The 288,358-nt window shown below is 40.8% G+C and overlaps 2 protein-coding genes across 17 annotated transcripts in view; both read right to left on the bottom strand.

The window, feature by feature from the left end:
* Positions 1 to 20,072, bottom strand: part of MAPK10 (mitogen-activated protein kinase 10) — a 166,111-nt gene extending 146,039 nt beyond the window's left edge. For 3 of the 10 annotated variants that reach the window (XM_027652835.1, XM_027652836.1, XM_027652838.1), the window contains exon 1: positions 19,962 to 20,072. In XM_027652835.1, coding sequence (XP_027508636.1) covers positions 19,962 to 19,981 — 20 coding nt within the window. In that variant the 5' untranslated portion in view covers positions 19,982 to 20,072. The other 7 variants (XM_027652840.1, XM_027652839.1, XM_027652841.1 and 4 more) reach the window with 7 other exon arrangements.
* Positions 20,073 to 47,034: 26,962 nt separating this feature from the next.
* Positions 47,035 to 261,624, bottom strand: ARHGAP24 (Rho GTPase activating protein 24). Of its 7 annotated transcripts, XM_027652834.1 has the most exons (10): positions 261,564 to 261,624; positions 224,041 to 224,240; positions 183,519 to 183,606; positions 84,643 to 84,765; positions 72,044 to 72,251; positions 60,794 to 60,926; positions 58,497 to 58,570; positions 57,581 to 57,702; positions 52,911 to 53,979; positions 47,035 to 50,667 (listed from the first exon to the last, which is right to left on the bottom strand). In XM_027652834.1, exons 2-10 carry the CDS (start codon positions 224,218 to 224,220, stop codon positions 50,424 to 50,426), a joined length of 2,241 nt encoding a protein of 746 aa, XP_027508635.1. In that variant the 5' UTR covers positions 224,221 to 224,240; positions 261,564 to 261,624; the 3' UTR covers positions 47,035 to 50,423. The 7 variants fall into 7 exon arrangements, with proteins under 7 accessions (XP_027508635.1, XP_027508631.1, XP_027508630.1 ...); XM_027652830.1 differs by lacking the exons at positions 183,519 to 183,606; positions 224,041 to 224,240; positions 261,564 to 261,624 and adding an exon at positions 131,446 to 131,616; XM_027652829.1 differs by lacking the exons at positions 183,519 to 183,606; positions 224,041 to 224,240; positions 261,564 to 261,624 and adding an exon at positions 122,159 to 122,249.
* Between the last annotated feature and the right edge of the window lie 26,734 nt (positions 261,625 to 288,358).

The raw sequence follows: 288,358 nt of genomic DNA, 5'->3' as shown, positions 1-288,358 counted from the left end.
TTTCATATACTGTTTCTGAAAACCTGCTATTTGTACTGATTAGCCATCCTGAAACCTAAATTGGTAAGAACAAAGCTGGAGGAGGCGACTTAGATGTGCACTGGACTCAGAAAGTCCACTGAGCAGGGCCCTTGGTGCATGCTTGAAATACCACACAGCAATATCAGTAGCTGCAACATTAAGATAAAGACATCTTTATGACTTGAGGGACAAATGATCAAGTCACACTGCTTGTAGACAGGAGTATCCCTGTATTCCAAAATTAGCACTATGTATACTACTAAATGTAAAATTGCCAAGAGTGGGGATTAAGAACTTAAAAGTGATTTTTCTACATATACAACAATTTTAATAACATTAATGGAGAGAGGAACTGGACTGCCATGACTATGAGCTAATTGTATTAACATGTACACAACAACACAAAAATTTCATGCAACATCTGTTCATTACAGACATATTAACAAAATTCTTTATTTGTACAACTCTACCAACTATCATAAATCATATAAACTTTGCTGTTGCTAGCTTACTTAAAACTTTCACTATCTACAACTAGCAGGTTACCTATATGACCCTAAACACAGTAATTAAAAAAAAAGAATATTAATAAAAAAAATTCATATGGTTTTACGCTTCATTGTGAATTCAAAAGTCACCCAGATCTATTCATATATGAAAGGTTTAGTGTCACAGTTTCCAAAGTTCACACATTAAACCAAGATGAAGGCTGTCTTACTAGCAAGAATTACCTTTGGACAAAAGGCCTTAAAAGCCATAACAAATTAAATATATCATAGTAGTAATACAGAATGATTTTAAAGTTCTACATAAATGCTAAAATAAATTGCTTCCACTGGATGTCCACAAGTAAAGGATGTGAGCATCCAGGGTGGGACTCTTCATGCCACAAATGTCCAAAGTATGGCTTCTCCCCTTGGGAAACCTTTTAGACTGCAACAGAACACAAGTTCTCTCAGTGAACTATTAGGCACTGCTTTCTGCCCCTCACCTCACTTCAAAGCAGAGTCAAATAGATTTAACTGACACCTGTTTAATTCTTTCCAGCAGCTTTACCAAGGATGAAAATGGCATGTCCCCAGAGCACTCATTTCATCACTGTTACATCAGCCTCGTGCCACTGCTGCCCACCAGTCAGCACGTACTACGCATTTCCTTCTCTGCCTCATCTGCAAGTAACAGTTCTATCTCCTTACAGAACAGTAAAAACACTTCAGGGACTTGGATCTACACCTTATTGGTGCAATAGCACCAGGAGTAAGATTTGGCCACTGCTAAAGGCCAAATCACGTAAGACCTGTTTGAAGTTTACAGACCAACTTGAATTTCCGGCTTCTTTTTAACACCACTGACTCTCAGTTTGTACTGGTTGTGGTGGCTGCACTGACACACATCTAGATAGTATTAGGGGTGAAAAAAAAATTAATATAAACCTGTTTGGAGCAGAAAATTGGCTACTGTCAAGAGTAACAAGGTTTCACAAGAACTCTATTGAGATTACACGAGAAATCTAAAAATTCCTCATCTCCCAAAGGTATACCAAAACCACTTGAAGAAATTATCAGAATCAAAATGACTTATTATGTAAGAAACACGCATTGAAATTATTAGCAGACTTAAGATAGTTAAAACCATAGAGTATTTTTATAAATACTATTTTCATCACTATTCTCAGAATTTATTTTCCTGTCCAAGGATAAAGAGATATAAGTCCAAAAATTCTATGAGGACTCATCACAATCTTCTTCAGTCATCTCAAAGACACAAACCAACTTTTCCTTTCCCCCACACCAAATCAAAAAGGTGCAAAACATTAGTTAGAAAAATCGGTGTAAAATAGTGGATTTTACAGTAGTAAAACAGCTTTTACTATTTTAAATAGAGCTCAGAACACTGCATATGTAGGATCATTTAGAAATTGTTTTGCTATAATAAAACTTGCACTGAAACCACAATCCTGATGTGCTCCATCTGATAATTATAGAATGCTAAAATTATACACTTGAAAAATTCATTATAAGATGACAGTAGTATGCTAATGGGTACTAAAAATTACAAGAAGTTTTAACAATAATGTTCCTTCCCTCCACCCCCCCACCAAAAAAAAAGAAAAATGAGGAAAAAAAATCAGCATGCACTTTGGCATTAAGCATTTTTTGGCATTTGTTTTTTTTTTTTTTTTGCCAAGGAGTATCATTTAATAAAATAATACATTGTTGACTCACCACAGCATGTGCTATGTCTCATCTATAGGAAATAGTTCAAAGGCATCAACTTCATGCATGGGTTGCCATAGCTGATATTTGAGTCTGGCCTGCTGTTGGTACAGGTTTCTAATACTAGCCCTAAGCACAAAAAAAAAAGAGAAAGAAATATTTGGGGTTTATTTTTCAAATCTGATAGAAACAGAAAATTTCAGAAAACTAAACTAACTCAGAATATCAGCATCTGCACACCATATAGCAAAGACTTAAGATTTTTCTCTGATTATACCATAGTGCATCCAGTTCAGGCAGTATCTGTACCATAAATTTCCCTTCTTCCATGCAAAGAAGAAAGGCTAGAAAGAGAAAATAATGCAGAATGAAGTGCTGTTGAAGTGGGGGAAGTGTGTCATGGTTATTCCCCTACCAGCAAAAAAAGGGGGAAAAAAATTTAAAAAATCAAGGCTCTACTTCTCAGGAGCACATATTCAAGTCTGTTCAAATTGCAACAGATGGTGATAAAAAAACCTCATAAAACTGTTCTAAAATAATTATTTTTGTTTCTATATTCTCTTTCTCAGGTCAGATCTTCAAATTTTTCTTTGGAATAAGGAAGAGCAGAAACTTTACCTATAACAAGTTGAAATATGTACACAGTCATCTGTCATCGATACCTGGGAATGGAAATTAAATTTGACTTGTGACATTATTAACAGCTTTAAAAACTGTGTGATATGGACACATATAGGCATAAGAAAAGGCCTGAGAATTACTGCTATTTATCAAACTAGCATCCTCTTAAACAACAAAACGTTACAAAGGAAGTTCTACTGCCAAAGTGCATGAGAGAACCTCAAAAGATGTGGTAAAAAGCAAATGCTGTGGTATTAAGACAGTGAATAAAAGATGGAACAATCAAACACACAGTGCTCTGGTGTCTCACCACTGAACAAAAGTGAGAGATTACTATTAAGTGGAAGGTTTGGGCAACATTTTCTTACCCCTGTACCACAACAGGTTTTCAAATATCTTAGAAGAGAACTAAAACCTTGTACTAAAAATAGAAGATTAAAAATCCTCATGAGAAAATCACTACTTAACAAGAGAGGCCCCACTATACTTCACTGAACTGGGTCCAGTGAACTCAGGCTTCCTGAAACCCCACCTCAAACTGCAGTTCTTAATTTCCTTGATTACTGACCTCTTAGGGTAGAATCCTGGTGAAGCAGCTACTGATTTGACTTGGAAGGCTCTTCTGAACCTCCAGCTTTTTTCATGACTTTACATCCCTTCTGTAGAGATGAAGCCGAGGAGAACATACCACCACCACTAGTGAATTCATACACCAAATTCTTCGTTAAAAAATTTCATTTTATAACAAACAAATAAGACTGGAAAGTACTGGGACCTGAATTTCCTGTTCTTCCCTTCTAACAACTGGCCAAGAGAGATTCTAAAGCTTGCTAACAAAGCTTACAGCTATCAGGCTAAAACACAGTCTATCAACTCAAGGACAGCTGTGTAACTTTTACAAATAGTGGACAGGGGATTGTGAAATTCTGTCCCATCCGCTCTACTGCTTTTTATCTCTACATCTCTACTTTAATCTCACTATCACAAATAACAGAAAGGTAACATAGCCCTAACACCTGATATTTCACACTAATTAAAATTGTATGCTGTTTTCAGTTTTAGACCATCGGTTTCAGGCGGTTAATCGAGTACAAAAGATTTTGTTTCTGTGAGAGACTTTTTCTTATATCTGCCTCCACAGATGGTGCTGCCAGAAGGGGAAAAAAAAAAAAAAAAGGATTTCACAGCAAGTGCAGCATTTTTGCATTTTTTTAATTTTAACTGCTGCCCTTTCATGAAGGCTCATTTTTCTTGGAAGTAGCCTTCAAAACCGTAAGTGTGCAAGAATCACAGATAAGGGTAGCAGACGATGAGCATTGAAAGCCAGGTTATATCCATATTCAGTATTGTTGTCCAATAATAAAGGGAGAGAAAGGGAAGTCTCTCTCCTTTACTCCTGATGACATAACAGAGCAGCAACTGTGGTAATACTGCAATCACTAGGCTTTTAGGACATCATTTCTAGTAGTGCTATTATAAGCTCAAAATGTAATCAGTGGAATGGGAGGGGCTACAGATATAGAACGCTTGCTATAAAAACAAACACACAAAAAACCACTTTACTTTGATTTGAAAATTTATCAACAAGCTGGTGATATTTTCTGTAATTTGGAATTGTCTAAAGAACTGAACAACTGAACAACAATTTAAGAGGTTACTGATTTTAAAGCTGGAGACCTTTCCCTAAATGCAGCTTTTCTGTCTTCCAAGTCTTAACAAAACTATAATGTTGTCTGCAAAAGCAATGCTAAAACCATCCTCCTTTGGGCCTCCTTTAGCTCTTCCTTAAATTGGATGAGTTTTACAATGGACTGCAAACTACAGGCGAACTTTATGACATTGTCCAATACCATGGCAGTGAAATTTTGATAACTCTCTTTGCTTTCACAAGCCAGATCCCACTACTGTAACACTGCTTGATGGTATATTGATCCAGTACTGTTTAACCTCTAAAAAAGGGCTACAAACATGCCAACTGTGGAGGGAAAACTGACTGTGGAGGGAAAAAAAGCCCAAACCTGCAAGAAAACACTCATCCCCAAGGTCTGCTCATAAAAATGTGTGTGTGCACTGAAGGAGCTTTTTGACAATGAGAAGGACATTTTTCAAGCAGGCAGAGAGGTAGCTGAAGGTAACTTATTTTTCATGGTAAGTGATTTCTGTCCTTATCCTATTTAGGATAATCCTAATACTCCTCAACAAAACCATAATTACAACAGGACCCTGACAAATTATGCATGTTCTGAAACAGCAGGAGAGAACAATGCACAAGAGTGCAGTTTATTGAGAATCAGAGAAAAAGAATATTGTTTAATGGCTGAGGTCAAATCACCTTTGTCATTCACATCTGCATCCCTGTAAGACAAAGTCATTTGCTGAGCCTATTGAAAAGGTATTTCTATGCCACCTTTCCTAGCAGGAAGAGAGCACACAGCAGGAGGACCACAAAGAAAAATATTACTCCAGAGTATTCCTGACCAGTGACTACCCAGCAGTGTTTTGAAAGAGGGTTAAAATACAAGAGCTTCGGTGCACTCCACTTTTCCCAAGGCATGGGGGCCAAAGACAGGTTACATGTGAGCAGAGACAAACAGCTCTGTGCAGTACCTACACCATCCTGTTCTCTTTTTCTGAAGCTGGGCTCTCAGGACAAGCTCTGTGTCCTCCAGCAAGCTGATTGCAGATTCCTCTGATCATTTACAAAATACTAATTTGTATTTTCCTGTTAATAAACCTCTATTCTATGCCATCATTTTCTTCAAAATTTGTATTTTTATAGCATCGCTTTGTCTCTAAAAAAGTCTTCGGCAAAACTCACAGTGAACATATCAGAGGAGGGGAAGGTTGCTCTGAGGATATCATGAAGCTATGCAGCAAAAAGAGCCCATGTAAACAAGCTTACAATCACTCTGTACACGAATGCTGTGAAACATGCCCATCATGGTTCACTGGAAGCACCGCTGGCTTATTAAACAATGCTCTAACACTTAATTATCCAAGTCAAAATTTGTATCATTTTTAATAATGTCACCCTGCTGTAAAAAACAAAACCAACATTTCTTCCTGTAGAAGTAGCTTTGCTGTCAGAGGATTGCCCTGCAAAGCAACATTGATTTCTCTGCAGTATCTACAGATAATTAATTCTCTTTTTTAAAAATGACTGGCCTGTAGCTTGCTGTAAACACTTCTCCTGAAAGCTCTTGTTGGTTCTGTAAAACCCAATGGGCCAAGTTGTTCACTCGCACCCAAGTAATGCAGAAGAGTGATGATTAAAGGCCACTTTCTTAAAAACAATCCCCACCCCCACATCCGACAAGGTTTGTCAAACACTCACTTCTCCCCACACAGACTTTTTTTTTTTCCTATTCAACCACTCTGCAAAAGGCCAAGACTTCTGCCCTCTGAATCTCCTGTAGTTGCTTATCCTCTCTTTCTCTTTATTTTTACACATTCAAATTTTATATGGCTCTGTATGGACCACATAACCCCACATAACCTACTCATTTCTACCGAATTGCAAGCCAAGACACCTCCTTCCCCCCAAAGCCCCCGAGCAGCTTTAGAGGTGATGAGGCTGAGTAAAACACTACTGTTTACATGAGCCAGCTGGTAAAGCGCTATCGCACTCCCATCCATGATGTGCCCCCTGCCCTGCTCCCACGACCGCCGGTCACCTGCAGCGCCCAAACATTAAAGATCATACACACCCGAACACAGGAAAATGATGGTTCTCTGGCCACAAAAAGGACAGGTGCAGCCTTCTTGCTTCGGTTAGCAATTTACTTCATTAACCTGCGTGTCTCTCTCTCTCCCTCTCCCCTGTTTTGTTTTTTTTTTTAAGCAGCAATCAATATTCATCACCCCACCCTGCGAAAGCAGTTAGTCAAAGAATATTAGCATCAACACCTACCATTCCTTGCTTGCGAGCTATTCTCCTCGTCCAGAAATCTTTTCCCCAAACTGCGACTTTAGGTGGTATTTTTAAATCACATTCCAAAGAGTGCCGAGGAAAAAATGGGCTATTTATAATAACAGGAAAAAAAATAATGATAATAATTAAAAAAAAAAAAAAAAAAGATGGGCAGCTGGTTTCGAGGTAAATCACGGTTTTCCTTTAAAGAACCGAATAAAAGCCTGGGGGATAGGGTAGAACAGAACAGAAAAAGGGGAGGCAAAATGTCTGATAATAATGAAATAAAAGGGGGGGGGGGGGGGGGAAGAGGGGCTTGCTGAATCACGCTCTTTCACTGCCTGGAAACCATTGTGCAGCGTGATGCTGGCTGTACCATTGTGGAACCTACCAGAGGAGACAGGCAGAGCTTGGGGAATGGGGCTGCTATGGCAACTGAAAGGAGCACACATGACGTCAAAGCACACAGAGGTCTCGCAGGGGGAGGGAGAGAAAAATCTAATCTGCAGCCACAGCTACGGTATCTCCTGGAGAATCAGGGGATAGAGCAGACTGCAAAGGGAAGCTGAATAGCCTTCTGTAGCACTCACCAGCAGCAGCTCAGACATCTGCAGCATCAGGCAGCTAGGCAGCGCAGAGAGAAGGTAGTAACAGCAGTGTAGATCTGCTCTTTTGTTTACATTAGCTGCTATACAAAGGCATAAATGCCCATCACCCTAAAAAAACCATCCAAATCCATAAAATTCAATTAAGTATCATGTTTGGGAGGGGGATAAAAAGAATTTAAAAAAAAAAAATCACAACAAATCTCCTTCACAGCTATAGAACACAGCTATTGCTTGCATAAACAAGCAACGCAACTCCTAGAGTCCCTTAGGAGCCCAAAGACTTGCTAGAGATTTCCCCATTAACAATGTGTTGTGCCCATTACTAGAATGTCCCAAATCTCACTTCTAAAAAGTCTCATTGCACAGAGGAACTATTGCATTTTGAGCTCATAGAATCAAGTAGAGTTGGTGATGACTTTTATGTCCTCAAGTGGAAAAGTTAAGCAGATGACATTTGTTCTGCATATGTCAAACTACAGGATGTCTCCTCTCTTCTGACATTAAACAGCAACAAAAATACATTGGAAGGCTACTACACTTCTGTGAGACTAGACTTCCATGAGATTTAGGCTGGGATAAGAGCTAGTCAGAAATATTATCACAGAATCATATAATGGTTTGGATTGGAAGGGACCTTAAAGACAATCTAGTTCCAACTCCCCTGCCCTGAGCAAGGACACCTTCCACTAGACCAGGTTGCTTAAAGCCCCATCCAACTAGCCTTGAACACTGCTAGGGATGGGACAGCCACAGCTTCTCTGGGCAACCACTCTCACAGTAAAGAATTTCTTCCTAATATCTAAGCTAAACCTACCCCCTTTCAGTTTAAATCCATTCCCTCTTGTCCTGTCACTACACACTCTCGTAAGAAGTCTCTCTCCCTCTTTCTTGTAGACTCCCTTTAGGTCCTGGAAGGCTGCAATTAGGTCTCCCCAAAGCCTTCTCTTCTCCAGGCTGAACAATCCCAGTGCCTTTCCTTATATTACAGTGACTTTCTATCTTGCCAAAATACCCAAACCATGTCCTTCAGTACATCAGTTTCATTGGTCAAAAAGAACACAGAGGAACTCACTGTAGCTTTCCTGCCAGTGCTCCAAATATTCCCTAGGTTTTACCACACCCAGAGCCAAACACAGTCCTGTATGACCTGGAACTCCTAACTACAGACAAAGTGAACTCATTGGCTGTGGCTGTGCCCTGAGCTATTGGTTGCCCATTTCTGTCTACACATAGCACTCTCCTTTCTCCATTAGCCTGTTTCTCCTGCGTGTTCTTACTTTTTGGAAGTGAAGGTTTTCATTTTGATCTCTGTATCATTCCTGCATACATATATACATGCATGAAGGTCTGAACACATTTATTTGCAGTGAGAAAAAAATTCCATAGTTATAACTCTCCTGCACTGTCTTTTTTTTTTTTAATTTACTTAACAGCTCTATCACAAGCCAACAATCACCACAGAAAGTCCTCCCCACACTGTGCTTTATACTAAGAGAAGATTGGATGATGCATAGTGAAGAAGTATGCATAGGTACATTATGTACCCAGAGAGCACCCTGCCATTGTCACCAGCGTCCTGAGGAGGCACCAAGGGCAGCAGGGCACAATCTCCACCGCAGTTTGCAAACACCTGCACATTAGACATAAACAATAAGCCTGATGGTTTTAATGTGTCAAGTTACTGGCGTCAATAACCACAGCATATTTGACTGGGTAAGCTTCAGAAATCTACAGTTTACTAAACTACTTTTTTTGAGTTATGGAGGGGGGGCAATAAAGATGCTGCAAGATGTGTAGCAGAAAACCTAACTGGTAGTAACTACAAGATATTCAAATAAACAAACAAACAAACTCTCATCACAGCATTGACAAAAATTTAAACAGGCAGATTCCACATCATCCTTAGAAACACAAAAACCTTCATTCCGTTTTTGTCTCTGTAATAATATTCTTTCTCACATACCACAGCACATCTACTCTGTCTAGGACATTACTATCATATTTGCACATGAAGTGAGTACTTCTGCTTCCAAGGCAGAGGGGCTCTGAGCAAAGGAGCCTCCTTTAACTCTGAGAAAGGTTCCATCCCTTCCAGATTCTACAGAATACCACAAGAGAATACCCTGAAAAATTACTCCTACTGTGAATCTTCTTCAACAAGACTCTAGAAATATGTTACTGTTAGGCAAAAGACCAGAATGAAATTACATCTTTTAAGAAAGTCTACATATTACCTTCTTTTTTGGGGATGTCTCTTTGTGGCAAACACCTATCAAAGGCTTTTGCTCATTTGGTGAAAGACTCCACCTACAGCAACTATGCACAAATATATGTACACCTATATGTACAAGTTTGTCACTCATCTGAAGCAAAGAGGACTTTTTTTCCTTAAAAATACATCCATACTGATATTTTACCCAAACACATGTATTACCCAAAAGGTTCAGGATACAGTAAAAAAATAGTTTTTCTAGGAAAAAACCACACTATTGTGCGAGTCAGGAGAATGCCTTTGAAAAAAGGTGGTGCAGAAAGGGTAAAGGTTGCTGCTTTTGACATAATTACAGGGCTGGCGACTAAGCTCCTGCAGAGGTGTCAGAGGCTTTGGAGATTAATTAGGGTATTTGTCCTTGAAACAACATATCTAATGGAAAATAGTAGCTTTTCAAATGCTGCTTTTTCCAATGATGCTGCTTCCTCCAGCTCAACAGCTAAACCAGCATTTCTCTCCACATTCGTGAGTGATTACAGCTCGCTCTTTACAGTGTCCTGCAGAGATGGTTTACTGGCTGGGCCGAGACACACCACCATGCCATGCCATAAAATGCATTCCACACTGGAATTAAGCCTCAGCTAAACACTGAAATGGCCTGACACAGTGCATAAAATTTGCGTCAAATAATTTAAATCATTTTAGGCCCCTGTTTCCCAGAATAGCTGCCCCAACCTTAACTGGTAGACATGCTCTCTTATATCCCTACTTTGGGCCTTTAAAGCACTCAGTGGTGGTCTTTTCTAGTACAAAACATCTTGATTCACTTCAAATGTGAATTCCAAAACAAAGTTCATACAATTTGTAGCACAGGAGATGAAAATCAGGCTGTACCTCTGTCACTGATTTTCATAAGAGATACTGAGAACACTGAGGTTTGGAGAACAATGATGTCAGGAGTTGCTCACATTCAGTTCTGTATTTATACAAATGAAAAGATCACTCTTAAAAAAAATAACTGCCATATTGAGATTCTGGTCCATCTGTGTTTCCAATTCCTTGTTTGCTGATCCTGTTTAATAAAAAAAATAAAAATAGATGTAGGTAAATGAGGCATTCTTTATAAGAATTAAGCACTGCTTTTAAAGAATAGAGGAAAATGGCTGTGACTCTGTGCTCACTTTCAACAGTGTTCATATGAATCTTCTGAAATGGTCCTACCAGGACAGAAGTACTACAGAAGTACTAACTCTGCCTGCCGTGGAAGCACTCTGTGACTCACAGGCAATCCATGTGATATCTAGGACTAAACTGGAATTGCTCAAGCAGTTTATGCCATTTCTCCCAGAGCCTGCTGCATGGATGGCTGAATGTAGCAACTCCTGAATTGCCACAGTTTACAATCCAGCACACTAAAGCAATCCGAAATTGGCAATGGCTTAATGCACTGGGTTGCAAACTGTGATGGTTTAAGAGCTGCTACACACCCAATTCAGCTCTGCCTGCCTTACAGAGGTCATATTCTTCTCAATGGCCAAATGAATCACATTAAATTAAGGACACTAAAATAAAATCCTAGCGAGCAAGCATTTTCATTTTTTTTAAGGCATAAAGCAACAAATCATTTCTAAAACAAATTCTTCCACCCAATTCAGTGCTAAAGCTAGAACTAAGTGATTTCTCAGCATCACCTTCAGCCATGGTTTTCTATGATTTCAGTCTGTTGCAACATTGCACTCTCAAGTGGAACAGTGAAGGTGTGTCACAGGCTCTCTATGGAACCAGACACAAAACTCTACTGCTGCTCTCCCTGGGTATATGCCCGCTCTAGATGAAATCCAAGAGTCTCTTTGTGCCAAAGTTATTTTTCAAGCTTGAGGATGCAATAAAATGTACTTTTTTCGCAGCTCTCATTTGTCTGATATATGACCTTCCATTGCACTAAACTTCTCTGCTAGTTTCAACAAAATCCAAAAATTTGCAATGCCTTCACTGCTTTTATTCTGCCTCATTCTCAAGAAAAAATTACTGATGAAGGTATACCTGGACTGTATCCCCAAACAAATAATAATCTTGGATTTTGTGCTCATCTCCATCAAGAGGCCTTTGAAGCTATTTCATTTTCCATATGATTATTGCACTAATGGTCGACAGAGGCTTTTGAAAAAGTTAAAGAAGTTACACATACTCCTATTACTCCCCTTTCACCCCCTTTCCTTCTTCTACCTCAACACTGTCATACCATGAAGAAGTGTACATTTAAATCTCAGGATTTCTTTAACTTTGCTATACAAATGGACAAATGTAACAGAACTAAACTGAGATGGAGAAATAACTATGACTGGCATCGTGTCAGCTTTTTGGTTAACTCTGAGGTTGAAAAGAACAATCTAAACAAACAGTACCTTCACGTGGCCTGACCAATACAGAGCTGCTGCCCTTAAACAGTGTAACTGGAGACAAAGTCTGGTCACTGAGAACAGGCGGGGATATCACAGGGCAGGGCACGGCTGTTGGGCAAGTTCACTTGATTCGCTTTTTCACAAGGGAGGTTTTAAGTGAAAGAGACAGCAAATCAGCATAATAGATACCTCAGAAGAATTCATAAAAGACAGACTGATTAACAGTAAGTGACTAAGGAGTTGCACTGATCACTTGCTTGTACATCGTACAAACAACTACAAAATCAGGTGACTATCTGGTATTTTACTGAAATGCTTTATTTTAGAAGTTGAAATCCTGGTTTATATGTAGCAGAGGAAAGGAGCAGGTTCAGAAAAAAATGGTTCTTCAAGTCAAAATGCTTTTTGTTACCCGTACATTACTAAATCAATTCCTTGTATAGGATAAAATGAATCTTAGCAGATAAATATATTAAGCAGCAACAAGACAGCCACTAACACAGGAGAAATGTGAACACAAATGCATGCAGGCATATGAATACACAAATTAGAGGGGTCCAAGTCTTTACACTCATCATAATTAGAAAAAAGGATGTCCTGATAAAAAGCCCCTAACTACGAAGCAGCAGGATGCACATATATCTCACTAGGCAGTGAATTACATGTACAAAACCGGACTGCTAAGTACTTACTTCAGTAAAGGGAATGAACTTAATGAATAACAAACCATACAAGTATTGGGGAAACAGGATCTTCTTAATAGGCATGAAACTATTTCATCTGTACCTTCAATTACTGCATCTTTAGTGAAAAATATGATGACAAGCATATCAAGAAAAATATTTCAGCACACAATAATACTACTGCCATTTTTGAAACTGGTTTGTCTATTGTAAAGAGCTGTATGTCCTATAAAAGCCTAGCAAATAAATATGACCTAAAATGCACTAATATAATTTTGAATAAATTTATCATGGGTGTTTTGTTGTCCTAATCATATAAAACATTACATGAAATGCTGAAAGTGTCATAAACCCAATGTTTATTATGAAAAAGAAAAAACCTTAATTTTAAATTGTCATCTGAAGATAATACCATGAACTGCTCAAGTTTTATTTAATTATAAAAATTGCCATTTCCTGTATTCAGTAATTCTTCCAGAGCAAATGATTTCATGCTCAATTTTCCCTGCAGAGATACATAAGGCATGTATGAAGATTCAATTATAAATTATTGCAGTACAGTAGAGCACTAAACAGAATTTAGACTTGTTTCAGGATGCAAACAAACAGAAATCAATCCTCTCCCAAAACAAGTACTTTCCCTGTTTACATAACATGAATACATGACCATCATTTACAACCTTTCACAGGCTTATGTGAAAACCATGACACACTTCCAACTGACTTCTGTGAACAATTCTACACTGTCAGTTCATTTTGCTACAGCCATAAAACGAAATCAGACCGTGACAGATGGTGTCCAGCCTGTCTGAAGATATTATCTGCTGTATAAATATTGATGATATTAACAGGCTGTGCTCCAAATATACATTTTGAAACAATATAAATTCCTATCTTGAGTTTACAGTAAAAGCTTTCACCATGTTACCATGACAATAATATGTCCCCTAAGGTAGGATTTAGAAGAGCTGGACCAAATAATTCTCTTGGCTAAACATGGCTGTATTCAAAGTTGCACAGACTTACTTAAATGGGAAAAGAATCCACGTCCCGATTTGGTGAAGTACATAGATTTCTGCTCCCTGCTGAGAGATGGCTAAACCTCTTCTGCTACTGAAAACTCTGGTTCCTGGGTTACTTCAAAAGCTTTTCATGTATCACCTTTTCTTATAAAGACTTGCTTGGTACATTACTTGCTCACAAATTGTTTCATTTCTTAAACTTAATTCTCATGTGAGAGCTTAGACAACTCATCCACTTTTTCTCAAGCTCACCTGGGGATGCTTTGCACTTACCAAGTCCTGATTACACACTGCTTGCACATGAGCAAGTCTCTGCTCCCAGAAGGCAACCAAACAGTTCCAACAAAGACTAGATTCACAGAATGTCCAAATTAGCAGCACATGATCCATTTATTTTAATGCATCTGGGTTGACTGTCTCCACGCATTTGGTTCCCCCAAGTATTTCTTCCAAATACACAATTTCAAAGGTGTTCTTGTTCCCCTTTGGGAGCAGAATGATCAAATAATGAAAAAGTAGTTTTGAACACTTTATTTTTTCTCAACCCTGACCCAAGAAATAGTTCAAAGAGGTTTCACTTAAACTAGGGAGTTGTAAAGACCACAGTTCATAAAGACAGAAACTAGCCCTGAGGACTCCAGCATTGCCTGTGAGTTAAGAAAAAATAGAACAGCTAAACTTGGATTTGATTTGTAAAAAATTCATTCACAGCAAAACACAGTGAGATAGGTAGGTCAACTACCCAGAGCACTGTATATGGGATGCATGTTCTCAAAGTATGCAAAAATTCTCTTCACCATACTTGCTTTCCACATTTGGTGCCTCAGGCATGCTTGCAATGCTCTCAAATGCTGGACAAAGGCAGGAGAGTGCCTGTTACACATGATGCTGTACCAGCATGAGCATGAAACCTTCCCATCTGAGGCAACCTACCAAAGGGAGCTGCTTCACCTTAGCAGGAGCAGCTCAGACTGCATCTCTCACTTTGTGCCATAAGCGCTGGCACAGGGCCAGAGAAACATGAGTACCTGAAAAACCACGCTTCCTCCTCCTTCCCCAACTCCTAACATAATCCAAGGTCTCTATTAGTGACCACTGGAAGGTAGAATGGATACAAATGTAATCAAATGTCACACTCAAATAGCCTTTGTCAAGACAAAGCAGTAGACACAGCTGGAGATAAACAGAAGACGATCCTTGGAGTTGTTACTTCCATGACATACACAGATGATTCTGTCATACAGCATTATGCAGAGCAACATTAAGCACCATATTTTAATTTTGATGCTGGAAAGAAAAAACCAGCTAAGTGAGGACAATGTGCAAACTGGCTCTGCTCGACAGGTCTGTAATTCTCCAAAGATGCAGAACAGTGATGCGAAGAGTGCAATTTCAAGCCAAGATATTTCAATTTTATAAATGAAGTAATAGCTCAGATATAACTGAGCTATTCACGTTTTCCAGGCATTCTTGTTTCACTTAGACACTGTTTGTGCTTCTAGCCCTTCCCCCTCTTCACTGCCTCGGCATACTTCTTCATTTCATTCTGCCATATTGCAAAGAATGTCATAGAAACAGCAAGAAAAAAAAAAAAAGAAGAAGAAAACTCACACATTCATGCAAATTCTGCCTAAGCCAGAGAAACAAAAGAATCCTGTTCTCTTTACCTCACTGAAAAAACAGAGATGGTGTGATCAGTGCCGATGAGTACCTACACCAGAAAAAAAGTATCTGATCTAGACAGTCACATAATCTTGTAAATTCAGACAAATCTACAGCCAGTGATGAGAATAACAACCTAGGCAAAGCTGGAAAAGAAACAATAAAAAAAATAAAATAAAATAAAAAAAAGCACCTGGCACACCTCAATTTAATATTGCATTATTTCTACTGACAGGAAAGGCAAGACCATAACCTACCTGAAGGTTTCAAGGCTTAAAGAACCACTTCTGTTGACTGAGAATAGTTTGCAGAGGCCCATTTCAAGAACTATTCTTATAACTGATCTAATTATATCACTGAAGAGGGACTGCAGCATCATAGTATGCTTTCATGGTGGGACGGGGGGAAATATTTCAGGAAAAAATTGTTATTCCTGTTTTTTAAGTCAAATGAAAGTTAAAAAAGGTCAGAAGTTAAACATCTACTGAAATAGATAACTGACTGTTGGAAAGAAAAAAAAAACAAAATCAAAGTCAGAATCTGCAGAAAATTCTATGATCTCCTTTCAAGAGAGAAAAAGAGAGGCTTTAAATCATATTTTAGCAACTGGCCACTTTAGAGAGAAAAATAGCACTGGATCTCTGCCTTTGAGTCCTAAGAATTAACATACTCTGGGGATTGATTTGTCTGCAGTGATTTTTGCTGAGGGTCATTGCAAACTTCCATGACACCCCATGTTTACTTTACTGGAGCTGAAATTCAGGAGAAAAAACAGAGAACACAACTTATTGACATCTACCTGGCAGGTCTATCCCCTACATTTTCCCTCAGTGATTTGTCTTATTTGCTCTGAACTCAAGCAAAAGAAATACATTATGGAAATGGTACACTTTTAATCCAAACAACACTCTTGGGTGAGCCTTATGAAGCGCAAGCTTGTCATCTCATCATAAGCACTTGATGCTATTTGAGATACTGGATGAAGTCCAAGACAATCTATGCAGACTTGGACAGTATGCCACTGGATACTAAGGAGAACTACATCCCTCTTGAATTAGGAGCTAGATAGCAGACAATATTCTCTGCAGCATTTCATATCACACTGGTATCGATGCTGTTTGGGCTCCTAATGTCCTTGGACATCAGCTCTACACTAGCCAGATGCCTGTTGTCCTCTCCAAGTCAGGCTGCAATTTATGATACACTCCAACTTATCTTTTGTTGCTATCACAGACAGATAAAGCAAGGTTATAGCATGAAACTATGACTTGGAAGATGCCCATGAAATGTATTTTGTTTCTCCTTTTGATCACAGATTCTAGGTGTAATCTTGACATGGATTCCTTCCAAGCACAGCACTTTTCTCCTGAAACAAAGCACCAGGTGCCTCGATGAATCTTTATCAATCTTGACTAAGACACTGAAGATCTTTTGTTTGCATGCAATATGTCATTTAGAGGAATCACCAAAGCATTAACCCATCTAGTAGATGACAGCTGATACACATATTTTGTAAAGTGCCTTTGGGATGAAAGAAATTACATGTATTAAAAACATTAATTTAAAAAATGTAATGTAATAAATGTTAATAACATCACTTCTGAACCTGGTACCGCCTTTACACAAATATCCCATTTACCTTCTTAAATTGCAAGGTTCAGAAGAAAAGAACTTTTTTTTTTTTAAGTTACTTCTGAAATCAAGCAAAATACTTGAAATTCCCATCAAATAATAGAATTAATCAGAAATTAGTGAGAAAGTCTCTTGGAGGAAACAAAAGCATAAGCGATAACAGCAAAACTATTTACCCTGAAATTCAGTGATTACGGCACAAATTCAATAAATCAAGTTTACACAAACAGTGCTTACATATCTCCTTTTTTCAACTGACTTTTATTAAATAAAATTTTAATAATTTCCAACTGCAAACATATTTATTAACTGAACCACAGAAAAGGCTGTGCTGTCTTTAGAATGTTTATATAGGTATAACTTAACGTTTCTTATAAAAAGTTCAAAGCTGATCCACTTTTGCATCTGTTCAGCCTTTTTTTTCGTTTAAGAGAGAAATATATTTTGTCTGTATTTTTAAACCAACAGTTCTCCAAGATAATCTCATAATCTGCATTGTTGCATTGCTTTCTGAAGAAGTGCTTTCATTAACACACAACATTCTTGGAAATGAGATGAGAAGTTCTATGATTTTGTGCTAAAAACACGTGAAAAATAAAAGCAAGTTACCATTACCAAGAGTTACCATTACTGCCAGAAGTAATGGTAGTATGGGGAAATTGCTGCCAAATACAAGTAATTTTTAGTGGTTATCCAGCAAAAGTTTATAACCATACTTTTGTTTTCAATTGGCATTGAAAGGATTGGGAAAGAAGATGTGAGAAAAAAACCCCAATTCTTCAAATGTTAACTGAGAAAGAAAGAATTGCCAATCCAGGAAATTCCTGTTAAAGTCATTAAGTTTCACTTCACTTTCCTTCTTAGACAACCAGCAAGGAATAGGAACAAATTCCAAAGTAATTTTAGCTTTTTTCCCATCACAAAAAAAAAAAAAAAATCATCAAAATCACAGAACAGATGGACAAAATGCTATGTAACAAAACTTTCACACTGGGGACTGTACTCAGAGTGTCTGCCATAAATAGCCACTTCAAAGCTGCCCTAGATCACTTCACCAAACCCAGAATTTACTACAGTTCTTTTAACATCCTTGGGTTCAGTAAGAAACCTAGATACCTAGGAATGGCACATTGACACATCTGTCTTTCAGGCCTGCGGTTCACTGGACGGAATCCAAATCTCAAAGTTGTGTTACAGCGCTTCCCTCACGTCTGAGGAGAAACAGGCGTTCAAGCCAAGCTTATCTAAAGCTACAGGCATGAAGGATGACAACCAGCTAGTTATCTTAGAAGAAACATTTGCCACTGCACTATGTATGAATTCCTTTCTCTGTCTAGAACACAAAAAGTTCAGGTCTCCTCTCACAATCCTGGTGTTCTGTGAATAGCCAGAGGAGTCCTGCTTGCTTTTTAAGCACAGCTGGAAAAACTATTAGCACTTTTAGCTAATAGTTTGGTGGTAGAACCACTTTTCCAGGCAGTGACAGGCTTGGATTCCCTGTACAGAGGTGAATGCAAACCCCAAAGTCAGAAACAGAAAGCACGGGAGAAAAATTCACTTGTGCAGTATCACAAAAGGGGAAAAAGAAAATTCTCAGGTTTGTTCCTACAACTGTTTAAGCAGGCAGAAGCAGTTTTTGGAGCACCAAAAATAACTCAGACCTGGGCTGAATCTGCAAAGCCAATAAGATGGCAGCCACTGCCTCTCACATCTTTCTCTCTCTAACTTCTTTTTCTAAATAAAGTAGTTGCCGCTGCAGCCACAAAGAGCACAGTTTAACTCATATGAACGTTTTCAGCCTTGCAATAGTTACTTACAGTGCTACCCTGTTTCTCAACCCCTACATTTAACAGAAATGTGGGTGATTATCTCATCAGATATATACAGAAGGGCATAGAATTTCAGTTGCCAAGATAAGGAAGTGATGAGGCTTTACAGCTTTATGTATTTAAAAAGATATGGATTGTGAACACTTGACCCTGTTGCAACGGCTCTTCAAGCAAACTGGAGAACACCCTAATGAGGGACAAGCCACAGACAAGTCTCAAAATTTCAAACAAGCTTTTTTTTTTTTTTTACTGCTTGATTCCTAACAGTTGAAGATCAATCATTTATTAAAAATATTAGTCAAATATTAGATACATGAGTCTAATATGTCAGGGTGGCTGTCAGCGTGGCTCTCAATTATTTGATGATTTTTACTCTTCAAGGCAGATTAAATAAAGCTAAAGAGCTTTTCAACAAGAGGAGGTTTCAATCAAAATAGGCTATTTCTCTCTTCCCCAAGATCATCACTATTGTTTGTATAGAGCTTTCCAACAAGTCAAGACTAGCCTGGTCCAAAATCTTACTGCTGCTACCAGCTGCTGAAAATTGGCTTATCCTGGCTCACCCACACATGTGTTACCTCCTAGGTGCCACCTTAGTCCCTCCTGTTCAGACAGGCATAACCTATATGCAGGCCAGGTGCCAGTCATCTGATGGTTTCCAATTGCTACAGACTGGATACCATTGTCCTAGTTTTATTGTGTTTTAATGAACAATATCAGGTAACAGATATTACCAAACAATTTATTTCCTACCCTAGAAGACACAGTCTCGTGCTATGTGCGAGTGCAACCAAAAAAAGTTTTAAAAGTTTAAAAAACGAGACACTACAGTCACTTTCTATAATGTTTTCACTTCTTCTCTTCTGCTTTTTGCTTGCATCCTTCATTTAGAAGCAAATCATCACTTCTGAAAGAAGTAAAACTTTTAAATATAATTATTCCTGTTATTCCTGCGAATTGTGGGGTTTTTTAATATTGTGAATGGAAGATATTTAAGTGAAATGTTTATTATAAATAGAGAATAAACGAAAAACAGCTACAGGACTGTTTCCATCAGCCCACTGACCACAATACTGAAGCAGTTTGCTTTATACAGGCTAAGAGAATGATTCAAGTGTTTGCTTTTTGTCAGTAATAACTTACCACAAGACTAGTTGGTCCATTTGCACATCTTTACAGAAAAGACAACACCGCAGTGATGTACAGCCACCACACCTTCTTTCTGTAGTTGCATCTCTTCTTGAAAAGACAGATCTAAACAAAAATAAGAGATAATTATCTTTTTTTCCCCACCTTTCCCAGATGGAGAAATATGGCTAATTTTTCCAATATAATCTATTTTTTCACATATAGATCCATACATATATATAGCAGCCCTTTTTACATAGGCACCGATAATATACAAAAGCTAGCAAAAAAACCCCCCTACTTTTATGTGTTCATGTAATTCAAGTTTTATGATTGATTTCCACAAAACTTTAGAAACCCATGTTCAGAGTGCAATTTTTCTATTTTCAAATTCTTTGTAGGCATGCATTTTGCAGACAGGTAAACACAGAGGCAATGTAACTGTACCTTACAAAATCTATTATTAGCCCATTATGAGCAAGTAATTTCCCCACATTGCACATGTCTCAACACAGAAAAAAAGTCCTCAAGTCAGTAAAGATTACAGTTAAGTAGATTGAAGATATGATAATTTCTATTTCAGGTTCCAAATTATTGGTATCATAGAACCATAGAATGGTTTAGGTTGGAAGGGACCTTAAAAGTCATCTACTTTCAACCCACCTGTGATGGGCAGAGAAACCAAGTAGGATTTCAAAGAGTCAAGTGTCATTCTTAAGCCATATTTATATTCCAATGATCTTATTTTATATATGCTTTGGAACTTTTCCAGTCCTTACAGACATGAAAAAGGAAGTTTCTTTACGGCTTAATATGCTATAATTTGGCTTCCTTTTGTGGGAATTGAGGCAGACACTACTTCTGCTTCCCATTTTTCCCTGAGAATGCCAGAATGGTGGTGACTGCACACCAGCTTTGGGCTGGATGCCAACAGTCACCTGGCTGCACTGAAAGACCTCCAAGATATTCCCTGGTGGTTTTGTTCCTGCATATAACATAATACAAACCACCACAATCAATTTAAAAAGAGTTCTCTCTTGGGTCTAAGTTGCCCTACATCACTGACCTTCTCCTTTTATCCCAGCACAGCATGGAATATAGTGCAGTTTCACCACAAACAGTCCAACTTCTCCACTGTCTTTCCATACATATAGACACACACTATACAAATAAGTGTCACACACTATACAAATAAGTGTATACATACACATATGTGTTACAGAGTGAAAGAGAAAAGCCACAAAAATTCTATTACTGTGTGGTTCACAACTGTAAGCACCCAGCCTGGCAGCCTAGTAGCCTCTTGCAAGAAAAGGTTTATTCCACATTTGTCTATGATTGTAGAAAAAAGTGAGAGATGCACGTGCTCCCTATGAGGTAGTTTTTTTATATATTGACTTCCAACAAGCACAGTCTTGCCTGGTGACATGCCAGGAAAATCCTATCACTCATACAGATCGGGAATACCACCATTACAGCCCTTAGAGCTACGGGTCAACAGTGTTTGGTACCTAAATTAATACACATGGGATGACTACAGACTGGAAACACACAAATCCTTCATTGGTAACTGTAAATGACAGAATCAAGCTGGTGTTAACCTGCATCACCATTCTGAAGTCACCTAAATAAATCGGAGATCTTTGAACTCCTGCTATCACCTTTGTACTCCCACATACCTCTTGCTGTGTGAGGTCTCTGAGAACATGCACACCTTCATACCCCCCTGCTCTCTGTACCAGGCACTTAAGGCCTTCTCTGGAACGCACTGAATTCAGCAGTAACATTTCAAGCCCTTAGGCAGACCATTAGCTAATTGTTATGCAAATCTGCGCCTCACAAAACAAAATTGTTCTTCACTGCTGCAGCTTCTCAAAAGAGGAGTCAGAGTATCATCCTGGCACCTGAGACTTTGGCTGCTGGCAATGCATTCGCAGCAGGCGGCTCCAGTGATGCGAGGGGTGCCCCAATTGACTCCCTACACACCCCGCACTAACACGGTCAGACAGGTTTCCCTCGCTGGCTCAACCCCATTTTTCCCCATAGCAGAGTCCCACACTTCTTAAGTAATTTAATCGTGGTGCAGCAACATCATAACAGCTCCGGCTGGTGCCTCAGGGGAGGGACATCCAAAGGAGTCCTAGGGGTTTTATAACCTCACAGATATTTCATCTGGGGTATTCACTGGCTCCTGCTGAGCCTCTGGGTGACCAGCCACCCCTTGGCCAGTTCCTGGTGCTCCAGCCATTTCCCACTGCAGCTGCACACAGGGCTACCTTCCCTGCCTGTACTCCTCAGCAATACGCAGTTCTTGAACATGATGAAAACATCAAGGCATCTGTTTTAAAGAATTTAGCCATTTTTAAAAAATCCCTCCCTTTGAGTAGGCTGGGGTCTGCATTTCTAGAACATGTGAGGCTTTGTCTTTTAATTTAATTTTGGTTATGGTCAACAGAATGGGTACACACTGCAAGCAGCATTCCACAGATTCACTGGCATTAACACCTGTGTGTATATCAGCACAGCCATATAAAGAAACTGTATAACACAAGCCTGCTTCACAGCACCTGCAAAGGGCTTATTTATTTAAACCCTTCCCATCCATAGGCAGGGGTGAAACAGTTCAAGATCCTAGTTTAAAAGGTGTCAGGGAAGATAGACCTACTATTTATCACACAGCAACCAAGACCAAATATAAAAGACTAACCAGTAGCCTTTCCAATCCCACACTGCCAGCTGGCACTAAATGATAAGTGAAAGTGCTGCAAAGTACTTTTTTCCTTGCTTTTATAACAGTGCAATTTTAATATGTGGTACATGGCACATTGCCATTTCCATTTTTTGAGTGCAAAAGCCTTGTACAGGGAACAGGGAGTACAGCCAACAGAACCAGATCTACTTAGAACTTTGAACTAAAATTCATTGTTTCATGAGTGAACAGCAAACGTGGTTTGTTTTTTTTCTTTTTGGTTACTCTTCATGTTGAAGAGTATTTATGTATTTATTTGAACAAACTGTTAAAATAAACTTTAAGTAAATGCATTATCATCAAGGGGCTCTCAATTATCTTCCATTCTGCTCAAATTCATTTTGCCAAAGGGATTTACAGGCACCTATATAATTCTCAGAGGAGCAGCAGAATTCCTCACACTACAGTCTGTGGTGGGCATAGGCGTAGGACTTTTAAATCTCAACACATATGGATGACACAGGAGTCACTGCATTCAGCCCTACTACTTATCTGTAGAATTAGACAGGGGACATTGACTGATTTACCCTCCATGTGTCCAACCCCACGTTCATGACCACCCTATCTCAGAGAGATCAGCCATAGGCCAAAAGTGTCTGGGTGTCACAGGTACCACCGAAGGCTGCAATTTTGTCTGAGAAGTGTGCATACAGAAGTGCAAACAAGTAGCTACTGATACAATGGTAATTATTCACACTTATTTTCTAATGTGGATAAAAGGCAAATACACACCGCAGAAAGAAAAATCTCTTTGATCCAACTTTATCTTGAGAATAATAACAACCAAACGGAGAGTCGTGGTTACAAACCCAACCAAATAGCAGGGATGGAAGATCCTTGGTGAATTTTACTTGTACATGATTATCTGGAGGGTTTTTTATTATTATTTATTCTATTTGTGGTGCCTTGGTATAAGCAGTTCCTTGTTCTGCATTTGAATTGCTAAGTAAGCAGGACAAAGAGGCAGATTATGAGACAGGCTTCTTTCAAAACCTGGAGACTCTCAAGACCATTCTGAGAAAAGTGATAAGCAGGCTAGAAACTTGAAAATTCAAGGATAACAGCAAGGATTAAAAATAAACACATCTCGGGATAAGAGTAATGCTATTGCATGTCAACACTGCAGTATTAAACTGGCATAACAAAACACTGTTGTTAGGGTCTACCTAAATTACCTGCTGTCCTGCCTTTAAAATGAGACAACCATTAAATTAAAAAAGCCTTTCACACAGACAGAAATGTTTTACAGAAAATACTGTTTTGTGAACATCTGGTTTTACTAAACCAGGCAGTTCCTTACAATTCTGAATAAGAAATCCTCTGCATTTCTGGTACCTGAATTCCCCCCTAAAGAACATAGCTTAACTAAATCTCCTGAAATAAGTCTTTTTTTCTTTTTTCTTTTTTTGTAGAAGACAAATAATTTGCCTTTGAGATGCACCTACATTTCATCACTGGTCAGCAACTGTCAAAAATATCTATTTAGCATAGGCTCCCTTCAGTTTATGAACTAGATCTTAAAAGCACCCCATCATATACTAGCTTGTCGTACAAGAGCCCTGCCACAACTGCAGACAGATACTTTCCTTATGTATAACAGTTGCTCTGGGAAAACAAAACAAAATAAACAAAACAAACAAAACACATTTGTTTCAAAAATGAAGCATTAAAGCCAGTCTGGGAAAACCCAGTCATAGGCTAAAGTGAATCTACTATGACTGCTGCAGAAACAAATGCTGAGACTGAAAAGAGTTCACATTGGACAACTTCACAGGAAAACCACAGGTTCAGATGGTTTAAAATGCAAAATCATAACTCTGAATCTGGAGGTTTATGCAATGCCAAAACTTCACTTTCATAGACATATCCATGAAATTCAGCTACTGATTTTAGTAGTTTGAAAATAAGAACATAACTAAGCCTTTGAAAATGACACTTTTTTTTTTTTCCAACCAGAATCATGCTGGTAGCTGCTTTCCTTAGTTTTTTTTTATTACTCTTTTGGGACTTATTTTAAAATAAGAGCAAGAATATCTGTTCGAAAAACTGTATACATAACATAAATATATTAGTATTCTGGCTTCAATTAGAAGTCTCTAAGTCATTTCATGTGGAGAAAAGTTAAATGGAATGAGGGGAAAAATAAATCCCACAAATAAGAATAGAAAGACTTATTTTCAAAATCATAGTAATGTTACCATTAGAAGTCCCTTCAGTAATTTGGAAACCTTTAAGAGAAAGGAATTTTTACATATATATATATGTGTGTGTGTGTGTGTGTGTATGGTACAATTTAAAAAAAATAATGCTGTGGGCTGTCAGACTCATACTTTTAGTGGGTTTTGGTGTCAAGTTCCTGAAAACACGTTGTGTTATTTTGGTAAAACAAATTATTTTTAGGATCACTTAGAACGAACATGCAAGATATAAGAAAACTTTTTCTTGAAGGAAAATTAAGCAACCATAATCTTACTAATTCCAAATAAAAATCCCTCACAAGAGAACCCCACAAAAGCCCAAGACTCATACAGTTGAAATAAGACTCAAAAAAGTTTAAACTGCTTTCTCCATATAAAATAGGAAGCAGTGGATGCCTATCTTTATTGGAATGCATGAGGATTATGGAAGCAACAAAACAAAAATCCACAAAAAGAAAACATAACAATTTGCTAAATGAAGACAGAACCATACCAAAAAACTTTAAAACCATGATATAAATCATTTATGTAATGAGGAATGTGGCTCACTTGTGGAAGACATACAGACTAAGAGTACAGAAAAAGCTTATCTCAGAGAATGCCACCAGATGACATCACTGCAGAAACAAAGTTAACAGCCAATTCTGTTTCTCCCATGCATTTATAACACTTAATAAAACCACAGTCATCATTCTCAGTGTGGTCGGTACCTTAAGAAAGTCAGGTTTCTTGTGTTTTTTTTTTTTCCTAAAGAACCAGTTATAGAAAAATACAACTGCAAATCTGTTGTATGTCCAGTACTAACTGAGAGCTCCTCCTGAATGCAAATATTTTCTCAACCACAGCCCATACGAAGAGGGAAAATTAAAGAAAACTCTCAGAATTATCTGACCTCATGGCAGGTGGGGGGGATAATGTTGTCCTTCTCTGACTCTCATCTAACTCAGCTGTGGGATGCCCTGGTCTCAGCTGTGTGTTGACACACACATGCACATTTTTATAGCATCACAAACTGCCTATAGTGGAGAACCTAAAGGTAAGGAAAAAAAATAACACAAAATGTGTATTTATTATAACTAAGGCAGTGTCTGTGGCATGCACCGACATGCTGAAAGCCCAAATAATATGAGTGCCACTTCTACCGAGGGGGGTGGGGGAGTGTCTCTATGAGGGGCAATTAGCAAGCAGAAAAAGAAAAGCAATATAAAGGTTAAAACGCAGAACCTCCTCCCTCACACCTGTGCTCTGGACTCCAATGGAGATGCTGCACCCTGCAAACATCTGAAAACACGGTGGGGGCTCGGCTCTTTTCAGCCCTTTTTCTTCCTAAAATAGTGAAGCCTGGGGGCACATTCGGCAGCGGTGGCGTGAAGGGAGGTTCAGAGTCTGAGCCCCCTGAGGGGAGGTATCCCTCTCTCCCTCAGGAGGAAAACCGGGGTAGTGCTGTGTATGCGTGTCCATGATTCCCGAAGTAACTTCAGCCTGTGAACAATAAAAATGTAGTGCGTGTCTCAGTGGGTATCACCTGGGAAGTTTGTGAGGTTTCTTCGCCATAGGAATAACACAAGGAAATACCTTTGCATGCAATGACATTACAGCTACGACAACTTTGGTGCCATTAGTACTTTGTTATTTTTTTAAACTATGTATGTCACCTATGCTTTGCCTGTGTTGTGCCTGTACATAAAACACTTGAGGTGGCAATTTTCAGCCTGTGGTGCTTTGACTCTCACATGGAACTGAAATCTAAAAAATAGCCATGCCAAACTAATAATTAAATGTTAAAATTCTGTTTTCTACTCACAAAGCGTGAAGGCAGTAAAACATTTTTGAACTCAACTCAAAAATCAGCATAACTAGGCCATGTATGAACAATACAGGCTGTACACAGAAGCTCCTGCCTTCTACAGCAAGCTGAGAAGTGAGCTACTGGCAAGAAGCACCTACTAGAACTGAGAAGAAAGTGAAGAAAGCAAGAACTGAAAAATGCACCTTGATTTGCTGCCATCTTTGAGATGCGGAAATTTTAATACTGTCACTGGCTCTGTGAAAAACTGCAAAGCAAGAAACAAGGAGCTTGCAAGATAAATGTTTTACTTGAATTGCATAATACTTCATAAGGTTAAAAATGTAATGTTATAAGGTGCTGTTAGCAGTCTGTTTCTCTTGCAGTTAGTCTTTAATAACTCTACAATAAATTCTTACAGACTTAACTGGATGTTAAAAGTGGTCTCCATAGTCTATATTTACTCCAAGTCTGGGTCATACCTGTGGGTTTCTAGTATGCATTTCTTTATCATCTGCTGATTTGTATAGTTCAAATGCACTGTAGTATAGAATTCCCACCAGGAGTTCCATAGTTTATCCTGATCTTCACTTTTACAGAACAGTTTATACTGGACTACAAATATCACATACAGGCCTGCAAATATTACACATTGAGATGAGTATGTTTGTAGTAGTTTAAAAATATGAATTTTTTGGTCTTTACTGGTGTATTCATGCTCGTACAAATCATTGTAAGGACACAGTTTTGCTAGAATTCTTCATCTACAATGTTACATACTTCAGAGCAAGAAAGAAAAATGCAAATCAAGATGCCCTGTAGCTTTGTTAGTTTTTTACCATGTGAAATGACTTATGATTGTGCTGTAGCTTCATATTTCAACAGAAGCTTGAAAAAAAAATTTGCAACTTTTTTTAAACTGAGTTTGTACATTCATGTTGAAAGCTGAAATGACAATTATGGAGACTACTCTTCTAAAATTTTTTTGTGACTGGTAAAAATTTGGCAACTCCAAGTTTCCAGAGCATCCCTTAAACAAGCCAAAATTTAACTACTATGTATTAAGCAAGGAGAAATAAGTTTTCAAACTGTGAGGAATTTGTTTCAGATTTGAGCAGAATGCTCTGAAAACAAAGACATAAATCCACTAATAAAGAAATACAGAACTATTTGCCAATTTACTTATATAAACCATTTTCCTAAAGTAAATAAATATATGGTTATCTTTTTAAAATAAACTTAGATTAATATCAATATCTGTTTATCTGACCCCTTGGTGCACTCAGTCTCCAGTTTATTCAGATTTCTTACAATACAGATACCAGGATATCCCTCAGAGTAATCAAATATCCACTTACTCTGCGTTTCTTAAGAGACTGGGGAATAATGAACTAAGATATTATATAATCAGTCAGTGCGTGGGTGGGGAAACCAACTTGATATTACCTTGTAGCATAGACTATGTAGCTTGGTATTACCTTCTAGGATAGACTGTGTCACCCATCATTACATGGAAATTCTTTAGAAACATGAAAACAATGATTCTGGCAGCATCTTTCTGGCTTTTCTCATATGCTCTCTTCAAAATCCCTCACATTATGAAACAAACTACTGAATCCTTCTACCAGTCCTCTTTTTCTTTTTGCTTGTCCACAGAGCATAATACATACTACTGTTATATACTACACTACGTTTAGGACAGCAGAAAGCCTTATTTTTTTCTTCTCTTGATCACCTAAGCCAAGGGCAGAACTAGTCCTTCACAATGTATTTAATTGGAAAGAACCAATTCAGTTATGTTAAAAATTATGCTATTTCTGTCATATAATCAGTGCTTAATGGGAGTGCAGTATCTGGATTTATGGGGCAGTGCTTGGGGGATGTGGGGGCCAGAAACACCTATCTCTCAAAATATTACTCATCTGAGGGAAACTGGCACATTTTTTTTCTTAGGAAGGCAGGGAGCTAGAGGGTAGAAAATCCTGCCTTTATAGGTAACCCTCAGCTAACCCCTGTGTGCATTCAGAAAGCAGTCAGTGCTCATTTGGCTCTAGTTCCAGCACATGCAGAAACCAGGGCACTCAGGAGAAACCAGTACAACCATGCAAACAGTTAGGAGCATGCTTAAGACTTGCACTGGGGCCTTGGGAGCTGAGAAAGGCTTGAGGTTTGTAGGTAATTGAGGTGCAATCACCTTCCTACACAGGTGGTGAGTTGGGGAGCTTGAAAATCAGCAGGATGGGGAAGGCAGAGCAGCTGCCTCACGCTTAAAAGATCCTGCTTTTCTGTGTGGTAGAAGCCACAGGATCACAGTGGTGAAGCATAGGCTTCATCCTGTTTTGGTTAAGTGATGAGACTTCTTAGAGTTCTCTTAGTCTGGGAGCACCGTCTTTGGTTATAGCCTCTCCTCAAGCAAAACTACAAAACCAAAGACCAAGGAAATGCTGGTATAGCATTTCACTGTGCTGCCCCACTTCAAATGAAGCCTATGAATGTTTCACTACATTTTCTCTTAAAACTGCTGACCTCTTGAAAATAAATCACTAAGGAATGCACAGAAGGAACACATCTTAATACAAATAGTAGTCATAACAAGAAATTATGTCTAAAATTCACATAACTGAATTGGCAAAGAATAAAAGCAGTCATCTTGTTTTGAGAGAGTTTCTTCACAGAAAATGTTAATAATGGGAAAAATTCTGAGATTATTTAATTTTTTTATGTTCATATTTTAATGAAATTTTGGTTGTTTGCTGTGAACCTAGAAATTCATTTTATGACTGCAAGTCTATGCTTGCAGACTGTGCATGTTATAACCGTAAGTATAATTTGCACCCTTTGGTGCACCAAAGCAAAATGAGGCTTTGGCTCATACATTGTGGTTAGACTAGCTCAATCAAAATAATCCTATGAAGCCCATGAAAACTTTCTACTGGCACTATTTCTCCTTTGATCCCCATTAACATAAATAATTGCCTTATTTTAGAATCCATGGTAAGCAGGTTCCACCACAGAGGAATTGTCTGTGGGCAACAAGTTCCTGATGAATATACACGTATTAATTACATTGACCTGCATACTTACGTTGAGGTGCTCAAGATGGGCTTCTGAAGAAAGCTAGTCTAAATAGGATGATCCCTTTCTGGAACAAATGTAAGCAGCTGGCAGTATTGTGTCATCCCCTGTAATAGGGGGAAAAAGTCAGTGTTTGTTTTTAACATGACCATCTGCCACTATTTGGTAGTCAAAATATATATGAGAAGACTTCAGGGAAAGAAAGACAAGATCGATGTGTCTTGTTGCCCTGAAGTGAGATTGTCTTGGCTTGGGTCCAACATTGAATCATAGAATGGTTTGGGAGCTGGAAGGGACCTTAAAAGTCACCCAGTTCCAAGCCCCCTGCCATGGGCAGGGACACCTTCCACTGGACCAGGTTGCTCAAAGCCTCATCCAGCCTGGCCTTGAACACTGCCAGGGATGGGCAACCCACAGCTTCTCTGGGCAACCTGTGCCAGTGCCTCATCACCCTCACAGTTATGAATTTCTTCCTAATATATAATCTTGACCTGCCCTTTTTCAGTTTAAGGTCTTATCCTGTCACTACATGCCCTTGTAAAAAGTCCCTGTCCAGCTAAGCTCCCTTTAGGTACTGGCAGGCTGCTATAAGGTTTCCCAGGAGCCTTCTCTTCTCCAGGCTACAGTGAATAAGACTGGGAGATCTTTAAGAACACCAGTGCCATGGTACTGTACCTTAAGTTAGCCTTTCACTTTAGGAAGGCTTCTTTTAGCTTGAATGATGGACACAGCATCTGAATACAGTATTTCCAACACTGTGCATTACAGGTGTGTTTCTGATGTTCCTCAAGAGAAAAAGAAAGCTGTCACCTGCTGGTCAGCTGGGATGGAAGCCACCTGCATGTGTCTGCTTAACTTCAGAATCTGTCTTGGCAACTTGATAGTTATGTGCCTTTAGCGAGACTGTGGTAGTTGTAAAAAGAAAGAATATGCAGCAAGCAATCAAATAGATTCTGCTGATTTATGTGGAAGTATTCTTTGTTTTAATTTCATAAGGTCGGCGTTTTCACAATTAATGCAACCATCAACTTCAATGTAGCCTCAAAGCTGTTGTTTTACATCACAGGCATGTATAAAGGGATCTTAATTAGATCAGGATCCAAAAATTGTTTACAATTTTTATCCAGTGAACATAGCTGCAAAATTGTGTGGAACTGATTAATTCTTTTTATGGGTTTCACAGTTGTATTAATTTTGAGGTCACACAGTTCTGTAGAGTTTATGTAGGCTATCAGCTCCATCTGAACTCCTTGGCTGTCTGTGGTAATCTTAGAGACCTGTACATGTGTATGGATTTCTTTTGGGACAGCCAGCAGTAATAATTGCTATTCACACACTACCCACAATAACAGCTGTCCATATTTGAAGTACTTTCTAAAGTTACACCCCTACTTAAACAAAATATTACTGAAAGTACTTGAAGGATTTGAGTAAGGAATCAAACCAACTGACCACATGCAAGAGGAGAAAGAGGTTAACCCTGCAGACTCCATTAAACATAGTGAAGGTTGAAGAAAAGCCAAAATTAGAACTCCACAACCATATTTGATTGCTCTTGTAATCCCAGCTTCAACTCCACAACCATATTTGATTGCTCTCATAATCCCAGTTTTGGGCTTAAAATGTAGACTGCACCACAGGAAAAAAAAAACCTTTTAAGCTCTGTGAGCATCCAGACAAAATACAGTACGATGTAACTGGGCAGTGGTTTCTCTAACAAAGAATTACACCACAACGCTCTTCAATTTTCAGGCAGAAAAATGAAGTACAGGATTTTCCACAGGATAACAATGCACTACTCTGAAAGGCTGCCATCCTGTGGCAGTTTAGGGAAGCTGTGGTAACTCATTGCCCTGAGTTAATGGCTGCTACACTCTGGACTGGAAAACATATGTCCTAGACACCTCACACATAAAACCAGAACGAATACTCTTTTTTCTTTTTTCTTTTTTTTTTTTTTTATTAAGGTAGTTTCAAGAAAAAGCTCTGACCTCTTATGAGTTAACTGTATTACAGTGCAGCTTATAAAATGGGGCTCAATCAAAATATATTTCATTCTATGGTACTGCTGCCATATTCAGCTATAAATTGCAGCTGCTGAATGAACACACACACAGACAAAATTTTTAGAGAACAAGTAAAGAAAATTAATTTGCTTGCAGTATCATTAGAATGTTGCCAGTAAGCTGTGCATGCAAGTTAGAAACTAGGCCTTTGTATTTTCGTTTCCCTACAAATCCTAAAATAAGATGAGCTTGCACCTTCTGTAAAATATAGTTCCATAGCAAATAATCACAGAAAAAATATACTTCCAATTTTCAGGGAAACTTTCTTTTAAAAGCTGGGGGGAAAATGGTTATTTGACAAATTTTTCCACTATTAGTATAGAAGTAATAAAGGAGTAACACACAGCTCTTAAGAAATATGTACACAAATTTAAATTTCAGCTCCTTGAAATACAACTTGTCAGTTACTTGAGCAAGAAAGAAGTTATATTAGCCACGTATATACATAATACCCTTAAAAACCTTTATTCAGATCCCAGTCAGTTAGTTCAACTTTCTTATGTCCACACTCCGTTATCTGCCAGGATAATGCAGGTCATCTGTGGCCCTGGTCTCAATTTCTTCTACCTAGGCTGGCTTTTGGATTTACTATCAGCTGCCAGGTAGTACTACTTCACCGGAGCTGTAGTTCCCAGGACTATTTTTCTATCCTTATGCCCCACTCCCGTGCTATTTTTACATACTGTGCTGTCAAAGCTTTTAAGAAGTAACTGTAACTCTCTCCTCCAATGTCCCTTGAAACACCAACCACCTTTAGAAGGCACAGAGCAGGAGCCCTGCAGAAGTACCTGCACACACACCTGTGTATTTAGTGCTGTTGGACCATTAATCTCCCTCACCACGAGCCAGGGACTTATTCCATTCTACATCTGTCTTCAGTGTACACTTGCTTTTCCACAACCAGGAAGGCATGAATTCCTGCTCAGACTATAGCATTTCCTCATCTCAGTCCTAGCTAACACAATTTACTTTAGGAACTAGTCTCAAACCATTTAGTGATCCGTAGTCTTTTGAGTTTCTCTAGTTGCTGAAGCATTCCCTCAGAGTGGGAAACTAAATACCCTCCTAAAAAAAAAACCAACACCCTAAATTATAATTCCCGTGGTCTCAGAATTCTAGTCAAATATTTACTACATTTTATTCATGATAGCAGGGAACACTCTAGAACATCTTTCTGCTTAGTCCTACCTTGTGGGATTCAGCTCTGGGAGCTTCGTGAATCACAGCATTTCTAACCTTGCAGGAAACAAACACCACTTGCAAGGAGTGGTCTTTTGCCCTGACTTTGAAGCCAACATACTCCTGCTTTCGCAACTGAATTAACTTTAGGACATAAAGAGACAAGGAAAGGAAAAAGTCTGTAGCAGAGCAAATACACTTACCTGTTATACTACTTCTCTCTTTCTTGACTTCCTTAATTTTGTTCACCCTGTAAATCAACAGCTGCTGCCCTAGGCCATTAACACCTGGGGAAGAGGAGCCTCAGAAATGGCACAGCTGAAGTAAAAGTATTTCAGGTGAATTCAATAATTGCAAGCATAGGCCCATACCTTTCATTTAGAAGAGAGACTAAGTGGGATTTGTATCTTATGCATGTATGCATACATTGAAAACTATCTTTAATTAATCATATAGTTTAACGAACTGGCTGCTAATGCCACAGTGATGAAATCTGATTTTAATAAGTTTTGGTTGGTTGGTTGGTTGGACTCAGCAGCACTCTTAAGTATGTATCTAACAACTGTGAACTTTATTGGCATGTGGTCTGTGCTGTGCTAAATAGAACTCGTGTTGTATTCACAGAAGTTGTGGAAGCTGTAGTTTCCCTTCACTGACACTGGTACCCAGACTAAAATCCTGTATTACAACATGCTTTCTTAACTTTGGTCAAGGTTAAATGGTTGTTTTGCACCAGGTGTGGTGATGGTAGTTCCTTAAGATCCCAGTAAGAAAGGCACTCACATTGTAAAGTATCACTTAAAATGCCATTTACTGAAGGTACTCTGTAAAGAAGAGGTGAATTGTATGGCTGATTGCAAGTGCCTTCAAATGCACTATCGAATGGGTTCCTCTGATCAGGGTAAAGCACGAAATGCAGATCCCACCCTTCACAGAGTTGCGTTGTTTTGGTCAGGAAGCTACTGTACACATTTCTTAAAAATTAATTAACACTCTGCTTTCCTTCTAGTGTCAAATTAAAAAAGGACATTCATAGGAGCACTTGTTGCTGCAGTTTAGATGGAGACAAGGCTGTGTGGGTGGCATAGTTGCTGACATCAAGTGGGAGCTGCCTGCAGGCTCCTCTCTTATCATCAGCCACCTCAGTCTATCCAGCAGCCAAGGGATATGCCCAGCACAGTGCAGGCTTGAAGGCTAAGCTGCATGTGCAGCACAAGGCAGCACAGAACAGGCATGATCACTGGCAGATCACTAACTCCTGGATGTAAAAGCTCTTCTGATAAGGGTCATTATACAGCATTTAATAGAAGCCTTTCTAGAATAAAGGAGAGGATGTTACAGAAAAGAATTTGAGAAGCTGTCAGGCAAGCTGTAGAAGGATGAGCAAATCATACTTTTATGCAACACAAGCACCTACTGCAACACTCTTGGGGAGCAGAATGAAATCCCCTTATGCATATATACTGATACTGAAAACTTCTTGGCAGAGATGATAAGGCAGGAATATGGCTGAATCCCATCTCTCCTAATCGCTGGAAGGCACAAGGAGACCTAAGAAAGTTAAGAAACAGGCAATTAAAAACAGGATAAGATAGATCAAGAAGGTAAGACTGGATTTCTCAGCAGAGGCATGGATCAGTCCTTAGGTAGTAAACTCTCTTACACCATGCTCCACCTCATTTTTTTTTCTGAGTAGAAGGACACAGAGGAGAACTGCCTTGCTTTTCAAAGAGATTAGAGTCCTCCAAGCAACACACATTTCTCTGAACATACAGAGAAATACATTCTCTGAACATACATTCTCTGAACATACAGTGGTATATACATGATGGCAGAACTAAATAACCACATTTCACAAAACATATAAAATGAAGTACTTTTGCTCTTTTGGAGAAATCTCAAACATACTAAATTCTGGTGCAGGGGAAGGATATTTGCAGAGCTGTGAAGTTCCACTGAAAAGACACAGTTATTTTCCTTCTTTACTTATTAGGACGTTTTGCTTGTTAGATATGTAATACTTCAGTGTTAATAAGTGTCTCTTGAAAGTCCTCCTCATTTGTGATTGAATATGTAGTTTCTGTTAGTGCAATGTGAGTCTTACATTCACAAAACTGGCAGCAGACACTTGAATATTTATAGACTGCAGTAGCTTCAGATAAACTTAATATTCTATATTTACACAGGACTAATCTGAAGGACAAACAAAGCAAAGCACTCCAAGAACAGGTGTGTAAGCACTGATTCAAGACTTGGAGTAAGAGGCACACAGTCCACGTTAAGACCCATGGTTTCCCCTGAACCTCATTCTTTCTCATGTAAGCTAGTTGGCTAAATTGTTGGGCTTTGCCCTGAAAAACTGACAAGCCCTGCAGGTTATGCTGTGAGCGAAAGGAAAGATAGAAGTAATCTGCAGACATAAAGCATTCTTCAGATACTGTTTGGAATTTACCCCATCAAGAAGGAATTAATTGCTTGTTGAATTTTTTCTTCATGTTTCCTTAGCTTCCTGCCCAAAAAATCATTATTTTCACACTTTTGGACAGCTTTGATTTTATGTACTGTATCTTTCCTTTTACTGGATTATTTGTGTTGCACAGACCACAGAACATACTGCACTTCTAGGCTGGGCACCTGAGCAACTCCAGTGAGACAAGAAATCTCCATGATCAGAGCAAACAAACAAATTGCTCACTGAGCAAAGTGACTTTGTGAGCCACTCTGACTCTTTGTTGTGAATGAATGGCCAAAGTCACTTAAAGAATCACTGGGAAAGGTATTACAAAAGCAGCTTTAATATATTTGGGAAAAGCGTGACAACGTTTGATGGCAAGGTTACTACTTACTGCCTGGATCAAACATACAAAGGAAAAGCAGATTAGAGTCAATTTAGAATGATTTATATGGAGACTGAGGACAGAAAAATGTAAGGAAAAGGAGACTCTTCCTTTTAGTCACGAGGTCCAGAGAGGATCCCCTTGCTTTCTGAAGTCCTGGTGTAGCCTAGGTGCAGCTGTGTCCAGATTATCTGAGTACCAGATTTAGTCAACAGTCTATATCAAAGGGATTTAGTAGGACTTAATTATTTTCTAATTTACCAACTTATTAAGTGATTCAATAGGACTTAACTAAAATTGCAACAGTGACTTAAGCACAGACCCAAGATAGCAACGTTCATACTCTACTTGCTATAAGGAGTTCGAATCAATTCTCACACACACATGCACAGAGACACAATGATGTATATGTAAGTGTACTAAGGTGTATATGCTAGAAGACTTTCCCCTGAGTCCAGTGAAATACTCAAGTCAAATGCCTTTGCATTTCTCACTGGGAAAGTTTGAGCCTCAAGGAGTGGGGGCATCAGCCCAGGCTCTACCGTCAGCTTTTGGTGATGATCCTCCAATTATTGCAAACTTGAGAGCTGGCAAGCTCCAAGAGGTGTCCCACTCAGAGGGAGATGCTGGTCTCAGCCCAATGTGACCCAGGAGACCTCAAAGAGCCTCACCTAGGATGCCTGTTTATAGGATTCCACAATGATGGAAGTCAGTCATTAGTCAAGCTCCATCCCAGTCATAATCCAAGACAATAATTACTAGAATTTTTCAGAAGTCCAGTACCCATAATATTGTTTCAGGCTATGAGTCAGGCAAGTAATGTTCCAAGACTTGGTCCCCTTTCTTGGTTAGGCAACAGAAGTTCCTTGTACAGACAGTGTTTCTAATAAATTCAAGGAAACTTAACTTCCCAAGAGCCATTAATCAAGGCCAAGGTCCAATGAGAATTCTGGAGATCATAAAGCAGCCCGAAGAGGAGGCACCACCTCAGCCTTGAAATTTCGTATTGAGCCTGCACAACTGAATTCCATGCCAGAAAAACGCCTGCATAAATAGTACCATATGATTACTCTTGTCTCTATTTATGAGATACAACAATACACCCTCCCACCAACTACCAAAAATTACTTCCTAATGTCTATTACAGTCTGTGAGGGTTTTCTTCTTTGTTTTGTATCAGTATTCAGAAGAACTGCCTCGCTGATAATATAATTTATGCTATTGTGGCTGCTACAGATAACCTTAGCTACTTAGTAAGAATAGATAGTTACAACAAAGAAATGCTGTGGTAACTGGAGTCAAATAGGAAAGAATGAAATGCCTTATTATACATCTCTCAGGAAGTCTCGTTTATATTTACAGATACAGATGGAGTACTCTCTGTTTATATATCACTACGTATTTATCTACTGCTCTTCTAAAAAAAAATCTTTGAAGCTTGAAACCACTTCAGTCCTTAACAGTTTTTTTAAAAGCACAACTCTCACTGAGATTGAAGATAATGAGGCCAGGCTTTCCTTTCACTATATCAGCTTAAAACACTAGTAATTCACACATTTAACAAGTTTTATGTGCCAAATAATGGCATTCAGTGTTAGAATCAAACACTTGAATTGCATGTGAGAAACCATTTTAAGGATAGATGTGGTTTGTTTAGTTTTGGTTGTTTTGGGGTGTTTTTTTTCCAAGTTATTCTTGATCTGATAATATGCTCGCATAACTTCAGTAGAGTAGGTCAATTCTTGCTAAGATTAATATACATATGAAAACCTCGGGACTTCAGGTTTTATCCTAACACACATTTCCTGGATTTGGATCACAGCTCTCTACATTTGCAAGGTTTATTCTGCAACTGCTTTTCATTTAGTGTTAGTAATTTTCTGCAATGTGTCTTCATCAGTGCAGATACTTGGTCTGAGTTATTAGTGGTCCACAGAAAACCTGAGAAATCAAATGAATAGTAGGTGAAAAGAAACCCATGAAGATTTCAGCAATGACTGTCAGGACCCTGTGGGGAAAGATACTTACAGTTGCCCAAGAGGACATTTTATAAGGGTAGAAAGGGTCACTGCCAAGAGTGCTATCAAGTTTCACGGAAGATCTTCAAGATGCCCTTCCTTTTGTGGAGATGAAACATTAGCAGGTCTGGAGTTTACCTTAAAGATGGAATTAGTCCTTGCCAGGCATTTTTCATCAAGAGGAAGAAAGTTCTGCCACATGAGCAAGTGCACTATACATTCCCAAGGTAGAAAGAAAGCTTTCCTGACATTTAGCTGCTCAGTGTCACTCCACAACCTCTGGACAAAAAAGAAACAGTCCATGGTTCAACTGATTCCTTTCCTCTCTGTAGTTTTGGGTGATCACCCAGCAAACATCTGAGATTTGTTTTCATGGGGCAATCCTATATGTACTTACCACTGGAACAGCTGTCTTGAAAGTAGCATTTAAATGTCTTTTTTTATCAGACCATACTACTTGGTACATGGACATTTCAAAGTACTGTAACATCTCAGACACTCAGGTCTTAATACAACTAACTTTGTATCTTTCTTTCACTTTATTGTCTTTCAATTGCCCCTCCACCTCCACAAAGGAAAATAAAAAAAAGATGGGGAGGAGAGAGAGGTTTCAATTATCTAGAGGGTTACAAAGCCCAGGTTAGCATTCTCTTTTATTTTTGTAACAACTAACTCATTTCCTATGTATATATATATAGACATAAAAATTTAGGACATTTCTGACTTTTATTCCAGGAGAGCCAGAAACGGATTTAGTTTTATAGGTTGGAAGGCTTGGGGTTTTTGTTTCCATTCCTTATGACTTGGATTACAATTAATAGTAGAGGTAAGAAGAAATCTTCTGTATAGCTGCTACCCCTATGAACATCAATTTATCAAAAAACAGCACTTTAAACACTTAAATAGTTAGGCTGATGATGTAATAAATCATTTAAATTGCATTAATATTTCAAGTAATGCAAACAATTAACGCTGCTGTATGGGAGATTGCAGACTTTGATAGGCAAACACACAATGATGTTCACTTGAAAGAAATGTCTGCTCCTGTCTGAGCACTATATTATATTTTAGAAACAAATTAAATATGCTGGAGCCTAAATACTTGTGGAGCTTTTTTTCATCATACTGAAGCAAGAAGGTCATGCTCTGCTCTTGCAACTGGAAGCATGTCTCATATTTGTGAGGATACCATTTCTCTCAATCTTGTAATTATTTTTTTATCTGAGAGCTTTATCAAGATTTGTGCTTTGAAAAGAAAGTATATGTTTTGTTTGGTTTTATTTCCATGACAAAAGCATGTCTACACAAGCTTCAGGTAGCTCAATAAAATATATTCAAAACTACAATAAAGCAGTGGGAACCATGTCTCACTTGAGGATCCAATGCAGAGATTTCATCCCTGTCCTCACTCTGTGCACTCTCTATCCCTCTGCTTTCTAGAGAGGAGTTAGGCCAGGCACTGTATGAACTGCAAGTAAAAAGAATTTTGCATTTAAATTCCTGGACAGTCCATCTCTGAATTAATGAGCTCTTGGCTTCACTACTTGAGCTACAAACCCTGTATCCTGTGATGCCCTGGCACCTCCTCCTTCACCACACCAGCCTATTCAGCACTGAATGGTCTGCAAAAAATAAGACATTCTGCCCTCACAGCACTGTCATGGTTGTGACAGCATATCTGTACTCACAGAGTGGACAGATAATCCACCTGAAAGCTTTTGCAGTGCTAAGAATAGGGTTTCGTGACCACATTGCTTCTAGTAGGATGACATCTCTCTTGCCTTCTTACTGTTTCCCCATCTCACACGTCCTGTGCGTTGTCAGGTCTCCCACATCACTACTCTTATTCTTCTCAGGTTTCCAGTGGGGTTTTTCAGTTCTGACTGGCCAAAAGACAAACTGCCATACTAAGAGCAGACTGAAATAGACTGTGCTGAGCTTCTTGCTGCCACAGCTGGCTAATGACTCTAAAGCATTGCTGAGTATGTGCATGCTATATTGCACTTAATACTACACAGCTCTACTGGACATAAAGTGTAGTAAAACCAGGAAGAATTTAGCCTGGGATAATTATTAAGGGCACCATAGTTTCTTTCATTTGAGCTCCATGCAGTGTTGAGAGCAGTATCTGCCACGTTGGTTTCATGCCTCCTGGTGTTCCATGGAGGCAACACTCTCTTACAGTGGCCCTGGGTTTGTCTCATTGCTCTTCCCTTTGGTCAAACTCACAGCTGGCACGTATCCCCACAGCTTGTCATTGGAGTTGTCTAACTAAGGCTCCTCAAAGCTCTGCAAATACATGCTGCACCATTACAGGATGGCTGCTTCACAGTGGCCATGCTGTGTTGAAAACACATTAACAGCACTGAGGGATTTGGATAGCAAAGAACTAACCACTATTTCCTGGGCTAGTGCAGTTACCTGGCCAGCAGTTGCCAGTGACTGGCTATTCAGATCTGTGTTGGCAACCATGTGGGCTATATCCTTTCTTGGTAGCTGTTTTTGTTTTGGATGGTATAACATTTCTTTACCAACGCCTTTAAAATTGTATCTTTACGCAGGATTTATAAGAAATGTTGTACTTTTTTTTTTTGAGAAGTACCATTGAATTTTCTCAGTGTGCCAGATGATGCATTACTGTACATGTTTCTTTTTTAAAAATGCTGTTGGCTCTATCACTCCCTCCTTGCCCCACTGTAGTATAATGAAAATCACATGTTTTCTAGTATCAGGCCCAAAAGGATGCTGCTATTGAAAAAATATTTCTATTATTATCATAATGATAATGCATTTATGTAATGCTGATGATTAAATTATAATATTAATAGTATGAAAATCAATACATTCATTTAGAACTACTGTGAGATAATATATGAGAGACATTTTGGAGACAAACACTAAATGTAGGGGTCTAAGTATTATACTGCCTCTCATGTATTACACTGGCTACCTCAAATCATGGCAACCAGTTGCTTACTGCTAAGAAGGTAATAAAAGAAGTGCAACCTCTCTCCCCCCTGACTCTCATGGTGAGAAATAAAAAAGATTTCTGAAAGGAGAAACTGTATTTTCTAGGGCTCTTCATGTGAAGTTATGGAATATTCATTTTAAAGTGGTGCTTGAATGGTAAGAGTTCAGCAAAAAATGTATTTGGCGAAGTTAAAAAAAAACCCCAAACAAACGAACAAAATCTGACACCCCCCCCCAACAAAATACAAAAGTAAAAATTTCAACTGTAATATCTACCTTTAGTTTATATTTCCAGTGGACAAGGAGATGTTAAGTTTGTAGATATCTCTCATCCTCAGTTTTCCTAGTAGCTAATAGTTTAATCAGCCAAAGAATAAAATATTTGATGTCTTGATAGAAAATTCTTACCAGAAAAAAAAATTAAATATCTCTATCCTAGGATTGCTGTACAGCAGTGAAGGTTTTCCTGCAACACCTTGCCTTGCCTCAGAGCATCCATGCTCCATAAAATGACTACACATCCTATGCATCTTATATCAATCTCATATGTGGGTACAATGCCTGCTGCCCCAGCATATGGAACACTAAGGCAAATTGACATTCCCTTAAACAGTCAGTGCCAAAAATCAGGATTTAGGAAGTAAACCCAATATAGTATATGGCCAGAGGTTAATCAGTAAATTGTCAAGATTGTGGCAAGTTTTCTGGGCCTTCCCTAAGAAGGCAGAAAGTTTAAGAAAAAATAATCATAAAAAAAGGAATTAAGGGACAAGGACTATTGGTAAGGGAGTTTGGATCAGTAAGTTATGCATGCAAACTGTCAGTAATCTGTTGAAGCAAAACAGAGTATGCTGGGCTTTCACTGCTGGCCTCTAGACTAAATCTATGTAACCCCTTTTTTAAAATCCCTCTTAGGAGTTGAGTTGTTTTTCCTTTTAATGATCTGTTGATTACAGGTACCCCATTGGTTAGACTGAATTAATTAAATTTGGTTTGCAGTCAACAAAATTGAAATACAATCCTCTTGGATTCATGCTGGTGCCTGATTGAAATCCTATCCTCCCTATGAAGGAAAGTTCTTCTGTTTACTGTCTTCTGTTGACTGTAGGCCACATTTGAGCCCAAAATAAAGTCTTTAACAAATCTTTAAGGGCCTTTAATCAGGCCCTGCATGATTAAAGACTCTATGTTTTCCTTTAACCTCACATCTTCCCATTCATTGCCAAAGCCCACCATAATTTGTTAGCAAACATTTGCTGCTTGAGCAAAACCTTGCTGTTGGTTATACCAGTTATGCCATTCTAAAGCAGTGTCATTTAATGTATTAGAACTGCCCCAGATTATGCTTGCATACCTTTTAGTGACTTTGCCTCGCCCCTGATGAGCAGATAATTTATCCTTTTCTGACATGCAAGGTCAAAAAGTGTCCATTGTTTATGCTTAATCCACTGCAGATAAAGACAGAAGACAACAGCAGATTTGTTTGCTGCAGAATCACAGTTCTTCAGTTAAACATTACCACTCTCAGGGCAAGCCATCATATGGACGTGACTGCTGCCCTCAGAAGGGTCACTGACTTGATTCCAGCTTCTCAGGCCAAGTCAAAGTAATTCTGCTGACTTGTTTTAATGTGTTCAACACACACCTATTAACTATCTATCCCTCTTCCATATGCAAATATTTAATATCAAAATCAATCCAAAATTTATACCTAATGTTCACAAATTATTATTTCCTAATTTTTTTAAAGTCCTAAGTAGGAAATCAGTGGTTGCAACAAGCCTTTTGATTTGTGTTCACCAGCATGGACATTATCTGCTGCCATCCTGCTTTTTTTAATGGCCTTTGCTGAGTTGCAGTGGATTTGGCTCTTCCCACAGTAACAACTAGGTTAATTGTTAAGTATTGCAAAGCATTACTAAAGTATCAGAAAGCATGACCTGCCTGAGGCATGTTTCAGTGTGCAATTATGGTACTTCTATAGTGTACTGGAATTACAAGTTTACAGAGAACAGGGTTTATATGGGCCTACTGAGATTATAGGATTTGAACAAAGAAACAGATACTGTAACTGTAGCTGGGCTTTCCTTTTTTCTTCTTCTTTCTTCCTGTTTGCCTTGAGAGTAGAACTTGAATAGTAGAGAAGCAGAACACAAGTGATTTGTTTACATTTTTAAAAAACTGCCCAGAAACTGTGAGGAAACAAAAACCTGGCACACTGTAAATCTACAGCATCACACACCACCTACCTCTATGGGTATGTAATTAACACAGAACACAGAATCTACACAGAAGAATGAAGTTCTTCTAAACAACTATTCCTAAAACACATATTTAAAAAATGGAGAAGGATTTCTCCTCACTGCCCTGATTGTAATGACAACAATAATTTCTGACCCATGGTAGCAATATAGTTATGATTCTTACGTAGTCCTCCCTGCTGTGATCGCAAAAATTGCTTCAACTTCAATATTAACATGATTAAGCCCCACATTTTAAAAGTGTTAGATCTCAAGAAGAACAAGTGAACTCGGTAATCTTGATCAATCCTTTTTTCCTATTTACATGCAGAGCACAGGCTCAATTTCAACAACTCAAGTTCAACTTCAGAGCAAATCTAAAAGTGATCCCCCAGCTAGCACAGAGTCCTGACTGGGGTATCGGGCATAGCTGTGTGACTGAGGACATCCACTCAATGCACTTCAATTACAGCTGTGTGGGCAGAATGAACAGGAGTGCAGTCACTATAGGCCAGCATAGGTCACTTCTATGTGTGCCAGAAAAGACAGAAATGCACTGCTGTGCTGCCCAGGGAGTAGTTTTATGACTACTGTGTGCCACATACTCATTACCTGAACAAACAAAAGACACCTCTTTAGATCTGCCAACCCACCTCTTTTCATCAGTGTAGGATTCAGACTCAAAATGAAGACTTCAATAGCGAAGCTCCTTTCTCAGTATTAAATTTGTTTGGAGTTTATTCCACATTTCTACCAGTCCACACACACACATACCTACACCTTGTAGCTGACTTCCACAATTGTTTCCCCTCCAACTTCAATTACAGGCCAGTGTCAAGACAGCTCAGAAGTGAACCTCAGCTGTGATCTCTCTTTTATCTTCCTTGTGGGCACACTTCCCAAAGGACCAGCTCTCACTAAATGCTTCCCAGGACAGAACTAAATGGGCCTGTCAACTACCATGAACCTGTTCTCACCTGCCAGCCACAGTCATAGGGAAGGCGTTTTCCTTTGCCATTATCCTCATTTTTGTCTGAGTGAAACCTGGAGCTGTAGTGTTAGCACGGATCCCAAGGCTGGGAGCTGGCAGTTCTTTCCAATTGCATTAACATAGCACGCCCTACTACAGCTGGGAACTGCCAGGGACTCATCTGACAGTGCCTGTGGTAAGCAATGATACAGCCACATAAACCTGCATCTTTCAGACTTCCTTTACCTGTTAGGTATAAAGTGAGCAGGTGGGTCACTTCCTTCTCCACCCATTGCCTCTTTCAAAGGACGCTCAAACCCCCCTGCCTCCATTTCTCTTCTGTGGCCACAATCCTATGAGAAAGACAGAGGAGAAGCAGTGGGGCTGTAGCTGAACAGTTTGGGGAATGTCTACCCCGTGAATGCAAGACAGCCGATCTTGATATGCTGAGGAGCTTGATGATGCCTGGAGCTAGTTCTGTATGGGCTGAGCCACCTCCAGAACTAGCACAGCAGTATTTGTACACTGCTGTGTGCCCAAGCCATTAAAGCCTGCTTTGCCACATGGGCATATTTGCTGGACTGTGGACTGAGAACCTAATCTGATACGTGTGCCTGATCCTGCAAACTAATTCAGATTTACTCAGCCCCTGCTGGCCCCTGTGCACCCAAAGCTGTCCATCTTTACTCAGCATATCCTCCAGAGTTGATACTAGCAGGTCTCCACATCTTTCCTTGTTAGACAAGGTTTTTAATAGCTTAGTGTGCTTTTGTGCCTTGGGAAAGAGAGGCCTAGCTGGCAGCACGGAAATACATTAATAGTTCATGAACTGTTCTCTTAATGGCCTTTGGAATTGCCTCCAGAGATGCTTCATTTCTGTCATGGTTCACACCCTGCTTACTTTCTGTTTCAGCCTCCTTTGATGTAGATCCCTTCAGCCAGACAGAAGAGTATCAATTAAGTCAATTGTGATACATTCACTACTAATACTCCTAAACCATACAAATAGATCCATTATGCACACACACTTAGTATTAGGGCATGTCCATACATGGGAACTACTGTGGAATTAGGTAAGTGTGAATTTGTAACCTTTTCACACACAACATTTTACCCTAAGATCTCACTGTTACACAAGGCAAGAGTAAACCTCACCAGAGTGCTCAGTCTAGGTTAAAAGTGGGAAGACTTAGCACTGCATTTGTCATCCCGCTCTGCCAAAATCCAGGTTCTCTAATTCAGCCCAATATAAAGAATGTGCAATTAAAAATACCAGTTACTGGCTTAGCAGTGCTGAAGACTTGGAGAACATTTTTTGTTACAGTTTGGGATTTGCAAGTAGTGCTACATGCAACAATCACTATTTTTTCAACTGAACTGTAGCCCACATTTCAGCAATTGTTAAGGTTGAAAAATCAAGACTGCACCTTTGTCACATGAACAACAGAAAAAATACTGGTGCTAAACACTACCTCTTTTAGTCTCAAGCCAAGTCAACTCCTAAATATTATTCAGTTAAAAATTATGTGAGCCATGCTCATAACAGTATTTTAAACACAACCATAAAGTCCTGCTGAACATTAATCATTTTAAACCTCTTTTGCATGAAAAGAGTAATGCACACAGAGGTAGAAAAAAATTTCTGTTCCTGCATTTAAAAGAATAAGAAATGGAATTGTATTGCATATACAGCTCATTATCCCAGACCCCTTTGGGAAAAAGGGAGGAATATATTTGCATCATGATCATGTTTCTGGCCTCAGAAATTTTTCACACTCCCCCTTAATATTGGCATACTAAAGAAACTTGTTTTATTGCTGACAAGCATTTTTCCAATAAAACTAGATCACCAACGCTAATTGTAATTACACACATTATGACAGCTTCTAAAAGCCTTGTAGGGAAAGCTCCTCAGCTTCTCTCGCCGCTTCCTAAACATCTGTAGAGCTATGGCAATTTATATCAGCGAGCATCTGCTGTATATAATTTTATTTCCTGAGAAACACTACTCCAGAGATGCTGAACAACAGTCTGGGGCCATTAGCTGTTCCCAGAGCAAGTGCTGGTAACCCAGGGGGAACGATCTGACCTTCCAGGGCTCCCTGCCTTTCAGTCAGCTCTCACAGCAATGGCTTTGCTAGGAATTTCTTCACGTGAACTCTTCCTGTTAGCACACAGGATTGATAAAAGCAAGGAAGGTAGTTGTGGAACAGCTGACCCAGCTACTGGTGTCAGCCCAGAAAGTAATTTAGAGCCAAAAGAAAGAATAACAACCTTAACTACAGTAACCCATTTGTAGAGACAAACTTTCAGAAAGAATGCTCTTAACTGAGGGCAAATTACTACCACCTACACATGGCAATTTCAGGTATATTAACTTCCTTGTTTTCCTCATCTCTCCCATCTGTTTCCTTTATTTTTGAATGCCCACATCACAAGTAGTGTTAATTTCTATTTGCCCATCTCCCCTTTCCCTCCCCTCTTACTTCCTTGCAGATTTGCCAGCGGCACAGTCTGCAGACACTCTCCTCTTCAGTGGACAGACTCCAGGGGGATCTCAGAATAAGAAAGGAAATTAATTAGGAGTTTCACTCAGCCAGGAAGCGTTAAAGCACACAGCAGCTGGAGGCAACTCACTGTTTTGACTGGGCTATCAAAATGTGCAAATCACTGTACCTGTTTATTCAGTGTCTCCTTGTCCTGCCGCTGTTCATCCCACCGGGGATGCTACACAAGAAATATTTGTTAAATATTCATTCTCTTTAGCAAATTGTATCTTTCTCATAAAATTCCGAACTGCCATTTTAACTACAAGATCAAGTACTGCTTACAGATCTTAAGAGTGACTAATATTAGCAAGTTCCTTTCCTCTTTATTCTTATACTAACATACCAGTTTTGCATATCATTTAACATAGCATTTTATTTACTCCTTTTCATACTTGGAAAACTGATGCTGAGTGGTTGAGTTTGAGGTGCTGAAATAACAACATGCAGCGAAGATGTGTAGCAAGTTTATTTATTCTGCTGCACCGGAGCATACTCCAAACATGGAGCAGGATTCTCACAAACAGAAGGGAAGACAAAAGCTTTCCAAAGCCAACCATCAGATTCTAACACTTAAAAGGCATAGGGTGTGTCTGCCACTTTTCCAGTCTGCTGTGGAAAGGCACATAGGGTATCAGCACCCATCCCAGTACTCCAAAGATGTGGCTGGAGATGGGATTAACAGCAGTAAGAGGACATCACTCTTACTCTATGTCCCTCAACTCTAGCCTGCTTGTGTGTGCTGCCCTGAAATTATGCTTCTGAATGTAATGTAGTCATACCCTGTGACTGGGCTAGGTGTCATTAGCTCAAGAGATTTTCTTCCACCACCTGCAGTAATTGTAGAAGCATTGTCTCTTGTGCACTGTGCATGAGGCAGAGAGACAATGTGCCAGAAGGGCTGACTCTGCCATTCTGAGGTTGGAGCTGACCAGTTAATTCATACAACAGATAATAGTAATTTGGGGAGCACACAGACTTGTGGGAAAGAGGTGAAAGCAAATTTATTATTACACCTTTTTTAATGGATACTTGAAACTTAGTGTCCTCTCGTAGCAGGTAACACTGTCAACTTGGCCTATAATGAAAGATGACCTGTTCCATTACTCAAAATGGTGATAAAACCAGTTGTCTCAGTTTCATTCAACACCTTAACAGTTAAGAATCCTGAAAAACTGCCTTATGAGTGGTCAACAAATGCACTGCATGGAATCCTTATAGTTTTTTTCAGAGCCTTTAGGCTCAGTCTGCGTTGACCTGAATCCTGTAAATAAATCTTGCCCCTTTCCACTCCACAGAATGAGAGGTGGCATGAGTTTATCTTCTGGCCACTTAGATCCACCAGAATGCCCTCCCCAACAGGTCAATTCACACACAGGCTGGACAAGCTAAAGGGAACAAGTTGTGGACCACATGGGAATGGTATCATAAAACTGAGAAGTTACAAGTGTTATATTCTGAATGTGAGAAACATCGAGGCCTTTGTGCTTTTCAAGAACTAGAACACTGAGAGGAACATGAAGATGGTCATTAAGGACATAAATCAACTTTATCATCACAGCTTAAATGCTGATTAAGTCTCACAGGAGGAGCAGGGATGGGAATGGACCTTTATGGTTGGTAATATTTTCTGAATTCGCTGTGCCTGCTCGAGTTTCCCATCTCTTTAGGTGATTTCTGCAGAGACAGCGAGGTGAAGTCTTCTTCTGGATTGCAAAGCAAAAAACTTGGGTATCAGTACTTAGCCATACAACTGGAATTTGAACATTCTTTGAGGAACTGACTGAAATAACTTCTGAAACATGAAGATGAGCTACATATCTAGATGAAGACAATCTTCAAACAGACAAATCCTGCCTAACATGAGCTTCTAAAAAACCATTCAATACTGTATTTATATCTAGTGCAAAAATATATATTCCAGTTAAGAAAAGACTTATCTCAGACACTCTGATGTCATCTCAACAGATGTCAGATACTGCTTAAATTGTGAGTCGGCTTTGAAGCCTTTTGCATCAGATATCAAGGTCACTCATCCAATTAAAAAATCAGAATTAACATAGTAACCTGTTTCCTTTTCTCAGCGTTGTGGGTACATCTTGTGATTGCTGCTGATGAAAACATGCACCTCCCTAATACCTTGATCTCTCCCTGTCTGACTTTTTCTGATTCACACAGAGACTGGATGTGCACTAGACATTTTCACAGTTATTAGTACAATAGATGCCCTGACTGGGGACTCTGAATCTCACCAGACACAAACAATGCATCCACAAGCACCATGTGTAATGTTCTATATTTCTCTGAAATGTAAACTCGTGGTTGCTTCCCAGTATAATTCCCACATCCAATTAACACTTGTCAAATATACATGCTACAACCAAGAATGTTGAGGTTACCCTCATCATTCGTTCTCAACTGGAATTAAAAAATAATTGCAATATATTTAAGAGACACTAGAGGGAAGCCAAGATGTCTCAACAATCCTCTCCAATAATACTGCTTGCAGTCCTAAATGCAAAGATAAAAGAAAACATCCTTAACACGGTGTAGAAAATACCAGTTATACTTACTGTATGTAAAGATGCCAAACAAATGATTAATTTACAGCATGGCTTTGCTGTTTCTTTTTCACTGACATTCCACATGCTGATAGGCTCCAGGCTGTTCCCTCTAGGTGTTCCCTTGGTGAGCCTGGGGACTTTCACAGTTGTAACACTTACAATAATGTCTTGAAGCATGCAGACAGCGTGATAACTTGCTAATATACACTGTCAATACAAGTGGTGAATATGTTGGTGTGCTTTCTTCCTTAGTTACTCTTTGTTGCCAGTTGCTCCAGTAATTTCTACTCTGAACATAATGGTTTTGATATTTCTTTCAGTACCCATCACAATGACAAGGCTACCAGGATCTCTGGTTTATCCCCTCTGTGTGTCCCTTCACCAGCATTACAAAAAGGATTCACTTTCACCCGCAGTACAGAGGTAAATCAGATGCAAATATGGTCAGAACAACTGGTTTATATTCCTTCTCTGAGCTGCAGTGATCAGGCACAGGGCTTCTTTAGGGGGCACCAAAATGCTCTGGTCATATGACTAACTTCTCCTTAAGTTTCCCTTTCCACTCTCACAGTTTCTTACTATGCCACCCACATTTGCTCCCAAACAAGCAGCTGTTACCCCTTTGCCACTGCCCCCAATTTTGCTGACTTGATATCCTCATTTAGTTCTACCCTGGCCATCACTTCTGTTAAATTAGTACTGCTTTATTTTGCCCATTGAATACTGCTGTTTTCTCATCCTGCTGTCTTTTTAGAAGCGACGCAAATTAGGGTTAACCATTGACACGTAAACCTTAACATATCTGTTTATCTTCACTCCCCAGCAAAAGGGGTAACAAAACAAAAACAGAAAAAACATTTGATATACAAAATAAGCTGATGGTAACACAATGCCAAAAATAGCTTATTATGTTAAGTGCAAGGGAGAAAAGCCTTTATATAAAGCTTGATTGCAACAACATTTCAATTTACCAGTTTAAATACAAGACTTGCATTAAAATATTTCTTCAGATACATCTCTTGCTCTCTAAGGTGTGATTTTTTTAAATTTATATACACATATCCAGTTGTAACACTTGACAGTAGTCTCATGAAGCATTCAAAGAGTATAACTTGATAAGTACACGCTGTAGATATGAGTGATTATGTCTGTACGATTCCTTCCTTCAAGGGTTTATAACATTTTGTTGAGTACTAGCCTCAGACAGGTGACCAGCCACCTGATACAGTAAAATACCCCCAAGCCCTTCCTAAAGTCCCACAGTCTACTCTCTCAAAGCTCACTGGATCCAGATGGTGTTGCCTCTTTCTGGTCTGCGAGACTCCACTGTCAGTTCTCCAAAAGTAGAGAAAAACTGCTCCATTTCCTTCTGCAGCATATCATTCCTCTTCTCTGCATCCTCCTTCGCCCGCTCTGCATTACGCATTTTGATTTCTACCATTGTGAACTTCTTCCGCTCCTGATCCAGTTCTTCATGCAGGGCCATCATTTCCGTCTCCAGGGTGAGATTTCTCTGCTCCAAGCTGCATAAATGAAATAAAAGCAGACAGCTCCTGAGCAGCACTCCTCACTCACTCAAGCAGAAACGCACACCACCACCAAATTCATACAGGCCTTTTCATTTACAAAGCTCAGACTACAAACCATGGCTTCCATCAATGAACTGTTCTCATAGGGCAATCTCTGTGGTAGCTCATTTAGAAAATGCCCTGGAACAGCCACAAAGGCAAGAGGCACAGAGGCAAACAGCTCCATCTAATTCTCCAGGAATAGGCTAACTACTCCTTTTACTTCTGGAAGTGCTGACACCCAGCTCCTGCTGTAGTTCACTAGTGTCACCCACAAGGCCACAGTAATGCCCTGAACGCCTATGTTTCACTGCTAATCTCCTTTCTTCAGCTGATTTACCTGCTGTATCTATTTGCAAATATGGATCTGCATATATCCGTAAATATGGACCTCATGAAGCTCAACAAAGTGAAGTGCAGGGTCCTACACCTGGGTTGTGGCAATCCCAGGCACACCTACAGGTTGGGTAGAGAAGTGATTAAGAGCAGCCATGTGGAAAAAGACTCGTAGGTGATGGTTCATGAAAAAGTAAAGATGACCTGGCAGTGGGTGCTCACAGCCCAGAAAGCCAAACGTGTCCTGGGCTGCATCAAAAGGAGAGTGGCCAGCAGGTTGAGGGAGGCGATTCTCTCCCACTCTGCTCTGGTGAGACCCCACCTGGAATACTGTGTACAGTTCTGGTTCTCCCAACATAAGGACACTGAACTGCTGGAGCAAGTCCAGAGGAGGCCACAACGTTGATAAGAGGACTGGAGCACCTCCCCTGTGAAAACAGGCTGAGAAAGTTGGGTCTGTTCAGCCTGGAGAAGAGAAGGTTGCGTGGAGATCACATAGCAACCTCCCAGTATCTGAAGGGGCCTACAGGGAAGCCGGAGAGGGACTCTTCATCAGGAACTGTAGTGACAGGACAAGGGGAAATGGCTTCAAACTGAAAGAGGGGAAATTTTGGTTAAATATTAGGAAGAAATTCTTTATTGTGAGGGTGGTGAGGCGCTGGAACAGGCTGACCAGAGAAACTGTGGATGCCTCATCCCTAGCAGTGTTCAAGGCCAGGTTGAATGGAGTTCTGAGCAACCTGGTCTAGTAAGGTGATCTCTCTAGGAAGGTGTCCCTGCCCATGGCAGGGGAGTTGGAACTAGATGATCTTTAAGGTCCCTTCCAACCCAAACCATTCGATGATTCTATAATCTTAGTGGTATTAAATACACAGTAGTCATGCATATTAAACATTTTATGAAGTGCTCTCCTGCACTGCATACCATGCTGAAAATAGTGATGTGGGCAAAAGACTGCAACATTCTGTGTGCTGCACTTTGACTGGCAGCTGCTGTTGCCAGTAGCTGTCACATGTTGTGATCCAACTAGGACTTGCAGTGCCAGAGGTACTAAGGCAAAGAGCTGCTGTGTAACAGAGGTGAGAACAGAAAGTCCTGAACAGCCTTACTGAAGAATCCTTATTACAAACACAGCACATTCAGCTCTGTTCTGCTGTGACTAGTTAATGTGTGCACTAAGTAATGCTAAGCCCAGACTCTGAGGTTATTCACTGACCATTATGGCCATCCACCTCAGCAACCTCGTGTGCTAGCAGAGTCTGCACTACCTGTAGACAAAGACACAGGCTGACCTATTAAAGAAGGTGCCTCCTTTAATAGGTTCGAACTGTGAAGGACAGCCTCAGGCAAAGCAGCAGAACAGAGACAGGACTGTGAACAGAGCTAACTCCCAGGTGCTGCACCGTCTCAAGAGAAATGAGAACCGGAAAGGAGTCCAGCAGTCTCCCCAATCCCAAAAAATTCTGGATGGTGTAAGCCAACAACACTGCTTTCAATGAAAGGTGATATTCAGTTGCCTTTCTCAGTCTTTGGAGAACAGGCATCAACTAATGAAAATGTTCTGAGAGCCTAGTGATTTAGTTAATTATATTTTAGAGAAAAAACTCACAAGGTTCTGGCTGTATTTTTGACACCAACAGGACAGCATGTCACAACTGTGGCAAACAACTGCTCTGAAACAAACCCCTTGGGATCACGGTGTCACAGAAGCAATGCCAGAGTATGTCAACACTGAAAGATGAGAAACTCACTGGCAAGCACCTAGTGACACAGTAGTGACTGCACCTGCTGCAAGTCATGAGAGGGAAAACTTGGATTTACTCTGCAGAAGGCAGTGAGACGGTAGAGCCAAAACATCTTACCTTTTTATCCTTGTCTCATACTCTAGTTTTTGCTTGGCCATCTCTTGCTTCAAGCTGGACACCAGGCTGTGCAAAGCACTGTGATTGTTAGTGCTGTTGGCCACAAACGTTTCACTGTTATCGCTGCTGCTGGTGGCTCGGCTGCTATGGCCCCCCACACTCCTTCTGTCACTTTTGTTCTCATAGTCACCTGGGTTAGAGAGGTCTTCATGTGGTGGCCCATCCAGCACAGAGTCTTCAAAGTTACCCGCATAAAAGTCCTGCTCAGGGCAGGTGGTGGTGGATGAACGACAGGAGTTGGAGTTCTCAGGGAGGGATATCTCACAAGAGGACGTTGACCAGGTGGCACTGTCCACGCTCTGTTTGTCATCAGAGTTCACCATAGAGAACTGCTGGTGGACATTGTCGTAGGTGGAAAGCCTGTTGTGCTGTCCTGACTCACTCACAGCATCCTTCTGCTTGTTGTCCCTCAGAGTGACGTAGCCATTGGGCACCCAGCCCGGGGCCCGGTTGTTGAGGGTGTTGCTGTGCCCGTCTGTGCTGGAAACACCCATCCGCACACCTCCGTTCTGCACGCTGTGTGTTCCCATCTTAGTCACCGGTCCTTTCAGGGATGACGTTCTCCTGGTTTGCAGGGAACAGTTTGGTAAGGTCTGGCTCTTCTCAGGGCCCTCCACAGAGCTGCTGAAGGACCCGTTGGTGACTATGCCGCTACCTTTATTAAAAGCAGGATTCTTTTTCACCATGAGTGGTGGGCTTCTGGTGACATCGAGTTTCTGGATGCTGTTCCTGGGACTATTTGTCTTGCTGCCTGGCAGGGCAGTTGGAGACTCACTGTCCATGCTTCCCCTTTGGGGAGACTCGGGCTTGTCCCAAGAGCAGCGCCTCACTGCCGTCTCCTTGGTATTGTTGTTCTCTTTGTTCTGTAGCTGCCCTGCAGTCGTTTTCTTTGGAATTTCATTGTTGTTGTTGCATACCTCAGGTCCCACCTGAGGGTCTGCATCCTTGGGAAACAGCTCTTCATGTTTGCTAATCATCACTGACATGAGCTGCTGGACTACTACAGTACCTGAAAAGAGACACCAAGCACATGGTCATGAATGTCCTGTTTTATTTAAGGCCTAAACATACTTTATTCATCACAGTCCACAAATGCTTAATAAACATTCAGCTTATACAAACGTTTACACAGTGCATCCATTTGTGTAACACCCTGAATGTTTAACAAGACTGAAGTGCCTCCTGGCTACAGGGCCACATCAGCATCAACTCTTCCTTCCACCAAACCAAGCCAGCAGGCCTCACAGACCCCCTGAATAACAGGAACATTTGCAAAGAAGCTATTACAGTGACAGCAACTGCATCCCTGGAAAATCACAGAAGGAGATGATGAGTAGCAAAGGATAACATCATTCTGAGTGATGTGTTTCTACTCAATGTGATGACAATTTCAAACCCAAAGTCTTATTCTGGCACAGCACCTATATTTATAAGTTTAGCAGAAAATGGGCAGGCAAGGGATTTGCCTTCTGGAACACAGACATTTTAGTCTTCTGAAGCAAAATGAGATGGAATTAATTTAATGTGAATGCCTTTAACCACTCCACAGTGAGACTATATGCAGTCAGGAAACTATGCCACATTATAGCACAGTATGGAATTAATACAGGATCACAGCTTGCTGCATGCTGTAATAAATGGCTACCTCTCCTCTTAAAGAACAACCCCTTGGTGTGCACACCACTTGACTGCACTGTAATTTACACACTAACATTTAGAACTGGACTTGGCGTGATAAAGATGTGCAACTCTATTTTGTTAAGTAGATCCTCATTAAGGATTATTAAGAATATTTCAGGAACAAGGTCAAGGTAGTTATAATAACCACCTCATTTTTAAACTCCTAAAAAGCTTTCAGAGGCTTGCTGTGCTCTTCTAATCAATAACTTCCCACTGTGCAATATGGTTTCACATCAACTCCTTTGTAATATTCTGGATGTTTATACCCCGCCCTTTTAAAATACAAGTACCAAGAGCCAATTCAACGTGGGTACTCAACATCTTTTTAAGTGTTCTCGTTTGTTTGTTTGCTATGGCAAAATCATACATTAGAACTAGGCAGCAGGAAAATTCACTTAGTTACTCCCGTGGCACACTTGGCTGTATTCCTTCTGAGAACATTACCTGTTATGTGCAGAACTTTACTACAAACATTGCACTGTACTCAGGCAACTTTTACCACTGAATTTGACAGGAAAAAATTGCCCCATGGTTGGAATTCTGAAAAAAAAATCTCTCCTGAATCAAACAAACCCAACTCCTCATCCCCATTATACAGGTACGGTTACACATAGCTGCATGTTTGACTTTGAATGACTGTGGAAGAAAAGCACTCTGTATATTCCAAAAACAGCAATGAGGAAAGGTGGCAATAGGCACCAATCAACATACAGTCTTTGCTAGAAGACATTTAACTATGTGTAGAACAATTGCAAAGCAGCAATGTCTTATGTCAAATCTTAAAGTTATGCTTAAAGAGAGGTCATAAATCTCTTTATTCAAACCTGTTTCTCATTAGCAAAAAAATATATGTATTTTCATACAGCAAGTGTAGTATCCATCCCATTTCCTATAGCAGTCACCATGATTTTAATGCTAGGGCTGCTGATAAGCAGGCTGGAGAGTTGCTTTCAAGAACAGGAAAAACACATTATTTTCCCTTTCTACTCAGTTTAAAATCAAACAAACCAACTAAACAACATCAACAAAAAAACATGAAAATGAAAACTTTCTTGCACAAACTTTCAAAAAACCCAAACCAACTCACCAACTTTAGAAAACAGCCAGTTCCCTTTATATTCACAAATATAAACCTAGAAGATAGTAATTTATTTAGGAATGGCTAACACCTCTCCCCATCCCCAGTCCCCAACTTGTTTCCCTGCCCCAGGTGAGATGAAGATGCATTGTGTCCTACCAGCAAATGTCAACCTCTGAGACACCATTCTTACTGACTTCAGTGGTATAAATCAGCTCTGTGACATCTCTCCCCAGTTCCAATCTATTAAACAATTTGAGCCACTTTTTGCACTACTTTAATGCAAAAGCATGGAAAGAAGGGACAGTTTGCTACCTGACCAAGAAAAACATTCACAGCAGTTATCTACCAGGCTGTTAAGCTCTACAGAAGTGTCAGGGTAAGAGAAGGTACTACTTTAGTCAGTCTGGCAGTTCTGCAGATAGAAACAGAGACAGGCTGAAGTGATGGGCAGCATGTGCACACACACACACAAAAAAAGGTAACTCCTAAGAGAGACACGACAAGACAGCTGAAGAGAAAGGAAACAAAGCAGGAAAACACCTGTGTTTGCCTCTCAAAACATCATGGGGAGATGACGTAAGATGTGTAAACTAGGAATTCAATGACACAGTGAAGCTCATCTTTGCACCCCTGTATCAGACACAGGGCTTTCGAGGAAAGATGTACAGAAATCAGGGGAAAAGCCACAAATGCAGATTTAAGGGTACTTGAAACTGCACAGGTGTGATGATACTCATGCACAGTCATGCACGTAAATCAGACACCTGCTCTTGCAAACCCTTTTGAATGAAATGCATGATCAAACCTTCCTCTGTGATAATGAGAACCCAGACATTAAAGTGAAGCTGATGATTAAAACCCCTTTCCACTCTAAGTGTTCTGATTTGTCTGAGCTACTCTTCAGAAAGCTAAACCTGGGTATTCACAGATTTTATACATGATTTGGAAATGCCATGTTTCCATTCACAACAACACAGTCATTGTGATAAAAATTAAAAGGAAGAAGAAGGAAACAAGACTTCAGAAAAACAAGTAAATTAACAAAGTGGACAGGGAATTATAGTATCTCAGGAAGAGAAAAAGCATCATACAGAAAAGGAGTAATTCTATACACTCTCAAATAAACTATGAAAACTGTGTTTTTTGGGTTTAGGTAAAATTTTCAGTGCAAGCTCTGTGTACCTCCCTAATTTCTGAGAAAGTTAAGTAAATCCTACATATTAAAAAAAAAAAGGTGTTTGGAGCAAGAAAAGGCATCACGTACTTTGTGGAGAATGAAAGCCACAAAGATTAAACCTTGAAGGAGATTATAGGAGAAGATTGTCGTGTCCATGTTTTTACCTTAATCACAGCAAAATGCTAGAGCTGAACACTGCTGTAAGTACCAGAATGCAGACAACAATTTGATCCCTGTTGTGCAAGAAGGCATGTAATATACAACTGCCTTGTGGGGGGTTCTACACGGGTCACTGCAGTGTGAACCTGTAGTAACTTTTTCTCATAGTTTTTTTTAATATTTTACCACAGGTAAAATATTAACTGCACTCTAACCACACGTGCTTACTAAGAACATGCCATGTTTGCAGGAAGTGTTTAGAGAAAAGGTACATGTTTAGTAAAGTTGCCAGGGCAGAACACTCTCATGAAAAGTCTGTTTGCAATGCTGCATGTTTCAGTACCTTTTATAACCTGCAAGATTTAACCCAGAAGTTCATTCAGGTTGAACATTTCTGTGTCTACAGAACAGATGTATGGAGCTTACTGCATATACTACATGGACTGGTATGTGCTGTTAATAAACCTAAAGGCACTTCTTCTTTCTATTGCAGGTTATGTACAGTAAGCTCACCCTCCATGATAGTCAGAGGATCTTCCACTTTGGGGCGAAGGATGTTGGGGCCAAAAACGGTAGCCAGATTTTGCACGCTCATCTTGTTTACACCTGAATAAGACTGGACTTCATCAAGGAATCTGTGGGGAAAAAAGAGGTCCTTAGGAAACACATAAAAATTAAATGGAAAAAAAAGAAAAAAGTCAAAGCACGTGATTGTTCCTTAACACAGTTCAAGTATTCCATTCTGAGTACTCATGGAACATATTGAAATCTTAAGGCTATTGTCTTCAACTTCTTCAGATTTTCTTCAGAATGATACACTGATAAAAAAATTTCAATCTCATTCTGGACCAACTACAAGGTAACTGTTGAAGATGGCAACTTTCTCCAGCATAATTAATCAACTATTTAGCTCATAAAATTAAAATGCAAACTTTGAATTAATAAAAAGCTTAGATTCTTTTACATTTTAATTTTTTTATGCTGGGAACTTATCTCTAAGTTCACAAATTGCAACTGTGTGCAACAAATTTTTTAAGATCTTAGATGTATTCACAAAACTACTCTCTATACTACAAGATATATAGATATCTACATACAGTTTTCAAGGCTGTGCACTTCAGGAGGGCACAGCCAATGCCAATAACTACAGTCAGGGTCCTACAAAAAGGACAGAATATATTAACTTCTAACTTTTTGCACTCCTTGCAGAGTGCAGCCTGCTTACGAAAGAAAAGTCCTAACTGTGCACCTTGCTAGAGCAAATTACTAATTAGTCATGCAGTAAACCTACAGTTTTAGTGCATTCACTTGAGTTCACCAGTCCTCCAGCTGTGAGTAATGCTTTTCCTTCAGGGCACATACACAGACAGGTTTGTCTGTCAGTTCACAGTTATAAATACCATTGTGATATTCTTGCAAGAGCACTTACCTACAGATGTATTTCAGCAGATTATAATTGACAGCTGGCAGGCTCTTCACTTGTTTCACCAGTTCTTTCAGGCCCTTTAAGTGATTTAAGGAAAAATAAAGGGTGAAGAGGCACACTTTCTTACTATTTTACCAGACATTAAAAAAAGTCAGCAATTCCAATTTCAATTCCAAGACACTAAACACATCACCGATGCTGCAGTGTTCATACAGGTTATGATCAGGAACAGCTTGTAGAACCCACTTTGGTTTTGGCTAAGAAGGATTAGCTCTGGAAAAAAATAAACAAGTAAATAAATATCTTGGTTTCATCCTGTCTATTCTTTCTGTTTCATTCTTTCTTTCTTTGACCAGCAGCTCCATTTCTCCTGCTAATAACAAGGCTGAGGCTTCCAGGAACAGCTCTGCTTCAACTGTTTGGCATTTCATACGAGAAACTATTTGGTTATTTTACCCAGTTCTGGTCCATACCAAACTAATAAACAGTTATTTCAGTTTGTGCCCACCCTGGGAATGGGACAGGCAGAATTTCACACAGTAATTCTTGTCCCCTTTGGAAACAGACCTTGGCCACGCTCCTCACCACCCAGCACCTTTAGGCTCTTTTTCAATGTGGGGTTTTGGTACTTTGCCAGATTCAGTGGGGTTTTGGTTACAGTATGTTATGAAAACAAACGCAAGTCAAGATGGGCAGAGCATGATAGTGCAGAAGTTTGCTGGCTGTGGGTTAAGAAAAGAATTAAGATGTGCAGCTCTCTCCCTTAATAGTGACTGCACTTTCAACTTCTGCGTAGAGAAAGGTCAACTGAAAATCCAGTCAGACAGCTTTACAGCTGGACTGCTGAGCCACCAAAAAGGACTGAAGTGGCTCATCACCCATAGCCACTCCAGGACCAACTGCCAGGACCAACTGCCAGGACCAACTCCAGCACAGAAAGGCCACTGTAATTTGAATCTTGCTTTCAAAAGTAATTTTATAAAGTACTTCATGGCATAGTTACAGAGGAAATACATAAATACACTCGACTAAGTTACTGTAAAATTACAGAACTAATATAACTGAAGTGTAAACTACATGATGACTAACTGCAGGGCTGTCAGGTGGCTTTACATTGGAGCTATCAGTGTTCAGAGGCATATGCAAAACAAGTAAGCAAACAGCTGCAGCTTCGATTCCAAGGATCCCCTGCCACAACTTGTGCAAAGAGCAGCTTAAATTAAAACAGCTGAACAGCCCACTCCCACCTTTTGCAAGCAGCTGACAAGAATGTGCACCTTGTAGCAAGCTGTAAAGCACAGTGAAGAAACCAGTTTGATTTCAATAGGTCTAAGACATCAAGGCCATAGAACACAGTTTGTCAGATCTTTCTTCTCTTCCCATTTTATCATATGGGAACAACTACCACCTCTGCAGTTGGTAGTCATCATGAAAAGTCAGAAAGGAGACAGTTTCTTACTAAAAAGGGGGTCCTACTCATCTTAATTAATTAAAAGATTAGGTAGGATGGGCTCCAGTTCTAGCAGAATTTCAAATGTCAAAAAAGAATTAAATGGAAATAACCATCTTAGAAAATTAAGGGAGTAGACTGACATCAACAGGATACACCTATTTGGATGTACTTTGAAAAGAAAATATTAGGGTTGACTTAATTACCCATAAGCACACAGAACAACGTAAAAACAAGCACTCAAGTTTCTTATGTCTTCAGACTAAGTAGTGCCTACTACATAATATGTAGTAGGTGCACGCCACTGCAGGGCACATATTACCAGTCAGAACCCTTAATCTGCTCATCTCTGTTACACTGTTTCTTCAAGAGAGTCTGGAAGATGGCCTGCTCCATCTTTCTGAAGCTCTGTGATTCAATAACAGGCAAGGAGTAGAGCTGATTGGCCTTCAGTCAAGAGTCAGTAAAAGTTGGCATCCCAGCGCTCAGAAAAAAACGACTCTTGATTTAATGGCAAGAGTTGAACAGCAACCATCAAGACCCTTCCTTTTACAGTTCAGACTCTAATCCATGAAAACAGAAGTCTCTTCCATGCAAAATGAAAACTTTTGACTACAATGATGTTTACTTGAACTGGATTCAGTGTCATGCAATAAATACAGCTATGGTTATGCTATGCACCTTTATTCAGACTTCCAAAGGGCCCAGGTGGCAACAATTTTCATACAAAAACTGCCTCAATTAACAGATTTCATTAAATTAAGACACATTTAAAGTAGGACAATGACCAGTTTCTCTCCTCAAAACTGGAACAGCCTTTTATTTCATCTTACTCAAGTTACCAACTCACCGTTTCTTCCTCCTTGCTGAGCATTTTGGCACAGGAAAGGAAATCTTCGTATTTGGCGTATGGTACGACTGGTTCTGGGAGTTCCCTTAGGTACAGCTTAAGCAGTGAAGCGACTGTGTGCACATCTGTATTGCTGTTGGGTTGGAATACAAGAAGACATTACTGTGAATGAGGATAAGACAGGCTAAAAACTGGCCCTTTTCCATTGCCACCTCAGATTTTACTCATCAGCAGTATATACACTTACAGATCCTATCTGTAATCTGCTTTTTGTTGGGCTTTTCTGTCCTATAAAGAACTTAGGATATCCACAGGCAAATTTGTCAACTGGTAATTTATTCTTATAACTATACATAAGGCCCTATTTGCAGGCACAGGTATTGAGAAGATCCTGGCTCTTGTTGACAAACATCTCCCATCAGACATGCAAAATATGTCTTAAATGATGCTTTTCATTTTCCCCTAAGCCAGAAGCCAGGTATTACATTCACACAGTGGAGATTATTCTCCTACCAGAGACGGCCCCCGCTCCCAAAACATGCCCAGCATGTTTCAATTCCACTGTATCACCATCTCCTCTGCTATGAGTAGTAAGGAAGCAGGTTTTAAAGGAAACCATATATACCACAGGTGTTTAATTGAAGCTTCCCCATCTGAATTTACAGCTCTTTCCCTGGCATGCCTCTTTTTCCTGTGGGCTCCCACAAAATAACTACTCTGCCTTTCAGCTGTACTCTTACACTGAAAACCTGTATATACTTCACACACAGAACCATAAATCCCTTGGAAATGGGTTTTAGCTCTATCCTGTACTGAGTAAGCTAAGGCACCAAACAGAAAATGTCTGAATGCTAGCAGGTAACATTACAGGGCTGACAGTCAGAGACCTGATATGACATGTGCTTTCCTGTAACTACATTTGCAGAAGCTTAAGGGTTTTCTTGGATACAGCTAGTAAGAGCCTTGGCTGTTTATCAGGCATACTGAAAATAAGAAGATGGGGAGGAGAATCAAAATCACAACTTCGGTGTATGCAATCACACTTGCTTGAATGTTTCTGGGGTGTAAAGTTACATTCTGGTAACTTAGGAGCACGTCTCTGAAAAGTAAGTAGAAATTAGATAAAAGCTATGACTTAGCATGAAGAAATCTCTCTTGCATTACATCTGACACCATCTCTGGGTTTAGCCACTCAGGCATTTATTCAAATCCTTACTGGAATGTTCTACATGCTTTCCTTGGTTCAGATAAAGAGCTGTACTGCAAGCTGATATCTTTCCCTCTGATTTCTGAAGAATCAAAAAAGCAGACACTAAATTATGCTCATTTCCTTAACAGAAAATGCATAGACATTTCTACAATGTGCATTACTATGTATTTTCTTTTCCTTTGGAAACTTTACACTTAGAATATTTTTAAACTCAGTGTCTCAAAAGAACCACTGGTATTTGATGCACTTAAGCTTTGCTAGAGGCATGTTAATCATTATTTTGAAATGATCTGTTAAAACAGTAATGGCTTTAAATAAGTTAAATCTTAACAAGAATGATGGGAACAACCTTAGAATAATGTGGTATGGTATGTCAAAACAGAAGAAGAGAGATGATAAAGCACTGTATAAATTTCAATGTCACCCATCACCAATCTCCTCAAAATAAATTTGCAGAAAACATTTCTATTTCAATCATGAATAATTCCCAGCCCAAATTCAAAAAAAGCGTTTTCTGGAGAAACTCTACAAAGCACTAATGCAAATCCACATTTTTAAAGAAAGTTCAGACTCTAATCTCTTGATTGGAACCCTCTACTGTCGAGTGGCTTCAATTTAGAACAGTGTTTACACCCCACCCTGTTCCTTGGGTGCATATATAACAAATGTAGGGGATGGTACTATACGTGATATGGGTATAACTGTACTCTTTTATGAGATCTCAAATGCTAGCTCAGATTTGGCCTCTAACCTTTCCATACTACCTATTGCCAATCCAGATGCCAGCTAAGCAAAATGAAGCTCTTCTTGACATCCTGGCTAACAAAACTCTTTGCAGACCGCACAACCCAAGAACTTAAAGCTCAGACCCCAATAATCTCTCAGGTAGTTGCCAGCATGTCTTGCTGCCACTTTTTAAAACACAACCATGGCACGCATGCCCAGGCAGTTGCCACTATTCAGCCTCATCCAAGAAGCAATTTTACACAGAGATCTTCAGTTTCCTAAGTTGTCAGTGCATCCAGAAAGGAAAAAAGCAAACGCAGAGGGGAAGACTTTCTCTAGTCAGAGAAAGTAGCCACAAAGAGCAGATGCGAACTGTCAGCTTTAGTACAAGCCCTGAAATGAGAGTGAGCACAGGCCATCCACCTGCAGAGAATTTAACTCTGATTGCTTGGCATTGGCTGTCTTTCTGAAGAATTTATTATTACTATTTTTGTTATTTAAACAAGGAAAATTGCTGAAGAACTGAACCACCTCTTTCCAGAGACTATCTGCATAAAACCGGAGAAGCCTTTTCCAAAATACAAGATTCAAACAGGTTAAGTGAGGGAAAGTACTGAAGAATGATTAAAAGTTAGTGCACAGATCTCCTACTAAGGGGATTAAGCAGTACCATCTTCCCTTCTTTATACTGCCAGGATCATGCTTCATGCAGTAAGAATAATCTTACATCAAGCCTTGTTGTAAAGGGGAATACCTGCTCCTTGAGGGCAGAGCAGATGGGCACAGCAAAAGGCTGAAGAAGGGGACAGAAGCCCTGAAAATTAATGCAATTTATAAATTTTCTTCTTTCGATGTGAAGTACTGATAGACTACTGCTGGAAAGGGTTAGTTAAGTGCTAAAGATTGTGGCTCTACCTGAGAGAGGAGCAAGGAAACAGTAGGAAGTCCTGTGCTCTCAAACTAACCTCCTGAAGCACATGCTGTATACCAGTATACAGAAAAGTGTTTCCTAAGCTGGGGTTAGAAACCCAGGTCACAATTAGTAGACAGGGACACAAGCACAGTATTTTGAACTAATTTTTAATTTTTTTTAATTTCCTAAGGCAATACCACAGACTGCCACAAGATGGTGGGATCGCAAAGTAAGATTTTGGAACATTTCCGAAGTTTTTCTTCCTTAAACTGTACTGGACTATTACTCAGAACTTCATCTATCTGTACAGAAATTACCATTCAGATCTTGGCAGCATAAAAAAACTATACATACAGAGACATAATGCCTGCCAAGCTTTTTAAGAATTAAGATTTTTAAATTGTATTTACCAACATATAGACAAAAACTAGAAACTTTTTTCTTTGAGTGCAACTATGGGCATAAAAATGTCAATATTTTTATAATAATATAACTAAAAGAGCGTTTCATAGAATCTGAAACCTCTTTAGACCTTGCAGTCTAGTATGATTATTTTCACCTTTTTTAAAATACAGAGGAAAGTTTTAAAATGGTAGATTCCAGTCCTAATCCATCTGTACTTTAGGTGTTTCAGTTCATAGACACCATTAAGCACATTTCAGCCACAGAGAGAACTGCAAGCTTGCTGGAGGATCAGGAGCATTTATTTCCCTTTTCAGTCTGCAGTGTTCTATCCACAGTCTAAGTCAACTAACAGCCTTGAAGGCAAGTTGTGTATTTTTTTAAGACGTGGATCTTTGCAGGGCCCGTGGAGGATCTTTTACTCACGGCCTTTTTCCAGCTACAATTGAGCAGTTTAAGAAAAGGTAGAATGTTCCCTTTTGAAACTGGCCTTGCTTATAATCTAGGACCATTAGGGCTACAGAAATTTAATGATTCTACCCATCTTCGTATTTCTTTTGCTATCTGATAGTATAATATCAAAGTGCTTCAAGACTATGCATTCATAATTAACATGATTAAAAGTACTCATTAACATGTATTAAAATACAGTATGTCAATTCCAGCAGAAAATCCTCGGTTAGCTAAACTGGAACAACTCTCATTAAGTGAGGCAGACTTTCTCCAAGTGCACAAGAAGTAATTACAAGCTTGAAATGGGAATGACAAAGCACAAAGTGGGAAATTAGACGTTAACACAAAAAGCATCAGCAAGATGAAAAAGAGTCTATATCGGCATGTTGTGCTGGAAAGTCTGAGAAAGATGACTTATCTCACTGAAATATTAATATTGCTTTACTGTTGATATTTCCAAAGGAGCATCCCTCACTCCACCACTGTTCAGGCAAAGTCATGACAAATGCAAATGCATCCCAGCCTCTCCTTAGTCATCAGACTACCCATTTTCAAAGCCCCATTCATCTCAACTTTGTCATTAATATCTCCCATGGCATTGCTGTTTTGACAGCACTTTCCTTTGTGATACCACAGACACCGTGGAAGTGGCTGTCAGACCAATTACACTGCCTGGAATTTTTCACTCTCTCTACCATAAACAATATTACTGAAGCCCAGCAGGTCACCCGAAATCCAGGCATAACCCTCACACTCAGACAAGCAGACAGCGTGTTCAGAGAGTTGGAGTCAGCGCTTTGGAGCACAAAGCCAACAGTCCGCTCATAAACTCTCAGAGAGGAAGTATTAACAAGGCAAGGTCACATTACAAAAAGATTAATGCTGTGCCAAAAATAGCTCTAGATCATGATGACACATAAACAGTTTGCATAAAGAACAAACAGTAGGGAACAACAAGCTGTGAGGCTATAATTCAATTTAGGAGTTCTGGTAATAAAATGAAGGAGAACATTACAGTTCAAACAGTTTGTGTACCAGTACCCTCTGGAATTACTACAATTACAGCTCCATCATTTCAGACGTGCCACAGATCACAGTCTCCCTCACCAACATATCCTGTCCCCACCACAACATTTGCTGACCATGCCCCTGCTTAGCTGCATTCAGGACTGTAAAGCAGCTCTCAGACCAGTGTAGATGTTCTCCTGCCACGGGAGCATGAGTTCCTAACTGGCTGTCCAGGGCGTACCTTTACTACCAGTTTGCAGAGAGCCTAAGTGAGATGCTAGAGCCCATGATAAACCAGTGATGAAACACTGAGTAAGACACATCAAAGGAATATGTGCATAACTACAGGGAGAGAGAATCAGAGTACTGTGACTGCTGGGAACCCAGCAGCCAGAGTTTAGGAGGGCAAAGCCTATGTTCACTAATGTTACAGTGCATCAGGAGTGGTTTGACTGATTTTGGGAGTCAGGTTTCCTTTGGTCCAGAAATTCAAAGGTCAGGTTAAATGCATAACATAACTAACTGGTTGAATGTCCTATGTGATTCTTCGTCCCCTATGTGGGTGTCTCCAAAGCATTGCTCTATATGATTTTCCTAGATAACACATATCTAGTACAAGCAGTACTGTGCCTAATCTAAGTACCAGATGGAATTTTGCCTACAACTTGCGAAACATATATGAAAACATTTTCCGTTTTAAGCCCTGAGCTGTCTCCTCCTCTCCTTGCTGCCACAAAAGTCTGGCTCTACGCTAAGTTAGCAACTGATCTCAATTCTTATTTTTTGCTTTAGACAAGAGAAATAAAGAAAACATATTCTGCTCCTTTGTCCTTGTGCTCATGATTTTCACAATGCATGTTACCTTCCAGAGTCCACATGGAATACGGAAGATTGGCAGACTATTTCCAAGTGAGACATCCACTGCAGGAATTGTAACAGCAGCCAATTCATTCAGGTTAGAGAGTGATGCTTTAAAAACATCAATGAAGACAGCAAAAACAGAACGACAAACTCTATGGAAGGATGTTAAAATTACTTAGAAAAATACAGATCCTTAAAGACAGACACAAGTGCTTTCAGGTAAGGTGGGCAGAGGCCTAAGAAACAGATGGGTTCCCATTAGGAAAAGATCACTCAGCACCTGTGAATATGCTGCTAAATTGTTTTATCACTTATTAGATTGTTCAGAAAGGCTGTTAAGTTTCTCCAAGATTTTTTCAGGGATTGCAAGCATATGTAAAACATGAAAATCACCACTAAGAAACTATCTGTTCTTGTTTACTGGAAGAGAAAGCCACAAATTGTGCAATTCTAAAGAAGAATTATTTAAAAAACCACACTCTTAGACCTTCTACAGAGGTAACAAAATGCCATCCTTTCTTTAAAGGTGACCATGGCCATCTAAGAAGTCATTTGTCATTGACAAATCAAATACTTGGTTGCCTCTTTTTTTTTTTTTTTTTAATCACAGCTGACACCCAGCCATTTCTGAAACTGAAATTCATCCAAAGCAACTACAAAGGTTCATTCATTGCTAATAACAAAAACCACACTGAGGACACCAAAACCAACTAAAAACATAACAGGACACCAATTAGGCTGACTTAATGACCCTTGTATCACAGTAGAAATGTGCCTCCTAATGTAATTGCCAGACCAGGTCTTTAAGTTATGCCATATGCAGTGGTTATTTCTGTTACCTGGTTAGAAAAAGGGCTGGAATTGGAAAGGACATGAAGTGGCTCCAGAGGCATAGCTGATGAGCAGATTGTGAGGACCAGGGAAGAAAGCCTGGAACAGGCAGAAACAAAAAGGAATTTTCACAGGCCTAAGGCCATTTGTGTTTGGCAGGAACCAGCTTTCTAGTAAAGACTTAATTTCACATAAAAATGTGGGGGTTTAGAGATTACTGCACTTTGCCAGCAGGAAGCAAATAAAGCCCATTCCTTGTGGGAAACTATTCTTATAAACAAATTCTTATGTACAGGCTTGTATCTGGAAAACAAAGAAAAACTCTTATTACCAGTGATTTCTAGTTGCAGTCTACACAGTGCCAGTGCAGACTGCAGCCCCACTGAGACACGTCCCATTTCTTGCATTCACCAAAATCTTAAAACATTCTTTGCTTCTGGAGGAAAATAAGAATTGTGCAAGTACTCCTTCTCACCTTGACAATATTACATTATTACCATACTCGTCATTGTCTCATTTTGCTTCAACAATCCCAGTGATTAAATGCACAGGAACATACCAGTTGTACATTCTGGATTTTTTGGCTCCAATAAATAACAGCATTTGCCAGCTATCACATACTGCCACTTATGTACCCTTTTCTCAGCTGATTGCAATGGTGACTAGAACAGTAAGTAACATTTTGCCCTATAATGTACTGCATTTATACCCATAACAGAATGTAGTAGGGGTTTCATTTTGCTAAATATAAATTTATGTGCTTTTCTTCTCTCTCCTGCACACACACAGATGCTGGCAGGTGAGCTATGTAATTTTTTAACTCTTCTGAGCTACTGAACTATATACATCAGTGACAGTTACCCAAGTCACATACATCAATCAATCACAATAATTTTTTATTAATATTTGTTTCAGTGACATTTCAAACATTTTTTTCTCCCTGAGCAATTTTAGCTTGCATGTCATCTCATAGTAATTGTAATGAACAGCAGATGGAAAGAGGTAATGCAAAAAGAGAAATCCAATTTTGTACCCCTTCTAGGTAGAAACTGTAGAACAAATCCTTATTATTTTCCTTATGCAGTGCCATATTCTCTATGCTAATTTTACAGAACAAATGGTCATAATCCACTTTGTATCATTACAAATGCCTGATCCGTAAAGGAGATGAGGGACTTTAAAATATAAACCACACAAGAAGAGAGAAGCAAATACCCTAAGGACAAGCAGCAAAATGGATTCCCTGGAGGGAGCAATTTTGCACCAAGGTGGAGCTGTACTGGAAATACCGAGGATATTTCAAATGAGTGCTTGCCTAATTGCACTGTTGGTTCCTTATGGCATATTTCACAATATGTACAGATACATTCAGAGGGAGTAAAGTATTTATTGATTTTGGGGTATAAGCTGACATAAAATTTTGAGCATTTTTGTTTCTTCACACAAAAGGCCTCAGCAGTTTTCAGTTGTAGCAGCTGCACCTCCCTTCCAAAACTGCGAGAAATTACGATGTTCCAGTTTTCATATGAGGGGGCCTGGGGTACTGGATGTTTCAGATCAGATACTGGGTTTTCTCTGTCTGTAAGTTAGAGAAATTTTAAATGCTGTTCCCATTCTCATACACAATTCTTCAGCAATATCTTATTCCAACTGTAAGATCCAGATCAAATTAATACACAAAGGTTTCTGCCACTCTCCGACTGTCCTGGCCTCACTCTGCATTTTTATAACCGACTTCAATATTGGACCATCCAGCTGCTAACTCATGTGAGATCAACCATTTGTCAGATATGTTTTATGTTTCAAAGCATGACTGCCTTTTCTTTCAAGCATAGCTATTTTACTTTTTATTTCAAATTTGCTATGTTTGTCCTGTTTGCGCTTGTTCTGTGGTCTTCTTTGCCAAAGGGGTGCAGATGGGAAGGCAAAAGGGGAGAAGGGCAGGGTCTCCACATAACCATGGACAGTAGCTCAACCCAGGGCCAAAGAGCAGACCTGTGCCTATGAACTCCATTTCCCAACACGCATAAGGTGTTTAAAGATGTGCAACCATCTTAAAACAGAGATGACATTTTAAAGGAGTAGTAACCATGTCTATATGATCTTACCTTTGGCTTTGCTTTTAATTCTACATGTTATGTATTCTACTGAATTGGCTAAGAGAGCATAAAGAGAAAGATTATTTAATAGCAATTTATCACACAAATATATACACAAGCCTACACACACATTTCAAAGCATCTTCACTTGTTCTAAAGTCTTTGTTTGACTTACCCACAGGGCACAAGTGTCAGTATGAAAAATGGCAAACTCCTCAAACATCAGCTCTTTGTATTAGTTCCAACACCGATGACAGCAGCCAGTCTTTCTCCCAGCCAGAGTCAGTGACCCAGCACCACTACGGAAGTGTGACCTGTATTCCATTGTGTTTCGTGCCCCATGAACAAAAATGTCAGCTCTGCTCTAACTGCAAAAATCTTTATTACTACTGAGGTATGAGAATGGGCTAAATGTAAATTTGATAAACACAACCTAGGTAGATTTCGCCCTGTGGGACTTCTGACCACTAGTAACATATAATTACAGAATAAACGCAGTGGATCTGGAGGTTCACAAGAGAAAGTAGGCATGGATGCCTAAAGTAGATATATTTTTTTCTCTACAGTACTTTTCATATTGTGGCCACTTTCCAACTTGCCAAACATGCTGCATCAAACCTGGAAATCATGCTCCTGTTCAGCACAATGTGAAGTTACCCCAAAATATTACCATATCACACAGGCACTCTATAAACACCGCGAAATGAACTCCTCCTAAAGAGTTTACGAATGGAACAAAAGGTTGGAGAAAAAAAGCAGATGCCCAATGGAAACAATGCAGAGATCAGAGTAGAGTTTATGTCTGCTTGACTTCTGGACTACTGCTACACCTAAATAATACCTCTCCAAACTCAAAAGAATTGAGTACATGTGGACGTACAAGGTCAGTGTTCTATAAATTCTCAGCTTCAGAAGTAGAACTGCAGGACCAGCAATTTATAGGCAGCTCCTGCTGATGTTTCTAATTGCTATAGTAGAAATTACCTGCATTCTTCACAGCAGCAGCATGTAAAATCTCCTCTCCTTTTCATCTGCTAAAGCTCAGCTAGCATACCTGTTCATGGGGCTCATTAGCATGTGCTGCAGATGTTGGTAGATAACCTTGAAAAAAACATTAATGTGGCTGAGCCCTGGTCTCATTTGTTTTGCATAGTTAAAACCTGTGCACTTCCTTCAAGCTATACCTCTCAGTGGGGTGCTCAGTACATCATCTTCCTGGAGTTTGGAGGTGGCTTGTTTTCTTAAGCATTTCCTCCACAATTATTTGGCTTACAGGCACAGGAAAGAATAACCTTTTGTTTCTGCCATTTGTCTACTTGTATCTTTGGTAAAGACAGACATGATCAGTAATATTTACCTTAATGTCCAAGTAAGGGAAACATGCCCAACAGATCCTTCTTTACCATTTTTAAATAAGCTACATGGTATTTGAAAAGCAAGTAAGCATGCTACAAACATTTATGAGCTAACACTGTCCCTTCCCACAGTCCTCTGCCTCCTTAAAGCCATTTACTCATCAATTATCCTAATTCACTTCAGAATGAGAAACTAATAAACCTCACAGGAAGACAAGTCTCTTTTCCAAAGCTTTATAAATTCTTGATCTTTCTTTTAAAGTGAGGGTCAGGACTGAGGAAACTGTTGGAGATGAAAGAGCATTGCAGGTGTCTGCCTTCTGTGCATCTGTGATACACAAAACTTCATGCTTAACAAATTTTCCCACTTCACAGGAATAGGGAATGAACTTCCGCAACTGGGTTCAAATCATGGCATGTTTTTCCACTAAAAGATCAAGATATACTTTCCTTCCTGTTACTTGGATTGCTATCAGACAAAGCTCCCACATAATAAATGCAATCTGCCTCTTCCTCCTAATTCACACTGGACCCTCAACTGGAGTGAAGTATCCTGATTCCTCTGTGGACGTGTATTACAGATATCACTTAGGGCACTTGCTGAGGATGAACAACGTTTAACAGTCCCTTGAATTGGAATTGCATTACCATCATATTAATTCTGATCAGAGTTAAAGGGTTTACGTGGCATTCATAAGCCACTGGTTCTGTTTCTCTGACTGCACGTTCTGAATGTGTGGACTACTGCTGTCAATGCTCACAGAAGAGAGCCCAAAAAGCTAGTCTTACAAAAATCTGAAGTCATACACAGCTGTGTGAACAGGACTGGGTTTTCTTTGGCCAGGAAATTCTCATTAACTTTGTAAAACTGCATAAATAGTGGAATATGAATTGGATCTGAACCCTCAAAACCACACAGGTTTGTTATTATGGTCAGAATGACTTTAATTATTAGACTAAAGGTCCAAAATTATAAAGGAATACATAAAAGTACACTTCTCTTCCAGTCAGTTTTATAGATAACAGAACATATTGAGATTGGTGATAAGAGAAATTCTTCCTTTGTGGAATTGAATAAATGCCAACATCACCACTGCATTTCAAATGATATTAAGATCACGGTAATCCAGATATTTTTGATTAAGCCAAACCATTAGCAGTACTTCTCCTAACCAGCTTTTCACAAAAGGAAATTCTCCAGAAACGCTTTGAAATCAGACATCAAAGTCAGGGGGAAAAAAATAAGACATTTTAGAGCACTAATAGGAAACACACAGAAAAACCTACAAAAACATGTCATTCTATCTGTTTCACAGCACTGTGGGTCAGCCAGCACAGCACATCTTGTCCTGTCCAGGCTTCAGGGAGTGGGGAACAGCTGGAGGGTTTTACCTGTCAAAAGAAGGCTTCTCTCCACAGTCAAATGCATCCTGTAGCTCCTTGACAAGATTAGCCTGCCCAGGCAGTCGGAAAAGGCCCTCTTCCCTCAGCCCCCGCTGTCGGATAAAATCCACACACTGTTCCACCAGCATAGGAGCCAGGCGGTTCCCATAGCGCTTTTCGTACCGGACAGTATCTTCCAGCTTCTGGCCAAAAATACCTGCACCAAAAAGAAAGATGTGACTTGGCTGAGAATCATAAAAACATTTGAGGGGCCTGTGCCTTCTACTCCAACGCACGCAATTTACATGTCATTTAAATGTGTGGACAATTAACATCCTGCTTTCTTAAGAATAAAATGCTTAATTTCACCTTTGATACTCTTACAGAAATACGGTGCTGACATATTTTATAACAACGTCCAGAAACACTATTTAAAATAAAACACTGTAAATTATTTGTGAGACCATAAGCACATAAAACGTAGAAAGAACACAAATAGGATTTTCCATCACAAAACTTCTTATTCAAAAGAGATGAATATATACATATAGATATATATCTCCATCTTCTTTGGTTAATGCCTATTTATCTATTTAAAAATTAAGTACTTTCTGTGTGAGTTTCAATGGGATATAAACATTATCTTTACACATTGGGAGGCAAAAGATTTATAAAGATAACTCTGGATTTTGATCCTACTCAACTAAATTATTAATTTTTCGATATAAACAAAGATCATTCCTATAATGTCTTACCTATTTCATTATCAGTGTCTGCTTTAGCAACAATAAATTTTGTGTGCCAAGAAAAGTGTCTGATATGAAAGGTGAAATGTGTCAAGACGAACTGCAGGAAACCTCCATTCATCCTTAACCTCATGAAGAGCATGGAGGTTTTTCGACAAAATTAACTTCAACTCTGATTCGAGGGTATCATTGCTAGCATTGGAAAGAGAGGTACTCATCATAGCTTATTTTGCCTCTCCCTTTCAAAGTGCAGAGCAGGCCATCACAGCATCACAATAACATTCAGGCATGTCATCTGTGATGGAAGCTCTCTCTTGAGACCACCGTTTGCTGAAGAGTACTGGGGCTGAAGCAAGGTAATTCAATTTCTATATATAGCAAGACAATGAATAGTTCTAAGGCAGTCATGATCAGAATCTAAAGAGCAAATAACTACCTCATTTTCCAATGATGAACACTATAAAGTTAAAAGAAAAAACAGAAAGCAGTAAGTCAAATTGTGTCCTTTACTGAGCACACAGCTCCTGCTGGCTTAAAAATTTTCAACTACAAGAACAGAGTTGGTTTTGTTTGTTTTTTCCAAAGAATGCCCGAAGTTGAGTTAGTCAGCTTTTGATTTTGACCCAAAAACTTAATTCTCCCATAAATTACAACTGCATGGCTAAGTGTCCACAAGCTAAAGGAGCATCCTTCAATGCATACATTTTTCCTCCAACAGAAAGGTAACTTACACCTCAGTTGTAGGGGGGACAGCTGCCCTGCCTATGCTGCAGGATGTTATGGCAAGTGTCAAGGTGCCCATACTGAAGGTCTGAGGTTTGTATTTAAAAGCAATTACTTTTACTGTAGCACAGGAAATAACTGTAGAGAGTAACTGATGTCCTGCTAAGACATCCAGAAAGTCTCTTGAGATGCTGAGCAGCGTATTTTGTGATTTCCATGGTACCCACACTTGTGGATGCCAAAACCAGCAGTAGGTAAGCGAATGAACATCACACAGTCGCTCTTTATTAGCTCATTTTTTTTCATGTTGTACAAAGCCCAAGAAGTAGCAATTAAAGAAGGAATTTTTGACATTTCAGAGTGAGTCAAGCTTGGAAGAATACTGACTGATGTGGTGTCCACAAAGTTCGGGCTCTTCAGGCTGGCAGAGGAGTTAAAGCATGTTTTCTTATTTCTTACATACCTTACTAGCCTCCTACAAACTGCCTAGGGGGATGGGAGGAGTATTAATTGAATTCAGGTTTCTTGTATTTGTCTGAGTTAAGAGTAGCAGCTGGTCAACACAGAGAACCTTTAGTCCTTCCAGTTGCTAGACCCTCCTGAAAGCAGGAGAATTAAGGAGGAAGGTCTACTGAAAGTCAGTTAAGGAATCTGTGTAATTATGGGAGTTTGGGGATTTCAAAGAACTTCTTAATGTATGAGAAGGCTGCTGTTCAGTGCCCCTCAATTTGTACCTTCTCCTGGCTGAACAAGCCCCACTTGCTCTGCCTTTCCTCAAAGGGCATGTCTTCTAGGCCCTGAGCACCTTAGTGATCCTTTGCTCACCTCTCTCCAGTATTATTTCCACTTCCTGGTTTTGGTGGGGTTTTTTTTGGTTTTGTTTTGCTTTTTTTTAAGTTCACGATATTTGGAATATGGTCTAAAAAATGCTAAGCAGAGGAGGTTAATCACTTCCCTCCTTCTGCTAGCTGATATTGCCCAGACTGCTGTCTAATCTTCCTTGCTGCCAGGTCCACTGCTGGCTCATGTCCAGCTTACTATTTGCCAGGGCATCGAGGTTCCTTCTTCAGAGCTGCTTTCTTGGAGTTATTCCTTCTTAGGTATAGGACTTGGCCACTCTACTCCATCTTATCCTATTAACATACAGAATTGAGCTTCCTTTCAAGGGCCAATGAGATCTCTTGCTTTTAAACACAAGGGGGTTTGCCTCTTTTCAAACAAAATATGATAGGATATTCCAATTATACAATTACAATGTATGTACAGTTACAACTCCTGCTCACTGACAGTACAATTAGAACAAGCCTGGCTATGCTTCTCACCATGCTAACTTTCTTTAATCAGTAATGTGCATATTGCTGCTTAAATATGCAAACTGCTTTGGAACTCATACTAGTAATAACACTGCAGTCAAAACACATCACTTTCTATTAATATATTTTTGGATGCTGCCTTTTTTTTTTTTAGTTTGTTTTAAAAATGGTTTTCAAAGCATATCTAATAGATAATAAAATCAGAATAAGGCTGTTTCGTGCAGTGGAAGCAAAAAACCTTCATATATTATTATAAATTGCTGATGAACCACAACATAAAATGCATTGAAGACAGGTTGCAACCATAAAGTATTAAGATGTCTGTAACTAGAAATAAACACTATTTTTTAGGACAAACAGAAAGTAACAAGTGATTCATATACAGAAGCTGACAAAGATTAAATACATGGATATGACAAACTTGGTTCTGCATTGTAGCAGAAAATTACATGTGTTGTAGGAAGAAAGTCTTAATAAAACCTATATCTGAGGGAAAATAAAACCTGATGTGATAGAGAGGGGAAAAAGTAAGTCCAAATCAGAGCCTAAAATTTCCTGGTTCTGGTCCCTTAAGTGTAGACACTGAATTGTTTCTATTATTGCCTACAATAAGGGAAGTTGTAAATGAAGCAATTTTCACTGAGACACTTAAAATACACATAGCTAGGAATGCCTGAAGGAGAGAGAGAGTAACTACAGCAGTTGTCTCAGATTTAACAGATTTGATTCAGATCCTACACAATCCTCAGAACAGTTGCATTGAGTCTGGCCACAGATATACTTTCCCAGCTGGAGGAGTAGGTGTATGCCCCATATCCTCACATGGCAGAGAAAGCCTCAGGGACTTGGCTTCTCATCTGTATGAACGGTGATAATACCATATTTACCTCACAGGCACGAGATCTCCACACTCAGCTTTGGGAAGCTCATAGCTAACGTGGTAACTCTGACAACCATGAAATAACCTAAAGTTAAGACCTTAGTCTCATGAAAAATCACCATGCGACACCTTGAAGTCACCATTTACTACTCTCTTCATTCTCCAATTTGTTTGGCACTAGAATTTATCTTAGGAAGGTCTGAGTTTCTGCCAAAGTATAGACTGAACTCCTCCAAAGGAAGTATTTCCTCCACCTAACAAATGCAGAACACTGCACCAGGCAGCACTTGGCCAGGAAAGAAATCAGTCATGATAAGCCTGCACAAATATTGACTTGAAGTTACAGACTTGCTGATGCCTTATGGCAAAGGTACTCCGTTGCCAGGGGTAGAAGTGGCAGAAACACAAGAACTCTTCTTCCACATCATGTTGTCAGAGCTTTTACCTTGCTCATCATCTTTTTAGCACCTGTTGAGTTTTGCTTTAGAATAAAAGCCACGATCATTGCCCTGTAAAATGCACCTTCTTCCACTGTCCCTTTCTAATGCTTTTATCCCCTCTTATGTCACATCTACTACTACAGACTACTGCAGATGAGCACTTCATGAAAACTCAGATGTTGACCATTAGGAAGCAAAGGCAACGCTGTGAAGAATTGTGGTTGCAAATGTACAGTTACCTTAGAGGTTGGCAGAGACAACGATGAACACTATCAGCTGTAACTGGTAACTACTAGCACCTCATTTAGGAAAAGACAGTCCAAGTTATGGACACTACGACTTAACCAAAATCACAGAGATAATTTCTGGTTTTTAAAAATGTATAATGATAATGCTGGTTTTTAAAAGTAAATTTTCACTACAGCAACTAAACAAGAACATCTCTGTGGAGACGGAAATAAAAGAGAGCCCTCATAACTCATATTGTAATCTAAACCCAAGTTCTCCTCCTAACTCTCAATGTCTCCAAAATCCAGAATGCACAGATGCACAAGAGCTGACCTATCGTTTGGTTTATCCTTGGGACAGGGTGCCAGAGAGAAAATAAATAAATTAACAAGAAACCATAAGATTCAGCATAGCAGCAGCTTTGCTTCCCCACAGCTGGTGGAAGGCTGGAAAATGTACAGGATTCCAGTTCTGACCAGTCATTAGATTTAATCAGCAGAACTGCTTTCTCAGAGAGCACTTGTAGGTCTTTAAAGCTATATCCAATTAAGTGAAGATCACGCATAACATCAAAGAGGAAAATCACATGCTAGCAAAGGGCATGCTGAGCAGTTATTCATTAACTAGAACATTCCCGTGGCAGAAGTTTTGTAAACATTCTGAGCAACTGGATTTCCACGCTTAACAGATACCCAGAACACTATGAAAGACTATTTCCAGTGCTGTATGCAAATTCTGCACATGTCTACTCAGAAGTTGTGAAAGCACTGTGGTATTTTTTATGGTACATATTCACAGTTAAGAGTATGGTTTTAAAACCTAAGAATGCTACTAGTCAATGATTTCCTTAGCTAACTGAACACAGGCAGGGCTCACATCTCAAGTCTCCGGACTTCTGAGTCAGGAAGAAAAAAGGAGAAGATCAAGGTGGCTGTTCTGCCACCTTGCTCCCTAAAGAACAGCCTGAAATAAAGAATACCTCAAAAAAGCCCACCTGCCGCTCTGGCTCTACCACAGCACAAGTACTTGGTGAGCCAGAAGGTTTCAGGGAGAAAAAAGCACTGAGGGCTGATGCTTTCACAGAAGGCCCACACCTGTACGTGTGTTCTCCCAATGTGCAGCAAAGGATCCCAGTCCTTCCAAAATAAGTTCTGATTTTATTGGCTATACTGATCAGAAGGGTCCAGTTAAGGTCAAAGGAACTCAGCTTAGGATCTGGATGAGAATTTTAAGCAGCTCTCAATCCCAATCAGTAGTTCACTGACAGTGAAAATAACAGATCAGATGAATGGCTTTCAACGGCAGGGCTGCGAACAAAGGTCCTGGAATAACACAAAGAAGTGGCTGTCATGGGCACATAACACCTAATATGGAGTTTTAAATTATTATTTTCTATCAGCTTTCTGCTCAGATGTTCCCCAGCACTAAGTGCTGTTTTGAGTGGATCAAAGGCAGAGAGTATTTTCTTCTTCTCTACGAAATTTTGTAATTTAGAGGGGAGGAAAAAATCTCATCAAAACCAGCAGCAGCAGAATTTTGTTCCTGCCTGAATAATTTTCCTTCCTTCAAGCCTTCTCCTACCCCACAGTCAGTGTGATGCCAGCAGTAGAGAAGGCAAGACAAACTTCTGCCCTGGAGTTTAAAACGCACACCCAAATAACCTGCTTAGGAAAAACAACTCTAAAATAAAAGTAGAATTAGATACAGGAAAGGAAAGAGGGCAATTTTAAAAACTTCCCTGGGAACTTATTACAGTTGATCACATCAGGCACTATTTCTCCAGCCACAGCCAATGCCACCTCCTCCTCCAAAACTCTGCCCATCCAAATTCACCATCCTATTGAATGTTCTCACCACTGCATGCCACCCTCAGATACTGCTTTCTCCACTTACCCTGCATGGTCTCTCTGGAAGTTCCTGTGGTGGAACTTAACCAGAGAGCATCTTCTCCACACTGGAGTTTAAAGATGCTTGGCTCTGCCTCTGTTCAGATGCTGCCCTCTGAGCACTGACTTCTCCTACAATGTGACCTCCAAACAAATCTGACATTTAATTCTCTGGTGCCAATCACAATGGAAATTTGATCTGGATTTCCAGGAAGGGTTCTACACACCTGGTCTCATTGGTGAAGATCATGACACATCTCTGTCTGAACAAAAACTGTCATGATTCCCTTCCCCTTCCAGTGACTAGCCAATGATTTTCCCTGTTAATTTTATCTTCTGCATCATGTTACACAGCTTAGAACTAACTAATCTGCTTTATGAAACTATGGACTAGGTTTGTAGAAGGCTAGTTTTGCCTTTTTTTTATACTTAAGTATACAATCTGCAAATGAAGTTATAGTAATTCTGTATGCCAATTAATAAGACAGGGGTAGTCATCCTAATTTGTCTGTGCAACCTTAATGAAAATCCAGTTAATGTTCATCTTTCTGTTGACTTCAGCAGGACAAGGACATAGTGAAACATATGCCCCCAGCATTCTGCAGGTCTGATCAAGGGGCCTTAAGACAACAATCTTGATAGAAATCCATATAAGAAAGCAACTGAAACATATGATACAGAGAGGAAAGCACATTAGCAGCATCACCTCCATCATTCTGTCTCTGCCCCCAGCGCTGCAGCTTCACTTGGAGTTTTAGACATGGACAGCTTCCGTGTCAGAACATACAGAGAAAGAATCAACAGCTGAAGCTCTTCTTGGAGCAGCTAAGGCTGTAGCTAGGCACAAAGGCAGCTGTCTGCAAAATTATCAGTTAATCCTTTATTCAACTTCCAAACATTTCTCAAATAGTTAAGCGTGTGAACTGGGCACAGGCAGCTCTAATTCACACCAACACCTTGAAATGCAATACACATGCACATCCTCCTGGCCTGTCTCCAGCAGGACAGAACTCCAGCAATCAAGGGCCTTGGGGAGGGGGGCACAGGGGGCAAACAGCTTTCAGTGCTGTCTCAGCTGCAGTTCTGCAGTGAGCCCCTCACTGGTTGTGATATCTGGTTTCAAGACATCGCCCCTGACTGCCTGCTCACACATCCCTCAAAGGCAATGACGTCACCACATCACTACTGAGGCTGGTGAGCAAAGAGCTGCATGGTCTTGCAAAAGGGCAAATGGCAGCATGAAGGAACAGTTGAGAAAGGAGCAGGAGAAGAAGACAACAGAATATGTGCAAGCTCCGTATAAAATAATCTCTCACACTTCAAAACAACATGACAGTTTAGCCCTCTCACTGGCATTTCTCAGTTCAGCATAGCTTCTAAGACAACACCAATGTCCTCCTCTTCCCCTACACAAAGTTTTTGTCCTTGTCATAGAGACAGTTTCTGCCCACCCATCCCAAGTCCTGTGGCACCTTACCACCACTTGTCATATCTCTTTCTCAGACATGTGTTTTCCTTCCAGTGCTTCCAGTTGACATATTACAGAATCCAGCCTCTGCTTTGCCCTCCTTCCCTGAGTACTGCCACGCTCTGCTTCAACAGGAGCATGTGCAATGCAGAAGAAAACTGGCTTTAAACACCTCCATGCAGCAGGTGAAAAGGCAAATGGAGGCTGCAGGGCAGCACGATGAAGTGACAGTGCATCACCTGCAACAGGACAGTGCACTGTAGGGCTACACCTCAATCCATCAGAAATCTCTGAAACCAAGGACTCGGTCTTCTGCACAGAGGAACATTTATCACGTTGCTTTGGTCCCTTTTCTTCTACCCCCCTCCTACCACACAAATAAAATGCAAGCAGAAACTCTTTTTCCTGATGTTCTGCCAAGACAAACAGGCAACTCAGAGCATCACAGGTCTGATTCCCCCAGAGCTCTCACTTAATTTTGCTCAGAGGCACTGCAATAATCTTGTCTCAAACCACCTCATTCCAGCATTCATAGGCTATTATGTAGAGGAGACAGTATCAGCTGGCCAGCTACAAACAAATGAACAAAGAAGTAAATAAATCATTCGTGGAATGTTGGCATCTGCATTGTTTAATGTCTTTTGTTTCGGTACTCTCATCTGCCCCTGCACACACATCCCCCTTGACTTGTAAGAAACCACGGCTTCACTAGCAAAGCAGAACGCAGTGACAGAGTGGACCTACCTTTACGGAAACTAAAACACCGCTTAATTCTCCTATAAGTAGTTTTAGGAATGAAAGGAGCTGCTGCTAAGGCACCTGGGCTGCGGACTCCAGCATTTCTGTCTTCAGGCATCATACAGGCCAAGCCCCCACGTCCCTCCAAAGCTCTCCTTTACCAGCTGCATCCAGACGAAACACCACGACTGCTCATCGTTACTGACTGCTGAGGAGTTCTTATAATAGTGTATTTTCCTCTGGAGCTAGCAGATTTGTGGTCTTCTAGATCTTGGGTAGGGCTCAAAATGATTTTAATGTTCTCTTCCCTGCTTCAATTTTGCTTTGGGGAACAATTTCCTTCCATCTATTTCCTTTCGTTTCTTTTATTTCCTGCGGTGAGACAACTGCCTATTATGCAATGTCACAACAAAAGAGTTTCAGCAAAAAGATGTATCTTCCATTCAAAGAGAAGTGCCTGCACAGACGGAGGGGGAGAAAGACCTCTTTCTCCCAGCCGGAACAGGGGGCTGAGCAGCAGAGTCTCTATTCCACAGGATAAGGTCAGCACTTTGTGGCGTTCAAGGGGAAAGAGAAGAATAATACCAAAAAGGCCACTGAAGAATCCTCCAGGATACAACACTCCTTGCTGGCACCCTCTATTTCTGCAACCAAGAAGCAAAAATAACAGCCCCTTCGCCCGAAAAGCTCTTTGTCCATAAGAGATTCCTTTCAAAAGACCTTTTATACACCCAGCTCCTCGTGTGATGCTCTCGTGGGCTTCTCGCTCGTTTTATTGCCTTCGAACTACCAGGAGCTCTCACGGGAGAGGCGCGTCAGATGCGGCAGCAGCGCATCTTCGCCGGCAGGATCCCGGGGAGCTGCTGAGGAATACGTGCCTCCAGACGGGGATGCGGCGGTGGCTCGCTCCCTCCGGCCCCTGGGCAGGCGATGGCAGCCCGGCTGCCGCCGCTGCCGTGTGCGTGCAGCAGGTGCGGGGGAAGGACGTGCAGGAGCCGCCGCAGCGCAGGTTTCGCCGCTCCTCCGGGTGACTTTGAGTTGACTTCAGGCGGCTGTCATGTGCGGCTGCTGGAAAACCGAGCAGGCTGTGCCTGGCTCCTGCAGGAGGTGCCAGACCTTACACCACTACCCCTGCTAAAACGCTCATGCTCCTTCTTCTCCCTCCCCCTTAGTTGCAGGCTCTGTAAAAAAACTGCCTTTTTAATCTAATCAGGAAGGGAATTTCATGTGCAAACAGGCATTGCATGCCCTGCCTCATTTACATTTCTTTTCCCTTTCAGATTTTTTTCCACAGTCACCTTATTCTTTTGGTGCAAAAAACAAGCTGTTTCTGATCACCTTCACAGATTCCCACCTGCCCCCCTCCTGCCTGCTCTTTCTAGCACAGGTTAACAAATAACAATTTAATTATATGGTTAATCATTTACAAAGCTCCTTGCTCTGGTACCAGCAGTCCTCTCCCACTGCCAGACAAACTTTTAAATATTAGTGGCTCACCAAGATTCAAACACATGCGTTACATGTGAGCTCGCACACACACACACAGAGCTTGCTTACAATGCTTAAGAAAACCAGAAAATTCACATGTTACTCAAAGTGGCACTTGACTTGTGTGACACTGGACTATTGTGGTTTACCATCTAGTACTGAAATTTAGGAAGCTGTTACAAAACTAGTGTTCTGATTAATTAGCCGTTTGAAATAATTTTGTCTTGTAAATTTTTTACTGGCTAGTCTCCATCATGTGACTGCAATTTTTCTCTATCTTGTTTATAGTTTTTGTAACATATAAATCCATTTTTAACTTCAGTAGCTACAGCTCATAAAAGCTCTTAAGACAAGCCAGAAGTGCCTGTCTTTAGAAGGGTCAGACTGTTGCAGCAGCTGCAGAAACATCCTTGTAGCAAAGGATAATAAAAATATAAGTGTGTCCCAACATTCATAATTACAAAACAGTTAACAGGGCTTATTTACACTTGTGAAGATGGCTCAGACTATCGACTTAAGTAGTTAATAAAATGGGGGACATGCTAAAAACAGGGTTCTTAATGGTGACAAATCCCATGATACTGCTTTTGCCTTGTTATCACAGCCAAGCCTTCTCACGTTTTCCAGGGAATTAACTGTTTGCTTCCCATTACAAACAACCCTGAGTCAGTGTATTGGCGCAAGAAATCCAATAGGAAAAACAAGAAGAACACGCTTGGAAGTGTTTTAAGTACAAACGAATTGAAACAGTGATGCAAGGATTGCTCCTGCTTTTGTTTTATGCAAATCAGCATGCAAAGTCTCCAGAGAGGTGCCTCCTTCAGCAAATGGCATTTAATGTGCCTAGAACAATGACAGTGTCCTGAGAATTTTCATAGTGGCTGAAAGGATTCCCAGCTGTAAATCAGAAATAGCTCTTGCCCTATAAAAGAAATGAGGAGCTGGTGAAGAAAGCACAGGGTCAGGACTTGGGAGATTTGGTTTCTATTTGTAGCTCTGTGCATGGACTTGGGCTAGAAACGGAGTTTCACCTAATCTCAGCTCCCTGCCTCTAACACGTAGAGACTTCACCACTTACAGAACAGCAAGGCTGCCTTTCCTTATTATCTGCCACAGAAAGATACTGTGGTGTTGGAAGCCAAGTTCAAAAAACCACGAAGACACACAGAAAAATCCAGTTCTGTTAAGTCCCCAAATTTATCATTGCCACAGCAGCTTATGCTGCTACCTCACTGGAGCAGGAGAATATTGAGGAGCTCAACACGAGGCCTGCTTTCCAAAGAGAAAGCTGGGTATGGGTAATCTTCATGCTAATTAAAAAAGCAGATTTCTTAAGCAGCCTAATTACAGAAGACTGTGCTCCTTGCACCTTCCCTCTCCCAAACCAACTCAATACGCCTGAAGCAGATCACATCTTTTAAGACAAACCTTTCACTTTGTGGGTTTTGGAGTTGGTTTGGTTGGGTTTTTTTTAAGCATCCTCTTACAAGACCTACATGCCCAGACTCAGGGCTGTGCCTGCTTATTTAACACATAGAGCCAGATCCCAGTGAGACTACTGCTTTGCACCACCCTTCCAGGGCACATTTTCCCAGGAGGAGCCAAAGTAAAGGCAGTCATGTTTCAGAGATGCCAAGCAGGCCCTAGCTGACCAAGTCCCTCAGCACAGCTGAGTCCGTCAGCGAGGCTGAAATCCTCTCCTAAAAACTGTCACCTGAATAAAGCACAAAGGAAGATGGGTGGCTTAGAAGAAAGTTTTGTTTAAAATGGTAGTTTCCTTCAGTCTCTCTCTCCTCCCTCCTGTGGTCTACCTGGCAGTTAGCAAAAAGACATTTGCAGTCAGAAATCACAGTTTTCAGTGCTAACTGCACTTCTCAGTCAGGAAACAGCACAGACCATCCTGCCTTCCTGATTTCTCCAGCAACCTGCAGACAAGACCAATTGTTTGATGCAATACTGGGTGCTCTTTCACAGTAGGAAAATATTTCTGTCCCTAGACTTAAAAGATTTGAGAGCTCCAAGGAACAGACTGATTAACATACAGACATTTTGTGCAAGTGTACCAATCACATTTGTATTATAGTAACAGAGACACTATCACCAGAATAATAATGAGAGAAATTATTATAATAATTTGCAGCCCATTCAATATAAGAGAGCTTTTTAAAAAGACAAGTAGACTTCCAACAATAAATTTTCATCCAGTACTACTGAAATTACTGGACATGCCAATCAAAATCCTATACTGCTAGTGCTAATATTCTGAGGCATAGCTTTATATAATACTATTACTGGTCTTAGCTGTCACTGGCAGGAGAATCGCTGACAGCTTCTCATAACAGGCATTTATGAAACACATGGATGGTCTTTCAGCTGGTGACCCAAGGAATTACCCTGCCTCTCCCTGCAGGAAAGCTGATTTCACAGAAGACCAATCTTCTGTGAAAACTTCTCCTCACACTATCGTGTGCTATCCTCATCAAGAGAAGTGTTTCCAGACAGTTTAAAGCCTTTTAATTGAGCCCTCTGCATGGAAACATGCCCAATACCTGCACTGCAAATGAAAACAAAAGGGTTTATTTACTCCATTTTTCTGGAAAGATCTAGACCATTCTCCACTTCAGAACTCAGACAACAGAAGAACCCTCATGTGTCTTTTGTGCATCTGGGAGCCCTGCATGTTCCCTCACTGACTCACCTCCTCCAAATGGTGCCCATATAACCCTGCGGATGGATTTCACCCAATCCTCCATGTCATTCTGCGTGCTCGCCATAAGGAGGTACGTCTCATGATTAGCTGTCATCCGCTCTCGGTCTCCTCCTGCAAGAGAAGATAATTGCACTTAGAAACCCTTTTGTTTTCCTGCCCAGCCAAGCTCCTGCCAGTCTGGCTGCTGGAAGCACCGACAGTGGCTCCACAGCAAGCAGACATGGATACTCTGCAGTGGAGTGTTTATCGTCAGACGTGGCATGAAAAGAAGGTCCTGTAAGTACATTCCCCATCAGACAGTGAGAAGCTGTCATGCTTCCAAAAGGAAATGAGAGGATAAATGTCATCAGTAAACAAAAACAGCCCCATGCTGTTCCAAGAACCACAGGGGCCCACACTAATCTGTAACTTGATACATGCACTGGAAATTCTGCAGTAGTTACTGTACCATGGAGGAGAGAATAAATGCAGAGACAGATAAGAGTGCTTTGAACAAGTGGGGATGACTCCACTCTTATTTTCAGGAACACAATGTGTCACATTCATAGCAATAACATTTGATACACCCAAGTGCTGCTGTGACTCTCTAAGGAGAAGGCAGCCGACACTTGCAGCTGACATGGTACAATCCACTGCCTTGGACGGGTCTGAGGATTAGATTAAAAGGGAACACAGTGCCTTATTTTCCTTTATTTAAAAGATGGGCGCACACTAAGAAGGTCAAAACCAGCACTTGGCTTGCCACAGCTCCAGGTTTTCGGACTTGTAGTCCTGCTTCACTTCCATTCTCATGGGCACTGTGTTGGTGCAAGAACACATGGATATTCAAATCACCTTTCCAGGCAGAAGGGCAAATCCTTCCAGGAGAGTGGCATTTTGAAGCCCTTTCACTGAGCCAAGGGCAGGCACATGCACTTCACACACAAATGCAGTGCACCTAGAAATCCTGTGAGCCCTGTGTTCATCTCTTTCCAGCTTCTTACATTCCCATTTTTTACCCTAGTCATATCTAAAGTAAACATCTTTGTTCATTACAGCAGGAATACTGTTCCTGGAAGGTCTTCTGTAGAGTGCCCTGCTTAGTGCTGGGCATAGAAAACAGCTTTGTTTCTAAAGAGAAATTTCTTAAGGACTGGAAAATCCAATCATGACTTCCTGGCACAACCGTTCGGAATGAACCTAGTCCTACAGTCCATGCTTTACAGAATTAGGGCACACAACTGTAAGAGGGACTTAACTGAAAAGTTAACCTTTGAACTTGCAAGTTTAAACCTGATAAATGCAAAAGCCAGATTTTCCTAGACACGGGCAGATTGTACAGAAGACTTATTCTTAAGGTTTACATCATTATTCAAAACTTAAATTTCAACTTGGAGGTAAACAGGGACTCTTTTTCCACAGACAAAATACCGCCATTCCATACAGTACATTCCCCAAAATGACTTCCATACCACAATTTAAAAATCTAAAGAACACTGATTTTTTTCTAAGACACAGTAGGGATGAACCTATTTTTAATGTCAAAACTAGAGAAATATCAAGATGAGTTAAACTGCTGGTTGGGGTTTTTTTAATTATTTCAGTAACTGGCACAAACATGGTACAAAACATGGATCTTACTTCTACTTTATGTTCCACTGTTTTTACCTTTCAAGAAGTAGAGGATAAGGGTATGGCGACAGGGAAGCATTAGCATCCCAAACAGTAGCACTCCTCATCAACCCTGCCTAGAACAAAACAAGAGTCTGGAAATTCACTCCCCATTTCTACCCTCTACATAGTTATCTTGACCAAAAGGAGGATGGATCTCTCACTCAACCGCAGAGAGGAAACATGTCATTGTCAACAGTTTACTTAAACTGGCCCAGTTTACATATCACCTAGAGTTTTTATCCTGAAAAGGCCAAAAAATAAAGATAATAAAATCTCAATATCTTGTCACAGCTATTAAATATAATAGTAATAAATACAGTATAGAGAAAAACCATGCACCATAGTCGAGTCCTTTTTGTGGCTGATAAATACTGGAAAAAAATATTTATCTTGTCATATTGTACTGTAGTTTCTTTTCATTTTAATGGACAAAGATCCTGTGAGGTGTCATACAAAAAAGAACAAAAATTACGCATACACCTAATATGTATCAGATCCAGGAATAAAAAAAATGGTGATGTGATCCTCTTACTAAAGAGACAACAAAAAAGATGACATGTGATGGTCCTCCTCTCACGTGTCTCTCAGATCACTCCATACTCTTTTAATAGCCTGCACATTTAAATTCAGCAGATTATGTAGTATTTACTCAACAGATTATGTAATATTTACCGAGTTATCACGTTATGACAAATTGCAGGGTGTTCTCCACATAGACTGGATTAATCCCAGAAGTCTGGCTAGTTCATTTATAGTGTGAATTCCGGAGCAGTAATTTAAACGAACTCAGCAAAACACCCACTCAGCCAATACACAATCAATCTGTGTTTAATTTTGCAGAGAAGGGAAGCATAATGTGCAGTTACACCACCTTGTTATGAGAAAGCAAAGCTTTCCCATCAGAAGGAGCTTCATCATTTTATAGCAATTCTAGATCTGTCTACTTTGTAATTCAATTCCTTTCTTTCAAAACACGATATTAAATCTTGAAGGGTTCTCCTACTTGTGTATTAAATGTACTTATTATTCATTAACTAGAGCCTCAGTAGAAGATTTCTGGGGATACAAGAGCACTTGGATGTGTGTTTTAGTGCAAGTGTTAATTTTTAGTGGGACTACATTTTACATACAAAATTAACAAGACTGGGGGACAGACAAGAAGAAATGACCATGATTCGGGAAAATTTCAGATAAGAAATACCAGAAACCAAAACTGGAATTAGAAGGACCTCTCTGAATCTTCAGTAGGTCTGCAGGACACTTCTGAAAGACACTGGTTAACATCTCAACTTTTTTTTTTTTTTTTTGCTATTAATACTATTGTTATGATTTTAATGAAGCATGAGTAGATCACTATCTCCAAAAATCAGACATCTATTCATACCACAGATACCAGCATTAAGTACATCAACTTGAAAATGGTGCTCACTGCATTTGCAGTCCAAGAAATGCCTAAGGCTGTGTGTTGTGGCCTGCTTTTGAACAGCCAGCTCAAGAGGCTGGAATACGAACTCCACCTTTTTTTCCCATCTTTTTCCCTTTGTTACTTTACAGGTGTCACAGGACTCGAAGGGAGCAGAACCCAGGCTACCTGACCAACGAAGTTGACTCTGGTATGTTCAAGACGAAAAGCTGCTGTTTACAGAACTGATGTGTACATCCTCTGTTTCTCCAGCCTCTGGTAACGGACAAAAGTAATTGGATCTATACTGTTTGGAGTCTCAAAACCACAACGTACCACCACACCCTGTTGTTCCTGCAGCCCTGACCAATCCCTAATCTGTTTTGTTTTCTTGGCAGCATCAGAAATGTATTCCTATTTATTCAAGAAATTCATGCATAACATCCACGTGGAGGGGAAACACTGGAACAGCACTGTACCGTGATGAACCTTCCACTGTAAACAGGTCAGATTTCTCGTCCTGCCCCTTTGGCACCAGCAATGACCTAGAGGTGCCCAGTGGTCCATCCTGTCCTTGCCTGCTGGGGGGGGGGGGGGGGGCTCAGTGACCCACAGGCTGATGCTGCCACCAAGCCAGCACCCCTCCGGTACCAGCGAGGCCAGCGATTTTAAGAACTCTTGCCAGCACCCGGAAATAATAAAAAAAAGAAAAAAAAAAAACCACCACAATTAAAATACGGAGAGGCCAATTCCTGCTGGGACCCACTCCGCAGGGGAAAAGAGAGGGCACAACCCGCGCTCGCTCCTGCAGCACCACACCACACACTCGGAGAGGCACCAAGAGGCGGAGACTGCGTTTAAGGGGGATTGTTTCCTGAATGAAGTACCAGGCTCCACAGCTCTCCAGCTTTTTATCGCCCATCAGTTAAACGAGAACGCACAGACATTTTGGCATTCGGCTGGGAGGGTAAGGGGGAGGAGGGCGGAGGAGTCGTGAAAGGTGTTTTTACTTCGGAGATTCTTCCTGTCTCACCCAACACGTTTCCTTTACCTGGACGCACCAAAGCTAAACTCAGAATGGAACACTGCCTCGTCCGTTTAAAAGCATCTTGGATTTCTTGCAAACAGTAGCTCCAGCATTCTTGAGAATGGAATGCGAAAGGATTAAATTCATACCAACTGTTTAAAAGAGAATTTTCTCCCAGGAGGAACATCAAAAACTAGGATTAATCTGATTTTTCTGAGCTGAGAATGTCGTGGCCAACCTCAAAAGAATATTCAAATTTTAAAAATAAAATAAAATTGGGGAGCAATTTCGAAGTGAAACAGTTCCCTACTCCCTTGTGCAGTTCTTTTAGCCGCAGCTCCTGTCTTAGCCATAGTTTCTGAAACCCTTACTCTCAGCTTGGGAACTGAAAGAGTATGAAAGGCAGACTGACCTTACAACTGAACCAAATGGGGTTTTTTTTAGAAACATCCTCCTGCTTGGATGCTTCACATTTGTTTCCTCAGGAAAATAATGATAAATAGTAAAATTTTAGCCTTCTGATATTTCAGACAAATACTCTAAATGCACCTCCGGTATCCAAACAGAAACTCCTGGCTACTCATTACGTCACAAAAAATCATGCCATATACTTAAAAAAAACTTAGGAGCTGATATTCATTAATTTCTTAAAATCTTGCCTTTAGAATCCTTTGTTTACTTTCTACTCCACCCTGTTTCCACTTTCTTTTCTTTCCTTTTTTTTTTAAGCTTGTATTTTAAATAGTCTGGCTGTGGCATGATCTGAAATTCTCTTCCAGTTACTGTTCATCAACATATTTCTGCAGCACACGTGCAGTGAACAACACTGCCCTCTTCTCCCACACCTCCCTGTATCACTGGAAGCCTCACAGCTGCACCAGCCTTTAAGGTAGAAGAGCTGCTCTTCATACAACTGATACTCCATATAAATTGTTTGCAACTCAAACGTGCTCATCTGTGCTTTGCACAAATCTTCCAAGTGCAGCTCGATGTATAAGTGCCGTCTTCATGTGCAGTGAAGTAGGCATGCTATTCTCTTTTGAGGTGTATGATAAGACTGTGTAACTCCTTGTTCTTGATCAGGACTCCAGTTAGTATTTCGTCACAAGTAAACACCAATAATTATTACAGAATCCGTGACTCTTCCATTACACTTTGGGTTTTTAAATTTTCCCCCTTTTCTGCAAATAAACTTCACATTAAGTGACATATTTAACTTATTTCTCTGGGAGAATCCACCTGAATTTCCTCTATCAACTTTCATTTTGCAGCATTTGTATTCAGACTTTTTAATCCGAAGCAGAAAGCATTTCTGCAAGCTGTAGAGCATACTAGAATATCAGAGAACAAGATGAAAAACCTTATTTTTTTCCCTAATGAAACTCCTTGTTGAAGAACAAAACAGAAATTATAATTACCCAACCTTGATAGTAACATAACACTAACCACTGCTGCTTTAAGCACCGAAGTCTGACTTGACATACTGATGAGCTACTAAAAGACAGTTCAAATTCATATGTATGTCTTTCACATAACCAACACTGGCAACTACAGGATCAATCTTCCCCAAGTGACATAAGGAACTGCTAAACTTATAATCAGCCCTATTTTAATGAAACATAAGAACTCTTCTGCTGGGCACTGCCTATGCCTATGCCTGTGCACCCTGAGTCTGATGAAAACCATGCGTAGGTGTCTTTCAAGGATGATTTGGGTTCCTGCACTGGGCTGATATGGGACAATTCGTCCTTCAAACTGCCCTCAAACTGTTAGATGAGTTTAAAGTGTTTTTAGTTCATTCCAGCTGGGCCAGTGGAAAAATCTAACTGCAAAAAGCTTGGTCAGAGCACAGGTTGAAATTTGCAAAGTCAAATGAAGGAGCCGCTCTGGAATGCAGTTGTATTTTAATGAGATTTTAATGTCTTATTGGCTTTGGGATTCATTGAGAAACCTTTGTTCATAGCAAGTGAGAATCTATGTTGAAGGCTTAGCAACGACCCACTGCATCTCACATGGCCAATTTAAAGATCAGAAAGAGACAAAGCTACTTGAAACCTGCCACGTTTTTGAACTGCGCATACTGCTTGCTAAGCACTGCAGGTGTGCTGGTGGAGAGAAGGCCAGGGCAATGAATTTTTGCATATCAGCTGGAGACTTCTGATAATGCAACATGGAGCTTGCAGACAGGAGCTGTGCATATCTGTTTTTTCTGTTTATTTATAATTCTTAAAAGCTTCTTTATTCTGCACATGCTTGGTAATTGCTCCTGCTGTTCCAGACCATGTAAAACTTGACCAAGAATTTACTGCCTTCCCCTTCCTTCAACTGGAATGAAAAAAGGATACACAGACCAAGTTCGAATGAAAAAAGGAGTACAAAGCCTAAGTTCAAGTCACTGTCCCCTTTTACTTTTACTACAAAGTTAAGGTACCCTGGAAAACCAAATTCTTAATGATCACACAAAAGCTCATGTCAGAAAGGACAACCCACACTGTATGATTATCAGAGCCAAATATTCTGCATTTACAGGAGCTTCAGCACTACTTCTGAATTGAGTGTTTCAGCATATAAACTGTATCTTCTCACTAGGAGAGACCTGCTCCATGGAAAGCACACAGAATATCATTGTATTTTCCAAAAATACTCAACCTACTTACATCTTTCATGGTGCAGCTTCTCTAAAACATTTCTATATCGTGAAGGAGGAAAGATGTCCATGGATTGCAGATGTGATATTGGACTTTGTGAAACTGAAAATCAACCAGGGAAGCTAAGACAGAGGGAGGCAGGGAGCAAAGAGCTTGAACTTAAGACTATAAAAGAGAGCACGCTGGAAAGGTCTCTTAAGAGACGTTATAAGAGCCACCAGTGATGGAAATCCCAAAAGCCAAGGGAAGCAGAAAACCAGCACTATGCTAGACTGCAGTAAGGAACTCACAGGCTCCTTGCCTGCTGAACAATCAAATCCTAACATGCTCAACTTTTTTATCTTGCTCTGAGCTCCCCAGATGGGAAACTGAACAAACAACCTGGCAACTCTCAGCATTTTATTCAGATACACAAAACCCACTATCCAACTTAAAATAAAAGGAATTTTGGCAAGGATGGCTTATCATCTTAGCTTATTATTTGACAACCCCTGAGATTTTAGGATCCATGTTTTAAAGGCCTTTGTGACAAAACTGAGCACACAAACTTGTTTCTGGGAAAAAAAAATTAAGCTAATAAATTAACATATTATCAGCAGTTCTTAGTGTTTCATAAGAAGAATAGTACATAGTTGCATTACCTCTAAAGCCTTGATGACAGGTAATACATTAGGTCAAGGGAGACATACAAATTACAATTTCATTTACAATTTCCTAGGACTATCCTGTTATATCTGATGTTCTTGTTTGCCTCAGGGCTGCTTCGTCTTCTAAAAAAGGACACAGACATAGCCAGAGATACACTTGCAACACCTAGGTGTTTTAATTGACTAATACTGAGAAATCTCAGCTTTGAAATACAGTTATCAAACCATTTTTTTACTACCAAACCATATCAGCCGCACCATTTAATTTCTCTCTTCACAAAGAACTAACACATTTTCCTAAAGATGGAAATAAGTAACTGCAAACAAGTCAGTACTGAAGGTACTGCTTTTTAAATACTTCAGTATAAATACCATTTTCTGTTGCTCATATCCAAGCCAATCTTTGGCATTAATAATCTTGAACAGTTTTCTGCACTAAGGGTGTATTGTTTGGGGGTGGGGTGAGGCATATTAGTTTTTCAGCATAAAATGAGGCTGCAGCCTCAATTAAGTGCTAAATACCAAAAGACTGCTCAAACAAGTACATTCCCTGGTGGGCATTGTGCTCTAGCACAATTTCCCCACTTGCAGAATGCCTGGAAGACAGCAGGGCTTTTTCAACAGAATGAGCTGTTTTCCTGAAGCACTGAACCAGCTGCTGGTGGATACCTGAAATCAGGCTCGGGAAATGGATTCCTCACGTGTAACACAATGAATTCTCTGTCCAGGTAGGGTCTCTTATGTGCCACAGGGCTGCAGCCACAGCACATCTGTCTGTAAGAGTAAATTTAGTGTTTTGCAAAATAAAAGCATAAAACCAGTGGTGTATTTAAGCGTTTTGTGCATTGCACAGCTTAAATACCTGAGCAAAAAACTGTGATGCTTGCTAAACAGAAGTTATAATTGTGTCAGAGATATCATTAATGAGGAAAAGAGATGTGAATTCAAACCATCCCTCATACAACAGAAGAGCTCTGATTTTTTCAGAGCACTTTAATCTTTTCAGGCATGTCTCATTCTTCCCTCCCACTTTTGCTGCCCTTCCTGTATTCCTAGTTTAAACTTCTGCTGTGCTTCAAACAGATGAGTTTTCGACCTCATCCTCAGCCACAGAGCCCAAGTGGTACCTATTTTGTAGAGTCTGTTCATCCTAGCCTTCCCTGTCACTAAGATATTGGTACCAGCACAGCTCACTTGTCTCTTGCAATGGAATTTCAGGGGGGCTTTTTGTTGTTTGTTTTTGGTTTGGAAGATGTGAAAATATAAATAAACAAAAAACCCCAGAGATTGGCCATAAGAAATCTACTCCTCTATGTCCTTCATAACTACAATGTGAGACATACAAAATATTGATCCAGTTATAGAAAAAAACACTGCATGCCACACCTGTCTATATACATGTACAGCGCTATTACAGTGCCCTATTTTCACAACTTCAACTATAAAGAACTTTCCACTGAAATTATGAGTCCAAGAAAGTAAAAATCAAGCAGAGTCTTGCCTAATGCCATAAACCATTAAAAACATACTGCAGCTTTTTTAGTTAAAACTTGTACACACAGATGATACCAAATTGTCAAGGCTTGTTTCCTGGGGACAGAGACAAGACAGATTTGCTTTCTTAAGTACAGCTTCTTTCCTTACAGACAGCAGAACTCCTAAAACAAACAACATAGAGAGAAGAACATGAGTTTTTCAGTGACCTGTGAAGGAAGGAGTCTGAGGATGACATAAGGTCAAACGTTAGTGGCAGTGCGAGAATTAGTGGACGACTTCACTGTTACCTGTTGTAACTAATTTAGTCTAAGAGAAAAGCATAAATACAAATTATTATAGCAAACATGTTTTCTCTGTCATATCTGACACACCTTAAAGATAAATTACTGTCATTTAAGAGTAAGAACCTTCTCTGAAGTGTCTCAAATTGGACACGAAAATGACCATGTTACTTGAAATTTGGCTCATCTCCAAGTTCATTTTAGAGTAAATCCCTGCAAATGTAGATCCATCTCCACTTCTGGGGAGAGAAGGGAAAAAGCCCCAAGCAGTTGCTGGTGTAGAAACAGTCAGCCATTCTTTAGAAGAATTTGACTGCGAGTACTCTGTTTTGGCAAAAAGCAAGATCCTGGAGCTATTGCTGCTGGAGAAACAGCTGCCCTGTGCTACTAAATGCTTTCTTTGCTTTTCAGCCTCTCATCATGAATTGCACTGAAGTGCAAACACTCAACTTCAAATGGATTTTTTTGAAAGGTCACTTCCACAACACATATTTGTATGGCATTTGATCTAGCAGGAATTTAAAACTTCTGATGATTTTAAGAATAGAAGGATCAATACCTGAATGGAAGTCCTCCAGTGTAAATTCACCCAGGGACTGGGAGGACTTACCTATATACACTGGCATGTGAACTTTAGGCTGAAAAGCCAGCATGCCAATATGTCAGACCAAGGTTGTCCTCAGAGACTAACAAGAATGACATTCAAAGCACAGGCTCACTTCAGCTCTCAGCATCTACTCATTAAGCTCTCTGTTCCTCATGAATATGGAATATCCCGAGCCTTCAGCAGGTACAAATCAAGATGCTCTTTTATCAGTCTAAACATGCTCTTGTGTGCACAACACAGGGTATGGAATTAACTCAGTACAAAACAGCTAAATTCATGTGGTATTTCTTTAGGGAGGCCAGCCAGAAAGAACTTTGATCGGGAGGTAACTATTCAGTATCCCAGGACAGTGAATTGTGGCTAAGCCATAACTTCAGACAGTCTTTTAAATTCTGTCTCATACAGTGGCCTATGGCCACTACTGACAAGTACAGTGATCTGCCAAACACAGAAAAGGTTGTATGCCTTCTAATTTTACAGACAATTATTTTGTACACAGAAAAGATAATGTGTTTCCAACAGCTTCCAAGAAAAGCAGTTTCCCTTCTCCATCAGGAACTGATCATACTCCTCCCTACTTCTGGACATGGTGCTTTCCACTCTGCACTAGGTTAGGCCCAAACACAAATATTTCATTTCTCCAGAGAGCAGTCAGTTATTTTAGCTCACATCTGACTTTAAATTTGATCACAGATAAAAATAATAGCTCTTTGTGGCACACCAAAACCAAAAGGATGCAAATACCCTAAATGAGCATATACATATTATGCTTTCACATAATTTCACTGTAACATTTAATAATGCAAAGACATGTTTTAGCAGTTAAGTAACTAAATCAAGAATAAGTTATTAACTAAAATGTGGGCCAATAGACATATGCAGAAGACAACTACCTCATACAGTGTTAAGTCTCAGCATAAGACAATCTTGCTTATCTGAAGTAGCAGGAGATTGTAGTTGTCAGTTCAGGACATTTGTTCCACAGCTCATCTAAAATCAACCATCTCCAGGAACACTGTGCCTCTTAGCACTATTTTGGGATATGAATGCAATATTAACTCGAACAAAAATGTGCCACTTAAGGAATTATCAGCTCAACTCTCCAGTCCTTTGGACATTTCAGTCTATGAAATGTCTAATTCAAACACAGCTTTCATGTGGAAATAGCCATCAAACACGAGTTATCTGAAAAGCACAAACAGAGCTTAGTACATCTCCATACCCTGCCACAGAGCAGAATGAACAGAAACCTCATTTTAGCTTTGTTTTGTTGTATTTATGACACAGAAAGATAGATGATGATAATATGGTCTGCATTTCCCTTCTCATTCATGAGCTCAGAATGACCCCAGAGTGAATTTACTTCTAATCTGGGTGGGCCTTTACCTTCACCTTGACAGCTGGAGCCTATATATCACAGGATGTCTTTTTCCCACAGAGATCATTTGGGTCTCATTTCTGGCAGTGTATGCTAACACAAAGTGCTTGCAAGGAGAAACCCAGTATATTTGGAAGTACTGCTGTTTAAAGGACATATATGGGATGAAATGCTAACTTGATTCACCATACAGAAAAAATGTAAAATGTGTAATATTCATACATTTTCACAGCTCAAACTCATACAAAGGAAAGACTGTCTTGTGTCTACTTGCCATTTGTTTGAAACACTGGAAGAGGACTGTTGATGAAGTGAGACTCCTGCCAGCCACAGACCTGTCTTTGATAGGTGAGGATTGCCCCTCCTTCCCTCTATGCTTAGACTTATTCAACTTCTCACACAGAAGAAATCCACAGAAACCATGACACACATAACAAAGTCAAAAACTGTCTGGGAACAGCAGGCACAGCAGCAGCATGCACAACATGGGGAATGCTCTTCGTGGGTCCATTACTTTTTAGAAGAAATACCAACAATTTTTCAATTCCAAAATTTAAATAACACCTGTGGACTGATGCCATCGGTATGAATGAGAAAACAGATGCCCAGATGCAAGCAAGCGGGCAAGGGGGGGATAATATGACATGGAACTCCAACAGTAACTGTTTAGCTTAAAGGAAATTTGTTTATTGTTTCTTACATCTTCTCACTCACAAGTACACCACTGGGCTAGTCAGAGAGAGCCCACGAAAGATCTGAGGCCAGCCATAGGCTTAAGTGGTTTCAGGGCTACTCTGAACCAGTGGAACTTCAACTCATACCAGCTCCTTATTCCATCTGAGAACAATTCACAGATGTGCTCCTAAAATACACTTTTGAGGAAGGAGATGATAGTTAAATGTAACTAGTCCACTCCTTTTATGGCAAAGAAGAACTGCCAGAGTGTGATTCATGTGAGCTACTGTTCCAGCCTGTCCTAGGGTGAGATGATTCAGCTGCAGAGATACCACTTCTCTTCTGAGTGTTCAGGTAGACACACTTGCATTGGCTTTCTTTGACAGTTTATGGACATTGCATGTGAGTCTGTGTGTGTACAAAGAAGTTTTAAGGGTCCATTTCTAATGTTCACACCTTGTTCCCTGGGCTGCTCTGGACTGCATGCCAGCTGTCAGGCATGCACAGGTGAGGACTTAAAGAAGTATTAGCATTTCTTACATGGCTGCTGGCCATGTAATATATCCCTGAAGCATCTATAAATCATTTACTTATTAAGAAGTATCAGTAAATCTACAAAGTAAATAAACTGCAATTAAGCAGAAGAAGTTACTCAAGATACTTGCTTTTCCTACTAGGAAAGAAAGAAAAACTTCATATAGTAAAGTCATGGCGGTGCATGATAAACCTGAGAGGCAACCAGTTGGCATTTCTGATTTTGGCACAGGATTACTGGCAAATTTCTTTACATCAGTGAAAGGATTCAAAATCTGACAATGGGGAAGGCAACAAAAATGCATCCATGACAACCTGGGCAACATCAAAGCCATGCACTCAGCAGACACCAGCTAATACTGAAGAGACAGCATCTGTCCTTCAGGTAATCATTGACTCTCTCAAGAAACACAAGGCCTGAACTAGGAAAAAGTTATAAGCTTGGGATAAGGACCTAATGATGACATACAAATACCTTGTGCTGACAAAACAGGAGACAAGAATTTAACTGTCATCGGTTCCTTTGAAAAACTTACTGTTCATAATCACTACGTGCACTGTAAACTGAGGCCACTATAAAGAAGTTGGTACAATTTTCTGATGTCCTCACAAAACAATAGAAGAGCGTGTTAATGTTAGTTGGAAGTCAGACAAAAAGATTTCACTGAAGTTTAACAAGATCCTCTAGCTACGTTGAAAGCTGAGAAATTATTCAATAGTAAGTTATGATCTTTTGATGGATTCTTTAAAATTCTGTCTTATAACTAGACTAAGTTTCTAAATTCAACAGAATGGTAACTCATTCAGTGACAGGTTACTATTCATGAAGGATGTTATTCCCATATGGAGGGTATGGAATACTTTTTCAAGTGTGCTGAAGAAAGACACAGCAAGCAACTGTCCCTACACCATGCAGCATAGATGGCAGAAGATATTTTTATAAGAACAGGAACAAAAAAAAATGTAATACAGAAGTCAGTAAAAGATAAATACTTACCAGTAAGATTACTAAATGCATCACCAAGATTCATCACCTATTCAAAATACAAAGGCATCTACAGGATCCCATATCAGGTTGTACATGGTAGTTGTCAAACCCTGAGAGACTTTTTGGAAAGGTGACTCTGGTGTCTTAGAAAGTCTCTCAGTATCAGTGGCACAGCTTGAACTGGCAAGTATCAGAAAGTTTGTGAGAGAACCAGCTCTTGTAAGGTTTCCCACATAAGGTCTTCTTATAGGGACATAAATTCTGATGCTTATCCAAGCTGAACTGCTGAGGCCCTCTGAAGTGTGCCGAGGCACTTACCGTGGGGAGAGAGAGAGGCTGCCCTCAAGAGCAGACTGTTTTTAGGAAGCATGCCCTGAGTAGAGGCAGAGCTGCACTCCCAAGAAGCTGAGCAGAAATCCCAGGTAAGCCTGACACGGCACTTTAAATTACTTCTTCAAGTACTTTATGGTATAGCTAGCAGCGGCCAGACAAAGAGAAATTTCCCTTATTACTGAAAGTGGAGTCACTTCTCCCATGTGCCTCAGAACCACCTCAAATTTTACTGGATGCTGTGGTCAGACACAACGTGATTAAGACCCCAGTTTGAAATCATGTCCTCCCTTGGAGTTTTCTCTCCAAAATCATAAAATCAACTGGGTTGGAAAAGACCTCTGAGATCATCAAGTCCAACCCTTGATCCAACATTGCCATGGTTACCAGACCATGGCACTGAGTGCCACATCTTAAAAACCTCCAGGGATGGTGAATCCACCACCTCCCTGGGCAGCCCATTCCAATGTCTGGTTACTCTCTCTGTAAAAAATTTCTTCCTAACATCCAACCTAAACCTCCCCTGGCAGAGCTTAAGACCATGCCCTCTCGTCCTACTGCTGGTTGCCTGGGAGAAGAGACCGACGCCCGCATGGCTACATGGTGAATGAAACACTCGCTTTGGCTCTGGCTTATGCACTCACACAGAGCTAAAGTCTAAGTTTGCTAACTTGCCCAGGGCCAAGAACAACAGCAGCCTTAGAACAGTCTGTGGGAATGGCTGCAGTTTGAGGGACCCCCTGCTCCTACATGGAGATCCAGTAGGATGCAACCAGTTCACATCAAACCCTTCTCTGAAGGGCTGCTTGTCCAGGAGATGCAGAAGTGCTTTTCTGTGTACCAGTATCTCCTTAGGTTTTCAAAATGAAAAAATGAAAAGTGCAAAGGAAAAGACTTGAAAGATGAGACACAACCATGTGCTGCCCTTGCAGTGCAATTTTCATTTCCTTTCAAAGAATTAATCTTCAAAACATCGCTGTGATCCTTTGAAAGCATACTTCCCCTGTCACTTTGCAAACCATCAAGAAAATAAACTGGATACAAACTCACTTTGAATGTTCAAGTATTTAAGCAAATTCCCTGGAACTGTGTTCTCTGTGTTTTCTTCTGTGATTATTCTACTGTAAAAACATTTATTGATCACAAGGTGAACAGGAACACATTTCCCATAACACATGCTACATTCTGAAGTTATAAGCACAAATTTTCATGGAAGAACTACACGGTAACTTTCTATTCCATAATAAAATCTTACAGAAAGAAAAACTCAAGTTGATTATAGCTAATTAAATAGGGAAAGACACTAAAACTTACTACAACTTAATTTTTGCAGATCAACAGATGGTAAAATCCAGTTAATCTCACCAGGTTCCTTATATATTAAATATAACATCAGCTGATGCCCAGCATTTCAAATTACTCTGTAACTTCACAACACTGAGGTGGAGAGACTCATGCTTGGCAGCCCAGTAGCTGGGGATTTTTTGAGCAGGAAAGATTTGTTCAAAATGAATGCCATGAGAAGTGAGCTAAATGACAACAGGATATCCTGCCCAAAAGACAAAAAGCCACGTTACTCCACCCAGAGCTGCTACAGTACCCACACATGGAGAAAGAAGTGACCTGACAATGGGAGAAAGCAACTCAAACCAGGCTAAAAATCCCCACCTGGGAACCAGGGTCCAAAATACAAGAACCAGGCTGTAATGAGAACTGTACTGGCTGTGGCCAAGTAAAATCTCACCTGGGTACACCTATGTGACACTCTGGGCACAGGACTTCAGGAAAAAGTCATGCTACTCAACCTCTGAGGAATGCTTCGCTGACCTGCTGTAGTGTAAAGTTTGTGCCCGAGTCTGCAGTGCCAGGGCAGTGTGTTTTCTGCCACAACCTCTCCCTCTTTACAGTCTCTGACTAGCCTCACTTTTCATGCAGAATCACTCCCAGAGAATTAGGTTTTAGTCCTTGGATAGAGACCTCTGAGTGGTGAAATGCCCCTTTCGATATTCAGATTTATCTGTTCTATAACTGATATGCACAGAGTAAATAAATTTAATTTACATAAAAGAACATTATGATTTCTCCTCTAATGAAGGATTAACTGTCAGTGCCATGAAAGGCATCTGGCAGCAGTAATCCATGAGCCTTCCTTCTTAGGGGCCTCAACTACTTACAGAAATAACTTCTGTTCCAGCTGACAGTACACTGACAGATCAACAAATGGATTAACACAGTCCCAAAGGCTCACAGACTTAGCCCTGTGCCCCAGTGACCAGGTTGGTCCTTTTCTCCAGTTACTGCAGTAGTTCCACTGTGTATGCCTTCATTGCCATGTAAATTTTCCAATAATCAGGCACAGGAGAGAGGAGAAAAACCTGTTTTCCATAGTCACAGAGCTCTTTGCTACTGATTTACTCAGGAATCTCGGAGAAGTCGTGCCATTTTCCTGACCTTCAGATACTCTATTAGTAAAATAGGGACAAATGCTTGTGCCTTAACTCTGCTTATTATTCTGACATGAAACACTGTTTAAATGTTGATAAAATAATTATAAATGAGACAACATCCCATGGAAGAGAAAACGAAAATGGCAGCAGGATCTAAGGGGACAGTGTAAGTTAATTCAAAACGATAGTGGAAATATAATGATACAATTAAAGTGGTAAACAAATCTAGAGGTAATGAATCAATTTATTAAACTAAATGTCACTATGCATTCTCTACCATGTAGACATAATTCTCAGAAGAATGCCTCAAATAACTCTGAAGAATTCAAACATACCAAGATTGCAATTCAAAAAACTAATAGCAAAGTCTACCATTTAGGACTGCTAATAAGATTTCTGCAGTTTAATAGCTTTTCTCCCTAAAATAGATTTTGCTTATCCATGTAACTAAGCTTACAGATCTCTGCTCTTGACCTTCTAGGGCAATTTCCATGACTGCACTAAAATACACACCACGCTCCTGGGTCTGGGACACAGATTTGTTGCCACAGAGGCTGGGTCACTGATAGGTTAATTCTTTCAGTAACTGCTTCTCAGTAAGACTCAGGTATCATGTCCAACAGCTCTGCTCCAGTATGCAGTGATAAAATGAAGGTGTTTGTTTACACATGAATGGGTGGATAGGAATGGAATCCTTTTTCTGGGGTGAAATCCTAACACACCCTCCTAGACATAAAAACGAGTCTTCCAAAGCAAAGATTCCCATTAATAAGAAAAGGTCTCCTTCCGTATGGTGCTCTTGCAGCCTAAGTCCTCATTAAAAAATTAAACTCTTAGTTAAAATGGGGAATCACATTTAGAAAATATTTTTAGCTATAACATAAAACAATTATTTATTTGAATCCGAACAATCTGATGGAGAAGACACATTCTAAAGGGTGGGGTGTTTTTTCCCTTTGATGATGCAGCTACAAGGCATCCTGACACACAGCTCAGAAGAATGGTGAGCTTGGGGCTCTCCCTTGGAACTACCAAGTCCCTACTCCGGCACAGTTTGGCAGTCTCAGCCTTCATGTAGCTATAGCACAGGGCTCTGTCCTTGCCTGCAATCCTCTGCTGCAAGCAAAGGGCTGACTCAGTTTTACAGCATGAAGGGTCCTAAGACTCTGCCAAGGAATGCCAGATGATGAGAAAATAAAGGACAGGTGCTCAACTCGTTTTAATTCAGTATTTACGTACGGGTGATAAGAACTGCAGATAAATTATTCATGAAATACTAACTTGCTACAGTTGATTTTGCAAATAGTTTTAAAAAAGATACACAAATTAATGCTTACTTTAATAAGAAGCTAAGACAACAGCTAGGGCTCATCAAACAATGTTAATCTTGTGGCAGATAAACATAATCAAACCCTCATTTTATCTCCTATTTAACTCCTTATTTTCTCCCTATTTTTTCTGTTTCCTTCAGTGTCCCAAGCCATATAGCCCTGATCCTTCATTCCTGTTTTTCTTTTATTCATTGTCCTGCCTTGTTTTACTTCCCAAGAGTAGGTCCACACACCACATACACCTACAGTGATGAGCTGTGAAATCCACTGGTGGACTTCCTGAAATCTGTCTGGGAAATGAATAGCTAGTCTGAATACTGTTTTCTCATAAATGCCTCTATTTGTGTATCTACTCAAGATTGCCAGAAGTGGGACTCGTCCATGCCAGACCAAAAATGACCATAAGTCATTACATTCTTTACATGAGTCATTACATTCAGCCACTGCTGCTTCCTTGGAATATCCTTGGACAACGTTTGCTCAAGCAAGAAGAAAGTATTTCCCACCCTTGTGAAGGTGGAACATGCAAAAATGAAGAGGAAGGAAAAGCTACATCCACATGACACAGATGAGTAACAAACTAAGGTTTCAGGAATTGTCTGAGAGAGATGCAGGAACATACCTTCAGGCAAGAGGGAAAGTGGTGCCAGCAGGGACAGTCCCAGACAGCAAAGAGCAGCTCTCACCTCTGCCAGAGGCAGAGAAGGTTCACCCCGAGCGACCTGCCCACCTGGCATCCTAGACGCTGGCGTGCAGGCAGTTTGTACGTGAAGGACAGACTAAACAAAACCCAATACAGTTAAGAATGCTACTGATTTCAGATGATTTGCAATCTTGTGTGTTTTATCCCTAGGTAAGCACAATTGTGTGCTTAGAAACTCCATACAAGGTCTAGCCACCTTTTCTTTTTTCCAAATGTGATTAATTCTTCTGATCTCACAGGTCTGAAGAATAAACTGCAAAGCTATTACCTATGCAGGGAGGCCACAAAAGGCTCTGTTTTGTGCTAAGACAGGACCTCAGGAGTGACCTCTGGGGATGGGATAATGGGGGTACAAGTTTCAGCTCCACGGAGGAGTTACTGGACAAGGACACACACTCTGGAAAAGCCAAAGGAGAGGAGGGTGACAGCAGTACTTCAATGCTTTCTGTCTAGGCTCCAGACACCTCTGGGATTCTCAATCCAGCAAACCTGTCCTTCAGGATGACTCTGGATCAACTCTCCAGATACATATATGACCTCATGTGAACAGTCAACTAACAATAAACTGGCTTTGCCCCATTACTTTAACTCAGGTACCCCATAAACCCAACCATTTGCAATAATCTCTTCATTTAACTTTGCTACTGTATTACTTTTCCCAGGCTAAAAGAAGCACGCTGAAATCTGACCACCAACTGCAGCACATGACTTTCAGTAATCCTCCCATCACATGACGAAAGCACCACGTCTCAGATCCACACAGCCCATTCATGCTGCATCAGGAGAGGCACCACACTGCAACTGCAGAAGACTCTCTCCTCCTGGCAATCCTGTTCTACAACGGCACAGAAGACCACCCTTACAGCTCCCTAAAACAGACTAGCACAGGAAAAGATCTCATCATCACTTACACCCTCACTGTAAAAGGTACAACTATATCACCTACACACCAGCACTCTGCCACTGCACATCCCAAAGTGCTACGGGGTCAAGCTGCCTTCATCCAACTCTGCTTAATAAGCAAATCATAGCCTCTTGCACCAGTTTCAGGTTATGAGTGGTCTTCAGATTTAGCACCATGCAGAGCTCATTACAGTGACCCCCTTCCTGAAATAACCAGGTGTTGGATGAATTTTGTAAATAGGGCAATTGAAAATAGTTATATTCTAATGAGGTGTAGATAGAAAGTAAACACATCTTGTTCCAGCTGCTCTTTTCTCTACATTTTGGACAAACAGACTCTTAATTCCGGAGTCCCACTGCTTTGTTACCCCACCACCCCTCCTAACCCATCTTGACTGGGCCCCAAGTACCAAAAATGCTTATCCAAAGGCCAGGCTTGTATGTATATTGCATGAAGTATTCCACCTCACTGTCTGCTGGCGTGGGACAGCTGCAACACTGCCATGTCTGACCAACACGTACGTCTATTTTCTTTTCCTAAGCTTGAAAATGAGGCTTTAAGCCTGTGGAAGCAGCTGCACCCTGCCTCAGTAAAATGTATGAACAAGACTTTGTTTTTGTTTTCTCTGGGACACTACCAAACAAAACTGAACCTCCCAGACAGAACACCTACTCTCAGAGATGGCAACAGAACCACTTGAGGCTATTAGTATTTGAGCATACAACTGTGGAAAATCCACAGCCAGGCACCAAGCCTGTTGTGTCAAGAGGCTGATGACTGTGACTTCCCTCAGAGACTGCTGTAGGAAGGTGCTGGCCTCACACCTTCAGGAGATGGTAATTCTCAGCTGACTTTCCTGCAGGTGGTCTCTCTAAAGGCACTGGAAAGGAAGTTACTGTACAGGACTTTTGCAGAGCACTTCACTGCAGAGCCATCCTAGAACAGGCTGTGCTCACCCACCTCAGTTAATGTATTCTTTTGGTAATTAGTACCAGTATGTGCCAAGAGAGCCCTTTTACTGCTGACCACACCACTACAGAGGCCAGAGATATGTGTCACCTGTGCTAGTTCACCAATGGGACAGATTCCCTGTTGTCACTTGTCAGGGTCCCTAATTGAACTTTCTCTGTCCAAAAGATGGGCTGCTCCGACCACTTCCCATCACCATCACAACATGGCTTACCACAACCTCACACGGTCACCACCAGAAGCTTTGTATACCCTGCAAACCAGCTCACCTCAGCCCTTGCTCTTGTCCAATCTAGCTGTGTACTTCTCAGAGACACCATGGCTATTTTACAAGTAATAACAGGGAAATGCTGCTCAAAATGCACTACTATTTATGTTGCCTGCAGCTCAGGTCATAAGCAACCTTCCAGCCAGCTCACAGCTTTTTGCTCCCATATCCATAGAATTCACCTATAGTGTCTTACAAGGCCCGTGTTTTTTCCAGCTGGCCTCTCCCGTCCCTGCAAGGGACAAAGGAGGCTTATCATCAAAAGAAGACAGACATGGATATCAGCAGCCTACCAAATCTGCTCGAAGCCATGCAAACAACAGCTCTGACCTTGGAAGCAGTCAAAACAAAATTACATCTTATCTCACTCCCAGCATAGGTATCTGATTAGCTGGAAGGACACTTAACACAGAGAGAAAGAAGTACCTTCACTGCACACAGGAAAATCTTGCCTGCATACAAAAACCCAATCCAATAGTAAAGTCACAAGAGTAAATTTGTAACAGTTAATTGATGAAAGAAGTTGGCTCATTCCTCAAAATCAGCTGTCTGGATGCCATCCCATCACTAGGGTCACTTGCCATTCCAGCCTTAGAATTCAGTATCCTTACATATAAATTAATTTTAAAGGTATTGTTAGCCTTGAAAACAGTTATTCCTTGGATAAGAATTAGGAAAGATGGAATGGATGAAGGTATTTCTCAAGGGTTAAAGAAGGTTTCTGATGTGTGCATGGAGGTGTGGGAATCACAGTGGAAGCTAAAGGGGGTGGACACTGATTCAAGTGCTGGACTAGTAATATGAAATTCCATTAGAGAAGAGTTAGGCTGAGAGACTACACTTGGGATAAACTGCTAATCCTATTCAACAGACAGGGTTAGAAAAGAAATTGGCAGGTTTGTGTCATTTGCATCACAAACTATATTGGTAGAACATTCTCTGCATCAAGAGGGTGAGGTGAAGCAGCAGTTCAGCTGAGTGAAATGAGGAACTTCATTTTGGGGTTAAGATGTAGGTCTGGGAAGTGAAATGTAGCTGTCATCTAAAACCATCTTTGCTGGGTATTTTGTTTGTGTGTGCATCTTGAGTTTTTTTAAAGGAATGAAACACTGTCCACAGAAGTCATCCCAATGCCTGCAGTAGCAGGTATAAGCTAAAAGTTCTGTAGTAAAACGGAACAAGTTGAAAGACACTGTGGGATTTGCAGCAGCCAACCATTTAAATAAGCAAATCCACTTTGAGGACAAACCACAATGAAATCATTCCCAGGCTGCATTCGGGGAAGGGAGGAAGAACACTCAAGTTCTGAAACAAAACCTTGCATTTTCCCACCTGGGCAAGTGTAGAGAGGCTTTATTTAAAAAACAAGCAAACAAATTAGCCAACCTGTTTCCTATACTCCAGCCCACTTCCTCTGTCTTTAGTTCCTGAGATGTTAATTTAAGGGTAAAGGAGCTGCTGATCCTGACCATGGACTCCATAAACCAAATAACATTCCGAAAGCCATTTCTGGCAGAGATACCAGAGAAATTGCCAAGTCTCACAGACAGGTTTTGAGAACAAGTAATTTACTTGGTCATTTGCAAAGGCCAAGATGTGGTAGCTACACTGCATAAGAAAGTTTTGAAAGACTCATCAAAACACAGAAAATTAGATTAATAAAATTTCAGATGACAATGTATCTGGAAACAGTAATTAATAAATAGCAAGTATATCACCATCCTGTACACCAGGTGGTGACATTTGGGTATGTCTACCCCAGACATATGCTGTCCGTTCTGAACTCTGCATGTACACACTGCTGTGTGTAGGACAGTTTTTCCCAGTGGCACAACCAAAAGTTCAGTGCAATAGAAAAACAGGGCTGCTGCAAAGATCTGCAACATATGCTGATGGTCAGACCTTTATCTACTGTTGCACACAATTTCAGCACTTCTTCTATCATGTGATCTGAAAGTGGTCAAAGATAATCAGAGATACTTAATGAAAAGGTCTTCGAATATTTCAGGGGTTGTGATGACTTACAGTCCAAGGAGCTACTTCAACTCCTGATCAAAGTAAGCTCCATGACTAGTCTGTGAGGTTAAGAGAGAGAGAAACTAACAGAATTTAGCCTTGTCAAGTAAGCATAGACTTTTCACTGGCTTACCACAAGAACAGAAATTTACTGACACACCAGTTTTCAAGGCACATATGATGGTTATTGATATGAAAAAAGCTGCCTTCTGAATGAATTGCATGTAGTCATAGAGCTTTTCTCAGATTAAACCCTCTGCTGAAAATGCTGCAAACACACCGTACACAAACAGTCTGTACTTGGAAGTGAAAAATCAAGTATTTTACTCATAAAAATAGAAACACAACATCTCAAACTACAACAGGAACCCCAAGTAAACCCAAAACATAACTTCTCCATCAGAGAAATGAATGCAATTAGAGAGTCATAAAAATAATTGCAAATCACCCAGAGAACCAACTCAGCAGTTCTCTGTCTCCCTGAGCCTGCTGAACAGTTAACAGTGGGCATTTCAAGCTCAGTTGCTCAGTGGGAACCTCTATTCCATTTCCAGCTCCAGGATCCAGTTTCAACAGGAAAGCTGGCGCTACTGAATCAACAGTGGCTGTGCCCTCTGTGCCTCCAGTCTCCTCCCTGGCTGGTGGGGTGCACCAGCCACACAACAGCAGGGAACAACTTATCAGGAGCAGCATTAACTTCTGTGAGAACAAAAGCCTCAGGTATGTGCCACAAGAAGATAAGCATCTGTCTCCTTATGCACCGGGAATAAACGGCATTTAGACCCCAGTGCTTCCTGAAGGACAGACTTGAGGACTCCAGCAGGCTGTACCTGCCGAGCAGCAGTGGACTGAGCCTTGCTCCTTTGCCCTTAACCAGACCTAGGTCCTTGCACTCGCCTTGAAAACACAACTGTGAGTGAAACACAGCAGTGAGAGGGCTCAGGAGGCACATGAGGTTTTCAAAATCACGGAACACGAGTGAGATGTGGCAGCACCATCCACAGATTCAAATGGAAAGGGAGGGCAGGTCCCAAGTAATGCTGGCATGTGAAGTCTGTGAACAGGAAGCTGGGCACAAGGAACCTGTATGAGAACCACTGAGCTGTGTGAAGTGCCACATGCTGGGGTTATTTCAAGGGGGGGGGGGGGAAGGAAAGAGACAGAGATACACACAGCCACAACCCCAAGAATCAGAAACTGCAGCAATGCTGCACTGCAATGGGGGGAACTGGGGCTGGAAATCCCAAAGCATTATACAGAAACGATACCAGCCACCAGTGGGGCACAGACCTCACCACTACAAGATGGTGAGTGGCTGCAGTGACCCTGTGACCCATTCCCCTCACAGCTCTGCCCACAAAGGCTGCCCAGGTTACTCCTCTTCGATTAAAGACTTGCTGAGAGTTTGTCCCAGCTGCTCAAAAAGGTGCTGGGGATTAATCTGCTCCTGAACAAACAAATTCCTGCTCTGTAACAAGCTCCCGTGCTAGACTGCATTGGCAGACCGAAGTCAGAGGCAAGACAAACAGCTTTCAGGGCATTCATTAACAGCAATAAGCATAAATTCATTATGTGTTTACCAACTCTGGGAAGGTAACAGTATTTTCCCTCACGTAAATCAGTCTATAGCAAATTAAATCCCTAATTTCACTACAGGGATTTGTATTAGCTTCCACCAGCCTTGACTCTAAACTGCTTATTTCACCTCAGACATCACTGTTTCATTTATTACAACATATAAATAGAAACATGTGTTTCTGGATCAGGACTTTTTCTGTATCGCAGAGGATGACCGATTTATCATGGCACTACACAACAAGCAACCAGCCAATTCTAACCCCCAACATAAGGTTCAAGTGTGGAGTATTTCCACTGAGAACAAAAGGGTTAAACTGGTCCAAACTTATTAGCAGCAGGCTTTTGCAAACTGATTTTTAACTAATGATAAAAATGTGTATCTTTCTCCTGTTTCTTTCTCAAACATCTACTGATACCAATGGTAATTAAGAACACACAGCTGAATATACTGGAGCCAAAAACATTACTCCAAAAATCTTTCATTTTCAATTTTATGGAAAACACCGGAGTCTTTTTCATTTGGTCTTCAAAAAACATGAATGGATTTATCTTTTTCATCACCTGTAAAAGTGAATTTTACTACCTAACAATGCCTTCAAACAAATTTTTTAAGGTAAACTATTCAGGTAAAAAAACCAACAGCCCAGTGAACACTGTGACACAGTTAAGGATAGTACATGCTCATATCAACCGTGTGTGGTGGAGTTTCTCCCGCTTCTTAAATATTAATTAAAATATTTTCTAAAACAACCAGTTGAGTATCTATCCTGAAACACATTCTAATATTTCTCAATTTAAACTGAAATTTGTAATCCTTTAAAAAGGATTCCTTTCAGGATACTCAGTTGTTCAGGGTTAAGTGTTTTCATTGCATTTCTCTCTGGACTAATCCTAACTAACCAAACTGCATTCATTAACCGCAGACAATTACTTAATCCACCATTTTCATAACAGGGGTCAGAACCCACACAATGTTGTCACACCTCTTATTCTTTCCTATGAAAGGAGAAAGGATGATGAGGCATCAAGATTGATCCTAATTGTCAGAGGTACCAAATGCCAGTTTGCAATTAAACTTCCTTCACAGTTTGGTATTTGCTTTCAATCTACCCCTCATTATAACATATGGAGCTGTTATGCCCATCGCCTGCTAAATATCCTGCTAAGGGCTATTTAGAGTAGAAAACCTCTCTAATGATAGATGATTACATTTCTATTAGATTTGCTGCACACCATCTCTCTACTGGAAATCTGAAACTGAGTGTTGTTCAGTGCTATAACCTCTACTCTGCTGACAGGCAAGGGTAAACCTAAATGAAAAAGATGATTTAATTATTCATTTATTTAAATTACAAGTAACTTTCTGCTTTCTTTGCCAGTGCCTTAAGGAACACTGCAGTAATGGAGAGGCTTTGCAGAACTTCTGAAGGTCTTACAAAAAATATAATTCAGCATTCCCTGCAGAAATCTAAAGTATTTTCAATAACATTATTACTGAGCATTAATAAAGGAATTCCCAGCTTGTGATACAGGTATGATGGTACTGCTGACAATATTTCATTATAAAAATTCCTAGAGGGCAGCAGGGATCCAGCTATGAAGACAGCATTAACATCCAAAGCTCTGAAGGGAAGAAATCAGAGTTCTGGCTATCATTTATTAAAAAGGAGCTTGCCTCTTACACTCCTTCAGAACTCATTCTTTCAGATACAATTCCAGTTCTTCAGTTCATGTGAAGCACATGTTAAAATACACCAAGATGGCATTTCAAGTACAATTGTCTTCCAGGCTTTACAGTAATAGACATTTTACCTTAGTTTTGATTCACAGAATTGTCACAGTAAGTTCCAGTACAAAGAGTACAATTAAAAAGGTTTTAAACCATGCTGTTAGGGCTCCCTACATATTGATGTGACAGGTATGTTATTACTGCACAGTGACTGCAATATCTATTGAGGATGATATTTCCAACTCAACATACTGTGTCTGTAATTCAGCTTGGTAATATATAACCTGGAGCATACACTGGTATAGTTAAGAAAAATGAGACAGAATTAATGATAAATTTATTTTACTCTGATATATTTGAAAAAAATATATAGTTAGTAAACTGTGAGATCAAAAAGTAGAGATTGTAAGCCTCAGGCTGGAAATGTAATAATGTACATCGTCTCCTAGTCCAAACTTGCAAGTGGTCTTTGCAAACTAAGCTGGAGTGGACAGGCTACAGAGGCATGTGGGGACTCCTCTGGCTCCAAGTCACCCAGTGGTCACGGTGGCAGAGCAGTTTATTTGCAGGTGACCAGTGCAGGACTGGCCATGGGCCCTCGTGCACCAACTCTTCTTCTGGGACACAATGGATGATACCTGCAAAGCTAAAATTAATGGCAGGGAGAGGAAGGAGAAGGGTGTTTTCCTAGTTTTCTGAATTCAAGATATTGCAGACAAACATTAACTGGAAACTGCAATTTCTACCAGGTGCTTTAAAGTATTTGGATAATTATGTGCAGCCATAAAGATTACAGATGGGTCCCCTAAAGACAGTACAGAGCTGTGGGGGAGCAGCAGGCTGTGGCTTAGTGCAGATACCATGCAGAAACCTGTCTCAGGGCTAAGCAAACACTTTGCAGGTAATAACCTGCTCTGGTGGGAGTTCATCTGCTCTGAACAGGTTCACAGAATGCTGCCTGTCCACCCTGCGCCATGGGCACCAGGGGACCTCCATGCATGGCCCACTATGGCACATTTCTGACCCGGTCCTGTTTCACTTGTGGGTTTCAATGACCACAGTTAGGACTGATTACTGAAAAAGGCCTCCAAAACCTACTGACTACAGCACAGAAACCAGGGGAAGAAATATGTGCATGCGCAGGGTGATGTTTGGTCCTGTTCATGACAACGAAGCTTAACAGGAGATGGTGCTCGTGGGTCCTCAGCTCAAAGCTAGACCAGGCACACAAAGGAGCACTATAGTCCATTAGTCAGCTACGGATGACGTTTCTAATTTGACAAAGATTTTAGTCAGAATGTAACCCTGCACTGCATGCAGCCCTTGGACTCCAAATGCAATGAAATACCAGTGGGATTTATGGTCCTGAACTCCTATTTTGTGCAAGAATCCGACAAAATGCTCATTTCCCCTCTTCTCTGTTCATTTAACCTCTCATTATAAATTCACAAAAGGGCCTCAATGAAATTAGACTATTACAATTCCAAGAAATTTTGATTTAAGACAACACGAATGAAAAATGGAAATGTAAAATATTTATACAAACAAATGACATTTTACCATTTTCCATGCTAATGTGGCAAGGGGAGAATGAAAACACAGTTTACACCGAAATTCCTTTTCCCAGAAGGCAGAAATTAGAGATCGATCATACATGACAGCATTAAAAAAAAAAAAAAGCCAGTCAGGAATTTAACCATGCTGGAGCTTGCATTTGCAGCTCAAGCCTCATTTCTCTCAGAGTATGTCTTTTCATATATGTGCAGTGGAAAAACACACAAACCAGTCTCTGTCTTCCCCAGACTCGGGTGGCTCTTTCTTAAACTTGGTCTAGTTGCATCGTTGAAACTTTTTAAGTTCTCGTTACGGTTAAAATCTGCCTAGTCATGGAAAACATGCAGACTTGCACACTCTCCCAGGCTGCAGTAAAAGTAACCTGTGGTATTATTTTAACACAGCTAGATAAGTCAGCTTACAGAAGGCAATTCTGAACGTGACATGCCTACGTACTGCTGATGTCACGGCTGTGGAGATGCTTGGCTAAGGACAGTTGGCCTCAAAAGCTTGATTCCAGTTATGCTCATGGCTTAGCATAAGGCCCGACCATGCTGGCTCTTAAACTGATTGTTATGTACTGCATTTAACCCTTAGAGTACACTTTAAATACCCAGATTACATTAGGAAGCAATTCTTAAAGCACATAGCTGCTATGGCAACAGCTTTTGCGGGAAGCAGATATTCTCATCTCTCCATAAAGCCAGGTCTAATGGCACCTTGTGCTGCAGGTGACACCCCAAAGAAATACATCTAGTGAGAAGCGAAGCAGGCAGGCTGCTGCCTGCCATCAGCAATGCTGTTTTCTGCAGCTTGATGGGCTTTCACTGGAGGCATTTTTCCTAAATCAAGACCCCTAAAACAGGGTTAATAGCCCAGGCTGCCTCATACAGGGTTTATTTCTAAAGGGCTGAACAACAGCAGCTCAACTATATTCTCAGCACCTGCAAAAGGCATTCGTAACCACCACAATGAGTACAGCGGAAAGGCATGGAGAGGTGCTGAACAACTGGCTACTACAGACATGGATTTATTAACAAACAGGGGCCTTCCAGGTTGCTGAGCACCAGTGGCATATTTTGATAAGAGAGCAGAAAGGCAGCCACTTCTTTTCATGATTCCTTGCAGGGGAGCCAACCTCATGCTGGCACAGCCATAGCAACCCAGACAACAACAGAGCATCAAGGCAGACGAAATCACAGAGACAGAAATGCAGTAACTACCCGAGTGAAGCTTTCTCATTAGGGATTGCCCTGGACCAGAACACAGCACCTGAGCCCCTTCCCCTAGAAACATTCTGGTAGAGGTGAGATCTGAATCAGGACTTTGTGCCTTCAGTACGTGCTATTTTTCATGTAACACCCAGTATAGGCTGTGTGCTGGGATCAGCACAGAGGAGAAGAGAATGGGGGACTTAACTCTCAGCTCTCAGAATGAGGACTACTACCTCTGCATAGCTCTGGCCCTCAGCTATGCCTTTTTGTAATGCACATGGGGAGCTCCCCTTTACAAGAGGCCTTTATAACTGGAAGGATAATAAAAGCCAGTTATGAGAAAGTGAAGACTCTAGCTGCTAGCAGATGCCAAATTGCTAATGGCCCCATAAAGAGGAAATCAGAGTCAGGGCTTAAACAACAAATAGCCTCAAAAGATGCCTTCAGGCCTGGCTCTCTTGGAGCCAATGGGAAGGGATGTGCCAGAAGCAGCCACAGCTCTGTCTGAATGGCAGAAGCCTTTGCCTGGCAGCAGCACTGTCCAGCCAGCCTTGCACCCACCCAGGTTCATTCCCTCTAGGGCTGCAAAGATTAAAAGAATACATCACATCTGTGTTGTCCTTGAAACACTGCCACTTTATTTTCATCAAACTGTATCACCTGCTATTTCAGTCAAGATACAAACCTCTGCTTATCTAAAAAAAAACCCCCAAACAACACAAACAAAACAAAAACAAACAAACAAAAAAACAACCAGAAAGAAAACAAAGGGCTCCATCCCAAGCAAAGCTCTCTGCTCTACTGATTACACTTAGCAGCATGACCAAGCCTTTTTCCCCATCCTCTCTCCAGCCAGGTATCAACAGCCTGCCCCAGGCTCTGTGAATTAACCCTCCACAGGAACAATGTGACCTTTGACACACGAGTATTATGTTTTTATTTTTTTAAATGTGTTTGCAGTCCAGCCAGCAAAAATCAAGAGGCACGGGGATGTGAGTGGATGAGGGAGTGAGGCAGGAGGGTAAACAAAGTCATTGAGATTCCTGCAACACCCTGCCTAGAAAAGCAATATAAGGGAGAGGACAGGCTCTCTTGTCCCTCAGGCTGTGTCCCTCACACACACATACACATCTGCATAGCAAGGAGCAGAAGGGTGAAGGAAAACATGGTTCAGACAGCTCCAGAAATCAGGTCGGCTTTTAACTGAAAGTCAGTGTTTCCTTAGCTCACCCCACAGCTTGGAATCCAGTGTGCTCTGTGTCACTGGGCACTCTGAGGGACCTCTGCCTTTGTCACTGTTGTTTATGAAAATCTCTCTCAACAATACCTTTGATCCCCACATAAATCTTTTTTTTGTATATCCATCACAGGCTGTGGCCCAAAGGCAACACACATTTTCATATCATCAGGTTTCTTCTGTAATGTGTGTAACTCAGGAAAAAAAGGAAAAGACGCATATGTGAGAATATTTTTCAGCAGTTTACTGGAGACTGGGAAAGCAGTTATTTTCTTTAGCTGCTGCTGTTATAAATCAAAATGTGTAGATATGAAAATATTAAGATATTTATAGCTATGTGAATAAGTAAGTTTGTGGAGTGCTGGCCAAAGACAGTCAAACAGTCACTTCCTTGATGGAAAACGACTTTTGGCTTCCTTGGTATAACAAAACTGCACATGCCCATTTCAGAGCAATAAAAATACACAGTAATGCAATATGAAAGCATTTACTTTCGTTTGATGCTATATTTTAACAGCAATCTTGGTAATTTTGGAAGGTAAGGTTTTTTTCAAAAGCTTCTCATTATTTGTTGAAAATCTACTCATATTTTTTTACCTGACCCATTTGGTGAATTCAAATGAACTTCATGGATAGCTTCAGTCGCACAGGAATATCAAGCAAGCCTTCCAGCCCTCTCTTACTAGAGCACCCCAGCGTTGGTTAACACAAAATAACTTTTTCTAGTCTTGGAAATTTGGTTTTGAATAAATGAAACACTGCTTGCAGAGACTGTGAGGTCAGGGCAATGCACAAGCCTCTTCATGGCTGCAGGCAGCACCCATGGCCTAAGCACAGCTCCCTAAGGCACCAAGCACCGCCTCCAGCCACCATCTGTTCCGTTCCTCAGTTCCTCTCTGCTCTCCTCCACGTTCACCTGCCTAGAGTAAAATGAGTGTAAACACTTAAACATTCATTATCACACTGATACCTCGTCCATGGGCACAGTGACTGCTGCCAAGTTGTTTTGATACCATGGCAACGCACTACCTGGGATCCAGCTGCCAACCGTGGTATTTTGCTTATTTTATGAGCAAGGTGACATTTTGTAATTCTAGTAACAAACCATTAAGATGGGCAATTAAATACACGATATGGGGAATTAAATATAAGGCACAAAGAGCAGCAGCAATTTCTCTGGTCTGTCACTGTACAGAACCAGACAGATGTGTTTGTGTTGTCTGGTTTAACAGAAGAATCCCAGCAGCAAGAAGGGCATGGGACTCCCTGGGCCAGCAGGTCCAGTCTGGGCTGAAGCCCATGAAATGGAGCCCAGTTTCTTGACCTGTGTCAAGCAGCTGCCTGTCAGTATGAAAGCTGATCTGAATTCTCATGTTTCCAAACGATGATTTAAAATCCTTTTGTTCATAAATGCAAACAAATGTTTCTGCCCTCCCAGCTTTGATCTCAATGTATGTTCAATAGCCAAACTGAAAAGAAATGCATAATCACTGAAGTGGAAGTAACAGCAAAGGACTGTTTAATATCCCAAACTGGAGTCCTCTGGTTGGAAGTCTTATACTGGGATACTTCTGAGTTAGTGCCTCTCCACTATCTATCTGATACCCAGTTGCACTCACCTTTCAACCACACAATTTCCTTGCTACATTGAGGAAATACATTTAGAAAACAAGTAATGTATGTTCCGAGATGTCACCCACACTGTAATCTATTCACTCCTTTGCATGCTGCCAGTCAGCAGTGTCAGCCCTTCACTTGGCTTCTGCCACAGAGCAACATTCCTGTGCAAAGACCTCTCCTTTTTCTGGGGTACTCAGTGGGGCAGCCCTGCCCCAGATGTTTTGATCCCAACCTCTGGCACTTCCTGCCTTGTCCTGAGTCACCCCATCTGTAACACTGTTATCCCTGGTTTCCTTATGCTGGAGGAAGTACAAAGCACATCTGATCCATGTGTTGAGTTAGTCTTAGAAAGTTATATGGAAAAGGCAGAAAAATTACTATCTGTCAACTTAGCAAACAGCAACATCATTCCCTTACTCTAACCTTTCCTTTGGTATCTCTTGCTAGCTGAGCTCCTGGGGCCAGCATGCCCATGCTGTGCCTCTGAGGGGAATTTCTTGGAGGCCACCTTCAGCCACAGGAACCAAAACTGCAGTACCTGGGCCCTCGATTCTGGCCTTCAGATCTGACCCCCAAAGCTAATGCAGGCAATCCAGAGCATGGTCCCTTTCCCCTCTGCTCTCCCCCACCATCCACACTTGCCTGCTCAAGGCACTTTTGGGCAGTAGCAGCCTCTCCTGGTCTCATTTCTCCTCTCCCTCTCTTCCACTCATTCCCCCATAGAAACCTAGTCCTCTTTTTCTCAAGAATGCTTCCATCACTCTCCACCACAAGGAGACTATGTATGTCCTAGTCCACAGATGGTATTTAACATATTGCAAAATATTTATTTCCAACTAATTTACACTTTGTTACTCTCGCAGTCTTCCATCTCTTGTATTTTCCCAACTTTCTTCATCTGGGAATGGAAAGCTAAGACTATAAAACAAGCTTCCACAAGGAGGGGGGTTCTGTGAATTGCTCTTTTAGCAAGCAGGGAAAGGATTTAAAAGCCAAAAAGAAACACAACAGTGATGACAGCCCTGACTGAAACCTGCCTGATTATTCCTGCCTGTATTTCAACATCCCCTCAGCCACAGCACATAATATAACCATTCTCTTCTGAGCAGACTCAGTCAACATTAATTAAAGGCACAGGCATTTTAACACTGCCACCAGGCTGCTTTCTCCATCTTCACAACAAAGGGATCACTTTTTTGCTCCTGCTCTTCCAAAATAATCTCCATCCCTGGGTAAATTTACATTTCAGGGGAAAGTGCACAAGGTCTCCCAAGAACCTCATTAAAAATGCTCCTTTCACTGACACAAGGCAGATGTTTTTATTTGCCAAAAACCAAATGGAGCCCCAAGCCAGGGGCAGATGTACACTCCAGTAAGGAGAGAGGTGACAGCCTGCACTGGCAGGCAGGTTTTGCCTTCTGCAATTTGCTTTTGCAAAAGGTTAATCCCTAACACGTTTCAAGGAGGCAAATGCCAACCTGCTGTACATGAGGCTGCATACAATGGAAAGATTTTACGGCCAAGGACAAAAAGGTCACGGACGCTCATCACGTTCACATTTCTCCTGGAAAGCTGTGCTGAACAGCAAGTTCCTGAATATGAGCCTCTGTTCACAGTGAAACCAACATGAACTAAGGACAAAAACCTGCAGGTGCTTGGAAAGGGGCAGGAAAAGTAAAATGTGCAGGTGCCATAAGGGACCTCTTTTGTCCCAGGCATCCTGCATGTTCCCCGTATTGTGCTAGCAAGGCATGACACCATGACAATGAGCAATTACTATTAGATTTGGTAGACATGTGGTTTATATGATACTAAAGCTTGAAAGGCCTAATAAATAGAAAGATAAATACACTGTTGTGAACGGTTCAGCAAAACATGGCATTTCTTGCCTCCACCACCACGTGCATTCAAGTTGAGCCTCAAAACAGTTAGAAAATATTTTAGACCCCATCCTTGTGAACTAAGCCTTGCAACTGAACTGCACCACACCATATAACAAAGAGCAGAAACCTGTGCTAAGAAGGCATTCAGGTTATCTGTGCTTGAATGACTTCTACACACTTTGGAATCCTGCTTTCTCCAGAGGGACAGGCCTCAGCTGATCCAGATCCCCGTGTAACTAACCTCAATGTAGGTGCACCAGGAGTGCTAAGGAGAGGGCAGGTGTGAGATGCTACTGCCTTTTCCCTGCATGCACTGATATGAGCCCAGCCCCTGAACAGGAGACAACTCAAGCATGAGATACCAAAGGAGTTATCCAGGCAAGTCCCAGTACACTACTGTGCTGAGGGAGCTGACCCATGAACAAAAGTGCTTTCCTCGGCATCTGGGTTAGAAGCAAAGTCCTTTATGAACACAGTTGGCTGAATAAACTGAAGGAGTCAGTTCCAACTCGGCGGTAGCAAAAGAGCATGAAAAAAAACTTACATGTAGTGTAATACCAAAGCCAGCAGAAGGAAGACTGAAACTTGAGAGGGGAAAAAAAATAAGGAATTTAATTATCAGAGCAAGGAGTATTTTCTATCCAGATGTAAAAAGTTACTACCAAATATCGAATGAGTACTACCTCTAATTCCATCCTGCCAGCAGCTTGTAAATTTTGCTGAGATGATACAAAATACCACATCTGCAATCTCTGCAAATTATTACCCTGTCACATTTAGCCCTTGCCCAGCCTCTGGAGCTCTGCTTTGGGCAACTCCTGCATCTGGGGCAACTGACCTCTCCTGACCTTTGGTACAGCCAGGTATGGAGGTGATACAGCTGCAGCCATTCCTTCCAGGTTATTCTTCCCTCCTTCCTCTCTAACAGCTCCCATCTCACCAGCTACTCTATTCACATAAAAAGGTTGACAGCTGAAGTATAGCACTGGAAGGAAAAGGTGCCACAAATAAACCTTCCAGTACTTCACAGGTCATCTGAAAATTGCCTCTGAGAGACAATCACAATAAATCCAAATTTCTTTCTTGAGTTACATTACCAGCTTTTTCCTCAGAGCTGTATAACAGAACACCCTGGAATACTAACATACTTCAGGATGTTATTTCCCCTGCCTATTTACAAGAAAAGCACTTTACCCTATTATTCTTTTTCACTCCATTCAGTTCTAAATCTGAGCATCTCTATTTCTGCTGCATTAAAATCTCTCTCACAGCAGGCTTATGGTAAAAAAGTACTGATTTTTATGAAGTCTCTGACACGAGAACATGGTATAAGACTAAAATTAATTTTGCTGTTTGCTGGCAACTTTCCAACCTACCACAATTCTGTGCCACTGTGATCTCTAATAGCTACAGCATGTCTGCAGCACAGATTTAACACATTCTTCATTTGTTCTAATTCTGATCTTATTTTGGGAAGTCCAGAGGTTTTTTCCTTAACATTACGATTCATTTTTGATGAGAAAAAAACCAAAACCAAACACACCCATAAGTAAGCCTGCCTTGCAGTAGGACTTACTGAAATGATTCTCTCCAAGAAAGAAAAATAATTTCTATTTCTACTACCTAAAATATGTGAAATTCCTAAACAAGACTTCTCTTCTGTCAGGAGCGCTGGGAATTATTCATAGCACATGATGACATACACGCAGCCTTTTCCAGAACAGACACAGTAGAAATCTCTCATCAGAAATCACTGCTCTGCCCTTCAGCTGGAGGTGCATTATAGCCACAGGTCCTATATGCTCATTCCAAGGAACTGACTGAAGTTAAAATTTCCACATTACAGATAACTTTCAACAGATGCAAGCTCTTGCAAACAGAATCCAGTATATGCTGCAGAGATGTAAATGTCTTTACATGATTACAGACCATAGTGCTTGCAAACACATTCAATCAGAAATACAACGAACTTCACCTGGTGATATTTACCCTGGGACAACTTGTAACTTCCAGGGTAAAAGGGACTTTTGCACTTCACCACAAACACCATGTCCCTTTAGTCATTGTTGCTCCTTTTACTCGCCCAGTACAAAACCAAAGAGCACACAGGGTACCTCTGCTCCTTACAGCTGCTCCTTTCCAGTCCGAACTTCTTTTCCAGTTTTTCAGATAGCACAGATACGCTGCTTTGTGCTGGCTCAGCCCCCCACCTTCAGCTGCTAACAGGCCATATCCGTGCAGTTCTCCACCACTGGTCCAATGTATGTTTTATTCCCATTAGGGAAGCTCAGACTGCTGCCTAAACAGCCCTGGACAAAGATTACGCTGCCACAGCGGTTTCTACACGGAAGAGCTGTTCCTTGTTAATGCCTGTCCTGTCTGCAGCAGCATGAAGCTGCTCCACTCTACCTTGTGCCCTGAAGTGGGCAGGGGGCTGCCTCCCAGTCAGCCAGCTGCGAGCCACTGGAGAACAGGCTTTCCTTTGGGGATGCTGTTCAAGGTTTTTAAAAATTTCACTTCAGAAAACACAGCTTTGATTTGCCAGATGTAAAAGTGGCCTGCAAGAGGGGATGGCAGACTACTTAAATCCACGGTGTTATGCAGGTCCAGATATCCTTATTTCTTTTGTGGTATAAGAATACACAACAACCATCTTCTCTAGATATTAAGTGCAAACAATGAATCTAAGCAGATTCTTTCAGTTTAGTCATGCAATTCAGATCACAGCGTGGTTTCAGCTGCACTAGAAGAATATACTGAGTGTTCTGAATGAATGCAATACACTCGGAATTAGCCAAAATTCTGATCCAATACTTCAATAAGATGGTAGGTGCTGAAGTAGAAAATAGCTACAAAACCCAAGGGAGTGTGTAAAAAAAAAAAAGTGATGAACAGCACGGCAGTGATTTTATCATAACTGAAGTTGATCCTACAGATTACGGAATAACAACATGCCTGTCATCCAGTTTTGCACTGCTTGGATCTCACTACTGCTAATGCTCACATACCTACCACCAACAGGGTGTTTTCAGTAAATTACATTTTCCAGACTAAAGCTACATTTTTATCCTCAAGCCTGTCAGTTTTCCCTAAACTGAAAGCTAACAAAGAAAATTTTAAGCAGTGACATCTCAGCATTTCTTCTTCCAGATCCAGTAATTATTCATCTATACAATCCTGCATTTTGTCTGCTTATGACCAAGAAGTCCTTCCTGATCCAGCCTGTCTTTGGCTGTTAGATGATGATTTTAGTCACATTAATTAGAGAAAAAATGAAAAAAATTATAAAAGGAAAAATTCTCTTCCCCATGTAGGTGCTCCACCACTGGGAATCCTACCATGAACTGTCTGAAGACAGGCTGTCAAAACTAAAGGCCAGGTCCACTCTGTCCTGGCCTTAGTTCCCGGCTGTTTACGTGAACAGACTTTCACTAGTTCATAATAAGATGCAAGAGAAACATTGGTACCATCTGCAACACGGCAAACACGACACAGGCAGACAACAGGAAAAAGGGATAAGAAGCGAAAGAGTTTGTGGGGCTTTCCCCATCTGCCAAGAGAAAACAAGTTCTTCCAAGCTGGAATACTTCTAACACTGAAGTCCCTTGCCTGTATTAGCAATTTCTTGCTGTCACAATTAAGGAAATTTCAAACTTTCCACTCTTTTTAAAATATTCAGTACTTGGAACTGTATGACAAACACCTAGGCATCTAGCCTGCTATCAGTAAATTATTTCCTATAGGCTTAACACCCTGTGAAGGCATGGCCAGGTATGAGGCCCCAGCTTGCAAATGCCTTATCCTGCTCCCTGGTTGCAGCAGGGTCCCCTTTTGGGTTTGCTGTGACCCGGAGGCTGAGCAGGGGCAGGCAGCCGCCATGGCCATGCACAGCTCCCTGTCACACGAGGAGAGGTGCCAACCTGCCATGCCAGGCTGCTGCCAGGCACCTGTGTCCTCAGGGAATGCCATGTCAGCACTCTGGAACGGGCAGGGAACGTCAATGTGGATTCATGAGCACAGCGCTGCTGCCTGTATCTGTTAGAAGCTGCATAAAAACTGTTATTACAAGTTTTAAACACTGAACTGCAACTTACCCAGAAGTACTGAGTATCCAAAATGCACACAACAACGAGCCCCTAAAATACGCTGCGAAACAATCTTTTCTGTTTACGAATCATCTTTTAGATTTACAAATCAACAGATAACTACGGATGCACAATCTTACATGAAGCAACAAATCACTTCAGTGTATCAGTTTAAGTATCATTTAACCATCTAAATCACTCTCACATTCCAAATTTAACAGCAATAGCCACAGGAGATAAGGCAGAGCATCCTTAATGCAAAATCACCACACTGATTTCTTACACAAAAAAATACCTACCCAACCTATGTCCTGGTACCTGGGAATTGAGGCTGAAAGCTTCACCTTGCAGTACTTTCCCATGCCATAGGTAATATACTCCCCATTCAAGCCTCCCTTCAGTTCAGATGGCTGACTGGCGTGGTCTGTTTGCTAATAAAGTGGTTCAGCATTTACATACCAGATGGTGGGCCTGCCCCTCTTTATTGTGTTCTGGTTTAAAATGAGTATTACCAGCACCTGCTCTTGTTTATGTGTCTTAAGTCATCCCATGATCTATCAGAGTTCTTCTCTATCAGCCAATTCTATATCAACTCCCCAATTAAAGTCTCAAGGCAGGAATTCAAAGCAATTTTAAGATGATAACTGTTGTTTCAACAACTACCCTGTGGCAGCACAGTTCAAGGCCACAGGAATCCGTGGCTGTAATGTCTCCAGCTTTCCCTGCTTTAAATAAGCTTTCTTGGGGAGAAGTAGCTCTGCTCTCATGACAGGAACATGCTTTTATTCCTGATCTGTTGAGCTGAAATAAACATCAGCTGTATCTAAGCCTCCATTCTAGTGTCCCCGTAAAAAAAAAAAAGGTGATTTATTTTCTAGGAAAAAAAAAAGTGAGCTGCAAATGTCAAAGCAATAATAAATCTAGAGTTAACTCCTCATCGATTCTCATTTCACCTAAATCAACTCACCCAATTTGTTGTTGCATGACTGCACTTACTGTTATATCTATTTAACATGTGCCTGGTAAAAGAAAATGGTATAACCACTGACAAGGGCTTCAGAAAATGAAGATTTTGCCTTCCTCGCCTCAGCTGCTTTCTGCTTCCTTTCAACTCTCACAGTTAAGAGCCTGCTTTGTACAAAGCCAGTAGTGCTTCAGCTCCCAGCGAAGTGTTTCAGAGCACCAGCAGCAAGGACTGTCTTCCCATGGCACTTCTGCACTGTGACTCACATCAGTGCCAATGCTTTCTTCCCTTTTCTCTCAACAACAAAGCAGCTTGTGCTGTCCCCTCCTGCCCCAAACAGGGTGACAACATGCTGCATTCAGGACCTTCAAATGCAGAATAAAGCCTCGAAGTCCTTCCAACATTGTGATTAGAGTCATTCTACCTTCAGCAAAAGTAAACAATCAGGTACTCAAGGGTAAAAAAGAACTTCCACACGGTGTAGAGGACAGGACAGACACAGCTAACCGATTTTCACAGCTGTGGAAGGACAACAGTGATGCCCCATTAAATCTCCTTCCTTGGTGGTCCTTAAAACTGGGCTGATATCACATATTGCTACCAATACATATGGTACTTCCTGCTCATGTTCTACACGCTGCCATTTTTCTGATAGTCAGCAACAACACAGCTGAAATCTCTTTTCCCTTTTACTCAGGACAGAAGGAACAACATCCTTGGATCAAAATGGGCTGGAAAGTCATCTTAACACTGCACGTTGCCTCTTTCCAAAACCTCCAGTTACTGGGCTTGGCACGAGCAGCCTTGAAGCAGGATCTGTCCCCTCCCTGTGTGGCAGGACACCACACAGCAGCTATGCTGTGCCATCAGCACAGTCCACTCACTCTGGTCCCTGTTTTTCACCACGCACAAACAGCAACAGCCTGACAAGTGCATTAAAACTTTAAGCTATCCAAAGGCAGCCAGACGGAAACTTTGTGTACGGATCCCTCCAGGGCATTCTTCTTTGATTTAGCTTCCTAAAAATAGCTCTTCAGAGGGGATTGTGGCTTTCAGGGGTTGCTTGTTGCTTTTTTGACCAGTTTTGAAAAGACTCCCTCATCCATAGGCTTTTGTTGCTTTCAGCAACTCACAGGTTGAAAAGCAGAAGATGTACCGACAAAGGAAACCTGACCTACATCTTTGCCTCCCTCTACTAGGTTACACCATTCCTGTGCATGCTTATGCAATAAAGAGAAATGGTGCACACCAAAGAGGGTTCAGGAATCACAGCCTCTGCTCCTGCCTCCTCAGTAGCTTTTCAGCCAGCACTAGTGAATTCCTTTAAAATTTCTCTACCACATTTTCCTCTTTCTGCAAAAAGCAATTAAGAATATTTACGGACCTCACAGGGGAGACACAGTACTTTCAGTTAATTAAAGCTTGCAAAGACTTTAAGAACACCCAGTGAAAGGCTTTACAGGAATGCGAAGTGCATCATAAACTCAGAAAACAACCCAGCAGAGACACAAAGTTCGTATCTGAAGTGAAGTGTGTCAAATAAAGATCCCGTTTAAAGAAAAAAAGTTGTAATTTAAATAGCTACAACATACTTTCCCACTGTACCTTAACTGAGATTTTACAGGACTGTCATCAGAAAGGTAATACTTTCACAGGCTACTCGGTGAACTGGAAGGAATCTATTTAAAGGCAATTTGCAATCAGCAATACCTGGCAGAAACTACTAACTATAAAAGTTGGTGTATTATTCGCTTTAAAAAGACAGAGTGAGGGCCCACACGAGCTCAAGCAAAAATGTCTCTCGTTACTACTTATCACTAGCTTTAAGTTAAAGCCTCCTGCAAGTTTTGGTGTTAGAAAAAGAAATCAGCTCCTTTCAGTACAGAACCTGAAAGCTACAAGTGACTGGGTTCTTACAGGGTTGAAGGACAAGATCTCCAGAGCTGCAGGGAGTGAACAACAGGCAGACAGGGACGGGAGAAGATGTGTGCAAGGGCAGGGGACAGGCTGCTGCTTCCACCACAGCAAACTGCAGGGTTAGCTGTAGATTTTGCCCCCAGGGCATTTCACACATACCGCTGTAAAGCAAGATACCACGCACCAGCTTAAAAATTTGCCAGCTGCTAGCTGGTCCAGCCAGCATCACAAGTCAAGTCACGGATCAGGGCAAATACTTTAGAGTCCTTGATGTAATGATTACATAGCAATGCCTGCACCATTTCACAAGTGCTCACTGTTGCTCTGGATCCTTTTGCTAAGCAGAAAGATGCAAATGCAGCGGGGACCACAACTTGACCAGAGAGGGAGGGCTGGCAGGTGAGGGTGACACTCCCAGGAGAGCCTGGGTACCTTATGCTTTGATAAGTAAACAACAGCCAAGCGAGCACTTGTAGTCCTGCTTGAAAGCTGGCCTGGCAAGTACTTCTGACAGTTCATTTGGGTGCCCTTGAAGCTACCAGAAGTTTATGCAGTTTGTCATCTTCTCTGCCCCAAATCCCCACAGCACTGTTTCTTTCCCCTAATAGTTCTCTCTATACCACGTGTGAACCTCAGGATGTTATGTCAGGTTTCCTATGGTTGGAAGGAGTACAAGGAGTAGGGACAAAGCACTTACACAGCTGTTCGTTCTGTTTTACCTGGTGAACAACATACTGCTCAGGGTATTCGAAGCCCTTTATAAAGCAGACAGATGCCAGCAGTGGCCTCACATCCTTTTAGGACCAGACAAATGACTGCTTAATGTAAGAACTTCTACGATGAAGGATCTCAGCATCTTCTTTCCATTGCTCTACTGCTTCCATTAGCCTCCTCTGTTCTTAGGCAATGGCCTACCCTTCACCTCTCCCAAGCACAAGACACAGGCTCTGCTACGTATCAGGGTACCCCCAGGGAAAGGCAAAGTGAGATGCCTTTATACTGTGCCATCTTTTGGAAGGAGAAAAAAAGACAAAAATAAGCCCATGTTCATTTGTTCTCTTCATGATGTCAGTAAATGCACCTGGTTGTCGTTCCAGGTTCACTCCTGCCAGCAGTGGTCACTGGAGAATCCAGTGTGATCTGGGTAAGGTGTACAAGCTCACTTCTGCAGAAAGAGCACGTGAGGTACAGCTTAACATAGGCTGCAGAAAGGCAGATCATGCTGTGATTCAGCAGTGAGGTTGCTGGCACTAAGTCATCACCATTACCATGCTGTTTCTGAAAAAAAACTTTCAGTTTGCTTAAATCTGGCCAACTGACCTTGTATCCCTTCAGCACCTCCTTCTAATGACTCTGAAACTTCCAGCCACAGCATTTCTGATTCACTCGTATGTGTCCAAAAATCCAATTTACAGGCTTTTGCCAATAGCAACCATGATGAAAAAGCTATTTGTGGATCTTAGAAAGACAAGATGATGTAGAAGAGGAAAATATAACAACCAAGGCATAATCCAATTCCACAAGAATGAATCCTACTTTCAAACCTCCTCAAATTAAGTTTAAATGAAAAAAAAGTATTTCCTGAGAATACATTTCTTATTCAAAGCAGCCACAGCTCTCCTGATTCTAAGTGCCTAAATAAATATATTGCACATACCACATTTAATAAGGAGAGATGTTTCCATTTTATCTTTGACCATTTATTGCAGGCTCCAACTGCGTGGCCATCTCTCCCACATTTTAAGTCACTCTGGGCCTACATTTTACACCTTCAACCTACCACTTCATTAGTTTTCATGCTAGTAACGGATCTCCAAAGCCACTAAGCCTCCTTTTCTTCTATACTGAAACAAAAATCTCAATGGTAGGCCAGGGGACAACATGAATAAATGGTGCCAAAATATACTCTTTCCTCTGGCAACACCACACCATCCATCAGCTCCCTAAGTGGCACATGTTCAAAATCCACAGACAAGCATGGTGGATTTTTACTGTTAAAGAAAACATTTTGGGGTTTTGTTCACTTAATATGGGAAACCTAGTACTTCCTCATAACAAATCCAGCTTGTTTGCAATGGAGATATCCCATGGGGAGAATAAAGGGAACCAAACGAAGCCTGAAGCAGAATGCAAACAAGGAAGCTGAATCAACTGCTGGATGTTGTTAGCTCTTCCATACATTTTCAGGAAGCATTCTTAGTACACAGATGAGTATCACCTATATTTTCCTCATGGTAATGGTTCAAAGCTTCACCAGGGGAGAATTAGACTGGACATCACAAAGCATTTCTTTACAGAGAGGGTGATCAAACACTAGAACAGGCTTTCTTCCTAGAGATGTGGTTGATGCCCCAAGACTGATGCATTTGGAGAGTGTCCTTAATAATACACTTTAACTTTTGGTCAGCCCTGAAATGGTCAGGCAGTTGGATTAAATGAGCACTGTAGGTCTCTTCCAAGCAAAATATTCTATTTCTGCTCAAGCCCGTCCCATCTCCAAGGATATGATACTTATTTTTAACAAACAATCTTTGCAGCTTCTTGCTGCTTCACTTTTATTTCTGGCGAAGTGTGAAATGTCAATTCAGGTATTCATTGACATCCTTCCCATCCACAGAAACTGGACTTTTTTGGTTTCGTGTACAACTGAGACCACCTCTTTACCCTGCTGCCAAATGGGCTGAAAAGTGCACTGGTCCTATCAGCTACATGCAAAGATGGTATTAGCCAAGAAGAGCACCAGGAAAAAGATAACAACAATATTAGTATCTCCAAGTTTGGCTTGGTACCTCTACAAACTACCAATAACGTTGATCTGCAGTCTTGTCCAACCTGTGTAGTATCAGAACTGTCACATCAACTCCTCAAGGATCTCCTGCAATCAGACACTCTCCTGGCGACAGCACTGTGTGGATGACCTGTGGGTTTGTGAGGATGTTACTTGCAGAGACAAGCTCGGTCCTGGCCAAGCAGTGTCCTGTCACAAGAGGGGACAGCTCTGGGCTAGGAAACCTGCACCCTGAGGGTGAGCACTGCAGCAGCTGGTGCTCTGTCCTGGCCCATGGCACATTGTCTGGAGACCCACAGTTCCGTCCCCAGCACTCTGGCATCCAACTAGCAGGCAGGAAAATCTCTGGGAGCCTGAAAAATACACTGATCTTTCACTGACAGTAAAAGTCATGCCATGTTTTCCGGAGTGCCATTGCCACAGCTGGGGTCAGGTTTTCATAAGGAATTCAGAATCTACCTGCATGCTTGGAAAAGGGGAAGGTTCTGAGAAGTATCATATACAGAGCAGCTCTTGTGACAACCTGATTGACCCCAATATGTTTCAGGTTGTTTTCAAAGTCTGACACTTACTTTCATCATTAAATCAAAACCCACATTATTCACAAAAAAATCTGTTCCCAAGAGCAGGCTATAATTGCTGCCCTACCAGCACGAATGAACACTGAGAACTTGCAATTTTTTACATGTACTGTATTAATGTGCTTCATAACTATGTCTTGGAAGAAGAGGGACCTGCAGTCTGTGGATAATATTCAGGTTAAGTACTTCAGTAATCTGCTACCATCTGACAATCGCAGACAGAAAAGTCAATGACTTCATTTAATGATTAGAATGAGTTTGGTTTTGTATCAGACTTGGCTTAAAACGAATGAGCTGGATTCATTAGAAAATGAAGTTTAATTAATAAGCCAATTCTACTTGAATTAGCTAATGAAGATCAGGGAAAAGAAAACCACCAAAAAAACCCCCAGAAAGCAGTTTTAAAACAGACTACGTAACTGATTTACAACTCTGCATTTACAGGACATGAGAATGAATGTGACAACTGCTCATTTTCACTGGTAGTTCAGAAACCAGTGTTTCTTTGAACAGACATTTAAATGACAACATCAGTCTGGACTTCACAGTTTGATTTTGAGCTGCATTGCTTGGATTTATAGCCCACAAAAGATATCAGGTGCACTGCTTATGTGCAATCCATCACTTCCCAACTGGAACAATAAAGCCAGAAAAATACTTCACCTCCTTTAAATGAGATTTCTGCCCCATGTCAGAGCCTGCACAGACACTAAAGTACAAGCATAACCCCATTTAGGAGAGTGAAGCCCAGAGGTAACAGCAGGTCATACTGCAGAGAAGAGGAAAGGAGCTCTACGATATCCATGAGCAGCTCCAGAACTGGGGGGCTAGAACACAACGCTGCAGTACCACATTCTCCAACTATGCTCAAGGCATGACAGATGACCAGCAGAGCATCTCACCCACTGACCTAATTAAAACGCTTAAGGATCTGGGGGAAGAGAAAAAAGGGATTTTATACACAAATATTGTATAAACACATGCTCACTTCATAACAGTTCTCAGGGGAGCATTACAACTACCTTCCTCTTCCCTCTTATATTCAGACTACCTAAAACCAACTCAAATGCTGCCTATTTTGAGCTGCCTTCAAGCAGAGCAGTGAAAAATGTCTGTAGGTAGTTGAGAAGAACTGTAGGATCTCAGAGATAATGGAATTTGTCTTTTGCTTTGAGGGCTACGTGTCTTTCCAGTACAGAGGTACAAGAATATAAAAATGAAATTATGCAGTTAGTCACACAGACTGTCTTCTGTGCCAGGCTAATTCCAGCACATACCAGCCGTGACCTGTACTGCTTTACCTCAAAGGTATCAAAAGACTGTAATGTGCACAAGTATCCTCTGTGCAAACAAAAACACAGTGCTACGACATACCAGTGAGTATTTCTAGAAATGGCTTGTGTGGTACCTGCCCATGAAATGCTCAGGATAAACTGGATGGAAAGATGCAACACTGATTAAGAAACATCCAGGAAACCTTTCCAGCTGTTTATTAAAATTTGTGCATTTAATCACCATAAGCAGACACACAGCTTTCATCTACACTGACATGTACAGCATCTCCCAAAGAAGTGCTATTTGCCGCAGCTCTAAAACATTTGTCACTGAAGTTTTAATAAAATCTCATCCACTTCTACACTTTCCCAGAAGAAAAGTCAACTAATGCATCTTAACTAGTGCTGAAACTGGCAACTCAGCAATCAGTGTTGAAGACTGTTTTGGGAGAACAAAAATCTGGATTGGCCAGAATCAGTGAGAACAAAAGAGGGTATTTGATTCTTTTTTAAACAAGCCCCCAAACTTAACTATCTCATCTCACACGAACATGACTGATTATCAGCTAATTATGTGAACTCAGTTCATGCAAACATAAGCCAACACATGCTACAGCTACTTTGCTTGCACCATCTGCACTGTTAATGTACAAACACACACATCCAACAGGAGGACATGGAAAACCCCATTATGAACCTGCCACTTCACCTGTCTTCTCAAACGCACCTTAAGCACAGTTTAGGCAGAGCACACGACCACAGACAACAGCAAAGAGCAGAGTTTGGTAATACCCATTTCTAGTACACTGAGGAGGCTGTAGCAGCTCAGCTTGCTGGAAGCTGGGCAGGATCTTTAAGCATAGAGTTCATGGGAATTCAGCAGTTCCCCTTCCTTGTATTCTACCAAGAAACTCAAGGGAGGCAACACGTCATGCTATTTTAAGATAATGGTATCATTAAGGGTGAAACACAAGTAGTTATTTTAAAACACAGCAGTACAGCTAAACTGCATCAAGGCTCACTCCGGAGTCTGGGTCTGACTCTGAAGCAAGGGATTCGCAAGCGTTAAAACAAAAGGGAGCAAACGCAAGTCAGCAAAGCGCTGCCCTGCTCCCCAAGGCACTGCACACACACTCAACTTTCCTTGCCCAAAGCCCAGCCGCTGCTCCCGCACCCTGCGAACGCGAGGAGCTCCCGTGTCCCCAGCAGGCCGGGATCCTCGTCCCTACAACAAAGCACGCCGCAAGAGGCTGTGACACAGCCCCGGCGCTTTGAACCGGCCGGGAGGCGGGCGGGATGCTGCCCGGGATCCGGCCGCTCGTCCCCTCCGGCGGCACCGCACGCGCTGCCGGTCCCTCCGGGAAGCGAACGCTCCGGAGCCTCCTCCCCACGCTCACCTGGCACCGGGACCGGCACAGGCCGGCGGCGGAGCCCGCGCCGCCGGGACGGCCCGGGGGAGCCGCAGGAGGAGCCGGAGCCCGGCGCGCCCTGCCCGCCCCGCTGGCCGCTGTCCCGCCCGTGACTCCACCGCCCTGGAATGGCTACCACCGCGCCCGGGGCGGGGGGGAAAGGGAGAAGCGCAGTAGCGGACCCCGAACCTCCCGGGACAGGCTCCCCGCGCCTCGGACCGAGCTGCGGGAAGCGGCGGGGTCGGCAGGGCCGGGGGGGCCGCGGCGGCGGGGCCGCCCACACTCGGACACAGCCCCAGCTCTCCGCCCGACCCCCGGCCGGGCGCTGCCCTGCGCTGGGAAAGGCGCTGAGGACTTTGCTACAGGCTACTCACCCCGGCACCGCCGAGCAGAACGCCTTCGCTCGGGAAAACTTATCTCTGTTTCGCCACTGCCATTTGCCAACTTGCCTTAAAGATCCTGTAAAATCCCAGAAAAGGCTAGGAAACGAGGAGAGACGATTTAAAAGCTGACGGTCAGGACAGGAATTTATGGAATGAAATCTTTAAGGGCAGGAGGAGATAGAGCCAGCCAGCTAACGCTTTCGTGCCCTGGCTCTGACCAGCAGATCCATTTCGTGGGCAGATCAAGGCTTACGAGACGATTTAAAATACCTGCTTGCGATGTGTGCTTTTCTGCATCGGCCGGAGTCCTTGGCGTAGCTCCCGCGCTGCCCTGTCTCGTCCTTCTGCCTTTTCCAGCAGACCCCTCACGATCACAGTGTCACAGTTCCCCAGGCCTTACAATCAAGCAGTTTGTTGTAAGAGAACTAAAAATAGCGCTGAATTTTTCACTGAAGCACTTGCTTGAGTGAAGATAGTGCCAGCCAGCCCATGCGTTAGTGAGTGGTACAGACCTTTAACACAGCCTAGACCCTCCTGGAAATATGGCCATTGACTTTCTTCAAAAGATGTTTTTTCTTTTCTTTTTTTTTTTTTTTTTTTGAAAGACAGCACAAAATAAATCCTCTTTCTGACCACTAAAAGACAAACTGAGTGGAGTTGTTTTAAGAATATCCTCAGGGAAAGAGTGAGTCACTTAAGCTGCTTTTATGATAAAAGATCCCTGGAGGAAGTATATCTCCTTAGTCTCTGAGCTGTTCAGAAATCCGTATGTCCCGCTGCAAATCAAAGTTTCACACTGTTGGGTTTTTCGGCTTTGTGTTGTTTGTTTTTAATAATATGAACACCTGCTTCCACTGTGGAGTTAGTGCTGGCATGGGAAACAGAGCAGGATTTCATCCTAACACCTCAAGAGGATGATTAACAGAACTGTCTGTCCTGCAGGGCAGTTAAAAAGGTCTGCAGAAAAGTGTACAAAATGGACCTATGTATGAAAGTTCACGGCACAGATTGACAAGTCCAGAAAAAAAAAACCCTCAGGAGAAATTATTTTTTGCAAAGCTTTTCATTACTGTGGCCTGAAAACAATCACTGAAGACCAAAGTTGCAAAATATGTCATTCAAGACAAAGATGCCAGCACTGCTGCCAATATCCAAGCTGGGATGCCAGATGCAGATTTAGATGTGAGACTTCCAGTCAGTGGACATCAGACTCAGACACATTCACACTGGGGCACACAAAAGAATGTGAAGATGCAGATGATGGCTGGCAGCAGCCACTTGTGGCCTTCTGCAAATCACAATGATTCTCCTGGTAGTTGCTTCAGCTGTGAAGGATGCCTGACAGCAAGCCAGGATGTCTGAAGCATAAAGAGTTAAGCCTTACTACCACCAGTAGACATTACCCAGGAAAAAGCATCTAAAAATCCAGATTCTATCACATAATATACACCAATGAGCAGAGGCCATCTATGACTTTAGTCTGTGCTATACCAAGTCGCTACATGACTATACTTAGTGACATACATAAACACACAGAGAGAAAAAGAAATCTCTAGTTACATATACTTTAAAGGAAAATTTTAGGATGAAAGTAAAGCTGGAGAGTTACTGGGAATATCAGAGGAGAGACGCTGTTTTTTCTTTTGCTGATTTTTGTGGGAAGAAGCTGAAAGCGATAAGACTGGCTGCTAATGTAAAATTGTCTCCCACATTTTTGCTTCCCCTCATACATCTTTGAGCCTTGCTTCGATTTTATTTGTTTTTCAGGAGAACTGCAATATTTTTGCCCTTGGGAAAGGGCTGGCAAATTTCTTCTACTCCTTTCTGTTGCTGACAAAACATGCTGCAAGGCATCCTATAACATCTACATAGCAGCAGAGGTAGCCACAAACATAACAGCATCTTCATTCCTGCTCCACTCCCTAGCTATTATTTATAGAGAGAAAGAGCATTAACGGAGCACAAAGTTCTCACTAATTTAGTCTCACTTCACTATCTGTTACTTCCCATGAGTTGATCCTAACGAGAAACTACTTCAAAACACATTTTGAGGACCAGCTGCACCCAGTGAAGTCACCATAGGAGTGCAATATTCCTCTCCTAATACATCATATTCCAACACTACACAGCAGCTCCTTCCCTTACTGAAATCAACAGAACACTGCTGTTAATATGAAGGCAGCCCTAGGTCACAGACTCTTGCAGTTATGTCAAGCAAGTATCACATTCAGCACTGTTTTTCTCAATAATTCACAATTCTACACAGTCAGAAGGACAATGAGAGAGCTACAGACATCACCTGTCCCCCAGGTCTGAGCAGCCTGCTTTCTGCAGCTGATTCTCCTCTGCTGGGTTCATAGAGAGATGATAGAAATTGGAATCTTCCCAGGAGTAACTTGTGACCATTACCTTTTCCATGCAACTCCTTATAAAAAGAGAGTCTGCGTCTTTGTAGCCACCCTTTAAACACTGGAAAATGGTGATATAAGGCGTTGCCTAAGCCTCCTTTTCTCAAAGCTGAACAAGGTTCTCTCAGCCTTTCCTCATATGGCAGTCTTCCCAGACCTTTGATCATTTTTCTGGCCCTTCTCTGGACCCCTTCCAGCCTGTCCACATCTTTTTTGTACAGCAGAGACCAAAACTGAACACAGTATTCCAAGTGTGGCCTGACAAGCACAGAGTAGAAGGGGATAATGATTCCTTATCCCTGCTGGTGATGCCCTTGTTGGGGCATCCCACCATCCTGCTGGCTCCCTTTGCCACAACAGCGCAGCGTTTGCTCATATTGAGCTTACTGTCTACAAGGACCCCCAGGTCCCTTTCCACAGATCTGCTCCCAGCTAGACACATCACAGCCTGTGCTGCAATTCCGGATTATGTTTTCCAAAGTGCAAGACCTTACACTTGACCTTGTTGAACTTCATAAGGTTCTTGTTAGCCCGCTCTTCCAGACTATCCAGGTCTTCCTGCAGGGTGGCTCTCGCTTCTGAAGTGTCCACTTCTTCACTCAGTTTGATATCACTGGCAAACTTCATCAGGGTGCACTTGGTCCCATCATCCACATCACTTGTGAAGATATTAAACAGTGCTGGGCCCAATATCAATCCCAAGGGGAGCCCACTTGTGACAGGTCAGAAAAGAAACTATTTACCAGCACTCTCTGGGTGTTGCCTGCCAGACAGCTCCCACCCACCACATCAATCACTTGTCTAGACCATAACACCTACCTTGGTCCAGAAGGAAGCTGTGGGAAACACTATCCAAAGCCCTGGAGAAATCCAGGTAGACACTGTGCACCTCTCACCCCACTTGGACCAAACAGGTTCCTTTGCCATAGAAGGTGATCAGGTTTGCCAAGCATGATTTGCCCTTGTTGAATCCGTGCTGGCTTTTCCCAATCACGTGATTCATTTTTCTTGTGACAGCCCCCAGGAGGGTTCGGTCTGTAACTTTCCCAGGAACTGGGAAATTACTTGGAATTACTGATGGAGCTCAAATTTCCTGGGTTCTCCTCTAAGCCCTTCTTGTAGGTGGGGTTGACATTAGCCTTTTTCTAGCCTTCTCGGATGTTCCCCAATCTCCACGATTTCCCAAAGACAGCAGCCTCACAACGTCATCCAGCTCTCTTGACACCCTTGGACAGATATTGTCAGGGCCCATCGATGGGTAGGGGTGAAGCTTCTGTAACAGTTCACACACCAACTCTTCCTCCGCTGACACTGGTGGGTCTGTGTTTGTGCCAGCCTGGATTGTTATTCCCAAAGCCTGGGGCCCAGCAGTGCTGGTAAGATGGAGGTGAAGAGGTGTTGAGAACTTTTCAGTGGTTTTGGAGACTAATTCACCTCTCCTGTTTAGCAGCAAGCCAGTGATGTCAGTATTCAACAGTCAGTCACTCTCAAAAGAGTCAGATGTTGGCTGACAGTACGCAGGGAAAGAGGAGTGGAAATACTGGACCACAGTTGCCAAGATTTAGAGTTCACTACTGAACTCACAATGAATTGCTACTGCCACGCCCTGCAGACAGCTGAACCACATCACAGCAAGTATGCATCATTTGAACTGCTGAGGTTAAACCTCTCTGTCCTCCTGAGAAAATTCCTTCTGAACATCCACCTAAATCCCTCAGAGTATGGTGGTCCCATACAGTAGTGGGAGAGACTACAAGATGAATTTGGTTGGGAGCCAGCCCATAAGACTGTTTTGGTCAAAAGCATATGAGCAAGAACAACCGCCAGCTCCTGGGCCCAAGAATGCCCTGGAAAACAGTGGTCATTTTTTAATAGAGACAAAACTTCCAGAGCTTTGTGCTGTAGGATTCCTCCTCACAAATCAGGGTTAGCCCAAATCCTGTCTGTTACTGTACCTGAGTTAATCACTCGTGAGAAATGTAAAGCATGGTACAGAACATAATTCCATATTCTGAAGGACTGGTTAATTCAAAAGAAAAAAAAAAATCCAGCAAATGCAAAACTAATGCTGAAAACCTAATCAGTGTCCAAGCCACGACCTTGAGTCTCCACACTGTGTAAAGGCAAAAGAGTGAGTTACACTTAGGCTACCTTAGCCTTTTTGGAGGGCAGGCCTTTTTAAAAATAGTTTCTAAAGCACTGGAGTTATGGCTTCTGATCAAGCACAGCAATTCAAGATCATAAACACCATTTCTGTGTGCGAAAGGTGAGTTACACTTTTCACCTAAACAAGCCAATAGCCTCACAAGGTGCACTACGTCAAAGATAAGGCTCTCAACTTCTGAATTCCCTCAGTAAAAAGTAGGCTATAAATAACCTCCTACCTTTCCTGCAGTTCATAGAAAAGGCAAGAAATCTCTCTCTGCTCCCTTTGTTGTCTCCCACTTCTGCTCTCTGTTGCACCAAGGAATATTCAGAGGAATGATTTGTAAACAGCACATGTCTCAGTGACTGCCTCAGCACTGGCCACAGCACTGTGGGGCCGCGTTCCTGAAGTTTTTGGACATCAGTTGATACCAGAACTGCCCGGGCAGGGAGCAGCTGTGTGTGTAGGTGGGCAGGGAACAAGGGGAGGAACAGCAAGATGGGAAACTTAGCAACTTTGCTGCCTGCAGATGTCATGATCCTGACCACAGCTCCCTCATCCAGACTGTTCAACAAGTTTTCCTTTCCCGCCAGCTGGCAGAGATGAGGGAAACTGCTTTGCCAGACATTTTGCTTTTTTCCCTAGTACCATCACCAGCAATAAATTATATTTCTGAACTGATGAAACCAACTGCTTAGTAATTTCTGCTCTGCCTCTTAAGATCCGGGGTCTGCCACTTAAAGCATTTGCTTCACATCCCAATGAAAAGATCCCTCATTACTGGAGAGACTGTAACTGAGCTCACTGGGATCACTTTTAATCCTTCATATGACTTCAGAACGCAATTTTTTTTTTTTCATAATGCATGCTTAAATGGAATTTGAGCCTCTTCTTCCCTTCAGTTTTAGTAGTTTAAGGCAGGAATGTTTTCAGAGGTGCCAGCTGGGCTACACCCATATAAAATGGGAGCAACACCCAGAAATGTGAATTAAGGATCATATGCTAACGTAAATTTAACTGTCGAGCGTATCCCCTGTGTTTTATGACATATGTTTAATAATACCATCACATATATATTAAAGAATGAGGTATGAAGGAAGACAGCTATGCAGTGTAGGTACTCACAGAACACTGTGAGGGGAATCTCTGAAGTATCCATTAATCCCCAATTGCTTAGGGAATTTAGTGTGACAAGGACACTTTGGGTTCTTTGTTAAAAGGTCCTAGAAAACATGGGGATGTCCAGATTTGGATCTGCCCTCCACATCATCAACAAGTCTCTTATTGTCAATAAGATAATCTCTATTGAAAGTAAAGCTGTCAGCTTGTTCCTCAAAATTACTAAAAGCAGCATTACAATGATGAGCATTATTAGACATTCCGATGAGAAGCTGAACTGTTCTTTCAGTTACTCTGCTGGATAAAATTGCTATACACATCTCATGGACAGGTGAAAAGTCAGTCACACACACAACCATATCTGCAAAGATGACATTACAACCACAGAAATGAGAATGAGGCACAGAAATTATTTCCTATGGGATACAGATGCAGCATCTGGTTTTGCATATTTTAGCAGGAATAAATCTTCCAGAGTGCTTTCCTCCATTTCCTTCCAACTTCACTGCAGTCCAAATCCAGTTCAGCTGATATGTAAGAAATTAGTCCTTCTCTGCATGTTTGTGCATTTGGGGTTTGAATTGGTTATATTCATACAGCCCTCAGGGATGCCCAAATAACTCTGAATATGACATGCCGAGATCTTCTCATTGAAGCTTCTGTCAGCTGTGCCATGGAAGGGGCTCTCAGCTGCACACTACATAACTTGTCCAACTTCATTTTTTGGCTGCTGTTCTGCCTTGCAGCTTACAGAAACTCTCTCCAAGAGCTAGGTTACAAGAAGAAATTGTCAAAATATGTTACTTTCCAAAGAGCTTACTGCTAAAGAGAATGCGAGATATGAGAAATGTTATAGCAGGTCTGGAAGAGAACATGAGAAAAAAAAATATGGTGAGGCTGTACTCTGTAAGGACAACATCTTTTCTGCCTTCCTCTTACATCTGTTTGTTGCATTTGAAATGAACAGGTTCATAAACACAGATGTATACACAAATTGCCCTTCAGACATTATCTCCCTTTCAGTTTTGATGCTGGGAAAGTATGGTGTTCGTGTGATGCATCTGTCTACTTGACATAAGCAAACACCAGCTGTTATTTCCTTGGTTTACAAAAAAAGAGGAATAAATAAAAATCTATCAATTAAATGGGGAATTCGGAAAGCTCAGATGTGGATTCAAAACTTTATTACACAATCACGTAAACTTTGAGTCAAGAAGCGCTCACAAAACAAGACGAGTACTCCAGTATATCTCTTGTTATCTAATCTAAATCTACCCTCTTTCAGTTTTAATCCATTCCCCTTTGTCCTGTCACTACATGCTCTTGTGGATAGTCTCTCTCCATCTTTCTTGCAGGCTCCCTTCAGGTATAAGAAGGCCACAATTAGGTCACCCTGAAGCCTTCTCTTTTTCAGGTTGAACAAACCCAATTCCTTCAGCCTTTCCTCATAGGAGAGATGCTCCATCCCTCTAATCAACTTGGGGTCCTCCTCTGGACTTGCTCCAACAGGTCACTGTCCTTCCTGAGGGGACCCCAGAGCTGAGTATTAAATGAGGCAACAGTGAAATATCTAAAAAACACCTGAGAGAGGCAGCTCCAGGAGCAGAAATGTAGTGTTATTTGTTCCCTAGCTGTTGCCACTACACAATCCATCACTAACTAAACTAAAAATAACAAATAATAATTGCCCAGGGTAGAGGTGTCCTCAGCAGACACCTTCTGTTCTGCTGAGGGATAGCCCTGATTTTATTTCCAATTTGGCTTGCTCAGGTGCAGTATGGAGTGGACATCTCTGAGGAATCCTGGAATTTACCACTCCAAAGAGCCTCCTACCTGAACGGCCCATTTTTGCTGGCTGTTGGAGCTGAGCTGTCACACTGCATAGCTTTTAGCAGCTACTTATTTCTTATTCAGTAATAACTCCTTATTTCTTCTCCAGTCCAGCCTAGAGAAGAAAGAAGTTAGGAGTATCTTCCAAAGGGCAGGATCAAACAGTGCTGAGAGCAGAGCCCTGTCAGAAAACATCTAGGCTTGCTGCCAGCACTTCATGAAGGATCTATTTTACACCCGAACAGAGGCTTGGGGATAGATTCACAGTTCCAGTGATATTTATGGGCTTTTTACTTTGACAGGGCTCATTAGAGCCTTCCCTCATGCTGTGCTTCCCTGACCTGTGCGGCAGGTTCACTGCAACCCTGACGCCTGTGGACAGGAACACAAGGTGCAGCTTCTCTTCCTCCTTTGGAAAACAAAAATGTGACTTTTTATACTGCCATCACCACCCCCGAACCAATCCAATATAGTTCCAAGCTCAGCATGGTCTTACACTGTTTAGATAACCTTTTCCTGTACTTCCCTCAGCTGCACACTTCTCAAAGGAGATAAAGCACAATTGCTTCTCCCTTTACAAATACGTAATCCTTACAGAGCACCAAGTAGTTAAACACCCTGAAGCCTGCTATATCCTATGTGCATCTGTGTCTACTACAAGCACGCTGGGAACTTTGTGAAACTAAGCAAAATCAGCCCCAGCTCTGTAAGGCAGGATCCTTCTCCCCAGGTGAGACACACACAGACAAGCCACAAGTACAAGCACCCACAAAGCCTTGGCTCAGGTATTCTATATGTATCCATATACTATACACTATCACACCAGGAGACAGAACTATTTAATAACATTTGGAAGCAGCCAGTACTATTTACTGAAGGATAAATAATCAGAATGTTTCCAACTAGTACAGCTGTACAGCGAGGGGCAACCTTCAGACACAGTATGATCCACAGGATATGTCATGTCCTGCAAAAATCCTTTAAATAATTTCAAGTGGAGTAAGAATACTTCAAAAGGATACAGGAATTTGTCATTAATACAACAAATGCAGCATATTCCAAACTGCCGATGTGCATTCACTATCAGAAGCATAAATTTCCCTTATTTTCTCTATTCTTCTCCCCTTTTCTTAGCTTTATACCTACATCTGGTAGCACACGACTTCTTCATTTGATGCTCATATTGCTTTCTTTTTAAAGCCTGTCCAGATAAAATGTGTACACAGGCATGGCATTACAGCCAGACTAACAGCACTTACAAACACCCCAGTGTCCTTCCAGGTACTAGATGAGCTACAATCTGGCATCATCAGGATTTCCAAACACACTTGTCTTAACTGACATCCTTCCTTCAAACAAACTGAAACAGCTCAACAAATTTTTGTGGTTACAGTGATTACACAAAAACAGAGACGAAAAACAGTGCAAGTCATGGGCATTTGCAGGAAACTTGCTACCACTTGGATAAAAGGGGCCTCGCTGGTCAAAGACAGCTTTGTTCCTAATCCTTGTACTCTAAAAAACTTAAATAAAAACTAAAGTAAGAGTTATCAATTTTTCCAAGTGTCACTATCAGGGGAGAGAAAGTCTCTGAAATCTATGCAGGCTACGGGATTTTATCCAGAGCCTCCCATGCAGTTGGTCAGACCTTTTCAGACACTTAAATTTCTTCAAGTCCTGAGAAATCCTTTCCTTTAGGTTCCTGCAGCTGAAAAAGCAGGAAGCAGGCAGCACTTTGCAATATACCTTTTAGCATCAGCTCATATATTGCAGCAGAAAGAAGATGGTCTCACTCAGAGACAGAAATGTTGGCAGACAGGTAAGTATTAGCTCAAATAGGTCAAGATCAGTAGAGCAGTAGCAGCTCCCAAAAGGCTTCATCTGTTCACCAGCTACTTCAGCTTTGTATAAGGGGGAGCCCAGTGGAAGTAACACACCAGACACAATGTGCCTGCTACTTCAGCAGAAACTGATTGCTGGGTGAAAAAGTTGGATCAGCACGTTTCAAAAGCTTAAAGGGAATTGATTCTGGATTAAAATTATCAATTGATTTCCCTCTTGGCCTTCCTGGGAATTGAACCTGTCTACACAATTAAACTGTATAAAGATTTTCTCTGAACCTATAAAAAGCCTTTTATTTATAACCGCATCTCATCATATTAAACACCCTGCTCTAATCTATTCCAAGTTGAGGGGATGACAAATAACTACAGTGTAAGTTGAATACACTCAGCACATTAGGCATCTAAAGCACTGCAAAATTTTACTTATCAATTTCCATCTTAATTATGAGCAATCTTGTCTTGAGCTGCCTATTTTGTATGAACCCAGTGATAGATTGCTAGCAGGGAATGAACAGATGAACAGTGTGGGGTTTTCCATTGATCTCCATGTCCTGGCAGTTCTGGTCTATCTGAAAGCTTTACCAGTAGTGGCTGTGCTAGTGGATAGTCCCCTGCTCCTAGCACAGCCTCCCATACTACACTGCCAGTTAAAATGCAGTCTCCTCCACCAGCCACACAGTTCTTCCACTCTGAGGAACGGGAGTAGGCGGCCAACACAGCATCAGCATTGTGGCCTTGGTTAAGGCACGTCTCAAATGCTTCTTAATCTGTGGCCCAAACTGAGGTTTAGTTATGGTAAATAAGTAATTTTTATGTGCCTTGTATTACCTGAAATCTACAGTAGCAGTTGTGGCTAGCACTAGGTAGTGGTGTGTTAGTAAACCAGATCTCATAGAAAAACCTAAACCGTAAAAGAAAAATTATGCAGCTCATAAGTGAGATGCTGCAATATACATCTTGTTACACATACTTGGAGCCTGACACCTTGCCCTAGGAACCCCAGAGCTCTGGGGTCAGTGCATCTTCCCAAAAACAAGCAGGGCAGTGCTGAAATATACCCTAAATCTAAGAAGCTGTAGAGAGAATTGCAAATATAACCCACCCAGATGGCACGATGTTATCAAAGTTTAACATGTCAATCTGCTCCTTTAATTAAAGCCCTTTCATCTCCATGGTTAATGGCAGGTCTGTACAGCAGAAATGGCACCAGAACAGATGTTAGCAAATTTATCAAAGCTGCAGGATGATTGCTCTGGCTGTAGTGTCTTTTGGAGGGCTACTCTATTTACATTCCTACTGATCTCTCATGTCAAATCTGCTAAATATTACCTCTCCTTTGGCTGCTCTACAGGACAGCATAAGCCAAGTTTCTTGGTGAAAGTCATTAGTTTGGAGAAAATATCATATGATTATAGGCAGCCTTTTTTAAGATTTCAGAGGGAAAATCTTTAATGATGGAAAGCATGCCTTTATTTTAAATAGGCCTTTTTCCATGTTTTCTTTTGTTTTATCTGCTCAGGATTCCCTTGAAAAACTGCAGTCACGAGTTAAGACAGGAAAAAAGAACTTGGAGAACAGCTTGGCTGACCAAGGGAATCCTGTACAAGGGAAGACTTGTATCATAATCCACATTTTGGTGGCATCAAGAGTGTCCATGGCAAAGTTAAACCTGCAGGTGCACAGAAAAGTCTCACTGTGTGCCCTGGTGTCCAAACAGAGGCACAACCCATGTGTGAACAACCTGTACTGTGCAGAGCAGATCTGCAGAGGGGAGGGCAGAGGTGCCAGTAAGCCTTTGCCCCAGGCACTGAACCACATTAATGAAACACCTTTGAAATGATTGCATTACAAAAAGCAATCCAGTTACCAGTGAAGGCAAAATAATTGCCAGCAATGTCAAAGGGACAACACAGCTGTTTAAAGCAAATGTGACCCTACATTCTTGTTTATGGAGCAGGTCATCTGAATTATGTAAGAAAATAGTACATTTTGATGGGGTAATATTTTCTTTTCTAGCTGGGGAAGTTACACTTCCAAAGACTAAAATATGCAATGTATCACAGCGAACGGTTTTATCTCAAAATACTCTTCAAAGGGCCAGAGGCACACAGGAATGCTGCAGGGTCAGCCACACAATGAACAAGGGCAAAGGGCTTTCAAAAGAAACAGCCAGGGCTGTCAGAGAAAGCACCATGCAGGAGTGCAATCCTCTCTTACCACAGACTTGCCTCTTTGAACAAAGACCATTCCAGGGTGTAAGCAAGTTTTCTCATTTTTGTTATTCTGTGTAAAAGCTCTTTGAATCAAAGATGTTCCAAGACAACTAGAACAACTATAGTCTATGAAAGCAATGTTTAATAATAGAGATATTCCCTGTCTTCCATAAGAATTGCTAAGAGAGCTTTTCAAACTCAGTCACCATCACTTCAGTTTATCAGCAGCAAATTAAAGCAATTACGCAGTAAGTGACTCACTTGATCAGGTGAATATTAAAAGGTAATGAGAAGCTGAAAAACAACTTGGGTCTGCACTAAGATGATTCACAAGCTGAAAAGATAAAGTTTTCCTTTACAGCACTAGGGAAGGGGCAAAAAGAAGGGGATCAAAACCTTAAAAGAAACTTGAGCATCTTTTAACATAACTGATCTTGTAAAACCCATTTATAAACTTACTGTACATTTCTTTTCCTTTTACATCCACCTTGGAGTATCCCATTGCTCATGCTTAGCTGGAAACCAGCAAATACCAAGTCATTTGACATTTTCTAAGCTTATACTTACACAGAACGTAAATACATTACACTCAATGAGCAGCTTCATTCTGGAGGTTCTCTTAGATTTGGGTTTCGAGACCTTGCTAGTCATCAGAGCTGCCTTGGCTTGGCCCTAGCCTGCCTTCACTTCAGCAGGTGGAGTTTGCCATGCCCACAACACAACAAAAGAGAATATGACCTGTTAGTTCATACAAGGGAAAACATAACGGATGTCTTTGGGAGCTAGAAAGAATTTCTCTTCAGCCCAGGAAAGGGCTTCATCTTGAGGGATCCTGAAAATGAGCAGTTCACAGGCAGGTGGATTAAAAGGTAAGAGGGCAGGACTAAAAGGCTGGTTCAACCCTGCTCTGCCACCACAGGGAACCGAGTCAGTGTTCCTGACATAGGCTGGGAATCCGTAAATCACGTGACTCTGCCATCCTGGATCCTCTAATTGTGCCCTATATACACAGGATATATTTCTTTCCTGCTCAAAGGTAAGGCCCTAGAGGTCAACATAAAGGGAATGAACATGGAGTACGTTCCCTGGTGAATTAGGGACTGGCTGTTGTCTCTGCATAATTTCACCAGCATTAATTCCTTCTTTATTAAGCACTTATTCTTAGCTACGTTATGACAAAATCCAACTATGCTCAGCTCTTAGAGAAGATGGAGTACGTTTCTGCAGAAGAATATGAGGTAATGCTAAGATGCCCACATCTCTCTAAGAGGGCTGGTAAATTATTCCTTCATTTTCAAGTTTACTGAACACATCTATGTACTTCTGTCTCAGAAAACTAAGACCCTGTGCAATCACTTATTTTCTACTTGCTTCTTAGCATAAATGGGTATAAATGTTTCATGAACCATAAATGTTTCAAGAAAAAGATAAATGTTGAGCAATTACAAATGTAATCTTCCTCCATTTTAATGTGGTATCTGTTTGCACAAAGGGCAGATGGATCACTTTGAAACTATGCATTTGCAGAGTGCCAGGTAAGTACCATGGGCACTGGGGAATAAGTGCCTAGTCTTGCTCCCTGTATAGTCTGTTCTTTCAAAAATATTCTGAAATTATTATTTGTTTGCTAGTTCAATAATAGAGTCAAAGATAATTCTTCTAAGTAGGTGTGCATCAGCTGTCTTAGCTTTGATACAGGGACAATCATCTGAATCAGTGTCTGTTAACAGAGAAATTACCCTTGCTGGGAAATATATGAGCAGTAATTTCTTTGGATAATGTGTAATAACTGGGGATAATCAAGGAAGATGTGAGTGTAGGGAAGCACATGTTACAGCATATACAGCTCTCCTCAAATGTAGCTGTAAGTAAAACGATCTTGAATTTTCATTGTATTGTTTCGATCTTGTACAGAATATGCAAATGCCTTGTGAAAGGGTTCTAACATACCCCTATTGCTCTAAAAGCCTTCTGTATCTTCCTCCAGAACACTCCTGGGCCAAGCCTACAGTTATCAAGACATCTAAAAATACCACTTGCTTTTTGCTAGACAAGGGAAGGAAATATAATACATTCACAGGCCTGATACTCATTTGAGGGTTTTTTTCACTACTTCAGTGGGTCTTAACTAATTTATATTAGTAAGGAGCTTTTTTGATAATTGGAAACTCATTCAAACACTTTGTTCACCTCTGGGAAGAAGATTTCCAATAAGAGTTTTAGAAAGCTCAAGTTGATCTTATTTACTTTAAGTGAAAAAAAAAATTAAAAAAAAATCAATACCTCTCCGGGACATCTTGTTTTACTTCTCAGAAAGAAGAGGCATATTCCCATACCACTGCATTTCTCTGAAAGAAGTCAGGCTACTTTTCCTAAGTTTTTCCTTTTCCTGGTACATATGCTCTGGGGGAGCAAGACATCTATTGAACTTTAGTGTTTAGAGACTGCTGAGCTGTACAGTGATCTGATTATGCAGTCATTTCTTTTGGGAGCCACTAGGCTACTGGATTTTCAGTGTATTTATGTATCTGTGTGCTGCAATGTGAACGTGAAGAGATAATCTAAATCGCCATCTATTGTGTCATTAAAATAGCCCCCAGCAAAGTTACTGTTTCCATTAAAAATGATGTCTGATATGATTAAAAAAACCCTCTCTAATATAATTTAGCTGTTTACAATTTCTGTTGTCACTTAAACTTTTCTTCTGATTTAGCCACTGGAGCTTAGTGGAGGCAGTCTGCTCCCTTACAGCACATTGTCAGCACACCTGGGCTGCCCACGCTGGTCACAGGAATTCCATAAGCGTATGCATGACTTGTGAAAGGCCTACAGAAATATTTTCACTCATGCAAAGTTTTGTATGTGTCCTTCTGTTGAAAACAAAGTAACAAAACACCGAGTTTGAGATGACATCGTCCTTCCATTCTAAGGGACAAAGTCTTCAGAAAAAAAGAATGTTGTTCGCAGATGGGAGAAGCGAGGTTCTAAAACAAAAACAGTTTAGAAAGGTAAAACAGAGAAATTGCAAAGAAGGTAAAACATGGAAACCGGTTAAGGAAGCCATCTCAGATCACTCAGGATTTGATGTAAGATTAATTACTTTCACAAATGTAATTTTTGATAGCTTGAATTCCAAGCTTCAGCGATTTTAGTGGAAAGAATTTGTAACAAGCCATGGGAACTGCTGGATTTGCAGCAATTAAACATAGGCATGGGAAAAGATGTTTTGCTATGCAGTGTCAGGGAGTTTGAGGTATTGTGCTAATCAAAATCTTGCTAATGTTGCTTCAACCAAAAATTTTTTGTGAAGCCTCTAGCACTTGAAAGAAAAAAGTTTGAGAAAAAAAAAAGTTACTTCCTTCCCTCCATCTCTGGAGATGTGTGTGCCCCTAAAAAAATATTTGTATCAACTGCCCATCCTAATCCATAATTCAATTTGTTTATTATTATTTTTTAATTTAAAGCAGCATTAGTTTTTGATTTTCCTGGAACATTTCTGCTGTGGGAAGGTTACAATATCTCTTGAGATCTGAACATTTGCTCTTAATGGTTTAAATCAAAGCTAGTGGCAGCTACTGATCACTCAGAACTACTGCCACTACAGCTTAACTTATGGTATTTCTTACAGAAATACAAAATACTATTTTCTTCTCACAATATTTTTTTTTTTTAATGAAGCGATCAGATGCAATAGTTGGAATGTACCTGCTGACTGAAAGTACAGCAAAACATAAGGTACATTCTAACATGCTAAAATGCCTGTGCTAACTTCCAAAATACTGTGCAAGGACAAGAGCAGCAGCGGGGAGTAGAGGATGGCACAGTGTTTGAAATCACGTCAGGAAAAAAAGAGTCTTACTGTGCTAACCTCTCAGAAAAGTATGTACCCTGGTGGGCCAACACAGAGAAAAACAGGGAATGGCCAAAGTCTCCCAAGAAAGGAAAGGAACAACAGAAAGGAGCCCTAGTTTTCACATGCATTTGTAATAACCCCTTCTAATCTATAAATGCCTGATTAGCTCAAATGACAACAAGCTGTGTGCCCTCCAGCTCATATTTGTGACCGAAGTTTAATGAACCGATGCTGAACCAAAAACAAGAGTAGGGGAAACAACAAAAGCATAACATAAAAATATAGAAAGAAAAATCAAATTAAGTGTAGTTGCAATTTCCAAATGACTAGGTCATGATGAGTAGGAAATTAGATTAATATGTGACTGTGCAAAGGTTAAGGAGTGGGACTTCTCTTCCCACACTTGAAGGGGAAAAAAAAAATATGAAAAGATTTTTCCAGGTCAGGGTTTGTTTACAGTTATTAGGATTAAAGGTTGAAGGCTTATGGGAAAAAATGTGTCTCCAAGCCAATAGCTTCCCCTTTTTTTGGACCAGTTTAGTATGGCCTGCCATGGCTGCATCTATGACAACTGCAGAGCTGAAGCAGTTCTAGGAACTGACATGCCAGAGGGGAGAGCATACCACTGTCCCTGATCTACACTGTGTCTTCATGAACTTGGGAAAACTACAACGTTTATTTCATGCACATACAAGAAGATGTACTCAGGTTTTTGGTGACCAACTTTCAGTCTCATGCTGTGTAATGCCATCACAAAGAGAGATTCGTGCACTTTTCAAATACAGTGGTGCAGCCAGATACTTTCTCAGCACAGATTTCCAGACTAGTTACCCCCCCACACTCCACCCCGATCTCCCTTTATATGTACTAAGTTTGCAGCCTGGTGTGTCAAGGGTCAGCCAGCTGCTGCAAGGGAAACCGGGACCTGGAAACCAGGATCATCTTTTCCTGAGAGGGAACTTACCATAACAGCTCTAGAACTGTAATTATTACCAACTCAATGTCCTGGCCACATGCATTACTCCTCTTCAGAATTCCCTTTTACATTCACATCCTACTTAAAATGTGATTTTATAGATGCATATACAGAGACAGTGTAGTATAAAGCACAAACTCCATCCGCCTCAGAGAAAGGTATTTTTTGTTCTGTTGTTTTTACCTACAAAAGGACAGGAGGCCAGCCCTACATAGAGATTGCTCAGTGCCCAGGGCAGCTGCATCCTGAAACAAGTCAACCATCCCAAGCAGACAACACTCAGGAACCTCTGTGACCTCAAATGAAATTTCCAAATACCACAGCCAAAATGAGAAGTGCTACAGGTCACAGGGGAAATATTCCTTAACATATTGAGCACTGAATACCCTGTCCCCAGGGATTCCTTGTCATAAAAGCCCACACTGTCCTGCTGGAAGCTCATATCACATTCACAAGGTCAGAGCCTAAGCACTACTGGTAATACTAGGCTGTAACATCTGGTTAATAGGAACAAAATATCCCCTCTTCTCTTCCCAAAATGCGGTAAAGAGGAGGAAAACCAGTCAAAACTGCACACGCTCCTTTCTCCTGACTTCTACAGCAGACATGCACGCACACAGCTACAGCATTTCCCAGAGGGAGTGAAGGGAGAGTGCTGGCTGTGGCATTCCCAGACAGCTCAGAAACATTCATCACATTATTACCCAGAAACCGGTTTCCTTCTTAGGCCCAGGGCTGACTCGTGCATTAAGCTCTACGAACTGCACAAGTGTGTGGCTTTCACCTACAAGGATTATTCTGAGAGACTCTGCAAACACATGACTGTCTGTCAGGAAGATGCTGCAGGTCTTTGGGCATCTGTGGGTCTCAAAAAACCACTGCTGCTGATGATCAGGTACCAGCCAATCCTGGTCAGGAACACTCAACTGATGACTCACTTTTAAAAAAACCTTTAAAGAAGATCTTTGAGTGATATTCGACATAACAAAGCATATTTATTTACCTGTATTTCCCAGCACTCAAATAAGCAAAGGCAGATGCACACTGTTTAAAGTTCCATTAACAATACAATTTGCTCTTTTAAAGTTTCATTTGGTTATCTTCATTTTTGCACAGGGAAGAATGAAGTGGTCCTTTTAGCACTGCAACCTCTTTCTGCACATACTTATTCTTGCATCTAAGTAAAATATGAAAGGCTTTCCTCAAAAACAAACAAACAAACAAAAAACAAACCCCACTGTTAATTCTTCACAACAGGTGACTGGATACTTGTGAGAATGACTTGGCTGATGTTCACCAGCAGCTCTTGGAAAAAAATTATTCAATTACTTTTCATGTTAAACCACAATTAAGTCAGTTTGACAGAATGCAGAATAAAGAGGGCGCTTCCACAGATCTGGCAGAATTAGCCAAGGAAAAATTCCTAGATATTGTACACCGCAAGATATTTTGCCATGCAAGGGCACCCTCAAAAAAGCCTGAGTTTGTCCAGTGTGAGAATCAGAGCATTATTTGCTGGTGTGATAAACATGTGCTAATCACCAATATCAGCTTTTGGAACCATCCATCATGCACACCAGTCCAAACCAGACTTTCTTTTGTCATCCATTTCACTTCATGAGAAAATACAGCACGCAAATTGCAAGGGGCAGTCAAGCAACACACTGTAGGAAAGACCAAGGGTCGAGAGAAATATGAGGGCCTGAGCAAAAAGTAGGCAACAGAATGAAGAAGGAGCTGCAGCATTATGACACGAGGTCATTCTAACACAATATACAGCCATGTGATATCGATACTGTGCGCCTTCAATGTGCTTCCAAAAACTCCCTCTCCCCTACCATCATTAAGAAATTCAGGAAACACTCTGCAATAGTGAGGATTTCCACTTACTCCTGACTGGAAAACTGCTCTACTGACTGTACAGGTTGTGTTGAAACTTGCTCTGTCTTCAAAGAACCACTTCAATTTGTTGGCAGGGTAAAGCATCCAGCCACTGAAGTGAATTATCCCACTGAGTCCATAAAACTCCGAAAGTCTCTAAGAATGGCAGCCCTTATATTGAGGAGTGCCGAGCACTGTCTTGGACACCCCTCTTTTGTACAGGCATTACACAGATCCCTTTCCAACTCCAATTGTACACTCCAGCGGAGGCCGCGTGCTGACTGCGCTGCAGACAACATTCCTCAGCTCCCAGACTGTTCTGTTTGTTTTTCATCAGAAGCAACAGCCCAAAGCAATGGAAACTGTGGGAATTAGCTGCAGTGTGTGAAAACACCATTTACAGTACTTCAGTGTTCAGGCCTCTCAGACAATACGAATTCCTCCCATGTGGATGCCTGTTGCTAGCTAGCCCCAGCTGGCACTACAGCACAAACCCAGAAGGATCCCTGGGAGCACGGAAGCCGAGCGAGCGGGCTGTCCCCCGCATGCAAATGGCAATTATCTCTCTTTTGCAGAAGGGGTAAGTAAGAGTAGAGGAAGGGAGGAAGGTACTGAGCTGCTGTGATACTGTAGGATTCAAGGCTGCTCTGAAGGGAGCCTTCAAATAAACTTCTAGCAATTATACTGGTGCAAAAAATAGTGTGTGTGTCTCCTTTGCCTTATATCCCTCTGAGGCAAGACTTTTATTCTACTACTCATGGTATAAAAAACCTACTGTAAAAGCAGTCAACAATATATTAATGCTCACCTAGGGAGAGGGGGGTGAAAAAAGTCTATTCCTATATCTGTTCCCTTCTCTGTACCCTCCCTCCATCATGTAGTTGCAGACAGCAATATGAAGTCCTCTTCACCCTCTCAAGGCCGAAAAAGAGCCAGCTCCCTCTGCTTCTCGTCTCCTATCACATCAGGGTCTTCCTTGGACCAGGCACCCTTCTCTTACCTGACGCTAACACAAACTGGGTTGCAGTTGGCCTCCCATGTCCCAGAATATCCAGCCGATGCCCGCTGGGCTGCTTGCCCATCATGTCCACCAGGCCAGCATTCTTCGACATAAATGTGGGCTGAAGTTTCTCTACTACAAGAATAATTCTGGATATAAATTTGGAGTTTGTGTAAAATCCCTAACTCTCAGAGCACACGGAAAAAGAGGTATTCTGTGTAATGTTTCATTTTGCTAGCTTCCTGTTGTCAGGATGCCAGGAGGATGTGGTCTGGGAAAAGGAGAGATGGATTTGTTCATGCAGACAACAGTTGCCAATTCGAGTGAGAAATGCCGAGCTCCACAGAAACTCCAGCGGAACGAGTGATGCCCATGTGGACTCCAAACTGCGCTCACCCAGCCAGCACCAGCCAGGCTGGCTGTATATTCACACCAGGAAGCACAAGTCTTTAGGAGATTTTGTGTTGTGCAATATTGTATAAATATTTTTAAAGCTACAATGACCAGTTGAAATCCCTTGGCACTGGAGGAAAGGCAAGAATTTCCATCTAAACTTTGGTGTACAGTTCATTTGAGCAGCCTGAGTAGACAACAGCATTGCCTTAAGTGGTATTAATCTAATTTCCAAAAGCAATGGGAAAACACCCACGTGCACTGCTCACTGAGGAATTAATGTAAAAGAATTCAGAGAAGTTGTCTGACCTTAAAAATGTTGTGACAGACTAAATAGCCCACATTTCTGCTGGTTCTTGCTATACAATGCCATGCCATTCCTGATTCCTAAAAAATAATATATATTTTTATAATTTGTTTCTTGTCTCTTGAAAATAATACTTCAGCTTTTCACCTTCAACTACATATAAAAGCAGAGAATGACACAGTGCGTTTGAAATACTTCAAGCTAAAAATAACTGTATTTTCCTAAAGCATTAGTGCAATCTCCATAAAAGAAAAGAAAACTGGTAGTGCCTTCAAAGTTAACTGCTTGGGCAAAAGGACTGACACACCACATCAGAGATGTAGTTGCTCAGAGAAACAGAACATTTGCTTGCGGTCCTGGGCAAACTGTAACCTTGGACAGACAGTTTACAGTACAAAACCTGCAGAAATGCCAGCAGGAACCATATCCAATGAACATGAGCCACACCAACACCACCACATGCCAAAGGTGCAGGCGGGCAGCAGTTTAGCAGCGCTTCAGGTTCTCCTGCTTCAGGCTGCAGTGAAAGTGCACACTGATTTTGTGACCTTTGCACAGAACTGGTTCATTGAATTGCATCTCTTCATGTCTGCTTTGAATCAGGTGGCATAACAAGAATGCAGTATGCCCAGAATAAGTTTAAGTTTTCAAAATTAACGCCAATGAATGTCAGCACTGCTTCCAAGCCTTTTCCACAGCATTCACAAATGGTTTAAATACATGGAAAATGATCAAGTCTCAGACCACTGGCATCTTTCAGTGTTAGACAACTCCAGGTTGCTAAGTATTTGGCCATCCTGACTAGAAGAAAATAAGAGAGTGGCCAAAAAAAAAAAAAAAACCCCCCAAAAAAAACCATGATAAGAAATTAATGACAAATGCCAATTAAAAGTAGTCTGTAATTTGAAAACACAAACTACTTTCCCCTTTAACTTCATCAGTATCTCAAGCACAGGCACCAAGAATCTGACCATGTGTAAATCAGTATTTTCTCACCCAAATTTTTCATAAACAACAGATAGATGCTGTTTTCTCAGTTGTTCATCCAGGAGAAGCAGATCAACCCTCTTGGGTTGCAATGGGGAAAGTAAGAGAGGATAGATAAACAGAAGAACATTTTGAAATTCTTCTCCTTCTCCACTGAATGGCAGAAATGGGTATCAGGCATTAAGAAAATATTGTAAAAAAAATCTCTGTCAGTCTTTCAAAGAAATGCACAGTACTTCATTCTCTTTGCGATCATAACTTGACTTTAAAACATGTACATTACTGAAATATGTAATGTTTATTCTCAATCTCAGCATTTTCACTAAAACTCTTATTAGAAGGACTCCATAAAGGTCGGTGAGGGATTCAGAAATGCAGTGGAGTGGACTGATTAGTTATAGTAAGTAGCAAATCGTGATATTTTAATCATCTTTGCATTCCACTGCATGCATATTTCAATGTCTTTAGAAATGTATGTGAACTACTTCTGTCCTCATGCATTACAGGAAATATGAACTGTGAACACAAATCAGAAGACATAACACTATAAACACAGATGGACAATTTTATCTCCTTGCCTCTTCTAAGTTCAAGCTCACTGGTTATTAACTGCCAATCTCTTCAGACAGTTGATTCTCTGGAGACGTTTTAATAGCCTAAAAGAGCAACTGTTTCTCTACACAGGAACTAAGAGGAGTCTGGCTTACCATTTATTTCCCAAGCTTCCTGGCTTCTCTGTTTTCTTGAGCAGAACAAGTTCAACTAATCGAAATAGCAGGCCCACGGCAGTACTGTCTTCCCATTAATGGGAATTTTAACTGATACTGTTTCAGTTACTGATGCTTCAAAAATAAAAGAAAAATTGTATTTTTAACGTGTTTATTACATCTTCAGGAGCAGAAAGCAAATGATTTTGCACAGGCACTTTTATAGATAATTCAGTCTCCCACACTGGCTTCCTCTGTGATGAATCTGAGTTCTCCAGCAAGCTATGAATTACATTATCTCTGAAGTTTTAGGTCCCAGGGCTCCATTTACAAGAGTGGGGCCTTTTCTGGCTTTTGCAATTTCCTAGTTTCTTCTGGGAAGAAGTGCGCATTCCATGCTGACCCTCCTCAAACAGATTTTCCCACCGGATTTATTAACTCTATTCTAGTTGTCTTCCAGTCTCCATCTGGTGCCTGGAGTGTGTGTATCTGTTCAGGTACACGTATTCAAAGGTTTCTGGTCTAAGAGGGCACATGCTTCAAATGTATGAAAGGCTTAGGCACACAAACATCACATCCATGTATCCCTAACACGGATCCATAAAAACCTAAGCATAGGTTATGTGACCCTGAGGTATTCCCAAGAACACACCTCGTCCTGAGACATGCTGCCAGGATGATGATTTCAGTCTCCTAAGCTGTATGCATCTAACAATATTTAAGCTGTTTTAGTAGTTTGAAATGGCACAGGGGCACTCTTATCTTTTGTGACTAATGACACAAGTAGGCAACACTTTTTCAGATTTCCAGTCATTTAACTAGATAGTCAGTCAACTCACTCCTTCCTTCTCATCTAGCTCTGACTCTCAGCCATTCTGAAGCTACCCATGAACATAAGTATTTTAACATCTAGAATTTAGTTAGATGCATATAGCATCTGCCACACAGAATTGCCTTTTAAATAAGGAGCATAAGAGGTTATCACAAAGAATTGCCAGGATGCCAGGCTAGAATTCATGACTATGTAATTTTCCAGTACAGACATGGAAACAGTTTTGGAGGGTTCCCATGTTGTATAGGTAAAGCCATTCGTTTTTCTCAACAAGTAGTAACGTGCTGGCACCTACCCAAAGACAAAAGTGAGCATATCCAAGTTATTTTCCAAGAGAAGCGTGACTTATATTGCTTCCCTCTTAAAGGCACGGTAACTAAATCCTGCCCAACTACCCATTAGGCTCAACCATATTCTTTGCAGGGCAAGGCCCACGTGGGGTAGAAATGAAAGGTCATATTGCACCCAGAGCCCAAACCTTCTTGCTCTCTGCAGAAATCTGCTACCTTTCATAGTTCCAGCCTTAAAATTGCCTGTGCAGACATTTTTGGGCCCAGTGTGGGCCTTCTTCAAACCACAGCTCGATCATACACTCAGCTATTTACAACAGCGCCTTAAAGCCAGCACAGGGAAGGGGAAGAGGCAGGCAGTAAGTGTCTATGAAGGGTATTTCTCTCTCATTTAATAAATCTTTACTAAAGCCTCAATAGATCTTTTTATCTCTTTTATAATAAGTCTCTTAATGAGTAAGCCTGGAAGAACAAGGCTCAGCAGACTGGAAAATCCCAGCTTATATCGTGTTTTCCTCTCTTCCACACCTTATGGCAAATCCTTTATTGTTCAGGGTACCTAATGCCCGAGCTGGTGGCGGGGCTTCCCTATGCATGGTACACAAATCTTAAGGACTTTCATACAGTGCTCACATTCTAACATCTTAGGGCATACTTTCTGCTTCACAGGCAATACTTTCCTTCAGGGCTGAAGGAAAGTATTGTGTCAGAAAGGAAGGGCTTGTTGCATGCGTGCTACTAGCAAGGGAAATACTTATGGATCACATCATTTAATTCCAGGCTTACACCAGGCTTAGATGGCCACTGCATATACCACTGCTATAAGGCAGCATAAAAGGTATGACTCACAGCCAGAAAGAGTGCTTTATTTACCAATTTATCCCTGCCTCAGTCTGGTGACACCCAATGACCTTCATGTTTAATAGAACCGAGTTTTTAAGTGCTAATGGAGCAGGCACAGCTCTCTTCTCCAAATGTGAGCACACAGCAACCTCCCTGCCAAGGCTACACTGAGAACACAATTACACACACTGGGTCTGCCCTTTACTTCATGTTTGACAAATACCACATACCTCTAATAGGTATTTCAGTGTTTCTGATAACAAAATTCATGCCAGGCCCAATACTCTAGGAAACAATCTTTAAAACTGGATGCACATTCATATACAATCCTTAATGGCTTCAAAGGAACAAGTCCAGAGTTACGGAAAGGCAGCTGCAAGGCATGTGCCTTATTTTCTCTGTAAAATGACTTTGAATTATTCATTGAATAGAATTAATAAACACAGTATGATAAAATCCCTCAGACATTTTAGGTCTTAAAAGCAAAAATGTATTAATAAATCAAATTATAAAAACCTATTCACATTTTTTGTCTTAATAATGCAGCATAAACTGGGATTATCTATCCTGTATAAAAGCTTTTTACTGCTATGCTTTTACTTTATCAATGAAAAACTGAAAGGCTAAGCCTTGTTTTGCCTGTGTGTCTTCAATACCAGTCATGCAAACATCCAAGTTTCTAACTGTATCACAAAACTATTATCTGTAGGTATATCAAATATCCCATGAATGCAACTTGGCTTACAGTCAAGAGAGAATAAAACTTAGAAGGAATTAACTTTCCAGCTATTTTCCAGTGATGCTAGTTCAATTTCTCTTTTATTTACTTTCTGAGTTAATGTAAAACTTTCAAATGGCCTCCAGAAATATCAGCTTTGGGGAACACAAGTGTCCATCTGGCACCACAGTTTGCAGATACAGACTTTCTCTCCTAGAAATTAAAATGTGTTTTCATAAACCTAAACTTCCTTAGGAAAACTTGCTGTACTAAAGCATTACTACTTTCATTTGTCAAAAAACATTTGTCTTGGAAAGGATCAAGATAACATTTATATGGCACTGAAGACAAATATATTCTCCCATGCTAGATCTTTAGGCTACATTCCTACTCCCAGAAAAAAAAATATCTGTCTCCTTGGAAGAAATAACAAGCAGACACAGCTGAAAGGACCAAAAAATCAGACAATGGCCTAATACTAATTATGTTATGAAGAATATATTGGAGGTGGAGGTTTTTTCAGCTGCTGTCATACATTTTTGCAGATCTGAATAACTGAGCTAATAATTATTTAGAAGGTCAAGTAATTTCCTACAGTGCAGCAAGTGAATAACCATCCAGGCCAGATGCAGACTTGAGACCCTCTCTTTGACATGTCTTGTCAGTGGGGGCTTTGCATTTGCATTAGCTTTTTGTGTAACAAAAATACACCAGCTTGGGCTTGCTTTGTGTGTTGTTTCTGAAACAAACAGCACTAGTTAAATTTACACTACCAACAAGCAACGAATGAAAAGGTCCAAGCATTTGGAAGAGGATGACCACATGAAGAAGGAGGAGAAAAAAAAAAAGGAGACAACAGAGAGGGAAGTCTTAGCAGTAGCAGTTTTTCTCAGATTTATCTGACCAGCACTATTTCACTCCAGCAAACATTCACTCCTGAAGGAGAACCATGGTTGGCTTTTGCTTCCAGTGAGCCTGTGCAATCTGAAATGGGACATGTGTTCCTGACACAGCTGCAGAAGGGCTACTCAGCACCAGAAGGCAGCAGTGTTTGACCAAAACAAGTCAACTAAAGGGAGCTGGACAGTATCGAAACCTCCTCACCTGCTGATGATGGAGAACTATAGTTGTAAGCAATGTCAACACCCTGGCGCCTACAGTAACTCTGCTTTTTTTAGTCCCAGTTAATAGCACGGCACTGAAACACCTGAGCGACTCAAACCAAGACTTTAGCTGGTTACTGTTAACAGCAAGGGTTATCTCACTACCAGGTAAAAATGTATAAACCAAACTGGCTGTCAGTATTGCCTCCAGTAGTGCTCCACCAGTTGTGTAAACCGACCTTTGCAGGCACCTGCCATTCCACTGCTTGGCATGTACAAGGTGCTTCAGCTGGGAAAGCCTGAAAGCACAGGCAGACCCACAAGGGCTGCACAGGTGGGCAGCTGCCTGACAGGAAGGTTCACTGATAGCACGAAAGCAGTTTAAGTAAGACCCACGACAATTGCACACACTGCAGGAGAAGAGCTGAGCACCTCATGGCCACCAGCGGTGATGCTTCAGCTACACTGATGTTCCCAGCACAAAAATTAAGAGCAAGAGGAAGAAGGCCCAAGGCAAACAGCTGGCCCAGGGGCACCATCCCAGGCAGCAGGGGACACTGAGGGAGGGGAGCTGAAAGGCCACACTGTGAGGGGCAGTGTCCCAGGACTGCAGAGAACTACTGTTTTATTGACCTGCATGTTTTGCTCATTTAGTATCTAAGAGAAATCATTTAAAGTCCAACTTGCAGGCTTCCAGAATCCATATTACACCAACTAAGTGTTGGCTTCAACATTCAGAGTTCTGAGAACAGAAGCATATGCATCTGCTAGAGATTTCTTTACCAGTTTTCTCCCAAACCTTGAGCCATCTTGTTTTCCAGGCAGTGCAAACTAAGAAGAGAGATGTTGAAGCCTTCCCTTTAACTGTTAGACCTTATTCACCCAGACACTTCCATGGCTGAAACAGTGTCTCCTTCCTTCAGTCCCTCTAGAAAGCAGCTTCTGAAGATGACTGAGATGTAAAGAGTATTGTACCAACTTAGACTGACATCACATCATTTATTGTATATGCTTCTCAGAAGCTAAGAATACTCCCAGATTTTCTTCCCTCTGATTCCCAAAACAAATCCATGGAAAAGCATCCAGGACTTCTGAAACATCAGGTTGATGTTAGCCGCCTGCTATTCTTGGAAACACTTTGCCTACAGTCTCACAGTTACTCCATCAGTAATGAAGTGAATCTAATCACTCTGCCATGAATCGTTGAGCTGATAGGCTATATTAGCTAGAAAGTACTGGGAGCAGCTGTTTATTTTAGTGCTATTTGAAGTCATTAAGTAGTCACACCACTAAATCATCTGAGGAGGGGAAAGGAGGGGGGGAAGTCAGTTCAGAGTGGGAAGCATTTGTACGTGAATGCCCTTTTTCTTCTGCTTCCTCCCATTAAAGGAACACAAAGTTCATCTTTGGCTGAGCCTCATGGGACACACTGATATGATTTCATAATATGCAGAACACTGTCAAATGGGCTGGCTGGTTAGATACAAGATAGGGCACAAATATCTGTATTTCCTTATTAACCCCCTTGAAAAATGTCTGGAATATCAAGAGAAAACATGCAAACCACCACCCATATCCTTAAAACAAAATTCTTCCAGAGCCAGAATGAGGTCAAATTTTAGGTACAAGCAAAAAAGGTAAAGAACAGCTACATGCTGTCTTTGAAGTGGCATTTCTATAACTGAAAAATGCTTTAGAAAGATGAAACCACACTTGCTTCCTCATTTTAAAATATGATGTTCTTCTATATAGTAACAATTATGTAAAAATTTATCTTTCAGGTAAAAAAGAAGTTCCTTTGTATGGAATAAAAATCTTACACTATTGTTAGGTATGTATTCATTAGAGACAAAAAAGCTTCCCAGGAGGATGCCTGCATAGAAGATGGAGGCAGGAATGGAAGAATTCTAATGTTGCACCATTTGTTTGAAGCTGCTGAAAACCATCACCAGGCAGATGGATTTTATCAATACTAGGCATAAATTCTGACCTCACAAGGGAGAAAGTGGTTTGTTTTTAAAACATATCATCATGTATATAAACAAACAATACCAATATACATACATACATCTATTTATACACACACATCCCTTGTGCTGAGTATAAATAAACCCTGTAGATTCTTTCATTATTAAAATTGGGTTGCTTATCACTGAAACAGGACCTGATCTTTGCAAACTCTGTTCTAAGTCAATTCCAGAGAAACGGTTTCTAGCCAGCAAAAGTGAAATCTTAGATTTTGTTCATATTTAAAGGTCAACACATTTCACAGGTAACTCAACCTCACAATCCTTTTTTTTTTTTAATTACAATAAATTATAGGCAAGGAACAGCTTAGAGAGGTTCTATAATGCAGAAAGATACACAAAGAACAACAGACTAACTTTCAATGTTACTGTTTGATTTTCTACTTAAGAACATATTCTCAGAGCTGCAGTATATCTTATTACATATAAGGCTTTTGGATGCAATCTGGAAATCTGAAACAGACTTCCTGACCACATGCAGTTATTCAAGACCCTGCAATGATTTTACCCCCCCAGAACATTCACGTGGGGAAGTGGGGGAGAGAAGATGTTTAAATAGAGCTATTACAGCTGAATTGAAAATTTGATACTTACCAGTTTTCAGCCTAAAATCCTCTTTCCCATTTCACTCTATTATGGTATTTTCCATAATATCCTGTCATAATTGGGCTGCTTCTTGTTTATATTGAAGTTGCTGGGAATTTTGCCACTGGGATCAGGAGTCAGATGTAATGCTGCAAAATTCTAAGTGGTGGTTTGCCAGACAGAGGTCATTAAATGTTTCCAATGGGTCCAAAAAAAGAGAAGACACATTATAAGAATTTTAAAGTATTTGGGAGATTGCTTCTTGCAAATCATTACTGGAATCAGTGAGCCAGACACAAGTAGGATCAACGCAAAAGCATTTGACTAAGTTATTGTCCATCGGCATTAATGAAACCGTTTTAGTTATAACATTGTCTCCTATGAAAATATTAAAATACTGCCAGCTAAACATAAGAACAAGCAGGCCTAATAGTCTCTTGCAAGGTGCTAAACCACTAAACAGCTTTGTGACAGGATTCTGATTTGTCACAAATTTCTGTTCCCTTTTAGGGAAAATTTATTTCAATAATAATATGCAGAAACTTAGCAGTACTTGATAAAAATGTAGATTCGTTTTCACTGAAAGCCAGTTTTGCCAAACATTTTGATGTATTTGATAGATGATGTGTAGCAGCACAGACAAACACAGCTGCAGCTTCTCAGATCATAAATACTGACTTTCCAAAACAAGCTCTTATACATCTGTCCACTTATTAATAAAACTACATGTAAAGAAAAGTGGTTCAAAGACCAGAAATTGTCACAGCATGGCCCTCCCATTCATTCAAGCTCTATTTCCATCCCTCTGCAACCTGAAGTGGGATGTAACCAATTTCAAGTCAGGCTCACCTTTGATTCTGAGTGCATACATTTCTTTATCCAAGGCACTACATTACACACTTCTTTTTTCCTTCCTAACACATACCTTTATTTACATTGCAAAACCACCAGAGAATAAGAAGATAGCTCTAGCTCAGCTAGGGCAAGGACCTGGCACAGTAGGCTGCAATCTGATCCCAGTGCCCCCAGAGAACTGTCATTCTCCCTCCAGCTCTACCATACGCTCTGCTTATTTTTAATTAATCTTTAGTAATATGTTTGAAGTAGATTTCAATCCCACTTACCCTGCCAAACACAGATCAAGTACTGTCCATCACACTGCACAGGGGAAGCAGCACCCCCAGCTTCTCCTGACAAGTCCATGCCTGTACCCATATATCTGCATGCTCTCCTCTCTCCCAAGGCTGTGCAGCTGGAGGCAAATTCTCCCACTCCAAGTCTGCACTTCTGCTTTGGATTTTCTGTTATGAATTGAACTTTCCTGTTCGATGGGGTCAGCGAGAGACAGGCCTGACTACAGCATTCTCCAGTTTTCCTGAGGCAGCATCATTAGCCATAACATTAAAACAGGATAACAAATCCAAAAACTACAAGTAAAATGTTTGCAAAAGATGATTAATTAACCTCAGTTTAAGAGTTATGTTTCTTTTCCTTACATCAAATAGGTGAAATACTTGTTACCACAGTATAGCATCTGGAATGTTTATCCTAACCACCGAATATTTACATGTTTAATAGTGGAATGGGAAAAAAAAAAACCAAAAATCAAAACAACCCTCTAGGTGCCCAGAGGTCATTTGGGGCCAGACTTCCAAGTATTCACAGAGCTACAAAGAGATTAAGGTCAAGTGTCACAACAAAGACTTAACATTCAACAATCTTCACTAACTGTGTGGGTGCACTTCCCTTTGAAAAGAAGAGAGAATCATCCTCTTCAACATAAGCTAGTTTTGAAATACATTAATACAAGGTAGAACATTTAATTATTATTTATTATTAAAAATGTAATACACAAGTATTCAAGAAAGGTTTTTCCGTAAGAGCTGCATGTGAACACACCCTAGGTAAAAAAAAATCTGTATTCATATAGTACGATCAGCCATAGAAATGCTGTGACCACAGCGTGCAGCATCTCTCTTGAGCATGCACAGTTCTGTGCAAAATATTAAGTCTACCTTTTTCCCAGCACTAACAGAAAGATTATGGCAGTGAACTATAAGAAATGTTTCAGGACTGAGAATGGTATTTCTGATCCAGTCAAAAACACTGTTTCAGATTTACCCTCTCTCCTGCAGTTGGTTGCTGTGACCCTCAGTCACCACTGCATCTTGCCTTGCTAGCCCTGCACCACACCAGGGCTCACTGAAGTGAGCAGGACACTGCCAGCCTGAGCAGAACACTAGAAGCCTAAAAACTTGGCATTTGTCAGAAAACTTGCTTCTGGAGATACTTAGCAGAATGGCTGCTTTGAAGTGGCTGGGAGCTGAGAAAGCATATCCTCCTGGATCTCCTACAGAGACTCAGATGTAGAAAATACTACAAGACACATGCAAAAAGTAAAAGTCTTTTTTTAGCACTCTGTTTTGGCTTAGCAATTTTTGTGCCATGAGCCAGTGTTGGTTCTATTCCCACTGCAGCTCATTAGCCTGAATTTCTATGGCAGTTATGAAGCAGTATTTATGTTACAGTTTGGAAGCCTCTACACTCTCCTGCACACATCACAAAAGGAGAGGAAGAGGTGGGAGAGCTGCCTGTTGAGGCTGAGAGCAATTTCAGAAGACCATCTGTTGAGCAGCAACACAAGGAGAGCAACCCCACTAGAAAAACAGCACTTGTCAAGACATGTTGCAGATGGAAAGAAAATCTGAAGTGTGTTGTACCTCAGGTGAACTTTTCTAACACCTCAGCATTAAAGCTCTCTCTCAAATCTCCAAGAGCCTTCAAGAACAGGAGAGAACTGTTCCCTAGAGAGGAGATACAGCCTGTCCAATTTTAGAAACAACAGTTACTTTCCAAAGGGGATGCAAGAGACAATCACAATTTATGAAAACATAACGTGAAGACGATGCATAATTTTCCATTTGGCTACTGTTCACAATGCAAAATATGCTCAGTAAATAAACACATTCACAAATATAGAAAAATAATTTGAACAAATTTAGCAGTTTTATTGCATTTATATGCACGACTTTAAAGAATCCACTTTACCATTTGATTCTATAATTTTGTATTGAGCACATTTTTTAATGTTTTTACTTATATTCCATTAACTACTTCCATCTGCTGTGTGGTTGAACTACTGGCACCTTTCAGAAGGTGGGCCTTTTCTAATTAACTTGATTTTTTTTTCTTGTACACATGAATTAATTGTTCTTTATACCTGTTGTCTGCCAGCACTTTTTAAAAATTCAGTCTAGCAGCCAGACTGAGCTTTTTTAAACCCTAATTGTTCATCATGCCAAGTGGTTACAGCAGCTCCTGTACTACCTCAAATGCTCTCCAATTTTCAAGTAACCCTGGACAACAAGAGACCTACAGTGTCATTAGCATAGTATCACTAAGCTAATCTTATTAGTTATAAAATAGCATAGAGAGCATTTTGGATTACAAGTGCCTACCAGAAATGCAACTGGAAAGCATTTTATATAAATCAAGTGGGGAGAAAGTGAGCAGCGCACTGAAACTTAAACTTACGTTCATATATGAGAACTTTTTGTTTGCACAATTCAGTGGGTTTTCAAATTTCAAAGTAACTTATAATTTTAATGCAGATTGAAGAAACTCTTTATATACTGCCTTTCTCTTCTTGTAATACATATATTAATTAAAGACAGATCTATATGCCTGTCAAGAGAAAGGGAAAATAGTCCTCAAGTATAGAAATCACCTGCTGCCTGTCATAACTTGTCAGCTTTGAGATTATACTAGTGGGAAATCCTATTAAGCATTCATTACCTTCACTTTCCTGCCAGTTTTGCTTACAGGACCTAATATAACAATTAAGGATGCCCATGAAAGCTCTCCACTTGTCTGGGCTACTTCATATTGAGTGAAGTCTTTTTAATGGAATGATTCACCCTTGGTAAACTGCTGGCATAGCTGAGATACACTAGTTTGACACAGTTAGTAATACATGGAATCAATTCTTCCTGTCTTTCCAGCACATAGCATCATGGTTTTATTTTAGCTACCAAAATACATGTTTTCCTGTCTCTGTCAGCTGGGCATTATTCACAACTGTGAGTACAGAACAATAAAGTCAACATAAAAATGGCACTCAGCACCCTACATTAGTTCTGCAAGGTTCATGACTTGATCATTTCAACTTACTAAATTTAAGATATCTCTGCAGTTTCCCTACTGGTTTCCTGAAAAGATTATCATTGCTCATGTTTAATTTCTGGACATAAACTAGTCACACAAGAAAAAAATTACAGCAATAAAGTCAAAAAACACTGGATGTTTTTCTGCTGAGAAACATGCAGTGAGGAGATGATGGATAGATTAAAACTGAATTCCCCAGCTTGCAAGTCAAGGCTTGGCTCAGTTCTTCCAAGTCATCATACACACAACTATGGGACTTCTCATAATTTATTTGGAAGTTGACTATGTTGCTGGGATAAGTTTAAATTAATTGCACCAAGGCCAAACTCTCTTCTCACAGTGAAGAAAATGCAGGATGACTTCAATTCACATAGACACTGTAAGTAAGACAAAATACAAAACTTTCTTTAAAAAAAAGAGCATCTGTAGCTGAATGGGGCACATTAAGTTGAGGAGGACGAATGTGCACTATAACTACGCACACCAACAAATACAGGTGAGGTGACCAAGTGTATCTGGTGACAGGGTACCTTGTTGTTTGCCCACTGAATGAATTAAATAGACTTGATTATCCAATACAGAAACAAAACCAGAGCAGGAAAATGTTGTTTGGCTTTTCAAAGCTATCTCAACAGCTCCAACCACTCATCTTCAGCCCACCCAAGATTACTGCTGTGAAAAATACATAGAAATCCCACCTCTTCTTCAGAACATCATCCTAGTGCATCATCATGGCTGGGCTTCGCAAACAAAGATTTGGGAAGGGCTCTACCCACGTTTCTTACAAGCACGCTGGTGGTTGAAAAGGCCAATACGAGACAGGCACATCCAGTTGCAAAAGGCACAGCAGAAAGACTCCTTAGGTGGTATATTCTGCAAGGCACGATTTTTTCTGCGTTGTCTTTTCTCCTCGAGAGTGATCCTGTGTGCGTTCTCAAAGGAAACAGCAGCATTATAGATGGTGTGTCTCCAGGCTTCCCGATTGGAGGCCAGAGTAGACCAGTTATGGTGATCAATAAGGCCAAGGCTGAGATGTTGCTTCAGGGAGTCCTTGTATCTCCTCTTTGGGGCTCCTCTCATGCGGCAGCCAGTGGCAAGTTCACCATAAAGCAAGATCTTAGGGAGGCGGTGGTCCTTCATCCTGGAGACGTGCCCTGCCCAACACAGCTGTGTTCTCAGTAACATTGTGTTCTCAATACTTGTGACTGCTGCTTGTTCTAGAACAGATGTATTGGTCACATAATCTGACCAGTGGATGTTTAGGATTGTGTGGAGACAGTGTTGATGGAAGTTGCAGGTGGTAGCAGTAGATGACCCATGATTCAGATCCATACAAGAGAGCAGACAGCACTATGGCTCTGTAAACACTGATCTTTGTACTTTTCTTCACGTGTTTATTTCGCCAAACTCTTTTATGAAGCTTTCAGAAGGCACTGTATGCCTTTGCTAACCTGTTGTCTATCTGTCAATCCTACCATCCGAGGAGATGAGGTTACCTAGGTAATTAAACTGCTGAACTGATCTGAGCACTGATTAACCAATGGTGATCCAATAAACAAACTGTGCTAAGGATGTTGCACCTATTTTCCAAAAATATTTTTTATTTTCAAGTAAAGAACTGTACTCCAAAAAAAAAAAAAAAAAGGCATCTATAAAGCAGTAAGTCTTCTTGCCATGGGTTGCCAGAACAGGTAACAGGCACGGAAAGTGCAAACTTTGAGACAAATACAAACAGGGAACAAGATATAGCTGTGACTACAAGTGAGGGTACCTGCTCACCACACATCAATTCACCCCACTAGGTTCTGCATGTGTCTACAGTGACATTGGGAGGAGCTAGGGCTAAGGCTTAAGCATCCCATTGAAACTTGAAAAGTCTAGCTTGCTTAGCAGCACCAGGAAAGGCTGGCTGGGATGTACAGCAGCCTGTTGTCAAAAAGCTCACTAGCAGGGTGATGACAGGATGGAGCATTAAGATGCTCTTGATGAGAGAGGGCAGCTTTCCAGCCTTATCTGGGTAGAGCTTCCCTAAAACAACTCCTCTGGACCGCTGTGGCCACAGAGTGGGAGGCTGCAGAGGGCAGCACTGCCATGCACTTGGCTTGCATTACCCATCCCAGTACAGCAGAGGCAATAAAAATGAAACATGAACTTTATTAACCTCATGGCTGCATGGATTGTAAAATTTCCTTGACTTTAAGATCTCCCTGAAAACTCTTAGTGGACTAGGAGTGGACTCTTAATGGTATCAGATTTTGTACATGCTGACACTGTAACTGGTCCTTGACAATGAAAGCTGGGACAACACCCCTTTCAGTCCTGCCCATGTGCCCCACAGTGAGATTTTTCGGGAGCAACATTTTTTGCGAGGCTGCACAAAAGCTTTGGTCGCTAAGACCAGAGTGGTTTGCAAAGGGTAAGTGGGATGTGGAGTGGCCAGAACAGGACTGGCGTTTGCCAAGTCTTAGAGATCACAGTGAGGGCAGAAACTCAGCTAATTGTGCTGTGGCAGAAACTCAGCTATTTCTAAGGCAGGAAGATGTAGAAGAGAGGAAGCAAAGACTCATCAGGGATGAAAAGGGGATCAAATTCTTTCCTTTAGCAAGACAAAGTGAGAGCTGGAAAAAGTCACCAAGTACAGGAACAGCCAAAGGCCTGGTGACAATACCGCTGCTTGCTGCCACAGGATAAAAAATCTGAAGGAAATTGGAAACTGCAGCAAACAAGTGGTGCTCTCAGCTAATTGCCTGGCACCATATCAGGGCAGAGTTCAGACTGTTTACAAGGTCTTTACATTTGAGAGGTCTTTATATATTACTTTGTCACTCACCTCAGCAGAAATACAAGATGAACTTAGAAAAGCTGATCTATGTGTATTTAGACTAATTTTAAGCATAGAGAAACTATTCAGTAGGCCTGTTTAGTAGGAGAGGGTTCCTTTGTCATACTGCAGAACAAAGTATTGCTGCAGAGCACAGAGAGAGGTCGTGCATCACTGCCTCAGATGCAGAAAAAATCCATCTTAGATTCAAACCTCTTTTTGTGTAAGAGCTGGCCAAGATTAATCACTTAAGTATATAAATTAGTGAAGTGATCACTAGAAGAACTGCCACACACTTCACATTATATTGATCTCACCATCTTAATTTTCACATTACTGTTAGAGATATTAGGAGTTCTGCTGAGCAGTAGGGCTGACTCTGAACTATAAGAATGAACTGCTTTAAAAAATAATAACAATACTGACATTAAAACAAACAAACAAAAAATAAAAACAAGGAATACAGATGGTGACCAATTAAAATGACAACTTTAAGTTCCAGTTCACCTAACTCAGTAACATTACACTTGTCTCAAATTCACTCATAGAGTAAGAAGCACAAAACACCTAAGGAAAAGCATTATGCATTACTGCATTATTTCAGACATGAAGGCTATACCAAGGGCTAACAGGGTTTGAGGGGTGTCACACATGTCACGGAATTAAAAGAAAACTGATGCATTAAGAAAACAGCTGCAGATCTAACAGTACTTAATAGTACTCCAAGAACATAAACCTCAGTTATCCCAGAGCCGGTGCTGACACTCTCTGCCAAACCTATCTGGACTGAGGTTATATCACTGAAGAATGTAGGAGGCCCAAGAGATTTCAAATGGGATATGACTTTCACATTTTTCTTCTCCCATCATCTGCATGTGTAGACAAAGCTGTACTCAAAACAAAATAAATCAACATATACACATACGCCTATTACAACACGTTCTTTGAGAGAGTCCACTTCTCTGCAAATCTACATGGTTTTAAAAAGACTGACATATACAAAGCATTTGGGGAATCTTCACATGGGTTTTAGCACACTGGAGCCTAACTTACCTTTGACAAGGCTTTTAAATGACAGTCACAAATACACGTTTGGAGTCAAGACAGCACTTACAGAATTTTCAATAAAGGCTGGTTAGGTATCAGAAAAATTTACAAAGCTTAATAATATGGAACCACAGTAAATGGATTTGCGATAATTTGTGGCAAAATACTGCTCTTCAACCCATGCAGATTGTGTCTAGAGATACACAGAAAGAACAACCCTCTCTGAAGGAAATACCTGCTTATCCACGGGCCCAGATCCTGCCGTAATGACAACTTTTTAAAGTAGCATGCCAGGATCGTTTACATGCCCACGATGCTGATTTCTTGCTACTTTGCAGGAAGAACTACTGAATGCTACAATTCAGTATTCAGGTGTGGTGCACCATTTTACATATTCACAATAAATTTTTATTTTTAATTAAAGGGGAATTATGTAAGACACGCCCTTTTTTTATCATAAGGCAGCACAGATATAAAAAAAAAATATGAGACACTTCAGTAATCAGAAAATACAGTATGTGACAGGTAATCCATTTCTTGTATTGTGCTATAGATGAACATCTAGGTTCTTTATTACTTTCAAGCTACACTCACATTGTAATAATATCTCAAAAACTGTGAGGTAATTATGCATGATTTCAAGAAAGTAAAATGATAATTATCTGAAAGGTGCCAAAACATATCCTTAACTATTCCATTCCCCATCATTTCTGTGCAACATACAGCACAGTGAAAAAGAGAGACAGCAAGGAGAGCCTCACTTTATCTAACACCTGTAGCTCATCACCACCTGGTTGCAGTGTATCTAGCAATACATGTCAAAAAGAAAAATAGATGTCTAATAAACAGAAGGGGGGAAAAATTTTGAAGAGCTAAAAATGGCAATGACTTCAGATATCTATCACTGACAGAGCTATGACCCTTCTATCAGTATCATCCAAAATGGAACAGATGGAAGCTAAATGTGCTTTTATCCATCCCAAGCCCATAATGAACTGGAGGCTGCCCTCCCTGCCTGAATTCTCTTTCACCATTTCAGAACTGCTCCTCTGCAATATCTCAAACAGCCGTGCATGTAGATTTTATACTACGGCTGTTCTTTTACCTTTACCATAACTTAACTTGACATTTCATTGATAAGGAAATAACAAGGGTATGGCAGAAACATTTCATGTTCCTCCAATATAAACACTCCCCTTTATACGTATTTTTAGTAGCCCACTGCTTAATTCCATTATTCATTCTCTTAGCTCCAATCATTATTGTATCTCACACCTGGATTTTTCTGTTTGGTTTGCCTGCTGCTAGAAAGTACAGTCTCCCACCTCTGTGACATTTTATTCTCATAGCTGAGATGCCAGTAATTTTGTTCTCTGAGCAAAGATAGATCTGGTGGCTTAGGTGGTTTATTTGGAATTCTTCCTTAAGCCCCTACTCTCTTCTTTCTGTCTCTAGAAAATGAGGTGTACACTTAAGAGATGACAGTAAGCCACAACACAAACTGAATGGCATGAAGCTGCAGGTGTCATGTCCTTCTGAAGAAAACCAGCCTCTGGTGTATCTAATCTTGTTTGGGGATGTTTATCCAATTTCAGCAAGGTCTCCACCAAGCTAGCTCATCCTCTCATCAGCCTGCGTAAGCCTCCTGTTATTACCACTCTAACATTACTAAGAGCTTGAATGTTGTTACAGTTCTTGACAGGCACATTATTCCACTGTGGTTTGGGAGTCCCTTGCTGGCCCCTCAGTGCTGGTGACACATGTCCTTTCATGGCACAATGAGATGGGTATGTGGTGTCTGAGGCACTCTGGCACTTGCACCACTGTGGCACGCGAAGCACAGGCATGTTTGCTAGTTTACCACCACGTCCCTCCCACTCCCATCTCCTGCTGAAGACAGTATCCCAGCAGGCACGCTGCCAGCTCCTTCCGCCAAGGTCGAGGACAATAATGTGCTCTGTGCTCCCGTGGCCATCGTGCCAAATGGTGGCATATGGCACCTTCCCCCCAGACTGTGTAGCCGCAGTGCCGCAGTTGGCAAGCTGCAAAAATCACCCTTCCCTGGGTGTTTTCCTTCTCCGTTTTCCACGCTGGCACGCAGCTGCGTGGCTGACAAGGCTGTCACATTTTCCGCTGTCACCATGAAAGAAGCCCTTTGCGGAGCAGGTCCTGCTGCCAGCCTTGGCTGCGCACAGGCAGTGCATGGATAAAGGACAGGCTGCTCCCGACACGTGCCGCCTGCAATGGACACCATGGAATGGGAACCTTGGCTGCCAGGTAGGCTTGTTTCAACCCAAAGCAAGCGGCCCTTCCCCTCCCACACAACAGAAGACTTGGTCTGCAGCAGAAGTCAACACGAGACCATCAAGCAGTGCTCCTTGAGTTTATTCCTTCATTAATCACCACCTAAATTGTAGACCAGTTTCATTAACACCTGACAGTCAACCATATGCTTGTAGTTTGAAGCTATCTCTTCACAAACATACGTCAATCACGTTCTTCCCTGTTATTTCTTCCAGAAAATAAACGACTCACTGAATTTATGAATATAGCAGAGATTTGAAATACAGCACAGAAGATCATGATTTCACAACCCATTATGCCCATCAGCTTTATAAAATACATATTTTAATTAGCAGAGATTTCTGTCTCCAGAGGTAGCAGTACAAGCTATCCATGAGGAGAGATGACAATGCCACCCTAGGAAGAGACATTCACATCCCATAGGAAGTTTTTCCTTTCCTGTCAAAGGGAAGGAGTCAGCCTAACTTGACTTTTAACACGCTGAATAATAAAAATCAGCACTGCATACTAGTACATGACATAACTGTGAAACTGGGTAATAAAAGGCAGAAATTCTGCTTTTCAGCCTTAAATTTGACACCCATGCTGAAGAAACAAAGACAAGCAAGGTCCTTGCAGTTACCATGAGCTTGAAAAGTTTTGTCCCAGCCCTCTAATACAAAGCTGAAAAAGAAGAAAGATGACACTTTGTTTTAAATAAGGATCAGTGTTCCCTGAGTACCAGTAATGAAAAAGGGGGAAGACGAAAGATTCTCCAGAAGAGCTGGATGAAGAGCAAAGAACTTGTGAGCCTTTTACTGCCACAGGGTGGAGGGTTAGGTCAGGCAGCAACACCCAAGTACGTGAGAAAACATGAGGCACGTCTGCCTTAAGATCTGCAAACCTTAGGAAAGTAATCCAATTTCTTTTCAGATGACGTAGGCACTAGGAAGTACCATATTTTGAGGATGTTAGGCTAAACCATCGCTTCATCCAAGTGGAACTTGGATTTCCCACTACTTTCAGAGACCAGAGGGCTTCAGAAGCTCGCTGCCTGTGTACTTTCACCTCCCACATTGCAGCCACAAGCTCTTTGGTCTACCAAGTAGGTGAGATCTGCCTTCAGACTCAGCACCAGCTTTCCCAGACAGCTTCAGAGAAGTCACCTAATCTCTGTCTTTCCTGCCATTTTTAGTGGGATACCACCAGCTATTTGACAAAGAAGGTATATGTGTTTTAATTCATTTACTTTTTGCAGCTGCAGATGTTCTCACTGAAAATGGCAGTGAGCATGGAATTTATTATTATTATTAGTAATACTATTAGTATTAGTATCGCAGAAGACTGGCAGGCATCTGTACTACAGAATGCTCCACTGGATAATGACTTCTTGAATGTCTGTGCTTTGGAGCTTTCCTCCATAACATTTCTCTCTGACTTCTTCCTACACTGCTATTTTCATTACTTAGTGTAATCAAGTACAGATTGTCTAAAGCTGGTAGATCCTCAATTCGGTGAGCAGAGATAGACAGCGAAATAATCATTATGGCAATTCATCAAAATAATGTCACCAGTACAGGTACTTGGGACGATCTCTTCTCAAAAAAGCTTCAGTTATCACTGCCTCTGATTTTTCCCAGTACTTTATTCCCACTTCACAGAATTTATTTGAGACTCTAAGTTCCAATTTGCGCTTCATGCTATATCATGGATATTGCTGAAAGCAATAATGAAGCTAAAAAATGAAGCCCTGAACAGGGTAATCCACACAGTACATCTATTACTTTGCTGGACTTTTTTGATGTTGCCACCAGAGGGACATACATGAAGGGGGGGGGGGGGGGGGGGGAGAAGAAGAAGAAAAAAAGCCACATAGTTGGAGTGCGACTTATCTTCAGCCCCAGAGAGTCTTCACCATCAAAATTCAGGGATTTTCTCACACCTTAACAGAAAAACAAAAAAAGTTGTTCCCCCAGCACCACCAGTTTGGTCCCCTAATCACTATCAGAAATTGTCTGAGCAACAATCTGTCATTCCAGTTACCTTTCTCACTTCCCACAGACCACCTGGCTTTGTGGGAACTATCTCTGCATGTCTGGCACTACCTAAGTCATTTGTCAACATTGATACTGATCATCAAGATCCAGTGTCAGCTGCAGTGCTGAGGCAGAGAAAAAAACAAAACAACTTATTGTTGCTGTGATTGCAACTGGTAGCATTTAAAAAAGGGTGTGAGTAACCCATGTCCTTAAATGTTATTTTCATGACATGAGCTACATCCTCATTAAGAGCAAATCTGGTGGACATGAACGCCAGTGGTGGAAGACGTTTACCAAAAACTCAACCACTAAGTTTGCTTTTTTGCCATGTAAGTTTTTAAAGATGCCACTGCCATTATGTTCAAATTCTTCTGTGTAGCTGATAACCTCCAGAATGACACCACTGGATCACAGAGAAGCTCATCCAAATGACTGATATTGCTAACACAACACAGCTCAGATCACATGCACCACGTGCTAAGCAGCATCAATGAAAGTAGTCCACTTCTAAATCAAAAGATAAAAGTGAAAAATAACTTCAGCTTCATATACCATGTTTGAGTAATGGTAAATTTTTATGGAGTATGGGTAAATTTTTAAAGAGTCTGTGCAGTCTCCTGCCACATGAAATTAATGCCACTGATAACAGATGATTAAGTGGAATTACTTTACATGAAAGAAAATGAAAGATACAAGTGTTCAGCAGTTTCCAGAAGTGCTTCATCTTTCAAATATTTTCAAAACAGACCATATCTAGGAAATAGCATTCCGAAAGTAGGCAATATTGCTACTTCTTCTATTATAAACACACACACTTTTAACCTAGTCTGTACTTGTTCACAAAGATAGAAAGGATTCAAGATAATGGGGTTTATATATGAAAATACGTGATGGTTCATGTTTCATTCAGTACAAAGTTACACACTCAAGCCACACGAGTGAGAATAAATTTGTTTATGCAGCACATGCTGCATATCTCAGAGAAGATATTTAGAAAGGGCTCTGTTATTTTTCTCTTAAATAGTTCTTGCATCTAGATTTAATTCATTCATTTTAAAAGCAGATAGCTGAAACTTCTACTATCAGATTAATTTTAGTCTGATAAAAAACTATATGAATGAATTTTTTGATATTTAAAGAAATTTTGTTTAAATCAGCTATTGCAGGCTCTTCTTTGCTAGATACCAGTGCTTGAGTTCTACCAGAAAAGGGACATCATCTTCTGAATGGGAAAAGATGCCTCATCCCCTTTCAGGATAAACAGGACATTTTCTGGTAGTTCTTTAGCAGCTCAAGTCTGAGTCACACCAGTCTTGATCTTTAAACAGATCTGGTATCATGAGGGGATCTTCCATATGAAGGAGAGGAAGCAAAACTACTCATGTCACTCTGGAAGTATGTGTCACAATCCCAGCCTTGCCTCTCTTCCCCAAGCCCCCAAATATATAGGTTATCACTAGTTCAGATTTACATCATTAATATGCAAGGCTTGCATCACATATCTTCTCAATTAAATATGCGTGGACACAGAAAGGTAGGACTTGGTCTAATATCATGGAAGGAGTCACTGCAGAACCGAAACAAAAAGCAGGTATCTTGAACTTGGTGCCTTCCTTCAGGGCTGTTCAATAGCCATGACAACAAAGGCACAAAAACATGGTTAAAAGGGATATTACATGCATCGACCTGTATAGAACTGAGCTTGACATTAGCGGATTTTACGGTGGCAGCACAACAGCTTGGTGGCACAGCCTGCCATCTCATTTCACAGGGATGTAAGACTGGGGGTTGTTTGGGTTTTGCTTTTCTGAAAACTGTGAAGGAGACAAAATTGTTATGGGCACATCAAACAATTCTGCATCACAAGAGCTGCTGCTCGAGATGGAAAAGAGTTCATTCCCACTAAGCCCTCACCATTAACCTTATGAGAAACGCACACCAAAGCTTCAGCCAGCTTCATTTCCCTGGCTCACTGACTCCATGCATTTCCACGGGTCACTTAAAAAAAAAAAATCAGTTTTGAACCATCCTTTGAAGGACGAGAATGAGACAGCCCATGCCAATGTGTCCAAGTGCAGAGAGGTGGCTCTCTACCAAATACATTTTTGAGAAATCACTGTTAATAAGGATGGCAGCGGATTCAGATCTTCAATAGGGAACGAGCAGCGCTCAAAGCTGCTTTAGCGCAATATGCAATTACAGAGGGATATCTGTGCTCAGGAAGGCTGGTGCCCATTTGATTAAACAGCCTGTCTGCCTCCTCCAGAAGATATCAGAGGTACAATTAGTTCAGTCGGCAGTATCAGCAATGCCCTTGAGGTCCTGTGCTCCTGACGACTAATGAAGAGGCACTGCTGGCTGTCAGCACGTATGGGGGAGGCATTCATCTTCATGGCAGCACCAATTAAATCCACCCAGGTCATACCAGGAGAGAGGAATTCAGCACAGGGAACGAGTCAAAGCAGCTGACTGGTTTAACAATTCATTTTTGGGGTTTATATCGTGGAGAAAAGAGAATAAATTTTGTGCTGGCTATGCTGGTGGTGAAGGGAATACAGAGAATCTGCCTGACAGCAAAGGTAAAGAGAACTCAGTGCTCAGGTGCGTGTGCATATGTGCTATGGAAAGGTCTTTTTTTTGCAGCAGGGTAGGAAACCTCTTAATACACAAACAATTTTCAAGAAGTCAAGAAGCAGAGAATTTCCTTAGTGCATTATGTTCCCAACACTCTGCTAAGTCTTCAAGGGAAGCTATTTGCTGTACAGGTGAGTGTATCTTCACTTAGGACATGGCGGTTACTCCTGAGAAGATAAGGCAGGGAACTCTTGCCCTTTATTTCTTAAAAGGCTACATCCTTACAGAAAACACACAGTTCTATCTCAAAACAACAGGCTCGAAATCTTCTGAAACATTTCTATCCCTGAGACATCATGTTGAATTATACCAGTCACAGTCAAACGTGTCAGCTAATCATCTGCCCTGCTTGGTGCCTCACTGGAGAGTCCAACCTTTCCCATCCCACAGAAGTCCTGCTGTTAGTATGACTTATAGGACTAAAAGGCGTTGATATCAGAAGAGACAAATACTGAAAGAGCAGCTACAGTAAGCATCTGGTATCCAACCTGTTAAAGTACATGGGAGCACTACAAAGAAAATTGCTTACTTAGACAAAAAATTTTATCTGTAATTTCTGTTTTGTCTTACTTTTGTCCCTTAGGGAAAAAATGCAAGTAAACTTACCAAATCCACATTTTCTGGGCCTTCGTGGGCCCTTAATTAAAGACATTGTGAATCGGTAGGTGACAAGAAGTAGCACCTACTCTGGCCTTCTTATTTTAGATGTTTGAGAACTCATGGCAAAAGTCTCAAAGGGCTTAATCTGCTAAACACTGTGTATCAACAGGGAACTGAAGAGGTTTTGGTAACTTTACAACGGACTGGTAGCCCTTTATCTTCTCAAACCTCACAACACATTTGTGGAGGCTAAAGGGCCTGTTTACTGACAGTGAAATCAGTGTGACATACACATATGCAAAACAGATCCCTCCTGACACTCAGCCATGGGTCCACAGACCTAGCTAGGCAAATCTAAGCTGACTTAAAGCAGTGAAAGCCTATTGCAGTGGTAGAAGCAAAATAGTTTGTTATCCAACCTTTCATGGAAGAGAAACTAAAAAACCAAAACCCTCAAATCCACCTCACACTCCCTACCAGAACAACTGATCCACAAGAAATTCCATTTGTCATATGGTATGCAATTAAATACATGAAGAAATAAAGAAAAAGGTCTGTGGGTCTGTGGATGCTACTTTTTTTTTTCTTCTGACTAATGAAAAAAGAATTTCCAACAATTTCAAAGTTATGGGAATTAATATTTCACTCCCTTGCAGAGATTCTCTAATAAAGTCACAGGTTTTTGGGAAATGCTCTGCAGTCAGAGACTTCAATAGTCCATAAAGTCAGCCTAGGAACGTGATGAAATACTACTCAGTGCTCTGAGAAAGAACAGGATAAAAATTTCATGCCAGAAGAATGAGATTCGAACATGCTGTGAACAGCAACAACTCAGGTTCTCAAAAATAGTAGAAAAATACTTCATAGGGCTCCCTCCACAACAGCACTGGGGAACACTTTCCTAACATCAATTTGCAAAACCTACTGCAGACTTCTAAATTACCTGGAAACAATTCTTACAAGAAAAGCTCTGAAGCAAAAGCAGCCAGATGTTTGAACAGTATCGCAAAAGTAAAGACTGCTGGAGTATCAAAACCAATTCCTGAGACATGGCAGTTCAGTGAAACTGCTCTTCTATCACAGCCTTTTCAGCAGAAGCATCTGGGGAGGTAGCACAAGCATTTGGGGAGGTATTTTAAGCACATGTCATATTTTGGTTTATATCTTGTACTTCTACTTGAAGAAGCAGAAGTAAGTTATGTCATGGCAGCAATCCATTTGGTCTGTTTTCAGTTGGTACCACAAAGGGAACCAACACTTCTGTTGCATATATCGCTGAAAAACTGCTTTCTGAAATGATCTACACACAGAACTGTGCACAAAGAGAGCTCATCTAAATCAGAATAAAAATGGTATGATTTTCCTCAGCAATATGTTTGGACTTGTGTCTTGACTACAGTTCTGAGGCCTCACAAACTGACCTTAAACAAACAAAACGGACAGTGCTGAAGGTAATTCCTGCCTTCTGCATCTCCACCATCCATGACTCTAGATAAGATCTCATGTTCCCTGATAGGAAGGGAGATAGCCCAGGATCCATAGGCACAAGATATCAGCAGACACCCAAGTGCAGAAAAAAGCATCAGCAGAGACTACAAATGACTTTGCTGAAATACTACAGTTATTTCCTAACAGTGTGAATGACCTCTAAGCATGAAACTGTGACTTCAGCTGCAGACACATAACTTGGGGCTGCACACAGAATGCTTTTAGAGGTATGAACAGACTTTGGTAACTCAGTATTACCAAACTGCAAATTCACCCACGCAGATGCACGTGCTGGACTGCTGAGTTATGATACTTTGTCAATGGTGAAAAATACAGATGTACAAAGTTTACAAGCAAGGAATACTGAGGATCAATATTTGGAAAGGTATGTTTTAGTTTAAACAGTGCTAATTAAATATTCAAACTCATGCAACCGAAAAACTCATCCGAGAAATCTTTGGGCTATTTGTGTTTCTAGGGGAACTCATGATTTAGATTAGAGCACACAAACAGGCCACATACTAGTGAACATGCACCTCTAAGTACCCTTTTCTTTAGTGCTGTTTCTTATGAAATCTGCATGTAATACAGGACAGGGACAAAGAAAGACATTATTCCATAACATTCAAATGGTGGAGTACCATTGGAGTGGTGATCTGGCTTCTTACCTGTGAGGCCAAGCTGTAAAATCATTTATCAGACTCACAGAGAAGGGTATCAGCCAGTGCACAAGGATCTCAAATAACAGCAACTGGTGAGGTAGCATTATGAGCACTTTAGTTTCCAGGATCAAAGTCCAGTCAATAATAAAGCACATTCCTTTGTCTTTTCAATAACCATCATCTCTTCTAGGTCAATTGCCTACATAGTCCCATATTATTTTGAGCTGCTGGTGTTTTCAAGTCCTTGGAGCTCCTAAAAACATCTAGACATCCCTGGGAATGCTGCAGGCCCTTACTGCAAGGCTTTTCATACTGCCCTTGCTCAAAATGCCTTCAGGCAGCAACGCCTGGCAAGTCCAGGGAACTCTGAAAAAGGTGCTTGAGCCTTGTGCGAAAAATAGTAGATGAGTCTGAGCTTCCCACATCTCTGTGCTTGGCTCCTCCTGGTGCAAATGAGGTGCAGCAACTCAACTCAAGCAGGAATTCTTTCTGCACTCAAGCAGGAATTCTTTCTGCAAACCACCACACAGGCAAATTACAGTTGTGCCTCTGTTCTGCACCTCCACACCTTTGGGTGACACCTAGTCCACTGAAACACAGCTAGGTCACCCAATTCAGTTCTGTGTGAACACAAATGCCTTCCCCATTACACCTGCACACCAAGATGAAAAGCTCAGGTTTCCTTTAGAAAGGAACAAATACACAGAATGAGATTTTATCTTCTATATAAAACTTGTAACAATCAGCAAATTCAATGCTTGAATTTGCTAATCACTTGAACAAAGCTAATCACACAACTTTGCTATATGTGCATATTTTCCATTAAAAAGGTTATTAATTTAAACTCTCTTCTGACTTCTGTTGACTGTGAAACATTCCTCTGAGTGCAAGAGAAGTGGTTAATAACTGCAGACATCACTAATCACTTCGTGGTCACTCTGACTCTGGTACAGAGAACTCCCACACAGAAGTGTGGTGTGGGCCTCTTGTGCTATAGGAGACAGTTTCACTCCTGCAAATTAACTTTGTCAGCACAACAAAATGAAAAAAAAGGAACAATTTTAAGTGCTAAATCATGTAATGACTTAAGGAATGAACAGAATGTTTTCAAAATGCAAATTAAAGGCATCTGTATTTTAATTATAGCATCAAAACTACAAGATACTTGTCTCCACAGACGTTTTTTTCATTCATCTTCAGAGATGGCTGTGTACAGAGTATTAGTTTCATAGTGTAAATCCACTCCCACGTACATTCCCAAAATAATTTGCATGTATTACCAATAAACAAACACACGCACGCAAGTTTTCAGGCCGCCCACAGACACGATGGACAAAAAGAGGACTTGTCGCTATTGCTTTTGGGATTATAACTAGAATTGCTTCAACTTTTAATACAGGGAAAAGAGAATACAGGAGTAGCGTGAGCTTCAGCGCTGTACGTTTAACACAGTATTAAGATAAAATTCTTTTAAAAATCTGCAAACAGATCCCGTTGCTATGAGTTGATTTCTCATACAAAAGCTAACAAAGGCTAAACAGAACCTTGGCTGCAATACATTTTTCTCAAATACACTCGATGAGCTCAGTTTTGTTGCTGTCAGCCCATAAAGCTGACTTTTATACTGAGTCACCAAGAGGATACAGATGACAAACAGCTCCATTACAAAAGGCTGACAATACTTGCCTTGAGAAGCAGCAGTGAGATGATGATAGTGGCAATGCTCACTTCATCTCTGCATAAAATACAGTTGACACTTCCACTACACTGCTACACATCTACACTGTGATGCCTCCACAGTCAGTCTTAGTCTCGATTTTAGTTACATCCCCCAAAGACCAGTGCTGTGGCATGAAATGCCCTGAATTCCCAAAAACTTTTTTTGGTAATGAATCCTCAGCATAAGATGTCACCAAGGAAAATTGCTCCAGTATGAAGTCACTATAGCCACATGCTTGTAAATGGGGGGAGGGGGGCTTGGGAGGGTGGATGGAGAAATAAATGTACTGGTGCTATCCTAAAACACGTGCAAAACCCTATACTTGGACCAAAACCAAGCAAACAAAGCAAAACAAAGAAGTCTACCCTGATTCTCGAGGAGGTTCCAGATAAATAATCAACACAGTCCAAAAACTAGCTGCAAACTGCTTTTTAACTTCACTGCATAGAAAGATGGCATAACAAACATTTTTGGAAATCCAAAGAGCGACTGTGCTCTCCCATCAGCGTTGCCTATCAGTTCAGCAGCTGGCACTCTCACTGTCAGCTACCCTGCCCATGGCTTTTTAACTCTGGCATGAAGGATGACCCCGGGGATGAGGCTTGGCCCGTAAGGGCTCAGGTTAGAAGGCAGTTGAGAAAGAGGTGCTGACACTTCGAAAACCAGCAATGAAAGGTCAAATTATGGGAGCAGAAATAACACAGATGGTGGGTGAGACTTTACACTGGAAAATCAAAACCGGGGCGAAACACTGCATTTTCTAAAGGCTTTCTACAATTTAGGCAACAGTCAGGTACTTTGGTAAAAGCATTCAAACTCATCAGCAAAGTACAGTCTGACCTCCATATGTGCTGTACATATCCCACAGGCCCCAGTGGTGTTTGGGATAGCATCATACACAGAAAATAAGTGATCTCTTCTCTGGGGAAGGTACTTGAACATGGACAGAAGGGCCTGCCTTGAAAACATCAATGTTTGACTGTTTAAGCCTTACCATTTCCTACTATCCTGTTAGCAGCCAGATTTCTTACTGTTAGGGAAAATTAGAAGCTTTATCTGAGGGAGCTTTCTGCAGCTCACTTGTGGCAGGTCCCATGCAGGCAGTGACCCTCTGGTGCCATATATATCTGTATGCATGGTTCTACAAGAAGGTTTTTGTGCCTGCACCATACACATCTCTAGCCTACAGTAAATATTCCACACTTAATGCCAAATTCACACAGGCCAGAGGCATAATAAGCATATCCAGGGTGAACACTGTCAGACAGATTAAGGTGTCATATGGATCGGGACGTATGGAGAATTCTCTTAATTTCCAATGGAAACAAGATTTTAGTCAACTTCAGACCTTCACTGCTAATAATAGTCTTCTTTCAGTATTTTGAACATATAAAACAGATAAAGACTGCAGTGAGAAACTTTCTCAGATCTGACTGATTCAAACTGGGGTGAGTTAAGCAAACCTCAGAGACACCACACTGGTTTTCTTTGCATAGTAACAGAGCTTTCATAAACAAGCTTTGAAACCTACTTCATATTTCTTACACTTCTACAGAATATCAAAACTTGACACATCAGTGAAGACAACTATATTTGTGCCCTAACATCAAGATGGTTTAAGACCAAGAACATGGAGGTGAGTTTCAATAGACATTACCATCTATATTTGCCCTTCCAAATAGCCATAATGTGAGGTAAATTAAAAAGCAATATGGAGATTAACAGAATTATTGTTTCCAAATCTCTAATCTTCAACTACCCTTTGGTAAGATGACTTGTTTTATTTAGGATATAGATACTGGTCTTTTAGAAGATAAATAAGTTTTGAATTCTGTCATAGGTTTGAAAAGAGATTGGAATTTTCTTTCTCTTCCTTAGGCCTCCCCCCCCCTTTCCATTTTTTCTGGGATGGGGGGAGTCAGGGAGGGGGTGGGGGCAGAGCAGGGAGATGGGGAGCTCTCGAGGGAAAGTACGGTGGCCACAGGGACAGCTGGGGAGGAGTCCTTTGTTCGGGGGCTTTTGGGGTTTGGTCTGGGACTGGACAGAGCAGGAGCCCGGCTTTTGGCCGCCTCGTCCTCTTTTCCTGAGAGGAAGTTTTTTTCCCCACGGGACACCTCGTGGAGAACGGCCGAGAGAGACCGACGCATTTCAGAGGGAGGTATTCCTGCTTTCAAGGCTGCCTTGAAACCCCCGGGTTGCCACGGGTTTCTCCCCCTCCTCCCCATCTGGGGAATTGGGATTTTGTTTTGTTTCTTCTGAAAGTTTTTGACTGCACCATTTGTTATTTATTCAGATTTTGTTAATAAAAAGCTGTTTCTTTTCCACACTTCCACCTGAAGTCTCTTAATTTTTAAGTTGTAATCTTGTTAAACTAATACAACTTCCTTATTGCTGTTTAATTTGTCCTTTAGCCAACGTCTTGAGGAGGTATGTACTGCTAATGAAACACTTATGTGGAACTACCTTTACAAAACCAGCTTCCTCGACATCTTTGAGCTGTAGACTGAGTAGCAGTCTGGTATGACAGCAATAAATTTGTGCTGTACTGCTTCACTGATCCACCCTTTGTAGAACTCTTCTCTAGGGCTCTCTTAAAAGCCATCACACATGTTTCTGCATCCCCGTTACATTCTGAAACTGATACAGTAACGTGGCTGCTTCACACCACTCTGAGATGGACACCAGTTACTGATGCAGGCTGCTATACTGCATTTACTCCTTGTATAGTTACAAGGGTTATGGCTGATTTTTTGGAAATAATTCATTGCATCATGATCCTCCGTGTTTGTTACAATAAATAAAACACTGTTCTGGTGTCACCTTGAGGCGTTCACACCTGTCGGGGCGTCCCGGCGCCGCTTTGAGGGGGTGAGGGAAAACCCGAAATGGATTTCGGCCGGAGTACGGAATGGGGAAAAACCCGGACTGGATTTTAACTGGATTATGGAACGGGGAAAAACCCGGACTGGATTTTGGCCGGAGTACGGTATGGGAAAAATCCGGACTGGATTTTGGTCGCAGTACGGAATGGGGAAAAACCCAGACTGGATTTTGGCCGGAGTACGGAATGGGGGGAAACCCGAACTAGATTTTTCCAGAGTACAGAATGGGGGGAAACCTGGACTGAATTTTGGCCAGAGTACAGAATGGGGGAAAACCCAGACTGGACTTTTCTGGAGTACAGAATGGGGGAAAACCCAGACTGGATTTTTCCAGAGTACGGAATGGGGGAAAACCCAGACTGGATTTCAAAAAAAAAAATATATTTTTTTTTCAAAAAAAAAATGAACAGTTTGACTTGATGATCTCAGAGGTCCTTTCCAACCCGGCTGATTCTATGATTCCATGACTGAATAAACAGAGTGTGCTGACTGGATGTGGAAATGCAGAATCATTCCTGTTGTAAAAGACCCTTAAGATCAAGTCCAACTGCTAAACCAACATTGCAACATCCACCACTAAAGCATGCCCCTAAGTACCACATCTACACGTTTGAAATAACTCCAGGTGTGGTGACTCCCCTACTTCCTTTTCAGAAGTCTCTTCTAATGCTTGACAACCCTTAGGTGACTAGATTTTTCCTAATATCCAGTCTAAACCTCCTCAGTGCAGTTTGGGGCTGTTTCCTCTTGTCCTATTGCTTATTACTTGGGAGAAAAGACCAACCCTCACCTTGGTACAACCTCCTTTCAGGTAGTTGTAGAGAGCAATAAGGTCCCCCCCAGGCCTCCTCTTTTCTCCAGGCTAAACAAGCCCCGTTCCCTCAACTGCTCCTCATAAGATTTGTGCTGCAGACTCTTCACCAGCTCCATTGCCCTTCTATGGACGCACTTCACATCCTCAATGTCTTTCTTGTAGTGAGGGGCCCAGAACTGAACACAGGATTCGAGGTCTGGCCTCACCATTGCCAAGTACAGGAGGACAATCACTGTCCTGGTCCTTCTGGTCACATTATTTCTTATACAGGACAGGATGTCATTGGCCCTCTTGGCACACTGCTGGCTGATGTTCAGCCGCTGTTGACCAGCACCCCCAGGTCCTTTTCTGCCAGGCAGCTTTCCAGCCACTCTGCCCCCAGCCTGTAGTGCTGCATGGGGTTGTTGTGACCCAAGGGAAGGACCTGGCACTTCCTTTGCCCTTCAGGACTGCCTCTCACATGTATCTGTCGAGCAGGCTCCCAAACAGGCCAAGGTCTGCCTTCCAGAAGAGAAAGTAGCGAAGACAGTGAGCAAATCACTTAAGCCATACAACTCAATCAAGAGCACCACTTGATTGCTAGGGCAATGCTCTTTAGACAAGTCTAGCCCAGGTAAAAACCAACCAAAACCCCACAACTGAAAATAAGTTCAGGGTTTCAAAGCAGCGATGCTTCCTGTTGTTACGATCTGTTTATCCACCCACAGCAACCAGACAGCACTCTTAAGTGATGGTCCTGATGTCATTAAGGCCTTACAGTGATAAGCTGTTGATGCTAAGTTACGGATTCCTTTGTTGCCACAGGACACACTACTTCATAGCATCCAATATAATCTAAAATAATTACAAAACACACTTGTAACTGTCACTGTGCCACTCAGTGGTGCAGCCCCTTGCAGTGAACAATCATGCTTTACACTGACAAATAAAAAACACATCCTTTCCCTGTGCTGCCTGGGGGTGAATGAAAAAATTATGAATGAATGTATTAACAAATTAACCGATTTATTTTTTTCCTTAAATTGAATCATTAATCACCTTCATATTCTGTTCTGGCAGAACAGATGTGGCCATTTGTCACTAAGGACAAACTTGAAAGACTTTTCATATGGAGTAGAATATCCTACCTGGAACAACTTCAAAAAGGAATTTTCCTGGACTTTCTTCATTGCAGGGATGCTCAATTACTCTGTTGCCAGGCAGAAAGATGGCACCCTAAAGGAAAAAATAACAATGAACATGGAATTAAAACTGCTACCGTGCTTCTGATAGCCTACTGCTTCTTCTTTTTGGACTGGGTTATATGAATTTGTGATGTTGCACCTGGGCAGCTGACTTCCAAAGTGAGATTGAGGAGGGATTATCCAAAAGCCAACATCACAGATCCCTTAATTAACTGAGGCATTCAATAACAGCTTTAGGTTTTTTTTAATCTCTTGGGTATTTGATACCATGCAGATTTTTGCACTTGTCACATATACTAATTCCACTGTGCTGTAGGGAAAAATCAAGACTAAAAGAAAGGGTTAGTGAAAAACTATGAAGTTGCATACGTGAGGCAGGTGAGCTTACCAACTAGGCTTCCTTCTTGGCTAGAGCCAAAGGATATGTGGACAGAAGAGTAACCTTAGTTTGTGGGGTCGATAACTAGTTCCTGATGTGTCCTTTTGTACCATCCCAGGGAAGCAGTACAGAGAAAACATCCCACTTCCACCCACTGGCTGCCATGTGCTGGTCTGCTGGTGCTAAGTTACAGTAGGCACAATCAGCCAGAGTCCTGTTCAAAGATGCATTTGCTACAGGCAGATGAGTGTGGGATAATCTCTGTGAGGGGCACTGAACACTTTTATCACAACTTTACTACTTGAGAGGGGAGGTGGGGAATTTTAGCATATTTAGTAACACTGGTTACCAAAAACCACCCCTGCAACCCCCAAAACATTTCTGGGGCTATGCTGAAGACATTATTCCCCTCCCACCCTCCCCTTTGGTCCCACTGACGCATGGGATGGACAGACCACCCCTTTCCTCTGAGAGCTCTTTTTCATTTTCAGAAATTACAGCTCCTCCTAGTACTGTTTCAGCCTCAGTCAGCAGGTAGTCCGTAATGAAATTATGCTGGGATGGCTATCCAGGAGTAAATTTTCAGAGTGGCATCCTAGGAATTCTATTAGGTACAAGCTCTCCCTCACTGTTAATGGGAGGTCATACCTACCTACTGACATTCCACAATTACAGCACAACAAGGCCCCCATCTCCAAAGTAAACAACTTCTATAATTTACACAGCTTAAACACAAGAGTATCTTGAGTAAGGAAGGTCCTTATCCCCATAAGGATAATTGAGTTCAACATGGAATACCATTTTCCATAGTAGTTTCAACCAAAGACTACTTCCAAATATCTGTCAGACCCTTTCTCTGAACAGCCCTAAAGATATCCCTGTAACCTTCATTAGGAGCAGAATCATTTACAATTAGTGGGAAGTCAAGACAAGCAGAATGCTGTATTCTTCTCACAAAGGAGACCTTACAAACCTATTTCTGAAGAAACAGCTCACAAACATTTCACAAAATCAGTATTTGTACCAGCTGATGTGGAGTCTAAGCCCTGTATCAGCTTGTCAGTACACTGCTGTCTGCCAGCAGGCACGGTGTATCACGAGAAGCCAAAGACAGAAAGACAGGGTGCAAAGGTATTTTGTCAGATCATACAAAATCACCTCCATTAAACACCATGATACTTGTTGCTGAACACATGAAACAGAACAGCATTCTGCTGCAGTGGTGTTAGCAGCAAGTGTTAGCAGTTGTGGGCAGATTTCCCCTCTCACTGCATATACAAATGTATTATAAGCATTAAGTGCCTTGGTCCAGTAGCTGTACTAGGAGCTATTTTCCTTCATTCCCGCTACAAGCAGCACCTGTTAATAGTTGTCACATTCCAAAGCCTTCTGTCAGAAGGCAAGAATAATATCATAAACAGAAATGATTACATGAACAGTAAAAGATCAGTCACAAATTAGTTCAACTTCTCATGTTAACACCTAGAAAAAAACCAGCAAATATAAGGAACACATTTTTTCTGAGAATTATGGCAGACCAGGAAGAAGAATCTCTAAAAAACATTTTTAACTACATGTATTTTTGTCACATGTAATAGACCATTAAGACTGATATAATCTTCCCCGCTTTAACTTTCACATTGAGGTGGTTTTACCTAAAAAAACCTCCACCCAGCACACAAGATGAGCAGATCACTCTTCACGCTGAAGTGAAATTTCACTGGCTCAATAACTCACATCAATGAAGGCATACGACATATTTAAGTTAATTATAAGTCTTGCTATCCAATTAAACAAAAATACAAAATTAAGGAAACCTAGCCTACAGCACTGTAAACTAAAATCAATTTATGAGACAGTAAATGAAAACTGCACTCAACTTTGCTGCCTGCTCATTAGCAACCAGACATGCTGCAGTCTCACTACAATGTGATGCTTTCTGATTCTTTGATGTAAAACCCTTTTAGTATTAACAGTGAGCTGTCTTAATGACAAATTTTTGAGAACATGGTTACAATATTTTTAACATATAATATTAACAAAATTATTATAATATTTTTAACCTTAGCATCTTCATTTCATAGGTGAAATCTATTTCATCCACTAAAACGTAAAGCCACTCCTAACAGCTAAGTTAGTACAAAGGGAATCCTGACAGTAACACCATACAGAATACTTCTGTGATCTAAAAAGCAAACATGTTCTCAAGTGGCAGTTTTATTTTACTGTCTATTTTCAGTACTATTATTGGAAACACCAGTGCACGTGAACTACTTAAATGTATTTGTATTTGTGAGCTTTTTTAAAATAAGAAAACAGATTTGTTTGTACAACATGCACCTGGGTTCCCCAGACTAGGGGGAAAGCCTAAGAGAGCAACTGCAGCTCTTTCACTTCCCATTCTGTCTGCTTTCACACTCATCTGTCTGCTGTCACCATACAGCAACACTTCCCCCTCACTAAGTTTTGTGGCTGTCTATGTAATTGGACTGAGGCTATGTGGAGTGTCCCTTTGCTTAGTTTCTCAGCAGCTGGCACTATGTTCCACAAAAACACCCTGATGCTCAGGGCACACACCTGTAATGTAAAAAAAATCCCCATGGCCCCTCATGTGGCACAGCCCTGGCTGTTCGGTATTTGATACTGGGAACAGGGGGTCCCCAGTCCCCACATCACTGCCAGTCCCCTTGCTCTATTGCCTTTCTGGGCCCTTAAGGTGCAACATTAGGCCTGTCCTTACAGCTTAGATAGTCCAGACTATCCAATCTGACCAGCTGATCAACTGCAAAGCTTCAACAATTTAAACACCCGTTTTTCACCCTGAATATCTAATTTCAGGGGGAAGTAAGAGAAGATCAACTATATAGCCTTAAACACCTAACAAGACAGTATTTTGCATATAAGAGAGGAAGGTAATTTCCAGAGGAAATGCATGTTTTGACTTAGGTGTCAGTGCATGAGCACATGTAAATGTTCCATAATAAGAAAACTTCACACTGCTTCACATCAAACTTTACGGCTCATTCAAAACTATTTTAAAAAAAATCTCAACCCAAGACTGCAGATTAGACCAGATTAATATTCTGCTTTCAAAAAAAAAGGAAATAAAAAAGCAAAACCACCACGGTGCCAAGTGTGTGGCAGAAATACAGGAATACCTAAAAAAGGGAAGTGGAGAAAAATGTGGCCCTGACACAAGTCCCTCCTCGCTCCCATTGCCATTCTGTTTGGAGGCTGTGCCTCCACCAGGTCAGCAGTGCTCTGCAGAGCTCCTGCTGGGGTATGCCCGAGTTATTTTTTGATTTCCAACACTTCTGTCCTTAGCAGGGCAGTTCTGCTTCTCTAGCTGAGCATTCAGGATGACTCAGCATGCAGGAGAAGTTTGGGTTGCTCAAGAAGCATCAGCCTTGTCCCTAACCAAGCATCAAGTCCACTTTCAAAGGAGGTCCTCATACACATGGATTTTTCTACAGTGTACTGTTGCTTCAAACCAAAGATCACCTAAATAGCGGAGCAACAATATGCTTGTTAAAATCAAATATCTGCTTATATAAAAGCCTTCAACTTAAGAAAAATTACTACTCTGTTAACCAAGTGCCTGATAAAATACTGTAGTGCAGCAAGAATAATCCAAGTAGATTGATGTCAGAGTCACAGCATGATGCAGTCTTGCTCAAATAGATGTTTTATCCCATGCTGGTCCCCCAAAACACTTTCAGCACCATTCAGCAGCTGGACTTTGTGAGGAAGCACAGAAGAGGAGACAGGATGGCCACTGCTCAAGTGCCTCATGAGGACCAGCTGACAGATGGTATTTCTGTTTTGCATGCTCTGTGTAACACATCACAACAGTGAAGCAACCCTGTGCCTCTTTCTCATTCTGCTCCACTACTTTTCCCAGCCTCATCTGAACTTCATTTTCTGAAGCAGTCTTACAACATGTGTCCAAGAGGTACCAGGTTTTCTCCAAGAAATGCTTTGAAGATGCTGACTGGCAACTACGAAGTCAAATACATGATTTTCAGTATCTCTGGATGCATTTACTCATAAAGCATATAGATACATGAGGAAATTACTGTTTTCTTGCCAAAATAATGTTTTCACAATTTATTCTAATACAGTTCCCAAAGGCTTTAATTGGTCTATTTGCTTGCTCGTAGTTTGTCCTGCCAACCTTTAAAAAGTTACTTTAGAAGTACACAGTACCAGCAGTTATATGTCTTCTTTCCTTTCCAGCTTTCATTCACTGAATTCTACTTTGACTTTCAAAGACAGGTGCTGCATTTACGTATCTGTTTTTCTTGTTTCCTGGAAAACTTTTCCCAAGATTTTTTTTTTCCCTACTACTTTTCAATTAACATAGAGGATCTTCACGTAGCTTCTTCCTCTATGCCTGCTACTAGAGGTTGGTTAACAGGTTAACCACAACACAGAAGTGGCTGTGCAGGTTTGGCAGCAGCTCCCAGGGTTTTATCCCTGCCAAAGTACAGCCGCTGAACAAACACAACCCAGCTATTCATGCCTCTCGGCAAGAAAGGTTCCCAAATCAGCTGGACTGTGTCCGTCGGGGGAAAAAAAAAAAAGTCCCCAGAAATAGTGCTAAGATCTGCAGCCCATTATCAACTGTTACTCCCCCTCCCTCAGTGGTGTCCGACTAAATACCTCCTCGGCTCTTAGAAAAGGTTCGTTCAGAGAGGGAGGATGGGGTAAAAAAGCATCAGCTCCCAGAGAGGGAGGAAGATCATCAGCCAGGAAAGAGGCAGCTGATGGGGAGGATGAAGAGGCAGAAAGGATCTCTGGGGACATGTGTCTTCTGTATGACTCACCGCCACACACAATGCAGCAGTGTTCTGTGGTTTCTTTTGTCACTGTTGCTGTTTCTGGAAAGTCTTAATTGTCCTACTTAAGAACAAAGGTGCACTTTAACTCAGATGGCATCTCAAACTGAAAAACATCACATTTAGTGGATAATTCTCTGAACGTCACTAGTATTTACTAGTATTTACAAGGTCGCAGCCTGAAAGGCACCCAGTGTATTTCACGGAGAAGTCTGTTAATCAGTCTAAATTAAATAATATACCTCATACATATATACAAGTACATTTCTACATGTATATAGAGCTGTGTACATGTACTGTGAATTTATAAACAAGTGATGCACGGCAGAGAAGGATAAAGTGAATACACAAGTTGTTATCAGTTGTTACCAGTTAACAAATCCTCGTTCCTCACATTATTGTTTTTGCTTTTAAACTATCACAAAAATAGATCTTTGCACTGTCAGGAGCCTACAGACATGAGGTGAGGAGGAAAATTTACAGCACAGGCAGAAATCCATTTATGCTGAGGTCAATAATGAAACCTGCACTGTGCTCACTAAAAGCAGTTTGGTCGCAGTAACTTTTTAAAATTTCTATTCGTTTCCACCATTACAATGCATTTCCAAGATCCCAGTAAAATCACGTGCTGCCAAAGGGCAGAGCAACTCTGAAAGCCAGCCCTTTCATTTAACTGCCTATGCAGAGATATCTGTATTTCAAAACTGGGGCCTTAGCAAGTTCACCAGCTGGCTCCAAACCCTGGATCAGTGCTGAGGCAGAGCTGCCTTGGCTGTCTCTAGCTGGGCAAAGGGTGGTTACCACAAGTAGACCTAAAACACCTACAAGGTTTAACTTCAACTGAAGCATTATCAATATTCTGACTAATAATCAGTAGTTATAAAATTATTCTTCTTCAGTTTAAACAGGAAGTATTTTATGTCCAGAGATCTCTTACCCCCCATGTACATTCGGGGTTTAAAATCTTATTGGTAAACACTACATGAAGACAAGTTTTATTGCTTTTACAGAACTGTCACTGCTATATATATGTAATTTCAGGTTTTCTAGCATACATGACAATAGTGGGACAATTAAAAAGTAAATACAAATTATAATTATAAGATAATGATTTTTTTTTTTAATTGTAAGAGAATAAGATTTTTTCATTTTTGTTCTAAGAGTGGATTTTTATACCACTTAAGGAACCAAAGCTCTGGAAGAGGCACAATTACCGCAGGGGGTGATACAGTCTTTGTCTTGCAGTTATTGCAGCATTTACAGCTTTACAATATGCACGAGGAGAGAACAACAGGGGGGCTGGGAGGGGACAACCATTCAGATTTTAGGGGGTATGTAACATGCCAGGAATAAACACAGTAAACAACAGAGAAATCACCAAAAAAAAAAAACGGTTGGATAAAATTAAGCCAATACACAGCATACATTTTTCTGGTATAAATTCTATTGCATTTGACATTTTCTTGTCCCACTATGTTAAAACATTTCTAGAGTCTGTTTCTGTTGAAGAATGAGAATTGTTGTTTAGTTCTCAGAAACTTCGCAAACAACAACATAAAGGAGATTTTTTCCTTTACCTAAAGAAAGGTTCAAACCTACCCCATAGCTTAATGTTTCAAAAAAAGAAGTAAATTCACCTGTGTGGTGGTGTATACCATATATGCCATTTGCTGGACACTGAGTACCAAAACATTTATTCTGACATGAGAGACAGAGATGACAGTTTTACCACAATGTGATTACAGCTTCTTTAAAGATTTTTCTATCTTTCTCTCCTGCTGGACATTTCACTTAATGGTTGAGTGCCTCTCCATGCTTGAGAGAAACTTCTTTCCTTGAGAATGAAGCGATCTTGGCTTGAGCAGCCACTAGAAAAAATTCCCTTGCTTGTTCCACAAGAGAAAGGCTATTAACAAGTTGAGCTATTAACACCACAAAAAATTAAGTTTGCTTAAACCCAGAGGTTAGATTCATATATGCCTATGGTTTTCATTTCTCTAGTAAGGGCAGGACAGAAGACTGGTCATTTCCTGACCATGTCTGACACAATGTCTGAAGTTACTGAAAGCTTTTTTTTCCTCTTTTTGAATCTGTTTTCCAGCATTGACCTTGTCCTTACATTTGAAAGTAAAACTTAACATGCTCTCTTCCCACCTCTAAATTCTGCCTGCTGTTTTAAAGAGTTTCAGAGAGATCTTGGATTAGTATGAAGCAGCTTTCCTTTCTAAAGCAGATTTTTTGTGGCATCTAGAGAAGCTTTAACATCTCTATTATACCCACTCTCTCCTGGCTTCTTCCTAACGAATGAGTTTATTCAATTATATATCCCCAGCTTTTGTGAGAAACACTGTTCCTCATACAGAGATTTTGCTTTTCTTTCCCCACTTTGTCACAATGGGATATAAGGAGCTGGGGAGATAATTACAGGGGGTGAGCCAATTCATGAGGAACGCTCTTGAGGGTTATCTGGGGCATGAAGGCATGGTGTGCATCTGCTCCCACGCAAGCACTTCCAGAGGAGTATTTAGGACTGTGATCTGAGATAGGTGTGACAGGTATGATGGGACTGAGGTCAGTTAAGAGAACAGGACATGTCATGGGGTTCAGAGGCCGGGAGATGTTGCAGGAGCTCTACAACGTAAGATGCCTTCCTGAGGAATGCACTCTGCAATTGCCATATTGCTGACAGGAATGACCCCTGGTATTTTCCAAAGGCAAAGAAAAAGGAGATGTATAAATAAATTTGGAGACTACGTTGAGTTTAAGGACTCAGGAATACAAGCTTAGGTCATTATTACATGGAGACAGTGAAGTTTTGATGAAATTAGCCTTCACAATGATCATAAAATTTTGATCAACAGACAACAATGGAACTGGGCACTACTGAATTACTACAGAAGATTTTTACTACAAGAAACATCTTACTTCCAGTAGCTCTGGTCAATAGGAAATTCAGCTTATTATTAGCCAAAATTATTTTCCCAAGGAAAAAAAAAGCCAATAAAGCACCAGAACACAAAGGACCAAGTCTTGCTTTACAGATTCCTTTCACAAAGGAAATTTACTGACTTTTAGTCCTGAGAACATCTAGGTCAAAACAATGTAATTATTCCCCAAAAGGATAATATTTGACAAGGGGAAAACTTCAAGTATGACCTCTTATTTATATACAAAGCTCTCCAGTGACAGTCTGGACAGATTCAGCAATACTGTGAGAGAGACTTCAGCCTGTTCAGGAGACTGGTTGACAGAGTCCCTTGTGACACAGTCCTGAAGGGCAAAGCAGTGCAGAAAGGCTAGACATTCTTCAAGAAGGAAATCTTAAAAGATGCAGGAGCAGACTGTTCCCATGTGCTGAAGGACAAGCTGGTGGGCAAGAAGACCAGCATGGTTGAAGACAGAGCTTAGGGTGGAACTAGGGAAAGAGACTTTATGACCTTTAAAAGAAGGGGAAGGTAACTCAGGAGGATTGCAAGGATGCGGTGAGGTTATGCAGGGAGTAAATTAGAAGGGCCAAAGCCCAACTAGAACTTAATCTGGATACTGCTGTAAAAATGTTTGCAGGGCTAAGAATCATCTCCATCCATTACTGGATGTGGGGCAAAACATAGTGACAAAGGATGAGGAAAAGGCTGAGGTACTCAATCCCTTCTTTGGATCAGCCAAGGCACAAGGAAAAGGCTGTGGATATTTATCTAAGACATTAGTAAAGCCTTTGACACCATTTTCCACAATATTCTCCTGGAGAAACTGGCTGTTCATGGCATGGACAGGGGCACACTTCACTGGGTTAAAAAACTGGCTGGGTGGCTGAGCACAGAGATTAGATTGGTGGTAAATGGAGTTAAAACCAGCCGGCAGCCAGTGACAAGTGGTGTTGATCTGCTGGAGAGTAGGAAAACTCTGCAGAAGGATCTGGACAAGCTGGATTGATGGGCCAAGGCCAATTGTATGAGGTTCCAAAAGGCCATGAGCCAGCTCCTGACCTTGGGTCACAACAACCCCAGGTAGGCTACAGGCTGGGAAGAGTGGTTGGAAAGCTGCCCAGCAGAAAAGGACCTGGAGGTGCTGGTCAACGGCAGCTGAACATGAGCCATCACTGTGTGCCCAGGTGGCCAAGAAGGCCACTCGCATCCTGGTCTGTATGAAAGACAGTTTGGCCAACAGGACCAGGGCAGTGATTGTCCCCCTGTCCTCAGCACTGGTGAGGCCACACCTCGAGTGCTCTGTCCAGTTCTAGAACCTCACTACAAGAAAGACATTGAAGTGCTGGAGCGAGTCCAGAGAAGGGCAATGGAGCTGGTGAAGGGTCTGGAGGGTAAGCCCTATGAGGAGTGGCTGAGGGAGCTGGGGCTGTTTATCCTGGAGAAAAGGAGGCTCAGGGGAGCCCTTATCGCTCTTTACAACTAGAAAAAAGGCTGTAGCAAGGTGAGTGTTGGTCTCTTCTCCTTAGTAAAAGAGATAAGAGGAAATGGCCTCAAGTTGTGCCAGAGGAAGTTGATACTGAATATTGGGAGAAATTTCTTCACCAAAAGAGTTGTCAAACATTGGAACAGGCTGCCCAGGGAAGTGAAAGACTCACTATCCCTGGAGCCATTTAAAAGACACGTAAATGTGGCACTTAGGGACACAGTTTAGTGGTGGACTTGGCAGCGTTAGGTTTTGGTTGGACTCTTAGATGATCTTAAGAGGTCTTTCCCAGCTTAAATGAGTTAATGATTGAGCAGGTTAAATCCAGTCAGTCATTAAATACTGAACTCAACGTGTTTCAATGTAAGATTCAGAGGGACAAAAAAAAAAAAGACTCTAAAACTAAACTTTTTATTTCATCTTGATTTTTTTTCTTAGTTTGAAAAGCTGGGCAACCAGTGGTCACTGCACACCAGTGCAAGAGTTGAGTGGATATCATTTATACATTCTATTTGGTTTAACTCCCACAGTTGATGGAGAGGATTAGAATACAGTCCATGACAGAAAAACAAATATTTAGAGTGACCAGAACTGGTAATGCCCTCCAGATTTCCTTATGGAGGGAAGTGTATACCAAGTGAAGGTCAGACTGCTTCTGACCATCAGAAATAACCCGCCACTTTCAAAGTTTCTCATCTAGGATCATTATATTTCCTCCCTTCCAGCTCTCTCTTCAGCATTTCTTATCAGCTTAGCTTGCAACTGTCTTGGTTTTGACAGATCATACTACTCTGCTCTTATAAAGACTACTAAAGGGACAATATTGGGATTTTAAATCAAAAAACCAAATTAAAATATATAATTTTTAAATACACAAAACCCACCTTTGTTCTCTAGGTCCAGTGTGAACAGGAGAAGAAATATTAAACAGCTGGAGAGCACAGCCTTGAGAGACTGAAGTCTTCAGCCCTTAAACACTTCAAACACAGATAAAGACAAGTATTTATCAGGAATAATTAACACAGAACTGCTCTTGCTTTGAGAAAAGTCTGTTCAAATCAGTTTGTTCAGTTTTGGTTTTTTGTTTTATGACTTCCATGTTGAATTTGAGAAGTAACATCCTTTCCAATCCCAACACGCAGAGTTTTTTTTTTCCTCCAGGAAAGCTATATATGGCCAAGCATCCCACCTCGGACAATTAATTTCCATGTCAGGATGCAGGAAAGGTTGAAGTTGCTGCAGATTTCCTAGAAATTACACATAAAGTGCAACCTTTAAAGCATAAAAAAGATGGCAGAGGGACATGGAAACAGGAATACCATTCCATTGAAGTTGTTTCTGCTTCTCCTGTACTAATATTCTTGTTAGTTTTTGTCTAGGAAGAATACTCCAGTGGAGTCCACCTGTCTTATACAAATTAGCATCTTGCAGTTTTTTATTGGAAGAAAAAACTGTAGCTTCACATGGAAAAAATTTGAGGTTAATGGCAAAGGTTATCTATTTTTTGCTAGGTTTTCAAATACCTATATTGCTTGTTGTTTTAACATCTATACATTGTTTAGATTTCATCTACATAGTAAATGTTTTATAAGCACGGCTTAAAAGTGCTACTGCACTATACAAATACCACAATGACACAAATTAATATGCTCATTTAGCTTTCTGATATTTGAGTAAGATACTATGTTGTTCCTTGTTTAAAGGATTACATTGATTAACACTGATCCTGTTTCAGGGAGACTAGGGTCTTTTGTGCTATTTACACAAAATAGATGCCACCTAAGCAATTAACACAACTGGAAAACTCTGATTCCCTGACTACAAATTATTTCTCCAGTGGTACTACTTGTGTACAGTAGATATTTCCAGGTTTTACTTTTAGTTCCGCATTTAATTTGCTTCATTCATTCTGTGATACTGTTTCCGTTTTAAAACTGGAGTTCTCACATAGTTTCTCATCTTTATAACTGATCTGAATCCCATATTTGTATAGCTTTTGCATGAGATCCAGCAGTTTCTTATTTGTCTTATTACTGTATTAGTAGCATGTTTTTTGAGGGCAATGCTTAAATTACTAGCCATGTAAGAAAAGGTGCCAGATACCTCCCAGTTTAAATAACTACAAAATCAAGGCAGGGTTAAGTAGGAGCTGGTTTGGGTCAAGTCAAGTACCAATGGATCACAACAGCCCTAGATCAGCTCAGTTATGCAGAACACGTGCACATTTCTGCAATTCTGCTTGCACACATTTGGGTGAGGGTTTTTTGGCTTCTTCATAACCTTCAACTTGCACGACCTGCATTCAGCGCTATTTCAAGTCACGGCAAATCCATGAACTGATGTGGATCACAAAACCAACCCAGAATAATGCAAAAACCACTCAAGGACCACCACAAACATATCCTCTCACTGCTAGTTTAATTGACCTATTGCTTCCCCTTCGACATCCCTCTGGTACTTATCTCCTTTGACAGCCAGGACAGAGAGGCTGATTTGCTACTCCAGGAGGAATTTACAAGGTGCATGATGAAAAACCACAGTCACAGGTTAACAGGCTGGAAGGGGCTATACTCAAAAGGTAACCATAGAAAAAAGGTCGACTTTTCCAGCTTTTATCTCAGCAGTTTGGCTGTAAGGACACTACTGGAGACTATATCCAAAGCCTTAATGAAGCTGAGCTATACAGCTGCTCCTTCTGTATGCAAAAGACTCCAGAAGGACTTGCTCCTGGACCTTACCAGGGACTGCAGGGAAGCTTACCTTTTGAATTAAAGTTATCTTTTAAAAATAGCTAATATTTTTCAAGATTATGCTGTCTCAAAATAGCATTTACTTCACTGAGAGTGAATAAAACTATCGTAATCTGGATTTTTACTCACTTCTCTGAATAACACCAAAGGTATTTTGCAACATTCTGTAAATGTACAGCAAGAATAACTGAGTGTACTTGGGTTTATTACAGCTTTTTATAGGTTTACATACTTAAATATCAAACCATTATTTATATGCTTTTCCAGAAGACAGTGTGACAAGTTTCCTGCAGACCTGTTGAGGAGGGTGTATCTTGCAGAGTGCCAGACAGTCCAGGGTAAAAATGGATTCAGGGTGACTGGAGGCCAACATTATTAACTGCACTGTAGCAGCTGTTCTGTTCCAACTATATTAATAAAAATACCTTAGATTCCATGTTGCTATTTTAATGAGTTATCAAAATATAAATGACCATGAAGGTCTTCACGGTCTGCGGGAGAAACTGCAGTAGCCTTTACAAAAGCAGAGGATGAACTGCAGTTTATGTAAAAGGAGAAACCAAGTAAAGTTTACACAGCAGGTGAACAGAAACAAAGCTCCAGGTTTTCTGGCAAACACACTAATATTCTGGCCATGGGACTGCTCCCTGCCTGGTGTTATTGTTGAAAAGGGGTCTTACTACCAGCTATTAAGAAAAAAATAGTTCATACCAGTCATCTGATGTCAACATTCTGGAATCTGTTTTTCTGAAAGAGAGACAGCTCCTGAATTTTTAAGCACTTCTAGATGCACGTTTATTTCTATTGCATGTGAAAGCACAGGGCAAATATGTCAAATCAGCCAGTCCACCAATCTGCAAGTAAAAAAAGTTTATTTTGGAGTCGAACCAGAAGTGGCCCCATTTTCTGGCATGCTCACAGCTACACAGAGCATACTGATTACAGCTGGAAGCTGGGATCCTCATGGGAAACAGAGGTACCGATTAGGACATGGCAAGAAAAAGGGGGGGATGTGTCTCAAATTTCTCATAACTTGTGAAAACTATCACTCTGTTTTGTCCATGGGACAAAAATGTAGTTCAGCCAAAAGAAAAACAGAAATGCTCCTGAGTGCCAATACTCACTTGCACCATTGGGTCAAGACTGCTTTAACAGTCTGCCTCAAAGCTTATTGAAGCCAGAATAGACAATGAAGGTATAATCAGTGAGGTTTCATTACTATTTTTAAAGGATATAATTTAACAACCCCTGTGCTGCTACCAATGGCTATTACTGATCACGCTCATTAATTTGCCTATGTACCTCACAAATCTCTTCACAGCTTCCTCCCCTGCTATTCTACCTCCTTACCCACTGCTTTTACTTTTTCTAGCACCTTTCTGCCTTCTACATCCTTTCTACAAGCTCAGTGAGCTTCAGTCTGGTCACTGCATAGCTTAATTAGAAGCTGTGAATAGTTTACTCAGCCAGAAATGTTTTCCACATCCACAGTTAAGTGAAGGTCAATCAAGGAAATACATAGTGAGAATCCAGGTGTGCTTCTGGATGGAAAACAAGAATGGCAATTCATTGAAGAGCACAGGAAAACGTATCCTGTTGAGGCTGTTCAGCCTGGAGAGAGAAGGCTTTGAGGAGACCTTCTAGTGGCCCTCCAGTACCTAAATGGGCTACAAGAAAGTATAGAGGGACTTTTTACACAGGCATGTAGGACAAGGCGGTATGGCCTTAAGCTGAAGGAGGGTAAGTTTAGATTAGACAGCAGGAAGAAATTCTTTACCATGAGGGTGGTGAGGCACTGGAACAGGTTGCCAGAGAGGCTTTGGACTCCCCATCCCTGGAAGTGTTAAAGACCAGGCTGGATGGGGCTCTGAGTAACCTGCTCCAGGTTCCCTAACCATGGCAGGGGATGATCTTTAAGGTCCCTTCCATCCCTAACCACTCTATGATTCTGTGATCCTAGTAAGTTGTGGTCTTCCAAACCATTGCCAATCTAAGGCCCTTAAGCAATGCCCTCAATTTTTAAGTGGTAAAAAACCCAGCACGTACACTTTCTGCAGACTCTCAGAGGATGGCATTTATCCTTATGCGGATGTTTCAAGCCTGACATATTCCACATCTCCTAATTCCCTTCTGAAAACAGGCTGCAGAAAGGAGACTTGTGAACCCTTTTCCTGTCGCTGCAAAAAAAACCTCCACCAAGCCTTGTCTTACTGCACTCAAAGGTTTTCTCTCTCACACACACAGAAGCATAACATCCTAGTACATTTCTGGTTTACTCTCAGAACCATATCATCTTCCATTCAGAAAATCCAGAACTAATTTCCCATTAATCTAATGACATGACATGGGCTAGGGCATCCTTTGGCTCCTAACAAAACACCATCTCCCTGTGGCTTTGAACAAAAAGCCCTTCCTCAGCGCTGTTCTGCACAAAAGCCACATTTAGGATTTAATGGTCTTCTTCACCAGTTTGCTGCATTTCTAATTGAAACACCAGAGCTGCTCCACTTAGAAGCATTTGCTACATGATACCTCAGAGTGCCTGAGATAAGGAAAGTCTCAGCAAAGGAAAGTGACAACATTACTTAAACTTTTTCTGTCAAACACAGAACAGTTCATTAAAATCTTTAACAGGTGGCAGGTTTGGCAGCTCCATTGTGTGCAGGCTCTAGACAGATTTATCATGCCTTCGATTTTAAAACATTTATGTGAACGCATTTGCCGAGATAAATTACCTTGTTCACAAAAGCATCCTGATCAAGGTTGCTGTTTGAACTGCTACATCAATCAAATTATCTTGTAAAAATGTTTGCATCAATTTTGACAAACAGCATCTCATATTTATAGCTTTAGAGCTCTCTTCAACAGCTTTCCTATTCCAATTCTGATATTTTAAAACATTTTAAATCTACAATAGTCAAGGAAACACTGAACACAAACTGGTTGAGTCATATAAAGCAGCTGGACAGATACCCCGAGCAAAGCAGACAGCAGGCAAAGTGCTTCTGAATATGCCTCATAGCAACCCAAGATGAGATATCTAGACTCACAGGAGATTTGGGGAGTTTGATGGGGGGGAGGTGGGGGGTGACATGAAGGGCTGCTCTTACAAAAAGGCAAGATTTCAGCCATTCCAAGGTTTTTCACTGAACAGCTGTCCTGGGAAACATTTGCCTAAAGGAAAAATGCTGCTACGATTACCATTTTTATTCAGAAACTGTGTATTTGTGCATTTGCCCAGATGCACAAAACCTAGGTATGATTTCCACCTTTTCCAATGAGCACCCAAAAGAAGTCCCTCCTCTGGGACAGGTCAGGGGAAACTGGGTGTACATAACTCCTGGGTTGAACATTTACACTGCAGGGGAAGAACATCACGGTCTCAAATCCCAATTCCCATCACAAATGCTTGCTGTTTAGCCTGACAAACATTGAAGTATATATACCATGAAAAAACAGTCCAACGGAGAGAGCCACTGAGTGACAGCCTAAATCTAAAAGAGAGAAGACTTTTAGATTAATTTTCTGGCTACATCAAGGGAGATATCTGCAGTGAGGCTTGGAGCTATGCAGAATGAAGCAATTTATTATCATTTCTACTGCTATGATTCATTGTCAGAGCCCCAGTCAGGAAGTGGGACCCCCAGGAATACACTTAGTGAAACAGAACAAAAATGCTCTCCAGCCTGAGAGCTCCACTGAAGTGCAAGATGATAAACATCGTAGTCACTCAAACACAAACAGTAGCAAGTTCATTTGAACCAACAGTACTCATCTATTTTTAGCAGGGTTTGTGTTAAGGAACAAAAGGCTCTTTTCCACGACTCTGAATCAGAAACCCTCATCTCTAAACGATCTCCTTTCCGTTTTTTAAGAAGAGTTTGTATCAATGACCGCTCCAGGAAAACTTTTCTTTTTTCTTTTTTTTTTCCCTTTTGAAGAAGAGGAGATGAACTGATGATATTCCACTCTAGGGGATCGAGTAGATTTTCATTTTGAAACACAAATTGGTACCCAAATTTAATGACCTCCCTCCTGAGTATAAGATAGAGTTCTGTTCCCATTTACACAAAGATTTGAAAAAGTTTTCAGTGCTGAGAAGAATTGAGGATAAGGAAAATTATTTTCAAACACAAACGGGTTTATGATCTAGGAAAACCAAAGCAAGTACCAAAGCCTGTAAACACTCTAGTCCAATATTCAAGCACACAGTCCTTGTCACCAAGTTTCAGGGCCTTTTAAATGATACAAAGCTTTTTTGTACAACATATTCAAGACTTTAGACATTTCTGGCCAAGAGACCTTTTAAATATGTGTGCCAGTCAAAGAAACGACCGTCATCGTTAGCCCTGTGGGATTCTCATCCTCTGTTATTAAACTGAGACATTTACAGCATCTATCCAAAGGGTGGTCAGGACGCAGTCTCATGTTATAGACACTGTCAGGATTTCTGAGCTTCTGTCGCTCATTATTATTAATATCAATATCACGTTAGTATCAAGAGAGTTGCAGTCTGTCCTGATCCCTGCTGTTCTGTGCAACGTCTTTGCAACAAACAGACATTTGTAAGGCAGGGGATGTCAGAGCAACAACCACCAAGCCCTTTTTGGCACTTATACTTTTAAAAACTGCTAACTACCTTTTTTTCACCCATTCAGTACAAACTCCTGAACTTGCTACTCTTAATTCCTAAAACTGAACTATCCTCATTTCCACAGGGGTAAAAAAGACCCATCTGATATACCCAAGCTGTAAAGAGGCACTCTCATTGACCTGCTGTATTCAAGTTTCTTATAGTAATCAGTACAGCACCATCTCTTTCTTCTCTACTGCACTGTGTTCTGTGCAATTGTTACAAACCTTAGTTGCTAAAGAGCAAAAAGCATTTTTTTTTCATGTGCCTTGTTGCTGATAAAGAGTTAAATGTCTTGTTTAAAGGTACTCTGGCAAGGCTCCTCTCAGCACACTTTTACACTGTTTGGTCTATTCCAAGAACCTTGGCATGATTCTTGATGGAGGCTAGTATCAATAACTCCACCAAAACCAGGGTTCAACACATTAAAAACAAGTAAAGCCCACCAGCACACAAGAACTCTGGGTTAGTCCACATGGTGTTGGTGCCAAATCCAGGAGCAGCACCATGGGTATACTGTCCAGCTTCACATCAAGACCCCAGCAACTGTAAGATCAGAGATAAGGTTTCACTAAAAAAAAAAAAAAATCACAAAGATGCTCCAAACTATTTTACTTCCTGTGATCAGTTATTACGTGTTTTGCTACCAGAATTCTGCCTTCCTCTTTTGTATTGCAACGGAGTCGGCCCTTTGCTGCAGAGACGAAAACAGGAAAGACTGCTAATTTAAACTGCATTTTAACTGATACACATCTTTTTCATCTGCCCACATCTCACAGTCTTCAATCAAGCCTCACATCACTGGGCTCTGGGCATTTCTCTTGGATGAGACAAGCGCCTGCAGCAAGTGTTGTCCTCGCAGAACTGGCCTCGATAGGGGCTGCTTTTCCCATGTCGCTGACTGTGTGAGCTGGAAGGGGAATGAGAGCAGCTCCAGAAAGCCAAAGTCACTTACGGAAATATTTTCAGACTGCCAACTGAAGAGTAAAGAGGATTTCAGGAATGCAGTTTGAGGTCATTCAGTTTTTACCTACTACGCAAGCCGCTCTGCTTGGCGGAGAACTAAGAAAGCCTCTTTCCCTAGCAACAAGTCATGTTGTACATGCTGCTTATTCAGCTGCAAATACGGCTTTTATCCCAGAGGTAATGGTCTTAGAGAAGGCTATTCTTAAGCACTAATAAGCTAAAAGAACTCAATTATTTTAATTTCAAGACTAACGAGGCTCTCCTGTGAGCTATTCATTTTGCTACTTCAGGAGCCAAGTGCACTTGTACTACATCCAAGTAAATAAAAGGAAGGAAGAAGAAAGTCATCGTGACGGGGCCCTTTTAACGGACAAAGACCTCCTACTGTGCTGAAATTCCCTTTAAACAGGAAAAGAGGAAGATCATCAAAATGCCCATCACCCACACAAAGGTCAAGCTGTTGACAGAAACGATTATCACACAACTGCTTATCATCCCTAATTGTTTTGAAATTTTTACAGCATTTAGAGCGAGCGTAGGAGGGAACACACTTGAATGCTGGTTTTCTCAGGCCACTCGATATTGACCCGATCACGATTAGTCTAATGCACAAGTGCTCCTATCTGACAAGATCAAGAGATTACGTGAGATTACAAGGAACAGGACCACTGTTAACAGCCCGTCACCTTCACTTTGTGAAATGAGTCCTTGTGAGGGCTATCCACCTTATCTTCCTCTGTGGCCACTCAAGACTGACTGCCACAAGCCTCCAATCACACCTTTAAAAACACACAAGGGGGTTGCTAACCACTGGAGGACAGAAAGTGATTGCTGATGTTTGAAAGCAGGGTGGAAGAGAGACCATGTCGTGTGAGGAAGAAAGCCCTATTATTTTGTCAACATCTATGCACTTTCTGTATTCTATTCTCATTCCTTCTGCCTAACAAATACATTTAATTCTTTGCTTAGTTGGATAGTGATGATACGGCCTCTGCGACTGCTAAAGCTTGATAATGCTTTACTGAAAGCATGAAATAAACACAGGAAAAAGAAAAGAGAAAATTAAGACACTATTATTCATTGCTGCACCTCATGCTACTGACATAAAAATATAACTTCCATTTCCCAAGTCTCTGCTATTTGATTTGTGCCCCTCTAGCTCTGTCTGGCTGTTCCTCATCCAAGCACACAACACAAAGCGACCCTCTAGGCCCCTCCTCTCTCTGCCACCATGACAAAGTGGCTCTCTGAACCTAATTTAGTTTCCTGCTAGCTCAGTCATGACACCTGAAATCCTTCAGCCACTTTTTTTTTTCCTCACGGCTGTTTACAACACACAGATGTGAGTCTGTTCAGGATGCCCGCACAGACCAGAGAACAGAGTGATGGCCAGAGGCAGCAATGCTCCACCATTCCATCTCACCTCAACTCCTTCACAAGTTCCTGCTCCCATGAATTTTCCACCAAAACAAACTATAATAAAATCCCTGCAAAGGCTTCAGATTCTGATCACTGTCCCCATTTTCAGAAATGTACATCTTATTAAGAAAAAAGTAAAAAGGAAATTCAAGTGTCAGGCAGCTCAGCAGACACTGAGTATTTTCTAGTTCAGTTTCACATAATCTTCCTACAAAACAGAGTAATTTACAGAATTATGGTCATGTGCTTTCTTCAAATCAAGATTTTTTTTTCATCATTAACGATTTACTGAGGTATTTTAATTATCTGCTGTAACATCAGGCTGAGATGATAAAGCAGTGAACTGTAGTTTTAGGCATTCAACTTGTCCCCAAAAGTAGCCTCATTTTCCATATAGTCAGTGTATCCATCTGAACACTGAAAACTCATCAACCATGCCTCCACAAGTTTATCCCAAGTTTTATTTGCACATTCAGATAAGTAATTTTAAGTAAGCAAAAGGCAATCTGACTCCTAGTCTAAATACAAGAGTTACTGAGTTAGTCTTTCACAAATCAGTGTAAATGCAGTAAGAAATGAGTATTAGCCTGCGAGAAAAAAAATCAACTTTGTTGTGCAGTAGAAACAAGAGCAAAATCAAAATTGCCTTACAGCATCAGCTTCTGGTTGCACTAGAAATGGGAGCAAAATCAAAATTACCTTCTAAAACACAACAGTTACCTGCTGAAATTTTTATCTGGCAAAACCAGCAGTCACCCCACAGTGTGCAAACTGTGAGCAACAACTGAAATCTACAGCCTTATCTCAGGTAACCTGACCAGGGCAATGGCTGGTACTGCCTTCTTGCACAGAAGAATGCTCTCCTCATTTTTAAGACTTTCTTCCCATCACTTCTGTGTTTTCTTAGGAATCCTGCCATGAGCCTCATCACCACAACCAAGGACATCCCCTCTACTCCAGTGAGCTCCATTTTATCCTGAGGATGATGAATGGTGACAGTCATCTCTAATTTATTGGGACTGTTATTCGCTTGATCCAAAACTGCTGGGAGCTGTGGCCTGCTCAATCATTTTCTATGTTTTAATGATATAGGACAAAGGAGACACTTCCAAAAAACTCATGCAGGAGTCAGTAAAAAACCCAGTGGTTTAAGCTTTGATAAAATGATTCTGTAAAATTCAACAGGGTATCATATATTACTCATTGAAACACTAAAATTTTTAGTGACCTCCAACCATTTCTGAGAAACCTACAGTATAAAACAACAGTGAAATTTCTGTTGTTCCCTTTCATTTTAAATGACAGATGACATTTCCATAGAGGTTATGAGGATTTTTAAGGTTGGAATAAACAGTTAATAAATTTAAATGTTACTTTGCCTGTTCCTCTCTCAAAGCAGAAACCAACCCTCAGTTTCACAATCTGATAAAATAGCCCAGTAGCAGTATTTCACTACACAAAACTAGTGAAAAATCCTCTGATGAAAAGTGCTAATCTGTGCATATATCCATATGCATATTTCCACAAGTCTCAAGAAAGCAGGAGGTGGGCAGATTCCTGCACCAAACATGTTAACATCCCAAAGCAATGTCTCTTTTACTTCAGCACCATGTGAAAGGCATTTTTGCACAATGCTAATTATTTTCTGTACATGCCTAGCTGGGAAAATCTACAGTAACTAAACATCCACAAGGACTAGAAGGGCACCTGTTTCCACAAATGACTGGATACATTTGGCAAAGAAAACGATGTGGCACTGGTCCATTACATACATGTGATTTTTCCCAGCCCATTCAGTTCATATGATGCTGGAGGTCAGTCACTCAGTCACCAAAAAACCCAGCAGGCAAAACCAGAGCAGCTGGAGCTGCCTGGGTCTCACCTGATGCTTAGTGACTCCATTAATCCTGGCATTATTAAGCAATTCCTACAGATGTCATCTCTTAGAAAAACACTTAACATAATTGCCCATATGCAAACACTTGATACACATACTATTCCACTGTATCATCAGCTTCCTACAAGTCACCTGACAGTGTGTAAGGTCCAGTGTAATTACACTCTGTAGTAAAAATCACTTCTGGTCTCAGAAAGTTATAAAAAATCCTTCCTTTTTTACTTCCCCGCAGCTGAAGGTACAGGGCCCTTCCTCATTTATTTCAAGACAGGGCAGTTAGAGTCTCTTGCAAGAAATCAGAAATTACATCATTACAGTAAGTTTTCTGTTTACCCCACACGAAGCTTATGGTTCCCTCCTGCAGCTAAGTGAAATAAGTAATGCAGACCAAAGAAACTATCATCACACAGAAAAATGTTCCAGGGACCAGCTACCAAACTTCAAATGCAGATTTGCAGATTCCTGCCAGCTGTGCTTATATCCAATGTACTGCTAATTTAGAGATAATACAAAAGCCCTCTTACTCATCCTTAAAATGGTTACAGCTCTCCTCATAAGTGAGTGTCACAGAACTGTCAATACCCCCAGCCACACCACAGCCTCCAAGCCCCAAGCTGTGGAAGAGGGTATTATCCCAAAGCAGCAGCTCACCCCACTCGTTTTCCCTAGCTCTGGCGTGCCTTCACCAACCCCTTATGAACACACAACATCAACACATCAGCAAAGCACATCCAAGCTCTACAGACATTCAGATCTCTGTGTTCTTAAGCAAGTTTAAAAAAAAGGCCATTTCCACCATTGTGATATCCTGGATAATAAGAGCCAGGCTGCAGTGAATAGTTACCATTTTCCTGGAGTCTTTGTGTGACACACTCTCCCCATTCTCTGCAGCCGCAGGGAGCTCAACCCTCTTTGCCCTTTACAAAATATATTCCATGGGTTTAAAGAACAATTTTCTTCTTGGAATTTAACTCTGCAGTATCCCCAAGTTCTTTCATGTGAAAGAAAATCTCACTCCTCTGCTCATTTTCACAGGACTGGTCAGGTTGCTTATGCATGCAAGAGCCAAATGCATGAAACATTTCATTCCTTCTTCTGAAGGAATGTTTTCTCTATTTTCGACTAAAAGGCAGGCCTTGAGCAGACAACAACAACAACAAAAATGTAATTCCTAGAACTCACCATAAAATACTGCTGGAAAAGAACAACGGAAGGGGGATGTTTATTTGTCTGTCTTGCTAAAGACAGAGCCTAGCATTTGCAATTGCTCCTGCAATGACAATCTCAATCTAAGTTAAAAATCAGTGTATCTGATTTTTATATATTATTTTTATATATAACAGTGGTGACTTAAATTACTTGTTTGTTCCTATGTATGCAGCTGACAGTTTTGAAAAGGTCTTACCTTATTTAAGACAGTTCTAGCATGCCACTTCAGGTCCCTGACAGAGTCCATGGTTCTGTCTTAGAAAAAAAATCAGTGCTGCACACACTGCACAAAAGTGTGCACCCTACTGTGGTCTTAATCCACAAGTAAAACTAAATTAGTGATCATCAATTCCATTTAATTCTTTTTTCAATATTCTACAAGCCTCCACAAATGATGTCTGTATATTTTCAAACTATTAAATACAATTGAATCTTCTCTTCAAATCATATTAATATATTATCTTTACCTGCTTTCGCTCCCATTTTGCAATGTTTTTAAGTTAAAAAGTGTTCATTAAACTATCTAACTGCGGATAATTGAAAATATCTGAAAACAACGAACTCAGGCTTTTCATTTTGGGATACTAGATTTCTCCCCACATAAGACTGCACAAGCCTCCCTATATTTTGCAAGCCACACAGTAGGTAACACTTGCTGAAACTACAGTTGAGAAACTCTCCTGTTTATTCAGACACCTGTCAGGTTAGGTAGGGCAGATGGCCATTTAAGGATAAACATTTGCTCAGGTCTACTCCCTTAGGCTTCCTGCCCTTCTCTCCCCCAAGACACCAGACTCAGTTTTGTTCCTTACAAACACTCCCAGTAACCTCCAACCCCCAAGCTTTTTTCGGCACTCTGTCTTTCCACTCCACGTAACCAACACAGGGGTGGCAAGAATGTGAAAGGACATTGTTACCTGGAGTAACACTACGGCAAAACACAACTGCATCCTGAGCATGGTTTGCATCAGAGTGCAAGATGCAAAATAGGACTTGTCACCACAGCTAAGTGACAAAGGCATTCGAGTTTCAGCCACTGAGGACAAATACAGGCACACACGGAGGACTCATACTCACCCAAAGCACACAGATTTCCAGTGGTCATTCCTCCTTCATTACCACACCAGTTCAGAAGGAGGTGTGCACACTTGAGTCACAACTAATTGCTTTCAAGGCAGAAAGGTGAAGTGCTCAGGCCTGAATGCTGGTCACTAAAGACTCTTGAGCCCCTCAAAGTCAGTGCAAGACCCATACCACCAGCAGGTCGGTGTAGTCCACAGGATGCTTTTAGGTTGTGCTGCCTGAGAACCCAGTCATTAAAAGAACTTGTGCAACAGCTGCACTGCACTACTCACCCAACTCGGAGCAAGGAGCTCGCCAGCACAGAGCTGAAGAAATTCAGCTGTCTAAATAATTAACCCAGAAAAGCAAGTAACTTATATCTGACATTCCTGATTCACAAGCAATTGGTATCTCCTGCACCCAAAGCTGCTTGTGCTTGTGTCAGCAAACTGTCTCCCTGCCTCCTTGGTGGTATGCAGGAAAAAGCTGTACTGATCTATTTTGACATTCCCCCCTCCCACTCCTACTTGTGTCTCCGTATCACTTAAATAAAACTTATTCTCTTCCTATAAATATGTTTTAAGAAAAGCATTTGCAAAAATCCAGAGAAAACCTGCCACAACTGACACTGTTTGGCCCATGTGCTGCTCAGGAAGTCATCTCAACCATCACAGAATCTGTTTTTTCACCCCTCCAGCAGTAACTACTATTCCCCATCCTAATAAACAAGAAAAACCAAAGCAAACAAAAAACCACAAACAAACAAAACCCTCCAGAAGAGTCTTTTCAGCTCTTACTCCAGTTTTGTGCCAATGAAAACTTGCCCAGGCATCTATTTCAGTGCCACCTTCTAAACTGAGGAGTCCCATGGAAGTGCCCCTTCTTGGCAGGTAACGTCAAGGTCTATTGTGAATCATTTATGCCATTACTTCAGACAGGAGTCTAGAGTAATGATTATTGTGAATCAATCTACTGCCAAACTTAGCAGGTTTTACTGGATTTTGGAGTTTTTTTGCTGTTTTGGGGTTTTTTTTTGTTTTTGTTGAGGTGTTTTTGATAAGGCAGAAAGTCAGAATCCACTTTTATAACAGGATTTAAGGTATTTCTCAATAACGCTACTTTCACTATTGCAACCTGAACAGCCTTAAACCAAGAAAGACAGCAAAAGAAACAAAGATTAAATGTTTAAACAAACATTTATGCAGATGAAGCTGTTATCTAGAGTCATTAAAGGTACATCTGTTTCATCTCAGAAAAAACCAAGTAAATTTAACTCTCCAACTGTTACATTATTCATAAGCCCCCAAGTGACACCAGGTAAAGCACTTGTCAAATGGATTGTAGTCTCTGCTTTTGTAAATAATGGTGATGTCCATTACATCAGCCCTAGTTTTTCTCCCCCCACAGTACTGCAAAAGAACTAGATACACTGGTAACCAGGGCTACAGGAGTCATTATGGGATACGAGGCTTGAGTAAAAAGTCTGCAGTGAAGTAAAGCTGGGATACCTGAAAAAAAAAACAACAAACCTTGCAATAACAGAGGCAGTGGTGCTAACTGAATTACCTACTTTTAAAATCCATTTAACACTATCACATAGACTGGGCACAATTTTCAACCCCGAAAAGAACAAGTGTGAGATGCAGATTCTCACTCTGCATGTGTGTACCTATCCAAAACTCTCACTGCTTGTCTTTCCCTTTGCCTCTATGCAAACAATCAAGGCTAAAGCCCAAAGCTTGCTTCTTACCTCACCTGGCTCCCAGAACCTCTGTTCTAAAATTATTTCTAATCTTTTTGCCAGGTTCTACACATAAAATGGCTTGCCCCAAAAATTTTGGCTTCCTCAGAGAGAGCTCATAGAAAAACACTGGGTTCATTTTGAAAGTAACACAAACTTGGAGCTTCAAAGCATCACGCAGGAACACGCTTCAGATGGGATGTCAAAAGACTCATCTCCAACACTCTTCCATTGAAACACTACCTTCAGCATTTTCCTTTCAGACAGTCTTTAACATGTTAGCTATGCTCTTGGAGTTGCACAGCTTCTTGCCTCCTCCCAGCCTGAAATCCAGCCAGACCCACAGTCAGTCTGAGCTCAGCAACCCCTTCTGAAACCTTCCTTCCCCTCTCCTCCCAATATTGCCCTGAAGAAGGCAGGCGATAATGGCATTTCCTGCTCCTGGTGACACTGCTACTATTTGAGAGACATGCAGCAATTTATGTGGATTTTCCAAGATTTCACACAGATAATTGTACCCTTTAGGCAATTTCTTCCCGAAATGATTCAGGTAGAGCAAATCCTACCTTACTGCAACATCACCTTTTGGGCCAAGGGAGAAGGCTGTCTTGCAGTACTTACTCATGCAGACATCTCTTTCTTTCTTCTCCCAACCCTGACCATTGTATCTCTCAAAGCAGATCATCACAGTTTTCCTCTCCAGAGGGACTTTCTACCACTTCACTCCTGCTGGGCACACGGTGACTGAATTATTAACTGTGTAAGCAGTTAATTGAGAAATCTATCATTGAACCTTCTTGCTGACTACACATGCATTAACAAACTACACAATGTGCAGCAGTTCTTTTCTGCATAGTACCTATTATTCACAGTCACCCTACATAAAAAGCCTTTATGCTCTTCCTGAATGTTTGCAACACACTGGGGACCTGCTGGACACAGCTCACTGGATAATTGGCAGGGGGGTTGCCTTTAGCTGGTTTCATTCTCCAACAGCCATTTGTCCCACTGCTGGCATTACCACCAATTTGAGAGAAGCACAGGCATTGTTCTAAAATCTCATTTTACTGTCTGGTTTGTTTAACATTAATTTTCTATTGTGCAATGTTAATTTAAAAGTGTCTACACACTGAGATTTAGAGATCATTCTGCAAAAAAGCTTTTTTGTCCCTGTATCATCCACAGAGCATACCTTCATGAGCTCTACTGTGAGCTGCCTAAGGTTTTAAAAAAATAGTGGCTGAAGCCTTTTATGGAAAAACACTACAAGCCAAATACTGAACCTAATGCTATTTGCAGATGCACACTGTGCTCACAAGATGAGCCAAGCAGAATAATGCAAGCAAATAATTATGCTCTGAAGAAAACAGAGAATGTGAAGAATGGTGGTTAACAAATGAATGCAAGTCTTGCCAGCTCTCTAGGTCTGGAAGTTCAGCTCTTCCTCCCCACACCTGCTGTGAAACCCTGGTCCAGTTCTCTAGCTGCTCATTTAACATGCTCTTCCCTTGATCTCTGGTTACATTCCTCGAGCCTACACAGAACAGCTAAATTTTCTCATACAGCCCCCTCTGACCACTTCACCCTCCCTCCCAAGGTCAAATGCTACATTCATGTCCAAACTCACACAGCACCACATTCAAGCCCCTGATCTGAAAAAGACTGCACAGCTCTGCATGCATGTATTTAACCTCCCTCTGAAATTATCCCTGCTTGCACCCTCTCGACACTGCCAGCTCAAATTAGACTCTGCAAGCTACAAACGTCAACTCGACCAGCTCACATTTGAGCTACTATATCCACAAAGCACTTTTATTGCTGGTATCACAGTATTGGGCAGCATCTCCTCTGACTCTCCACAAGTAGTCCCATTCCAGCAGCAAAGAGATGGCAAGACAGGGGTTATGGAAATCCATCATCCATGCCCTGCAGATGGTCTAAGTCCTGATACTGGATGCTTCCAGAGAAAGCCAAATGTGAAAAATATTTAAGGGCCTTTCAACCTTGCCTGTCTCCTATTTCCCCAGCTCTGCTCCTCTCCCAAAACACAGTGCAATAGGACAGAGAGGAAGAGGAGGAGGAGCACACCGTGGATGTTCACAGTGTAAAAAGCAATATAAATTAAAACAAAAGTAGAGAATAGACACTCTCTAGCAGACTCCATCCCTCTCAAGTATACAAGCTTGCTCTTCTTTTCAACAGTAATACACTCTTTTGGATATTAGGGTAACCTGGAAGCTGATGAAGGAATACCTGTGGTTAACTCAAGCCTTTCCAAGTAAGAGAAGAGGGTCTGGAAAGCATCTTGCATTTCTGAGGTCCTGTAGCATACTGGAGACACATAACTGTGGATCACTGCACTAGATGCAGGTCACATGGCTGCCATTACAGAGAACATCGCACAACTGCACCACCATGGCCTACTTCTGAGGGCTGTACTAAATGATACTTTTATATATACTCATGAAGGAAAGTATTTGAGAAATAGTGGAATATCTGGGGGGAAATTTTTTATTGTAAATACAGTGAACATGCATCATCCAACTAATGACATTTTTTTAACTTCTTCAGTGGAAGACACTGAGAGACACTCTCTTAGTCTTAGTAGTACAGATTCCATACACAACACTGCTTTAGCTAGTACAAAATTGCTTCAAGTCAAACAAAAGCACACATACACAGCTAATCTGAATTTTACACTGGTGTTCTCAGCAGGACACAACCATAAGAATTCTCAATACTGTCATCTTTTGGAATATCAACAGAGGCAGCAACAATTTAATATAGCAGACCTTCTTTTTGTTTAATTAAACATTTCATTAGAAAAACTACTGTACATATGTAGGGAGTGATCATATTGGAAAAGTCCAAGAATACAGCTGTGTTGTGAATGTGAGCCAAGAATGCACATCTTGGTTCTACTTTGTGTTTTCCTCATGTCAGTTTAATTAGCTTTATTTACAATGTTAAATTCTCTCAGATAGAGAAATTGAATCAGCCTTTTATGCATTCAGAGCAGTAGATGAGTTTTCCTCACCAGTTAATTGGATACTTCTTTTCAGTGTAGCAAAGGGATAGCAAAATAATCACTGTGTTTTACTAAACCAGCTATTACACTAAAGAGGTTAAAATAAATACCAGCATGCACACTTAGTTGTTTTTAAAATTGGTTGCCGTCTGTTTCTTGCAATCACAAACAGGTCTTGCGAGAAACATCTCATAAAACCAAGGGTCACATAGCACTGGTTTTAAAATCTTGATTTCACACTAGAATGGAGTCTTGAGTTTTCACAGTCAAAATTCACAAGTGCCTTGGAAAATGTAAAGCTCCTGCTTGGAAAGGAGAAGCAAGAAGGACTGGGCCTTATCTTCCCAGTGAAGGCTGCCAGTGATAGCACTGACATTTGCTAGATTGAAGCCTTTTTATTGGAACAAGTGCTTTACTAGAAAATGGAGACTATTTTAAGGAAAAAAAGCTCACCATTTCCTCTCTAGCATGTCTTCAACATAATGCATATGAATCATTGTCTCCAACTGGCTCAGAACAGCTTGATTACTCATGAAATGCTTTACTTCACCTTGGTATGAGCCAGAGGGTAGAAACTTACCTTATGCACTTCTTTTTGTCACATTATAAAATACTGAAGATTTGTTTTCCTCTGTAGCCTCCACTTCAGCTTAGGTTAACCTATTTAAAAATGAGGCGATTGGCCAGAAAATTAAAAGCCAGAAACTTCAGTACATAAAAAAAGTTGACACAGAGGATCTGTATGTTTTCTTTTTTCAGCTATGACTTGTACTTCTTTTTCTCGGATAGTGCTGGTTATATAAATGACATTATATAAATACAGACAGAAAATGAAGAAACACACCTGGAATAACAATCAAACCTATGAAGCAAAAGGGAAAAGATCTCCTGTTGATCCATAGGTAGTTAAATGCAACGTATGTTTTACAGCCTAGACTGTGACTGAAATCTAACACTGAGCTTCTTCTAGACTAATCTGTGAACTCTCATGCCAACAATGCACCTTCAGGAGCCCACTATTACACGTATCTTGCTAAGCCTCATCCCCATGTAGCTTTTCACTCCAGGAAAGAAAACTGACAGGAGAGTTTGGACACTGCATGGAATTTAACACAACTTCATTAAAGGAAATTAAGCCATCTTAATGCTCATGAGACTGATCTGGCGTTCTTGAGAGGCATAAAGAAGGTCACAGTACAGTAAACTTCACATCGTTAGACCTCCTTTTCTCTTCCAACACCTCTGTATGTCTCATCCAAGCTCTTCCCATGGCCAATCTGTCTGCTCTTAAACATTTATGTAAGGAATTGTGAAAACAAATTGAGCTCAGTCTGCCTTTTCCCTTTATCCTCTTCAAAGATGTACTATCAGGAGCTGCAACAAATACCAATCACACTGGCATTTCTCATGAGGTGTTTTCCCAAAAAGTCCCTCTAGGCAATATTTTGCCTGTTGAAGGGGATTATTTCTATAAAACATAAAAAAAAGCTGGTTTATGTAGCACATCATCTGTTTCATTTATTAGAAAGTAGATCATTACACTGGATTTAAGAGTATGCAGATGGAGAGGTAATACTGCATTAAACAAAAGACACCAAGAAAATCTGTGAAGCTCACTCCGAGATGGTGTGAGCATGGTTAGTGATTCTGTATTAGAAATGAAAGGTTTTATAAAAAAGTGTACTGAGCAACAACTTCATTTGCAAAAAAAAGCATCAGGAGAAACACAACATATAAATTATTAGCTAAATATGCTTTCAGCTTGCAGAAGCTGAATATATTTTCAGTAATTGCTGGTACACAATGGAATAGGTATCACTTTTAAGACCTGGGGGAAATCTGGCATCCTAACACTAGGCAGTATGTGGCAAATAAAAACTTTCAAGGATGACAGATTGAAGTTCTTAACAATATCCTTTTTCCACACAAATACTAAACCTCTTCTTCAGATGTGGAGCTTTATTTATTGCTCTTTAAGTGAGGAAAAGGCAAAGAAGGAAGAAGAAAAAAACCTGCAAGTGTTTCTCGTTCTCACTGGGCTCCAAAACATGTAAATAATTCCCTATTTCTTTCAAATGGTTGACTTTTTTTTTTCCCCTCTTGCTAGAGTGTTTGTCCTTTTTAAAATTAATTTTCAAAGGACTAAATCTCTGATTAAACAGGCAGAAAAAGAAGCTGGTCCTCACCAAAGACAAGTGGGCAGCCTGAAGGGTGACTTCAGTGTTCCTCATAGCATAAGGACAGAAACACGGTAATTAATAGGTACAGGACCATGGCATGCAGGCTTTTAATTGCTCCCCATCCTTCACCTGTCTAGCACTATTTCAGGGCTGAAGAGTCATCCCTCCAATCTAAAGGATGCCTGCCATATTGCCTTTCCTTATGGGAAGAAAGGAAAACTTTAGTTTGATGCAACAGGTATGGAAACACAAAAGGAAAAAAAAAAGGGCAAGTGAGGAGTCCTAAAACAGAGCTGAAACCTATGGATCAGGTGAGGAAAGGCTACACTGCTGAGCCATGGTGCAAGACTCCTGTGAGATCCCTAATGCATTCTGGCAAATGCACATATAGTGCCTCGCTAAAGCATTAGCTCATATACCTAAATCACAGCCTTATGTCTTTTTCTTGTCACCTACAGGACCAGATCCCTACCCTAATGCTCAGTTTATGTCAACCAGCTTCCAAAATGCATGCCTGTGTCTATGAAAGTCCTTAGTACTCTTCAATTGCTTGTGGTTGTTATTCGGGAGTAAGAGAGTGGAAACACTTCAATTACTCACTCCAAGCAGGAGCTCTTTGTGGGTAGCTGCGTAGACTTTTAATGGATTTTATTCTGCAGTCCAAGCAGTAACAGAAAGTTTTTGTTAGTTCAACTTCTGTGCTGCAAGCCTGCTGAAAAGGATGTCCCTCCAGCACTAGAAGTTAATTTAGCTGCTTCTGTTACCGTTCAACCCTTGGCCTCCATTCTGAGGCTGCCAACACAAATACCACCTGTGAAAGCCATTCTCATAAACTTGGTCTGTATGAAGGGATTTGAAATGTCTGGCTCAGCTCATCAGGGAACACGTTGGCATCCCAGAGGCTCTAACAACTGAGACACCAAGGAAGGGGTTTTTTTTTGTCCACAGTGCTTATGTTAACGTAGCACATCTTCACCATGTTGCTGTATTTGAACTTGCATAGAATTCATGTCATTTTTCATGTGAGGAGCCTAAAGTCACTCAGAGGAGTATTTATTCAGTCCAGCTGAATCAAGCTGAAATCAGTGGACTTGCACAAGTGCTGCTAAAAATTATTGCTAGAATCAGTTCTCAGCTACTACATTTACAGCAACATTTTTAAGTCAGTCCCTTACAACATGCAAGGAAATAAGCAAGCACACCTACGATGTCTTTATGAAGGGACATTAAGCATGGCCTACACAGGATAACAGAACCAAATGAACTTTTCCACATCTCATACATTCTCTCAATAGCATATCCTAAGCTAGAAGCTAGCAGCAGCAGCTCCAGGTTATGAGTTGATCAAATGTTACTGAATTTCACCTGACAGGCTCCAAAAAACCCCCATCCATATCTATTCATTACCTCTGGTGTTTGTCCTTAAATAAAACAAACATCACATAGCCTCTGCTGCCCAAATTAATGGGAGCGTGGAAAAAAAAAAAAACCTTTGGAACTATTAAGGTTCTACATATTGAAAGAGAAAGCATTACATTTACTTAACGATTCATTTGGAGATTGATTTTCACAAAATTTCACCTTACAGCCTCACATGTCTGGGCAGCAGTAGTCAGGTTAGTTGATTTACTCTGCTGCTGCTGCTGCTATTAAGTAAGGAAAGCTAATAAGAAACATCTAGAGCAGACCACTGCTGTCTGACTAAATATGACAAAAGGCATTTCACTGCAGTGGAGTTCATAATACAAAACCACGGACATGATTAGGAATTTAGATCAGCACATTTCAGACAAGAAGGTGGTGGTAAGAAGACAATCAATAACAACCATCCAACGTAATATCAGGTGCATTTTTTAACCAGCAGCAGCCTGACACTATCCTTACTCCTCTCCACAAAACTTCATTAACCTGTTAAACATATGTTCATTATCATCCACCAGAAATGCACTTTCCACCAGGTAGCCAACAGAGAAAAGAAGATAGACAGCATATCCTCTTTCTTCCCTGTCCCAAACCCTGGCACGAGCCAGAAACAGAGAGGAAATAAGGGAGGGAAAGATAGTAGGAGCATAAGAAGGTTGAAGACTGTTAAAGACTGGGCAGCCCCACCATCATGGAAAAGCAACTCTGTACCACGTAGTGGTCTCTTACATTTGGAAGTACTGCTCATCCATGAAACTCAATGAAGCATGCTAAGGGTTGAACTTCAGAGTTAGCAAGTTATTACAAACAAGCTAGTTCCCTGGTCTCATGAAGTGAAAGGTGGGGGCAGTTCTCTGAACATTTGGACTAAGCAGATGCATTGGCTGCCAAGAACTGAAATTAAGCTGTTGGCTGGTTTACATCTTATTAGAGCACCTCTCCTTTCCAACCTAACAGCAGGTGTTGGCTGAGTATAATTATACACACAGTTTATACAACACATGGTAGCATACTTGAGAGCTTTAGCTCTGAATGCACACATGGGTCAGTGGTGCTAGCATTTTCAACCAGTGCCACGAGGCATTTTTGCTTTGTTCCATTATAAAAATATTTACTGAAACTGATTTCCCAGTTTGGATTGATTAAAGATACTTGTTCCCAGACTTCTGTATTTATTGTTCCCAAATGGCTTTGAAAGAGGACCTGGGGCTGTACCGCCTGCCACATGAACAGGCATCATCTTCTCTTTACCATCCTGACTTTTTGAGTTCAGTTATAACAACAAAAAGTACCAGTGGAATGCACAAGTTCAAACACCATGAAAGGTTCACATTTCCCACCTACCACACTGTCTCAACTCAGTGAATTTTGAACTTCGGTGACTGGACTGCTTTTCTCAAGCTTTCTCTTAAGAGGGGATAGACCTGTCCTCAGATTTGCACAGCATCAAGGCTCACTGTTGGTTTTTTTTTAGGGTAGGTGTGTGTCAAAATGCATTGAAGAGGCTGATTATGGAAAACATTTACAAACTTTTAGTTTTAGTTTAAACTGAAGATCTACTCAGGCACCTGGGAACCACTGGGGGCATGGGGAATAGGAAGGCAACCATTTAATTCTGTTATTTTCCAAGTTGTCAGATGGGATGGAGACACTGAACTATGTTAGAGAGCAACAACTATACAAGTGATTCATTATGAACATTACAGGCACTGGGAGAGGAGAGGGGAAGCTATTTCACCAGTCAACATATTCTGAGGGAAAAGAAGACCCCTGGGAAGTGGGGGCCAGAGCTAGATCTGAAGAAAGAAGAGCAGCAATGCATGAAGGACAAAGACTGCACCTGAGAGCTGTTTTGAAAACTCAGTCAAATTCAGGGAAAATGAAAAGCTACAAGCCCTCGGGAATGAAGCGTGCACAGATTTAAACAAATTGGTATAATAGCAGGATAGAGCAGTTTGCAGATGTTGCCAGTACAGTCACAGCAATGACACAACTGCTGCATGCAAAGCTGACGAAAACAGACACTGAATACTCCTTGCATTGCACTGAAACCTAAAAACCATCTTCACAGGGGAGCACAGTTTCCAACTGCGTAAGCTGGGGCAAAGCATATAGCAAGAACTGCCTGATTTTGGCACAGAATCCATAGCTTTACACAGTGTTTAGTGACACTCCTGTAATTAATGTGGTAGTGAATGCTTGAGGAGAAACCTTTTTTCTTACTGTGAAATCTTTTAAGACTCCTACTGGGCTTAACCCAAGGACTTAGAAGTTTTTCAAAGGAACAAAAAACAAAGAACAACTACTGAAAATTCAAGTTCCCATTTTTGGTCTGAAAGAAGCAGAAAAGGGGATTAAAATTGGAAGTTGATCACCTCCAAGTTGAGTACCTCAGTAATGGACCTTGTGGCTATTCGTCTCAGGCTGAGAGAAATTTAGCCCTGTGAATTTGAGAAACTCTTTCCCAGCAGCAGAATAATGGCACTAGAAAGACCCTGGTTTCAAATAAACTTAGCCTTATCACACTAATTTCTCATGTACTGAATTCCCATGGGTATCCACTGACCAAAGTGTATTACTCCCTTGAAAACACATAAGTCACTGAAGTAAAAAAATGTGTCTCTATCAATAAGGTTGCTGAAACCTGCAGCAGTAAATTACTTAAACACTTACAAAGGCACGCAGGTATTAAAAATAGCAGAACTTTCTACTGCATGTAAAAGCTAACACCTGTCCTTAAGAATCATTCCTGTATTCCAAAAACTTCACTGCTTTAGTTGCAAAAGCCTGATTATACTCATATACTTGAGGAGCCATTCTCTGAAAACCCATAAAAAGGGCCAAATCAGTTTTGGGGCTTTCACTTCACTTTCTGCACTGAACAGCCACCACTGTAGCAATTCACTGCATGAGGAAGACCAGGTTTCAGATCACTTTTCCTGTTGCCATACCATGCCATACCCGGTTCTGTCTCAGAAAAAAAGCATAAAACTCTGCTACTCTCAATCAGACAAGACACAACTCTTCTCACCTCGTGTGAAACTCAATCAGTGACACAATGAAACAGTTAAATTTTCTATGTAAAACTTGTGAGACGTTAAGTTCAGTGGATGATCGGAAAGGAAAAAAAATGCAGTTGTCATAAGTAGAAAGGTATGTTACACAGAGGCTTCTCTTCCTTAACTAAGCGTTTCAAAAAACAGGAAGTATCATTACACCAGGAACACGTGGCTAACACAAAATCTGTTTCCAGTTTGCATGACATGCAAAACTGCAGTGAGCAGTGCCTTACTTCAGTGAGCTTACACCAAGTCAAAAGCCATGAAGGGAAAGAAAATAAAGAAGAGATGACACTCCAGATGGACATCCTTCCATACCACTGCATTCACATGAAGCATTTAAGGTGTGCTTTCTGATGGATTTTTTTTTTTGTGTGGAGTCTTTTTGGTCATTTTTGAAGTTCTGTTTCTACTACCCTCAAAAAATGTACCCAGTAGCCAACAGCTGAAAGCCTTTCAGATAAATCCTTTCATTACTGGCAAACATCACTGCTGATGTCAAGAAAATCCTATTTAATTTCATCTAGCATATTGAGTTTCTAGCGAAATTCCTGAGAAAATTGATTTTTCTATCACCCCTCCCATTTGTTTTGACACCTGCATAATTTCATTTACAGTTCACAATAGGTTCGCACAGGCAAAGGCTCACCCAGCAGCACATGTCCATCCCAAACTGTTTCTAGCTGCCCAGATTAATAGCAAGTTTTTTCCTAGAAATGGAAAAAAAAACCCCTCATCATCAGTGGTTTGGACACTCCTTGCTGTTTTCACGTCAAGTCCCTGAATTTGCTTTGTGAAAGGTGGAGTTGTGAGCAAGGCTTACAAAGCCAAGTGTGCAGAGATGTGGTGCTTTACCATCCTTCCTTCCCCCAGAAACACTGAGGGAGCTGCTCTTACAAATCATAGCAAAATCTACTGAGGAGTTGTTTCACTTGCAATGCTGCTCTTCAGTATTTACACAAAATCTGGTTCTTGTTGCTTTCCAGAGACAAGTACCAGAGTGCACACTCTGATCTCCCTGATGGAAAATGGTCTAGGCAGTAAGGAGAGATTGCCACTTCTTGTGATGTAGTTTTGAAGTGCGTGGACCATTAGGTTTTCACCCTTCACACAGAAACCTCATAAAAAACCATGATGCTCAATCTCTAATCATAGTCAATACTAATACTGAAGGATTTTGCCTACTGACAGGCTAAATTTCAAATTATGCAATCATCATAATAATTTCTATTTACATTTATTAGAAGCTTTATCTTAATTTAAAAATGCAAGTGTAATTTGTCAAGATTCCTATTCATGCTGTTAAATGGATTTCTCTGTCAATTAAATTTTTATACAAATCATATCTAATGGGAAACACCAAACCTGGCAAGGGATACAGAGAAAAGAATAACAAAGAAGGGCTTCTACGGGTATGATAATCAGAAAAGGAAGTTTAAAGAAGGTGTACCCACCCCAATAAACAACGCTGGTAAATGCATCTTTAAGGTCCCTTCCAACCCAGCCCATTCTATGATTTGTTCTATGATTTTGACAGAAAGCAATACTTCTATATTCTGTTTGTACATCAGAGACTGCCTTTCTCTTACAAATAGTAACCTGTACTTAACTTTGCAGCTGCCACTTACTCACTTTCAGTCAAAGACCAATTCAAATGCCACATTCAAGATCCACACTTTTCCACTTTGGTCTTACAAAGATATTGTGAGCCACTGAATACTGTTCAGCATTACTCAAGCCAAACACTTAGGAGCTAAGTAAGATCTTGAAGATAAAAACTGCACAATAAAATGTTCAGGATGGGATATAGACTGAAATACCAGCATATCACTGCTTTCAGGTATACACCAAGTGTTTCCTGAAGGGTAGTTCAGAGCTCTTCAAGATGTCTCTGCTTAGCACACTCAAATTCAAGTCCATAAGCCAAGCTGAATCACAACAACACTAAACAGGAGCTTAAACCAAAAATGCTATTTAGACTGGATGAGCTTGTCCATTCTTGTTCACTTACAACCTAATACCAATGATTCTCCATCAGCACAGGTTACCAAGCTTCTCTCCCATAAACTCACTTCCTCAGTAACAGCAGCAGAGTGAGACAGCAAAAACTGCAACAAGGAGACAGTGCTTCAAAGCTCCCTCTTCCTGCTCTGTACAAAACCACAGGAAAAGCATGCTGTCTCACTGAGATGCCACTGACTTCCTCCTCCCATATTCAGTTAAGACCACGTCAACCCTGACACAGCTGGAGAAGTTAACCATAGGAGAGAAGAAAGCAAGAAATGCATTTTCATGGGCTGCATTTAAACAACAGCTGTACTGTGGGACAGGGAATGCTAAATTCTGCCTTCTTTCAGCTGCCCACATTTCAAGCTTGGATAGCTGACCTTCACATCTAGCATAATACTAGCTTTCTACAGCACAAAACAGTAGAAAGAATTAACAAAGTAAATCCATTATCACTTCCAAGAAGTCAAGATAACACAGAATTATCAGAAATCAGATTTTATTCCTTCACGTGGTTTGCTGCTCATTTATTAGGTTTTTTTGTCTTCTGGAATTCACTAGATTATTGCTATCCATATTCACATCTTCAGTAAACAGAAATGCCATTTTTGCCAGATCCTCAGAGATATTTCAAGGATATCACAGCAAAAGATAGATGCTATTCTTACTGATAAAACATTACTAGGGAAAGGTTCTTGTGTTTGATGATAACAGAGAATCGATGACAATTCTCTGACCTTGACTATGAGACTAACAGCTGTGTACTGCTTTTTTCTTCTGTTGTTCTTCACCAGCTCTCTGTGCCTGAAGGCACAGGTTGGCAGAGAGAATTCCCCACACTCATACTGATAGTTAATGACTTTTAAATTTAATATTCTTGACACCAAGGAGATGTACACATACTGACTAAAGCATATGTGGTAGCTATCACTATCACTAGCAGGAAATGAGCATGCTTCAGGAATTCCAAAGCATTTAGATGGTTTAGACACAAAATGCTCCTTCCTCTCTTTACTCCCATTATACACAGTCACTTAAAGAACAAAAAGTCTGACAGATCACAATATTTTTCTGAAATTCGGTTCTATTCACATCTCCTTCACTTTCAAAAACACAAACATCATGGCATAATTTCTGGTACAGACCGAAAACAGAACCCAAGCCCAAATGCTCAGGACACTTGCTGCATTTCCACCAGAAATTGAATTCTGCTTTTCTCTAATTCACATTAAGGCTATGAACATAAGCCCACTGGCTTGTCTTGTCCTCTCCAGCTATAGTACTTCCACCTTCCATTTATATAAATATAAATATATACACAAGGTGTGCAATTAGAACATTCCTCAGTGAGAGTAACCAACACTCTCTGCCTCCTTCCAAATACAACCAACCAGTAAGCAAAATAAAAACTACAATCCATTTTGGAACAAAAACTCATTAACCTTCTTCCATTATGTTTTTGTCTAAAAGAATTATTGTACATTATACAGACCGCACAATCCAGTAGTGAACAAACAGGTATTCATAATAAATACAGAACCAATATTACATAGTAAATATAACAAAATACCTCTTGCCATTTCCTAATGATATCTCTATGCATTGAAAATTCATGGTATCAGTGGTGTTCTTTGCTTTAGCTCTCCACAGCAAGAACAACAGGGCTCCCAGAAGGTCATAGTGATTTTCTTGTCAAAGTTAATGCAGCAAACCCTTCAGTGTAATGGGAAAAAAACCATTTCTGTATATGGCATTGAACCTGGGACATATTTCAGAAACTGACACTTGTGCAGTTTTCTTCAGAAACATTCCAAAAAATACACTAAGGTGAGATATTGACTGATCCTAATTTGGACAGGCCCATTAATTTTCCAAACCTATTGGCATATTTTAAGTTACACTTCTCTCAGCACTTCTCCCACCCCTCTTGGTATCTCTAGGTGTCTCCACGAACTTACTTGAGACTTCAGTGGAAAATTCAAATAAACTTTTAGGTATTTAATCAACTGCTACCTAATTATCACAGGTATCAGAAGATCAGAATTACCACCTCCATTTCACAAAGGGGAAGTAGCAAAGTCAATAGGATCTTCTGAAGTCATCCCACAGGTCAGCAGGAGCCAGACAAGAAGATAATTTGGGCTCCACAGTGCTGTAGAAAGCTCCACGCAATACAGCATTGTGCCAGCTCTCAAAAAGTCCTGAAGTCTTTACATGCAAACATACTGCCAGATGTCAAGTGCTAGCAAGTAGAGTTATATTCTGGAAACTCAATATCTGCCCTGCAAACATTTTTATTTTGATGGCTGCTTTTTTCACTCTTAATTGCCAAAATACATACATGGAAAGATATATTGTATTTCCCAGAAGTTACTGGCTATTTCATATTCAAATTAGTAATCCTAACATAAAATTTGTAAATATACAGTGTGTTATTTATCTGAGATAATTTTAAGGAAAACAGCTACCAAGGCTGTGAAATTGGTACTTAGTAATTAACTCGAACTTTGGAAACAATTATCTCAAGACTGAATACTTTTTCTAACAGGTGCACTACAATGCAAGCTGTAAAACTCGACCAAGTGTCATGACCTGTTCCATACAGGAAACTAGATCAGATGGGGTTTATGCCTCTGAGAACTCCCTGTGAAATTCCACATAAATACATACCATGAGAAATTTAGTAGCCACAAAAAACACGAGTGTGGTTATTATATTTTAATATCTGCACAGAAGTAATTCACAGATGTCAGAGCTTTTTCTAAAGTCACAAGCATCTAAGAAACTAAGACTATCATACTCCTGTAGGTGCTAGCACAAGATCTTTCTTAACTTACTATCACAGGGGCTCAGGCCTGCCCTGACCCAAGAGGCAGCATTTTTTCTCTACTCATATGGCATTCTAGAGACAGGCAGCCCTAAAGCATGGTGGTGGAAAAGCTAAATAAACAGGAAAATAGATGAGGAGTAAGGAGCAGTAAATCACCACAACAGAACCAAGCAGCAAACAGCAGTCTGTTTCTGTATTACAGATGGCAATGCATTCAGGCTACGGTCTTATGGGATTTCCTATTTGGGAAGACATAAAGGAGGGATACTCCACCTTGTAAGTGGAAAAAAAAAAAAGAAGTACTTTTTCAAATACAGCTTATTCATCTGCCTCAATCAAGCCCATCCAACTGACTTCTGCTACTTGAACTTTATGTATACTTCACTCCCTCTGAAATGCTGAAATGAGAAAACCTGACCTGGAAAAGGGAGTTTTAGAAACGAATCTGATGGAGAAACCATACCAACTGCCAAGGCCTGACTCAGTGTTCTGTTCACTATAATGAAAAGCCCAAATCCAGTACAGAGTCAGTGAAAGAGATGGAGAAATCTGGTTCTTCGAACACCGGACAGTTCTGCTTGCATTAACTTATTTTCCTCCCTCACCTCCCATCCTATCCTCCTCCTTTCACTTACCAAGGGCTTGGTTTCATCTTCATCTTTGAAATAGTAAAGCTGGTCCCCCTTGAGAACAAACCAACGTGTGTGCCAGGTCTTGACGAAGCCTCCTTGCTTCCGCAGCCACCCACACTTAATGGCAACGTGCCGCCCTTGGCTCAGCGGGGGAGTCTCTGAAGAGCCATTGTGTTCCTCCATACTGGGAATGAGCAACTCTCCTGTTGAGCAAACAAGAGGGAAAGGTAAAATAATTAGATTATCATCCAGGCAGTAACTCGCTCCTTTCAACACAGCTGGAAAAGAAACGCACCTCAACTATAAGAAAAGAAAACGTTAGGAAAGCACTTCCCATCTGCCTGCTTATTCTCATACTAGCACTCCATCAGCTGAGAGAATTATTACTCGCCTATAAAAAGCAATAATAATAATGAACTGCTAAAAAGCAGGCAAAAGGGCAAAAGTTTTGTTCAAGTGCCATGTAGACACTGACCAGCACTGAAGAAGACATCAGCTGTTTCCTGCGGTGAGTTCTGCTGGATTACAGGCAGTAAAACAAGGAATGAACTTACAGTACACCTTCAGATCAAGGAAAGCAGCATGCTTATCACTACTGGACCTCCCCATTTAATATTCCTGCACAGGTTTGGGGCTTCCAAGTTCATATTAAAGAAGACTCTGCTTCACTAAGGCTTAATATAACCCACCACACAAGGAGATTTTGTTGGGGTTTTGGGTTCTTTTTCCTGAAGTCCATTTACTGGAATGGTGACAGGAAATGCAAGAATAGCTGCATATCACTTTACACAAGCAACCCCCTGACTGAAATGAGTGTGTCCATTTCAGTGCTTATTATAGACATTTTGCAAATCATGGAGAATTTTGGCCCATCAATTTAAGGCTCAAGAACTATGTCAAAACTAGAGCTGAGCTGTGGAATTAAACTTGACAAAGTTTCACGTGGTATTGCGGTCTTGTTAAAATGATACTTTTTACCATTTCTGGGCAGTCACGACTCTTCCTGATGGATTTTGTACATATAATCATGTAGTAACTGCTTAACCTTCATGGTCAAAAGGCTCTGATCCTCTATTAAGTCTAGAATTCAGCAAACTTGGGATTTTGAGTTGCATGTTCTGATATTTCCAGCTGAAATACAAAGCAAACTGAGACCTTTGTGTGCCAAATAGTGTATACCTAAACAGAATAAAATGTGACTATGAGCACAGACACATCAGTGTGCAAAATCAACGGTGAAATTTCACTGTCTGTTATGTGCTTGAAGAACAACGTGTTTCTTTTCTTTGCAGACTACCACTGGCAGCCTTTCTTGCCTAGTCAGGAGCTTGCACAGCTGTTAGGGTCTGGGAAAGCCAACTTCATAGGTAATGTATTTCTTGTTTCTAAACATCAGGGTGGGAAAAAGAATAAAATATTCTAGATGCTGCAGGAAAAGGACATCTCTGACTAAGAAAACCTAGACTGAAGCTTCGTGTTCTGACTTTGCAAAGTAGATTGGTGAGTCCAAGCCTGGCACTCCTGTTCTGGTCCCCTATATTGCAATGACAGTCTCTGAACATAGTAAATAGCAGCAGTGCCACGGTATGCACTCAGCTTCTAAGGCAGAGTAGAAATGGAGATACACATTCATCTGACAGATGAGACCATCCCTCTGACAATTAAAACTAGTACTTTATCTGGATAGTGTTACATCATTGTAAAATAAATTTCAATACGATAAACCAAGAAGTGGTAAACAGATCAATAGATTCCAGTCAGGAGTGTTTTTCAGCCCATTTTTCCTTTGGCTCCTTTCTTCTTACTGCTCACACATCCTCCTTTGGAATAACTTCTCCAGCTGCCATCTCTGCTGCGTGTTTACAGCTTTTGCTTTTAATACCCACTCGTAGTCTGTTGTCACGTCCCTGCTTTGGGCTGGATCCTGGAATCTGATCCCTGTGATTAAAACTCTCCACTGCCCTGTGCCACTGAGGTTAATGGGTCACCATGCAAGCAAAGAGGTTTTGTTGCAAAGTACAAATTGCAGGATCAAAACTTAGATCACTCGGTATTCTTCTGAGAAAAAGCAAATCTTTATCCTGCCTCTTTAGGGTTCACCTGGAGTCACCCAGAACACTTGTACTGTTAGATTTACTTGAGTCAAGTGTCCCTGCAAAACATACAAACTTGTCTGGCTCTCTGCAGAGCAGATAAAGATTTTTTCTTTTGTGCCTGTGGTTACAATTCCATCCTAGCAAGAACGATCCAGCTGATAAACCCTGGGACCACACTGATCAAGAGTTTCTGTGAGCACACACACCGTCAGTGGTCACACTCTGCAGACTGCAGCTCTGGGGTTGCAGAGCTGTTAGATGTTGCAGTGAGTTTCTGTACTGAACGTTGCCCCCTTCCAACCCAGAGATAAAAATGGAGATTCAGCTACCACTAGAAAAATTAACAGCTTGCTTTCTCAGTGCCTTGTTAATAAACATGTGCTCACATTTTAAGGTGGTCTGGGGCTCTTGTAGTATTTTTTATTCCCTTTGCCAGGAAGGGCAGGCTTTATTAAGCTGACTTGCACCCTACCTCCACCTACCACCATGGGTGCTGAAAACGACTCAGAAATTAGGACAGACTCACCTGTGCTATATGAGATCAGTCTCTAAAAAAGCAAATGCACTCAACTCATAATTGGAATTTTTTGAATACAAGCAGAAATCTCTTGGATGCTGCTGTTTTCTGGCTGGACCAAAGTAGATGTCAAGAAGCAGCCCTCCAAACTCACACCCTTAGCAAATGAATTAGCAAGTATTTTAAGGAAAGTAGGTAAATTACTGCAACTGAAAAAAGCAAGGAATAAAATCACTACCCACAGGCTATCCTGTGCTCCTTGGTCCACAACTGCTAACCTGATCAGTTCATCTCTGCTGCTTGGGCCAGCAGCAAGGCAGGAACAAAAGAGTTTAAATACAGTAATTACGTGTATCACTGCAGTGTTAAGGACAGCGGATCCCCATTACACTTGGATCACAAACAAGAATCTAACTACCAAAGTTAAAACCAATTAACTACTTGGAGGATATGGGTTTTTTAATTTTGTTTCACCAAGTCACATCTCACTGGTGTCAACACAAGTGTACAAAGTAAGTAGGTGCATTTTATCAAGCCAGGAAAAATGTTAAGACACTCTTATCTCTTTGGTAAAATCTATATCTAACTACTTCTGAGATACTAAAACAAATGAGGTGTAGGAGGGATGACAATTCTACCGCTCTGAAGACCTCACAGGACAGTGTAAGATGTCCTTTAAAGCAGTAGTATACTCTTGGACATATTCTGTACAAAAAAGTTGTGTTGTTTCACTCATTAGTGATTTTATTCTCTTCAGCAGTTAGAAGTTCAGCCACCTAACTTGTGGTTTGTTGTTTTTTTTTTTTTAAGGAATTGTATTTAGTCCTGCAATTAAGTTTATTTGTTGTTTTTCATCTCTACTTCCCTTTCAGTATCTGCCTACTACCAACCAGACTTGGAATCAGAAATTCCAGCAGCTGGCTCACTTTCACTAGTTGTTTTTACAGCTGTTTCAACACTAAGATCATAAAAATAAATTGCAGAAATATCAGGGTGCTGGCACTGATGCAGAGAACAGCGAGGTGCAAACAGTATGCAAACAACACGTGACAAAGTGTGGAATTACATCAACATACTCCAAGTCCTCTCAGTCCCATAAGACGAGGCAGAAAGCCATGCATTTTCAAGCACTAAAGAGCATATTCCTCAAACTTATCTTCTGAAGGGGAAACGCAACTTGTACTCGCTGCCAGAGTCAACTCTACTGACTTGGCCAACGTCCAGTTTAGGTAATGACTAGAACTGAATAAATGCTATACGATATACTCATTTGGGGCTGCCTGTGGGCTCGTTCTCCTGGGCTTGTCGGGACATCAGGAGTGCAAAGCAAACAACACGAGAAATGTTCCCTGACACGCTGGCCTCTGCATCAACATCTCCTGGTCTATGGAGACCCTCGCCACCTACCACTACTGGCTTCAATCCAACTTTTTTCTGCTCCCTTAATGGCATTTGCCTCTCACTAGTCTGTCTAGAAGGCAAATAACTGCACTCAGGTTCTCCTTGCCAATGAGGAAGGTCTGTGCTGGTGGCAGGCACGGAAAGGAGGTAAGTGTTTCTCCTCAGCTACCACTCACTCAATACTTGAATTATGGAATTGGGCAGCTCCTCCAGATCCCAGTATTTTGACAGAAAATAGTCAGAGAAGGTCATTAAAGCACACCAAATCCAGTTATAAGAATAGTCACAGGACTGCATGAAGATGATTTGTTTGGCAAGAAACCCTGGTGGTTTGCAGTCAGTGTTTTTCTGCTCACTGAAATTTCTCATGGCCAAGATGGCACATTTCAAGCATGCAAAACACCATCAGCATTCACTTCCAGTAACTCTTCATCTTCGCCGTTGCTCAAATGCTGTAGAGGTTCTTTGCAGCCCAATGTCAGTGTGGCACAAAATGGATAAATGTGAGAAGCCATCACAGGACTGTACTCCTCCAGCCTGTCAAAACATGGAATTACCTTGCCCTCTCAAAAGGGCAGGCAACAGGAACTGAACAAAGATGACTTCTCCATGTTAGACACATTAACAGATAGCCAATAAAAGGCTGCAGTTTTGCAGCAACAACTGGCTTGGTCATTGATGAATATATCTGCCAAACACATATACACATGCAAAATTCATAAAAGTCATTGTGACACAAAGACTTATAAAATTAGATTAATACTTCAACACTTACATGAGGAGATGTAACTCACTTTCCAAGTAATGTCAAATTTTGGGTTCCCTTCTACTTGTTTCCCACAAGCTTATACAGAGTATAAGTGCTTGAGTTTGAGGTTATCAGTATCCTTCAGGTACAGAGTGCTGCCTCTGACCAGCATGTTTCCTTTGGATACTTCTTGATTTAGTCTTTCAACAACTTCATCAATCCATTTAGCATTTGAAAATCCTGTCAACATTCACCTTGCTTGTGAGGTGCCTCAAGACACCTGAATCTCTGCTACAACACAGGCACACATTTTTGAGCAACTGCTGCAGGAAGCAAAAGACTGGCCTATTTTTCACCATCAGCGTGCTTCAAATCAATTGCTACTCATCTGTTGTGTCAACAGGATATTGCACATGTAAGGAAAAAACATGTCAAAGAGATAAAAAATACTTAATAAGAGAGCTGACTTTCTGCAAGTGCTTAGCAACCATTTTCACAAGATGCACATTTCGAGAGCATGTTTCAAGTTCCGTCACTTGCAAGGATATATTTTACAGCATTCCTTTCCTGCTCTTTTTAAAAGCTGCAGCAGTGTACTTGCCAGTAGCTTTCCTCCACAAACTTCTAGAAAAGACATCATACTTCTATCCAAAAGGTTTTCCAAGACATCTGAGAAACCTCTTGTACTACCGGCAAGTAACATTCCTAATCACAGATCATCTGGCTGTTCTGCATTCCCCACTCCCATTTTTGTCCTGTCAGGGACAGCCTGAATATACTTTGCTTGAAAGAATTTCAGTTCTACAGACCAAAAATTACTACATAGGCAGTAAAAAGCTATGAGAAGTGTTATCAGCAGTCAAGGCTGTAGAAGGTCTGATCCACTGCCCAATGAAGCTAAGGGAAAGACTTCCATTATTTTTCAATGCATTTTGGGATCAGTGTGAAAACCAAGACCCAATAATTTTGCCAGAAAATTGAGGTCTTGGTCAAATACTCTTTAGCACCAGATTTGCATTTCCATGCCAGAACCATCCTACAGATATTCCTAGACTAGCCAAACCTTTACAAGCCTACTGTTTCCTTACAGAAATTCAAGTGCAGCTATGAATAGCCCAAATAAAGCGGGACTAGAGGATCTATAAAAAACATAACAAGGTATTCAACTTCTTGTGAATTACAATGGAAATTAGTGAAATTCTGTCAGGCATTTTTGAAAACATCCGCTTCTGTGTGTGTATATTTATTTTCTGTGATTGTGACTAGCTTAGCTTACACGTGCACAGTGCTGTAAAAGCAAAGCAACTGCAGCAGCTCTGTTACTGCAGCATCATGCTGTCAGATCAGCATTTTCAGTAATTGTCACAGGTTTACCTTTTGCTGCCTTTGCCATTGGGTCCTATTCTGTTTAAATCCATGCAGCAGCATTCAGGCAAATCCTTTCTTGTCTTTCCACCACTGCAGTGGCAGCAGGAGGCATAATGCAGTTGCACAGCTAAGAGCACTTCTGACAGCCGGAAATGACACCTCGCTCTCTCCATCACTTCCTAATCCCAATACTTTTTTGAGTGGAGATGGAATCCACCTGCAGAAGACTTGTGTGACTGACAGACGTTTGCACACAATCTGTCTGGTTACCTTCTCTCAAGTACAGATATATCATGCCTGATTTAGCAGACACTACAAAACATCACAGCACAAGAAAGGGTTTTGAAGACTTAGGAAGCAACTTCCAAAGATAACACTGTCTCTGTTATGCTTTTGCATGCTATCTGTTATGCATATATGCCCTCAGCTTTTTCCTCACATGGCAGCACACAGTTGCAAGATAAGTTTGCTGCTACCCATGTGATTGGAAAAGTGAAAGTGTCCCTGTTCATTGCAGGAGGGTTGGGCTAGATGACCTTTAAAAGGTCCCTTCCAACTCAAACTATTCTATGATACTATGATTAGAATGGAGTGGTCCTTCATCTTCCAGGTGTCTGCCCAGACTTCCCCTTCAAGTGTCTCATTCTCTAAAACTGGCAGTGCTAGAGATAAATTGCATACAGCAAAAAATCAGCTGTAATTATCTGGAGAAGCATACAAAACTACAGACAGGGCAATTACAAGCCTGTGGAAACTGAAGGGTCAAGTGATGCACAATGGACAAAGAAATGCAGAACAGTTGACAAGTCTCGGGGGCTGAAAAATACCAAGCAGTGAAAAGGTCAGGGAGCAAGTCAGAAGCAGAATCTGGAATAGTGAAAAGATATTCCAACTCCCAAATATCTCTCCCAACCAAGCGGCAACACTGCCTCTGAATATCTGACACTGAAAAGACATAAACCCTGTTTACAGCTTCATACTTCTCATGGAGAAAGTGATTGGTAGGACAGCTCAAAAACAACTTAATTCCCACATGTGAGTGGTGAATACTTCAGCACATTCTGGCTTCACTTACAAGAGAATTGATTAAGAGTTGTGTCCAAGCATGATCTCAATAGATCATATCTCGAAGTATAAAAATAATCTCTAGCACTACACTTTGTTCTCAAAGACTGGTGGTAGAAGACATCTGAGTACAGATGTCAGCAGCTCTCTGACAGTGAATCACTGAGAATGGAACAAGGCTGCACGCTTTTTTAGGAAACTCAACTCAACAGGACTTTCCATGTTGTCCTAACAGTAGGTCAGGCCTTCCACATTCCTTGTAAAACTGACCAAGAGAATTAAGATGCTACAAGCTGCATTCACTAAGTATGCTGACAGGCAGGAAAAACACATTCCAGTTTGTCTACGGCAGCAAAAGCCTCCTCCCAAATCTTCTGCGACACTTGCAAATCAAAGGAGCACACAGGTCCTGCAAAAAGGGTTTGTGGTGGTTGGAGAGTGGGAGGAAGAAAGAGGAGTATTTGCTGCCTGCACCACACTTCAAATTCCTCTCTTGCTCAGAGCAAATGCAGTTCCAGCAAAGTGCCACCTCTGGCAACAAGAGACTAACATAGTAAGTACTGGCTAGCAACAGCTCTTCTAATACTCAGATGTTCAGAGCAGGAGGAACCTTATCTCTGGCACCTCTGTAGAAGTCCCTGGGGAAAAAAAAGGACCCCACAATCATCTGTTAGGTCTTACATTAGTTCACTTTTGATAAACAGAAATCTGTAGGCTTATTTTGAACATATTTGCTACTAACCTTTCATGCAAAATTACTTCCTTCTGCTTTGTTACGTACAATACAATGTTTACGCTTTTCAGTTCAAAGAAGTTCAAGTAACAGCAGCATTTGGTATTCTGCTGAGAGAGTCCTCTGAAATACATCTCTCACACTCACATGTGTTCACCAGAAGGACCATGGCATCACTGGTGTGTGTAGGAACATCCTGCCCCAGCACACCAGAGGAACTGACGGAATTACAGCACGTGCCCGAACAGAAGTTCAGGATCACCATGTCCATTTGCCACCTGTACTGTATGCACCACCCAAAAGAGTACAAGGATGGTAAGCAGGTAGGCACGTACTGTACACGGGTACTGAGCACCCAGCCAGCTTCAGGGAGTATCTTGGCACTGTCCCAACTCAAATAAACATGGGCAAGTCAGAACCAAAGGCCCAAACTCGGCACACTCAAAGACGCATCTGCTTCCATTCCTACTAAACTTCGTACAAGACCCAAGATTTGTGTCCTATCTGCGTGCCAACCCCAGTAGGACCTAAACTTAAAATAGACCCACTTTTAAACAGAAATCAGTAGTTTTACTGCTGTTCAGAAACATTTTATTTAAGCAGTAATTGCCTCTGTCACTTAAAAACATTAACCATACTGACATAAATTTCCGTGCTAGAATACTGGAGACAATATAGTCAAATTTTTTAAAAGCAGATGTGTGTCTTTCCACTGAAAAAGCCAACTCAAAATAAGCACAATTACTTTGTAGTTGACATTTCCATCCTCTTCCCAGGAAAAGCAGTAATTCATACTTAGGGAACTGACATTTCACTTTTTTAAAACCAAGTTTGCATCAGAAAAATAGAGTTACAATCCTTCCTATATATTTCAGAAAGCAGCAGTATGTTATGCCATTTAAATTGTTTTAGTAAATGAAAAATTATGTTGTACTACATTAATAATACCACTGTGACAGCTCCTTTTCCAGTAGAGCTCTAAGCAAAGAGAATACTGTCCCTGAATTCCTTAGCCGGTACCAACACTACCTTTTGACTCTGAAATTAGTTCATATGGAGAACAGTATGAATTCATGTGGTCCTTATCCTTCAACAGGTCAATCTGTGCATGGATGCTAACACCTACTCTTACAGCTTGTACTAAAGGAACCATTAAAGGCCAAGCCAAACCTACTGTGTTGCATCCACAGTCTTTAGGCTTCTGCCACCAGTTAAAAGGTGAATACACTTTCCGTAAAATCATTCTGTGGTCACTTGTGTCTTTCTGTTGATTATATAAAACGGATCTGAAACCTGTACAACAGAGCATAACCACATGCTGCCATAGTGGGTGTTGTGGAAACTTTCCTGTCTGACCATCCAGGAGCCACTCTGGCAGCCACCCTCACACCACCCCGGGCTGTCACTGCTGGGACTGAAGCCCCTTCACAGCAGGTGGCTCCAGTGATCTGACGGGTGCCCTGCTTGACTCCCTACACACCCCACACTCACACAGTCAGACAGGTTTCCCTCACCAGCTGTACCACAGGTATCCCACAGCAGAGTCAGAATCACAGAACCACAGAATATGCCGAGTTGGAAGGGACCCACAAGGATCACAAAGTCCAATTCCTGGCCCTGCACAGGACCATCCCCAGGAGTCACACCATGTGCCTGAGAGCATTGTCCAAATGCTTCTTGAACTCTGTCAGCCTTGGAGCTGCGACCACTTCCCTGGGGAGCCTGTTCCAGTGCCCAACCACCCTCTGGAGAAAGAGCTTTTTTCTAATACCCAACCTAGTCACATCCCCCCACCCCACCCCAAAACTTCAGGCCATTCCCTTGGGTCCTGTCCCTGGTCACCACAGAGAAGAGATCAGTGCCTGCCCCTCCTCTTCCCCTCACAAGGAAGTTGTAACTGCAGTGAGGTCTCCCCTCAGTCTCCTCTCCCCAAGGCAGAACAGACCAAGTGACCTCAGCTGCTCCTCATATGGCTTCCCCTCAAGATCCTTTAAGTAACTGAATCGTGGTGCAGCAACACCAGGTCGAGCTGGTGCCTCTGGGGAGGGACCCCCAAACAAAGGAATCTCTGGGCTTTTACACCCTCACAGTCTGTGTGTCCATTCCAATGGCGACATTTGGTCCGAGGTCTTCCTGCTGTTCATCAGCTCCTGCTGAGTCTCTGGGTGACCGCCCACCCCTGGCCAGAACCACAAGTTCCCCGTGCCCTTTCAGGTGACGACCCCTTTCCTGGGGCTCCAGACATCCCCCCCAACCCAGGGCACGACCTGCAGCTCCCACTGCAGCTGCACACTGAGTTACTGGCACTACATATATTCCTCAACAGTGGGTAGCATTCCTCCTCACAACTGTCTCCTATGTGAACTGAGGCAGGAGCAGAACTAAAGTCGAGAACACTTTTACAAGTAACTGGTTATCTTCAGCGACCTTAAAGCTTGTTAAAATAATATAAATATATTTTTCTGACAAAAAATAAAGGGAAAACCAAGTTAAGGTATACACCTAGCAAAGGATTCAGAAACAGGAGACATGTACATGTTACTTGCCTACATAAAACTTAAGGAAAACATTCCTTGTTTTGTTTATTTAAAAAGAAAAAAAAAAGGCACCAGCTAGTAGCAAAGCAGCAACAGGCACTCTCCAGGTTTTAGACAGACTACAAAACCAGACAATTGTATTTACTAGGACTAACACTTCAGAGAAACAAGATGAAAATGCAGAACAAAAATAATCCAAAGATGGCAGGTCCTGGATCTGCAGCCACTTTGAAACTGTGCTAAGAAGGTTCATGTTTACAGAGTTCAATTTATTCAGCATCTAATTTAAGAGAGGCAAGGTATTGTGAGAAAATAAATTCCTCCTATTATGAATGATAGAACTCATTAACAGCATAAAATAATGTTAAGAACTACCCATGAAAATCTACCTTCTTCTATTAACTCCCTTTACAATAAGAAAGTCTGTGTTTTATCTAAGTCACTATCTGCAGAGCACAGCATCAGCCTGCCAAGGGAAAGCAGGTTATCACCTACAGTCAGACAGATTTAGTATTTCACATTACTGTAGTCAAAACATCCGAGAAACCTTGCCACCCTCCCCCCAAAAATATCCCATCTCACTATACAGACATCACTGCTCTGCACTGTTGCTTTCTTGATTTTTTTGGTCTTTCCCCATTTAAATGGCTGTGATTCCACAAGCCTGCAACTACCTTGAAACGTGAGCCCCACAAACAGATTTCTCAAGTTTGTGTGTGAAAGGGGAAAAAAACCCCTCATTGTTAGGGCTTCTCTTTTTACAAACCTGAACACGCAAAATTTACTTCAGTGTCTATTACTCATGTACACTCATTTTACCTGAGCTCATTCCCTACAGCATGAAGTCACAAGGAATATACAAGAACCTGGATCTGCGTCATCTCTTTAGCACTACCAGAAAGACACAACGCTTAATTTGGAAATGTTTTCAGCATTTCTCTGAAATGCTCCGAATAGCTGAAATGCCCTGAAATAGCTCTGAAAACAATGTCAGGTTATCTCCAAGATACATATTTGCTTTTTGTGGTGATGTAAGTTACTCATCACACTTCAGCCTTTTTTCTTTTTAACTCTTTCAAAAATTTGCTGCCTGTACCAAATCAACAGGAAACAAATACATTGAGATAACTCTTGAACAATAAGCATTTCTCTGGGAGTTGCCAAAAGCCATCAGTCATCACGCTAACCCATCAAGATGTTTGGAGACCAAACATCTTGCACTCTGCAAATTACCTTCTAGTTTGTTCAGCTACTTAACAGTACCATGTCATCCCCATCCCTGGCCCCTGCCCTACTTGCCTCTGTGGTAGCACAGGATTAGCTTTTTCCATACTAACAGGTGAGTACATTCTTGGTCTCAATGCAGACTGCTCTTCTTTTTGCATCTCAAATGGAAAAGCAGTTTCATGCAACCTGACAAAAAGGCACTCTTCTCCCTGTCACTCCTTTTGGTTCTTTAAGCTTCACCCCTTTGTCGACAACAGTTCTTCAAAAATTGTCATTGTGAGATAAGAAACTGCAACATCTCTGTGATACATAAAATCAGCCAGCCAATGTTAATCAGAGAGCAACACAGAATAATACAGTAAGGAAGGAAATACAACAGAAAGGCCATCCCACACTTCAACATCAGAATGAACAGGGCCTTCCCAGCCTAACAAACTCACTGTGAAGCTGGGAGGGATGTGCCTGCTATGCAATGCCCCAAGAGTAAAAATCAAAGCAGCTTGACCACAAATCAAATTATATGAACAAGGATTCATATTTTTAAAAAGACAGAAAACAGAATTGCACTGATGTAATTCATATTCCAATCCAGGATTTGAATAGACAAAACTAGGGAGAAGAATAACAGAATACAATGCAATGTAGCTCCTTGCACTTAAATATCCAGCACATCATCTATACACTGGTGTCCTCGTGAAGAGAGATGTCAGGATTCCCAAGTGCTGTTTTACAAGCATTCCTACCCATATTATTAATCTCTTATTATTAGCTGAACTGCTTATTTCCTTTCTTGCATTTCATGCAACTCACACATGGATGTTACCACATCCAGCTTCAAACTTTGTTCAGGGACCAGTTCATTCCCATGTTCCTGCAATTTTGCTCTTCTGGGAGTTACAGTAGCCCTGAGTAAGGTATATGTAAGTCTTCTTATCTTTCCCTTGGTTTTGGTAGATATATGTTAAGGAAAACATGACAAAAATCTATTTCCTTTCATACAATAATTATTTTCCCCTCCTCTGTGATCTACAGCAGGTGTCAAAATAATAATTTCAAAAATATTTATTTTTAGAAAGAAGGAAAGAACACCTTTTTTGCCTCTCTTGTAACCTTCAGGTTATCTATAACCTGTGTCAACACCATCCTGCATTTCAAAAGCAACATGTTTTAATCAGTACAGGAAACGAAATGAAGTTTAAATCAGTGCCTCACAAACTCAAGCAGCTCCTTACTTGCCTAAGCCCAAATTGTTTGACAATTTCTTTTTGAAGAATAAGGTGCACTCTGGAAATTATGAATTACATGGGGTGACAGCTAAGAGAAATACACCAATCATCACCACAGTTTATTCCATATACAAGTCTGCTCAGTAGAGTTGCGACTTTTATTGTTTTACAACTGTCAGTTACAGACAATTTTTCCCAAGGAATCATACTTAAAACCAATTTCTAGGAACAGACACTGCACAAAAGACAATGTAAGGCAATTAAATTAATCTAGCTTTCTAGCAACTTCATACTTGACTTCTCTTTTCTCTGTATCTGCAACCCTAACTACACTCTTACTTTTTCATCTGCTCTTGAAAAATAATAATTAACTCTATTCTTTTGAATGGGAAGGTAAAATATCCGGATATCAACCCTTTTTGCTTAAAGTTGTCTGTTTTATCATCTTGATTCATCACTTACCTAAACTGAGGAACCAAGTTTAATTAGAACAGATGCAAATGCAGTAAGATTTGTCAGCTTATTCTCCCACAGACATAATGGTTCTCAAGACAATATTTCAACCTCTGCAAATGGAAAAATATAATTCACCTTTAAAAAACCCCACCAGATTAGCAGGTGTAAATAGACATTGCAGCAACAGTTGGGTTTTCTACAAAACACAAAGAACTTTGTACTCTGTTTGCAGAACAGATGCCTTGATTACAGACTTCTGAACCAACTTCTCTTTTTACATTAGTTCTGGCAAAGCTTCTCTAATTCTTCATTTTTTTGTTTTCATTTATTCCTAAGGTCTTTTAGAAGACATAAGACTGCCGGTGCCACTTCAGAACTGTTAAGAGTAAACAGTAAGACTCATCAAAAACATTTATTCCACCTTGCATTTCCTAACACAACACAAGTCAGATGCCCTGGAAGCTTCAAGTAAACAAAAAGTATCTTTATACATAGAATTTTCAAATTGACACAGAGAAAAACAATCCAGCTCAGCTAACAGATGTCAGACATACTTTGTTTGTGGAAAGCATTGAGCTTCCCCAGCAATAATCTGGTAAAGGAATTTTGACAAAACACGTACAAAACACACCAATGCTTACAAGCACCAACGCACTTTGCCTCTTAGGATGACAAAATTTGCCACATGCTTCAGCAAAACAAAGAGGAAAATTATTAATCCAGTTCCTATTTGTGACTTGGCATTGTAATAGAGCAGTATCATCTACCTACCTTCTGCATCAAGGCCTGCTGAAGAGTCCAAGCACAAGGTATTTAGATATCAAATATCACCAAGTGCTTTTTGTTAAGACCTGCAAGAAACCTGCAGGAGCAGCTGGCTCATTCAGGACTTCAGATCATCACACAAATAACTGCAGCAGGAGCAGAGAGCAGCAGCAGGGCTCCTCTATTCCACACCAAGAGCTAAGTGGAACCACAGCTGACCTGACGACTTCGTCGCTGGCTCATTGCAGCCCTCCAGGGTCAGGCCACACCAAAGAGATGTGGACCATAACTAATAAATAAATAAAAGCAGCCAGAACTTGGAAATCTTCTCTGCTTTACACAAACAGGGGAACAACTTCAAATGATGCTTTCACTCACCAAGTACTCACAGTTATGTTTCACCAGGAACAAAAATATGCTTCCGGCATTCCGGCTCTCTGCTAAATTAGATGCAGATGATGAAAGGCTTTTTCCAAACATATGGAAGACAACGCAGCTGAAATCTCAGCTAGGCCTTGACAGATCCTGTACATAAGGCATTAAGTTTTCTACAACACACAAGGAATCTAGGCAGTAACTACGATTTCATTTCATAGGGTGATTTAGCGTGGTATTACGAGACAGAAATGTTAAAAGAAAGTAATAAAAGCCTTTCATGTACCCTCAAATAAAGTCAGATGTTCATATGTCACATATCTGGACAACCTCTGCTTTCAATGGAAGCCTGATCTTCACTTCAAAGGGAGGAAATTAGACAAAAGGGGAAAGAATGTACACCTCTCAGTACTGGCAGCCCCAGGAAACCCAAGACCAAAGCACTAAATCCATCACTTTCCCAACACCCCCAGGACAGACAAGCCTACAAGATATTTAACCAAGAGAGAAACTGAAAGCACAAGCTCTTGCAGTCTCAATCTCAGCCACCAATATATAAACCTTGCTCATTCTGTTATTTGAATAGTCACAGCATAGAAAGGATTTCTCTGTTCATCCACTGCTAATAATACTTCTGGTTATTGCTGTGAGAAGGTAGCATTCCCTCCACCACGTGTAGGTGGCTTTGTTTTTTTAATTGGTGTTGCAGGTAGGATGTATGTTCAGCCTTCTCAGTTCTTAGTTTGTCCTCAAATATTAATGTAACATGGACTGAATCCAAAACGTTAAAAGCACAGAGTTAAACCCCAGCTTCCCAGGTTTTTTCCCCTACTCTGAAAATATTTCTACACATTAGGAGTTACTCAACGGTGAACGAATTCTTCTGAAGCTCCATCCTTTGGTACATAGTTTGACAGGAACTAGTTCAATCAGTAAGCTCTGCAGTAAGTAGTTTTGACACTGGGAATCAGGATGTGAATTTTTCATGCAATACCTTGCTCTAGTACTAGCTGATTATTCAGAATTTTGTCTACCCATGCTACGAGTTGATGCTTTAGCCCCTACACAGAATATATTTCAGACTTCTACAAAGGGGCAGCTATTTCTGGCTTCGGTGGCACAAAAATCTTGTGAACAGCCTGAAAGTTCAACCATTATCACTGCAATTCCAAGCACACACAGAGTTTGGTATTCAAATAGTGTCAAATATTTCTTATCAGACATATATACACTTCAGTGGGACAATTCACATGCCCAAAACACATGATATGGCTAATATTATATGGCTAATATTACTCCATATAGCTACTGAAGGAGTTGCATAAGTTTACTTTGTAAGTTTTAGAGGGGAGGTTGGGAGGAGACACAGCTGGGACAGGTGACCCAAACTGAACAAAGGGATATTCCAGACCATATGACATTGTGGTCAGTATATAAAGAGAGGGGAAGATGGAAGAAGTGGGGGACGTTTGGAATGATGGTGTTTTGTCTTCCCAAGTAACCATTACACATAATGAGGCCCTGCTCTCCTGGAGATGGATGAAAACCTGCCCACCCATGGGAAGCAATGAGTTAATTCCTTGTTTTGCTTTGCTTGTGTGCATGGCTTTTGCTTTCCCTATTAAACCTTTATCCTTCTGATTCCCTCCCCGATCCTGCTGGTGAGGGAGTGAACGAGCAGCTGGGTGGGGCTTGGTTGATGGCTTGAGCTAAACCATGACAATCAGCAAAAATACAAACTCTGAGAACATGGCCAGTCTGTAAGGTACTGTTAAAGGTACAAGCTAAATTCATTTGGTGTGGAGGAAGAAAGTCACTCTAAGGTGAGTTTTTACAATAGTGTTTTAAAGAGTATGCCCCACAGTAGCATGAATTGTACCACAGATGAGACCTCCACTTACAGTCAAAAAGTTATTGTTTTATATCTCTGTTTCTGGGATACTCTGTTATGAACTTTATAAAATTCCTTGGTCTATAAAGCAGGTGCAAATTACAAGTGCATTAAAAGGCAATGCTCAGCTCTACATATTTTGCAATGGATAAAATAATACAAAAACCCGAAACCTTGATCAGAGATGATGGTAGTGTAAGATGGTGACAAAAACTGTACTTTGAAATGGCACATCTATCAAATAACACCATCAGGATGGGCTGATTAGTCACTTTCTTCAACAGATAAATTCATCAATTAATTGGTCCAGTACTACGTTCTTGTTTATGCAAGAAATACAGCTCAGTTAATCTGTAACTTGTATCATTCACATATTTGAGATAAATTCATTTGCATAAGGAATCAAAACAAGGTCAGTAATTTCCCTTTCTCAGGTTAACTGAATTCACAGCTCAGATGAGGAATTACAAGCAAGCATTTGTAGGTAACCTACCTTGCCATCATGCAACTCTTTTACTGGTTCACAAGACAAGGAAATAACCAGAACCCATTCCTGGAAAATTTTAAAGAGAAACAAGTTCTTGAGACACACTACCTCTTTGACCTTGAAATGCTCCCCTAGTAACAAGTTAAGGAACTGGCTAATCCTTCAACAAAACTAAGCAGTGTCTCAGCATCCAAAATCCTGTACAGGCCATATTTTTCAAAACTATTAATTACCGTGACTAGCTGAAGAACACAGTCAGTATTAATGCTAAGTGTAAGTCAGAGAGAGCTAAATCACCAATACTACTTAATTTTCGTCACTATTATCACATCACTGTAAATTGCACCAAAGCCATCCCTAGGCTTGACATCAGCCAGTATTTTCTTTTGGTAGAATGGGACAAGATCCAGTAAACAGTTTTAATTTCAAGTTGTAATATTTTCTTTAAAATTATATTTTGTCTTTTACTCACAAAGTAAATAACTGAAAAATTTCACTTGGAACAATTCACATTGTTCTTTAAAGTTTGGTGAACAACCTATAAAGCTTGAATATAAAGCTTCTTTTTTTTTCCCCAACTATTTCTTTAATAGTTTTAGGGGGGGGTTGGTGGCTTATTTTTTAGTTATTCAAAAAGCATTTTTAATAACTAGTATGAATGGGAAAGAGGCCTGGGTTCATTTTCTGGATCCAAGAAACTGCAGGTGGAAGAGAGTGTGTAAAACTGCTTTCAAACCATTCCCTTTTGCCCTGCTCCCTCCCTTACACAATACTTTCGTAATTTTACCCCAGTTTATTTTCTTCTGCTCAAAACTGGAAAATGAACATTCCCTTTGTAAATATTGTGTTACAAGCAGAATACATTCCCAGGAATTTACAAGGCAATTATTTAGTTACTATTACTTTTATCCAGCTCAGTCACGCAGTTTTTCCTGCACAAACAGCCATACAGGTGATCCAAACATAACACTGGCACAGCTGTGCAGCCCTGTTGAGCCTTTAACAGCTCTACACCTGGTTCAACAGCTGAGAAATGTAAGGGATGTAGGGCAAAGGCTGTCATGAAAAACTCCACTCTCAAATGGTGGTGGTGAAGCTAAAATCAGTCAACATACTGTCCCTCCCCTTCCTAAGAGACCTGTACACTGTAAAGAACAGTAGCAAAATGCTCTGGTCCACATTAAGCGGTTCATTTTCCCCAAGAAGGATAATGAGCTAAGAATGCACATTTTTGGTAACAAAAAAGCCCTCTCTTCTATCCCAAGAGGGCATTTTCTGTTGCTGGTCCTATAATAAGGCTGACAGTATCTACCACAGCCACAGGCACACAAATTTCTGCAGAAAGTGGCATAAGGGAGGTCCACATCAAAAGTACTTTGTGAAGAACTTTTCACTGAAAAACAATGCACATGAGGGGGAGAAGAGATCACACAAAGCATTATGTCCATAACCTCTCCATTTTAATCAGTTTTGCAACCCTGAAAACATCTATCAACTATTTTGTAGGAGTCTGAAAAAGGCATTAAAGAAAAGTACCTAACTGTCCCAGAGGTATTTGCTCTGGACTGCTAATTCTGCAAGGTACCCACAGAATATGAGAACAAAAAGGGAACTGGGAACCACAATATGAGTTGTAACTTTGGACCAACTACCATCTTTTCAACCCTGAAGCCATCACAAAGCAAGGACAAGACCACCTCTGAAGAAAACTGTTTTTGTCAGGGAGATAAACAAAGCTAGTTACCAATGTATCACTGACTCCACATATCCAGGGCATACAGCTGTTGTGCAAATACACAGAAATAACATGAGACAATTCAAAATCTAAAGAGAACACTGCAACCAGCTCTTAGAATCTAGAAGATAATGAGATCCTGGTAGGAAAAAAAAAGCTGTCAAATGGCAACTCTTTTGCAATATTACAGAAGCAAAGTTTAAACAGAATTTTAAATGAACAACAATATAAAATAAAAAAGGAAGTAGACATTTATCATGGTGATCAGTAAGTTGATACCTAATAATAAATTTTTGTATGTGATTTACTGACAAATCCAGGTACAAGCTCATGTACACACAGCAGCTCCTGAGAAGATGAGTAGCATTATTTTAAGACTGTTAAAAGTGCAATTATGTTAAAAGTGCATTCCTACTAGACAGTACAGAACCCTAGACTTCACATTGTCAAGAGAACCCCTCTGACCTTTCTCAATATTTTCTCATCTCAAACTTGAATCTGAGCGAACTCCTCATTTTTTATTTGAACTCCTCATTCCAGATAATTCTAATATCTTAAAAGTCAACATACAGTATATTTTTTGTTATATTAGACATCATTTTCTCAAAGTCAAGCAGCATAGTATTTCAACTACAAAGAAAAAAAAAAGATGGAACTGCTAAGCTTCTACTACTGGTTAAAACTACATGAAAGAGTGCCTTCTGATGGGAAAATGTTTTGGGAAGACATTGATCAGCTCTTTTCAGTACAATATCCAACTGGAGTGTTGCACAACTCCAACAAATAGGAATCCAATCGCATGCAAAGGTGACACGCAGACACACTTAACAATAACTCTTTTGTGCAGCTAGAACTCCAATTCAGAGCAGATGCTGAGGGGAACCTGACCACATCCCTGTGTCACAGTTTACATGAAGGACTAAGCCAGAATTTATCCTGTGAATTACTCAACTGTGAAGAACACAAAGTGAAAGGAAAAGAGGAAAACAGATGTTGTCACCACAGCTGAGAGACAAAGGAAGTCTAGACACATCTGGATATTATGAAAGCAAAATATTTTAAACACGACTTCCAGTTCCTTCTCTCTGGCAAATATACATTAGATGTGCGGAATTCTAATCCCAAGTTATCTGAACTGCAGTTTAGAAATACACTATAAAAACTATAAAAAAAAAAAGAAGGGGAAATTTCTGCTGGCAAAAATCCCATGATAAGCAGCACAGCACACAATTGAACGAAAAAAATCAAAAACAATTCTAAGATTTCAACACAGCCTCCCAGAACAAAGCTGGTTTTATCATATTTATTATGGTTCACTAGAGAATTTTACTTGCTTTTTCCTGTAAGGAAGGAAGGGCACAAGCAGCTCTTGCAGCAGCGTGACATTTGCTGAGAGACTGCTGAGGAATCTGGGGTTTCCCAAAAGATAGCTAGAGTCTGGGACCTGGGGAACATCCTGGCATAATTCAACTCATGGCCCAGATTTTCAGAAGAACCCACCATTCAAACAGCCAATTCAAGCTTGACTCTGCAAAGCAAAATCTTAGCAAGCTGTCCTAGCATCCCTGAAAAAAAGCCTTGGATGGCAGTAATTTGGAAGCGATGGAACAATTTGCAAAACTCAGACTCTGTCAAAACTATCTTCTGAATTTTTCCCTCCTATCCTAAGGCAGTGAGGTGATTGCTCTTCGATAGAAACCTGCCTTTAAGATTTATAAGACAAACTGATCCTCAGGAGAACTGCAAGAATCACATTTGATGGACAAAATAAACAAAGGCGACACTGCAACTCTGGCCTATTTCTTGCAAGACTCACATTTGAAAAATACAATTTGCCTTCTCTGATAAAAATAGCCCCGATGGAATACAGAGTAAACGTAGATCTCTTTCTCCATTACAGCTCCCTAACACTGGTAATATATGACAAGCTATCTGCAAACTTTCTTTCCAAATCAATATGGAAAATAATACACCATATCAATACATCACCAACTTGTTTACCAAGTTCAGCTTTTCTCCATGGGAAACAACAAAGAGAACTTGGCAGACACTCAGGGCAGAGGAATGGAGATGAGCATTTGGTTGTACTGACACCCTGACAGCCAAGAACATGAAACATTCCACAGATGTTTGAAGGGTGCAAACAGCAAGGAGAAAAAACAACTTGAAGGGGGAGATGACACAGATCAGCTCACTAGGGCAAGCAAATCAGCAGCTCGATGTACTCATCAGCAGAATCACTGGCAGCAATATAAACCACCAAAGTCACCTTCCCACAACATGCTTAAGGGAGTAAATAGCCCCTTATTCAGAGAACAAAACAAGTACTACCTTTCTACTGCCCAGCAAAAGCGTTCAGGAGTTCAGTGAGGACCATTCCTGCATCAAAGCATTTCTTCAGAGCCAGAAACACACGTACACCATTGGGCTCAAATTAGGCTTTTCCATGCTTTACGCTTTCAACCGAATTGGTACTAAAAAAAAGATGCTCTGAATAGTATTCAAACATTTTCATCATCCTGATGACAATTTCATAAACCCAAAGCTGATAATAATAATGCCACTAACCCTCCCAACTAATTAATTCCACTGTATGTGAAGAAATCATCCCATTTTTACAGTTTTATATTATATGACATCATCCACCATTACCAGGTCAAACCCAAAGATTTAAGCATATGAACAAACCTATGAACAAACCTATGATTGAAAAACCAGCAGTAATGATGAAGCATTTTTACCTGTGAACAATTAAACAAATTTTTATTCCATGAACTGCATGACTTTGCAGGAAGTTTTCCTCTTTCAGACTGCAGATTGTCACAGACAAGTGAAATTACCATAAAACTGTATTCCACATTTTTCAACTCACTAACTTTATACCATACTTAGATAACTAAGTTTCCTGATTCTTGTCATACCGGTATGTGTTGCATTTTTCTCAACAATACTTTTTCTGCCCTTTTTTGGGAGTTCAGTAGATATTGAACACAACATAAACAGAAGCCTTTGCTTGGGAAAAAAATTACATCAGCTCAGCTATCAAAAGCTCACAGCAGATGTATCTTCAGGTAATGAACCAGATCCCTCATGCAAACAGAATGTCGAGACACTGTCAGCAACACTAAGGATAACAACAACAGTAATAAGTCCAGTGGTAATATCTTTTTTGAAAGGAAGATGTGTCAAAATATATTGGTAAAATAGTATGGATTTGGAGCTGCTAATATTATCCTCTACAGTAGGTCAACATACTGAACAACAGTAAATCCAAAAAAAAGCACAGAAGGCACATTAGTATCCACACCTAACTGTTCCCCATTTTTTGCATAGCAGTTGCTGGGTTTTCTAAGGTCTCTGGCAATTTTTAAGAACCTGTATGGAAGGCAACGTGACAAACTGCAAAATATACTGCTACAAAGAGAGGACAGGAGATGATCAGTGGAAAGGACCCACAATTTCACCACATCTCATGAACATGCCCACCCTAAATCTGTTAATGAAATTATCACAGCCCTCTCCTGTATTAAACCTGTGCCATGACACCACCTGACTGAATGCACACAGTAATGAAATGTTATTTTTTCTGGTCTGTTGTACATAGAGACTGCAATTACAACCAGCTCTCAGCTTGTTCTTTGTCATCTCTAGAGAACGTTTTTCATTTGCCAGCCCTGCACACCCACAAAGGGGCCAGTCAAAATCTGAATGTCAAAAATTTGCTCTTATTATAGTATGTTTGTATTCAGCTGTCACACAATCTTAGAAGAGTTCATTGTATCCTGATAACAACTAAAACTTCTCTGATACACAGCTTGTCCATTTTAGCTTAAAAGAAACCACCACAAAATTAGCATAACTGCAAGAAACTCTAAGTTATCCTGAAGACCTTCACTACAAGCTAATTATCGAGAAACGACTGAACCATTCATAACATAATTTCTGATTTTTTTAAGCTTAAGCCTATTTATATGGCTTTTAAAATACTGCAACATATCCTAAGTGACAACAAGAAATCATGGATGGCTAACTAAAAAGATGGGGGACTCATTTTCATCGCTGATCAAAAAAAAGCAGGAGTTTCAAGTTCACCATAACATCTAAGACAATTCTCAAGGCACTAAAACACTTAAGATAATTTGTAACTCACTTTATTTAACTTCTTGTTCCCCCGCCCCAAATGCTCAAATTAATGCAGTATTTCTGTAAAATATCACCCTAACCTATTCAAAGTTTTCCCAAGTTCTATAGCAAGACATAATTCCGTATTTTGCTTGGTTGTACTTGATGTCTGTGACCAATAACACTATACTACGGTGTCTGCTGACTGATGGAGAAAATTTATTTTCTTGCAAGGGACCACTTGCAAATTGTCCACATTTAATATTTCCTTTTTGCAAACGCCTTAAAAAGTTTAACAGCAGTGTAGAGGCAGATGTTCATGCTACTAAATGCCATAAAGCATAACTATTAACAAGAAGCAAATACACTAAGTACCAGCGTGGGTAAGGTAAAGCAAAGTGGCGCAAAAGTTTTCTTCATTTCCTAACTTCACGGGAAAGTACTTCAACATTATTCTCCCATCTCTAGAACACCTAACATGAGAATTTTTTTCAACCCTGATTTACTGTTTCACAAAATTCATGACAGAAACAATCAGCCATCCTAATGTAACAACGGAGCACTAAGGCTTTAATGAAAGATGCTACTTAATAGTAAAGCATTATTTGTTTTTAATTCGAGATGTAATTTAAACCAATAGAACTGGCAATTTATATATATATATGCTATGTCATATAGTACAGTAAACAGAGTCAGTTAAAATATATATATATATATTTAGGCCACTCCAAGCAATCAGCAATTTCAATCAGCAATTTTACCGTGTGTTCTTTTGTCCTAGGATGGCAAATGATTATCTTCTGTCTCACCAACACTGTCTTGGAATTCAGTGACCTTTTTATGACAATGCGGTCAAAAATAATATATTTTCATGTAAGTTTTCAGCTGAACACCCAGTCTTTCTGCAGAGGTGTTTCAGCACTACCACCACCAAAAATACGACAAGTTGCAGCTTAAAAACACTCTTTGAAGAGCTCTGTAAAATTTTAACTGCTGGGTAAAGGAGGAGAAATTACAGCATTGTGTCCTGATTTCCACACTACTTTACTTCTTCCTACCTTATTAGGTTCAAAAATTCTGCAAATTATGGACTAGCCAAGAACACAGTTTCTTTTTGTTCTGCTTTCAATGAGTCTCAGAACAAACTATTTGCTCATATCAGTTTCCAAGCAATCTGTCTAGGCATCCAAGTCTATCAACTAGAAGAACCATTCAAGCCTGCTTGCTTTTAAACATACCCAACCCAAAAAGCTTGTTTAACAGGCCTGCCAGGCTCTGTGATTTATTTCTTGACATTTCCAATAAATCATCTTTTTGGTTCTGCAATAAGACTTCAACTCTTCGTTGTTCATCATTTATAGCAGACGCCAAAAAGCTGGTTTTGTGTGCTTCTGAAAACACACACACACAAAAATCTACTTTTTCTAGACCTCCAGCAGCACAAAGAGCTTGTTTCTGAGCTCAAGTTTTCATCCTATTTTTTTAAGCACAGGTATTAACTTCACACTAATCTAAAGAGGACTTACTTGGCTACCACCAGCTCCACACTTAATATATTTTCCAAGTTAGCACCCAAGACTGCTGTACTGTCATACCACAGACAATATTCAACACAAACTGTATGAAACTATCAGTAATCTCCCCATATAGAGGCATGCCTGCTAATAAAGTTCAGTAACACGCAAAGAGAAGTTTTCCATGAGAGAAAGGTGCAGATATAACAGGAAGTACATTTTTTTGAGTACAAGACTACTTTGCATAAAATGCATACAAACCATATCCGACAGTAGACCTCTGATCCCCAGCTAGGGACGAAAGGAACATATGAATCACTAAGAAACATGACAGTGTATTCACATTACAGTTCTCTATTTGAGATACAAGACAGAGGAAACCGGTCACACATCCAGTAGTCCATCATGTGGCACCTCCAAGGTTCAGGAGAAAATTCCGAACTTTTTCTCAAAGAAAAAAGTACAAAAACAATAGCAATTTTCCTGCAGCTCAAAAAAGAAACCCCTAGTGATTAAACTTTTACCACACCTACCATACTCTTTTTCCTGCAAGAGCCATGTTGTATGGAGAGCTGTTGGATATTTTATAGCACTACCAAGTATGACCTAACTTATATTATCTTCATAACTGCATAGTATCACAGGCCCCAGACACTCAAGTTTGGGTTTTTTTCTATACAATCCCTCCAGCCTGACTAAGGCACCCAGCTATAAAGCAGAGGAGGGTAATCAGCTCCCTAATGATGTACGTCATAGTGCCACAATGGTGAGCACAGTTACCAGAGCTAACTTTTCCTCACAAGTCTAAGCTTATGCAACACCACAGACTTGACCCAGCTGTACATTTTGAGCAGCATCACCTCCTACAAAACATCTGTTCTGAACTATGAATGTTTCTTATACACAGATCCTTCCTTTCCCCTCCAACAAGACTGGAGGCTCGGTGCACAGCCCAGCAGCACAGACCTGCCCCTGCCTGAGGAGGCACAACCACCTCTGACTAGTCACTGGAGAAATAATCAGCTCCTCATGCCACATTTCCACATCTACCAACACATCACAACTGCTCTGTCCACAACTTAGCAGTCCAGCAGCACTATCAGACAAGTGGTCCGCAAATTAAAGTGGATCTATTCCCTACAACTCCACAGCAACATTTCAGTGATAACTGCCTGCTTTTCACATCCTCGGCAATGAAACCGCAAAGGCACACACCTCTGAAATCTCTCAGTAGCACTGCTTGTATCCCATTATTTCAGTTTTTCCCCTGCCACTTTATTAGTGTGACCTTTTCTTTATTGTTTCATTGTCCTAGGTTCATTTGGTGTTTGGTATAACAACACAGACTAGAAATTATTTCCTTTACTCGGTATTTCCACCAGGTATCATACAGTAATTTTTCATTACTTACTGGACACCTAAGTAAGGTACAAAATACTTACTACATAGTCATATATAGACTAACAATAACTAATATGTTCTTTTGGCTAAGATACCATTTTCTAGTAGACCTTGTGACAGGAAGAAATGGTAAAACTCACGTTTCTCAGCCTTCCTGTGGGTGCTGGGAGATGAAGATCTCCGCAGCAGCGTCCCAGCAGTGACACCATCAAACAGGATGCAAACGTCTGAGGGGAGTCTGAGCATTTAGGATTTTTTTTAATGTTAGCAGAGGATCACGACTGTGCCGAACTCGCCTCCTGCACTTTTCCACTTGCCAAGGAAAGGTGTCAGGAGCTACATAAATCTGCATTGTACAGCAGTGCTGCACAGAGGATTAATCTCATTACGTGATAAAGAGTCTTGATGCCGAAAGTGCCACGTGCTGCACACTCAACTGGCTGCTTTAGTCCTTTCCTGGTGTCAGCCAAGAGCACTGTGAGCTTTATGTGCCCAGGCTGACAGAAGGCACGTAAGAGGTACACCTGGTAATTCAGGACATACAAACGGGGGAACAGCCAAACGCAAGACACTTGAGCGTGTCCCTGAGAACCTGCCAAGCTCCCCAGCTTAATGCATCGTCCATCACAGCTGCCCCTGCTTCTTCCCAAAAGTGCCCCTCTCCCCTTCGGCCTGGCAGAAGGCAGCATGTGAAGGGACCAATGTGGTTACTCCCACACAAAGACCCACAGACCACTGCAAAAGGCAGAGCCAACAACCACTTCTCAGTGTGGTAAAGCCTACCAGTAATAGCTGACCAAGTCAGGAGCCGAATCATCATGGCAAGTGGCCAGAATTGTTTGTAGCATCAATGCTAAAACTTAGCAAATTCTTCAAAGGAAGAGGAAGGGACAGGGACAAGGGAGGCAGGCAATTGTAGGTGACTCCCTTCTGACAGGAACTGAGGGCCCTTGTATGCTGACTATACCCATCCCACAGGGAAGTCTGCTGCCTCCCTGGGGCTTAGGTAAGAGATATTACTCTCTAGGACTAGGAGACTGCCTGGACTGACTCAGCCCTCTGATTATTACCCACTTCTAGTTGTCCAGCTTGAGGCTGGGGAAAGTACTAGCCAGTTTACGTGGCACCAGTCCTGCTGGTGACAGACAGGATTCACCTGTCCCAAAGGCAAAAAAGGAGGAGACTTTAATTTGCTGGATACGCAACATAGCAGAGAGAAGGCAATCTAGGAGGTTCCTGAAGTGTGTGGAAGATAATTTCCTGACACAGCTGGTGAGCGAGCCTAGTGGGGTGGAGCCCTGCCAGACCTGCTGTTTACAAACAGAAAAGGGCTGGTGGGAGATGTGGTGGTCAGAGGCCACCTTGGGCACCACAAACTGATAGAGATTTAAGTTCTTGGTGAAGTAAGAAGGAAGGGGGTCAACAAAACCTCTACCTTGGACTTCCAGAGAGTAGACTTCAGCCTGTTCATGCCACTAGTTCAGAGATTCTCTTGGGAAACAGGCCTTAAATACACAGGGGTCCAGGATGGCTGGACATTCTCTAAGAAGGAAATTTTAAAGGTGCAGGAGCAGGCAGTCCCTATGTGCTGAAAGATTAACATGCTGAAAGACAGCAGAGAAGACGACCAGCCTGGCTGAACAGTGAGTTTTCACTGGAACTTGGGGAGAAAAAAAAGACAGTTTATGACCTTTGGAAGAAGGGTAGAGTACAAAGTACTCAGGAAGAGTACAAAGATGTCATAATGTCACATAAGGAGAAAGTTAGAAAGACGGAAGCTCAGCTAGAACTCAATTTGACCACTGCTGTGAAAGACAATAAAGTGTTTTTATAGACACATTAACAACAAAAGGAGGTCCAAGGAAAATATCCATCCTTTACTGGATGTAGAGGGGAATATTGTCACCAAGGATGAGGAAAAGGCCGAGGTATTTGATGCCTTCTTTGCCTCAGTCTTCAACAGAAAGACTAGTTATCCCCAGGGCAGCCACCCTCTAAGCTATGAGAGAGGGATGGGGAGCAGAATAGACCCCTTGCAATCCAGGAGGAAGGAGTGACCTGCTGTGCCACTTAGATGCTCACAGGTCTATGGGACTGGATGAGATTCATCCAAGGGTACTGAGGGAGCTGGTGGAAGAGCTCACCAAGCCACTCTTCATCATTTATCATCAGCCCTGATTCACCAGGGAGGTCCAAGACGACTGAAGGCTGGTCAGTGTGATGCCATCTGCAAGAAAGGTAGGAAGGAGGATTTGAGGAACTAAAGGCCTTTCAAACTGACCGTGGTGACCAGGGAGGTTATGGAAGTGATCATCAGGACAACTAGGGAATCAGGTCCAGCCAGCATGGGTTTAGGAAAGGCAGGTCCTGCTTGACCAACCCAATCTCCTTTTATGAGCAGCTCACTTGCCTAATGGATGAGGGAAAGTCTGTTGGTGGGTAGTATACCTGGACTTCACTAAAGCCTTTTATACTGCCTCCCACGGCATTCTCCTGGAGAAACTGGCAGTCCATGGCAGTCCCAAAAGCTCAGAACTGGGGCCAGTCCTGTTTAATATCTTTATCAATGATCTGGATGAGGGGATCAAGTGCACCCTTGGTAATTTCACAGACAATACTAAGTCGCACAAGAACATTGATCTGCTGGAAGGTAGGAAGGCTCTGCAGAGGGATCTGGACAGGCTGGATTGATGGACAGAGGCCAGTTTTATGAGCTTCAGCAAGGCAAAGTGCTGAGTTGTGCCCTTGGGTCACAACAACCCCCTGCAGTGCTACAGGTTGGAGAAGAGTGGCTGGAAAGTGGCCCAGCAGAAAAAGGCCTGGAGGTGCTGCTCAACAGCAGCTGAACATGAGCCAGTGTGCGCCCAGGTGGCCAAGGCCAATGGCATCCTGATCTGTATCAAAAATAGTGTGGTCAGCAGGACTAGGGAAGTCATTTTACTTCTGTACTCAGCACTGGTACACAGCACCTTGAGTGCAGTGTCCAGTTTTGGGCCCCTCACTGTAAGAAAGATAATGAGGAGCTGGAGCATGTCCAGAAAAGGGCAATGAAGCTGGTGAAAGGTTTAGAGAGTAAGTCCTATGAGGGACAGACGAGGGAGCGGGGGGTGTTTATCCTGGAGGAAAGGAGGCTCAGGGGAGCCCTTATTGCCCTCTACAACTGCCTGAAAGGGAGTTGTGGCAAGGTAGGCGTTGGCCTCTTCTCCCAGGAAACCAGCAACAGGACAAGAGGTCATAGCCTCAAGCTGCACCACGGGAGGTTGAGGTTGGAAATCAGGAAGAATATTTCAGTGAAAGGCTGATTAAGCATTGAAACAGGCTGCCCAGGGAGGTGGTGGAGTCAGCATCCCTGGAGGTGTTCAAGAAACAACTGGATGAGGCACTTGGTGCTATGGTTTAGTTTGCACGGTGATATTTGGTCAAAGACTGGACTTGGTAATCTTGAAGTCTTTTCCAACCTAAATGATTCTACTAAGTGAATTAATAGCTGGCTCATTACAGGACAGAATCATCACAGTGAATATAATAAGCATCCTACTATGAGCATGTTGAAGTCAAGTATATTTTTGCCCTGGCACATGTTACAATACACGTAAAGTATTCCTAATGTTCAGAACTAGACTACTTTTTCACAGTTTGTCACATATGACAGGAAAGGATCTCCCAAATCATTAAGACCAACTTCTAAAACCCCATGGGAGCCAGCAACACAGTAACTTTTAGACAGTGAAAAAACACCATCAAAACAGTTATTTTAATATTTCCCCTCACTGCCAACCCAGTATTTCCAAGACTACTCAGGAACTCCTTACTCTGCTAGAATTTTCTTTTTCATCCCAGCACACCCATGGACAGTTTACACCAATTTACTTCTGCATTACCACCCAAAATAGTCCTGCTCTGTCCCTGATGCTTAGCCGCTTGACATATTTATGTGCCAAGATTAAGACTGCTATCTCATTTTCAAAGAAGACACAAAGCCAGGCCTAATTTTCTCTTAAGAAACAAGACTGAAGCATGGTTGGTTAAGTCTAGGCAGCAGACATCACACTCATCCCAGGTTACATGGAAAATTAAACAACCCAAAAGCACCAGGTCCCTTTTGCTTACAGACAAATATATATTTTTTTTTTTAAGTTTTCATTACTCAAAAACACTACTTATAACATGCCTTCTTACAGCTTCTTCCTGCTTACTTACTTGTGTCCCCCAAGAGAAAAATCCAACCTAAGAAAGCTGCTGGTATCAAGACAGAGATCTCTATTTACACAAATACATGTTTTCCTAAATATTATTTATATATACTTCTGGAGGATGAAGTTAACTGACTCCAATTTGAGCTGTGTATTCTCCAAGGAGGAGAAGGGGTTTCACCATCATGCACCAAATATTAATGTTTTGCATTCCAATTAATTTACTGACTTTTGAAGAATTTTTACCTGAGCTGTATTCTCACTGCCATATAACAGAATTGTATTTGCTTTTATTTAAACAGTGAATAAATCTGTCTTACATATGAAGAGTAAGTCCTCAGTCTCAAAATCAGTTATTGACTGGGGGGGTGGGGAGTGTTTGCTATGATGTTTTCATTCTGAAATTTCACTTTTAGCCACAGGGCAGAGCTCTGTCAGAACAGGCTTTTTGACTAGTACTTTTTCTATTCACTTCTAAACTGAGCAAATTTGACACTGAAGTTGGGTCAATTTGGGTTCCAGCAATGCTGGAATTGGTAAATCCCAATTTACCACAATCAGATTCTGATTCTCAAAGACCATTTGCAAAGCTCCCATTTTAGGACTCTTCCATTCAGCTCTACAGAGCCTAAGAAGGCCTTGTACTTACAAACATAAAGTAAGAATTCGGTCCTTTCAAAAGAAGGTACATCACTTATCTCCAAACTAAAAGGCATTGCCAGTTTTCCCTTTCTCCAGGCAGGCCCTTTAATATTTCTCTCTCAGTTTCCTCACTTCTTAGGAGAAATTTAAAAAAAAAAAAAGAAACTAAACATCTGTGGGAACAGCTGCACAAATATTGTAACCGCCAGAGAAAAGATTTCTTTCTAGCATCCAGGATTTCTGGGTTTGTGTTTTGCAATACCACTTAGTAGTGGATAACCACAGTGACTATCCAGGCATCTAACACGCAATTTCGATCTCAATCACGGATAAGAGGTAAAAGCTCAACATGAGTCCACCACAGACACACAAACACACAGAGAAAACAACCATAAACCCAAACCCTTGAAAGAAGTGTCTAGAGGCTCCACCATATAAAAGCTTATACAGCAAGTAGGCTGCTTTCTCTGACTTCCGGACAATCAAAATTCCATGGTAGGTAGTTTACAATTAAAAGCAAATGTAAAGCACAGCTTTTTCCTTCATTGTTATCTCATCTGTAACAACAGTAAGACCCCAAATTACTCAGCATGCTTTCCAAGACAACACTTTGAAATTAGCAACTATGTCATTAAATAAATAGATTTCCAGAAGTCTGTCTTCATCTCCTAGATACCTGTCTGTGTTCACATACGTGTCTTTTGAACTGCAGCAATCTGTTACACTCCAACAGGAATGTAACAGCATTAACAATGAGCTTTACTGTGCTCTGTGCTATATGTTGATAACTGCACAATTCTTATTTCCCAGTCCAAGCCCAAGTACATAAACTGAATGTGATTAAAACACTATCACAGTAGTAATCAACTAAATTAAAGTAGTCAGTTCTAAATACACATAGCCATGGTAGCAACAAGATCTTGGAGCTACTATACAATGCACAGTTCATTTGGGATTTACTGCAACTTTTTTCCCCCCTAAAAAAGAAAAGAAAAGAAAGATTTATCAACCAATTTGGCCATGGGGGGTAGTCGCCACATCCAGCAGATCCGCAGAGTAGGATCTGAAGAATGAGAAGTAAAGCAAATTGCCTGTAGCCTCTGCATCATTATTATTTCTCAAGCAACTCAAGAGGGGCCTTAAGCATACTTTAAGTCACCCTTGACTGTAGTACTCTCCCATTTGCTAAACAGTCATTTAGTATGCTGGGGTTGCTGGAGCACAGTAGCACTTCAGCTTCTTCATTTTCCATCTCTACAGTGCCAGCTGTCAAGCTGGGTGTGGAGAGAAAGACTTCTTATTTGACTAAGCTCCAGCATGCTTCAGGGGGTCTCTGCTCCACATGTGATCCATTCCTGTAACTCATTTTCCAAATAGTCATCCTGTGAGATGGTGCCTACACATTCCCACAGCACTACTTGGAAACAAAGCTGTGATCTTTAAAAATCAAAAGCACAAAGATTCATCACAACTTGCTTTGCAACACCCACACTTACCCTTCTTTATATCCACACATTTCCAGCTGAAGAAGGTAAGCCTTCATGTATAGCAATGGTCTGCTGTGGTCAGTCAGCTCCTTTCCATCAAGCTCCAAACAGAGTATCAGAACTTCTTCCCCCCTACATAAGTAACACTAAAACAAAAGAGGGTCAAAACTGGACAAACGGATGGCTTCCATGGGACAGAAAGAGCCCATCCAGGCCAGCATCCCATCTTCAATGTGATTGAAGTAAAACCTCAGAGACAAATGGGATAACTAAGACAAGCACACAGCAGTACTTTCAGCTAGTTACCCCTTAAAACTGGGTTTTTCCTTTACTAACCTCTATACTTTCTGGCAAGCATCTTAATTACACCTTACTTCCATCTCATGCTACCTCCTTTCACTTCTTTTGAGCCTGCCATCATCACTCCTGCATACACCCTGGGGTTCCTCTATTGGAAAACAAGGGAAGAACTAGTCTCTGCTTATCCACTGCCTGCCACTCGTTAATGCAGCCATCTCATCTCCAGGCTGAAACGTTCCTTCCTGCTGCACTGTTTCTTGCAAGAAGGAAGCTGTGCTGTCCTTTACCACTCTTGTCACCCTTTTTAAGATCTTTTCCAGCTTAAGCTGCCAATTACTAGAACTTTCCTCCCCTGGTGTCACTGTTATCCTTCTTCACATTTTTTTTCTCACAGCAGAGCATGTGGTGGTTGGAGGAGGTTAAAAAAACAGCTAGAAAGGCAGCTTATGGAAAATGCAGGATGCTGCTGCTGGAGCTGACGTTGAGTCAACTGAGTAAGGATTAACTGGAAGGCTACTTTCTCCGACTACTAAAGGAGCACTTTCCAAAACATGGAAATAGCTCAAAATAAGGGAATAGCCAACCTATTCTGGCCCAGACCCCACTAACCCATGAAAAAGTATGTTTGGTTCTCCCAGTTAGTGATTTCTAGAGGGATCTTACTGCCTCCCAGACACAGACATATTGATGGATTTTAGCATTTTACTAACACTTTGCGATTGTTCAATTTGATAGCCCAAGAATACTAGTCCACTTAAAGTTCTATTTTCTTTTTTTTAATTCCCATTCTAAAAGGAAAGGTAGATGTGGAAAAAGGACAACAGAAAGACACCAGCTGCTTCTTGGAAGTAACATACATGAAAAATGTCTTTGCTAAAAAGCTATTAATCATAATTGCTATTACAGAAAATTGCACAGAACTAAATATAGGAAAATGAAAAGCATTTCATGACAATAAACTGTTTACACACTACCAACAAATTCAACATGTGCTGCTGAGGTTTGTCTCATTGAGCCATCAAGCATGAAAGCCCCTCCAGACTAACAAGTACAACAGCAAACAACAGAAGTTTGTTGAAGTTAAAAACAATGAGCTCATGTGTTCCTTCAAGACCTCTGGTTTGATGGAGCATGACATTTTCATTAAGAAAGCCCAATCAAACAAGAGCTGAGCCAGGCAGACAAAATTAATTCAAATATTCAACAGATAAGTCAAAGACCATGACCATAAACAAAAAAAAAAAGCATCACACTGCAGGTGGTTTCTAGTCTCAAAGCAACTATCTTATTTGCAGTGTAGCAAATGACTTGGAAGAAAAGAGAAGAAGAAGAAAAAAAAAAAGATCATGACTGAAAAACTGTGCAGGTGACAAATACCAAGGAAGCCATTATGTACAAAGAGGAAAGGCGACTGACAGCCAGTCTGTCTGTCTGTCTGTGCACCAGGCTGTGTCTTCTTGCTCAGCAGGTGCACAAGTTGGGAAGAACTGACAGCACCTGAGAGCATCCTCATGAAGGAAAAACTGAAGTCCCTGTTCAACACAACAGCCCCATCTCTAGTGTCATCACAGGAATATTTAACAAGGAAAATGAAAGTATAAAGATCATCGTACCTCTGGATTTCACAGGACCTCACCCAAAACATTACCTCCAGCACTGGTTTTCAAACTTCTAGAAGCATTTTGGAAAACTGGAAACCATTTAAAAAATGTTGGAATAATTAAAGAATGGGAGAAGATAACGAAGAAAAGAAGAAACTCTATTTTCCACTTTTACAAAAAGCAGATAAAGAATAAGATAGTAACTCTAAAGGAAGCAGAAGTTTGGATAAAGAAGGCTATTAAACATACAAAAGAGCTAATAAGAACCAGAGCTAACAAAGTTGGTGGTCAAAACCTGGCAGGAAAGCTGACTAATGACAATTACATCAAATGGATATTTTGCAGAGTATTCAGAGTCTATCAAGTGATTTTCTGTTAGCAAAACAGGATATTTTTCCAAACTAAATGATCTAGCTTATAATAGAAGCTAATCAGGGACCCTTATGGTTCATTTTGAATCCATAATCAATTACATACAAAATCCATGTGCAGCTTCACTCCAGTCCTTACCATCCACACTTTGATCACCCAAATGTAACTAGCAAAATGGTGAAGCAGAAGGAAAAAGTCAGAAAACATACAAGAAGCTGTAGAATAAGAAGTTCTCAACATGCAGCTCCTCACACCAAGATCAGACACCTACACTCTGGTTGCCACAGCTGGTTTGCAGGCACGTTCGGAGGGTACCTACTGGAAGCAAAGAGGACAAAACCAGAAGACTTGGGAGGCATCAGATGCTGGCTGTCCTGCTGAGGTTGGGCTACCATAGGGACCAAAGAGTGCTGCTTCCTAACACCATCCAGCTGCTCCTGGGAGCTCATGCACAGATCCCTTGCAAGGCAGCCTCTTCTGGCTCCCACAGTACCAATGCCACCAAAGGCTGTATGCCCTTCCCACTGATATAAGACTGGGATTTCAGCACCATTTGATTACAGCTCTGCAACTGAAGAGCCTTTATCTGCCTCAACGCAGGATTTGTTGATGTCTGCTATGCTGCTGAAGCACATCCATTTTTGAGTCGCCTGCTGAATGCTTTCAATAAAAAAAGTACAACCTAATAATAACTCTCTAAATAAATGCAGGCAACAACTATAAAAAAACAATTCTAACTTGAAATCCTTGGTTTAGCATAATAATAAAGTAACATACACTAAATCTTATCACTCCCACTTTCAAGAGTCTTACATGAAGGAAGATAATCTAAGCTGGAAATTTGGCCTCTATTGTCTTTTTAAGTTTCTATCCCCCAAGACTGGCAGTGGAGTAAGAAGTTGCATTAAAAGTTGTGTGTTTCCTTATCATCTGACACCATCAGTCACTCGCTCACCTTACCTGGAGTCTTCAATATTACAGAAAGCCAAGTTCCACACAGTAAACAAAGAAAACCTATACCAGATATGCTCCTGCAATGTTTTTCTTTGTTCAGAATGCCAAGAGAAGACAACCTTTTCTTTTTCTTCCTGGTTGGAAGCTAATAAACACTCACCCTCTCAAAACACTTTACAAGACAAATGTCCCCCCCAGTATGATGAAGTGTCACACTCTGTTTCAGGAGATTATTTAAAAAAAGTCATGTCAAGCATTCCCTCTGCCCCATACAGATAAAGCCAGTAAGTTATCATGGCTAGGCTTCCTGAACAAAGATTTGGGAAAGGCTCTATCCACATTGGTTACATAGCCAGTAAGTAATAGCTCCAAGAATAAAGCATACTTCCAAAGGCTATCAGGTCACAATAAACACAAAAGAGCCTACAGAGAAGAAAGCTAAAGGTTGCAGATGCAAATCCCTTCAAACTACTCACCATGAATTTCAACTCCCCTTTTTTTTACCACCTAGTGTATTTAAAAAAGCCCCAGATATTGAATCAAGCAGCAAGACATGCTCGTGTGCTTTAGCTGCACATGGAGCTCACAGGAGTTTTTGATTCTGGTTGCTTCTGAAGATATGACCTTACAAACTACTACTTGTGAGGCCATTTCCTTAAAGGGATCTTAATTTCTGTCTTTCTAAAGTCCGTTTTTAGAAAAATGAACCTAGGTATAGGGTCATAAAAATGATCTCCATGCACCAGCCTGCAAACACAGGAGAGGCACATGTCTCAAAGAAACAACCCACAGCCACCCCTTCATTTGAGTCCAAAACCACATTGCCTTACAGTGCAAAGAAGACATGCTTTCCATATAGAATCATGTTTTTAGTTGAATTTTCTACATGGGTTTATATTTTTTGATTAATTACTGTCAGTTTTTCAGTTGGTTTGTTTTTTTCAGGGTGGACTAAACCTAGTTCCATTAAAGACTGAAAGTCAAGTAAAGAAACAGGGAAGAAAAAAACAGCTGAGAGACAGGACATCAAAGAAGAGGCAGACTTTAGATACCATGCACAAGGAAACATGAGTTCTGTGCACGTTTATTTTTAACATAAGTCACTGTCACATATTAGAAGATGCCTTTTGCAATAACAAAACCTGCCACAACATGTAAATTTCATGGGACTGGAAACAAGCACTTGACTCTCAATCCTTCCTTCTTCTACCTCTGGCTATAACTCTGCATGCCTTCTTTGAGTATGAGATGCCACTTAAATCCTTTTTAGCTGGGTAAAGATGCTTTGCCCCTTGTATTGATAAGTCCCAGTCCCTTAATTCTTACCTCATGCGGAATCCTTTTCCCCTGAACATACAGAAGTTATTGTCACCTTCTAGGTACAGAACTACTGCACGACAGAAAAACTTAACCTAACACCACCTTAATACCTGCTGATCTAATAAGAGTTATGATCATCCTTTCCCAGCAACCATGCCACTTAACACAGACAAAAAGAATTTAGATTAATATTAGATAAATTCTGTGTTATGACATCACTCTTCTACATATTCAGTTAATCTGTTTTCTTATTTCTACCTAAAAGGTACCGATCTAAAATAACCTCTGCTATTTATTTCCAGTCATCTGTTGTAAAAACGTTTTTAACATCATCAAACATGAATTATTTAATACTCTCCACCCTGTTGAAATAAGAAAACTCCCAAACTGACAACATACATGCACATTACTGCTAAGAAAGAGACAAATATTACATACGATTTCCTTCCCAGTGAAGGAAAATGAGAAGACAATTACTCCCTCATCTTAAAAAGAAATCCGCTCGGTGGCTCTAAAAATCCATGGAAGATTCCCTAACTCTTTTGTGATTACAGATTCCTTGTTGCTAAGTCTGTCCCAGGGAGGACCTTACCTCTCAAAGCCTGCTACAGACAGTTTTGCAGAAGGAGGAAGATTTTAAGACAACCATCACAAACCCAAGACACCCATTAACACGGGGATTGGCAGAAAGCACAAGGGTCTTTGACTCAAATATACTTAAGTCAACAAGTAGTCAGATCACACACATTCTGCCTGCACCCCTGAAACCAACAGAAAGGGATTCTGTTACGAAGTTATTTGGCACTGTCAAGAAATAACAGCACATAACATTTAAAGATGCCTACACACACACACACACTCGGCAGACAAGAACAGCTGTCACGCACACACACACAGCTGCTGCCACCGCTTCCCGGTCTGCAGCAGTAATTTGTCCTGCAAAGACCACACGGTTCTGTCACCCGGACAAAAGCGGCAAAGGCGACCCCTTACCCCGGTGTCGGCTGCGGCGCTGCCCCGCTCCGGTGAGACCCCCGGCGCTGCCCCGGCCCGGGGCTCCTACCGCCCGCCCGCAGAGCCGGCGAGCTCGCCCATACACGCGGCGGCTCCTCGGGGCACGCCGGGCAACAGCGACAGCTTATTTCGGCTCGGCTGCGCTCAGAAGTTTCTTTTCCTCCCGCCTCCCTCAGCCGCTCAGGCGACCTGTGCGCGGGCGGGGCCGCCACCATCACACGGGAGCCCCGCGGTGCCCGCCGGGGGCGGCCCACGGCGGCGGGCGGAGCGGCACCGCGTGTGTGTGTGATGTGTAATGCGTGTGATGTGTAATGTGTGTGATGTGTAATGTGAGTGCGTGAGATGTGCAGTGTGCCCGTGCGTGAGGGGTGCGATGTGTAACGCGTGTGCCGTGTTGCGAGGGCGCGGGGCCGGAGCGGCCTGCCGAGGGCCAGCCCTCGGGTTTCGGGTTTCACTGGCGGCTGGGCAGCCCCGGGGCGCGCCGCCGGCTCCGCTGCGGAAGGAACGCGGCCGCCTTCCCAGACGGTGCTGGAAATCCCAGCGACGCGGCGGGAGCGAGCAGCCGGGAGCCGTCGCGGAGGCTCCCTGCCCCCCCCCCTCCCCCCCCCGAGGGGACACCAGGCACCCCGAGATCCTACGCAGAGTTTTGCCGCCCCCTTCCCCTTGCTTTTATTTCTGTGGTGCATCTTTAGTCAGCTCGGCACACACTGAGTGCTCCCGACTCGTCCACTTCCAACAGCCCTGCGTCTCTGCGACTTAGCAGGAGGCTCTCTCTTTTAAGAGGGACTCAGGATTTTACTCATCCATAGACCTGTACAAGGGGGGGTCCAAGGGCCCAGCTCAGGTGCACAGCAGAAATCAGAGAGGGAATTATGGTGGAAACTCCAGCTGTAATTGGGTTTCGGGAGCTGCCGTTCGCTCCCTGAATGACATGACTGCTCCTGGGTGACTCAGGGAACATGAGGCTGCTCTTTTCCCCATACTCAGAGAGGGCAATGAACCCTCCGTCATGTAACCTCCGTCCTCCCTCCCACCGCCTCAGTCCAGCGCACCAGAACCCACAGTATTGGTTTCAGGTGGAAACACAACCTCTCTCGGAAAATCCTAGTTGCTGTGCTGCTGGTCTTTTCTTTCACATCCCCATCATGAAACAAAAAGCACTTTCTAGTACTGTATCATAATGAAATCATAAGAAAAAATTACTGTTAGTAATAGTTGAAGATGGCACAACATTGCACTTTCAAGCCCAAGCGGGGTTTTGGGTACTGTACACACTAAAAAAACTCTGTACATTTTCAGCTACACATAATACGCATGTGGTGTTCCTATAATGACTGGAGTTGGAAGATCTATAGAAGTTGAAAAAATACTTTGCATGACCCAGAATCTCAGCATCTGGTGAGTGCAGCTTGGACAGATCCAGACACACTCCCACCAACTTCCCTCCCATGACCCATTTCTTACAATTCTGTGTTTGCTGGTTCCAGCTCCACCCAACGTGAAAGCACTAAAAAAAATCCCGATTACTACAAGAATTAACTACAGCCTTTTGAAAGCAATCAGTTTTCTGATCTATTCATCAGATTTATGTGGTTTTTTTCAATAAATGAGGTCTGAAAAACATTTACTTACTGTAGCAGATGACATGTCATAGCTTGCAGCAGTATAATGGGATACCACTGCTCTGGAGAAGCTTCTACCTTTAACAGAAACAAAATCATTCAGCTACCTGGTTATCCATACTGAATCAAATTTCTGAACTCTGCCTCTCACTAGTGCTGTAAGAAGGACTGGGACCTGCAGCAGTCAGCCCAGATATCAGTGCATGAATGAAGGGGAATACCCAAGATGCTTCCCTCAGCTTCCCAGCTTTTTGTGAGATACCCAGCCAGAAAAGGGAATTAAGCAAGTCAGTCAGCATGAGGGCTGGTCCTTGCTCCTGTCCCTGGAAAAGAAATCCACAGAGATAAAACAAAGAGGAGGCAAAGTCATTCCTGTGATTTCCCTGCCAAATGCAGAGATTTGGCCAACAGAGGTCCTCAGCATCAGGGACAGCTTGCTGCACCCCACCAAAATACAGTTTCTTCCAACAACCATACCAGTCAGAAGAAGCCCCTGAGTCTTGCTAATTCTATGCCAGTGTGATTTTTATTTACTTTTTTTTTTTAAGAGTAAACAGGATATATAATACATGCCTGGTCAGGAAGAAAAAGTAAACATGCACAAACTTTAGATGGTGAGAAGGACAGAATTAAACACATGCACAGCAGGATACCTATGCTGGCCTTCGGTTTGCTTGGCTGCCAAATGCAGGCTCACAGGGAGAACAGCCAGAATGACATACTAGAAAAAACATTTTTTAATGGGCTGGAAAGCCTTCCACCATCAGGGACCTTGTGTGCTCTGATGAGGTGCCTGTACATATGGGAGCCTCACTTTATGCATCACAGTAATCGACATGATATAAAAACTCAGGTGCTTCTAACTTTTGTTTCTGCAGTTCTGTGCCTTTATTTGAACAACAACCATATTAAGACAGAAGACCTCTTGTTTAAATGTTAGGAAATTACTCTTCTGTTACTGTACTGTTCTCTTAAGAGAGAAGTAACCCCAGGGAAATTTCCAGCTACTGTAGAAAAAGGAGAGTGGCACAATGTACTTCCTAAGCACAGAGACACACAGGAAACAAGCTGCAGGGCAGGTTGGAACTGCTGGCTGCAGCAGTGGGTACACACAGACCCCCTGGTCCTGTGCCAGACCTGCTCGAGCACCACAGACAACTCACAGCCTTGTGCCCACAACACAGGTGCTTTCAAAAGCTGAGCTGCAAAGCCACTCATGTCTTTGAACAACTGCACATGTGAAGTCTGGCTATCGATACGTGATTACAACAATAACAATGAGGACAGCCTTTGTAGTCAGATTTCCTGCCTTACTTTGCTTACGGGTGGCCACTTGCTCCTGTTCTTTCTCTCTGCAGTGGTTATGGTTTGTTAGGTGATACCCTTGTAAAGTTGAGATTGAGACCATAAAACGAATTCATATTTGCAGCTGTACAGTTTCCTTTGTAAGATGCATTGAAGTCCTTCAGCCCGAGTTGTCTTTTGTACATGTACTTCAATATCCAGTCATTCACTAGCTACATTAGGGAAAAGTCAGTGGGAATAGGTCTATAATTGGAAACAGTTTATCCAACTCCATGCAATACACAATTAAGGCTAAGAAAAGCCTGGGTTGGTGCTGGTAGGTACCCAGCTCGTTTTCCATGCTAAAACTGCTCCTATCTAACTCCTTGGATACCAAACCTAAGAAGACAAAAACACTTCAAAGACTTGACCTTTGCATAGCAGGGAACTAAGATTTTGAATCCTTCCCTCTAGAAGAACAACACGTTTTTTCCAGAACATTTAATGACACAAACTAGAAACACTCTACCAAACAATCAAACAGGAAGGATGAAATCTGCATTTGTACCAGACAGTTTGGGCCTGCTCAAGCATGGAATACCCTTGGCCAGGTTCCAAAGGCAATTCCCCTCTCTGGGCAAACATGCTCCCCGGACGGGAGTGATCGCAGAGTTCCTTAAGTCAAGTTCCCTCTTCCTTGCTCATCTTATGGATGAAGAAATGGATCTGTAACTAATACCACCACTGAACTACTTACAGTCCACTGCTAAGCCTCTTGCCCTTAAAGCCTTTTACACCAGTGGAAGCAGCAAAACGACTTTGTTGCTCTGTGCTGAGCCTAACCTTCTCACCTGGTCACTGCAGGAGGTACAGCAAGTTATTTGTTTTAAATCTAGGGCTAAAGTTAATTGTGTGACACTAACACCTGAAGATACGTGCTGGACTGTTCTGACCTGCAGGAACACAAACAGCAAAAAAACCCAAATTGCATTGGGTAAGTCAGAGTTATTTTACAGGCCTTTTCTGATCTAGCAAGGATGGGCTTGCACAGCTTGTGGACTCCATATCTAACAGACTCACTCTTCCTCCATGTGTTCATGTGTGGATGTATATAACCACAGCCTTTGGAACACAGCTTCTCTGCAGGCATCTGTGCAGTCTGGTGAGAAAAGTGGCAAATGTACAAGCAAGCAGGAAAATATACTGGTTTTTTCAAGGTAACTAAACCCAGAAAGTGTCTGCTGCCCCTGCAGTTTCTATTGTCTAATAACAGCAGAGAAGACAGTACTGAATTCACTATATATTTCAGGAAATATCTTCCCATCCTATTCTCACTGATTGTGTTGTTCAATAGAACAAACTGGTCAGTCATTTCCCATTTTCAGGTTCACGGAAATCAATTCACCTTATCATTAACTCATTCACAGATGAAATCTGTCATATTCCTCCAGTGCCTGCATTATTTTGGAAGATGCAGTATTTTTTACTAGTTTGACTTTTATTGGATATTTTTGAGTACTTGCTCACCACAATTTCCTTTGTTTATCCAATATTACAGTTGTCAATAAGAAAAGAATTGGAATTTCATATAGCAAGTTTCAGCAAAATTAAAAGTCCCAAGGTAGAAAAGACAACCACAGTTCACTGAATTAATATACTGCTTTATCATTAGTCCTCAGCAAGAAAAGGACAAGCCACACTCAGAAATAATTAACATCTTGAAAAGTGGCTTAAATCTCTACTGTTTCCATGGGACAGAGTCTGCAAGATGTTTCACAAATAAGTAAAGCTGCTTACACTAATAACCATAAAGCAGAGACATGCAAGTGCTCAGAGACAGGGTCAAAACCTGACACATCTTAAAATGGTTTGAAAAGTGGAAGATCTTCCTTACTCGTGGAGGAAATTTCTACTCATAGTCATCAAGAATGTTTGAATACTTTGTGCGTCTTCAAATCTATAAAAAATCTAGATGTCCCACAGGCATCCAACCATTTTAACATTCACTTCCCCCAACTGCAGCAAAATATTCCCCACCAGTTTGTAGATTTTTCTGCTTTCCCTGCCTTATAACTTGCTCCATCCCTGTGCTTGGCAACTGAACCTCACATGCAACAACAGTTGAACTCAATATCATAATTCCTAACTACATGTTCTGTTTTCCAGTCTAGACAACTGGGACTAATGTAGGATTATTAAGATGTGTGCATCATACATCAAATCACATAGAAGAACCATAATACTCGATTTAAAAAAAAAAAAAAAAAAGGGTTTTACATCTCTTCCCTCTTCCTTTCTGTGCAAGTGCTCAGAATAACCTCATGTTTAGCTTGGATGTCAGTATTCAGCAGAGAATTTCTCCTCCTCTTTTAAGAGCCCAAACAATTTTATCTGGTCTACTTCCTCCAAGTCCAGATTGTTGAGTTTAGAGTTGTACTGAAAACATGAAAAGCAAACCAAGGTTGTTCTGGACACACAGAAGGAAGCTGATTCCAGACTGAAGCAAAGACAGTCACCCACGCAATCTATGCTTCAAATTATATTAATTTCTTAGAACTTAAAAAGTGCTAGAAGACACAGAATAGAGCTTTAGTAGATATAGTGATGATTTATAGTGTAGTAGATCAATGCAGAAATGTAGAAATGGACAAACAACATCAGGAACATCAACACAAGGCTTTAAAACTAATGTTTTTGTTTAAGCACTCACTGATTACAAGACTGACTCTTTTACAAGGCTGTTGCCAGGATCTCAGATCAGATCTGATTTTATGCCACTTGGCTTTGATTTCCTAAACATCTTCTAATTTTGCTCCAAGATTACTTTGGAATTAGCCCTTACTAGCGTAAACATACTATTCTTTCCCAGCCATAAAGCTGATTTCATTTGGACTCACAGGACAGGCGGAAGGCAACTGACCTTTTGTCTTTGGTCAGAAGCACAGAACACAAGACACATGAATATCCCTGCAAGGGATGGCAGCAGGTAGGGAGAAATAAAAATAAAAATCCCCTTCCTAATGTATTTGTTCCAACAGTGAATCTTGATTTACTGTTCTAAGTCAAAGCTCAAGTCAGTAAATTCTAGATCCTGTTTGCACAGGAGAGTTTAGAACAGAATGTTTTACTTTTGTTCCTTTCTATACAGAGAGTACAACCTTCAAATACACAGATAGCATGAATTTTCTTCCCAATTTGACAATGGAGATTTTAGAGAGTGATTAGTTCCATGCAAATATAATGTTAGGGGTTTTTTTTAATATATTAAAAAAAAAAAAAAGATGGGATCTTCCTAGAAGCTGAAATTCACATGGAAATAAAAACTATTTAGCCTGTCCCTCTTGGGAACACTGACATTGCAAAACAAGATTTCTTCCCTTTAGAAACTAACACCTACACTATATTCTGTGGTACATTACATAAAATTCCTTGATTGTCTATTTAGCAGCTTCAGCAGCCTAGCTGAAATGAGTAAATCCAAAAATACTGGGTGTCAGGATTTATTTTTGGTGATACACTCATAACGTATATACACAAGAATGCAAGCAGAACTTAATATTATAGTTATGTTCCTGCTAACCAGTGTTTAAATGCATAGTCTCACCTACTCAAAGATGCAGACTGAGCAATTCCACTTCCATAAGCAATGTATCAGTAGTTGCAGTAGAAAAGTAGTAGGAAAAAAGCAGTAGAAAGTAAGCAGTAGGGAAAAAAAAAAACAAGCTAAAAAAGTTCAGAGGGGTTCACCACTGGCCAAGCAATCTTCTCGAGTCACTAGGAAGGGAATGTTACTCATCAACAGTAAACAGGAGTTCCAGTTTACATTGCCTCTCAGTAGGCTAGATGGAAAACCAGAAACATCCATCCCATAAAGCAGCAGTAAATTTACAAGGGAAAACCAGCACCCCACAGTGAACCTGACTGCAGGAATAACTGCATCAGATGTCATGAATTTAACACAGTTAAGCCAACAAGTAAAGAATTCAGAAACCCCTCAACAATGAAATTATGTTCCACTGTGTCTGTATTTTACAATTTCCATGATTTCTAAGGAGATGTCTGCACACCCTGTCCAGAGGGCACTCATTCACCTGACTGTCAAGGCTGATCTCTGAGTAGAAATACGAAAACACCACAAAGAGCACTACCCTCAGGCGACCATGTACTCCTTCCTATGCTTTCTTGTAACAAAAAGCTTTTACAGCAAGTAAAAGGGCAGGTACAGTTATTGCACAAGGCACAATTTGTGTCCATTTGAAAATGCTCGAGTCCAAATCTATCACACCAACTACTTCTGCTGACACCTGCAGCAAAACATCACCCTCTGAGTCAGTCACTGCTGTTACATCAGTAAAGAACAAGCATCGAGGAGGGTAGGAAGTCAGTGTCTCAAACAACTTTCATTAGGAAATAAATGTCTGTATTTTTTAGTTGAAAAAAACTAACACAACCACTGCGCTGTAGTTTGCCCTGGTGGCACATGGAAAGGAGGAATCTAACAATACCAATGGTTAACATGAACATAGATTCCTCGAGGTCAGGCCCAACCTGCTGGACTGCAGCTCTGAAGAGTGACAAGCCCCATTGTATGAGCTATATTATTTAAGGTGCAAAGGGCAACAGAGGTAACAGGAATGTGACCAGATCAAAACAAAAAACAAGAGAGCAAAAACTAAAGACAATTGTTACAAAATTTGCCCACAAAACACTCTCCTGCACAAGACAGCAGGCTTTATCTCAAGGACAAATTAGACATTTTGGTCCTGAAGACTTGGATAAGGCAGTAAAAAACTCACACATAGTGCTTTTTGATCAGCTTTCATTAGTGAGCAGGGTGATGGAAACAAATTACTCTGTTCTATATTACTGAAGGATTATTTTGAAGAATGCATCAAAAAGGACCACTAAAATGTCTTGAATTCATCCAGTAAAGTTACTCTGTCAAGACTGTTATTGTCAGGACTTGCACAATGCCTTATAAATGGAACATGCCATTTCCCAGATCGTGCAAATCTCACCTTTTCACAGACTTTTTTCAAGGTGCAATTACCCTTTCGAGTGTCATTACATCATCGTGACAGCAATTATCACAGGTTAAATGTCTTCAATATATGACACTTGCACAAAACCTGGACCTTCTGTCACTAACACATTGTATGCCAGGGGAACCTCAGTAATTTTCAGAGAGCTTTGGTAAAGCCACAGATTATTTAGTTAAGGATATTGCCTGCAACATATATGTTCTACAATACTTTAAGTGTAATCCTGGTATATCCATCACCACTTCCTTCAGGGAGAGATGCAAGTAGACTACATTAGGGGCTGATAACATCCAACATCTTCCTACTTCAACAAATGTTTCCAGATAAATTATCATTTCCTACCCCTGTGAATAGCTTACCTTGTCAGTGTGCCATGGACTAATATATCATGATGTGTTAATATTACTGATTTGCATCTACAGTGGACGATATTTGTTTATTTCCTCAAAATACTTCTAGGAGACTCACTGGCTTTTTGTTAAAGTTATGACTGCATTCTTATTACCCTAGTAATGAAAATACATTTACTAAGGTTGCTGTTGCTTTCTTTCATTTTGGTTTTTTAAATTTCATTTTATTGGCAATATCAGTAAATGCCTGGACTTCTTTCAACCGTGCTTTAAAGGCTCATCTCTACAATTAGTCTGTTTAGACACCCAGGTCAAAAATGGTTAAGAGCAGTTCAGTGCTTCACCAACATATGGGTCTCTTGGACTTGGTTTTCTACTGCTTCCCTTCCACTGTGGTCCTGACTACCTGGAACTGAAATAAAAGTTCAAACGTTTAAAGCTCACATGCCCTTTTGCTAGTGGACTGTTTGCTTTCTATCAAGTCTCACTGCTAGTTTGTGCTGCACTTCAGCTTTAATGCATGGTATTTCTCAGCACTGTAAATCTGGTCTCACTGTGTCCATTATATGGTGCAAATTTAGGCCAGCAGAGTAAAGCCAAAAGATGAGAGACAGTCCCACTCGTATTTGTGGATTGCTAATCCTGATAATTTCATCCCAGTTTCATTGTAAACTTGGTTACACCTTGAGTACTGGGAAGCTGAGCACTCAAAGCTGCAGCAGTGTTTGCCATTCTTCATCACGCAATTCACATGAACGCCAGGTAAGGAAAACCTGAGCACTACTTCAGTCCAGCAGTGGCATGGTAAAGCTTTGCTAAGGGCTCATTGTAATGCTCTGCCCAACACAGAGAAAAAACCTGCTTGTGTTGGGACACTACAAAAGCAGACAGTTAAATAATGTGATGTCCACCACTTCCCAAAATCATTACCAAGCATCTTTCTGCAAAATTTGCTCCAGTTACATTTGCCCTGCTGTGTTTCTCCCTTTTTTTCTCCGAAGACAGCATTCAGAAAGGCATCAGAACACCGAGTGGAATCACATGGATTTAAAGATTGCATGCAGTCCTTGCTGTCACTCTGCAGTAAGTCAGCTATGAGCTCTTAAAGCTTGACCAGAGATTTTGGGGATAAGGATAAACTTTTTGCTGTACTGTAGCACAGAGCTGAGAGCTGGAACAAACACAGCTATAGCTCCCTGATTCGTCTGGAGAGCCACTTGAGTTTTTAAGGCCTTACTGACTGCTGCTTAACATTTACTCTGCTCCACTATTTGCTTTGGGAGCTTTCAGGATCTCCCAGTTAAGGTCTTCAAATTCCAATAGGGGATTCAAGTGACAGATAGTTCTAGCAACAGACTGAGCATTAACAGAAAACACAGTAGTCCAAAGTAATTTCTCTTCCATCCTTTTGGATGCGTCCTGAGGCAGGACTGACACATAAACCTCCATCTCAAATGGTGGCACTTACTTCAAAGTGCTAGAGAGCTCTTGAGCCATTTAATTTAATAGCAAAAATAAGGCTTATATCTCTAGAGTCAAAAAGCCTCATTTGTCACTCAGCATAATTCTTTTGGATCAAAGGGATAGGGACCTCTTTCTGCTATCCCATACATGAAAGCCATTCTAGCAACTGTCCATTCTTCTCCCACATACAAGTTGTTTTCAAGGCCATTCAGTTGACTCAGAGTACTTCTGAGATGTATTTTATGCCTTCCAGGTGCTTAATAAAAATCCTTCAACAGAAAAAAAAACCTCAACTAGCTCTCAGGTTTCTCTTGAAATGTCACTGTCATCTGGTTTTCCCCCTAAAACTCTCTATGGATACTCCCCTCTTCATCAAGACCCTTTACTAAAGAATAAACCTGCCAACAAGAAGAGGATTTTTACATTTGAATATTTTAAAGCTTCTGTTTTCTACTTGCCACAAAGGCCCCTGTCACAGTTTCCTCAACATTACACAAAATAGATGCACTGAGCAGAGGTGATGCCACAAGCAGAGGCTACATCAGATGAGATACTCAAATGAAGCAACATAATTGGATACCTAATCATGGCAATAAAGGCCGCTGCACTCATCTCCACATGCCTCATTTCATTTTATGAATGTTTTCCAGAGTCTAATGTATGTCTGATGATCTGGGTACTCAGAAAGTTTTTAATTCCAGAGATTTTATCAAAGTGTCATGGCAAATGACCTCCTCCTCTAGGCAAGTGGCCACAGAAATGAAAAGGGTCACTTCTTGTAACAATGAGATAATTAAGGCTATTACTTCTAGAAGAAAAAAAACCTTCCTTCCTTAAGTGCTCAGAATAATGCTTTCAAGTCACCCCAGCAAAATGGCGGGGATTACTGCTTCATGCAATATAATCCAGGATGGATGATATACAGACCCCTCACTTTTTGACCCCTCTATTTCATCATGCAATCTAACCAGAGCTGGTGAAATTTGTATTAAATACACTTATAAAAGACCTGGCATACAGGTTGTATTGGGTTGTTGTTGTTTTTAATTTAATCTCATTTTTGCCGTGCATACTGCAGGCACAGAGATTATCTGTTGCCTCTCACAGACAAGCTACATATGACAATCAACTGTTGCTGCTCCCCATCTTCTTCAGTGGTGTGGAAGAAACTTCCTACATCCAGATCCAAAAATGGAGAAACTAAGATCAGACTTGGTATTTCCAGAATTAAGAAACTCCCAAAAGACCTTGGTCATGCAGTTTTTCTCATTGTGAGCGAAGCCGACACTTTTCTCCCCTTGCAGACAGGAGTATTTCTAAGTCAGTACACAATTCCAGCATTTAAACTCCACAACAAATTCTGGAAAACAAGGGAGTGATCTGACAGAGGCTACTGGTGATTCACACCTGCCTCACACTGTGCATCACTGTCTGTATCAGGTATGGGGGAACAGAAACTAGTGCATAAGAACGTATCCTAAATCCTAACAGCTAGCAAGTGAGACTAAATAACCCAGTAATAGCAAGCAGAAAGCACAGGTTTCTCAGCATTCAATGCCTTCGTGTTTCCTTCAGGGTCTCTTATGCACCTGTCTATCTCTGCCACCTCACCTGTCTCTTCTGACCCTCTACCTTTGCTGCTAGAGATCTGCTTATCTCCATTTAGGGAGAAGGCAGTTCTGAATGACTTTAAGGCATCACCAAATAACAAGAAATTCTACATTTACAAGGAGATCTGCAAGCAGCATTTGCCATACAAATGATGGCTGGTAGAGGAAAAGCATCATCTACCTCATCGCCACCAAGCCTTTTACTGGGAGTTCCAAGCCCTAACAAGTTAAAAGTTTCTCCTCTTTTTAAATCTTTTTCTGATAATTCATTTCTTCTCTCCCTGCACCAGGCTAGGAAGTCTCAGCCTCATGCTCCAATACATTTATTGATTTTTGTGAATCTCTTTGACTTTTAGAGGTAGAACTTTTTCTCTCAAACAAAAAAAATTACAACCCTCTCCCTGTAACTGACAGAGGATCTGGGTGATGATAATACTTACTGAGCTCTACTTCATCCAAGCCCCCCTTGCCCACCCAAGCCCCGATTACCTGTCTAATTGTGATCAAACAATACAGACTGCAGAGTAGGAAGAAACTGTAATTGGTTACACAAGAAAAGAAATTTTCTGTGGAACTGGATCACACTGCATCTACCATTAAGCCCACAGTGAGATTCAAATCTCTTTCAGAGAGGTTGCCAAAACCCTTGCCAGTTCTCAGTCGGAACCTAGCTGTCGAACACAGACCAGGGCTTTACAGAAACCCAAGCCTTCCTGCTCACCAGACCATGGGGACCAGATGCAACAGAAAATGCAATACTCTTGTGACTTGGTTCCCCACCACTCCCAGCAAGTTCCTACACTGCTAACACAATAATGGAGTTGAAAAACTCAGAGTAGTAAAGTGTATCCTAGATTGTAAAACTGTTTCTACTGATGCTTGCATACAAGTCATCTACAAGTCGGTCCTGTAACTGGAATATTTCAGCAAAACTCGATGCTAAGAAAAAAGCCCCAAAAACCCCAAACCAACCCACTATTACTTTCCTCCTTCAAAATAAATTAAAAAAAGTAATTGTGGTTTTGGGAACTTATGGATACTGTAGTGGTAATGTCCCATTAACTTCTTTTCTTCAACCTACCTGGTAAGTCTCAAAAATGAGACAGATGTCATGAGTGATATAAACAGAGAACAGGATCCAGCCCAAAAAAAGCAATGAGCTAGGGGCCATGAGATTTGAGTTCTAGTCCAAGTTTCTGCCAGCCAAGCGAATCTGTGCAACCCATGCTGCTATTCTGTGTCTTTCTTCTTCCTCCCCCACTTCTAACACATCTGTTTCAACTTAAGCTCTCCAGGACAATGACTCTCTGTTGCTACAATGCCCAACATGTTGCGCTTCCATTAGGAAGCATAACGTGACTGTTGGATACCCAGGCTTAGTTTTCAAAGATTCTGGCACAGAATTTTATTTTCTGTGTTTTCTTCTGCAGAGAAACAGGATGAAGTCACCCACTCATTGCACTGGAAGCAAAGTAAAGAGGAATTTGGACTGTGAATCCAATCTCGACAGATCGGGAAACACATCTAATGCCACTTCAAGTAACTGTATAGAGCACAAGTAAATAATGCCTTGCCAATTTTTACAGAGACCATAAAAATCAGAGAACTCACTCTTTTTTCCCCATATTTGGTGGTATGTAGCTGGCCTTGAAGAGGCGAGTAAAAAGTAGCCCAATATTGTTCCCAATATGTGGGATAAACAGAGTCTCAGAAGAGCAAGTGAGAAGTGGACATCATTTTGCTCTTATGAACTCTGAGCTGGACATTGCATCAGTAAAATAAACCGCCTCTAGACATGTCTCTTGTTTTGAGATCCACACTAACACGAATAACAGAACTCAGTAACTTGGCATCTCCCAAGATCACAAACACAGAACCAGCTCTAACTGCAGCAGGGCAGGAAGTCCTACCAACACACACCAGTGTTTCACTGACCTCTCTGGGGACATACCTGCAGCAATGCCCTGATTATTAAAATTATACTGACAACTGGGACATGGGAAGGGGCTCCCAAAGAAGAAATGGTTACCCACAACACAGACTATGGTTTAGAGGAGAAAGTAGAACCGTTTTTATTACTGCTCAGTCACATGCCTTTCAGAGTTTAGCTGCTTTGATAGTAATATCCCAACGCTGACACTTCTGCTCAGTTCCTCCCCAAAGCCATCTTCGTTGTACTTACAAACCACTTTCATGAAACCATCACCTCTGCCAGCCAACCACCCACTACACCCCACTCTTACAGGGAGACACAAAGAAGGAAAACACATTTATAACGTTCAAAGTCAGTCAATCCAAGCAACATCCAAGAAGACTTTAGTTACCTAACAAATTCTTGAATACTTTCCATTCCATTGACTGACTGTAGGTGGCCAAAGCACCCCCAAGAAATACAAGAATGAAGAAAAGAATAAAAACATTGAGAACTTAAGGATCCAAGTTAAATCTATACCAAATTGTGCATAACACACAAGCAGATGGGCCCAAGATATGTCAATCCATCCATTAGGCAGACACAGCTTTAAGATGCACTAAAGAGGAGATGAAACCATATGACAATATAAAATTACTTAAATCCACAGTGTGAAGGTGCATATTATACCCTACAGCACAGGGGGTCTCAGCTTTAAAGACCATGGGTGGTCCACTGCCACAATGAGCATCACTTACTGTCTGGGAGAACCTCACTATACAGACTGCTGTCTATATCTGTGCCTTTGGGAGCTTTAGATCATTTTTCCAGACAAAGTGAGAGCACAGACAAAAAGTGTCTTTTTCTGACTATTCCTGAAGCTCAGACACGTCTCTTTCACATGTTTGTTAAGGAAACTTCCCTGTCTGACAATCCAGGAGCCATTCTGGCAGTCACTCATGCCTGTTATTTCTGTACTCCTTTTACCGTGGAACAATGCTGTAGTCAGATATGTAGTGCTGGATAGGTCTGGTGTCTCCTGCCAAACTGCACTTCACTGTTACTGCTTCAACACTGTTTTTACAAACATTTTAAATCACTTTATCCATCACCGTGGCTTCAATGAACTCACAAGGTTAAACACTCTTGTAGACCAGCTTAAGACCTTTCTCTATACCAAGAAAAGTTTCTGTTAATCACACTGTTAACATGTGTCATCACCAGGATAAGAAATACAGGACTTGTAAAGAGAATAACTGAGAGGGTGAATGATAAACTTTGGCTTCATGTGATGAAGTAGCAAAGCAAATATCTAATACAAATGAATCACAGTTGATTTTAGTAAAATGTAATTGGGGGAAAAAAAAAAAAAAAAAGGCAAACCAAACCACAGTATCATCGGAGTAGGAAAATCTTGTTAGCAGAACGAGTGGAACAGTTTTTTGTCCTTTTTTCACCTTTATCACTGAGAGGTGAAAAGACAGCCATTAGCAGTCACATTACTATGAGCAGTCAACAGGAAAACTGTAATAGATCATAAGACAAACTCACTGAGTCTTCCAGTACACAGTTGTGGAATTTTAGTTCCCAGTCTCATTTTACAAGTATTTTGTGGGTGTCCCTTGATGGCACAAGCTGAGAAGTCAGTAATTTTGTGAATGTTATTGTCAAATAATAAATGTTCATATCCTTTACAGGCTGAAGGCAAGCATTTACTCTATTTCATATTGGCTATTCAGTTTTAACAAAAAAAAATCCAAACATTTTGTATAAGAGATGATATATGGCACATTTTGGGATGAGCATGGGGTGAATGAGATGCAACCAGTGATAACTGTGATGGAGTGCAATGAACAGAAAAGAGGTGGCCTAGATAGAAAAGTAAACAATTTAATTTAACTCACTTTTAAATAGAGTGGCTCCTGAAAAGCTGTAATTGATTTATCTAATATGGGTTGGATGTCCGCAATTCAAAAATAATCAATGCCTTTATATCCAGTTCAATTTATTTTTTTTTTCTAGAATTTTTAGGAAGGATTGATTTGCTTTGGGAACGTTTACTTAACAGTTTTTCCATCAAATAAATGGATTTTATTTCGCTGACAAGAACAGAGTGGAAAGACTCCTGTGATTTGGGGGTTGTGGATTTGGTTTTGTTTTGTTGTTTGTTGGGGGTTTTTTTTGGGTTTTTTTGAGGTGCTTGTCAAGCCCAAGGAAAAAAACATGACTGTAATATATGACAAGAAAGCCTGAGAGATTTCCAAAAATATTTCAAAGCCAAATTTGCTATTTCCATTAAGCATATAAACAGTAACCTAGAAAGGGGCAGTTTTTAGTGACATGATAAAGCACTCAGACCATGTTTTAGTGGTGTACAATGTCACCTGGACTCTTTCAGTGGTTTTTTTTTTCCTTTACACCTCTCTGGAGTCTTATTTTATCTAGATATTATTCTTTCCTGAAGTTACAAGTTTGCTGCCTCGGAGAAGCAGCAATCCCAGGAAGCCGTGTAATTCATTGATACAACTCATGTACCTACATTCTCTCAAGCTGCACAAAAACCAAACAGTTCATCCAAAACTTATGCATGTCAGTGTTTCTTATACAAATTTTACCTTCAGATGTAAAGGGACCAACTCCTTCAGCACTGAAGGCGCTCAAACTCCGCACATGAATGAAGAGCATATGCTGCAGGCACTCTTAGGATAATTAAGAAAAACCATTGTGCCTACCTACCAACACAGAAAAATAAACATATTAAAGCATGACTGACATTTCTCCCTGTGGTAATGGATGACAAGGGTTCCTTCTGGGGCAGCACTGCACACTGACCTATCCTCATGCCAGGAAGCCAAATAGCAGGGTTATGTTACTCTTCAAACATAGGAAGACAAACTAAAACGTTTCATCCTTCCACATAAATCCTGATGACACAGACACCATTTCTTCCAAGCCTCAAGACTACCCAACTCTTCTCACGCTCCCTTCACCAAACCAAACATTCACAGGCAGATCTGGGATATTCAGGGCAATCAGCTCCTGCCTTTTCCCACACAACTCATGCTCCCAGTTTGGCCAAAATCTGTAACATCACTTCTAGAAGTATTTTACCATTTCTGCCTTATGAAATAAGTCCAGTGATCAAGCAAGAAGGACAAGAAATGGACCTAAGCAAAAACCCGTGCCTTGATGATCAGATGCATTGCTGAAAATAATGACTTATCTAAAATAGTTATTTTCTGCTTGGGCCATCCCCACAAGTGGTCATACCAAACTCCAGCACTTAAACAAGACCAAACACCAAGCAATCCTGGTTCAAAGTGACCATTTGATAGCCTCAAGCACATTTCCAACACTTAATTGCTACTTCTGAACCTGTAAAAAAACTAAAATAAAATATTCTTTTCCAGAATCTCAAGCAAAGGCAGCTGTTTATTTCACTGGGACAGGTCACCACTAGTCAGCATTCAGCTGCCAAGCATGAACATGCTTGACAGTTATTTCAGTGGTACAAACTGTGCACGAGTCCTCCATTCTGTGATAAAGTACTGAAGGCCTCATTAACTGAGAATACACACCAGTGACAGCTACAGCCCAAGGTACTGAAAAACCTCAGGCTGGAATTTCCCTTTCCATTGCTAGAAATATGTTGCACCAAACTCCCCACATAACTAAATATTCCAGATCCATAAATTGAGCAAATTACTGGCAAGTAAGGGGATTTAAATTCAGCCACATGTAAAAGTCAAAAGAAGTAAAAAAAAAAAAAAATCATCACAGTTAGCTTCTACGAAAATACAAACATGTCCTCATTTTCATGTAGGAACTTTTTTTTCTTTGGTATTTTAATGATTCTTTGTACAATTGCAAGGTATTCTGTGTACACCTTAGCTTTCTCAGAAAACATAATGTATTATTTGACCACATTCTCCAGTTTATCTTGCTGGTGTTGAACTAGTTAAAGCACAAGTCTAAAGTTTGTCAGTGGGGACTGATCCCAGCTCTGTCATTATTGTCAAACTATAAAGCCTTCAACAGTTTGTAGCAGAGTGAAATTAAGTAGACAGTGACTTCCCTCTGTGCTACTCCATTGTTCATTTTCTTCTGGACTACCCCTCAATGTTCCTTACCCTTCTCCAATTTCCTCAGGACATGAGGAAAATATTTAAATAGCTACTACAATTATTTCACTGCCAGGAGAATGGAAAACTAAGAGAAAGGCTGAATGCATGCTGCTGAACTTCCCTTCATGATGGTGTTTTCCCTTTTTTCAATGAAATCTTGCCCTAAAGTACCATCTGTGTTTCATATCCCTGGCCCAGCTTCTTCAAAGTGTGGCTTTTATTGTGAAGTTTTTCCCAAGAATACAGTAATACATTGTGAGCACTAACACGAAGATATGTTCCTTGAAAATCTTAATTTGATGGGAAAAAAGCACTAGAGTATCTTTCGTGCTATACCCACAGAATTATTTGTCCCATCCAAGCTTTTTTACTTTTTATATATGTCCAAAATAAAATTTGGTCTTTTTTTTTTTGCTTGCTCTCTTCAACAGGTCTTGAGTATGATTTGGTTGGGTTCAACAAGCTCAACATCATGGAAATTCAGTGTTTTCCTGCCTTCTGAAAGCTTCCTGAAACTTCACTACTTGTACAAGAAGGGAAAAGCCTAGTTATCTACCAAAAAGCAACCTCTGCTCCTATGTTGAAAAGGTCTCTCACAAAGGACTGTTGATACCTTTGATTCAGTACCTTCCTTAACATTGTCTTTGGCTTCTTCATTGGTTAAGAAAACACAGACAATATTGGCATGAAAATTTTTGTCAAAATATATTAGAACTGCAATGGTTGTAGGAGATGAGGAACACCCATCTGTTAAACACTATCCTAGAATCAGCAAGGTGTCTTTCTACCCTTCTGAGTTTTCCTGGCAACCACTTAGAAGGAAAACTTTTGTACAGTAATGAAAAAGGGAGAGATTGTGTATCACAAAATAACTGCTTCTAAGAGATCTCATCTTTCATAAATCCCACTCTTTTTTTACTATATGTGATTTGTAATAAGCTTGGTCTTCTGAAATAACAGCACCAGCAATATCACTGAAACATTAAATCACAGAATGTAGGAAAACTCATAACGAAATCATAAAATAAAATCATCAGATATGCCAACTATTTCTTACACATTTTCTACAAACTACAATATTTTGCTACTAATAGGCAGACAAAGAGCTCTCCTTAGAGGGGAAAAATAATGTGGTTAAGATTTGCTATATTTTGATTAATAGTTTTTATAAACAGCATAAATTTAAAAATTGACATAGAAATACTGTGTGTCTTTAATCTTCCTCAGTTATGTCCAGCTTCTACTATGACAGCTAACTGCAAAGTGTATGTCCGAAGTAAAATGCACAGAAAACAGATTTTTTTTCATGAGACATGGTGCAGAGGGAAGCTGCCATCCAGTGACACCCACTGGGCTTCATGATTCTTTCTTTAATGTAGATTGTCTCACTACGATGTTTGCATTTTAAAACTGATCTATAATAGTCCCCAGAATGATTTTTAGAAATAATAAAGTCCCAGTAATTTCAATGAGTGTTTGATCCAGCTCTGTGCTGAGCCAGTAGCTCCCATTTGAGACCACATTTGGGGCCACAGCACCACGAGCTGGTTCATGGGGTAATAATTAGCACCTCTTTCACATCATCTTTACAAGGTTTGATATTAAATTTGGATGACAAAGAAGAAAGACTGGCAGTGGTCAACTATCTGGAGTGTGGAAATGTCCAAATCAAATCATGGTGTTGCTACATGGTTTCTAAATTCTTGGGAATCTTTTAGTTTTATGTAGCATTTCAGTGACGCTTTTAGCTAAAATTGACATTCATTTGGGTTTTTTGCTTTGGTTTTTTTTTAATAATTTTCAACTGCGCTATGAAGAAGTGAGTGTGAAAGCTAAGGTATGAGAGAGTTCTGCTAAAAAATGACCAAAATTTGCATTGTCACAGAACCTTAATGAATTTCCAGATTTAAAATATCAGGAATACTATTCTTAATATAACTGTCCTAAAAAATATCAGCACTGGCAAATTTCCCTTCAAATTCTGTTACAATTCAGCAAAAATATCGATAAGGAGATGTATATAACATCACAACATATCCAGACTACCTGTGTTGCTTATTTTCTAAATCCAGCAATTCTTTGCTCACAGCAAACTAGCAGGTAAGCTCCAGTGTTTACTCAGACAGCAGGTCTGTGATACTGGTAGCATTGGGGGTTTTTTTCCCCTTGTTTTAAAAAATGCCAGCACATCGTGACCATGCAAAGCTGGTATGTGGGATCAAACCCATGGGAACTGTAGTTGTCTTTGCAGCAAACATCCAAGTGCTAATCTTAAAAAAAGTTCATCCGTACCCATCACACTGTCATGTTTTCCTCTGTGGCAACACACATTAAAATAATAGGTCCTGTAAGGTTGTTGTCAACTATTTTTCACTAACAAGTTTTTCAGGAGCTTTATAGCCATTTTTTTCTTCAGCTGGATGAACTGAGCCACAAGGGCTGAGATGTTTGAGTCCACACAAAAAAAAACCAACCAAACCAAACCAAACCAAAACCAAAACAAAAACAAAACAACAAAAAAAAACAAACAGAAAAACATTTCATGATTAAAAGAAACCAGACTTAGCTCTTCGTTATAACTCTTAGTCATTATTAAGTCATTACCTTATCCCTTTAATTATTTGGTATTTCATCATTTAAGCCTGTTAAAGAAGCTAAGCTGAATGTAGCACACTTAATTAAAACTGAGCTTCAGCATTCAGCTCTTTTCTGTCTGGAAATTACTATAATGAGACTCTCGTTGGCCAAACAGGAATGCAAATGTTCTCTTAGGACAGAGTTAGTGTGAACTAAGAAATGTCCTTCTCATTAAAGCTCCAACCGTCTCACTTCGCATTTCAGGACATTGAAATTACTTAGGGGAAACCTCCTCCTGAAAGAGTAGTCTGAGATTTATGATCACAAAATAGAAGCTGATGCTTTAAGTGTTGAAAAGAGGTGTGCAAATATTAGATGATTGTAAATCCAGCTTAAGAAAGTGTAAGACTGTCAAGGCCAACTGTGTCAAGACATTACTCACTTATACAGTCTAACTGCTCAGCATTCCTCCTGAATCCTATAGCTACCTCGTCAACACAGGCAGTGTATTTTTTTGCTGGACACACAGAGAAAAGTCAGTTTTAAAACCCAATACAAATGAGGCCATGATTTTTCAGTAAAGTTTACTGCATTTTGAACTTTTAGAAATAGGAAACAGTTATTTCCTAGAGATGTATATTGCCCTCTTAGTCACATGCCACCCTGGGACAATGTAAAAACAAGCAAAATGTTTGCAACAGAAACTATAAAAACAATGCATACGCTCTGTGCCATGAGCTAAAAAGATTGTTCTACACAGCCATTCTGCCCTTACTCTAAAATAGATTACACAATTTGGTGCATCATGCAGGCTTTGTGGTCTTGCTTTTCAGATAAGGTTCTCTACTGTTTGTGTCACAGCAAGAGCAGCACAGGTAAATGACCATTCTTAAAATAAAAGTTTATTTTATAACACCATAATTATGTTCTGGACATAATTTGGTTGTCCATTTACTCAGTGACAAAGGGTTCATCATTTTGTTCACTCAGAACATGCAATGCTGCTTGAGGAACATGAAAACTGAATCTTAGTCCTTCCTCAGAGCCCAGGCCTACTGTGCAAGTGGAGTAGTAGGCAAGCTCTGCTCAGCCAAGCACCAAAGTACGGCTGTTATAGTCAGGAAGAACATTTGACAAGTTTTTCACTGATGAGCCAAAAATTCACCATTCTGATAGCATTGGCAGCAATTTAAAAATTGGCCTTAGCTAGGATGAGAAGCCAATACTCCAAATTCTGGACACATTGACATACAAATTTTTGTTAGATGCATAAAATGTTTCTTCAACAAGCACTTCTTCCCACCTTTTTCCCTTTTTTTTTTTTCTTTTACAACTATGACCTGCTGTTTCAGACGTCCATCAAAAGGGTTTCCATCTGTTCTTCATTCTTCATCTCCACATTTCTAGATACATCATGATCATCTTACTTGGAGTTCTCCTAAGTGATCTCTAATCTCCTGTATTTAAGCTCCCTTCCAAAACACAGTACTTTAGAGATTTCCTTTCACCTTTGATTAATATGGATTCCAGCCCTATCAGTGGGAACAGAGTAGTAACCTATTCCAACAGCTGATTTTAGGGGGTTTATCTAGAACATATTTTATGTCATTACAATAACCCTGTATAACCTAAAATAACCTAAGACCTTTACTCTCTGCACGGTATGATCTGGGCATTCCTTGGTGTTAAGACTCTCCATTTTCTTTGTTCTCCCACTTCAAGCAATGTTTAATGGAAAATTACAGCTAGTTTTCTTCCCAGCCCAAATCCTTTACCAAAAAAAGTAAACATACTCCTTCTTTACCATTTTCCAAAGAACAAAGAACATTGGCAATACTCTCACAAAATCTCTTTTGCTTGTTATGTGCTTTGTCTTAGCTTTCAGAGGTATTAGCAAAACAATAGCTTGAGTTATGACCCCACCTTTCAGATAGTGAGAAAACACATTCAAAGGCCACTGTTTCCCTTACAGGCAATAATTGCACTAACATGCTACTCTGTGTATTTGCTAATTAAACTAAACTCCACTTGCACTTTCACATCAACACACTGATTCTGGGTCATTTGTTAGAGAGCTCTCCTGGCTATGTTTTCAGCTACTCCTGTTGATAAATTACTTCTTTGTATTAGAAAGAAGGTACACAGACAAGTATCTGCAAGATCAGCCTGCAGGCCTCTTGTTTTTATCAGCAGCAATATTTCATCAATGTTGTTCAGCATTACTCAGCCTTACACAGGGCCTCTGCAATAGCTAAGTTTCCCTACTGGGTGTTAAATGTAATTTTTATGATGCACTACTTCTACAACAGGAAAGCCTCCCTCCATCAGCATCATCACACAGAGCACCTCCAGAGCCCTACTTTTAAGAGCTGATACTGATGCCTGGTACTTGAGCTGAGCTGCTGGCACAAGTATGAACATGATGCTGCCATTCATCTGCTTTACAGTGACTTAACTAACAGGATCTATCAGTGGGTTCCCAATCAGGCTGGCCATTTTAAGCTGAATCACTTCAGAAGGGTCAGACAGACCAAGAAAGCAAATTCACACAAAGAGGGCAGGACTAAGAAGCACATCTTAAGCTGTACAGCAACAGTGCCCTGCAAAGGCAGTGTTCAATGATCTTGTGTAAAGTTTTGGAAACTCTTTCCCCGTATTGAGTGTTATCTCTACCATCATTTTCACTGTAAGAAAACTGGCAAAACACCAATAGCAGAGTCACTGAATAGTCTGAATGTACTTCATGTCAGTGTCTCCAAAGAGGCAGAAGTTTACCTCAGCTTTAAAAAAGCAGAAGGGCAAACGAAATCCTTTTAAAAGAACCTACAGTTCAAGAACTACTTCTGAAAGCCTCACTAGCTTGTGGTGCAAGACAACCAGTATCATGACAATGCACTGACATTCATTTTCCTCAGCGATTAGTAGTGCATTTATGCCTCTGCAAGCTGGAGGTCGGATCATCCACAGTTCTGAAAGGAGACAGTAAAATGCAGATATTAGAATTCACTGAAGTATGTTGAATTATTTTCTTTTAATTTACCCTTTACAAAATGCCACATTAAGACTGGTTTCACACAATAAAATGGCTTTAGGTAAAATTGCATCGTGGATATCTGAACCGGTCACTTCACAGTTTTCAAAATTACAAATTGCTTGCCCTGTCCCTATGACAGTAGATGGTCAGTGCTCTTGCATTCATGCTACTTTTTAGATTAAATCTACATAATGAAGCAAGTGTAAGTCACTGGTAAAGGGAGTAAAGCCTGAAAATGTTTCAGAGGATGGCTTGAAATCATCTGAGTTGTCTCTGGAAGTTTCCAAAGAACTTCTCCATGCTATGTCAAACTGTAATTAGGAATTTCCTGCAGTCCCTGAAGTATGGTTTATGAGAGAAATGAGAAGATAATGGGAAAAGGGTCAGCAAATTTCTGGGGGGAAAAATACCATCTTGCACGAGAATTACATTAAGAGAAGAATACAATGGAAACAATGTAGAGTTGAAACATGTTTGGTAAGGCATGCTGAGCAAAAGACTGAGCAACATCCAGTCAAGACTAAGCTATTTCATCAGAGAGGAAATATTTACCAATAAACTTGTTTTAAAAGAAAATACAGCAATTGGCAATATTTGATGAAGATAAGACAGACTTGAACAAGTATAACTAGACAAATTTCTGAGCCCCAAGGGGTGTGTCTGCTACCCACAAGAGTGTTTTAAATTAGGAAAAATAGATCTCTTAGCAGTTGTTTTGCTGAAACACTTGACAAGCCTATCGTACAGGCTGAAAAGTGACCAAGCTGGCTTACTTTGGGCACAACAGTCCCATGCAGCACTACAGGCTGGGGGAAGAGCGGCTGGAAAGCTGCCCAGCAGAAAAGAGCCTGGAGGTGCTGGTAAACAGCAGTTGAACGTGAGCCAGTGTGTGCCCAGGAGGCCAAGAAGGCCACTTGCATCCTGGCCTGTATCAGGAACAGTGTAGTCAGCAGGAGTAGGGAAGTGATTGTCCCCCTGTACTTGGCACTGATGAGGCCACACCTCGAGTGCTGTGTCCAGCTCTGGGCCTCCCAGTGCAGGAAGGAAAACTGAGGTGCTGGAGTGAAGCCAGAGAAGGGCAGTGAAGCTGGTGAAGCTCATGTCCTGCACTGGCACTCAACCAGACTCTCATGAGAGACTAGTTTTAGTCCTTCTACATTTGTTGGCCTCCTCTTTGAGTGCCGACTTGCCTGTCCTGTTGTGATCATCCCCTGCACAGAAGACTGCCCTCTTATGTCTCTGCCTGAGTGAATGTAAGCGTCTGATAAACGAGCATAACTGCATCAGTGCGGTCACTTAACCAGAGTGTTTTAGCAGACGTGAAGCTACACTCCAGCAGGCTGATTACAAAACCTCCAAGGCAATAGTAACTCAACTCTGATAGCCAGAACATTGCTGGAATTACAGTAGTATTTCATCTCTGAAAGGAGTTGTTCATTATCTTGCCCAATGATCTCATCTCAGGATCCATCATCCGCTTGTTCAGTTGTTTTTCTTTTTACTGCAGTATCTGGAGCTTACATCATGAACTGTTATAGAAAAGGCAGTCTTTACTGAGCCAAACTCACAGGGGCACATGAGTAAGATGCAAGAGTTAACTGAAGTTTAGTGAGAGCTACTTCAGTTTATCCAAGTGGGAAGGTAGCAAAAAAAGGCTGTTTAAGTGCAGAGCAGGCTCCCCTCAGCTACTACTTGTACTCCCAAATGTGTGACAGCTGACCTAACTCAGGCATAAACTCAAGCAGCCTCTCCTTAACCCCCTTCTCAGTTAAACTCTTCTACAAAATTGACTTGCAGGCGTGAAACATCTGCCCCAAATAAGACATTCAGATAAGCAAAGACAAACAGAGCATCCTCCAGGAATAAGAACAGAAAGAGCAGAGCACAGAAGACTGAGGGTTACTAGTCAAGCTGGCAGTAGGCACAAAGTTGGCATTTCTACTTCTGAAAAACTTCTCCTGCACCTCCTAACCAAACCAGCCTCAGGTACTGAAGGTGTCATTACTGTCATCAAATAATGCTGGGGTTTAAAGAGTTAAGTTGTACATTTGGGCTCATCATGAGCTGGGTAAAATATTTATTTCCTGTTCTCCAGTTACTAAAATCATTTTACAACTGAAATTTATCAAAGTTTTGTTCCTTAGACTTTAGATATAGTAATTTTACCTTTACAAATATAACATAAGAAACCTAGATGAGGCCTGACAAAAGCAGCTTTGAGGTGTAAGTCCTTTTAAAAATGAAAACTGGTATTTTGCATTCTAACCACCATTTCTAGATTTTGAAATTGCACATTATTTTGAAATAGAAAAAATTACATTTAAGTGGGATCTGAAATCCCACTGAAACTCTACAGGCTAAATGCCACTAGTGTTTAACACTAGAGAGTTATGCTGTAGCAGTGTAATCTTTACATCAGTGGAACTGAATAGGTTTGCTTATAAAACACATGCAACTACACAGATGTCCTTTACTAAAGAAAGTATTTAACCCCATTGCCATTACACAGAAGTTTGCATGCAAGGGAATCCAGCATACCAAACGTATTTAAATTTAATTCTACATGGTGACCAATATTACTGAATATGTTATGTCAACTTCATTAAACACTTCAAATTACCCAAAGTCTAAGTGACAAATGATGCTGTGTAGTACAATACCCTGGTGCAACTGGAAATGTTCAAATATCTTGTTAGAACTCCTGTTATAAGATGGTGTTCGCAATTTCGGATATCACTGAATTACATTTATAATTGTTGTTGTCTAGCATCAACTTTTTCAGTTAAAAAAAAAAGCCAACCTACATTCCCCCTTTTGGCTTTTGTTTGGTTTGGGTTTTGGTTTTTTGGGGGGTGGTTTTGGGGTTTTTTTGTTTGGTTGTTTTTCTGTGGTAGCAAACACACGAATAAAGGGACAGGGAAATGGCAAGCTACACACTCACAAAATACTATGAACTCTATGTAGTAAATGGAAGAAAACGTGATTACTGTTTAATTTGAAGCAATCAGACATTCTACTAGAAAGTACAATGGAGAAACTGATTGCAGAGGAAAATAAATAAGAAAATTTCTTCAGACAGCAATGATTGCTTAATATCATTAACTGGTGCTGTTCTTTTCCTATAGAGCACTGTGCAAAGATGTTAAGGCACACACATATAAGTATACACACATATACTTAGGAAAAGGCTGCTGACGCTCCTCTTTCCTAGCAGTCCAGCTGACCTTAGTGCCCCACGACTTTTTTTTTGTGATAAATTTAATCTGAGCCCTGTTGCCACAATCAAGCACAGAGGACAGCAGCTTCAGCTCAGGCACTGGACTTGAGTGTAAAACAGTCATGAAGCATCCACAGGTTCCCTCCCATTTGCTCCCACATGAAGGGCAGTAGGCCCTGGAAGGAAGGCAGCAGCAAATACCAGCTGTTAAATTGTCATGTGTATGCAAACCTTCACTAGCTCCTTTTCCTTAGAACTGAAACTCTTTTCCATTATTCTGCAGTTCAAAGGGAAAGAGGCAAGAGCACCCACCCCAAAAAACTATTTTTCATCTAGTTACCATTCTTTTCCCCTGTTTTTTTTGTCTGGTATTTTCTCATTTTGGATACTGAACAATCCTCTAAATTTTTGGAGGCACCGCAATATTTAATAGTGTTACTTATTTAAAACATCTGACTTCTCCAAAAGTTTCTGCACTGGAGACAAAATTTTGGCTGCGGGAAGAAACTTTGAACAAATAGCAAAACAAATTAGACAA

The sequence above is a fragment of the Corapipo altera genome, unplaced genomic scaffold, assembly GCF_003945725.1.
Source record: "Corapipo altera isolate COAL_440 unplaced genomic scaffold, ASM394572v1 69, whole genome shotgun sequence".
NCBI classification, from domain to species: domain Eukaryota; kingdom Metazoa; phylum Chordata; class Aves; order Passeriformes; family Pipridae; genus Corapipo; species Corapipo altera.
Note: the sequence above shows the minus strand (reverse complement) of the source record. Positions and strands in the feature narration are given on the sequence as shown.

Coding starts and splice junctions, on each gene's coding strand:
- ARHGAP24 (XM_027652834.1), bottom strand. CDS start 224,220: ATGGAGGAACACAATGGCTCTTCAGAGACTCCCCCGCTGAGCCAAGGG. Junction 60,927..72,043: donor GAGAAGCCTTCTTTTGACAG/GTAAAACCCTCC, acceptor CCAACCCAACAG/CAATACAGATGTGCACACAG. Junction 57,703..58,496: donor CTGCTGAAATACATCTGTAG/GTAAGTGCTCTT, acceptor TTTTCCCCACAG/ATTCCTTGATGAAGTCCAGT.